The following is a 288358-nucleotide window of genomic DNA, read 5'->3' on the forward strand; positions in this document are numbered from 1 at the left end:
TGAACTTACTTTAAGGGAACTGGATCTTAAAGCCTTACAGATAGGGATCCCCAGTAATCCCATTGGTGGCAGCGTACCTAAAGAAGTTTCCAGGGAGCCTAGACTTTACTTGCCCAAAGATGTAGTCGCTAGTTTTAGTGTAGGGGAGGACATTGGCAAATGGTTGGCTGCCTATAAGGTCTCCTTGAGAGCCCATGGGGTTCCTGAAAGTCACTGGGTGGGTGGCCTGTATAAGTAAATGCCTCCTGTGGGGAGGGATGCCCTTCTAGCTTTAGAACAGGAGGAACAGACCAATTACCCCACCATGAAGATTGCCTTAGTCTGGAAGTTTGGGCTGACCCCAGAAAAATACCGGAAGAAGTTCCGGAATAGCCACAAGCTCCCCACACAAAACTGGGTTGATTTTTTAGACTACGCTAGAAAGGCATTGGAGGGCTGGGTACAGGGCAGTGAGGTTACTGATTACGAGGGGTTGTATGATCTGTTCCTAAAGGAGCACCTCCTAGAGGAATGTTTTCCGGAGCTGCGCCAACACCTGGTGGACAGCAAGCTACCTAATCCTAGGAAGCTTGCAGAGGAGGCAGACATCTGGGCTAGTACCAGAGTGTCTACTAAGGGATCTGGGGGAGACTCCCAAAGAGGTGGACAGGGGTCGTCCCAGAAGAAAGAGGGGGGGATAAGAAGGAGTTCTACAGAGGCCCCCAAAATAGTTCACAAAGGAAGGAGTCAAGTTCCCCAGCCAAATCTGGCCACCAAAAACCCACTTATCCTGACCGAAGTCAGCAGCCCAAGATTGTCCGATGCTATGAGTGCGGTGAGACTGGACACTATAAGGGAGATGCCAAGTGTCCAAAGAGAGCTCACCCTCCCACTGGAGGAAAAATCCCAGGGGTGGTGAGTGTAGTGATCGGGGAGGAGCTGCCCCTAGACAAAGGGGGTGAGTGGGCAGGGCTAACCTTAGTGTCCCTGGGAGACAGTGAGATGGTTCCTAAGGTCCATGTGCCTCCAAATACTACTAAGTATAGGCAATGGGTCACCATCAATGGCCAGAGGGGGGAGGTTCTGAGGGACACAGGTGCCAGCATGACCATGGTGAGAAAACAGCTGGTGTCCCCAGAGTGGTGATTCCCAATGTACTCCACCCAGCTGTGATGGCTGACGCCAGAGTGGGCCACTATCCCGTGGCTGAGGTTCCCTTTGAGTGGGGAGGGGTCAGAGGCCTTCTGCGAGTTGCGGTGAGCCCTGCCGTGCCAGTCGATTGTCTGTTGGGAAATGACCTTGAGCACAATGTTTGGAAAGAGGTAGAGTTCCAGACACATACGAAGATGCTGGGATCACCTGATTGGACCTGTGCAAGCACGCGGTCCGCGACTGCCTGAAGCGGGAGTTCGCAAGGGCTTGAGCCTGGAACAAATGCCCAGCCAGCTGCCTAAAATGGGAAGATCCGGGGACGGTGAAAACCTGCCTCGGCGTCCACACCCCGTGAGATGGATTGGACACCTGAGGTGGTGGTCCCAGAGTCCACGGAAGGGGATGTTGTCTCCCTGGAGGACTTACCTATCCCTGCGGAGTGGCAAGTGGAGGGAGGACCTACCAGGGAAGAGTTTTGTCAAGGGCAGAAGGAGTGCCCTACCCTTGAGGGTCTGAGGCGACAGGCCGAAGCCCAGGCAGCAGGTCACATTTCAGGGAACTTTCATATTTATTGGGAGGATGGCCTCCTCTACAGTGAACCCAAGGCTCCGGTGCACGGTTCGTCCCGAGCCTTTGTAGTTCCCCAGCGTTACTGAGCCTTTCTCTTGGAGTTGGCTCATGAAATTCCTTTGGCAGGACACCTGGGCCAAGACAAGACCTTTGCCCGGCTTGTTCCCCACTTCTATTGGCCTCAGATGAGGGTTGCGTCCGACACTTTTTGTAGGACGTGTGTATCCTGTCAAGCCAGTGGAAAAACAGGGGTCAAGCTGAAGGCTCCCCTGGAACCACTGCCCGTCATTAGCACCCCCTTTGAAAGGGTGGGCAGCAACATTGTGGGGCCATTAGATCCACCAACTTCAGCCAGTCACAGGTTTATCCTAGTATTGGGGGATCATGCCACTCGGTACCCAGAGGCTATTCCTCTGAGGACCGTTACTGCACCTGCAGTGGCCCGGGCCCTAATGGGGATTTTTACCCGAGTTGGTTTCCCCAAGGAAGTTGTGTCCAACAGGGGGACCAACTTCCTGTCAGCATACATGCAGGCTATATGGAAGGAATGTGGAATCACTTACAGGTTCTCTACTCCTTACCACCCCCAGACCAATGGTCTGGTGGAAAGATTTAACAAAACCCTGAAAGGCATGATCAGGAGTCTGCCTGAGAGTCTGCGGAGGAAATGGGACATCCTCCTACCCTGTTTGTTGTTTTCATACAGGGAGGTGCCATAGAAGGAGGTGGGCTTCAGCCCCTTTGAGCTTCTGTATGGGCACCCTGTTAGAGGACCTCTCAGCCTGGTGAAAGATGGATGGGAAAAGACTCCCAGGAGACTTCCCCAGGATGTGGTGAGTTACATGCTGGCTTTCTGGCTAAGTTGAGGAAGCAAGCTTCTGACAACCTAGAGGCCAGCCTGGCAGTCATGAAAGAGTGGTACGACCACAATGCTCACCCCGTGGAGTTGGAGCCTGGACAGAAGGTGTGGGTCATGGAGCCTGGAGAGCTTAGTGCCCTCCAGGATCGCTGAACAGGCCCCTTTGAAGTGGTTGAAAAGAAGGGCAAGGTCACTTATTTGGTGGATCTTAAGACCCCCAGGCAGCCCCATCGGGTGCTCCATGTCAACCACCTCAAACCCCACCATGAGAGATCCGAGGTCACCTTGATGATGATGACCGATGGGGCAGAGGAGGAGGAAAGTGAGCCTCTCCCTGACCTATTTGCGTCCCAGAAGAAGGACGGTTCAGTGGAAGGAGTGGTCTTCTCACCATCTCTGACTCCCGAACAGCAGAGGGACTGCCGCCGAATTTTGAAGCAGTACTCCTCACTATTCTCCTTCATCCCGGGGAGGACCCACCTGTGTACCCACGATGTGGACACAGGGGACAGCCCACCTGTGAAGTCCAAGTCCTACCGGCTGTCAGATGAGGTGAAGGCCAGCATCCATAGTGAGGTCACCAAGATGCTGGAGCTGGGAGTGATACAACCTTCTGACAGCCCCTGGTCCAGTCTGGTGATACTGGAACCAAAAGCTGCCCCACCAGGCACCACACCGGAACTCAGGTTCTGTGTGGATTACAGGGGACTGAATTCAGTGACAAAGACTGATGCTCATCCCATCCCAAGAGCGGATGAGCTCATTGACCGGCTGTGAGCTGCCCAATACCTGAGTACCTTTGACCTTACGTCAGGATATTGGCAGATCTCTTTGACCGATGGAGCGAAGGAGAAGTCGGCCTTCTCCACCCCTTAGGGACATTACCAGTTCCGAGTGATGCCCTTTGGGCTCAAGAATGCCCCTGCTACCTTTCAGTGGCTGGTGAACCAGGTCCTCTCTGGTATGGAGACCTTTGCTGCTGCCTACCTTGATGACATCGCTGTCCTTAGCAGCAGCTGGGAGGACCATCTGTGTCACCTCCAGAAAGTGCTTCAGGCCCTGCAGCAGGCTGGCTTGACGATCACGGCCAGCAAATGCCAGATCGGGCAGAGGTCGGTGGTGTACCTAGGTCACTTGGTGGGTCGGGGAAAGGTGCAACACCTCCAGGCCAAGATTGAAACCATCATGGCCTGGAACCCCCCAAGACACAGACTGAGGTCCAAGCTTTTTTGGGCCTCACCGGTTACTACCGCCGCTTTGTCAAGGGATACGGTACCATTGTGGCTCCCTTGACTGAGCTTACATCCAAGAAACACCCTCGACAGGTAATTTGGACCGATGTGTGCCAACGAGCCTTTGACACCTTGAAGAAAGCTATGTGCACAGCTCCAGTGCTCAGGGCCCTGGATTTTTCCAAAGAATTCATCGTCCAAACAGACGCGTCTGAGCATGGTATTGGGGCCTTGTTATCACAGCTCAATGAAGAAGGTCTGGACCAACCTGTGGTTTTCCTTTCTAGGAGACTGCTCCCCCGGGAACAGAGGTGGAGTGCAATAGAGCGGGAAGCCTTTGAGGTGGTTTGGGCTCTGAAGAAGTTGCGGCCATACCTGTGTGGTTCGCACTTCCTTGTTCAGACTGACCACCGGCCCCTCCGGTGGCTTATGCAGATGAGGGGTGAGAATCCCAAATTGCTAAGGTGGTCCATATCCCTACAGGGAATGGACTTTAGGGTGGAACACCGACCTGGAGTGGACCATGCTAACGCTGACGGTCTCTCGAGGTTTTTCCGCCTTGGTGACGAGAACTCCCAAGGGATTGGGTAGCTCTCCCCACTTTCAGCTGGGGGGGGGGACGCGTGTTAGACCTGTCAGCCTTTTGGGTGGTCTCCCCTTATTTTTTTCATGATCCCTTTCAGCCTCCCGTTATTTTTGTCCACCAGTCCTATTTTTTTTGTGTGGCTTTAGGTCTCTGGGTGCCCCACCACTGCTATTCAGTGCTGAGGTACAGGTGCGCCTTCCTAAAATGGTGGATGGGTTCCTAAGATGGACGCCTATCAGGAATTACCTCAGAGCTTGTGGGCCATAGGAGAACATTGGAGAGTTCCAGAACCTTCCAGGCCATTATAGTGACCAGGGCCCAGGGTATATAAGGGTGGACACTGGGCGGCCATTTTGTCTTGACAGGAGCTGGCTGGAGTGCAGACTACAGAGGAGGGGGATTGTGACTTAAGCTGCTTTGATTGCTCTCAGGGGCTGCTAGTTGGTAGTGGTTGCTGCCCTCCTTCCTGCTGATCTGGCCCAGTTGGTGAGAGTTGCCAGAGCCCAGTTCTGGTGGGACCATTTGACCGAAAAGGATTGGACTTCCCAAACAAGTGGTGAGAGTGACTTGGCCCCAGCCCTAGGAGCCCTGAGGGTGGCGCTGTTGGTGAGGTTGAAAGCACGGAACCAGGAGCTTTGGTTCAAACCCCTGATGTAAAGTGGGGTCTTAGAACTGGCCCTGACTGACTGCCTGCCTTACCGGGAAAGAGCTGTATTGGCCAAAGCTACATAGTGCCAAGTTGATTTCCGGCTGTATTTGGTGGGGTCCACTCCCTTTGCCCCTCTGCATCTCCGTGCTGCTGAGATAGCGTGGCCGACCGCGCGAAGCGTGAGGGAAAGAGGATCAGCGCCGGCTCAGGGAGAGACCCTGGGTGGGGACGCTTGGCAACAGGACTCCCGCCCAGCGCGCAGCCTCTCCTCAGTCTCTCAGGGAGGCGGAAGCAGGCACGCTCATTAGGAGCCGGCTATCCCGCGATCGACTCCCTGGAAGTCGAGGAGCGAGTGAGTATGCATGCCTGTCAGCTGCGAGGCCTCCAAGGAGTTCATCACCCGACCCGGTCACCGCCTCTGCCCTGTCTCGGACAAAGAGTCAAGACCCGAGCAGGGAGAAGGGAGTGGCAAGACCGGGCCACCGACTCAACCTTCAGTGGAGCCAATTAAGGCGCCGGATGGGCGCCAAGGTCATCGGGAACTCCACAGCGGAGGGTGGGGAGGAAGAGGGAGAAGTTATCCAGGGAAAAAAATCCTTAATGGAACTAGGGTGTGACAGGAATTAAGCCCCGGAAGAATACAATCTCTGCCCATACTGTGACAAATCTGACAAGGCAGAGTGGAGTCCGGACCTAAACTTTCCCTGGAAATAGTTCCTTCTGAAGCAGATCTCGTGCTCAGGAACTACGTCGAGACTGTGTACTTTAATTCAGAGATTGGTGCCTCAAATCCAGAAATCTTTCCCAGCTTAATTCAGAATAAGGGGAAGAGTCCGGTTGAAACAGAATGTCTTCTATTTATATGCTTGTTCTAGAGAATTGCCCATATCTGTTTTTGTAATAGCCAATGCACTTATCTGGTTAGCTGAATGACAATCAGTTACAAGTGAACCATCTAAAAGAACAATACCTGTTGTAGAGCAAACTGAATGTGTTTAAAATATTGATGCTTTGTCTGCCATAAGGGACATTCGGCCAGATTCATCATACTGAAATCGGCTCGCAAAGGGCCAGATTCTGAGAATCTGGCCCTTTGCGAGCACTATTTTTGCATTTGGGATTTACCATCCCAAATGCAAAAATCTACTAGAAATCGCTATATTGCGAAGAATCGCATTTAAGGAATCTCAATTAGAGATTCTTTAACGGCTATTCATGAACCTTTTTGAAATTGCGAATTCGCAATATGGGGCCGCTATTTACTGCGAAGTGTAACTTCGTGGTAAATAGCGAAAATGTAGAAAAATGCACTTTAGTGCATTTTTCTAAGTTGTATGTTACACACACACATGTCCTTTGGACATGTGTGTGCGCAACACCAGTGTACATTTGCATTTCAGGGGTGCTACAGGGTGTCCTTTGGACACCCTGGCACCCTTGAAATCGCTTCCTTATTTGCGATTCGCTCATTGCTAATCGCAAATAAGAAATGACCCCCCAAGACCCATAGGAATGAATGGGAAAGCCATTCCTTATTTGCGATTCGCAATTAGCGAATCGCAAATAAGGAAGCAGTAGAAATCGCAAAATAAATTGCGATTTCTACATGCATCCCGTTTTGCTAGTCTTTAATAGCGATTCCTTAATAATCGCTATTAAGGACTCACAAAAGAGGACAATGATGAATCTGGGGGATTATGTATTGACCAGTGGTTGTACCTAATTCTATAAGAAGAGTCCTGGATCTAATTAACTGTGCAATGAAACTCTCTTTTGAAATTCACAATATAACGAGATAAAATTACTCTATATTCTATTCAACAGATGGTGTGGTGTCATTTTTGGTGGGTTTGCGCTGGGGTGTTGTAAAGTGTATAATGCAAGCACCACACAGTTGCCTTCCAGATTTAGCCTTTCCACCCAGGACCATGCTACCCTAAGTGGACCGACAGTCCCGGTTCCAACAGGCAGGATTAAAGATTTCAGTAACTGATCATCTGTTCACATTGGACCGGGACAATGTCACAAGTTAAGGCAGACCATGATGGAGCGCAGGCTTGTTATAGAGACCCCCTTAGAGCTGCTGAACACAGTACCTTAAATACTGTTGTGCGGTCTGCACTGCGTTGGTTTGCAAGACTTTTCATTATCCGGCGTCTATCGTTAAAGCTCTACAGTGTGGCTTTGTGTCAGTTCCAGTGAGGTGTGTGGCACAGCTTTGCATCAGTTCCAAGGAAGCTGGCAGCTGTGTGGCGAGGCTTTGCCAGGCGTTGGTTCCGAAAAGGCAGACAGCTGTGCGGCGAGGCTTTGGGGGCTTCGCCCCGCTTCAGTTATGCTGAGGTTGGCAGCTGTGCAGCGAGACTTTGCAGGATTTCATGTCTGTTCTGATGGGGATCACAGCTGGGCTTGGCGGAGCAACTTCAGGCCCACTTCTAAGGGTCCAGGACTGGGGTAGCACCACATGGGAGGGCAAGACTCACAGATGCCAGGTGTTGGGTTCGGGGTTGTTGAAAGCCTGATGTGTCCCTAAAGTGTCTAATCAGGATTCCAGCCAACTAGCCTTGGGGTCACTCTGTGGTCCTGGGTCAGAGATGCAGGTCCAGTCCTCACCTAGGCAAAATGGTAGCAAAACGGCATAGCGGTCTTTCCTGGCACAGTAGTGTTCTGAAGGGTTGGTGCCTGAGGATGGGGATGGAGATATGAACAAAAGTTACTTACCTGTAAACTGTGGTTCTCCAGTATTGGTGTCTTTCATAGATTCACATGCTTGAATATTCCCCGTCGTCGAAGTGGGAGTCCCACGGTACATAAAATAGCAGTAACATATGCATGTATACATGAAAAATATAAATAAAAATATACATACATATAATGTAATAAATTGTAAATTCTAAAAGTACCATAGAACATAATAGGCCCATTGAAAAGCCTAAGGGAGAACTCACTTTAGTAGCATATTAGTGTCATTATGTGTTGGTCCCCATTCCAGCCAATCAGGCTGTAGCCTCCTCTAGAACCTTCTCCTCAGAAGCCCAAGTCCTCAGATTTTCGTAGCACAAAGTAAGTAAAAGTGCCTGAGGAGAAGAGAGCCTCTGAGGGGAGGATGGGAGGGTCGCATGTGAATCTATGAAAGACACCAATACTGGAGAACCACAGTTTACAGGTAAGTAACTTTTGTTCTTCTCCAGTATTAGGGGTGTCTTTCATAGATTCACATGCTTGAATAAAAGTAGAAAGCAGTAAATCATCACATAAGTCATAAAGGTGACATACCAAGCAAATAAGGTAAACATATTAGACAATATGCAATAAAAACCAAAACATTATTAGCAAAAAACCTTTATGACTGGAGGCGGGTAGCAACAGAGGCTCACCTTTATTGGAAAAGATTCCGCATCACCGCTTGACCTACTGCCGCATCCGCGGCGTCTGTTGATTGAAGGCAGTAGTGCTTAGTAAAAGTATGGCTGCTCGACCAAGTAGCAGCTCTGCAGATCTGTGTTAGGGGTACCCCCGAAAAAAGGGCAGCCAAAGTAGACACCGCTCTAGTTGAATTAGCACGAACTGGAGCAGGAAGGGGCTTCCCAGCCCGTTGGTGGCAAAAGGATATGGTAGAGGATATCCACCTGGTTATGGTCTGTTTGCTAACAGGTTGTCCTTTGCAAATTGGGCCATACGCCACAAACAATTGATCTGACTTTCTGATATTTGCAGTTCGTTGAATGTAGAATTTGAGACAACGTTTCACATCTAATGAATGCAATGACCGCTCAGCTGGAGTTTGCGGAGCAGGAAAGAAAGTTTTCAGGATTACAGGTTCGTTGAGATGAAAGTCACTGGGAACCTTCGGGATGAATTTAGGATTAGTTTGCAATGTCACAGCCTCATTGGAGAATTGCAGGAAAGGAGGCTGTATGGTAAACGCCTGGATGTCACTGACACGTCTTGAGGATGTCAAGGCGAGCAAGAGAGCAACTTTCCATGTGAGAAATTTTAGATTTGCAGAGTGGATAGGCTCAAATGGAGGTAGAAGTAGTTGAGACAAGACCAAATTTAAGCGCCAAGAAGGCGGAGGGCGACGGATAGGTGGAAACATCCTAAAAAGGCCCTTGTAAAATTGCTTAATGATCCTCGAGGAACATAGAGATGTGGAACCATCATGGCGGAAGCGGGAAATCGCCGCCAAGAACACTTTAAGAGTTGAGTGTGACAGTCCTGATCTCGCCAGGGATAAAAAGAAAGGCAAAATTTGTTCAGGTTTTGCAGTCATTGGGTCCAAATCTTTAGTGTGGCACCAGACACAGAAACGCTTCCACTTTAATTGGTAGGTTTTTATGGTGGATGGAGCGCGAGCACGCGCTAACACCTCCCTGCAGTCCTCGTCGATATTTAAACGTGCAAATTCGTTGTACTCAGGTTCCAGGCATAGAGTTGGAGGTATGCCGGATCCGGGTGACAGATTTGTCCCTGATGCATCGTGAGGAGGTGCGGTAGAGGATGAAGCGGTAACGGGTCGGACTGCGAGAAGAGGAGCAGGTCCGTGAACCATGGACGTCTCGGCCATTTGGGTGCAATCAGGATGATGTGACAAGGTTGGAACCTCATCCTGTGTAACAGGCGAGGGATCAGAGGAAGTGGAGGGAAAGCAAAGATGAAGTCGTTCGACCAATTGATCGAAAATGCATTTCCGCTCGACTCTCTGTGGGGATGCCGACTTGCAAAGCATTGGCATTTCCTGATGGCAGCAGTCGCGAAAAGATCCATCTGCGGCTGGCCCCACCGCCGGAAGATGAACTCCACCGTTGGTTGGTTGAGTTCCCACTCGTGATTGTCCGACGACGCCCGGCTGAGTGAGTCCGCCAGAACATTGGCCACACCCGGCACATGAATGGCTGTGAGATGAATTTGACGTTGAATCGCCCAATCCCATACTTTTTGTGCTGGTTGTGAAAGTAGGAGAGACCGCGTGCTGCCCTGCTTGTTGAGGTAGTGCATCTGGTGGTGTTGTCCGTTCTCACCAGCAAAGTGTGTCCCTGCACTAACCTCTGGAAGGATTTTAGGGCGAAGAAAATCGCCAAGAGTTCCAGGCGATTGATGTGCCAAGTACGTTGGGTCGATGTCCACTTTCCTTTTACAGACATGCCGTCGAGATGCGCTCCCCATCCCTCGAGAGACGCGTCTGTTGTAAGCGTCAGAGTTGGAGGTTCGTCTTGGAATGAACGGCCCGCAGATATGTTTGGAGGGTGAGCCCACCACTCCAGCGCTTTCTGGATGCGAGGTGTTAGAAGGACCTTGTCCTCGAATGACCCTGACACCTGTTTCCACTGCTTGTCTAATTCCTCCTGTAGAGCCCTCATGTGCAATCTGCAATTTGGAATGAGTTGGATGCACGAGGAAGCCATGCCAAGGAATGATTTGAACGTTCGGACAGAAACGTACAGTTTTGATTGGAGGAACCGCACCATCTGTACCATGCGGTCCGGTCTTTCCTGGGAAACGAACACTTTCCCCTGACGAGAATCTAGCGAGGCTCCGAGAAAATCTCGCCTTTGCGATGGATGAAAGTGTGACTTCTGGCAATTGATTGAAAGCCCCAAGGTTTGGAAGAGGGAGACGCAGAATTGAGTGTGCTGCTCTATTAGGTGAAAAGTTTTGGCCTTGATGAGGCAGTCGTCCAGGTATGGGTAAAATTCGACACCTTGGAGACGCAGGAAGGCAGCTACCGGGGCTAAGATCTTGGTAAAGACCCTCGGTGCTGATCGAAGGCCGAATGGTAGGACTTTGAATTGGAAGTGCAGTTGTCCGACTGTGAAGCGTAGATACTTCCTGTGTATGGGGTGGATTGGCACATGGAAATATGCGTCTTGGAGGTCGACCGTTGAAAAGAATTCCCCTGGATTGAGATAATTCAGAATTTGAAGCAGAGTTAACATCTGAAAAGTTTTTTAAATGATAAATTTGTTTAGGGCCCGTAAATCTAAAATTGGACGCCATTCCCCCGACTTTTTCTTGACTAAGAAAAATCGGGAATAAAACCCCTTGCCTCGTTGACCTTGCGGCACGATTTCGATGGCTCCTTTCTTGATCATCAATTTCACCTGGGCCAAAAGTTCTTGGAGATGGGGAGAGGGTGGCCCCGAAGGTGGACGAGTGGGAGGGAATTTTGTGAATTCCAGGGTATGTCCTTTGGAGATAACGTCCAGGACCCATTGGTCGGAGGTGATTTCGGACCATTTGCAAAAGTACTTTGAGATGCGACCTCCAAGATTTACAGTCCGCAGAAGAAAGGAACTGAGACTGTCACTGTTTTTTATTGTTTGAGCCACCTCTATATGTTGATTTTCGTTGATATGGTGGTGAACTGACGATTCTGGGATTGGTAGGAACCCCTCTGTCGGTTATCGTTATAGGTGTTGTACGAACGATATTGACTTGATCCTCGAAAAGTAGAGAAACCTCCGCCTCTACCCCGTGCCCCCCGAAAGGGCTGCTTCTTGTACTGGAGGGTAGCTAAAGACTTTGCAGTGTCGGTGTCCTTTTTGATCGCCTCAAGGGCATCATCAACATGTTTGCCAAACAACAATTCTCCGTCGTACGGCAAGTCCAGGACTCTTGCCTGTACCTCTGGGCGGAATGTGGTAGATTTTAACCAGCCTTGACGCCTCAAAACTGCAGCCCCCAGCCAATTGACGAAATCCCGTTGAGGAAATGTCGAGTGCGCAATCAATGATCTCGGATGAAATCAACTCCCCCTCTTGTATAATGGTCTGCGCTTCTGCACGGATGGCATCAGGTAGTTGAGGAATCAGTGCGGCAACCTCGGACCCCATCTGGCGGTCGTAACGGCCCAGAATAGCCAAAGTATTAGCCGCCATGGTTGTGAATTTCTTTCCTATATAATCCAACTTGCGGCCTTCTTGATCAGGAGGAGACGTGAGTGGTGTAGCAGGATTGCGTGATCTTTTCTGTGCTGCCTGAGTTATAACCGAATCTGCTTTTGGTTGTGACACCAAACAGGCCGGGGAAGACGCCGGAGCCTTGTATTTCCTGTCCAATCTGGGCAAAAACTGCAGGTACAGAATTTGGGCGTTCCATCAATTTAAGGCCCTCCTGCCAAATATAATCAACGATTGGTATAGTGTGGGATTGACTTTGTGATAGGTCCTTAAAATCATATAAGAAGTGTTTTTCGACCGTGAGATGAAAACTTTTTACAGCACGGATCATCAAATTGTGGAAATTTGCAATGTCCACTGGAGGCGATGCTAGAGGTGAGGTGGGCGGAGTGGAAGGTGTTTGAGCCCTGTAATTGTCCCACTCATTCATATCGACGTCATTGTCGTCGTCATCAGTATTGTGAGGATCAGGATCCTCGTCGCCAGTGTCAGGACGAGTACCACCCGGTGACGCGGGTGAAACTGGTGTAGGTGCCTGAGGAAGTTGAGGTTGAGGCTGTGGAGGAGGTGGTGGTGCTGGAGAGGCAGGTGTAGAAGGAGGAAGCCTGCGGTTATAGTCATCTAGCATGTGCTGTAGGTTCATGACCAGAGATAGAGGTATCTGTGTAATTGGTTCCGAAGGCACTGGTTCTGATGCATTAACAGGAAATAATTTGTTCCCATCTTCGACGTTATCCACTACATCACCCTCATCACTATACTCCTGGCACTTAATGTGTAAATCAGATGGACTGGATGCCTGTTTAAATAGTTCTTCCACCTCTGAATCGTTTCCGGATTCTTCCTCACCAGACTGGAACAATTGATATGGGAGATGAGTTCCACTTCTCACTGGACTCAGTTGGATGAGAGGTACTCTCCTCAAAGAAGAAGCAGTAACCACTGTATAGATGGCAGCTATTTTCGGCAAAGGTTGATGAGACGTCAACGAGCCCGTTGACGTAAATGTGGCAGTGTTAGAATCAACCTGAGGCGTCTGCGTCGTCGCCATAGAGGTAATCGGCACTGAAATGTAAGGTTTTTTCTTCGTCGACGAAGATTTCTTGTCCGTCGACGGAGTCGTGGACGAGATTGGAGCCTTGATCGTCGACAATGATGTAGACGTCGACGGGATGACAGCCGTCGACGAAGCCGTCGACGATGTTACGACAGCTGCTTTTAGATGGCTTGATCTTCGCCGACGGTGTTCGCGTCGACGAAGGGAGCGTCAACGATGACTTAGTCGTTGACGGTTTCTCTTTGACGGTCGTCGACGAGATCTTCACAATAGAAGTGATGGGTCTCACCTTCTGGGTCGCCGTCGACGAGGTGATCGTCGCCGACGTAGCGCTGGTCGACATAGTACATGTCGTCGTCGACGTAGAGGTGACAGTCACCGACTTCGTCGTCGCTGAAGACGTCGACAGACGCGTCGACGAGCCAGTCGACGAGCCAATGCCAGATTTTTTAATGGAAGGCAAGGCTTTGGGCGCAGACGTCAGAGAACCAGGTCCCGTAGACCTGCCCTGAAGCAAATCCTGTGGGGAGACAATCCTGGAGGACTCCAACAGTCTACTCTTCTTCAGAAAAGGAGATGGAACCTCAGTCTCAGACCCACGCTTCTGAGAGGATTTAGAAATAACAGATGATAAACTTTCTACGTCAGAAACCACAGACTCTGAAGTCTTCAACTTCTGTAGCCACAGAAGGAGACGGGCCTCTCTATCCTCAGAGTTTTGGGAGGGAAAGTGTGGCAGTACTTACAGTTTTTCACCTCGTGGTCTGGGTAGAGACAGTAAGTGCATTTAATGTGTGGATCCTCGTGGAAAAGGCGCAGTTTACCACAAGAAGGGCAGGCTTTAAATAAAGATTTCTTATTTGAAGAAATTTTCTGATGAAAAAACAGTTAGAGTTGAAGAAAACTGAGCAGAGCTCAGGGAGACTCCCTACACACGACGTGCAGTAGAAAATCTTAGGACTTGGGCTTCTGAGGATAAGGTTCTAGAGGAGGCTACAGCCTGATTGGCTGGAATGTGGACCAACACATAATGACACTAATATGCTACTAAAGTGAGTTCTCCCTTAGGCTTTTCAATGGGCCTATTATGTTCTATGGTACTTTTAGAATTTACAATGTATTACATTATATGTATGTATATTTTTATTTATGATATTTTTCATGTATACATGCATATGTTACTGCTATTTTATGTACCGTGGGACTCCCACTTTGACGACGGGGAATATTCAAGCATGTGAATCTATGAAAGACACCCCTAATACTGGAGAAATATATATATATATATATATATATATATATATATATATATATATATATATATATATATGTCTCTGATAAAATTATCAACACAAAATTACACAGAAAAGCAACTGCGGGGAAACTCGATCCTCCATGCACGTAGTACCCACCCTAGACACCTAATCAAAAGTATACCCTACGGAGAATTTTTACGAATCAAGTGAATATGCAGCAATAAAGAGGACTTAGCGATCTGCCTAGAGGAAGCAGTGCAGAGATTTCTAGCAAGAGGTTATAAAATGGTGGATTTGAAGAAATCCTTACTAAAATTGGAGACTCCACAAGACGTATTAAATCTAAACGAGAACCAGATAATAGTCTCAGACATGCTTGATGAAGGAGTAGAAACCAAAAAGGTACCTATCAAACTTATAACTACATATAATTGTCAACACAAGAGAGTGAGACAAATAATGGCCAAGAATTGGCCCATTTTAAAATCTGATATGACCCTGGCACCTGAAATCGAGAACTCCCCTAGCATTACATACAGGAGAGCTCCATCCATAAGGGATGCTCTAGATAGATCCATGCCTGAGACTCAGATCAAAACTGACTGGTTATCTAACAGAAAGGGATTCTTCAAATGCAGCTCTTGCAGAGCTTGCAAATTTGGAATTAACATGAGGGAAGTACAAGATGTTTTCTCCTCAGAACTGTACAAACTTAAAGGATTCTTCACATGCAAAACAGAATTTGCTGTTTACATTTTAGAATGCACTTGCAAATTGAAGTACATAGGCAGTACCAAATTACCTGTTTTTAATTGGATTTTACAGCACTTACGTGCTATTGTCAACTCTGACTCTAGTTACCCTGTGGCACGTCATTTTAAATTAGTACACAATAATAATAATTAAGATTTAACTTATTTTGTGATTGATGCCGTACCAAAAGATTTAAGAGGGGGAAACAGGGAAAAGAAGTTACGCCAACTAAAAAGTCAATATATTATGCAGTTTGACACAAAAATGCCCAATGGATTAAATACAGGGGAAGATCTTACAATTTTTGAAAAAAAAAATTAAATCATGTAAATTGACGTTTTTGCTGCTAAATCATGTTTAGTTTGACTAATAGATGAATTACGGATAATTTTGATTCTGCTTTTTCTAAGGTGGGATAATGAAATATGTTATTTATTTGAAATCAATTGTATTGAATTTTTGTATTAACATAATATGAATGTTTGTATTGTTACTTTTTTATCTGTGCAAATGGTTTTAGGTGGACTTTTAGCTCTATTTTTTACTGGATTTTAGCTGGTTTTACTAGGTTCTAGTTTTACTGGTTTTTATCTGGTATCTATGGGTGGGAAGTTTATGTGTTTGCTATTTGCACAAGATATCTAAGCAACTGTGATGATATAACCAATTTGAATTAGTTATCTGCACTTTATATGCATATGTCACTTTCTATATTTACTGGCACATCAAACATATTGATACATATATACATGTTTAAGGAAACACATGAATTGAATCGTTTACATATATTACGGCTGTATATATGAATTATTTAAGAAGTACCAGTTATAGAATGAGTTTAATTGCAATTATTTTAATCACTTTAGGTAAAGCACTATTTTATGTATTTTTTTTATGATGCAATGAACAGTATTTAATCGTATGAGGGGTCACGGCATGTCATGTGATCAAGTCCGGGTTCGCCGGACGAAACGCGTCATGTCTGCATGGAGGAAATAAATCACTGATATTTAAACTTGCCGTGGTGGTCCGTTTTCTGATTTGTGCCGCGAGGTACTGTGTTGTCGGGGATCGTACTTATATATATATATATATATATATATATCCAAAAAACACCCTGCTCCACGAGGAACAGAGCACACACGAAGAATGCTATGTTCGAAGGCATTTTTATTCCTTAGAGCTGGGAACACAAAGACGCGTATCGGCTGACACAGCAGCCTTCCTCAATTTCTATATATCATATATATATATATATATATAAATATATATATATATATATATTGAAATTGAGGAAGGCTGCTGTGAATATTGTAAATATTGCAATATGAAGAAAAATATGAAGTATTTATTGGAACTTTGGACATATAATCACTGTTTGCCCACTGGGGCGGAATTGTCCATGTTATAAAAACATAATGAATGTTATGTCAACTGTATGTAGGTTGAAATTAGGAAAATATACCTAAATGAGTCATATTAAGTATGCATATAAGAAGTTCCGATCCATGTAAATTGTAAATAAAGCAATATTAACATGAACTTTGATCAACACTTTAAGATGGCTGCCACTTTCACAAAGTTAAGGAAAATTACAGGCAGATCCCTCATTCGGCTCCAAAGTTATTCCCAATAGAATGTTGCAGATTTCCTATGGAAAACGATCCTAACTATAACTAGTTAGCGACCGCCAGTAGGTTATATATATATATATATATATATATATATATATATATATATATATATATATATATATATATAGTTGAGTTTGATAAACATAAAAAGGCCTTTTTGCGATCACAAACTGGTTTGCAACTGCAAAAAGGCTTCGTACATCTTGCCCTAAATTACTAGTAAATACCTCTGCAGCTGAAACAAGGCCGGAAGGTGAATGGGTAGTGGAGTTCGAGGACGCAAAAGCGCAGAAATCTCTGCGACTCTGGATACATTGGTATTTGTAAATATGTGCTCTTGAGGTCTAAAAATGCCAGGTAGTCTCCCGGCAAAATCAAAGGCAGGATTCATTGTCTGTTACCATTTTGAATGGATTAGGCGGTTAAAAGTATTAACTTCCTTCAAAGTCTATAACTAGGCAGAAATCTGCCTGTTTTTGAACTAAAAACATGATTAATCCCACCTTTTTCTTCTGTAACTTGGTTGGATATGGCTGCCTTCTCCAGTAGCTCTTGAATCCCTTGTAGTAAGGTTCTGTAACACAGGACCAAGGGGAGATGAGATGAGACCTGTAAGCGCCTCTATGAATATAATCTTGTATCCTTCAATCATCTGAAGAACGCAAACGTCTTGACACTGAATAATGCCAAACGCTCGAAAACCTTTTCAGAGACTTCCAATTGGGCCATCTTTGGATAGTTCCCATGACTGAAAGGGAGCAGTGGAGGTGGGCTGAAGCTTAGCTTTGTCAAGAAGTAGACCCCTCCCCTTTCCTCAAGTGAGGCTAATTCTGATTTCTGGAAAAGGACCAAAAGCTCCCTTAGACTCTGGGCACCACCTCAGAAGAAATGGCCAAATAAGGGCCATCAATTTTGATACTTCTGCTGATATTTTTACTAATCCTGCAAGCTGAGGACCAAACAATTTTGCCCAGTACAAAGCAAATGCCTTATCAGAGTTTTCTGTGAACTGTCCACTCTCCAAATGTACATCTGTTTTTGTCTGCTGTGCAGCTTCCAAATAACCAAACGAAGCTGCAAATCTGGTCAAATGAAATACCGGACAGAATGTTCTCTTAATGCTCCATGAGTGACAACATTGGTGTACAGTCATTACTTTGCTGCATTCACTCAGCTAAAGATTGAACATCTCAGAGAAGAGACTGAGACACATACGTTGCACAGCTGTTAGTGTGAATAGAGAAATGTGATTCAAAATGTGATTCTTTTGACTCCGACTGCTACGTTTTTGGCCATGGGGTCTGAAGAGGGTGCACCCTCGGAGATTATTGAGCCGTGCGAAGACAATCCTGCAAAAAAGTAGTCTACCATTACAACAGGAGGACAAAAAAATATTTGGACCCGAATCCTGTAGCTTTTCCACTTCCTTCCACTCCATTGACAAGAGTTTACATCCAGTGTGCAGTTGGAGCTTTAACAGTTATTTTCACTGGTATTGCTGAAAGAAGTCTTCTGTATCATCATCCCCCTGCAGTGTAAGTAGTCATATCAGTTTCAAGCTACCATCATGGCTTCTGGGAAAAGCAGAAACATCTTTAAACTGTGCAAAAAGAACAAATGATGGATGGAATGCTGATTCATTCAAACATTCTCCCCCAGTCACAGATCTCGGTTAAATCCATCGTTTTTTTGCACGCCTTTCCAGTTCAGGCCTAGCCATATGCAAATTAGTCTTGACCCTGTTTCCCATGGTAACAATACAGCCCGAACTGCCTGGCCAGGTCTTCCCTGGACCAGAAACAAGCATTCTGGGACCGCTTTCAGGGTAACACCCCTCATCAGCCAGGATAGTGTGAATCTGGTGGCATTGCGAGCACGGGGCGTACTTCTGGGCATACCTTTTCCACTTAGGGTGACAAATACAAAAAGAACAAATGATGGACGGAATGCTAATTTAATCAAACATTCACCCACAGTCACAGATCTGGGTTAAATCCATGGTTTTATTGCACGCCATGCCATTCCAGTTCAGACCCAGCCATATGCAAATCAGCGTCTTGACCCTGCTCCCCATGGGTACTGTCCAGCCCGAACTGTCAGGTCATCTGTAGGTCTTTTGCTTTCTCGCCATAAGTGTGCCGGGTATGCCCAGACATGGGTCCCGGGCTCACTGTGTCACTGGATTCAAGCTAGCCTGGCTGATGAGCGGTCATGTCCAGGAACCGTTTCCAGGATGCTTGTTTCCGGTCCAGGGAGGACCAGGCTTGGCAGTTCGGGCTAGACTGTTGCCATGGGGAACAGGGTCAAGACTGAACTGGGATGGCATGGTGAGCAAAAGAACAATGGATTGAACCCAGATCTATTGACTGGGGTTGAATGGTTGATTTGCTCTCCATTCCATCCATCATCTGTTTGTCTTTATCTTCAGACTGTACAACAGCAGCAACTGAATTGTCAATCATTTTCTTCAACAAAGCGATTTTTGGAAGTTCAGAAAGAGCATTGGTTGCATTTTCTCTTAGAACAATTTAAGCATCAGCCTCAGAACACTCCTGATGTTTGTGCTTGGTTGTGTACCTTTTAGCCTTCATAATGCCCAAAAGAAACAAACAATGTAACAAAGTATACAAATTCTTGAGCGAAGGTAAGATTCATTCGCTTCCTAAGACAGAAAAATTAGGAAGTGCAGAGCAGTTTCTGGGCATTTACTTTGATGTTGGGATGTGTGGTGTTTTGTGTGTTTGTTTATTGCGCCAAGTAACTCTTGGGGCTCAATCTGTACGGCCTGAGAAAAGGAAGATTGACCAAGAGGCAATGGAATTGACTAGATCTCGATGAAATGCAGCAATAGACTTGCAATATAATTCATAGTCTGAAATAAAAAAATTAAAACTTGTTTTTTAAAACTTATTTTGACTGCTTGTGCAACAGACGTTCTCAGACAGTTAGGGGAGAGAAGCAGCAGTAACATCACAAATTAACATCTAGCCTATAAAAATGGCCGCAATGTGGAACTCAAGGGACAAGAAACTGAAACAATAAAAAAGAAGACTAAACCACATCATCCAAAAAGCTTACTCTTGCAGAAAATAGCAGATAATGCTGACATAGAGAGCATGATGGGGCGTATCTCTATAACAATTGATCTTTTAGAGGTCCTTTACATACTACCAAAATTGAGATTCCCAAAAGTTGAATATGAAACTTTAGGGCCATCATTCCCAAACCTAAACCAAGTCACTCAGTTTTGCATATGTAAAACAGTGACATGGTCTTTGAACTTAAAAGCAGATTGACAAGAAAAATCCTATTTCTCAGGACTTTTACATAAGAAAAATTCAAACAACTTGAAACGTCTTTAAATCATTTAAAATATTTTAATAAGAATAAATTACATTTTTGTCATAAAATATTATTTCGCTACACATTTGAAAATCAATTAGTGTATTAAATATATTTCTGTAAGGTGGGCAAAATAATTTGAGTGACGGTTAATTTAATACAAGTAAAGTAGCGTTTGAACTTTTGTGTTTGAATATTGTGACCATTCCTTCACAGCAATTGCGTTGTTCTAAAACTTGAGTGCAAATAATGCTGTTCTTCTGTAATTGATCCTTTTTTCAGTAAATAAGCCATTAGTTGTTTCCACTCAAATCAAGATCGCATCAGAATTCACTGTCCCACTTGTTCATTCCTTAATCCATTTTCACTGTCACAGTTCCTCCTCCTCCAGCTAATCTTTTTAGAGTAGGGAAGATATGATCAAACAGTGCCACTGACAAGATCATTCCTGAAATAAAAATACAAAGAAATAAGAATTTACTGTAAGCTAATGTCTTTCTCAATAAAAGGAATTTTCTTAACTATATTTCTTCTGCCTTTACACTTAAGGAGCGCACTCATAATCAACACCAAGTGGGTTTCTTTTCCAAGAATGTAAAATGTGGAAAACCCGTACAACGAACAACCAATAACAAATCCAACAGGGCTCAATTTTAAGTGACTGTTTTTGTTGTGATGACTGCAGCTGTTGTATTATACGTTAGTATGGATCTATATGCACTACATACATAGAGGCGCATATATACATACACAGACAACAAAATCATAAGCTTAATTAGGTGCTTAAATGAGACCAATCAACAGACGTGGGGGTGCAAATACAGAAGGTTAGATGGGTGACTGCATCATGGCAGCAGATGGCATGGGCAAAGACTTTAAAAATGTGTCAATTTCACTTTAGCTAAAACTAAAACATAATCGCTATCCAGCACAAGATTGTGCCTCATCCACAAACCTGTCATGAACCTGTCAAAACAAAATGAGTAGTTTCTTACCTGCAACTCCAGTTCTCTTGTAGGGGTATTTCCATGATAAGTCATAAGCACTTGAATAGTCCCGCCCACGTGCCGGGACCCCCGAGCACTTCTTTAGATGTATCTTCTTAAGTGGATATTTTTCGCCTTTCTTCAGAAAGGCCTGCAAAGACACTTAAGAGATTGAAACGACAATAATGCAGCCTAACTAAATAGGCTACAATGGCCACAACTTCATCTTAAAGTGAAAAAGATATCCAGTATACTATGTTTTGTACAATTTTGTATGGTGTTTAAAACACAGAAAACCCCCCTTCACAAAACTTTTCATGATACAGATGAAAGGATGGGACAGAGTAGCCCCATAGTCTGCCATTGTTATGTATCATTTTAGGACCCTATTGTAATTTTCCCGATTCATGCCCTTATATAGGTATAAATCACCATATCCTTATAATCATAACCATATTTAAGCATAGCGCATGCAGTCCAAATACGGCAGGGCTACTTCCACCTTTTCCGAAAATCTACAACAATTTCTTGGAAAACTCGGCTTCAGCAGCTAGGGACTTTCCCTTGCTCGAGAACTGACTTGTCCAAGAACTCATGGAGCTTTCAAAGAACTGAGACTCTTTGATGGCGTTATTATGTCCACCTTTACGTCAAACTCGACACCTTCAAGGTTTAAATATACCCACACTTGCCTTAGCAAACACACAGTGGTTTGGAGCAGTTCGACTAGCTACTTGCCCGACGCATCCTGCTACAGAAAGTGCCGAAAGAACCCGACCCTCCAGCAGACGCACTGAGAGACGCTGTCTTTTCTCCTGCCGAGAAATCCAGCTCCAGTGTTTCCAAGCTACCCTTGTGGGTAGGTGGGAAATCGAGTCCCGAGACTGATCTTCTCCATTCTAAACTAAGGTACGGAGCGGATTAGACCCTAAGAGAAATGTTGGACAGATTATTGGCAAAAGAATACTACATTTGTGCTACACCTCACTTACTTCTTCCCTCGTACTAAGCTTAGGTTATGTACACCGGGGTAGGCGTACTTTAGAAGCACCAGTTGAGTACTTTTAGCCTCTTATTTATGTATGTATTTATCTATGGTTTAGGAACCATACAATGCTCTTACAGTATTATTTTATTTTACTTTTTATACTGTATGCATTATATTTTACAACCAATTTTACGATTGTTGCAGTTCATTTCTTATGCTTGAGAAAGAAGACTGTTCAATAAATTTTTTATTGAAAACGCCCGTCTATCTATTTTTCTGCAACTCTGGTGAAACGAAGCAGGCACGATTGACTGAGTGAAACATATATCTATTGTTTCCACGACACAGATGATCAGTTTTATCTTGGGGAAACAAAGTTGTCATGTTTATGCGGTTGTCAGAAACTAATCCCTTCTTGTGAATTTGAGAACGTTTCTAGTGACCTCTGAGCAAGCTGGCACTCACAATTAAGTCTAATATATTCGATACAGACCTAGTCGGCCTCAGTCCTACGTCTAAACGATAGGATATATTATTCCAATGCGCAGAGCCTATTGGGAATATAGGAACTACACTACACCATTATATGTCTTAAACTAGACGGTGTGCCTTTAAGAAAACTCCAGAGACCACCAGTATCCCATGATGCACAGCCAGTGTCAGTTACTTCAGCTCTTTTTGAAGGCGATGAGAAGTGAATGCCTATTCTGTATAATGGATACGTCTGTCTATTCCACCGGGGAGGAGGGAGGGTTGCTTTTGACATCATGGAAATACACCTACAAGAGAACTGGAGTTACAGATAAACTATTCCTTCTCTTGTAGGGGATTTCTATGTATAGTCATAAGCACTTGAATAGACTAGCAAGCCCATCCCTATAAAACAGACAAAATGGGTATATTACGAAGCAAGGCCGGAGTAGCTGCTTTTCCTCTGGTAGAGTGATCCCTAGGCTTACTAGTAAGGGATTTGTTAGCTTTTTGGTAACAGAGTAAAATCCAAGGGACAATACATCTGGAAATGGATTGTTCAGAAGTCGCTAGACCTTTATGGAGAGAGACATAGTTTACAAATAACTGATCTGCTCACCATATATCCTTAGTTTTGTCGAGATGGAATTTTAAAACCTTGCTGACATCGAGGGAATGAAGCGATCTCTCCGCTAGAGAAGATGGCTGCTAGAAAAAAGTAGGCAAGGAAATAGTTTGGTTCACATGGAAATCCGATATTACCCTAGGAAAGAAATTTCGGATGAGTCCTCATAACCACTTTAGATGTATGGAAAACTGTGTATGGTTCTTGACAGCAATGTGCCTGGATTTCGCTAACCCTGCAGGCGGAAGTGATAACCACAAGGAAAGCAGTCTTCCAAAAAAGATGCTGAAGAGTAGCCTTATGAATGGATTCAAAGGGCTCTTGCATTAGCTGAGAAAGAACCACATTAAGTTCCCACGGAGGGGAAGGACCTCTACTGGGAGGAAAAACTTTTTTCTAACCTTCCAAGAAATCTTTAATGACAGGAATTCTGAAAAAGGAAGTTTGTGAAGAGCATTTCCTGTAAGCAGTTGGGGCTGCCAAGTGAACCTTAATGGAAGAAAATTGGAGGCCAGATTGTGCTAGATGAAGCAAGTATGGAAGGATGACATCTTCCTGGCAAGTGGTAGGGTCCTCATTCCTCGATGAGCACCAAATACAGAATCTCTTCCATGTATGAGCATAAGCGGAGCGTGTGGATGCCCGCTTAGCTTCCTTAAGAATGTCCATGCAGTTTTGAGGTGAGTTCAAGTGTCCATACTGCACTGGCTCAGGAGCCATGCTGCCAAATTCAAAGAGGAGACCTTTGGGTACGCCATTTGTCCTCCGAACTTTGTTAGTAAATGTATTTGCATGGCAGCCTGAGATGTGGCGGGATAGACAGGTGAAGGAGGGTTGTGAACCACATTTGACGTGGCCATTCCGGGGCTATGAGAATCATCTTGACCTGTGATTGAGAGAGCTTGATGAGGACTGCCGGGATTAGGGGAACTGGAGAAAAGGCGAAGAGAAATCTACCTGACCAGTTGATCCATAGGGCATTCTTGAAGGTTAATGGTTGGTAGTCCTTGGAGGCAAAGCTTTGACATTTGGTGATTTCTGCGGTGGCAAACAAATCGACCTCCGGAGTACCCCATTTATCTTGTACCATGTCATCATTTAAGACCCACTCGTGATTTTTCTGAAGGAGTCAGCTTAGAGAGTCAGACAGCATTTTGAACATCTAGGAGGTGAGTTGCTGTTATGGTCAGGTTTCTGGCTAGAAGCCACTTCCATATTGTCTGGGCTTCCCGAGATAATGGTCTGGATGTCGAGCCTCCCTGCTTGTTGAGGTAGAACATTGTTGTTGTATTGCCCGTTTGTACAAGCAGAGAGCTGGCACCAAATGACGACTGAAAAGATTTCAGAGCCAAATTAACTGCTCGTAGCTCTAGCAGATTGATGTGGTAAGTGGATTCCTTGCGCAACCATTTGCCCTGAATTTGAAGGTGATCTGTATGGGCTCCCCATCCCGGGAGAGAGGCATCAGTGACTATAGTTTGAGCCGGTATAACCTTGTTAAAAGGAGTTCCTTGTAGGAGATTGGTGGGCGAACACCATCATTTGATGGACCAGAGGGCATGTTGAGACAGTTGAATCCGGTCTTCCCAATCTCCTGTTCGCTGGTCCTATTGGTCTTCCAGACATTCCTGCAGGGGTCTCATGTGGAGACGTGCATTTGTTGTGAGATCTATGCAAGACGCCATGGAGCCCAGAAGAGAGGAGACCTTCCTCACAGTCGGGTGCAACATTGTCATGAAAGCCTGAGGCTTCTGAAAGATCGATAAGCGTCTCTCCTCCGAAGGATACACGTTTGCCGTGCAATGATCGAAGGATGCTCCCAGATATTGTAGGCATTGTACAGGCCTCGAGGTAGACTTTGTTTGACTCACGTGAAGTCCCAATCGAAGGAGAAGGTTGGAGGTCTAATTGAAATGTAGTTGAGCCACCTGACACGTGGATGCCTTGATCAGCCAATCGCCTAGATCAGGATAGACAAACACTTTGTGTTTCATCAGATGGGCAGCTACTTCCACCATGCACTTGAAGGTCCTGGGTGCTGACTTCAGGCCAAAAGGAAGTACTCAGATTGGTAGTGGTGGTTTCCCACTGCAAAACTCAAGAACTTTTGATGTTTCTTCATGATGAGGATGTGGATGTATGCGTCTTGTAGGCCTATTGCGCATAATCAATCCCCTCGTTGTAGTTGAGGATAGATCTGGTGAAATGCAAACATCCGGAATCTTTCTTTCCGAATCCATTTGTTGGCATTTCTTAGATCGAGAATAGGTCTGAACTCGTTCTTATCTTTCTTTTTGACGAGAAAGAATCTTGAATACAGTCCTTTGTCTCGTTGTAAAGAAGGAACAGGCTCCTCTGCCTGTTTTCATGAGAGAATGTCCATTTCTGCTTATAGTTGTGATAGGTGGAATCTTGACTGTTTCGGAGGCACTGATGCTGGAGGGCTGATGAATCGTAGAGAATATCCATTGCGAACAATATTCAGAACCCAACTGTCTTGTGCGATTCTTTGCCACTCTGCCAAGGTATTTTGAATGCTTCCCCCTACCTTTTTTTTTATTTAATATTTTTATTGTAACAATTGACAATTACAAAGCACGTCATTTAAAACTCAGTCCACCTTAACAGAGTATAGTTAGCTCACTCTCTGATCGAGTATACACAGCCATTTAGCCAACATCCCGAGACGGGCAGGCGGCGGGAAACAACAAGTCCAAGAACCCATTACATCTGGAATGACGATTACCTGTACCCAGGTGTATGAGAGATAGTGTGGAATCCTAGGTCGTAGTGCAAAGGCCTACCTGTTAGCAACCAGCCCAAGACTGTTTTTGTCCTCAGATACCCTACCGCAATAGTCTCCTTAGTAGAGGTCCTAGCCTATTCCAGCAGGTTCATCCACACTCCAGTCCCTTCCGGCACTCACAGCATCTATTTCTTCCTCCGCAGTCCCTTCTGCACGCTGCATATATGATATATATAAACCCCAAAAGTTTTTCGCTCTGCTTCTGGGGGATAACAGCTCACTATAAATTTCCGACTGTGTAGAACAGTACAGCATATCTCGCGTCCATTGTCTCATCGTCGGGACTGGTCCCCTCATCCAGCACAAAGCCACTCGTCTCTTGGCTATTAGCAGCCCCATGTCAACCAATTTGCGCACTGCCCTAGATAGCGCCTTAGTGTACCCCAAAAGGGCAACCAATGGGTCCAGTGCAAGGCTAGTTTCTACCACTCTGCTCAACTCCATAAAGACCTTTTCCCAAAAGGCATAAACTCCCGGGCACAGCCATGCCAGGTGCAAAAAATCGGCAACTGGCGTGCAACATCTCTCACACCTAGTATCGTCACGCAAGCCATACCTGCATAGCCGTTCAGGTGTGTAGTAAACTCGATTAAGGTATTTGAAATGGACCAACCTATGCCTACCGTGTAGTGAGACTTTCCTAGTGTTCGTGCAGCAATAGGCCCATTTATCATCCTCCAGTTGCACATTCAAATCTCGCTGCCATGCAAGCCTGGCCTTAATGTACTTATGCGCCCTGTGCGACATTGCTATCTTGTAAATAGCTGCCACCATCCTGCGTGGAGAAGCGCTTTCGATGACATGTGTTAGTTCCAGAACCTCCAGCAGCTCCTCCATGCTGTCACCCAATTGTGCCCTGAGAGGAACAAGTTACTTACCTTCGGTAACGCTTTTTCTGGTAGATACAATATCTGCCTGTGGATTCCTCACCTTGTGAATATCCCCTGCGTCAGCAACATTCGGAAATTCTTTTTGTAGCTCCGCGCCGACGTGGAGGACATCACAGAGGCACGGCATTGTGCGTGACTCCGCTGACGTCACCGACACCATAAAAGGCCCACGCCGGCGTGATGACCTCAGTTCTACCCTTTTTTCCGTGCCTTCGAGGCACACGGACGGACCGATGACAGCAGAAATATACACAGTATACACAGTACACAAATGTCAAAATAACACACACAGTGTGAAACCAATGCAGGAAATTAAAACGTTGTGAGAAGTTGGCCTGATGTGCAGTGCTCACTATTCTAGTGATCACTATATATCAGTCCAAACAACCCTTATTGATGATTGGTTGTAAGTCAACCTTATAGACCAGCTATCCTAGTAGCATGGATACGAGCAGTCTAAGGCTAAGACTCTAGAGGGCGTGTTAAGCCAGCTGTTTTACCATCACATTACCCCTTGAACACCCAGGGAAAGGACACCACACAAGTGTTATGAAAATAAACAGTGTATTTATTAGAATCACAACAACCCTGTACTCTTTATGAGGACAGGGTGCTAAGCACACAACAAAACTCTTACGAAAATACTTTTAAGTTAGCACGTTACACAAATGCCCGAGGGGCACGAAAAACCATATACTTTCAAAGTGGAATGCGAATTACTAGCAGGTAAGTAACAGTTCTAATAGGCTTTGGAATCGCTAGGACTGGACTAGGGAATCGTTAGATTACTACTAGGAGGCCCAGGGGACTCGGGTGCAGAGTGTGCACTCTCACGCGGGATGCGGGACAAAGTCTAGGGAAGCTAGAATTCACAAAGTTAGTGTTCACGGGCGAACCCGACCTGGTAGGGAGAAAACGACAGTGGATCCTGACCCTTGGATAGTGAGGCTATGCTGGGACACCGAAGTGCCGAAGTTACCTAGCCCAGGGGCTGCAGCTGCATAGGTCTGAAAAGACGTCGGGGATCTCGTTGCCGGACCAGGAGCCTGGAAGAAGGAAGTTGCTGGCAGGCGACCAGTGAAGGAAAGTTCGATGGATCCAAGCCTGGATCAAGGAAGAAGAAAACCTGAAAGCAGAGGGGACCAAGTTCTTGAATCACTAGCCAGTGATTAAGTGGGCACCAGGATGGCACCGGGCGAAGTCACCGCAGTCAGGTGAGTGGGCGCTGCTGGGCTCTGCAGTCTCTCGGACCAGGAGGCGTTGTCGGCGACCAGGATGGAGGTGCGAGCTGTCCCACGAAGGATGAAGTCGTTGGCGTCGAAGTTACCCAGGATTGGGCAACAAGCCTTGGCTAATTCAAGCCCACGCGGTGGACTCAAAATGGCGTCTTGAGTGGACCAGGAGGGTCCGGGGTGCTCCTCTTCTGGAAGGGAGCAAGGGCCAGTCTGGAGCAACCAGACCAGCAGCAGAAATGTCGTCGGGCGTCGTCGGGAAGGCCACAAGCCAACGGGCTAGTAGCCAAACAACGCGGTGAGCAGCGGAAAGCAGAAGGGCCCCACGCAGATCGTGGAGATGCTGGGGGGCTGCACTTCGGAGCTGGAGCTGCTCAGAGTCGGGGCTTCTCGGACCCCAAAGCACTCACCAGTAGATTACTCGGCGGGCTTGCTGGAAAGAAGTCGTGCAGTCTTGCAGATGGCCGGTCCCTTGAGGTCTCGTCGCACCCACGGTTCTCAGCTGGGCTGTAGAGGTGGGTAGAGGTCAGAGGTGCCAGGGAAGCCGGTTCTCGTCGAGCTGGGCAGTCGGATTCCGGAGGAAGGACTTGCAGCAGACCGCAGTGTTCTTAGATGGTGCCTGCGGATGCAGGGTGACTACTCCTTAGTCACAAGGGAGAAATCTTAGGAAGAAGTCTTGAGTTCCTTTCGCAGAAAGTAGTTTCAGGATTCAAAGATGATCTGATTTGGAAGGGGGCCAGTCTCTACCTTTATCTGGGAAAAAGGGGCTGGCACGCGACTAGGTCCTGCCCTATGGGTGGGACCAGGAGGGGGGTGGTTACACCCACTTCCTTGGCGGGCTTTTCCCCAGCACAGGGTCTGGAGTGACCCTGGAACTGGTTCCAGCCAGCCTATGCACAGTGAGCACCGGGGTGCCACGTGCAGTCACCTTCCTCTAAAGCCCTGCCTACCTACAATACACAAAACCCTGTCTGGGACGGTGCTGGCACCGCCCCTGGCAGGAAACCCTTTGTCCTTATCTCCTGCTCTGGGAGGACTCCCAGCAGCAGGAGGGCAGACTTGTGTCTCGGTGGCAGCATCCATTTTGTGGATGCTAAGGCTCTGTCTGACTTTTAACCGGGTTATAGGTTACAGGCATGTCGTGTCCCTCTAGAAGGGTGGAATGCTAACCCCGTCGCCAGAATTGGCGAGGGGTTAGTATTCCAATTCGTATGACACCTTACTCGACATGTTTTGATAAAGCGATACCAGAGTTGGCACATAACCGCGAGGATTATAATGCACTTAAGAGTATATGGTATGCGATATCATGGAAACGGCTAAGGGATGGATCCCGAAAGCCGCAGACAGGCTCAGCTCATGCTAGAGCACCATCTCACACGATTCCAAGCACTCTGCCTTCAGGATTGTTAAGGCCTGCTATAGGAGTGACTGATAGGAGATCTGTGTGTCCATTTTAGGGTTAGATATAGGTATACTATATCTAAAGCAAAGGTGATTACACCACCTTGCCCCAGCTGTCAAGCAGCCAGTTGTGTCAGATTTGGATGGCCAGCCAGGGGTGGCATAATACATGCTGCAGCCCCTGGTAGGCCCTGGGTACACCTATGCCCTGGGTACCTAAGGTACACTGTACAGGGACTGATAAGGTGACTCAGTATCCAATTTAGATATGTACCTAAGGTACATGGAATCCATTTTACAGAGAGAGCAGTAGGCCTGGGGCCCTGAATAGCAGGGTCCCAGGTCAACTAAGTCAGAAAACCAGCAAAACACCAGGCAAAAAGTTGGGGGCAACCATAGTCAGGGGTCAACCTTCCTACAAACGTAATGAACATTTCCTTTGACAATAAAAATAAATACAATACATCAACTCAAGTATAGAGGAGTGGACAACGGGGAGGCGGGTGGCTCAGTGAGGAATTCACAAGCAGATATTGTATCTACCAGAAAAAGCGCTACCGAAGGTAAGTAACTTGTTCTTCTGATAGATACATCTGCCAGTGGATTCCTCACCTTGTGAATAGAGTCCCACAGCAGTCCCCGGAAGAGGGTGTCCACTCTGCTATACCAGAAAATCCTGGAGGACAGCGCGCGCAAAATGGCCCTCCCTCCTCACTTCGGTATCCAAGCAGTAATGCTTCGCGAAAGTGTGGAGGGAGGCCCAAGTCGCCGCTCTACAAATGTCCTCAACAGGTACACCCCTAGACAAAGCAGATATTGATGACTTTGCTCTAGTAGAGTGAGCTCTTATACCCTCTGGAGGTTCCTTACCCGCCAGGGCGTAGCAGATCTTAATGCAGAGGATAATCCATCTCGAGAGCGTGCGCTTGTGCACCGCCTTCCCCTTCTTGCAGCCAGCAAAACCAACAAACAGCTGGTCATCCAACCTGAACTCTCGGGTCCTGTCCAGGTAAAAGCTCACCGCCCTTTTCAGGTCCAAGCGGTGTATTCTCTCCTACTCCTTGGAAGGGTGAGGGGGAGGATAAAAGGTAGGGAGGGTAACGGACTGCCCCAGATGGAAAGGAGTTACCACTTTAGGCAGAAAAGCAGCCCTGGTCCTGAGAACCATTCTTGAAGCATGAATGGATAAACATGGGGGCCTCGAACTAAGAGCTTGAAGCTCACTTACTCTCCTTGCCGAGGTTATTGCCACCAGAAAAATAGTCTTAAAAGACAAAAGTCTTAAGGGACATGTGTGTAAAGGTTCAAAAGGAGGACCCATCAAGAACGTAAGAACAAGGTTCAAGTCGCATTGAGGTACAATAAAAGGTGTAGGAGGAAATTTATTGGTAAGGCCCTTAATGAATCGTAATACTATAGGAGATTTAAACAAAGAGGGCTGGTCTGGCAAACAAAGGAAAGCCGATAAGGCCGACAAATAACCTTTGATAGTTGCCACCGCAAAACCCTGCTGGGCCAAGGAAAGTGCAAATTGAAGTATATTGGACAAACAAGCCCTTAAAGGGTCAACGGACTTCTCCCCGCACCAAGCAACAAATTTAGACCATCTATAAGAATAAATGGACTTGGTGGAGTCACGCCTGGCCGATAAGATGACATCCACCACATCGTGCGGAAGAGAAAAGGAAATCAGGTTGCCCCATTCAATCTCCAGGCATGAAGGTGTAAGGTCTGGAGGTGGAGGTGTAGAACCTGCCCCTCCATCTGGGAGAGGAGATCTGCCCTGTGAGGGAGACGGAACGGCGGGCACAAGGAGAGGTGGAGAAGATCTGTGTACCACACCCTTCTTGGCCAATCCGGGGCGACCAATATAACTTGGGCCCAGTCTTGGCGTATCTTCCTCAGAACCCGAGGAATCAAAGGTATGGGAGGAAACGCGTAAAGGAGTTGCGAGTCCCAACTCAACTGAAACACGTCCCCCAAGGCTCCCTGCATCGGAAACTGAAGGCTGCAGAATGACGGGCAGTGAGCATTCTCGCAAGTAGTAAACAGGTCCACCTGAGGAGACCCCCACGTCCGAAAGACGTGACGAACTACCTCCGGATGAAGTCTCCACTCGTGGTCGGCTGAGAACTGCCGACTGAGACTGTCTGCACGAACGTTCAGAACTCCAGCCAGATGATTTGCCATTAGACAAATCTGATGGTCCTGAACCCAGGACCAGAGGCGCAGAGCCTCTCTGCAGAGACACTGCGACCCAACTCCTCCCTGCTTGTTGACATACCACATTGTGGTCGTGTTGTCCGTCAGGACCTGAACTGACTGACCGCGAAGGGAAGGGAGGAAGGCCTTGAGTGCCAGACGTATCGCCCGCAATTCCAAAAGGTTGATGTGAAGCAACCTTTCCTCTGGAGACCAAAGACCCTTGACCTCCAAATCCCCCAGATGAGCACCCCACCCTAAAGTGGATGCATCCGTTATCACTGTGGCCACCGATGGAGGAAGTTGAAAAGGCTTTCCTTGTGACAGATTGCCTTCCACGCTCCACCAAGACAGATCCGCTGCAGTTTCTCTCGAAATCCTCACTGACTCCCTGAGATCTCCGCCGTGCTGATACCACTGCCTGCGGAGGCACCACTGGAGTGCCCTCATGTGCCAGCGTGCATGGTTGACCAACAGAATGCAAGAAGCCATCAGACCGAGCAGGCCAAGGACCTTCAGGACTGAAACGACCGCTCCATTGAAAAATAAAGGAATCATTTCATGTATGTCGCGAATCCTTTGAGGAGGAGGGAATGCACGACACACAGTAGTGTCCAGTACCGCACCTATGAACAGGTTGCGCTGGGAGGGCAACAGGTGAGATTTGGGTACATTTATTGAAAAACCCAACCTGTGCAACAACTGAGTTGTCTCTTGCAGATGATGGAGCACTAACTCTGGAGGTTCTGCTTTGATCAGCCAATCGTCCAGATACGGGAATACCGGTATCCCCGATCTTCTGAGATGTACAGCCACCACAGCCATCACCTTGGTGAAGACTCGAGGTGCAGTAGTAAGACCAAACGGAAGGACCGCAAACTGGTAGTGTTGCGATCCAACCGTGAAACGGAGATACTTTCTGTGCGACTTTAGGATTGGGATATGAAAATACGCATCCTGCAAGTCGATCAACACCATCCAGTCTTCTTCCAGCAGCGTTTGAAGAACCTGTGCAAGGGTGAGCATCTTGAACTTCTTCTGCTTCAGGTAAAGGTTCAAGATCCTGAGATCCAGGATCGGACGGAGCCTGCCATCCTTCTTGGGGATCAGAAAGAACCGGAGGTAGCATCCCTGACCCCGCTCCCGCTCTGGAACCACCTCTATCGCACCCTTTCTGAACAGAGCCAGGACTTCCTCCTGCAGGAGCAGCAGATGGTCCTCCGAACAATAACCCTGGCAAGGTGGGTAATTTGGGGGGAATTCCCGAAAGGGAAGAGCATACCCATTCTCCACGAGATTGAGAACCCAAAGATCTGATGTAATCAGTTCCCAATCTCGCAGGAAATGGGTAAGCCGGCCCCCCCACTGGGCCCACATGATCCGGAATGGCGGATCTAGGGCTGCTTTGCTGCAGTGGTACGGGGCTGGGAAGGGGAAGAGGAGGAGGAGGGGGCTTGACGACCTCTAGAACGAGCTCGCTGTCTGCCTCTGTACGACTTGTACAGCGTATTCTGCTGTTGTTGTGGCTGCTGCTGAAATGTTTTGTAGGAACGAAAGGAAGACCTGCCAAATCCTCTGAAACGCCTTCCAGTAGTACCCCTGGTCTGAAGGTCTAAAGATTTTGCTGTGGCCCTGATGTCTTTGAAACGTTCTGAAGCAGCGTCAGCCTTCTTGCCAAACAATCCTGACCCATCAAAGGGCAAGTCCATCAAAGCAGACTGAACATCTGCAGAAATTCCGATGACTTTAACCATGCAGCTCTCCTAGTGGCCACCGAAGAGCCCATGACTCTCGCCACCGAATCAGCCGTGTCCAGCCCACTCTGAATTACTTGTCTCGCAGCAGCCTGAGTGTCCGAAATTACTTCCTGAAAGTCCTTTCTATCCCACTCAGGAATTTTCGGCACTAACTGCTTCACGGAATCCATCAAGGCATGGATGTATCGTCCCATCAGGCAAGTTGCACTAGTAGATTTTAACGCCATGCTAGCAGAGGAGAAGACCTTCTTGGCGGCCTGATCTTGCTTCTTCGACTCTTTCTCCCCAGGAACCTGCGGAAAAGCACCCGCAGACTTCTTTGAGCAGGCAGCCTGCACAACCAAACTCTCAGGCAGGGGGTGTGTAGACAAAAAGTACGGGTCATTAGGCGCCACCCTATTCCTCCTCGCCACAGCCCTTGAAACAGCAGGAGTTGTCAGAGGTTTCTTCCAGACTTCATAAATGGGTTCAGCCAACGCATCATTAAATGGAAGCATTGGTTCAATTACGGAGGAAGGCGAGTGAAGGACCTCAGTAAGAATATTTGACTTGTATTCAGTGGTGGGCAGAGTAATATTCAACAAGCCCGCAGCCTTTTTAATTACAACGTGATAAGGCATCACATCCTTGGAAGGCACGTCTGACACAGAGGCCAAATCCCACTCCGGAGACAGTTCAAGTCCACTGGCCTCTCTCAGGTCATCAAAAGGATCATCAGAATCCTGTAACTCTCCTTCCTCAACATCAGCATACCGATACCTTTTTTCCTCCAAATGTCTCTGGGCTTCACGCCTTGACCTTTCCTTCATGAATGAAGTCGACGGATCCAGAACCGACTCCGCCGGGGTCGGAGCCGGCGTCGAACCTGAAGTCGGGCGAGGTAGTTTTACCCGAGGTCGAACAGGATCCTGCATCGGAGTTGTGGGCACCGGCGTCGATGGAATCGGCGTCGAAGGCTTCGGCGTCGCCGGAAAATGCCACTGCGGTGCTAGAGCCGGCATGAAAGGCATAAAGGGTGCAGGAGCATAAGCCTGGGGAACACCCAAGTTATACGCCAAAGGACCCGTGGGACCAACAGGTGCACCAGAGGGGTACATTGCCCTGGAGCAAACCCCAAACATTGCATTCAGGAACTGGGATGGATCCTGACCTGGAGCCAGAAAGGCTGGATAAGGGCCCCCAGGCTGCTCTCGAGGGAGCGGAGTCGTCTTGACGTCGATCTCCTCCTCAGGCTGGGGCACCGGGGTCGACGAACCCGCAGGCACGGGAACCTCGCCTTCACCAACCTCCTCCACCTCACCTTCATCCTCATGACGATCTCATGATGATTGTCTGATTCGCTGGACTGTTTTTAACAATGCATCCAACTTGAGAATATGTGCAGCTTGATGACCCAATACGTTTGGTCCTGAACCTAGCGATCCTCACCTTACGTAGCTTTGCGGGGATTGATTGTTTGCTTTGCTGGGGATATTTCAACATAGCTTTAATACTGCTCCCCCCATATGTAGCGGTGATGCGATTTGTTTGTTTCGCTGGACTTTAATCTGCTCACTTCCTTCGTACTTTACCTAACTCATATTCTCTTGACTCTGGCCCCTTTCTCTCATATCATCTCACATTCCCTTTCATTGTTCTTTTCCTCTGCCGAATCCTCCCCTTACCCTTTCCCAACATCGCATCCTTCCTCTCCTCCCTTTCCAAGTTCTCTTCCCTCCATAGCCTCTACCCACGGCCCTCCCTTGACTACTCACGTGACTATCTGACTCTCCTACATTCTCCTTTGCCTAACATGCCTCCTCTCAATATCCCTCCCCCTCCCAGGACCTTTCTCTATCTAAACATGGTCCCAACTCCTGGTGCATTCCGTACCCCCCAATCTTTCTAAACACGCTAGAAAAAAACTCAAACATAACTTCCTCACTCGAAATCCTGAAACACTTATTGTTGACAACTACTACAGCCCTACCGGCAAAAGCTGAGAGTTGTGCTCCTGAGGCGGAAGCCGGGAGCGAGGCACTATTTTTTAAAATTGTTATCACAGATTACTTGTGTTTTTAAGAATTTGACTGTCCCAGAATACTTGTGTTTTTAAATTCACTTACTTGGGGAAACTAGTTGTCAGACGCAGCGGAGCCAGCGTTGACGCAGCACGCTGGTCGCCAACACCCCTTCGCGCCCTCTCGCCACGAGCAGAGGCCACGCCCCTTTCTAGGCCACGCCCCCTCGACCCACAACCCCAGAGCAGTATAAATCATGTGCATATTTCGGTCGCGCAGCGGACGAGCGCAGCGGGCACGACGTTTGCGCGCCGAAGGCGCGCCTAAGGCAAGCCCGTCTGCGCGCGACCGACCGGGGCCAGGGGCCACCCCCCCTGCTCATCCAACATGCCAGCCCATCACCTACCACCCACAGCTCCTACACCAATTAAACCAGACAGTTAGTTCACCCTGCCTACACACGTGGGACCCGGCTATCCAGCACCCCGCTCGTAATCAGTGTGGATTTCATTTTACCCACAGTACAAAGAAACCCACATCAATTCTGATGCTACTGCTCAACTGCCGCTCACTCCCCAAACACTCCACGGAAATCGCTTTATTGTTGGAGGAGAAGAGCCCAGATGTTCTTTTCGCCACAGAAACGTGGCTTCAGGAACACTCTGAACCTGATCTGGTTCAAGCGCTCCCACCCGGTTATCAACTACTTCGCCTAGACCGTAAAAAGGGTATTGGCGGTGGCCTGGCAGTAATCCATAAATCAGATTACGTTGTTACTAGCACCCCTATAAACTTTCCGGACTGTGAATGCCTTCCGTTTTTTATAAAATTCAGCACCACACATACCTTCTCGGGTATACTTATATATCGTCCGCCAGGACCACAAGGACAGTTTCTTTCGGATCTCGCCTCAATAGCGGCAAATCTTGCAGTCAGCTCTGCCAACTTTACTATCTTGGGCGATCTCAACATCCACCTAGACGACCCAAATGACTCTATAGCCAGAGAACTTTCCTCTAGCCTAATCGCCCTCGAATTACACCAACACGTTACTGGGCCCACCCACCAAAAAGGACACCTTTTAGACCCGGTCTTTAGCAACTGCAAAAACCTCCATGTTGGAATTGCCTCCCCCCTTCCTTGGTCTGACCACTTCCTCATCCCACTCACCTGGACCCTGCCCCTTCACCTCCCCCCCAAACCCCCGACAACTCAACGCTCCCGCAACTGGTCCAAACTCCCTTTAACTGAGTGGCAGGATCTCCTTCAAGGCACTAAACCCATTAACACCTCCGCTCCCACTCTAGACAATGAGAACTACAACAACTGGATCAGCAGTGCCCTAGACACAGTACTACCACTAAAAAACTCCCATCCTAAAAGGGGCAATCCTACAGCCCCGTGGTATACGAGTGATCTACGTGAGGCCAAACGTGTCTGTAAACGACTCGAGAGGAAGTGGCGCCTCAGTTACCTTCCAGCAGACAAAGCAAGCTATCGAACGGCAATCAAAAACTACAAAGCAAATATCCATCTAGCTCAGGCTAAATACTTTGAACTCAAGATTGAGAAGGCAGCCTCCAAACCTAGGGAGATTTATCAGATAGCAAAATCCCTTTTGCAACTTCCTGAGGCCTCAAAACATCACAATAACACTCAGACCCACTGCGAGGAAATAGCTGAGTATTTCCACCAAAAGATAGAAACCATCAACTCCTCTTTTCCCCCCACCGTTACCCTGATCTCAGACTCCGTCAACATAGACCACATGACGACTCCCTCCTGCGTTCTCAATAGCTTTCCCCCACTAGAACTTACCAAACTGGAAAAACTCATGAGCCAGATTAAATCTGGATCACCCATCGACCCAGCTCCTCCCAGCGCTCTCACCCAGATAACCCATCTGATCTCGCCCACCATACAAGACCTGCTCAACTCATCCCTCAAGACTGGTACTGTTCCACCTCCATGGAAAAGGGCAATGGTTAGAGCTCTATTAAAAAAGCCCAATCTGGATCAATCCAACCCCGCTAACTATAGACCTATATCCCTTCTGCCATGGCTTAGCAAACTTCTCGAGAAGCATGTAAACATCATTCTCACTGACTTCCTGGAAGCCAACAACATACTAGACCTCTCTCAGACCGGCTTCAGGCCCTGTCATGGTACGGAGACCGCACTTATTGCAGTGACGGAGGAGGCACGGAGGATCTTGGACGATGGCGGGTCCACAGCCATCGTCCTACTCGACCTAAGTGCCGCCTTCGACACTGTCAATCATAACATCCTACTTCACCAGCTTAACAAAATAGGAGTGCCAGGCACAGCACTCATTTGGCTGAGGTCTTTCCTTACGGATAGATCCTTCCAGGTCTTTGAAAGGGACTTCACCTCAGCCAGTAAACCCCTCACTTGTGGAGTGCCTCAGGGCTCCTCCCTGAGCCCTACCCTTTATTTATTTTTTATTTTTTGAAAACCTTTATTGTGCAGAAATTGCTCACAAATACGGGCCTACAACCCATCGGGCCGGCCACCACAATTATAGAAGCACAATGGTCAGGACAGAAGCTCCAGCAGGGTACCACAGTAATCCAAACGGGAATCAAAGGCGAAAAGCCACAGAGCAACCACCACGAGCAGGATGAGAGAAGGTTGATTTTATAATAGAAGAAGGGGTATAGCAGAATGATGGCAATCATTAAGGTCCAGAGGGCCGTGGCGGGCCGCGAGCAAGCAGTAATACAGAATACAGGAAAATTCAAAAAGAACAGTTACATTTTAACAAAGGCAGAACGTGAGTCCCACATTAGTAAGCAATTGCAACCACTGCCCAGCGCCCACCCACCACTACGAGAACACACAATGATACAGAGAACGGAAAATAGGCTTACAAAACAAAGAGCCCTCTGCTACAACAACCCAGGGGAGGGAAGAAAGAAGAAAAAAAAAAAAAAAGGGGGGGAAGGGAAAAAGGAAAAGGACATCGGGAAAAAGGGGGGAAGAAAGAACGCGGCATCACAGCATGCGCCCAATGGCTAACAAAGCACTCAAAAATAGACCGGCACAGGGAACCAGCGGTAACAGGAGTAATAGATGCGTAGTAAACCGTGACGGCAGGGAGACCAGAAGGCCCATGCTAGCAAAAAACACCCCAGGGGGCCCAAATGCAGACACCGCGTCCCGAAAAAAGGGATACATAAGAGCCATAGAACCAAAAAAGGAAAAGAGGGGGAAAAAACAAAATGACATACCCCCCCCACCCCGCACACCCCACCCTGCACCCCTGCAGAAGGCTATGGCCTACCCCCCAGCAGCGTGCCTGTCGCCCTAACTAGAAACCCGAAATATAGAAGAGTTAAAAGTAAAGAAAGAACCACAAAGACAAAAAGAAGAAGGGGAAATGGGGAGACAACGACGGGAGAGGAGCCACATAATCAAAACCATCAGCTCCCACCCCCCCGTCCGAACACACTCAGTGCCCACGGGAAGATAATAATTACGAGGATAAGCTCCAGGAACATGAAGGAGAATCGAACATAGTCATACAGTCACAAACGGATCATCCGACCATACCGCAAAATAATAGTCCACCGAGGCAAGTTCATCTCAACCCTGTCCTCGTCTATCCAAAGCCGTAGGCATCCAACGCACCAGGAACCAGATCATGAGGAACCAGAGGCGAATAGCAGGGAGTCCAATCGTCAATCCACACAAGTCATATCGATTTCGACCCAGATGAACAGGAAAAGACGGTAACCACCGCAGGTAATGCAGGCACTGTTCCGCCGACAATAGGAGGAAAGCCGTTTCGGCGGAGCAAGCACAGGATCTTCGTTCGGCCATTCGAGGCAAAAAAGGAATGGGAGATCCAACGAGACCGGTCCGGATGGGACCCGGCCGGCGAACCCTCAGCACAGGAGAAATCACATGATGATTGAGAGCAGCGGGTATCCGTATACCCAAACAAGCGGCAGCCGCCGGGTCCACGACCTCCAGGAAAGTCCCAGCAGCACACAACAGCGATGAAGCCGCACACATCGGGGGGGGCCCAGCAGGCCCGGCAAAATGATCATCATCCAGTCCAGCGATAGGTGCGGTCACGGAAGCACTCCAGGAGCGCAAGGCGGCGAGGATGTCGCCAAGCGTAGGCTCACCTTTACGGTATTCAGCAAACGAGCCATGCGGCGGACCAGCTTCGCCAGTCTCGGCCAGGCTGAGAGACAGGGAGCCGGCCGCCATCTTGAAAGCCCGGCGGGGCCGCAGCAATCTCCGACCCCCGTCCGGCCACAAGCGGGGTCACACAGGATACAGCCGACCACAAGCAGAGGCACCCCCAGGGCAGGAAGGCGGGCCACCAGGATAAGGAGGGTCGCCGGCTCCCCCACGCCACCGGCTCCGTTCTCCGAGTCCGGGCGGAGGGACTCAAGATGGCCGGACAGGAGAACAAAGGGGAGACGAGCCACATACACGGTCATCCCCCGTCCATGGAAGGCAGCGCCTCAACACCAGGCCGCAGGATCGCCGGTCCAGGCCCGGAGAGCCGTCACCGGTCTAATTGCACATCGGCCTCTCCGACCGAGCCCACACCTCCACCAAGGGCCGGCTACAGCGCTCCGCCCCGCCCGGGCGCCGCCGAGGAGTTTCAGGCCCGCCCGCTCCGGAGGCCCCGAAGCGAACAAGGGCGCAGCTCAGGATCCGCGGCACCTAGGAACAGACGGATCAGACGGTAAGTGCCAGCGAAATGTCTTAGTTCCATAGTCTACCAAAGAATACTTCCCGGGGCAGGATAAGACACAGGATAGACGTTCCAGGCAGGAAAGCGAACGGAGCCGAGCTAAAACGCGGCCATCGCGGACACGAGCTTGGCTCCTCCCCTGCCCTACCCTTTTTAATATCTACCTACACCCCCTAGCTGATGTCGTCCGCCCATTCGGGGTGAAAATTGTCACCTACGCGGACGACACGCAGCTAGTGGTAGCACTGGATCCCCCCCTGAACTCTCATCACAGATTACATATCTGCCTTGAAGCCGTCGCTGCTTGGATGTCTAGCTCTTGTCTCAAACTTAACGGGGACAAAACAGAGATAATGCTCCTTGGAAATAACATCTCGAAATCCATCAATCCCATCTGGCCTCTCTGCTTAGGAAGCCACCCGCAACCCAAGGAGCAAATCAAGAGCTTAGGCATCTGGCTCGACCACACTCTAACCTTCAACTACCAAGCCACCAAGCTTGCTGCCACCTGCTTCGGGATGATGAGACTTCTCCGCAAAATTCTCCCCCTACTTCCGTTCCATTCAAGACGGATTATGGTTCAAGGCCTGATCCTCTCCCGTCTCGATTGTGGAAACGCCCTATATCTGGGGGCCCCACAATCTACACTTAACAGACTCCAGGTCATTCAAAACTGTGCGGCAAGAATCCTCCTGGATATCCCCCGCCGAACTTCAGTCAGAGCCAGACTGAAGGATCTTCACTGGCTCCCGGTGAGACACAGAATTGAATTTAAGAGCATGTGCATCGCACACCGATCCTACTGGGGTACAGGCCCCTCTATTAACTCGCCCCTGATGAAAGCCTATCTACCCTCCCGCCCACTCAGGTCTACGACCTCCCACCTCGCCTCAGTACCACGCATTAGGAAGGCCAGATGTGGAGGCCGCTCGCTTTCTTACAACCTGGCTAGGATCTGGAACTCACTTCCCCTCCCTATCAGATCAGAACCTAACCTTCTCACCTTCCGTAAACTATTAAAAACTTGGCTCTTCAGCAAAATTCCAATCTAACTTTTCACTCAGCTTCTCTTACTCCAGCCCAACTCACTCTTTTCTATAGCGCTGGGACGCCCCTGGGTAGCCAACGCGCTTTACAAATCATCAATACAATACAATTCAATACAATACAATGACCAGAAGGATTGGACGGATCCGGAGAATGGTTCGCTAGCTGCTTCGGTGACACAGGCGAATTCGCATGCGAAGCCTCACTCTCGAAGACCTGGGCTTCCGATGCCGAAGCCTCCGCTTCTTTACGAAGTAGCTTGACTTGCGACTTCGGTCTCGAACTCGAGTCCTTCCCTGAGTGATGACGTGACTCATGGCTGCTCTTCCTGTGCTTCTTCTTCGAGGACTTTGAAGCATGAGCAGAAGACGACTCCGAGCGCGACCTCGAACGAGACCTCGACCTCGAACGCAGAGATCGAGACGAACAAGTTACTTACCTTCGGTAACGCTTTTTCTGGTAGATACAATATCTGCCTGTGGATTTCTTACCTTGTAAGTTCCCTTTTTTCCGCGTCGTCGACGCTAACGGTTTCGGGATACTCAGTAGCTTTTGGTAACTCTGTTACTGTTTTTCTTCGTTTCTTTGTTCCCTTGCCTCTTTGTCTCTTTATAATGTCGACAAAGAAGACTGGATTTAAGCCCTGCAGGGAGTGCGGGAAAATGATGTCCGTTATGGACCCACACCAGGACTGTATTTGGTATTTAAGCTCCGACCACGACGTAGATGGATGTTCATCGTGCCAAAAAATGAACCCAAAGGCCCTGCGAGAGAGGGAGACCAAACTTCTTGTGGCGAAACTGAAAGCCGATAAAGGAAAGAAGTCTTCAAGATCTCGCTCGAGGAAGTCAAGGTTGAGGTCAAGATCAAGATCTCGAGAGGCGTTGGCTTCGAAGTCTTCGTCGGATCATGCTTCGAGGTCGCATAAGAAGCACAAGAAAAGGAGACACGAGTCTCGACGTCATTCGGGTGAGAAGTCGGGCTCGAAGTCGAAGAAGGTTAAATCGAAGGTAATTCAACCACAAGAGGTTTCGGATCGGGAAGATGAAGCCTCGCCTTCGGAATCACAGGTTCAATCTACGACTCCGATTTCCAATCCGACTCCGATGCCGTCTCCGGCTCAGGAAGAGGTCGAGGAGGTTCCTAATGAGGAAGAAGAATCAGCGCCTCTTGAAGAGCCGGATTCGAATCTGCCTCGAGATCAGCCTGAGGGTGATCATCCACCTTTTCCTGCACCAGGTCAGGATCCATCAGCGTCCCTGAACGCTATGTATGGGGTATTCTCGAGATCATGGTACCCCTCTGGTGCACCTTCGGGTCCCATGGGTCCAATGGCATTTAATTTGGGTGTGCCTCACTCTTATGCCCCGGCACCTTTCATGCCGTATATGCCAGCCCCGACTCCGCTGTGGCAGTACCCGGCTCCGCCGAGGTCGACGCCGGCTAGACCGAAGTCGACGACTCCAGTACCGGCTTCGCCTGCTCCGAGCAGATCTTTGGAGCATCCATCTAAGCCTTCGGATTCTGTACCGACGTCGGCTCCGGCTCCGTCGGAGTCGGTAGTGGATCCGACTCCGATCCGTGTAAAGGAGAGGTCCAGGAGGGAAGCACAACGCCTCCTGGAGGAACGAAGGTATTACGAATCTCACCCAGATTTGGAGGAAGGTGAACTGGATGAGGATTGTTTCGAAGAGCTGGCTGATGCTAGTGGCCTTGATTTTTCCCCAGAGTGGGAGTTGCCATCAGGTCCGGATACGCCTTCAAAGGATGTCAAGCCATATCACGTGGTAATGGGGAAAGCAGCAGGACTTTTAGGTTTGACATTACCAACTGTTGAATTTAAGTCAAATCTGCTTACAGAAGTACTCCATTCACCAAGCTCATCTGTGGAGCCCTTACTCCCATTTAATGAAGCCTTAACTGAACCTATTATGGAGGTGTGGAAAAAGCCTCTTTCTGCTCCTGCTGTCTCAAAAAGTGTGGCAAGGAGATATAGGGTGGCTCCTGAAGACCCTGCCTTTTTATCATCTCACCCTTCTCCTGAAAGCCTGGTGATTCAGGCTGCGTGCTCTAAAAAGTCGGTTGGTGCTTTTCCCCAAGTGCCTGGTGACAAGGAGGCCAAGAAACAAGATCAAGTGGCCAAGAAAACTTTCTCCTCCGCAAGTATGGCGTTAAAATCAACGAATGCCACTTGTCTCATGGGGAGGTATGTGCACGCACTTATGGACTCAATGCGTTTGTTGATTCCAAAGGTTCCAGAAGGCTGCAGGAGTGACTTTGAGGAGGTGTTTGCTGATACTCAAGCGGCAGCTCGTCAAGTTATCCGGAGCTGTCTAGATACTGCAGATTCTGTGGCTCGGATTATGGGCACTGCGGTTGCCACAAGAAGATCAGCTTGGCTGAAATCCTCGGATTTTTCTGCGGATGTGCAGTCTGCACTGTTAGATCTACCATTTGATGGAGTTGGTCTCTTTGGCAAGAAGGCAGATACAGCCTTAGAGAGGTTTAAAGACAGCAGAGCAACTGCTAGATCTCTTGGTCTTCAAGTAAGAGGTTCAACGACCAGAAAGTTCAGAGGTTTTGGACGCTGTTCTTTTCGTACCTATAGACAAGGTCAGCAGCAGCAACAACAGCAGCAGCAGCAAAATACCTTGTATAGGTCATACAGGGGAAAGCAAAGGGCACGTCCTCGAGGGCGTCAAGTCTCTTCCTCCTCCACCTCCTCCAACCCCCCAGCCACAGAAAAGCAGCCCTAGATCCGCCATTCAGGATCATGTGGGTCCGGTGGGGGGTCGGCTTACCCATTTTCTATGGGATTGGGAATAGGTTACATCAGATCTTTGGGTTCTCAATCTCGTAGAAAATGGGTATGCCCTTCCCTTTCGGGAATTCCCTCCCAATTACCCTCCTTGCCAGGGATATTGCTCAGAGGAACATCTGTTGCTCCTATAGGAGGAAGTTCAAACTCTGTTAAGAAAGGGTGCGACAGAGGTGGTCCCAGAGCAGGAAAGGGGTCAGGGATGCTACTCCCGGTATTTCCTGATTCCCAAAAAGGATGGCAGGCTTCGTCCAATCCTGGATCTCAGGATCTTGAATCTCTATCTGAAACAAGAGAAATTCAAGATGCTCACCCTTGCTCAGGTTCTTCAGGCACTGCTGGAAGAAGACTGGATGGTGTCGCTCGACTTGCAGGATGCGTTCTTTCACATCCCCATCCTGAAGTCGCACAGGAAGTATCTCCGTTTTACGGTGGGATCGCAGCACTATCAGTTTGCGGTCCTTCGGTTTGGGCTTACTACTGCACCTCGAGTCTTCACCAAGGTGATGGCAGTGGTGGCGGCGCATCTCAGAAGGTCAGGGATTCCTGTATTCCCTTATTTGGACGACTGGCTGATCAAAGCAGAGTCGTCAGAGAGAGTGCTCCATCATCTGCGAGAGACAACCCAGTTGTTGTACAGGTTGGGTTTTTCGATAAATGTACCCAAGTCTCACCTGGTGCCCTCCCAGCGCAACCTGTTCATAGGTGCTGTACTGGACACAACTGTATGTTGTGCATTCCCTCCTCCTCAAAGGATTCACGACATACAGGAAATGATTCCTTTATTTTACAATGGAGCGGTCGTTCCAGTCCTGAAGGTCCTTTGCGTGCTCGGTCTGATGGCTTCATGCATTCTGTTGGTCAACCATGCACGCTGGCACATGAGGGCGCTCCAGTGGTGCCTCCGCAGGCAGTGGTATCAGCACAACGGAGATCTCAGGGAGTCAGTGAGGATCTCCAGAGATGCTGCGGCGGATCTGTCTTGGTGGGGCGTGGAAGGCAACCTGTCTCAGGGGAAGCCTTTTCAGTTGCCTCCTCCGGTGGCCACAGTGATAACGGATGCATCCACTCTAGGGTGGGGTGCTCATCTGAGGGATCTGGAGGTCAAGGGTCTTTGGTCTCCAGAGGAAAGGTTGCTTCACTTCAACCTTCTAGAATTGCGGGCGATACGTTTGGCGCTCAAGGCCTTCCTCCCTTCCCTTCGCGGTTGTTCGGTCCAGGTCCTGACGGACAACACGAGCGCGATGTGGTACATCAACAAGCAGGGAGGTGGGGAGGAGCCAAGATGGCGACCTGAACGGACGCTCGATTCCCGGCTCCGCAAGCTTGTGCGTTCCGCACCTATATCCTGCCCGCAAATCCGGCCTCGCACCACATCGGAACGTAGCTAAGACCGCACTGACACTTCCAGTGTTCCACCGAGGTCCCTACCTGCCAGATTTCCGGAGATATCGTCGTGAAGGGCGGCGGTCTCCGTATCCAGGCTCTGAGACCAGTGTCGCTCCCTGCCACCGTGGACCTCCAGACCGGCTCCGGTCCGTTGAGCCCTGGAGGCGTGGATCCATTCTTTTGTGGCACCGTCGCTGGGGGAGTCGGACGGATCCCTTTCGATGCACCTGGGCGCCCCGACCTGTGCGACCGGCACACGGTGGTGAAGTGTTCCTTTGTTGCGATCGTCCCCCTGGCCGAGGCTGACCTGCGCTGTCCAGTGTGAGTGGGTCGCCCCTGGACTGCCCCGACTTGCATCGCGGCGGCAGTGTGCTATCCCTTGCTACGCTCCGGAACTGTGTGACATACTTGCCCGGACCCGAACCCTTTGAGACTGGAATCGCCCCCCTCCTGTTGTGCACCTCCCGAGGCATTGGAAATGGCGGCTGACCTCTCTACAGCGGCGACTGTACTCTTGCCTCGTACCAGCAACCCCCTGCCCGACATCGGATTGGGAGCCGCGCTGTACACATTGTCTCGCGCTGAGGGGCAGCAGTGCTTGCAGACAAAGTTGACCTGCCGGGATATCTTTGATGCGCTAGTTGAGCTCAGGGCGGAATGGCGAGCACTCTCCGGCAAGGTGGGCGACGGTGCAGCGCGGCGGTCGGAGGGGGTCCGATCGGCCGACTCTCGGCGCTGTGCTGGATCGACTTTGTCAGATGCAGAAGGGGATGTCGGGGTGCCGAGCACTGAAGGGGAGGTGAGGATTATCTTTCGATGCCACGACTCCTGTGAATGGCGGTCTGACAGTATTACCGGGGATACATTGTTGCAACCATCAACGGAGTCCGCGACTTTGTTTGTGGGGATGTTGCTGTTTCCCCAACCTCCATTCACGCTGCAACTGTATCCCCTTGAGATTGCTGCCTCCCAAGTGCCTCCTTCCCAGCGACGGATTGTATGTCGGCTTGTGAGTTTGACTGTACTTCTCCTGCTTACCTGTGGCCCGGCTGATGCCTTTGGACCTCCATTTTCTCCCTACCTCCCACTTCTTCATCGACGGTGGCCATTTTACTTCCCGGTTTTGTTTGGATCGGGCCCTCCTCGGACACTGTGCTTAGGGGGACTGTCACGTACTGGCCAGGGCTGAAAACCTCTGTTTCATGACCGGGACTGACAGGCTGGCGGGGACTCGGATTGGAACACTTATAACTACGCGTTGGATTGTGCGAACCGGGATGTTTCGCCCCGTTTCATACCGTAAATGAGACTGTTATTGTTTCTCTATTTCACGAGGTGGGGATGGACTGCATGGCGGGATTGACCGGGAATGACTGTACTGGGCCCTCCTCCGGCTTTCTAGCATGGGTTATTTTCCTGAGGGGAGGGGCGGTATTCATCGTGGGCTGGGATCGGGGGGGCTCCTGAGATCGGGACGGGGTTAGACGGATTCCTGGTTGTATCTTGCCAGGTGGGATTAGGGTTGAAATGTTGTACGTACTGGCTGCATGGATCCTATGTATGGTGTGGATTGTTTTCCCCCATCTGTTTCTATTATTGTTAGTGGTAGTTCTGCTTTACAATCATGGCGTCATTCGTGATATTGTGTCCTTTGTCAACGGCACGGTCGGCACCATATACTGGCTACCCTGATAATTTGCGGGCAATCGGCTCCGCCACGCTCTCTCTGGTTCCTGCCTGCTGGTCGTGGAGGTTTATTGTGGCTGGGGGGCTATTTGTTTAGGGTGGCATCCATCTTGCTCTCCTTTGTTTGCGTTCTTATTAGGGCGGCCATTTTGTCCCTTTGTTCCGACTGGGGCGGGTTTCTGCTGGGCGTCATGGTGTAGTGGTCGCTTCGCGACCTGATTAGCGATGGGGGTCTCCGGGGGTTCACTTTTGTTAGACTAGCTGGTACGATCTCGAACTGTGCCGCCTCTCTGGCGTATGTAATGATTGTAGCTCCCCACGTTTGTTCTGCTACTGATGTTTATCCTGGTATTTTTGCGTGTGGGGTGGGTCTGTGCGTATCCTGCTACTGCCCTTATGGACGGGGTGGTCATTCCAGTACTGGCTCGGGGTCCCGGATGTATCTGATTCCATTCTCCTTTTGGTTGTGTGTACTTCTCGATATTATTGTTTCATTCGGTGAAAGGGGCTTTACGTGGCTGGGAGACCGGGAGTCTTGTTAGTGTTAGGGCTCCTCCCCCCGTTTCCTTTTCTCTTTTGGGAGTGGTAGAATGGCTGGTTCTTTTCTTCCTCCCGATATTTCAAGTGTGACTATCTTTCTTTTCTTATCTTTCCTTCTTTCTCTTCTCTTCTTATTCTATATTTCGGGTTCTTTACTGGGCGACAGGCACTTTGCCGGGGGGGGGGTAGGCCGTAGCCTCCGGATTGTTGTAGGGTGGGGGGGTAGATTTAGTTTTTCTCTTTTTAGTTTCTATGGGCCTTATTTCTCTAATTTCTGCGCTTTCTTGTGCTGGTTTCAGTTCTGGGTCTGCAATAGGGGTTTGTAGGAAGTGGGTGGCACTAAGGGTGGTGCGTAACTATGGACTGCATTTACTGTTGTTTTGTATGGTACTGCCATATTGACGGGGTGTTCTTCCTACTGTTGTTCTTATTGATGCCGCCTGCTCATGTTATGTAGCTACTGTCCGGACTCAGTTCTCCTTGACTCTATTCTTTACTGATTTATATTTCAATCGAAACTTTAGAAATTTAACCTTCAATGCTTCTTCTCCTTGGCGGCATGAATCCATTCAGTGTAACTGTTACTAATTGCTGCTATCTTGCCTGATGCCGCTGTGTAACCGCGTTGCTCGCACCTGTGCTTATAATCCCCGTGGCCGGCCTGCTGGTTGTAGGCCCGTAATTGTTTTCTTTTCGTGCACAATAAAGGTTTTCAAAATCAAAAAAAAAAAAAAAAAACAAGCAGGGAGGTGTGGGGTCGCAGTGTCTCTGCAGAGAGGCTCTGCGTCTCTGGTCCTGGGTTCAGGACCATCAGATTTGTCTGATGGCGAATCATCTGGCCGGAGTTCTGAACGTTCATGCAGACAGTCTCAGTCGGCAGTTCTCTGGCGACCACGAGTGGAGGCTTCACCCGGAGGTGGTTCTCGACATCTTTCAGATGTGGGGGACTCCTCGGGTGGACCTGTTCGCCATTCGTGAGAATGCTCACTGCCTGTCTTTCTGCAGTCTCCAGTATCCGATGCAAGGAGCCTTGGGGGACGCGTTTCAGTTGAGTTGGGGAAATCAACTCCTTTACGCGTTTCCTCTCATACCTTTGATTCCTCGGGTTCTGAGGAAGATTCGCCAAGACCGGGCCCAAGTCATATTGGTCGCCCCGGACTGGCCAAGAAGGGTGTGGTATACAGATCTTCTCCACCTCTCCTCTCACCCGCCGCTCCGTCTCCCTCTCAGGGCAGACCTCCTCTCTCAGATGGAGGGGCATGTTCTACACCCCCACCTCCAGACATTACACCTTCATGCCTGGAGAATGACCGGGGCAACCTGAATTCCTTTTCCCTCCCGCCTGACGTGGTGGATGTCATCTTGTCAGCCAGGCGTGACTCCACTAAGTCCATCTATTCTTATAGATGGTCAAAATTTGTCACGTGGTGTGGGGAGAAATCTATTGACCCTTTGAGAGCCCATTTGTCTGATGTTCTCCAGTTTGCCCTTTCTCTGGCGCAACAGGGGCTTGCTGTTGCCACAGTGAAGGGCTATCTTTCAGCGCTGTCGGCATTTCTTTGTTTGCCTGACCAGCCATCTCTTTTTAAATCTCCTGTAGTTTTAAGGTTTTTGAAGGGCCTCAAAAATAAGTTCCCTACTACTCCTTTTATTGTGCCTCAGTGGGACTTAAATCTTGTATTGACCTTTTTAATTGGTGCTCCCTTTGAGCCTCTTCACAAATTTCCTATGAGGCTTTTGACTCTTAAAACAGTGTTCCTCGTTGCAATAAACTCGGCAAGGAGGGTAAGTGAGCTTTAAGCTCTTAGTTCCAAGCCCCCTTTCTTGACCATTCATGCTGATCGAATGGTTCTTAGGACTAGGGCTGTTTTTCTGCCTAAGGTGGTGACTCCTTTCCACCTTGGTTAATCCATTACCCTCCCTACCTTTTACCCTCCCCCACACCCTTCTAAGGATGAGGAGAGGTTGCATCGTCTGGACCCCAAAAGGGCGGTGTGCTTTTACTTGGACAGATCTAAAGACTTTCGTTTGGATGACCAGCTCCTCATTGGGTTTGCTGGCTGCAAGAAAGGAAGAGCGGTCCATAAAAGAACTTTGTTGAGATGGATCGTCCTCTGTATAAAGATCTGCTACTCTTTGGCCGGTAAGGAACCACCAGAGGGTATAAGGGCTCATTCTACAAGAGTTAAGTCTTCAACCTCAGCATTGGCTAGAGGTGTTCCTGTAGAGGATATTTGTAGAGTGGCATCTTGGGTCTTCCCTCCACACTTTCGCGAAGCATTACTGCTTGGATTCCGAAGTGAGGAGGGACGGTCACTTTGCACGCTCTGTTCTCCAGGATTTCCTGGTTTAGAAGAGTGGACACCCTCCTCCGGGAGTGGGGACTGCTGTGGGACTCTATTCACAAGGTGAGGAATCCACACGGCAGATGTATCTATCAGAAGAACAAGTTACTTACCTTCGGTAACGCTTTTTCTGGTAGATACAATATCTGCCTGTGGATTCCTCACTGACCCACCCCCCTCTCCGTTGTCCACTCTTCTATACCAGAGTTTCTGTAATGTATTTATTTTATTGTCAAGGAGTTGTTTATTTCAAATGTTTTATTGCATTTGCTTCACACTGTGTGTGTTACCTTGATATTTGTACTGCATATACTGTGTTTATGTCTACTGTCATTGGTCCGTCCGTGTGCCTCGAAGGCACGGAAAAAAGGGCGGAACTGATGTCATCACGCCGGCGTGGGCCTATTGTAGGCGTCGGTGACGTCAGCGGAGTCGTGTGCGATGCCGTGCCTCTATGACGTCCAAGTCCACGTCGGCTCGAAGCTACAAAAAGTATTTCCGAATGTTGCTGACGCAAGGGGATATTCACAAGGTGAGGAATCCACAGGCAGATATTGTATCTACCAGAAAAAGCGTTACCGAAGGTAAGTAACTTGTTCATCTGTCAGAGACCTTTATTAGTTATAGATTCCTTACCACCCTACCCATCCTCCCTGCTGTACAAACTGACTTCTAGGGATAGGGACTCCCTTGATGGGTCCTAGTTTTGGAGCACCAGTAGTCAGTGTCTTCCTTGGCTCTGCGCTTCTGGTGTGGGAAGTGGTGTCAGAACTGACGTAGGCATGTAGAGGCGCCGTCGTACATAGACACCGCAACGCTATCCCGGCAACCACGATAAAATACATTGTTACCAAAGTAACTTGATCATCTGAAAGAGACCATTAGTTATAGATACCTTACCTTAGAATAGATACCCCAGCAATACCAACCCTGGAGGAGGGTCTGCAAATCAAGTTTACTCAAAGTCCTGGAGGACAGAACAGGCAAAGTAGCTATCCTTAAGGACTTGACTATCCAGGCAGTAATGCTTGGTGAACGTGTGCATGGATGCCCACGTGGCCGCCTGGCAGATGTCAATAAGTTGGACTCCATGTGACAAAGCAGTAGTTGCTGCCGTAGCTCTAGTGAAATACGCCCGCAGCCCCACTGGTGGTTCCTTTTTTGCTCAAGCTTAAAAAATCTTTGTACAAAGGAAAACCCATCTTATGATAGTACACTTTGGGACAGCTTGACCTTTCCTGGAACCCACATAGCCAACGAAGAGTTGATAGTCTACCTGGAAATCTTTAGTGCGGGCAAGGTAGGAGAACAGCGCACGTTTTGAGTCCAGAAGATGGAGGCTCTCCTTCTCTTTGGAAGGTTGTGGAGGTGGGCAGACTGAGACAGGTGAGACCTTGAATTCCGGGCCAAGGCCAGCACTCTCCCCAGCAGCTCCGCCTCACTGCCGCCAGGTCTGAGACCATCCCTGTGCAGGGTTCGAGACAGTTACCCGGCACTGCGCGTCAGGGTCTGCCCGGCTGCCTTCTGGTATCCTCCATTGCTTCCCTTCTGTTGCGGATTGTATTTTTATACTTTGTTGTAGTATTGTGCTGCGTTTTCCCCTCTTTGCTTTTGCCTTTGTAAGGCTGTTTCCCGCCGCTGCTGCCCCGCCCCAGCCGCCTCCCTGCCTCGGCTCTCGCCGCTCTCCCCTCCATATGGCAACTGCTGGCGTGCCAAAGGCAAGCCTGTCTGCGCCTGTCCGAGCCTGGATCGCGCCCAGCGCCAGAGCCCTTGGCCCCCGCGAGAGCCACGACACCCAACGCTGCTAACTTCCTCCAGGAACTCGACACCGGATGATCATCCAACTGCTTCCAGGCTAGTCCCAAGCTCACCAACGGACCCTTCACCTGCCGTAGCTGCAGCTTCACCAGCCGCCGGACACTCACACGCCCTACCCCACCCCCCAGATCAAAACACTACCACCTCAGATGCATACTACTCAACACCCGCTCCGTCCACAAGCACGCCATCGAACTCTGGGACCTACTCAACTCAGCCTCCCCGGACGTCGCCTTCCTAACAGAGACCTGGATGAACCACTCCTCGACACCCGACATCGCCATAGCTATCCCAGATGGCTACAAGATCACCAGAAGGGACCGCATCAACAGACCTGGAGGAGGAACCGCCATTGTCTACAAAAACACCCTCAGAGTCACGACCAGCACAACAGACACCTCCTGCACCGCCGAACACCTGCACTTCCAGATCCGCACGGACCCCAACACCACCCTCAGAGTTACACTCGTCTACAGACATCGTCAGCACGCATGCTCTTGCCTCCACAGACTACATCCTCCTCAGAGACCTGAATTTCCACTTCGAGAACACGGACGATAGCAATTCCATCGCTCTTCTTGACAACCTCGGACTCAAACAACTCGTCACGACCCCCACCCACACCGCCGGACACATGCTCGACCCCATCCTCTCCGCCATTACAAGTAATGGGGTAACCCAGTAACCCTCAGAACCTGGGTAAGGGATATAAATAATAAAATTGGTTCTGTTGGGGACACAATTGAATTGAAAGACTAATTGAATACATACAGGGGGAACAATATACCTTGTGAATGATATATCAAGGAAGACACAAACACTGACCACAGAGTAAGTGAAAGGTAAATGTTTAGTATTTAACCTTTTGGTGTATTAATTCAGAAACTGCATTTAAGGAACTGTCCAAAACGAAACAAAACGTGGACTGGGAATACATTGAGTGAGAGAGTCATGACTGGTGACTGAGTGTTGAAAATGGTTAAACAATGCAAACCAAATCACACAATTACACAGAACAATACATTCAAAATATCCACTGTGCGTTATAATAGTCTCAAGAGGATCAATTCTTTTTTAGGTTCCTTGGGACTCTGTGCAGACGGATATATATATATATATATATATATATATATAGAACGTCGACATTTTGACCCTAGATGGAATGTGCTGGTTTGTGTGCATCAATAGCGGGTCTTCATCAGGACTGGAATGTGGTAGGACAGCTTTAATGGTAATAGGTGTATCATTCGACCGTTCTTTTTGGGAGGAGATTGTCAGCCGACTCACTCCTGCAGCGTAGACTACGCTAAATTTCTTAAGTCTTTATTTAGGATCCTCAACACCAGCCGTTGTGAAGATTATGAAGGGCGGTAATGTAGGTAATATTATTACAAATATGGAACCTCACAGGACCAATGGTATAAGGCTAAGATGGGTAGGAGAAAAGGCTAATGAATTATCCACCTCCATAATTAAGGAGAGCCTGCTATACATTGTTTTTATTTTAGAAAATAAATCTGACTTTAAGAAAGTTTTATCACATTTTAATGTAATTAATAAAGCGGTTGATGCCAAATTTACGGGACGTAACAAAAGGCAATGTAGGAGTGGACTTGGTTGGTTTAACCACTTCTGCACTGCCGCACTAATTAAACTTAAACAGGCATTAGTAGTTAAGCCCAGGGACAAAACTCTAATAATTAACTTGAGGATGGAGTATAAACGTGTGCTCAAACAAAGGAAGTGCGAATTGCAACAACTGGCCTGGGATTGCCTCAACCAAGCTGTAGAACTTTCAAATTGCGCCCTAATTTGGGCTACCGTTAATTCCCCTTTCCTAAGAGATGGAAATACTCCAGAGTTAACATCAAATGTATCTAGTGAAGGATGGATTGCCCATTTCTCTTATATTTTTGACACAAATAAAGTCTTAGAGACTTGTCCAAATCAATGGGCTATTTTACCGCTTGATATCTCTGTTGAGGAGGTTGAAAGTGGTATACGTAATAGTAAAGGAGGGAAAGCCCAGGGCCCTGATGGGGTACCTATAGATGTTTATAGGGCAGCCCCAGAGGTATGTGGACCTCTCCTTACAACCGTCTTCAATGCAGCTGTATGTATTGAGCCCCCTGCAACCTGGTGCAAATCTATTATTGTACCTATCTATAAAAAGGGTAGCAGGTCTGTCGCAAAAAACTATCGCCCGATCTCTCTCCTTGACTCATCAGTCAAGGTGATGAGTAGAGTTATGCTTGTGAGACTACAGGATTGGGCCGAGCAGAACGGTATATTGGCCGATAGTCAGTTTGGCTTTAGAAAGGGTCGGGGTACGCTTGATCAATGCGTCAATCTTGACCTATTGATCGGGAAGTACACTGAGGCTAAACCTGGATCTATGTACCTCTGCTTTGCAGACCTGAGTAGTGCTTTTGATATGGTGGATCACGCACTTCTGTGGACGACGCTGTTGAAGCAAGGCGCTCCTGAAGGTATAATCTTTTTCCTCGCTAGGTTATACGAGAAATTGAAAACTAGTGTCCGCTTTGGAACCAGAGGAGAATGCACCCCAAATTTTAGTGTCAGAAGAGGAATCAGACAGGGCTGTGTTTTGGCTCCCTTCCTATTTATTTTATTCATTAATGAAATCGATGCCATTTTAAAAAATGTCAATACCGATGCCCCCCAGATAAATGGTGTATCAGTGCCGGTGTTATTATACGCCGATGACGCTGTTCTACTTTCTAGGACCCCGGTGGGACTACAGCGACTAATGGATAGTTTTTCCTCTTTTATTAAAGACAGAAAATTGGTAATTAACAAAGGGAAAACTTACACCATGACCTGTGGAGCCAAAGCTAGAGTTTTAAACACCTTTTTATAGATAAAGAGAAGGTGCAACAGGTAGGAACATTTTGCTACTTAGGTATCACCTTTTCAAATGATAGGAAATGGAAAAATGAATTTATTAACATCCGGAATAAAATGGCTAAAAATGCCCATGGTATTTACAGATTTGCTGCTAAGGTAGGGGATCGTCGATCAAGGGATATGTTAAAAATTTACCAGGCTAGATGTGCAAGTATAGCTTTGTATGGGGCAGGAGTATGGGGTCACAGCTGTGTGTCTGAACTACAGCTGGAGGAAAATATATTTTTTAAAAGGCTCCTTTTTTTACCCACGTCAGTTTCGAATGAATTAATTCGTCGAGAATTAGCAGTTAATCACTTAGCTGATCTATTATGCCTCAGGCCATTAATGACCTGGCGGTCCATATGGCTAGAGGAAGATAAGCAGTTTAATAGATCTATTGCTGAGGATTGTCTACGCCTGGATACATTTCAAAACATTCCTTGGTTAAAATATGTTGTTACTTGTTTTTCAGACATATTTAACTTTAATCTTTTAGCTAACCCCGGTGCAGCATCAACGATCCCTAAATCTGAAATGAAAAATACTTTTTTTTACTTACATGGGGAGAAAGCGGGCAATTGTAGCCGGATCCTTGTCCACTGTTATTTTTTACAATAGGTATATTGCAGAGGAAATTTTCCCTTCATATTTAGCTGTGGTAACTAGGAATTCGCACAAATTTGGATTAATCAGGCTCCGTTTCGGAATGGCCCATTATTTGGTAGCTCATCCTAACATTAAGCAACATCCGATTGGGCCTTGTAGGTGTGATGAAGTATCCACCCAGAGTACTGTGCATTTCCTGTTATGTAAACTGTACGCACACTTTCGTATTGCCTTTTTGAAACCTTTATTTGTTAAATATGGTGTACGCACAGTTACACATGCTATGAACTTAATTTTTAACTTGGAGTCGGCAGACATCTGTTTTTATACTGCGACGTTCTTAAATCAGTGCATCAACGCTAGGAAAAGTATGATTTTTTAACTGTAATATTTAGTGATTGGTCAGATACGTTTATCTTAATGTTAATAATTATTTTGATGTGATATGATGAAATATGTCATAACAGTTTTACTTTTTTAATATGTTACACTTTGTCTGTGCTTTTATGGTCATTTATTTGAACCGAATAAAGCTTCATGAAATGAAATGAAGGGCGGGGCCGCCGTGGCGAGCGCTTAGGAGGTACGATCGGGACATCTCAATGCGTGAGTGTAATTCTCCGAGAATTACACTCACGGATTGAAATGTCCGGATCGTGCCCCTGAGCGCTCCCATGGCGGCCTCGCCCTGCATAATCTTCACACCGGCCTGTGTTGAGGATCCTAAATAAAGACTTAAGAAATGTTTCGTAGTCTACGCTGCAGGAGTTAGTCGGCTGACAATCTCCTCCCAAAAAGAACGGTCGAATATACACCTACTACCATTAAGGCTGTCCTACCACATTCCAGTCCTGATGTATACCCGCTATTGATGCACACAAACCAGCGCATTCCATCTAGGGTCGAAACGTCGACGATATATCCGTCTGCACAGAGTCCCAAGGAACCTAAGAAATAACTTATCCTCCTGAGACTATTGTAACGCACAGTGGATATTTTGAATGTATTGTTCTGTGTAATTGTAGGATTTGGTTTGCATTGTTTAACCATTTTCAACACTCAGTCACCAGTCACGACTCTCTCACTCAATGTATTCCCAGTCCATGTTTTGGACAGCTTGCTTAAATGCAGTGTCTGAATTAATACCCCAGAAGGTTAAATACTAAAGATTTACCTTTCTCTTTCTCTGTGGTCAGTGTTTGTGTCTTCCTTGATATATCATTCACAAGGTATATTGTTCCCCCTGTATGTATTTAATACGTCTTCCATCCTCTCTGCCAGCAACCACATCTCCTTCAGCCACACCACCAATCTGCACTGGACCGACCATCACTGCGTCCACTTCACCTTCATGAAACCCACCGCCCGCAACAGATCCCCTATCGCAGCTGGAACAAAGTCACCAAAGACCAGCTCATCACTCTCGCCCGAGACCAACCAACAGACACCACCAACACCGACACAGCCGCCCGCAACCTCAGGCAATGGATCGTCGACTGTGCCAACACCCTCGCTCCGATCAAAAAACCCACAAACAGACGCACCAACAGAAAAGCCAGCTGGTTCACCACTGACCTCCAGGAATCCAAGCAGCTCCGCCGAAGACTCGAGAAGAAGTGGCGTCACGAACTAACCCCGGACAACCACGCTGCCCTAAAGAACGCTAACCGCAAGCACCACCAACTCATTCGAGCCACTAAAAGGACCTCCTTCAAGGAACGCATCGACAACAACACACACAACAGCAAAGAGCTCTTCAACATCGTGAAGAAGCTCTCCAACCCCAGCTCCAACATCATCCCGCTGACACAAGACCTGTGCAACTCCTTAGCCCACTTCTTTCACCTCAAGATTGCTGACATCCACGACAGCTTCAACGCCCAGCCCCCCACTACAGCCGCCGACATCGCAGCCTCACCTCCCGCCAGCCTCACCAACCGCCTGCTCTCCTGGACCATCGTCAATGACGACGACACCATCAAGACCATAAACACCATCCACTCCGGCTCACCATTCGACCCCTGCCCCCACCTCATCTTCAACAAAGCGAACTGCATCATCGCACACCACCTCCGGAAGATCATCAACAGCTCCTTCGAGACCGCATCCTTCTGGGAAAGCTGGAAACACGCAGACATCAACGCCCTACTCAAAAACCCACAGCAGACCCAATGGACCTCAAGAATTTCCGACCCATCTCCCAGCAAAAGTCATCGAAAAAATCGTCAACAAGCATCCCAATCTGGATTCCGCAGCAATCACAGCACCAAAACCGCCCTCACTGCTGCCACAGACGACATCATGACCCTACTGGACAACGGTGAAACCGCGGCCCTCATCCTCCTGGCCCACTCAGCTGCCTTTGAAACCGTCTACCACCACACCCTATGCACACGCCTACACGACGCGGGAATTCGCGACACAGCTCTGGACTGGACCACCTCCTTCCTCACCGAGAGAACCGAGAGCGTTCGCCTCCCCCATTCCGAAGCCACCAAGATCATCTGCGACGTACCCCAAGGATCATCCCTCAGCCCGACCCTCTTCAACTTCTAAATGGCACCGCTCGCCAACATCGTCTGCTTTCACAACCTCAACATCTCCGCCTACGTTGACAACACTCAGCTGATCCTCTCTCTCACCAAGAACCCCGCCAACGCAAAAAACAATCTCCATGAAGGAATGAAGGCCGTCGCCCACTGGATGCAGAACAGCCAACTGAAACAACTCTGACAAGACAGAGGTCCTCATCCTGGGCTCCACCCCCTCTGCTTAGGACCACTCCAGGTGGCCAGCAGCCCTGGGAGCTGCTCTCACACCCACCAACCACGCACACAACCTGGGGTTCATCTTAGACTCATTGCTCTCAGCAAGTCAACGCCGTCTCCTCCTGCTGCTTCAACACCCTCTGCATGCTCTGCAAGATCTACAGGTGGATCCCCACTGAAACCAGAAGGACGGTCACCCAGGCCCTCATCAGCAGCAGACTGGACTACTGCAACGCTCTCTACGCAGGAACCACAGCCAAACTCTAGAAAAGACTCCAGCGCATACAGAACGCCTCTGCACGCCTCATCCTCGACATCCCCCGCCACACCAATATCACCGCTCACCTGAAGGACCTGCACTGGCTCCCAGTCAGCAAAAGGATCACCTTCAAACTGCTCACCCACGCTCACAAAGCTCTCCACAACGCCGGACCAGCATACCTCAAAGAACACCTCACCGTCTACACCCCAAACCGCCAGCTTTGATCGCCGACCTCGCCCGCGTTGCCGTCCCACGCACCCACAGGACCTCCACCGGTGGCAGATACTTCTCCTACCTCAATTCAACAAGATCTAAATGGTAAAACAGACACTTGGCCCTGTTTTCCACGTTTTACCTCAATCAGGGAACATGGTAAAATATTGCAGTTTAAAGAGGGTGAAAAAAGAAAAGGTTCTTTAAAATGACAATGTGAATTTTCCTTATTTTTTAAATATTTGTCAAAAATAAGCCTAAAAGGTGCAAAGAAGAATATGTTACCCTTAATTTGTTAAAATAACCATCATTTGTTTGAAACAGTATTACCTGCAACAGGTCCAAGCCAGTACACAAACATGTTGTCTGAGATGTTGGTTTCCTTGCAGAAAAAATTAAGTGATAAGGCTACAGCGGGATTGAACATGGCCCCAGTCAGTGGTCCAGCTGAAAAACATTAAACAAATTAAGGTACTAAAACCATCCACATGATAATTTCTACAACAACAATGAAAAGTTTACATCTTTACAAGAATAGATATTGACGTGTGTTTAGTGATATGGAGAAATAACCACTTTCAGTTATCCATCATATCTCACCAAGAGATCTTGGTAAAACAATTTTCAGAAGCTTTGATTTGTTTTCATGTGAATACCATCCCTGGAGAACCAATGTCACAGGTTGGTAATTGTATAATCACTGGATACTTGTGGCTTGTTTAAATAGAAAAGCAAGAACCATGGACCATAAAGTAACCCTGGGCGTAGTGGGCGTAGTGGGCGTAGTGGGGCTCCGCGGAGCTACGCGGAGTGGGCGAGAAGCTACGCCCACTCCCGCACTCCGCGTAGCCCCACTACGCACCTCCCTCCCGCTCTCCCCTACATACATTATTTAAGCAACTAGCCTTAATAAAAACAATTTTAAAGCACTTACCGTGTCCGGGGCTCGTCTGGGGCTCCCTCTTGGAATAGCGTCCTTTCCTGGATACCAATGCGCATGCGCCGCCGCCCGCGCAGGCGCATTTCTCCCGAAAAATGCGCATGAGCGGGCGGCCGCGCATGCGCATTGGTATCCAGGAAAGGACGCTATTCCAAGACGGAGCCCCGGACGAGCCCTGGACACGGTAAGTGCTTTAAAATTGTTTTATTAAGGCTAGTTGCTTAAATAATGTATGTTGGGGAGGCCGGGAGGGAGGCGGGTGGCGGCCGACTCGGCTACGCACACGGAGTGGGCGTAGTGTTGCCGGCTACGCTGTCTACGCAAAATGCGTAGGAGGCAACACTACGCCTGCTCCGTGGGCGTAGCCGATTCGGACGCCCAGGGTTACCATAAAGGAGGGTTAGAAGAAGCAACCATTTTCAGATGCGTCTTTTGAAGAGAAGTGTCCTGCTAGACCATCAACATCTTAATGCAAGTTAAATTAAACATCAATATTTTTAGCCAGGACTTAATTCGGAACCCCGTTTTCTAATTTTGCGGCATAAAAAGGCTCAACAGCTGTGCAATACTTTTAACAGGGGAATACAAGCACCTCAAACGAGCGGTGCACTGCTTTTAATGGGAGACTACCAGCACCCCTCATCGGGATGCAATACTTATAAATGCCGACTACCAGCACCTCAAAGCAGTTGTGCAATACTTTTTATGGGAGACCACTAGCACCTCAAAAGAGCAGAGCAATAGTTTAAATGGGAGCCTACCAGCACTCCTTTTTGAGGTGTCATTACTCTCGCAATGACGGGTGTGCCTAGCAGGGTGTGTATAGGGACTGGCCTCTCTGCTGAGACCTCTCTGTGTAATGATGGATGTGCATAGCAGGATGTAGAGAGGGCTGGGCCCTCCTTTCGGACCTCTCTCTCAGTTGACGGGTGTGTGTAGTAGAGTGTGTGGAGTGAGTGGCCTCTCTGCAATGATAGGAGTGTGTAGTAGAGTGTGGGTAGGGACTGGCCCCTCCTTTCATAACTCTCTCTCAGACGACAGGTGTACATAGTGGTATATGTAGAGGGACTGGCCTCTCTGCTTAGACCTCTCTCTGTAATGATGGGTGTGCGCAGTAGGATGTAGGGAGCGACCGGGGTCAGACCTCTATTTCAGAAAGAAGGGTGTGCATAGGAGGGTGTTTAGAAGAATCTTAACTCTACTCACAACTCATCTCTAACCAATAAGCATAAATAGTAGTCTGATGAACACCATCGACAGTAAGACTCCTTCATACCGCAACATGTGTGTATAACAGAGCGTGAATACTCCTTCCTATTTTTTTTATGTGGCATATTTCTTTAAAGATTCACACCTTCTAATCATACACAGTAATTATCTCATCCACACTTCCTCTCAAAAACAAGGACCACAATATGCATTCCTACGAATAGAGTGTATTGAGAACTCATCTACCCCTTTTTACTATTGAGGATCCAAAAGAGTCCCTCAAGATTGTAAAAGTTACTTAAAAACAATATACATTTATTTAGTAGTTATCCCTTAGACACCGCCTCTCTAAATTTAGGGGGACATCATACCTTTCTGCTGCCCTCCTACACAGCTTTTTTACTTCATTTCCACAACAACTCCAATTTTCCACAGTAAACAGTAATGGTGGCCATTTTATTTCTAACTTTCCAACAGCCAGCCTATCAAAGCGATCCCTCTTGCGGGTCTCGTGGGAGGCTCTCACTCCCGCGAGAGTGTGAAGGACCACAGGAAAAAACGGGCCCTCTCGACCAATCACAGGGCACGATTTTTGGTTTTGTGCTCTTCAAATAAAAAAGCAAAAAAGCCCTGGAGGATGGGGTCCCCAGGGACTAATAAGGATTGGGGAGGGGGCCACGCAGCCCCCTCCCCTTAAAAAAAATTAAAAAAAATAGAGGCCTTGTGGATCCATGGCCAGGCCCTGTGGTCAACCTGCCAGCGCATTGCCGAAGGCCGTGTGCAGTGTGGGGTTGGCTGCCTTAGGTGGGGTAGACCATAGGGTCTGGCCGCATTCCAGGCCATGTGATTAATCCCACATCACTCACAGCTGGATGCATGGACGGGGTTGGCCAAAGGCCTGGCGTTGTGGCCAATTCACCCAGTATGCATGACCGAATGCACTGCTCAGTGTGGGGTGTGGTTTTTTGGTTCTTTCAGTAAATATATATATGTATATGCATAAAATAGCCTAACTTCATTCATTCTGAAACATTTTGCAAACCTTTTTTGAAAGAAAAAGGAAATTAAGGCCAACTTTAGCAGACAGACAGGCTGCATTTTACATGACATTAAAATTGGCACTATCCCTCTGAGGACTTCACTCTTTCTTTTGTGTCCCATCATGCCCAATAGGTGACAGTTAGGTAAGCTTTAACTATAGCAGCCACGCTTATTTAATGATTTAATATGTGTGTGGTCCACTTACACATTATCGGCTGCGCTTATTAATTACGAGCGCAGACCACTTTAACTTTAGCGGCCGTGCTACAGAATCTTTTTAAACTCATTATTTTTTTCACTTTGTATGAAAGTGCCAAACACGCTTTCACTTTAATGTTGGCTGCGCCCCTTTGTTTAGGCGCTGCTCACTGTAACAAATATGCGAGTAACGTCTAAAACGATGGGCGCAGCCACCATTAAAGTGGTTTCCCATTCGCGAGAGTTTGAACTCTTGGCATTACAAATAGCAATGACTTTTATATATGTGTTGCTTTTAAAAACACATAAATAAAAGGCATTGTTTTTTACAATGCTAATAGCTTAAACGCTCGCAAATGTGAGACCTACTGCATTGAAAATGCTTGTTAAATAATAGCCATGATTCCCTTGTAGAACCCATGCACCACACCTTAGTGCCTGGCAAACATTGGCGGAACTGCCCAGTAGAGAGAATCTAAATTTTTTCTCAAAGTGCGCATGCACCTCACTCACCTTAAATGTATTATGCTTGCACTCTCAAACCAAGCTGGTCGAATCTTTTCCTGCTAGTACTGTAATGCATCTAGATGAAAGACACTAAAACCTGTGTAGGGGGAACCCCTGAGTGGAGCGCTGTTCAACACACCTTGCAAAGATTGCATCATTGCAAAGATCATTTCGACCTCTAAACCTAACAATCACTATAACGATCCTTTAAATGCAAAGTGTTGGTCTTCTATAAACCATCTGCTCATCCAATCATGGACAAAGGTCATCAATGCTTCGTTGACACAAGGCCAAATACCGGTCGGCCTAAAAACTGGGCAAGTCATTCCACTCTTAAAAAAAACAGGAGTGTACCCCTCTGATCCCAACAATTTCAGACCAGTAACAAACATTCCCATGCTAGCCAAAGTCCTGGAAAAATGTGTGCAACAACAATTGAGCCTTCACATTTCGGAGTTCAATCTGTTAAATGACTTCTAATCAGGATTCAGACCACACCATAGCACAGAAACAGCAATTCTGCACATCGTGGATGACGCTTTACTTGCCCTCGACCATAACGAAACTGGTCTCCTAATCCTGCTGGACCTTTTTTCGGCTATCGACAAGGTAAACCATGCTAAAATACTGGATTGCATGAAAAACAAAATAAGGCTAGAGGGAACAGTCCTAAAATGGTTTAGTTCCTTTCTTGAGAACAGATCAAAAAAAATCAGTCAACCAAGCATTGTCAGGCCCAACCAGAAATACAATCGGAGCTCCGCAAGGGTCAACACTATTTCCGGCGATATTTAATCTATACGTAGAACCACTCATGGATATATTACAAAAAGCAAACATTTCTTTCCACATGTACGCAGATGACACTCATCTGTACATCAAAGTCACAACGACAGAAGAGATAAGTACCATAAACCAGGCACTAATGAGAACCCTCCAATGGCTAACCATCAACCACCTGAAGCTTAACCCTCATAAAACCGAATTCCTGCTGATTACGCCCCAAAAAAGCACATCAAATATAGTAGAACGGCCAACCTAATCACGGCTTTAAAGAGTACTCCGAATATTGCTGAGTCTACTAAATCTTTGGGAAGTATACTGGACAAAAATCTGTACGTTAGCACATATCAACACGATGGCAAAAAATGCCTGGTTCCATTTAAGCTACCTTAGAAAACTAAAACCATTCTTAAATAAGACAGATCTCAAAACAGCAGTTCAGGCTTTGGTCATATCAAGGATAGAGTATGGATGCACAACTCTGGCCGGGCTCCCCAAGATCTCAACAGCCCCACTGAAAGCTTGTCTTAATGCAGCTACAAGACTAATATCTGGATCCAAAAAAATCGGCCATATCTCCCCTCATTTGAAAGCATTCAACTGGTTGCCCTTTGAAGCAGGAGTTCAATTCAAGTTGGCATGCATCACTCACAAAGCGATACATTACAAAACACCAGGTTACCTTGCCCAGAAACTCACTCTATCAGGAGGGTGCCGGTTCTCCAGGAGCCACGCAGACCTACTACTGAAACCAGCTTGTTTTTGTAAGAAAAGAACTTTTGACTGAGGCTTCTCCTGTGCAGCTCCTAGAATCTGGAACGCTTCCCAGCCTAACATTAGAAGAATCCCTTCCATCCCGGCATTTAAAAAGGAAGCAAAATTGTTCTATATGAGGAAATATCTCCCTTAATTTTCAACAGTCTAGCTATTGTCTATGGACCTGTCATGACCGTATTCTTGCTACCACTCGTTCGATCATTAACCCTTTGTGGGTATGTATATATGTATATTAAGCTTAATGTTTAGTTCTAATCATGGTACAATAACGTATGACTTGGAAACATACATGGTTTTTAGTTTTGGAAATGCAATTGTAAAGAGCTCTGATACCCTAAGCAGGGTCATGTTCCCGCTACAGAAAACACCAAATAAATAAATAATACAAAATACCTCTTGTGATTTTAAAAACAATTGGTAACGCAGATTAAACATATATTGCCACAGGACCCAGGCTCCGCTACTTGTCCCATGCTTATAATAATCTAGGGCAGCCTTTCCTGAGACATTGTCTGTACACTTGGTTGAAGGTTGAGAACAGAACAAGATATCCTAGTGTTTCAGTTGCCCTTCTACTTCTAACACCTAGAAACATCACTGCATCAGAGCTGTACCTCTAACAAAGTTATTTTTATTATATAAACAGTGCACTGCCCCTTTACAGGTCAGAGGGGCATTCCAGTCATGAGGGTTCTGGAATGAAGGCTACGTTTGACATGCAGCTCCGCTAACGCTGATCTTCCATCCTCAACTTGCAGAGAGGTATTGTCAATCCTACTCCAGACTAAGCCATCCAGGTATGGGGTCTCGGGCTACCCTAAAAGATCAGGCAGAGGGTACACTTGATATGCTCTCAGAGTAGGGCTAGTCATAGCAAGGGATATAGAAATCAGACTGCCAAGGTTGAACTGTTCATTCTTTTCACCATGTTTGTAATGCTGGTTACTTTGCTTTGTTTTATCTGCCTAAGAATCCCAGCTCGTTCTCTCTATGCAAGATTACAATTGTTCCAATAAATGTTCTAAAAACGTGTCAGGTATTTATTTAACAGGTCTCCTGAGTAGTTTATGTGTGTGCCCAAGGTTTCCTAGTCACCTTTAAACTCAGACATCCATGGTGTTAGGGACAAATCCTCCTCAGCATAATAGGAAGTATCTATTTTTGTCTTTAGGTTGTTCAAGCTTGCACCATTAAAAGCATACCCCACAATAGTTATTCCCTCTCTGAACTTTATTCACTATAATGGTGAATGCAATCAATATTCCTGCTAATTGCAGACCTGCTGTTACAGCACATTTAATATTACATAAGCTACAAAATGCAGGTGGACATTACATTTGTGGTGGAGTCTCACAAAAAGTATAGAACTGAGGTATTCTACGCATGGGCTACTTTTCCAGCAAAAGATGCTAACACACAAACATTTCATACATACGAAGAAGATGCTTTTCTAAAGCCAATACAGAGCTTATGATGACTTAGAAATACCATTAACATATCAGGAAAATCAATATGTGTTCCAAGGCGGCCGACTACATATATATATATCACACAATGTTCAACTGGGTCCACTCAACAATGATGAGGTACCATGGTCAGCATTGGCTGGTTACACACCATTCCCAACTTTAGCACTGCTTAATGTGGGTAATCTATGCATTCTTTATATTGATCTTCCTCCACTATATGAATACCTGCACACAGTTTGTTATGCGTAAAATAACAACTGCCCCAGCTATAGTTGTTCAAGCAGTCCAGCCACAGTCAGCTGTGACTACAATCAGTCCCATATGTATCAATGCCATTATGGGTAAGATTCCCACCAGATGGGAAGAAATTCCATTGTGGATTGCATAAAAACAAATTAGCCTGAAGCACTGTTTCCCCATACGGGACCCCAGAATAAACATAGAATTCTTAGAATGTACTTGCCACTTGGGATGGTTCCCTCCATTGACATCTGTGCCACTCGGGGTACATTTATTTTTTGCTGTAGTTTATACCAGAACACATGGTACCCCATCATTTGCTGTTTTGACGGAAATGCTAAAAGAAATTTCAAATGAATATGGGGATGCTCCAGCCCTGAATTTAGGGATGAAATTAATTGATAATTTTGCTACAGTATCCTCAATTTTATTAAGCAATATTAATGGGAAAGTAACAGTATTGGTGACATGCCAACAGCTCAAGTAGGTTATAGTAATAGTCCAAGAGTGTGAATTACCAGAAATTGTGGATACCTATACATCTATAGTTCGAGATAATTTGAGAGCCAGACCAAATAAGCCACAGCTCAAAGGTAGTTCTGAAAAGGACAATGCCAAACAAGTCCTGGAGTCTTCTAAAAATTGCTGAGATAAACAAAAGAAACAAAGAAAAAACTAAATCACAGGGTGGATCTCTGCAACCAGAGACCTCTGACAGACGTTAAAATTTACATCATTGTGATGCAATAAAACAACCCAATAGGTATCGGTACACTAATAAACGTCTTCCTAATTCCTTTCAAGACTCATCGGACAAACGATCAGAAAGATGGGGGGAAATTAGAGAGCAGACAAGTGTATGTGAAACAGAAAAAGGACTCACACCACTCCTCTGACGTCAGAAAAAAAAAAAAGAAAGGAAAGAAACTTCCACAACAAAAACCCCAATTCAAAAAGAAGGTGGTTAAGGGAATTTTGGCTAAATATGCCACACATATTGAGAACTCTCCTTCAGAACAAGACATAGGCAATGACTCTGCTAGATAGCGCCGCAGAAGACACGATAGTTCACTAGATTCTTCATAAGATTCTGGATGCGAAGTTGAAACCCCAGATCAATGCGTCAGCGCTCCAGACTTTTTAGATTAAACATACAAATTGTAGGTGACATAATGTGGACCATTTAGGTAATAGTCTAGGAAAATGTAATACTTAGTTATGACATTCGCTTAGCAGAGGTCGATTGGCCTCCAGAGATTGGCCTCCAGAGATTGTATGAACAACCCCACAAGGAAAGGAGTTCATTTTACCATCATTTTCAGTGCTTGCCCTTGAAGAGGTTAAACAAGCATATGCCGCAGAATGGGCTCTTGCACAAGCCCTGGCATTATACCGCAACCATATATGCTGGAATAAAGAGTTGCTTAATCACATTATACTTAGAAATTCGAGCCTACAATACCCAATTACACATGAAGCGAAAACTCTTCTAAGCAAAATTCTCACAACTTGGGCACCAGGGAATAGCTGAACCCAGTGTAACTCCTATGTATAATCCCTTATTTCCGGTAGCTAAACCAGATAATTCCTACTGCATAGTCTTAGACAACAGACATTTAAACAGTCATACACGCCCATTTGCAATTAAAAACTCACACAATACAGCTTTAATGAAAAATATTGTCCGTAAGAAATATAAAACAACTTTGGATATATCTGATGGTTTTATTTGACAGCATTCTCCGCGCTCCGCTCACAATGTCTGTTTTGCTCACTCTCTATGGGGTATAATAGTCCGGGACTGTTTGCTGCCCAAGTAACGACAATACTACATGATATTGACCCAGAAGCATTGTTCAACGTTGATGTTATATTTCTAATGGATGATGACTTATACACACACTTAGCCAGAGTTGATCACATTGTATTGAGATTTGCTGAACAAGGCTACAAATTCAATTTCAAGAAAACAAAAATTGTTTTTCTCAGTGTCCTTTTTTTAGGGTGTGAACTATCAAGTGAGGGCAAGAGTCTGGCGCTACATTTCCTAGACAAATGTGCACGTTTCCAACCACCAAACAGCATAAAAAAATTACAATCCTTGGTAGGAGGCCTCAATTCTGGCAGAACACACATACCAGATTATGCACTACGCATAAAGCACTTATACAATGTAATCTGCCCTGAGTTTTCCAGTTCACATTGGACATCAGAATATGCATAAATACTCGGAACACTACAAACTAACATGCTTGCATCAAGACACTTGACTACTGACATAGACTGTCTTTCATCCTGCTTTACAAACGTAAGATTTTCTACAATATGAATACCCCATGCCCAGTAAAATTTTGACTCTTGACCAGTATAAACACATCATATATATTTATGGTTCAGTCCAGCCTGCTAGGTACTAAACACCAATTGACAGAGGTTTATACCACCGTACACGGAGTCATGATGGGTAGAAAATTCCAACATAAAACACTTTTACACAGTCCCTAGGGTATTGCACTGCGCAATTGGCTGAACTAAAAGCATGGATTATGGCACTGGAGAATACGGATGCTGAATTCCCCACGCTCCTAGTGTGACATTCATATTACTTCGAAAATGTACATTATTGGCACCTGAATGGATTCAGAGACTCAAAGAAGAATATTATCAAGCACACGTTGCTTTGGGGAAAGGTGGCACAACTTAAAGACAGTTTACCACAGGCTCATGTGATACACACAATGAGTCATCAGTGTGTTGGAATACTCGTTGTAGGGAATTCATTGGCTGATGAAGCATCCAACTTAGCAGTTAAGACTGCTACAGTAACTATGACCGGGGTAGATAAAGATATCAGGACTGCCGTCAATGCTTCGAGGCACAGCATCCCTTTACCTAAGAAATATTCAGCACAATATTCCTACCACTTGAGCTCCCAAAATATTCCTTTCGCTTCTATCCTGAAGGTGGGTGATCGAGTGATTCCCAACCAAGCCCGCAGCCTAGAATTAAACATGCATGAGGGTGTAGCGACTGCCCATACTGGTGTGGCACCCACAATTTCTTTGCTAGAGAAGCGCTATTGGTGGAATGGTCTATACAGACAAAGCAGTATGTCCTTGTGACATTTGCTAATAAATCAAAAGCTCTAATGCACACCCACCACAAACATCCTTCTTAGTTTCAAACAAACCACTCCAATGCGGGTACCTAGATAATTGTGATCCTCTAAATTCGGATGGGGCATTTAAATTTATTCTAATAGCTGTAGATTCTTGCTCCAGATTCCAATGGAATGGGTGTGGCAAGAATGATCGGCTGACGCTAGCATTGATATTAAAAATGTGCAAGTCCTTTTCTGGACATATGCAGTAGCTGCATTCAACTCGGACCAGGACCCTGCTTTTACAGTAAGGTTTGCAAGGATACTAGGAGAACCCGAAGTGTGTCTGTGCATTCTTTTTTCCCCTATAATCCTGAGGGAAATTCAATTGTGGAAAGGAAAAAACGTGACTAAATTTACCAGCTAGAGTATTAGGTTCAGGTCGTAGTTGGATCCTTCACTTGTATGGCATCCTGAGAGCATTAAAAAAAATCTGCTTAGATGATCATTGAATGGCCCAACCCATACGAGGTCTTGTTTGGCATCCAGATGTATGTTCCAGATCTTGACTTTCCTGGCGAGACGATCCATCTTTTCACATAAATGAACGTTGCACTGTCTTACAGGTATTCCAATACTTTTGGGACGAGCGTCTATTGACATTTCTAAAAAGCCTGCCACCGATGGTGTAAAGGAGCAACCATCATCTTCTAGATGGATTTCACAAGCTGGGATTCTAGTTTGACAGAAGATTGCAGTAAATAAGGAATTTGCCCCATCATACCATGCACCGGTGCCAGTCCTCGGCATTCAAGGTACAAGATTTGTGATTTTGCCACCGCTTGCTGGTTGTAAAGACAAATGACTTGTCTTCATTGGTCAAGTAAAATTGGATCATGTGGCCAGTTATATATTGTAGACCGCAAGGACTCCTTGGCAGATCCCTGACCCACTCACTACCTTACGGGGATTTTCTCTACAAGTTTTGAACAACAGCAATGTTGTTTCCCCCCTGCTGGGGAGGGCGGGGAATGAACTATTGTTGATTTCAGTTACTGCTAATACAAGCCATACATCAGATGTGAGTATACAGCTTGCTTATGCTACTTCTAACAACAGTTATTTATGATGAACAACCTTTGGAGATGTCTACCAGTTATTTGCAGCCACCTACTGCTCCTGTTTTTCAACAAACTGTTTCTGGTTACTTTGTCAAAGTTGATGACTATTCTTCTGATTTTTCTGACAGTTCACTACATGGTGTACGTGATTTTCTCCTTTGGCTAAAACACACTTAGCTGATCCCTCCATGGCTTTACATTTAGATAGCCATCTCATTACTTTTCATCCTTCTTTGGATTGGATTGTTGAGCGCTTTTTTTGCTAATAAACAGACATGATCTCCCAGAACGCTCTACTGTACAACTAGTGGTTGAGGTGCTGAAACCTCATTTGTCGAAGAGACCTGTTCCTTGTGAACATTTCTACTTTTCCAGTACTTGATAGAATTGTGTAGTATAAGGCCCCATATGATATTTTCAGCCCTGCAGAGGCACTGCAGATACCTTACGTGTTTAAGATCGCGATGGGTGATGTGATTTTCCCTAGACATATTTCTGATGATTAGGCTGTTAAAACAGTTCATCAGTGCTTGAATGCTATACTGTATTTGAAATTGAAGATTTGTAGCTTAACTCTGCCAATTATGGAGAATTGTTACCATCACTATGCACATCATTATTTCCACAGAGTTAATGTTTCATACACAGTTTTTAATTTCACACAATGCGAACACTGATTCCTGCCCCAGTGGGTTGATCCTAAACATGCATGGAGAAGTTTGCATATTTTTCCAGAAATAATCAGTTCGATCCAGTTTCCTTTTTAGGTCTCGCCCTGGCGATCACAGCGCGAAGCGCTGTCTCGCCGCGAGACCTATAGTCAACGGGCCTGCTTCCCAGGAGATAGGAGACAGGAGACAGGAGACAGGAGATAGGAGACAGGAGACAGGAGACAGGAGACAGGAGACAGGAGACAGGAGACAGGAGACAGGAGACAGGAGACAGGAGACAGGAGACAGGAGACAGGAGACAGGAGACAGGAGACAGGAGACAGGAGACAGGAGACAGGAGACAGGAGACAGGAGACAGGCACGCGCAGCATGCCGGAATCGGATCAGGTCGCGCGGGTGAACACGCGCTCCGATTCCGGCATGCTGTTCAGTCACAATGGATCAGGACGCACACACACAGACAAACGCACGCGCACAGACAAACACGCACGCGCGCGCACACACACACACACAGACAGATACACGCGCACACACACACAGATACAGGCGCGCACACACAGACACACGCGCACACACCCCCTCCCCTCCCCCCACTCACCGGGCTCTTTCCGCGTGTCCCTCTCTCCCTTGGCAGCGGGTCAGTCTCGGCAGCAGGCGGGGCTCTCCACGAGCACGGGAGCCCCGCTAGCTCACACGCTCACTTCCGGCTGGCTTCACGGGCACAGGAGCGCGGGGTAGGCTCCAGTCTACTTCCTGTCTTTTTGCGGCCCCGCCCCTGTCCCAACACAGGTTGCCTGGCTTCCTGTCCAAGCCGGGCTGCGGCGGTGAGTTTCTCAGTACGTGACTTGTTACACTATGTCGATGTTAGCTCAGTATTGCAGGTCACAAAAAAGAGTTGCAGGGGCAAAAGTATTGTTGAACAATGTAATAGTAAACAAAACACTACTTTCAAATTGGCTTTCAAATCTGTATACCTCATTGATAAATACAATCAAAGGATAGAGTAAAGCTTGAGGTAATACTTAGATTAAAAAAGAGAAGGACAGAGTAGACAAATGTTACAGGAGTGTGCAAGTGAAACTCAGTGTAGTATTACTGAATTACATTACTCCATTGTTGTCAAGCCTGTATTTATGCTGTCACATTTGAGGATCATGCAGCATTCATCCCTATTCCGGATCATCTGCGTGTCACCCACCGAGGTGGTTTCTTTATTTGTGCAATGATCTGCCACTGGATGTCATTATTTGAATGGTTAAGTTCAGTGAAGTTTGATACCAAAAGTGCAGAAAGAGTCTTACAGCAAATGCGACTCTTAATGCTGAGACAATCGTGATTTGACCTTTTACGTTGTCTGGGCCACATAAATTAAATTACAGAGAAACCAGATAGCATAAACAACATTCTCGGAGCCCGACTGAGTTTTTTGAGCAGACTAGGCCTCCCTCTCGTCTTAAGAAAAGCCATTATTTTCTCTAGGTGGCAGGCTTTATTACCTGGTGTGCACCTTTGCACATACACGTTGAAAGCTTGCCCCTCCCATTAGTGAGAGGAGAGGCTTCTGGCTCTGGCATGAACCATCCATACAAAGAAGCTCATTGCAGTTCTCAGATACAAGGTCTTTCTGAAGATAATGACCTCCTTTATTCCTTTGGTCTCAGTGCAATTTATAGCTGCAAAAACTTTAGCCAGTTTGTCAGTGGCACCAGGTCAAGGGCCAGTGGAATGTTGGTTATTACCTTGTGGATCATTACATCGGTAGTCATTATTTCAAGGTAAGTAAATCAGGAGTACCTTTACAATAGGAGTTTTTACCCCGGGAGTGCCTTTACTTTGCATCAGTTAAGGGTAAGTGCTTTTATTTTATTTTTTCTACATGTCAATATATAACAATATTATTAAATATGTATATGTCTACATGCAATTATGTTTTTATATAAATATGTACATTTTAATGGTTTCTTAATTGCTGTTTTTTGAAAATAAATATTTTTTTTAATTAAGTCAAATTAAAATCCTAATTTTGAATTGACCAAATGTAAGGTTTCATTTTATTTATGCCTTCATTTTCAATATTACCTAAATGTTAATAATAAATTGCTAATAATGTATTCGATATAATACATTTTATGTTTTAAAGTAATTAATTGTACTGTAAATAATAAATGTAAAATTTTACTTTAATTGATCATACTTTTATTTTTTTTATTCCAAGTTTAAAGATATATCATTTAACTATTACTCAGTTAACATTGTTTTACAAATTGTTTATTTGTTCAATTCTTTCCTTTATAAGTATCCTAAAAAAACAAAATCCCCTAATCACTACCTATCCCTGAACCCTAAAATAAACTTTGCTCAGAATCACTACCAGTCACTACCCTGTATCTTAAAACCCTGAATCCTCAAATTCATTCTCATCCCTTAACCCTAACCTCAAAACACTAAAAAAGATCATAGGATTAAATAAACAAACATTTGCAATGCAATAGGTCTCGCATTATTAAAGTTTGAGCTATTGGCATTGCTAAAGAATGCAACACCAATAGCTCAAACTTTAATAATGCGAGACCTATTGCATTGCAAATGCTTGTTTTTTTAAACTTACCCCCTTCACAGGCGAAGATCAATATGCTCACCCAAACAAAATTGATTTATTCTAATTAATGTATTTCCCAACTGGCCCTAAAAGGCTATGACTATTGGAAAAACACAAATGATTAAAAATCAGTTTGGTGGAAAAAAACATTGGCATGTGTAGGGCACAAGCATTTTGTTTAGAGCCTGTTTGATTTTGAAACAAATAATTTTCTTGAACAAGACATTGCAGCTCGGGCCTAGCCAAAACTAAAGAAATATATTTGTTCAGCATTCCCTCAATTGTCAGCCTTGATAATTGGCAAAACTTATTAAATTATACTGTGTGTCAGCTCAAAGGTTAACACTTTCAGGTTATGACGGGTGGTTATTGTGGCCAGTGGATACAAGTGGTTGTTATGCACGTTGTTTAAACTACTAACAGGGTCTTAATGCTAGCAAACCAAACCCTTGTTACACCCAGTTCAACACTCAAGCATTGTTATAACCTATTCCATTGGAAAAGGATGCCAGCAATGGTTGGAACAATCCCCTTTGTGTGCAGTGAAAGAACAACTTTCTCTCCTATCAGAGGACATGGATTTGCAAGATGTTTTGCTAGGGTCTAGGTCTCCATACTGTCAAAGATTTAATTATGCTACCTATAAGGAAATTTGGAAGTTGTCACAAATGGAAGCTGCTGTACATTTAAATCAAATTGGTCAAGATAATCTGGAAAAAGCTCTTGCTGTTGTCGATAATGACATGAATACTTTGTCAACTCGTAGCTATAAATTGAACAACATTGTATCGTCTGCAATTGACAATATTAAAAGTGACAAGTCTTCTCTATACCATGGGCAGAGTCCGCTTAGGGCCACTCCGCCAAGAAAGAGTCACTCTGAAAACCAACTCACCTGCCGCTACAAGGCCCGCAAGCGTCAAGCCGAGGATGTGTGCATGGTAGCGGCTTTCGAAGTGAGGCAGCATCTGCAGGACAGATTGAAAGGCGAAGGAACAGCCCAGCTCCGCCAGGGCGCCCTTTTGCACGTTGGTGTGCAGGTGGTTGGTACACTCCGGCCCCGCTTTAGTGTACAGATTGGTGATTCCTGTTAGGAGGGCTTGCCTGATGCACACCCATGCTCCGATGGCGCCACCAAGTTGGAAGATGACTTTCTCTGCCGTCTTGCCAAAATCCGATTCTCCAATCAGCAGGTGCTGGAGGGAAGTGCAGGGGTTGCACTGCCCACAGGACGAGGACGATGCGTGCAGCGCGATAGTTGCGTAGACGACGGGGAGCACCACGGGCAGGTTCACGTTCCCAAAGTCGGACAGTAGCATAAGTTGATGTATGAAGAGACAAAGCTCAAAGGTGTATATGGCCTCAATGGCCAACACATGGTAACGTTGCGGGATGACATTCCTCAGGCTGCGTCTGCCCCCCTCGCACACCGCAGCGATGGAGAGCACAGCAGCCATCGTCTTGAGCACATTTTCCGCTTCCGGAGTTATGGTCGGGAGTGTGGATGAATCTTCAGACATCCTGACCACGGAGGCCACCTGTAACCTCCCGGAGACACTCGGGGTCCCGACGAGCAGTTGGCCTGAGGGACGCTGCCAGCGCAGCACGGCAGTTGCTGTTTACCTTTCAAAAGTCGAGAGCGCGTTCCGAGATGGTGTAGGGCACGCGCAGAGTCCTGTACTCTGATTAGCTGCCAGCCACCTCTCCTCTTGATTCATTGGCCCGGGGCAGACGGCGGTGTGTACCACCCGGACAAGTGCACTCGGTCTCTCCAACGAAGCTCAGGGCCGGACAGGCCTTTATTCAACCGGGATTTTCACCGGTGGGCTGCAGCAACTGCAGGCCGTTTGTGAAAGCCCGGAGATACTCTTGGCGCCTCTGCCACGAGCACAGGGAGGCTTCAACAGAGAGTGAAAGAGAGTGAGAAGGCGAACAGGCACAGAAAGCCATCGGAGAGAGAAGAGAGAACGGATGGCTGGAAAGACAGCCATATCATAAGAGGACGAAGGGAGGCGTGTGGATTTGAGTTCCATTAGGTTCCCGAGACTGGCCTTGTCAGGGATACACACATTTGCTAACTCATGGCATCTTCGCGGCTACTTGACGCCCCATGGACCGCTTCTAAACACCGTGGTGCTTTAATACATGTTTTTAGGTAACATGATAGCCAATACCTTTAGAGTTTACTAACATTTTATTCATAATATACTTATAATTACACATACCATGTGACGTCGGTACCCTCAGTGTCCCACAGCACATTCCAAAATAAAGACTAACGTCCTCATTCATTTATGAGTTGCCCAGAGCAGTATTATAGGGGAAAGGGAATACTGCTCTGGCCAATTTTGAGTGGCCAGGTTTATTGGGTATGTATAGGAACATTGGACCTAGTTTTACCAGTAGCGCAACTATCCCAGGTAAATAGCACATTAAGAAGGGCTGCAGTGACGAGTGCAGGCTGCCCCGATGCCAGATGCTCCTCTTTCTTGTTCCCCAGATGCACTACCTGACACCCCCGTACCAAAGTGCTCCAATGCCGAAGTATACTGTGTGCCCAATGCCAGACGTAAATAAAAGATCAGTTGCGTGTTTAGGTAAAACATGTGGATAATGACACATTAATTTGTGGTCTATTGGTTATTACCCCATTGCTAGTTGGATTTAACAGAATGGTTTCTTAAGTCCCTGCTGGTATACCCGCATTTAAATTCGTCCAAGTCGTATTAAGGGTCTTAGTGGTATGACTGCTATGTTCTATTCCTGGAAAACTATTTTTCAGTTAGATGCCACGTAGATCACAAAGCCTGCAGTAATGTGCAACAAAGTTACACGTGACAGAAAACAAGCAGGAAACATGTAGTTACATGGTGAAAAGTCAATTATCAGAAAGAAGATTAACATATATGAAAGAAAAATAAATAGTAGAAATAGACTATCGAAATGACAAAACAGGGCTGCTTACTTCCAAGTGTAGAGCCTATTTTTGGTGCAGGAAGTTAAAGAATGTTGCAAAACTGTAAATCCCAGCATCTGGAAGTAAGATACAAGCTAAAAACAGAACTTTATAAATCTCGAAATAAATAACCCTGCTTTAAAAGATAAATATCTTCTCTGACACCAGGCGCCACTCAGTGCACGAGTCACAGAAAAGTGGGTTTAGTAGTCTATTTCTGGTACCGAAAATATACAGTCAAGCTGCAATGGACAACAAACCACTGTAAACAAAATTATCTAGGGCTCCAACACTAATCAGCAACCTTTTAGCTTTTGTTGTCCCATCAAGGAAAAGAATGGAAAAGACTTAAGATTAGGACAATGAGAACTAAGTAGGGCTTCAAGCTGGGGTGAAGAGGATAGTCCAAAGATTCCCTTCATGGACACCAACGGAAAAGAAAACCAAGCATTTGCAATGCAATAGGTCTCGCATTAGGAAAGTTTGAGCTATTGGTATTGTAAAGGACACATTTTTAGGTCTCGCCTGTCGATGCGCATGCGCATCGAGCAAGGCGAGAGTATTGGCACTTATCCGCTCTTTATCCACACTGCAAGGAATCGTGGCGATTCCTTGCAGTGCACGAGAAATTTAAGCTCAATGCGCATGCGCATTGAGCTTAAATGCGCGTGCACATGCCCCCAGCCGCCTACTCTCTCTCACAGCCTCCCCCAGCTCCGCCCCTCACTACTTGATTGCACGGCCGCTAGGCCGTGCCTCCCCTACTCTCCTCCCCCCTCCTCCTTTCCTCCCCTGCCTGCCTGCCGCTAGGCCGTGCCTCCCCTACTCTCCTCCCCCCTCCTCCTCCTACTCTCCTCCCCTGCCTGCCTGCCGTGTCGCACCTCTCCCCTCTCCGCCCCCTCCCCTGCCCGCCCCCTCCCCTGCCCGCCGTGTTACGGTGAAAGGCTTGTTGCTTGTTTGCCTTCGTCTCGTTCCTCCCCCCCTTCTTTTAATTCTGTCCTTCGTTCCTTCCTTCTATCCATCTTTCACTAACTTCCATAACACTCTCCTCCTGCCCTGGATTTCCTTCCCTTCGTCCATAGCTGTTTGCTCCATTTCTCCATCGTTGACTCCCTCCTTCATTGCTATTCCAGACCTGTTCTCAGGCACGGGTTTCTTTCTTTCTGCCCTCCATCTCCTCTAATCACCCAGCTCTTCCCGTGACCTCTGCTCCTTTCAATCACGGAGAAAGCCCGCGTTACCATAACAACCTAATGCGATCACTGAGAAACAGCGGCCTCCTCTGCAGTCGCCGCCAGTTGCAGCGGCCGCCTGGGGCCTTGAGCCCTCGGAAGCGATGGCTGCCCACCCCCCTCCTCCCGCGTAGAGCCTACAACGGGAGGAAGAATAGTGAGGTAAAAAGTGCATCCGAAAATGTTTAAGACATTCTGATCCTCTCAAGGGAGGCTAGGGGGTTCTTTACCTATTGTTTATTTTTAAATTACGCCAAAACATTCTTTTTAAAGAAAGATTTTCGGTTTGGCATGCAGTTCTGAGACATGGCTGTGCCAGTGACATTTTACTTCGTGGCTGCTTTCACGATTGGCGGGCCCGAGGGCTGCCCTCCAGCCCTCAACACAGCCCCCTGACCTAAAGCCTCCTGGCGAGTGCCCCATGTCCCGTATGCTCACTCCAGCACCGACGACAGTGTCAGGAATAATAATAATAATAATAATTCCTGGCTGCTCACTTCCAGCCCTCTATAATCTTGGATCAGTAGAGCAAAGAAAATATTAACTCAAAAAATCGCCGATGGGTTTGGCACAACACCTGACTCTGAAAGATTGTTCTTCAAGCAAGGTTTTACTGCATGCACTGGCAGGGCAGCCATGTAGCGGAAGAAATCATTGACAAAGCCAATGGCTTTCATGGCTGTTGGGGCGTGAATGTTCCCTGTATGATAAACATGTTCCCCTGCCCGAGTGCCCGACTCAGTGAAAAGGCCCGGACCTTTATTTTGCCCCTGGAGTCACATTATTCTAGTCTGTGCACAGAGGCAGAGGCCTGTCCCTGACAGAGAAAGACCCAGGAACCTGTCCTGTGACCAGCAGGGTTATACCAAGCATAGCCTAATTGTATGCAGTGGAATAGAGTCTCTGGTGTACCATAGAGAACAGTGGTGGCTTTTAAAGGTGGAAAAACACAATATTTGGTAGGAAGCATACCAATACAAGCATGTTGCCAGGATACAACAGTGGCAGCATACTGTGATTTGTGAACCCTTGGTATGATTAGACTTTTTTATCGGTTTCAGTGAGAGTGTGGCATTCTGATCCCTCTTTAGTAAAGTAACACTGTTATGTGAAAAACAAAACCTTGTGCCGACATCCCATATGTATGTGTGGCAGTAGGATTGCGTGGGTAACTGAGTACTGCCACTAGTGGTATCCATTATTAATGCCCCTGGTTATAGCATGACAACCAGCTTCCCCAGACAGTGGAAGTGTATCGCCTGCGTTCCTTTGAATCGAGGAAGGATATCCGAGTAGCCACTGTCTGCTTTGTGGCCCCCAAACAGACCAGACCTGTGGCTTTGCCACTGCTTGTTTTTTTAAAACTCTTTATTTGTTAAGACAGGGAAGAGTAAAATAATAAACACATCTCACATTTGCAGCATGTTTAATCATTCGACACTTCAGTGTACATGTTTCATTGGACAATTAAGTAGTGATCAGAATAAGCGAGTAGGAAGATACTTACTTACCTGCCGTCAAGGAGTCTCCTACTTCAATAGAGGCGTGTTCCACCAAGAGACTGCTAGAAGAAAAGAAATGACCTCTCCTAGCTTTCTTCCTAAGTGGGTCACTAATGGAACACAAGCCTTTTATTAGGTGGAGAAAAAGGTTTTTAGGTCTCGCCTGTCGGTGCGCATGCGCATCGAGCAAGGCGAGAGTATTGGGACTTATCCGCTCTTTATCCACACTGCAAGGAATCGTGGCGATTCCTTGCAGTGCCCGTGACTTTTAAGCTCAATGCGCATGCGCATTGAGCTTAAAAGCGCGTGCACGTCCGTCTTTGTTTACCCGCTCCGCCCCCTCCCCTTCCCGCCGTCTCGCATTTCCCCTGTCGCACTTCTCCTCCCCCCTCCCCTCTCTTCCCTCCGTCTTGTTTATTGTACCCGCTCCGCCCCCTCCCCTTCCCGCCGTGTCGCATTTCTCCTCCCCCCTCCCCTCTCTTCCCTCCGTCTTGTTTATTGTACCCGCTCCGCCCCCTCCCCTTGTGTATGTTTGTCATATACTACTGGTGCAGTAGCATTTCAAGAGATGACTGGTGTAGCAGCAGTATACAAATGTTTTTATTCGTTCAAGATGGCGGCAGATTTTCACTCTCTATGATTTAATGTTTCACTTTAGTCCTACTTCTTTTTTTCACTTTCACTGCACACATGTTTTGCTTCCATGTCACGTAATACACTGGAGACACTAACGCATCGGTTGCACTCAATCACCGAGTTGTCCAGCACACGAGGGATACTTTTTGCGGCACGGTCCGATAAGTTTATGTGCTCTTTAGTTAAGGCACGATCGCAATGAGTGAGCGAGAGGTTTCATGGTTACTTCTTTTTCACAGCACAAGACACGGTTCACCTAAAGGCCAGCTACTTACACTTTTTTAAAAGAACCGGCGAATTTAGCGGGTGGTGTTCATCCGCATGCTTTAACATTTCGGTAAGCCTTTGTGTATACATAAGCATGGCCGGAGTCTCACATTTTTACTGGGCATTGTATCGAGGGGAATTTTACTGTATCTCTCTTTGCTTTTTGAAGTTTGTGGTGGACTTTGCGAAATATAATACATTTATTTAGCACAAGCATTTGGGCACGAAATAGGTCTCCAGGATTCCTCGTACAATTAAGTAAGAGGCTGATTTTATGTGACTTCTCACGTGTTTAGTTTAGCCAGTGAAGACCACAGTAATTACGCATGTTTCATGCTTTTTTCTCAGACAGGATTCCCTGGTTTTAAAAGCAATCCTGAGTTACAGGACAGTGATAATTTGAATGGGCAATCAACCTGACATTAACCTAATTGCACTCACCCTCAACCCCTCACCCTCACTCACCCTCACTCACCCTCACCCACCCTCACTCACCCTCAACCCATCACCCTCACTCACCCTCACTCACCCTCACCCTCACTCACCCTCAACCCCTCACCCTCACTCACCCTCAACCCCTCACCCTCACCCCCTCACTCACCCTCAACCCCTCACCCTCACTCACCCTCACCCTCACTCACCCTCAACCCCTCACTCACCCTCACTCACCCTCAACCCCTCACCCTCAACATCAACCCCTCACCCTCACTCACCCTCACCCTCACTCACCCTCACTCACACTCACCCTCACTCACCCTCACCCTCACCCTTACTCACCCTCACTCACCCTCACCCTCACTCTCACTCACCCTCAACCCCTCACCCTCACTCACCCTCACCCACCCTCACTCACCCTCACTCACCCTCAACCCCTCACCCTCACACAGTGGAATAGGTCTCGGAGCATTTGAGTTAGAGCTTTTAGAAATGTTTATGTTTTTTTTTTTTTAATTCTTTAGCATTGGCTACAGGAAACAAAAATGCTAAAGATTTACAAAAAAACCCATAAACAATTCTAAAAGCACTAACTCTAATGCTCTAAACTCTAGCGTTTGAGGCATACCTGCTCTGACCTGGACCCGGTAGGGTAAATGCCGGCTTTTGTCCAAGTAAAGAACTGTAGGAATGCCAATACTGCGACCTTGCTCATACTCTTTTTTTACGAGAGTCCATATTGAGAATCCAACAACATGTACCGTATTCTTATTTTTCTGTCTGAAATTATTCTTTTTTCTTTTATTTATTTTTTCACATAACAAAATTATACATTTTTACAAATCAATTTTTACACATTGCACCTCACCATAAATCTTACTTGATACAATCTTCTACTAACATTCAACATTCTTCCATTTTTACACTCTCATACTCTCTTCATACTGTATCTTCATTCACTCGCCAAACAAACATACTTCCTATATCCTTGAATTTTTCTTCAAAACTTTTTGAGACCTTTTTTCAAAAATAAGCCATAGCATTTGATCTTACAACACAAAAGTTCACAAGTTTAAACAATTTAGACTCTGTTTTATATTCTTATGGCTGAAAACACAAACTGGTCTATGCGTTTCGAACTCTTTCCAATTGTAGAGTTCTCATCAGGACCAAGCAGCTGAAAAACAAACAAAAAATGGTCTTGTATTCACTCGAAATGCCCGATTGCGCCTCTCATTGCACTCGATGGCTCATTGTCTGGTGATGCTTACCATCACTTAGTCTAGCTGTTCTGATTGTGCGAAACCCGGTGTTGGGAACTGTATCAAAACACAAACAAGAGAGACTCCAATTGTGATATCCATCCTTTTGGTACCTATCGCTACACAACTCTATGATTTTAATTCCATCAGCCATCGTTGGCGACAAACATAAACTTACATCTATGTCTCAATATGGCGCTCGTCTTACTCAGACTGGTAGATGTCCTACGGGAGGCGCCTATAATCAACAAAACCAACCGTTCACAATTCTCATCTCTGTGTAGGGGTTATGTGTGAGCACTTATCATTGAAATATTTACTCACTTGAGTGGAAGCTTCTACTCGTCTCATTCTCCTTTAGTTGGGTGCAGGGGCTTTCTTTCTCCTTTGCTCGTATTCTTGTTATAGTCCCAAAGGGGGAGCGGACCTACAACTATATGTTTGGGCCGCATTAGCTATTATCTACACCACGCTGTCGCTGGACTCGTGAAATTAATTTGCAAACCGGTTATTAACCTCTTTCGTTTCAGTTGTAAGCTGCAAACGTGCCGGAACGCGTGGATACTTCTGCATTCTCAAGGTTGGTGCGTGTTGCATAGGGGCGCGACCTAACTCGCTTAAAACGTGGTGCACTTTCGGTAGTGAGGCTCTCTGGGAGCTGTAGTATATTCCCCATCCATTGTTACTCTCGGAAATTCGTGGTTAATCATACCTTGTATGTAGTCATACCTTGTATGTAGTCATAAAGCTTTAAAAGCTATTTCCGTGTTTCACGGTGTTGGTGTACTTTCCTGCAGCGTACAACTTGAACCTTATCACGTTTCCTGCAGTAGAATTCTCTAGGTTATGAATCATGATTGTACTTTAAATATATTCATTTAGCAAATGGCACCTGACATGAGTGGTTAAAAGTAGACTGTGGTTGTAATACATTTTACTTTTCAATAAAACTTTATTGTTACTTCAAGACTGTGGTCACACAGGATCCTTTTTCTTTTTATTCTGACTTGAATAAGTGGCTATAACAATAGCTCGGTCTTCTCTGTTAGGTTGGTGATGGCTCACATTTGATTAACTAATCTGCGGTGTTCGATGGTTTGTAGTGCGGCCAGTTCCACTAACTCTCATTGTAATCAGTTTTCCGTTATTGCGCATGTCCGATTTTGTCAAGATTATTTCTTTTTAACTGCATGCGCGCAAGCGGTTTTCCCGCTGCGCGCTGCGTTTTGCAAAATACCGTGTTACATGACGAGCTCAGCTCGTCATCAGCGCACGGCAAGTTACGCTCATGACGAGCTGAGCTCGTCATCAGCCCCAAAGGGGTTAAATGAAACATTTTCCATGATGTTTGATTGTGTTTAAGCAATGGCGCCATTGGCAACTTCTAAACCTTGGGGGCATAATGGATTTATTGCATTAGACAGTACTTTATGGGTCATTCAAAAAGGCTGCCTATTATGTTTCCGAAATGTTGGCCTTGGTCTCATGTCTAAATTCTTTTAGTCTCAGGCTAATTTCGGACTTCAGCTTAATTTATACATTTCTGACTGTTCATGTAACCCGTCTACTAAGGCTTTTGTCTAAGGCATGCTTCTTGCAGTTGTTGACACTAGTTAACCCGTACGTTTTATGACACTTGTCCATTTTGCACCATTAGAGGCCGTCCGCATTTTGAAGACATGCAGTATCGAGGCTGGGATTGCACACAGCTTGATGCATGCAAATTGAAAATCTTTTCTAAGAGCTTGACGTCTGTGTTGAGCATAATTAGGATGTTGCGAGGCTGCAGAAATAAAACAGACCTTCTAGGTTACTGCTATTTCGCACAAAACGCCCTCACGCCTTCACACTACCGTCCTCACTCCACCACTCTACCGCCCTCACTCTACCACTCTACCTCCCTCACTCTACCGCCTTCACTCTACCGCCCTCACCATACCACCCTACCGCCCTCACCCTACCACTCTACCGCCCTCACCCTACCACTCTACCGCCCTCACCCTACCACTCTACCGCCCTCACCCTACCACTCTACCGCCCTCACCCTACCACTCTACCGCCCTCACCCTACCACTCTACTGCCCTCACTCTACTGCCCTCACTCTACTGCCCTCACTCTACTGCCCTCACTCTACTGCCCTCACTCTACCGCCCTCACTCTACCAACTCTACCGCCCTCACTCACTCTACCGCCCTCACTCACTCTACCGCCCTCACTCACTCTACCGCCCTCACTCACTCTACCGCCCTCACTCACTCTACCGCCCTCACTCACTCTACCGCCCTCACTCACTCTACCGCCCTCACTCACTCTACCGCCCTCACTCACTCTACAGCCCTCACTCACCCTACCGCCCTCACCCTACCGCCCTCACTCTACCGCCCTCACTCTACCGCCCTCCCTCACTCTACCGCCCTCCCTCACTCTACCGCCCTCACTCACTCTACCGCCCTCACTCACTCTACCGCCCTCACTCACTCTACCGCCCTCACTCACTCTACCGCCCTCACTCACTCTACCGCCCTCACTCACTCTACCGCCCTCAATCCCTCTATCGCCCTCAATCCCTCTATCGCCCTCAATCCCTCTATCGCCCTCAATCCCTCTATCTATCGCCCTCCATCTATCTATCGCCCTCCCTCTATCTATCGATCGCACTCACTCTATCTATTGCATCACCATAGTATCACTCAGCACCACCACAGCATCACTCAGGGGCACCACAACATCACTATGCGCTACAACAGCATCACTGAACGCCACAGCATCACTTGTCACCAAAACAACATCACTCAGCGCCACCACAGCATCAATCTGTGCAACCATTCAACAACTGGTTCAAATATTTTCTGTCAATGTTTCAAGCTTTATTACAAATGTCATAAAAAGATGCTAAATGTTTTCACTTCTGTTCTTGTTAAAACATTGTGATTTGTCAGATCAATACATGTAAGACAGGGGAAAACAGAACATGTACCTTTACTAATGCTATAGATGTAACATTTGCTAACTTTATAACTATTGGCATTTCTAATAACAAAATTAATACTTTTATATTTTGAAAAACATAAACAAAAATTAAAAAATATTTACATTTTCCACACCAAAAGCACAAACTTTTCTATTGCGAGACCTATTGCATTTCCAATGCTTGTTTATTTATGTGCTTGTTTTGAAAATAGCGAAAGGAATAGCTTTGTTATTTACAATGCCAATAGTTTTATCTTTCGCAAATGTGACACCTATTGTAACACAATATGTGTTGTAGCACTGAGGGTATACAACCTTTACAACGCAACTTTTACAACGACCTACCATTACCACGCATTTTTTACAACGCAGGATCCATTACAACGCATACCATTACCACGCATGTATTTACAACGCAGGTACTTTTACAACGCATACCATTACAATGTAAGTATTGGTAAGTATATTATTTTATTAAAAATATTATTTGGGTTTTTGGGTAAAGGGGTATTTTTAGGGTTCAGGGTCAGTTTTGGGTTCTTTGGTAAAGGGGTATTTTTAGGGTTCAGGGTCAGTTTTGGGTTTTTGGGTAAAGGGGTATTTTTAGGGGTCAGTTTTCAGTTTTTGGGTAAAAGGGTATTTTTAGGGTTCAGGGTCAGTTTTCAGTTTTTGGGTAAAGGGGTATTTTTAGGGTTCAGGGTCAGTTTTTGGGTAAAGGGGTATTTTTAGGGTTTAGGGTCAGTTTTCAGTTTTTGGGTAAAAGGGTATTTTTAGGGTTCAGGGTCAGTTTTCAGTTTTTTGGGTAAAGGGGTATTTTTAGGGTTCAGGATCAGTTTTCAGTTTTTGGGTAAAGGGGTATTTTTAGGGTTCAGGGTCAGTTTTCAGTTTTTGGGTAAAGGGGTATTTTTAGGGTTCAGGGTCAGTTTTCAATTTTTGGGTAAAGGGGTATTTTTAGGGTTCAGGGTCAGTTTTCAGTTTTTGGGTAAAGGGGTATTTTTAGGGTTCAGGGTCAGTTTTGGGTTTTTGGGTAAAGGGGTATTTTTAGGGTTCAGGGTCAGTTTTGGGTTTTTGGGTAAAGGGGTATTTTTAGGGTTTAGGGTCAGTTTTGAGTTTTTGGGTAAAGGGGTATTTTTAGGGTTCAGGGTCAGTTTTGAGTTTTTGGGTAAAGGGGTATTTTTAGGGTTCAGGGTCAGTTTTGGGTTTTTGGGTAAAGGGGTATTTTTAGGGTTCAGGGTCAGTTTTGGGTTTTTGGGTAAAAGAGTACAGGGTAAAAATTAAATATAATTAAATTTAAATTACATTAAATTAAATGGATTAAATTAAATTAATTAAATTACATTAAATTAATTAAATTAAATTAAATTACATTATATTAATTTTAATTAAATTAAATTTTTAAAAAATATTATATACTTACCAATACTTACGTTGTAATTGTATGCGTTGTAAAGGTATATGCGTTGTAAATACATGCGTGGTAATGGTACTTCGTTGTAATGGATTCTGCGTTGTAAAAATTGCGTGGTAATGGTAGGCGTGGTAAAAGTATGCGTTGTAACGTCATACATCCAGCACTGAGTGGTGTGAGGGTGAGGGGTGTGAGGGTGAGGGGGTGTGAGGGTGAGTGGGTGTGTGAGGGTGAGAGTGAGGGTGTGTGAGGGGATGTGAGGGTGAGGGTGTGTGAGGGTGTGTGAGGGTGGGTGAGGGTGTGTGAGGGTGAGTGAGGGTGTGTGAGGGGGTGAGGGTGAGTGAGGGTGAGAAGGTTGTGAGGGGGGTGAGGGTGTGAGAGTGAGGGTGTGTGAGGGTGTGAGGCTGAGTGAGGGTGAGAAGGTTGTGAGGGGGGTGAGAAGGTTGTGAGGGGGTGTGAGGGTGTGAGGGTGAGTGAGGGTGTGTGAGGATGAGGGGGTGAGGATGAGTGAGGGTGTGAGGGTGTGAGGGTGGGTGAGGGTGTGAGGGTGGGTGAGGGTGAGAGGATGTGAGGGTGTGTGATGGTGAGGAAGTGTGAGTGTGAGGGTGACTGAGGGTGTGTGAGAGGATGTGAGGGTGTGTGATGGTGAGGAAGTGCGAGTGTGAGGGTGACTGAGGGTGTGTGAGGGTGAGGGGGTGAGTTTAAGGGTGTGTGAGGGTGAGTGGGTGTGTGAGGGGATGTGAGGGGGTGTGAAGGTGTGGGTGGGTGAGGGGTGTGAGGGTGAGTAAGGGGGTGTGAGGGTGAGTGAAGGGGTGTGAGGGTGAGGGGGGTGAGGGTGAGGGGGTGTGAGGGTGACAGGGTGAGGGTAAGGGTGTGTGAGGGTGAGGGGGGTGAGGGTAAGGGTGTGTGAGGGTGAGGGGGTGAGGGGGTGTGAGGGTGAGTGAGGGTGAGAGGGTTGTGAGGGGGGTGAGGGTGAGTGAGGGTGTGTGAGGATGAGGGGGTGAAATTGCCTTGGTACTGTGTGAAGCAACATCTAGGTCCCTTTGGCTGTATGCCTGTATGAAAAAAAATAACACCTCAAATGGCTGGGCTCCGCGGTTGCAATGGACTGTGCTTACGACACAATTCAACAAGCACTTGCAAAGGCAGAAGCTAAATGGCTGAGAGAGGGGCCACATCCTGCACAACAGGGCACTGAGCTGTGAAGAGGTGCAGAATGAACTGTTGCACAGGGAAAAGGATCTTCATATAACCTCACCCTATCACAGTCGGAAAATAATGTCAAATTCATGCAGCCTTCCTTACATTGCCATGACTATCGTACCAGCGGATAAAAAAGTCAACAGCAAATGGCTGGACCAAAAGCACACTCTCTCTGTACTGTGTGGTAAAAATGGCATCTCTGATGAATAACTACAGCTGTCTGTCCGCAAGACCTAAAAACATTAAAGTGCACAATTCTGCAACACTGATTAAGAATTCTATTTTCAGACTGCCATGTGATGCTAAAAAGAAAGAAAATGAACGTTGTTATCAGGTAATTCGTCCCAGTCATCGATTTCAAACAAATTAAATGCCTGTTTTGAATAGGTTCGTTTTGGAAAGCGCACTCACTAGATTCCCCAGTGACGCATGAAAACGTCCTACACATGTGTTCTAAGCCCCTCACAAACTCCAGTTTTATGTTAACGGCTGCATTAGTCCAGGGCAACACATATGCGTGATGTCCACCACACTGCCAAGTCACCCAACCGGAGGGCGAACTGGGCTGGGCGTCATGCTCTCTGAAAAGCAACTCACATGACACCAAACCAAAATAAAACAGCAACAAGAAAACAAACAGAAACAAGTCGGGCAAACGGCAACAAGAAAACAAACAAGTCGGGCGGCACAACATGGGCTGAAAAAAGGGGAGGCTGAAAAAATAAAGGGAGACACGTCCTGGCAGCCATGAAACTTAAAGTACTGAGTCAGAGCGTGTGTGCAGGGAGAGAGAGGGGAGGTGCTGGCGGCTGGGGAGGGGGAGGAGAAATGCGAGTAAGGCTGTGTGCGGGGAGAGAGAGGGGAGGTGCTGGCGGCACCAAGCTGGGGAACAGATGGCGATGGCTGGAGATTTGATGCTGTGCACGCGCATTTTAACTCATTGCGCTTGCGCATTGAGCTAAAAGCGCACATGCACTGCATCAAATCGCCCGTCTAGTTAAACTCTGTTTAAGCCCCTATATTCTCTCTCCGCTCAATGCACATGCGCATTGACAGGCGAGACCTAAAAACGAAATAACGTATCACATTTGGGATTAGTCTACGTTTTTAAATCATAATGGATTAGTCAATTAATGTTTTATAAGTAACAAATTCGCTAGAATCACGTGCATCTAACCCAGAAGCCTATCTAAAAGGAACAAGTACTTCGAGTACCCTAGGAACAGCACAATGCAGACAGTCAGTGAGTGCCTTCATGGGGGATGGGGATGGGCACGGTGGGTGGAGAAGGGCTTTCAGACTTCAAATTAAGAATTAAAGTTATTTCCGCTAACATCAAGGTGAGATCCATAAATTTAAATTCAGCTATACTATATTTTAGGCGCCCAAAGTGTCCAATAATACAGAATCAGGGATGATATGCCCGCATACTTTGGTTGAAAACATACACAATGTTTACACACTAGAAAACTTCTCCAGTTGCATTTGGTCACCTAATGAACCCCCCTTTTCTTTAGTTTGGTCAAGTGTGACTATTGCCGATACACCTTGCGTAGCATTGTTTCAATGTACCAACGCTTTGGTTCTAATTACGAACAAGAATGGGTTCTCTAGGACTGTAGCTACCACATATATATATATGCTCTCTCAACAAGGAGGAATATGTGAATGGTGGTGCTTATTGATCAGCACCATGTGTATTTGTGGTTTGATATTGTTATCTATGGACAGTTAACTCATAGGGAGGATGAATACGTGTGGACGGCTGTTGATACACAACGTTTGAAAGCGTTTTATTTATGTTTAATCTTTCGTGTTGTATTACGTGGCAAGATTATTTACTCCAAAGAGGACACACACATTCTTCGCTCTGCCCTAAGCCCCACACTTTTTAATGTATACATGCAACCAGTAGCAGGAATAGTCCATCCCTTCGGTGTGCGTATTGTCACCTACGCGGACGACACCCATCTGGTGGTCTCTTTAGACCACACTGAGGGGTCGTCCACCACCCTGGGCCCCTGTCTAGAGGCTGTAGCTAAGTGGATGCAATCTTCCTGTCTCAGACTTAATGGGGAGAAGACAGAGATTATGCTGCTGGGCAACCTCGCACCGACCACTCTGGCTTCCACCTGGCCCACCTGTCTTGGCTCTCCTCCTTCCCCTACACCTCAGATAAAGAGTCTTGGAGTCTGGCTCGATAAAGCATTAGATTTCTCTGTTCAGGCCACCAGAACGGCATCCACCTGTATCGGGCTAATGAGAATGCTCCGGAAGGTGCTCCCTTTACTTCCATTCCAGGCGAGGAGAATCATGGTCCAGGCCCTGATACTCTCCCGCCTGGATTATGGAAATGCTTTATATCTAGGAACCCCGGCGGCAGTGATCAATAGACTCCAAGTCACTCAAAACTGTGCTGCCAGATTACTATTCAACATTCCCCGTTGTCCTTCAGCCAAGAAGGCCTTGAAAGAACTACACTGGCTCCCAGTGGTTGACAGACTACATTTTAAGGCCATGTGCATTGTGCATAAATCCTTTCACCGCACGGGTCCTGCCATCTTGCTCCCCTTGGTTGTACCCTACACTCCCTCCAGAACCCTGCGTTCCAGTGCACTGCATCTAGCCACCACAACTAAAATCAATAAAGCCCGTTGGGCCGGCCGTTCATTCTCGCACATCGCTGCGAGAATGTGGAACTCTCTCCCGCTGAATCTTAGAGAGAACAACAATCTGATGGCTTTTAGGAAAGCTCTGAAAACACACCTGTTTGCAAAAGCGTGTTAACCCATCCCGGCCCAGTCTTTTCCTTTGGACAGCACTACAAAACTTATGTGGAGCCGCTACATTCTATGCAATAGAGGGATTTAATTTGTGCATTTTAAACACCTATTGAATGGACTCATAAGGATTCTACTATAATAAGGAGAGAGGTCTATGAACTAGACATACATGAGGTAATTCCACACGTTATGGGGGCGAGCATGCCCAACAAATTGGTGAATTCAATTATAAGGCTCTTCCTCCCAGTGAATGTGTCCTTATTGTGACAAATGGGCTTTTTTCGGTAATAGATACAGTCTTTTTAATTATTTCCTATGAGACGATAGACACCTAGCCTGAAGTTCTACTCTCCACTTATGTGGTCCTCAAGACTAATTTGAAATGTATAGGCAGATAAAAAATGTTGTTTGTTACATATAAGGATTTATCTGTTTGGTATTCTGTGTATATATTGGACTCCTATGGATTAAATATTTTTCTTGGTGAACCTTTTCAGAAAAAGTTCTACCGAATTAAATGTGAAGCCTTAATATGTTTTTGGATTTTATATGTGCCACTTAGTTATATTTTATGTTTCAACACAAACGTCATGTGCCAGTTAACATACATGTTGTCATTTGTTTTCCTCCTTTATTTGTATGTTTAAATAATGTCTTAAAATGGGTCAGTTGAAAGTGTCTTACGTTTCTCTTTTGCTTTTTGTATATTATTTTCAGCCCAGATGAAGTTTAATAAGTAATTTGAACTTTGGCTGGATGTTCAATAAATAATTTGAGCGTTGGCTAAATGTTCTTTATACGGATGTAAGGAAGGAATAAAATTATATGTGGAAAATACATATTGGACTCCTATGAATTAAAAATGCTCTTGGGGAACCTTTCCACTGGTTGCTATTTCAAGTCTGCTGGACAGTGGTACTAAACAATGGCAGGTACCATATAAGCAGAGTACAGGACCATATATTTGTTTGGTACTTTGATTGAGGTGCGGTCTCTCCAGTCCGTCATTGTTTCATGTGTTTGGTTGTCATCATATACCTCCTTCCAGCAAGTGACAATTTGGGAGCAGTCCCAGAACATAAGCCTAAACCGTGTCATATCAGCATGGCATCTACGGCAATCCGAAGTAGAAGATAGGAAAACGTTGTAAAGTGCCCTGGTTAAGCATGCCCTATGTAATATGTTAATATATTAAAACACTCATTACGTAAAAGTTTGTACAGATATGCGAGGGTCTTCTTCCACTCTTTGTCACCAAGGTCAGTCAGGGGATCTACTATATGTGTCTGCGCAGCCTTCCTAAGCCATGCAATAACTTTTTCCCCGCGCTGTCCCCCTGTTCAGTAGTGACCAAATGTCCTGTTGAGTTTACAATAGACTAAAAACTATCTTGCATGTATTCCATATTACTCTACTAAGGATTCAAATTGAGGTAAGTTTCATCCTAAAAAGGTCACCCACTGTTAGGAGGCACACATTTTCCACATGTTCCGGTGATTGTTTGGATAGTGCATGCCAATAGTGCATGCCAAAAACTAGGAATAGTGTGGATGACTGGAACCTACGGGGGTTAGACGACCAGCTTTTCGGAAGCCCCTGTTATAGTTAAACAGAGGTACATTTAACATGGAAAATTTTACGATGAAGAAACGCCTGAGAGAAATAGATCTCTCACACTCATAACGCAGACTGTGCCAGGAGTATATCTCACGTTCTTGAGTGAACTGCCAACCAACAGGATGTCCACTGGAGTTGTGCCGTTAAATTAGTGCCGATATCGGCAACCCTCCCTGCAGCATATTAAGGTACTTGTTACACACTGCATTAAATAATCAAGCCACACAAAGTTTGTTTGAAAAACAGATTGCTTCAGGTTTATTTCATACATGAAATATGCCAATCTGGTGGGTTAACTTACAGGCGATCCAAGTGCAGGCAGTGGTGAGCAACCTAAGCTTCCCCACCTGCCTGATGAGCCAAATGCACTGTGGCCAACCCAATCGGTGCCACCATTTTATCTTCGGATTTTCCCCCTTAAATACCGTCGACCACCAGTCCTTGACTTTACTCATGCCTTTTTAGGGGGAGTGTTGCAGGGTAATCTCTGGGTTGCTTATGCTTACAACCACCCAAAGGACTAGCGGGGCGCCGACGTTTCCATCCAGGGTCCTGCCATAAAGACTCCTGGTGTTTGGCATACAGCACCCCTGCTGTGCTCATTGAGAGGGCACCCCTATGTACCATTCAGACTCCGGACCACCCTGTAACTATGCCTGCAACACAAATTCAAATGTTGATATATTCAGCACATCGTAGCAAAATCCCACCAGCACACTGCGTAAGGGGTAGGGAGGGTGACAGTGTTTCCGGCAGGAGGGGGGATCCAGGGGGGGGGAGGGGCTGGGGGCAGTGGATAGCGGTGGATGTGCCAGAATGCATCTTTAAGGTGACCGCCCTCTTACAAGGGAACACAGGGGTGCGCCGTAAGAAGCCGCTTAGTGCCGATATTGGCAACCCTCTCCCAAAGCATATTAAGTTACTTGGTATACACTGCAAGAATAATCACGCCACACAAAGTTAGTTGGAAAAACAGATTGCTGCAGGTTTAATTCATACATGAAATATACCAACGTGGTGGGTTAATTTACAGGCGATCCAAGGGCTGGCAGCGGTGAATAACCTTAGGTGCCCCACTTGTCTCATGAGCCCAATGGCACCATTGCCAACCCAATTGATGCTACAGTTATATCTCGGAATTTTCCCCTTTAAATGCCGTGGACCTCCAGTCCATGACTTTACTCTTGCCTTTTTAGGGGCGAAGCGTTGCAAGGCGAGTCCCCGGTTGCTCAGGCTTACAACTGCCCGTAAAACAAGTGGGGCGTCGACGTTTCCATCCAGGGTCCTGCAGTAAAGACTCCTGGGGTTTGGCACAGAGCACCCCTGCTCTGCTCATTGATAGGGTACCCCTATGTACCAATCAGCCTCCGGATCGCCCTACAACTCCGCCAACGCCCTGGATGTGGCAGCCGTCACCCTGAATGTGTTGTGCCCTAAATTCAACATTGTTGCGCAAGCATGACCTCACTAGTTCCCTCAGTAGACAGAGTACCAGTGGGATTTGGCCACTTTCAAATTTATGGCCTGCACCACTGCCCTGTTATCGGACCAGAACAAATCCCTTTTTTGCACACAGTGCCTCTGGTTATAAGTGAAGAGCCGACATTATAGGGAATAATTCCAAGACCGTGACATTAGCTCTGATCTTTCTTTTGCAGGTAAGAATTGGGCCATTTCTGTGTGCACCACTCACTCCTCATTTTTGTGCCAAACCCTTTACCTGACTGATGCATCAGTAAAAAGGCATAGTTCAAGGCTGCCTGACCAAGGGAATTGTCATATTATTGTACCATTGAAGCTGGCCAAGAATTCCGCCCACATTACGCGGTCCTGTTTCAAACCTATACTGAGTCTGACTAGGTGTTGTTTATGTGTCATATTGGCTGTGGCCCTGGCCAATCTTCTGCCAAAAACCCTACCTGCCGGGATTACCCTTGCTGCAAAATTCACTTTACCAAGTAGGCTCTGGATGTTGCTCAGGGTGGCTTTGTCTTTGGCAAATACTGTTTGGATGTCCTGAATCAATGCCTTCACCTTATCCAACGGGAGTCTGGACAAGCCCTTCACTGTTTCTAGTTCTATGCCCAAAAAATGTCACGACCTGCACTGGTCCTTCAATCTTACCGGGCGATAAGGGGACCCCTAGTTGGTCAATCAGGCACTGAAACGTTTGCTGTGCAGCCCGTGTCGTTTACTCTCTAATGAACAGGAAATCATCCAAGTAAAGTGTTACCCCACTCACACGTTGTGACCACTGGAGTGCCCACTGCAGGAAGCAGCTGAAGGCTCAAAGTAGGCCTTTTATGTGGGTCCTACTGGAACCTTTCTGCCTCACTGTGCGTGACCTCGGTACTTAGTCCCGCTCACTTGAAGCACTTCCATGTGACTCAAAACAACTAGCAACAACTTGATGTGTGTCTACTTAGTGAAGATTTCAAGCAGTTGCATATGTTTGATTTATTAAACTATAATGTTGTCCATCTATAATAACAACCAACAACCCCGAGCACCCAGAAGGTTCCTCATGTTAACTCGCCAGGGAGAAATGCATGTTAATGAAATACACTTTTAATTTCAAATTTGTTTTATTGAGTTTAAAAGCAAGAAAAACAGGCAATGCAAGGCGGTAAGTATGCAGTAGGCTTTTGTAGCGATCGAGACAGACAGGCACGTCTTCTCTATGAATCCACAAAGAAGCATATAAACCATGCCCACACAGAGATGCGTTGCGGACGCTTTGGTAAAGGTGCCATGTAAGAATGACAACCGAACAGAACAAAAAGAAGAACCCCACCCTCCACCCCTCACCCAACAACATCCCCCCTCCCCCCACCCCGACCAGTATGCCAATCGTCCGGGACCTCCCTAACAGCACTCTCAGGCTGGTGTGTAGCAAGGTGTTTAGCTTCGTGGCGGATCCCGTGGTGGGTCCGTGAGCCGCAGAATGCGAAGGTATTTCGGGCATGTGATTTCGTGAAATTCCCTAGACAAGCGGGATAGGAGCGGTTGCCAGGCCTTCTGGAAGGAGTCAGTCGAGTGCGTGAGCGTGGCCTGGATGCGCTCCATGCCCAGCGTGAACCACAATTTATGCAGCCAACCAGTGTGGGTGGGTAAGGTGGTGGAACCCCATAGTGACAGGACGTGTTGTGACACCGCCTGCATGGCAATGCCCATCTGTTTGCCACGTAGTGACCTCAAAGGAAATGTGAGTGCGTTGGGAAGCCCCAGGATAGTGTATGCAGGAAAGCGTGGAATTTCAGTCTCAAATGTGGAATCAATATCATCTAGCACCGCTGTCCAGTACCCCTGCAGAGCGCAGCATTCCCACAGAAGATGAGTCAGAGTGCCCCTTCCACCACAGCCCCTCCAACACAGCGCGCTTCGAAGAGGATTGCCCTGATTGAGTCTTGCCGGGGTAAGATGCCAGTAGATGGCCAGTTTCACCGCCGCTTCCCTGGCACTAGTATTACGAGTGGTGTGTGCAGCTCTATAGTATACGAACCCCCATTCCTTAGGTGATAGTGTCCTTCCGAGTTCCGATTCCCAGCGCCTCTGTCCCGCTGTTTTAACTGGGCCGGCCAAGGGGGATAACATTTTGTAAAGGTCCGATATAAGGTGCCTATCCGAGTCCTTCGTCACCAGCCATTTCTCGAATGGCGTCATTTGCCGAGCGACTAGGGGAGCGCGATCCGGGTGCAGAAGCCAATGGCGGAGTTGGAAGTATTGGAACATATGAGGTTTGGCCACGCCGTAGCCGTGTGTGATGTCGGTGAGGGGGAGAAAACCCTCCAGGTCAAAGAGATGGCCGGTCGAGCGGCAGTTTGTGCCACGCCATTGCAGAAAGGCACGAGGACCGGTGCTCGGCGGAAAGTCTGGATTATCAAAGAGCGGAGTGAGCGGGGAGGGGAAAGTCGTCAGGCCTCTTCTGACCGCCACCATATCCCAGGTTTTCATGATGGTACGTGTGATAGGGGAGCTAAGGAGGTATCGCGGCCTATGCTGGCGGGCAAGAAATGGGATCTTCCACAGCGATGTCTGAGCCATCGCCCTGTCTTGAAAGAGCCATCTCTTTTCGGACTCAGCCCTGTACCACTCCACCAAATAGCGGAGCTGTGAGGCCTGAAAATATTGCAGGAGGTTAGGGATCCCGAGACCTCCCTCATCAACACCTCTGTGCGCCACCCGTTTATGTAGTCTTGCGCGTTTCTTTTCCCAGATGAACTGGTGGAGGGCATTTTGTAAGTCAGCAAGCGCGCCCGGCGGCGGCATTACTGGGAGGGTCTGGAAGATATACAAGATCTTGGGTAAGGCCGACACTTTTACTGCCGCTATGCGGCCCAGCAAGGAGAGGGGTTGTTTCGACCACCGCGCGAGGTCGGCTCGGATTTGGGAAGTAAGTGTCTTATAGTTAAGGGTTACCGTTGAGTCCGTGGAGGAAGTAAGAGTGATCCCTAGGTATGGAAGCTGTGTGGAGGTTTGTAAGTCGCAGCCAAAGTCAGGTGGTGGGGTGGTAGGAAGGGCGTTCCTGCCCAGGGGTAAAATCAAGGATTTCCCCCGGTTGATTTTGAAGCCAGACACCGCTCCAAAGCTCTCCAGTTCCTCCAGGAAAGCAGGTATAGAGGGTTATCTCGAATCTTCTGTGCTAGGGGCTCCATGTACAGGGCGAATAAAAGGGGCGAAAGAGGGCACCCCTGACGCGTGCCACGCTGTATCTCGAAGGGGTCCGACTTAAGGCCGCCCAGCCGGACCCGGGCCATAGGGTGGTGGTAGCAGCTCGCGATCCAGGCCTGAAACCGGTCGCCCAATCGGTACCGCTGCAGGACTTTCTGCAAGTAGGTCCAATCGACGCAGTCGAATGCCTTCTCCGCATCGACAGCCAGGAGCACCGAGTCCGAAGTCTGAAAGTGAGCCTTATCCACGAGGTGCATTAGTCGTTTAGTATTATCACTGCATTGGCGGTTTGGGACAAAGCCCGATTGGTCCGGCTCGAGGATACCCGGTAGGCAAGGGCCCAGACGGGCCGCCAATACCCCCGTGAATAGCTTCAAATCTAAGTTAAGTAAGGAGATTGGACGGAACGCAGAGCAATGTGTCGGAGGTTTGCCTGGTTTGGGCAACACCACTATGTCGGCCGCCAGCATGTCCGGCGGGATGGAGCTTGGACCCTCGAAAGAGTTAAATAACCTCGTGAGTACCGGAGTCAGTACCTGGCCGAAGAGCTTGTAAAAGCCCGATGAAAAGCCGTCAGGGCCTGGCGATTTGAGCGGACGGAGGCGTGAGATGGCGGCCAGGACTTCGTCAGGGCGAATGGGAGCGTCTAAGGCTTCCGTTTTCGCTGGGCACAGCGGTGTGACGTCCGCCGACAGCAAGTACGCATCGATGCCGGTGGGCGATACTTTATCCTCGCTATACAGAGAAGCGTAAAAGGAGCGGAAGGCGTCAGCTACCTGTGCATCTTCAGTAAGAGTGTCGCCGGAGTCGTCCAGGAGAGTAGTGATTTTTGAACGTTGAGTCTTGGCTTTTAAGGCGCCGGCTAGAAGGCGCCCAGTGCGGTTACCTCCTACGTAGTAGGTATGGCGGAGGCGAAGAGCGGCGAATTCCGCTCTATCGGTATCGAGGCTGGCTAGTTGAGCTCTGGCAGCCTTCAGCTGGCGCCAAATTCTCGGGGCGCAGGTGCGGCTAGGAACTCTTTCAAGTTCAGCCACTTGTGCCGTGAGGTCAGCCCTTTTGTCTTTGCGGATCTTGGCGTCAGCGGCTGCGATGGCAATAAGTTCCCCCCTGACTACTGCCTTCAAGGCCCCCCAAAGGGTCGATACCGAGACTTCAGGGGTATCATTAGTAGCGAGGTAGTCCGAAATGCATTTATGAATTTGTTTAATAACGGCCGGTCTCTGCAATAGGGGTTCATTGAGTCGCCATGAGCCAGGAGTGCGTGGCGTCCTGGGCATTCTGAGTGTTAGCTCCACCGCATCGTGGTCGGAGAGGGCCGCTGGGACAATGGAAACTTCGGTGACATGAGGGACCAGTTCTGAAGAACCTAAGAAGTGGTCTAGACGCGCGTACGTGTGGTGTACATGGGAATAGAAGGTGAAGCGCGCCGTGTTGGGGTGTGCCGTTCTCCAGAGATCTAGAATACCCCTCTCCTGCAGCCAGGACCCGCCCGCTTCCGAGAGCGCGCCAGTATCTCCATAGCGGTGCCCAGACCTATCTTTGTTCGTGTCCATGACTAAATTGAGGTCCCCCCCAATGAGCAGCTGAGAGTGAGGCGACTGTAGTGTTTCGGAGAGCGCAGATTTCAGGAATGGTTCCTGACCTGTGTTGGGAGCGTAAATGGTGCCTATTGTCAGCGCGCTATTCCCTATAAGGAAGGTGTAGGCCAGGAGGCGTCCCTTAATCTCCCCTACCTTGGCTCCCACCCGGCCCCGGAAGCGTCGGGATACAAGAATGGCCACCCCTGCCTTCTTAGACGGGAGAGAGGAGAAGTACTGCTGAGGAAAAGCCCGGGAGCGCATTCTGTGCCAGTCTTTGGTCAGGAGGTGGGCTTCCTGCAGTAAGCAGACGTCAGCCTCTGAATGTTCTAGGTATGAGATAACAGCCCTCCGTTTAATTGGGTTGTTGAGGCCTTTCACATTGAGAGACAATATCTTGAGTGTGTCAGTCATCATGGGAGAGTTCGAAGAGATCTGAGCCTAGCAGTGTGGGTCGCTGTTGCGCATGGCAGGCCATAGTCAACATCTGAAACCCGTAGGAGTCCCTTGGCATACTGGTCCCCGCCCCCGTTCCCCACCCCGCCCGCAACACTGTTCCCCCCCCCCTGCCCCCCCTTCCCCCCGTACCCAAGGAACCACCCCAACCCCAACAGAATGAGTTTCCTGAATTTCAACAGAACCCCCCTCCACCCCTTCGTGCACCCCCCCTTCCTCCCCAGAACAAACCCCAAAACTGGAACTAGTTAGAGTCTCTGGCCTATTCGTGTATGACACAGGTCCGTAGAAAGTCAATAGAAAGGGTACCATGGTAGCGGCCGGATTGGCGGCTCCCCGACCTGTCGCCCCAGGAGAATACAGCATAAAAGAAACCCCCAAAGATTACATGGCCTTACAGATCTGTTGCAGTGTTGTCCGCCACTTCTTGCACAGCCGCCTCCCGCTCTTGAGCGACTGTGGCTGGGTCCGGCCTCGGGACATATCTCGGGGAACGCCTCCGTCGCATTGTCTGCCAGTTGTCCCGTGGCTGTCGAGAGGAGTCATCTTGTGATCTATGCGGGGATGCGTCCCTGGATCCGGACTCTTCCGGCATCTCAATGTTCAGTAGAGCACAAGTGTCGCGGAGGGACCTGAGTTGATGGAGCAAACCTTTCCATTTAAAGATCAGGCGGAACGGGTGACCCCAGGAATAAGGTATACCATTGTCTCTCAAGAAGTTTGTTGCTATCCGGAAGGATTTACGCTTCTGTAGAGTGATGGGGGAAAGGTCCTGGAAAAGAGCCACGGGTTCGTTGCGGAAACGGATAGGCTGTGTCCTGCGGGCTTCTCGCAGAATGCGTTCCTTGAGGGGAAAGTCTGGGAGGAAAGCCAAAATATCCGGTGGAGGGGCTGGCGCTCGGCGCGCTAGGCCAACTCTATGTGCTCTGTCGATTCGTATCGCGAATTCCTGAGGTTCACCCAGAATTTCCCAGAACAGTTCTTGCAAATATTCAACCAGATTGTTCTGTTCAGCCTTTAACGGGACTCCACGGACCCGTATGTTGTTCCGCCTGGAACGGTTCTCAAGGTCTTCAGAGTGCGATTGTAAGTCTATCTGGTGGTCCTGAAGCCAAAGAATCTCTTGCTGCAGCCTCTCCACTTCCATGCTTGATTGGTCCGCCTCTTCCACCGCAGCCACCCGCTTGCCCAGGCCGTCCAGGTCTCGGCGCAGTTCCCGCTGCTCTCCTGTCAGTTCTTGTTTCAGGGTCTGAAAGTCCTCCCTCACGGTGTTGAAGAGGGAGGCCAGGAAGGCCTTAGTGATGGGGGCAGTGTCATCCTCCTGTCCCTGGGGGCTTGCCGGGGGCTTCGGGGCGATCGCTGTTTGGGTCTTCTCCCCTTTTGACGCGTTTTTGAGCAAAAAGTCCACGATGTTCCGGGTCCCTTTGCGGTTGGAGTGAGCCATGTTGTCGAGCCCAGGGACCCGTAGATCCGGACCGAGGGAGCAAGAGGGACTCGAAAGGCGCTCCGGTGGTGTGAGGTGCAAAGTCCGTGCGGCCTGGTGGGTCCTCCGGTGTAGTCGCGTAGATGGCGTCGTGAGCGGGATGTAGCGCTCCGGCAATCGGGTGTCTAGAGTGCTGTAGACGATAGGCGGAGGCCAGGTGGGATCTCCGTGGGGGAGACCTGCAGGGCTCCCAGGGTGGACGTGCTCGAGGGGATGTGCAGGCGACCTCGGGCAGCAGGGCCAGGCTCTCGTCGTTAGTGTAGAGAGGTCAGGGCAGGCAGGGCCAGTCCTCTGATGATGGTGCACAGACGCCTACTCGGAGGTGGGGGGCTCTGTTAGTGGGGGCGGTCAATGCGTAGCAGTCCTCGTGGGCGCCCAGAGCGCCAGATCCCTCCAGATGTGTGCAAACAGGCCCCAAGCCGGGGAGCGATGTAGCAGGTCGGCCTGTCGCCGTGCGTCGTTGTCAGGGCCACAGTCAGACCTTCCAGAGCCCCCGAAGGTGTTCGCTCGAGCCACGTGCAGCGTGGCCGGGCAGAGCAGCGCAGATGTGCACGTAGGCTGAACACTGGAGGCCAGAGCCGGGGGATCCTAGTGGTAGAGCAGGGTCCCGTGTGGCTCAAGTCCCCGCTGCGGGCCCGCGTGGCTCCGTGCTCAGAGCGGGCTGGGGGCCGCGGGCAAGAAAGATAGTACTGGGAGGCTTAGGTGCCGGCGCCACCGGGCGGGCCCATCGGAGTGCACCGGAGGTACCTGAAGGCGCCTGGAGTGCCGTAGCCCGCCGCCGCAGAGTCAGGCCTCACGCCGGGGTCCCAGGTATGGCGCTGTCCCAGTGGGGGAGCCGGCAGCGGCGGGCGGTGCTCCCGCCTCGGGGCAGGGTCCCCGGTCGATGCAAAGCCCTAGGTGGAGGGGCCGGTGCTAGGCGCAGGCCACGGGAGTCCGGGAGGCGAGTCCGGGAGGCGAGATGTGGCAGCTCCAATCGGACCCGCTTCCGCAGGAAGGGGTCCCGTCCGTTCTCAGTGCAGGCCCGGAGCCGGGGGCTAGATTAGCGGGGACCCGCTGGAACCTCGCGCGGCCCCCGGGAGCAGAGATCGCCAAGCGCCGTTCATGTAGCTACCGCTGGATTCAGACGTCTCTCACCGTCACCGGCAGGGCCGCGCTGCAAGTCCGCTGATTGCACCTCCTTCACCAGCTCCGCCGGGCAGCTTCAGCTCCACGCCGCCATTACGCCGATCCCCTCGGCCTCAACGGCGATGGTCGCAATAGGGTGCCGGCATCCCCCGCCGCTCCGAAACTCGGTTAGGAGCGTGTCGCGATGGGGTACCACCCAGCGGTGTAAGTTTGAGCTAGGTTTTGGGGGGATTTCAGCAGATTACACCGTGCTATGGGGCATTGGGCCGGGGAGCCACACGAAGCACGTCCGTTCAAGCCTCCATCGTAGCCGCGCCCCATGAAATACACTTTTTAATTTTTATTCACACATTTGTTAAAAGATGTCTTAAAATGAATGTGTTCCTGCCGTCATTAATAAACTTCCCACAATTCCCTTTGAAGAAAATTAAGATTTTCTAGTCACTATGGATGTGACTTCATTGTACACCCAGATTCCTCAAAGTGATGGTCTGGATGCGATCCAATATTTTCTAGAACAAAGAGAAAGACCAACCAGAGTGCCAACGGAATTCATAATGCAGTTAGCATCATTGGCTTTAAAGAAAAATTATTTTAACTTCAACGGAGAATTTTTCTTCCAAACGAGTGGCGTAGCCATGGGTTGCCCATTCGCTCCTGAACTGGCAGTTCTCTTTATGGCGCTCTATGAAGAAAGATTTGTTTACCAGTCGAACCCGTTTGTGGAACAAATCTCCAGCTGGAGTCGATATATCGACGACATTTTCATGACATGGAAAGGTAATGAAGAAGACCTTAAAAAAATCCATGAGTGGCTAAATTCAAGAACAGAAGAGATTAAATTCAGTCTTAATTTCTCCAAAGTAAAAATGGCATTCCTCGATGTTGAAGTCTACCCAACAAATGCAGGTCTAGTCACTACGCTATATAAAAAACAAACAGACAGGAATAAGGCCCTACACTTTCGAAGCAATCACCCACGCAACCTAAGGGAAAATTTGCCATTTGGGCAATACCTCCGGATTAAAAGAAACTGCCATTTTAAAGATGAATACATGTTCCATGCAAACAACCTAACTGACAATCTAATATCCAGAGGCTATCCTAAAAAATTATTAAGAAGAACAATGAAGAGAGTATGGTGGATTCCTCGAGACACCCTCTTAGAGAAAAGAGAAAAACCTATCCTCAAGAGAATAGTATGCGTGTCAACATTCTGCCCAAATTCTAATCTTTTCAAAAAGACCATCTTACAGAATTGGCATCTAGTGGAAAATATCGGCGAATCATTAAAAGAAAAACCACTTTTTGCCTTTAAAAAGGACCAAAGTGTGTCAAACCACCTGGTACGAGCAGCAATAAAAAAGAAACAGTCAACAGTGGGCACACTGCTAGGGTTGCCGCCCATTCAAGGCCATCATAAATGCGGCTCCTGCATTTGTTGCGCAAGTACAGAAGAAGGGACTCTCTTCAAACATAAACAAGGATTTTGGAAACATGAAAAATTCTCTAATTGTAAATCCCGATATGTCATATATGGCATAAAATGCCCCTGTGACAAACTATATATCGGCAAAACGAGTCAGGAGGTGAGATGCAGAATCACGCAACATAAATCACGCATTAAGACGAACGTGATCACTGCCCCACTAGTCAACCATTGGCGAAGCAATAATCATACCTTGGATGAGCTAAAATGGACGGTGATTGCGAAAGTAGAGAGAGACTCCCGAGGCGGTGACATTGAAGACAAACTATCACATGAAGCTATGCTAATAGTGAAATTTAACACGGCCGTGGATGGCCTCAATGCAATTTCTGAGATTTATCGACTCTAAAAAAATCCAAATCCACCTTTGATGCGACTAAAAGGATCTTTTATGCAATTCACAAAACCACTTTGAATCTGTCACCGTCAGACATGTGAATGTGTCGGTGGCATGCGGACCGGTGTAGCCGGATCCCCCCGTACTAATTGTAAGCATAGTGTACCTTTTCCACCTGACGTCAGTGAAACTACACAAAAAAACTACTACTCCCAGAATCCTTGGATCCAGGAAGTTAGAAAGACGCAGAGACGCGGGAGGAGCAACACCGCACAGATGGCGCCAGCTCCCTGAAGAACTACACGGAGGCTGGATGGCGTGGAACCCCCTGTTTCTGTGAGACTAACTGAGCAGAAAAGGTAATTTCTATCAGAGATCAAGCTACCGCATTCTTGGGACCATAACGCGCGTGCCGAAAGGAGACCTAATAATAGTCCCTTTTGTTTCAAACAGGCGCAATCAACTGCCCGCAAGTCCTCACTAAAGCGCTGTACTCCGGACACGCCCGAATACAAGTAAGACCCCCTCCCCTCCCCTCAAAGTATTTTTAGTTTACCAGACAACTAGAACCCGCACTGACACAATTACCCTTTTACAATAGATCTTCACTCCTCACGTACTGCAAGTGGCTTTGAAAGCGAGACCTGTGAGTATTCACGTTTGTGCCTTCCTATAGAGTTTTGTAAGTAGAATTGACCTGGATATTGAATGGAGTCTGTTTTTGTTACAGCGTCCAGACCCAAAGAAATCGAGCACCTTTGAGGTAGGACTAGACTCCCCCTTATTTCTGTAGTGACAGAAGGGTGGTCCTCCACTAGATTGATTTATGTTTGTCCTTTCCATTTACAGGCACGTGGTCCTGAAGAGATTTCCCCAAAACCAGGGGTTATCGAAACGCGTAGACCCCCTCTATTCAGCATTAGGAATATTCTGTTAAATTTATAACATTTAAAAAATTGTGAATTTGTTTTTTCCAATGCTTTGTGTGTGTTTTTTGTAAAGAACTAAATTGTAAATATCTTGTATATCAACCGATGTAAAGAGTGTATATATATTGATGTGCTGCATTGTCTGTATGAATGTTTGAATGTGAGCATTTGGTTGAGAGAATGGTCTTTGCACGTCAAATGTGGAGTGAAATAAGTATTGTTTTTCAATGAATATAAAGTATTTCTCATTTGTATGCCTTTTGTTGAAAAATTAATTAAAATTATTGGATTTATTCCGGATAAATAAGTTTCCGGAGAGTTACTGTTTAGCTCAGTAGGTCGAGTGGTCAGTAGAGATCCAAGTCTAAGTAGTTGGCAATAGTGGTGCTCGTTTTGGTTTTTTGTGATTATTATTGAGGCTTGTCCTTATTGCCCGTGAGCCCAGACCCAGTTTTGGTTACGGTTATATGGTGCCGGGCACCATATTGCTTCTTTTACTTCAGTTAGTTTAACCCCTTCACTGCGGGGCATATTCCGCCGAGGTGCGAGGGGGGGCGGGGCTGGGCGTGGCGCTCCCGTACTGAGGACGACTCCCGGCTGTCATAAATCACGGTGGGCGTGTGCTCATGACGCCGGGGAGCCGTTTGAACTCCGCCCACTGATTAATTCCCTCACACAGACGGGGAATTAATACCGCGTGGGTGGAGCAGCAACGTTCGGACAGCTCCCGGCCGTCATGAGAACATGCCTTCTGTGACTCATGACGGCCGAGAGCAGTCATGAGCACTCAAGGAGTTAAATAACGCTTGTCCATTTAATTTGCTAGCTCTCTTGGCAGCCCAGTGAGGTCGTACGGACCACACTTTTTGAGCATCACTGGCCTACTGCCAGAGCGTCCTGCCGCAAAGGGTAGAAGAAGCATATCTATACCATATTGAGGCTCCCGTGTGGATGTACGTGTCCTGCTAAAATAGCCCCTAGAGACCGTTATGCACTGGTACTTTTATACTTGGCAGCACAACTCCTGATGGGATGGCCTTAAGTAATGGATGCCCCTATGTAATTGCAATTTGCCCAACCTTTCTTACAAGTAATGTCTTGTGTGCAGATAACTACCGCGGTGTTCTGCCCACAATCTTATCAGGCTGCTTAGTTGCTAACAATGTGAGTGGTTTAATGTAAATGATGTTTGAAATCTAATAGTCGCAGCTCCATATTCTCAGCCAGACTATGAAGGTGTTCCCCTTGTACCTTTAAAATTCGCAAGAGGCTTTAGCAGCAGAGTATTTTTTTTTACTCATTTACAGCAGTAAGTTGCTCTCTACATGTTATGCTATGGCGAGGAAACACACAAACCCCACATTGCTGCACCAGACCACAAGGCAGCTATCACATCTATATAGTGAAAGCATTCTATAGTGGTCAGAGGGCCTGAAGCCAATACCCATAACGCCCTGCCCACAAAACCCTCTAAACCCAGGAATAAGTGTGAAGGCATGCTTACATCATTGTTCTCGTAACCGATGGGAGAAAGTTTGCACTTTAACATGCTAGACGTTCATGTGTACTAGCACTGCTCCATAAAGAGGGGCAGTGATGAAATCAACCGATGCAATTGGGCATTCAGAGTTCTTCTTCAGTAAATGTTCTCAATATCCATCAGGTTTGACTTCTAACGCTATGACTAGTACAAATATACAAGACGGACATCTCTATTACTGTTCGTCGTGGTTGTGTGGCCGGAGTTGATTGGCATGTGTTCTCTTGGGATGTGCATGGGCTTGCATGTTTGGGGGTGGTAGGGGAGAGAAACTGGTGTAATGGCTGAAAGCCTGTGCAGCCTTGTAATCCAAGTAACCTAACTGAGCAGTGTTATCCCCAACCCGATGAAGTCCTCGTAAAATCAGTGCAGACTTTGTTTGCCGCTGCCACATTCCAGGCTCCAGAATGTGGGCTTAAGAGCTTGGCATGTAGTAGAAATTCAAAAGAACCTATTACCCTCATGGCAACAACGGTTCTGGGTAAATCCCGGACTGATTACGAGCTGAGTCAGGTAAATGCCTAAGGCAGATAATTCATCTGCAGTGCCAAAATAGGTAACTAAACGTACGAGACAAATGGAAATCTGAGGAAGTAACAGTCTGCACTACTGTTTACCCTGCTGCCCGAGCTACGTAAAAATCAGCTTTGGAGTCTTGTGTTAGAAAGCCGCCTGGAACACCAGCAGCCTCTTCTGGTGCAACCACAAGCGCCCTATACAAGTGTCTGCCCAACACATAACCATCACCAAGACACAACTTTGCTGTTAATCAAAATACACATTGTGCCTTTCAGCAGGGACCTTAAACCTCAGTCTACTTTATGATGAGTCAAAACCGCGACGTGACAATACACAGATCTCAACAGGTGGCTCTGACCATTACCATTAAAACTACCCTCTGAAAAGCGTCGGATACATAAATAGACCCTTCACCCTTTTACCAATAAATGTATGGTAAGATATTGCAGCGTTTAGCTTGATGATAGGATTTGGCAGCATCGCTGACGCTGCCCCTATGCAACTTGTGTTCAGTCTTATCTTATCTTATCTTATCTTAGGGGGAATTTGTATAGCGCGCTGACACCGAGAGGTTTCCTGGAGCTGGCTGAGTGCAGGTGAGATGGAGAGACGAGGGTCTAGCCAGTCTGTGTGAAGAGGTGGGTTTTCAGAACTGACAGATTAGGCTCTGACAAGTTGACAAGCCGGAGAGAAATTACATAGAAACTGTATTTGATAGATCTCGGAAAACAGGAGGAGCGGATACAACACTGAATAAGTCGAAGCCGCAAAGAAAAATCGGGGCAGCCTGCATTATAAACATCTTGCGGGGTCTGGGGAATAATGGGACATGCCCTGAGCTGTGCTCCTGGTATCCCGATTGCTCCCACAGGCAGAACCAGTCAGCAGGACCTCGATTCCCTTACCGGCAATACAGGGTAAAATACAAAGCTGCTTGAAGATGTTAGGTACTGCTGACAAAACCGGATTAAGTGAGGCAGGACCATGGCGTCCCTTGTGTGCATGTTTTCGTGAGAATGGGCCGATATGGCGGCTCAATTGCTTGGCATAATGTCCTCAAACGTCACACAAAATGTTCATCTAACAAAGTGATGTTAATCAGACCTGGCATTGTACAGACAACAGTGCAATTGTGTGTTCAAGTACCTGTTTATGACATAAATGAGAGACTGGCTACACAATTCACGCTATTTCACCAAAACGCTGAATGCTTTGAGAACATTCTCACCCACTCCTAATCTTATTCCGCAAAAGAAAGTAGGCATTATCTATGGTCAATATTCCGATTAGATTACAACTCCCTTGCGAGAATAGCGAGGTAGGGGGTGGATAACATCACTGGATACCACAGTGATAGATGAAACCTCCATTTCAAGCTGAGCGCAAGGGAGGGGTTGCGGAAAACACGACTGGCGATCATTGCCCTCTTAGTAAAATGTGCGAAAACGGCCTAATCATGTTGCGCATCAATCACAACCATGCTTGGGCCTCTGTAAGTTCTGAGCGGTGTTCAGAAAAAGCTCACTACACCTCACCAGTTAACCCTGTAACCTTCTAAATGAAAAGAAATGCTGAATTTCATGAAGAAGGTGAAAATAATTGTCACTGTTATTTATATATAGTGCACATTTTAGGCTTGACTTTTCTTACATAAGAGTTAATGTCTAGACATTAAAACCTTTACCACGTAGTTTCACTTAACCTCCAATTTACCAAAAACCTATCATATACGACATGATCTAGAAATAAACTTACACCCACATCGTATACTTAAAGAGCATTATTCGGTGTCAAGCAAACCGTCCCTTTGAAAATATACCCCGGTTGAGATTTAATCTATTTAGAAACCTTCATTCCGTTTTAGGTCAAACATTCGAGATCTCTTGCATACTTTAGTATACTTCTTTGTTAGGTCAAGCATTCAAGACCTCTTGCATACTTTAGTATACTTCTTTGGGGGCTTACAGCCAACCCCCCTGCTTTTCATTTGTTTGCTTCAGTGTCCTTTAAAAATCCTTGCTTGCTAGTAGTGAGTCCTGCCTCATTGTCCCTACTTTTTGTCTTTTGCTCCTCCCAAGGAGCAGGGGCCGAGTACTATATCATTCAGCTTTGTGTGGTTACGTGGTGTTTGGTGGGACTTTTTTATTCATTGCTTTACTGCTGGGGTTACTGTTTGCAGTGGAGTTCACCTAATCTCCCAGTGGTGTCTACAAAATGAGGAATGCAGCATCAAGATCACTGCCCCAGGCTTCCCCCATAAACATGACTTGCAAAGATAGCTCTTTTCTTCTCACATTTGCCTGAGGTCGCTCAGCATAGTGTTACCAGTGCAGACTGCTCAAAGAGGTCCAACAGTGGCTCTCAATGAACCACCCCAAACTCAACCAAGAGAAAACAAAAGTTCTCATCTCGAATAGAGACAAAAACCCTCAAATCGAAGAATGGCTCAAAGCCATAGACGCCCTCAATGGGGCTCTTGCGCCAACGGACTCGGTGAAATCCCTAGGGATTACCCTCGACCCCAAGCTGGACATGAAAAAACACATCTCAAAAGCCGCAAAATGCGCGTTCCTAAAACTGAAGCTGCTGTACAGAATAAAACCCTTCCTCTCCCCAAAAGATCTCAAACAGGCCACACAGGCGTTGGTGCTTTCCAGAATTGATTATGGAATCGCAACATTGACCGGATCAGCAAAATCTCACTTAGGTCCCCTGACCACTACCCTCAATGCCGCAGCAAGAATGATCCCAGGAACGAAAAAATTTGAGCACATCTCTCCGGCACTTAGGGAACTGAAGTGGCTTCCTATTGACCAACAAGCCAGCTTTCGTACAGCTTGTCTCACGCATAAAGCCTTGCACACAGGCAAACCTGAATATCTGGCCGCCAAACTCAAAAGGGCCGGTCAGTCCAGGAACCTCAGAAGCTCCAACACGCTTCTACTCATCCCACTGAAAGCTCGGAAACTCAAAACCAGAAATAAATCCTTCGCACGTAATGCGCCCAAGATTTGGAACTCCATCCCACCTCACATCAGACTGACCACCTCCTTCCCGAAATTCAAGACACTTCTCAAAGCCCTCTTCCTAGAGCGCTCTCGACCGTAAAGGGTAACCCAGAAAGGACTTGGGGAAACCCTTCCAACTGGAGATATGTTCCGCAACTGTTTATATATTGCCTCTGAGTTGGTATGCTGATGATGTTTTTGTTTTTGTTTTCTTCTCTGCTCTCGTTTTCCGTTCAGAACTTGTTTGCTCATAACTGTAGATGTGAAGCGCTCGGATACCCTCGGGTCCAGCTAGTGCTATACAAAACTTCAATAAAATTAAATAAGCTTGTCCCAGACTGGGCTCTGTTTTATTTCCACATGTTGCCTGTGACCCCACCCTGCAGCAGGAAAGGGTTGGGGGGTGGGGGGGTGGGGGGGGGGAAGAACCAGGGGTGCTACGCGAGACAAAGAGGTTAACATTGTGCCTACTTTTACACTTTCTGGTTTGTGGGCAGGAGCCACCGGACAGAGTTTTGCAGTTTTTGGAGATAATCTTGTATTTTGTTTTTATGCGGAGTTGAATTTGGGAACTGCTGTCTGTAGTTACTTGTTTTTAAGTTGACAGTAATACAATTCACTTTGTAATTAAAAGTTCCAGAAAGAACCACAATAAATACTGGTGCCTCCAGATGAACATATTTTAGTTTTGTAGTAGCACGCAGTCGGTTAGTTAGAGGCTTCTTTTGGGATTTATTTCCTTTGATGATACAGCTGCAGCAGCACCCCAACAGAGCGGCATGGGTACTGAGTGTCTGTGTGCCCCCTCAAATCCAACTTTACATCTAGGGGCTGTACATACGTTAAGGCGAGAAGGGCCATGAAGCAGCCAGTGTAGAACCAGTTGTGTCTGGCATGCTCTCTCCTGGCGCCCCCGTATCCCTGAACGAGGGGACCATCGGATCCCAGCGTCACAAGGAGATGCAAGAACTTATCTCAAATCTACGAGAGCTTTGGCACACCATTTGTGCATTTCTGTAGTATGACGCGGTCTCAGTGTGTACACTGAGGGTGTTGTCTGTGAGCATCTTACATAACACGTTTAAAATAGGTGTTTCGTAGCAAGGCATATTGCTAATTGTTTTTTTTATGGACCCATTCCTTGCCTTGCACTGCACCGTCCCTCTTCTGCCCCTTTGTTTGTTTTGCCTGTGCTGTGTCTGCTACTGAGTGAATGCACATAACCCTTTCCATTATGTGGGGGTGACTTCCTTTCAATTACAGAGCAGCACGGGCCCTTGTTCTTATTTGGTGCGGAGATGGAACATTTTATTGTAATGAAAGATGATGCGTAGTCTGGGTCTTGTAGTTACACAAGTATATTTATTCTTAGTTACAAGAAGATAATAAGTTATAAATGTCTCAGTGATTGCCCCACCAGGAGCAGCCTCCCGGCTGCTCAGCCATCCAGATCAACTGACACTCCACTCATACAAACCTACTCTAACATTCTGTATGACCTCATCACAAGTTGAGCATGTAGGCAGAGAACTATTGAAAGGAGAGTGCAGCAGGTAGAAGGAAGACTACAACACATCTCCCTCATTATAATATGAAAGAATAAACAGAAATGTGAAGCTGTTAGATATATGTTAAAACACAAAGGGAAGCAGTAAAATGAAAAGGTACACCTCTTCCGATTGCTGTGAAAGTTATAACAAATTAAATGTAAAGAAGTAGTGTAGTAGAACAACAATTAAGAGTGGAAGAAAATTGTATGAAATAAAACATATCTTATTCTACCAATGCTATGAAGTAAAACATACTACACATCTTACCCCCTTACTCAAAAATGCATGAAGATGGTAAATTACATATGGTAATACACATATATGGCAGAAAAAGGATGCACTACAAAACATATAATACACCCAGCTCTCTGATAAAATAAGGAAAACAAAGAATGTAAGTCAAGAAGATACAATTAAAAACTACAAACTGAAAACAGCACACCACATGGTGTACCTAAAACGCTACATGAGAGGTCCAACACCCTTAAAAAAAAACTATGGGTAACAGTAAATCCAAAACTGTTAAATTATGAGTACTTAGAACTCAAGGTAAACATAACATGGGTCACCCTAAGACATAGCAAACATGCCATGTCAACTGCAAATGCAATACAACAACCCAAAAGTACATCATAACAAAAACAAGCACACAGCGAGCCATACCAACCCAAAGGCAACCTATTCTTGGCACTCCTTCACCCGAAGGACGCTCCTTCACCCGAAGGACAACAATATAAGGGAAAAACAATCCCAAGATAGACAAAAATTTTGGGAATTTCAACACCCAAAGGAAAACAAAAATAATGAAAATCGCTATGCCCATGGCAAATATCTGGTAGGTTTCTTTAGACCTAAAGTAAACCGATTTCGGGAAACTAAATCCAAGGAAAACAAAAAATTTACGCCTAACTAAGTTTAGGAAAACTTTTAAACCTTTGACACATTTAGGAAAACCTTTAAACCTTTGACACACACGTACATCTGTATAAGGGAACACTACACCAGAGTCAAAAGAAACACCACGCACACGCACACTCACCAACACCACTCCAGAAAACAAGAGACATTTTATTCTACCAATGCCATGATGTAAAACATCCTCGTCGCCAGTATTGTAATGAAAGATGATGCGTAGTCTGGGTCTTGTAGTTACACAAGTATATTTATTCTTAGTTACAAGAAGATAATAAGTTATAAATGTCTCAGTGATTGCCCCACCAGGAGCAGCCTCCCGGCTGCTCAGCCATCCAGATCAACTGACACTCCACTCATACAAACCTACTCTAACATTCTGTATGACCTCATCACAAGTTGAGCATGTAGGCAGAGAACTATTGAAAGGAGAGTGCAGCAGGTAGAAGGAAGACTACAACACATTTGTTTTAGCCTGTTTACAGCCAGTGGATATCTTTTTCTCTACCTTCCTGCCCACCCTTTGGCTAGACAGCTGGAGGGGGGGCTTTCTCATTTGGAAATAGTCTTAAATAAATGTTTTCTGTGTCTCAGCATCCTTTGTTGCCTCCAGCAGCACATCTCACCACAAAGGAGGAAGACACATATTTACAGAAGATTTACAGAGACTGTCAATTCTATGTGTATTTCGTCTATTCACTGGAGCCAGTACTTCATTTTTGCTGGTGGTTGCAGGTGCCAGTACTTCATTTGTGATGGGGTTTGCCGGTACCAATACTTAATTTCTGATCGTGCCAATACTTCATTTCTGCTGGTGAATGTCGGCGCCTGTACTTCATTTGTAGTGGTGGTTTCTGGTACCAGTTTTTAATTTCTGCTGGGGCTTGCCTGTGCCAGTGCCAGTACTTCATTTGTGCAGGTGGTTGCTGGTGCCAATACTTAATTTCTGCTGGTTCTTGCCAGTGCCAGTACTTCCATTTCTGCTGGTGGTTGCCGGTGCCAGTACTTAATTTCTGCTGGTGGGCAGGACTCTTTTCACTTCTTACCACGCTGCAGTCCCCGGCCCAGACCCTAGCCTAACTGCCTTGAGTGCCTCCACTTCCTATCCTTTATACCCACCACCAACCTTATATACCCACCACCGACCCAAACTCAGGCATTTGTGGTCAGCTCAGCTGGACTCACACTGTACACCGCTAGTTTTGCACTTCAAGAATCGTGTGGTCTCCTACTTTGTTATGTCGGCAGCAAATGCCACGGCCTGCCTGCAGTGGTGCTGCCTGCCTCAGCCTACAGCCTGAACGGGAGCCCGGCCCCAAGTCCCCACCTTCTAGCTGGTGATTTTTTGGGCATCGAAACCCCACACCTTCAAACCCACCAGTAGCTATTAAGCAATGTTGTGACTTTGGCCACGAGCAGCTATTTAAAATAAATAAATAAACACCGGCCAGAGCATCTATCCATCTACCTGCACTCACTCTACCATCTATTAATCCATGCATCAATTATCCATACGCACACCTTTCCATCCATCTAACTGTTTCCATCATCCTGGACATTCATCTAGTCATGCATGCATGCATCTATCCATCCTTCTAGACATACTCTGCCATTAACTCATCCACCCATCCATGTACGCATTCACAAGAACACCATTCCCTTATCCACATGGAATCTTCCATCTTTCCACCCATCCATAATGCAGAGCATCCACCCTTACCAACACTTTCCTGCACACTGTTCCAACTCAGCACCAAAGCAGCACCACTTCAGTATTAGTGAAACACCATCTGAGCACCAGTACAGCACCACCTGAGCATCACCAAAGCATCACTCTGCACCATCTGAGCACCACCTCTGCACAAGCACACCACCACCTCAGCACCACCTCTGTATCTCTCAGCATCAGTGCAGCACCCTCCCCAACACCAGCAGAACACCCGCTCAGCACCACCTCCTCATCAGTGCATAACTTCCTCATCAGTGCACTACCAGCGCAGCACCAACATAGCATCAGTGCAGCACAACCTCAGCACCAGCGCAGCAGCACCCCATCAGCACAGCACCACCTCTGCATCAGTGCACCACCACCACAGCAACCTCACCTCGGAACCAGCACAGCCCCACCACAGCACCAGTGCAGCCCCAACTCAGCAGCAATTAAGCACCAATGCAGCACCATTTCAGCATCAGAGAAACACCACATCAGCATCAGAGCAGCAGCACCAGCACAGCATCACCTTAGCACAGCACCAACTCAACATCACTCAGCAGTACCTGAGCACCATCTCAGCGCCACCTGAGCACCAGCACAACATCACCACTTCAGCATAACTCAGTATCACACAGCACCACCTAAATATCACTCAGCACCACCTGAGCACCACTACAACGCTCCCTCAGCACCTTGAGACCCTCGGGGTGATTAGTGCGCTCTACAAAACCCTGATTGATTGACCTCAGCATCAGGACAGCACCGTCTCAGCATCAGTGCACCACCAGAGCAGCACCACCTAAGCACCAGAACAGCACTACATCAGCGCCAGTGCAGCACCCACCTGATCAGCATGGCACCATCTCAGCATTAGCACAGCAATAACTCTGCATCAGTGCACCATCACAATAGCTACCCCACCTCAGTAGCAATGCAGCACCACTTCTACATCAGCACAACCCTCACTCAGCATCAGCTGAGTACCAGCTGAGCACCAGTGCAACATCACCACCTCAGCATGACTCAACACCAGCTCAGTATTACTCAGCACCACCAGAGCACCATCTCAGCATCAGCACAGCACACCTCCTCATCAATGCACCACCTCCAGTACAGCACCCCCTCAGCATCAGCACTGCACCATCTCAACACATCACCACCTCTTCATCAGTGTACCATCACCAGCGCAACCCACCTCAGCAGCAATTTAGCACCACTCCAGTATCAGGGCATCACCTCAGCACAGTACCAACTCAGAATCACTTACCACCAGTTCAGCACCACTTGAGCATTAGTGCAGCATTTCTGAAAACTAGACACCTGGGGGAGTCCAGGGAGGTCTGACTTGTGTGAATCCCCCAATGTTTTCCTACCCAAAATCCCCTGAAAACCTCAGATTTAGCTGAAAAAACAAGTTTTCTCATATTGCTGTGTGGGAAAGTTCTGGGATCACTGGGTCGACACAATTTCCTATCATCCAGTGTCCCCCAGGTCTCCAGATAAAAATGGTATCTCACTTGTGTGGGTGGGCCAAGTACCCGCAACAGGCAAAAATGTATTGTTGACGCATCACAATTATCCATCACAAAACGACCTGGACATTTCTGAAAACTAGGCACAGGGGGGGTGGGGGGTGTCCAGGGAGGTATGGCTTGCGTGGATCCACCAAAGTTTTCCTACATAGAATCCCTTGCAAACCTCAAATATAGACAATGAAAATGTGTAATCCATTGTATTGATCATTGAATAGGACACAGTATTTCACAATCATTTTTCTGACAAGAGTATATGCAGTCATTCAAGTAATTTGATATATTTTAATTAATTTGCCTGCTGTCTGATAGTCCACATATTGCATGCCTACATACCTGTGTTTATTGTATTTGCCCAAGTCTGTTTTCTAAATATTGGTCATTTTTGCCTGCGCTTGGCAAGCCATCTTACATGCAGAGCCCCTGTTTTTCTAAACTAGTTTTCAAAATTTTACAAATTTGCTAAGTTTCTCTAGGTGCTGGCTGAACTAGGGTCCAAAATCCACAGCTAGACACATTGCGAAACAAGCATTTACAATGCAACGGTTTCGCCTTTGACAAAGTTAGAGCTATTGGCATTGCAAATTACAAATTGTTTATTTATGTGTTGGTTTTGAAAACAGATAAATAAATGGCATTGTCATTTACAATGTCAATAGCTTTATCTTTCGCAAATGCGAGACCTAACAAAAAAAAAATTTACATTTGGATTTGATGGCTCCGGGCTGAACCATCGGCGCTGCTGTAAAAAGAAATGGAAGGATGCACATGCGGTATGCAGCAGAGAGAGGCCCGGGGAACCCCCCCGGATAGGGCTGGTTCGTGTATGGATGGAGACTTGTGTGCCAGAATGTTTACATTGACGAGGCCTTCTTTGCGATGTGTAGATTTTAGTGTTAGGTGATTATAATAGTGCAGGAATACAGTTGTGTGGCTTCTAATTGGCTGACAGTGCTCACAACATTAAGGACTGGTGTGCTGGCAGAAATGAAAGGGACCTATTTTGCAAAGATGGACAAATACTCCGTGTGCCTGTTATTGTTGAGCTGCTTGGAGTAAATGTCACCCTATTGAGCAGTGACTGGATTAAAGTTAACACCAACGCCTTGTCCTCCTCGCTAATTTGTTTTCACACCTGTCCAGGCCTTCCCCGGGGCACTTTATGTAGATGTGTGCAGCCATTTCATAAATACATAGGTGTCCTTGATAGCTATTTTTCACTCTTTACATTTCACCAAATGAATTGCTATACACTCGGTGCATCCGATGAAAACCCATCGCAAGGCGCAGCTCAGTTATTGGCTCGGGTACCTCGGGTTCTTGGCGAACCTAAAAGTCCTATATATCACCACAACCAGAAGGGTCCAGCGGACGTAGCGGTATATTTCTTTCACCAATCTGCTGTACTTAGAATAAGTTACAGGTGACAACGTTGGCACAAACGTCTGTTTTTTCCAATTTAATTTCAACTGTTAGTTTCTATAGGAAAACCTTGAAGGATCTACACCTATGACCCCTTGATGAATTCAGAGTAGTGTCTAGCTTTCTGAAATGTATAGCTTTCTCAGATCCATTATGGCTTTCACACCCATTTCTACCACTTACTGGAAGGAGGTTGAAAGCACAAAAAAATAGTAAAAATAGGGTGTGTCACAGTAAAATGGCAAAACTGTGTAGAAACGGTTGGTATTCTGACAAAAGTCTGCCTGTCCCTTAAAACTTGGGAAGATGGTGATTTCAGCACCACAAACCCTTTGTTGATACCACTTGCAGGGAAAAAAACAGACTCTTTCTTCTGCAGCGCTTTTCTCCCATTTCCCCCCACCCACCCACCCCCAAAATGTTTGCAGGGGAATCCATAAACCCTGGGTACATTTAGAATCCTCAGGGTGTTGGAAGAAAAGGACACAAATTTGGCATGGATACCTTATGTGGACAAAAGGTTACTGGCCTAAGCGCAAACTACCCTAAATAGCCAAAGAAACGGCTTAGCACAGTGGGGTAAAAGGCCTAGCAGCGAAGGGGTTAAGATTTTTATCATGGTTACATGCTGCATTTGTTTTGTTTTTAGGCACAAAGCCATGATGTTAAGTACAGCAACTTACAGGATGTTAACCGCCAACAGATCCAAGACCCTGGCTCTTGAGAATGAAAGTCGGTCACAGTAGCAATAAAAGGCGCATCTGCTGTCTCTTATTGTGATTTTCCCTTTCAAATAAGTAAACTACAAGTTTACAAAAGGGAACATTGGTAAGTTAACATTTAGAGTAATTAAAGAGCTATTTGTGTATTTTTTTAAAAGGAATAGGCACAATGCACTTCACTTCCAAAGTACCCAAAAATATAAAATTCTTTTATAATTCTACAAAACCAAAAACCATAGACAAGCATTTCAAAGAACGACCCCAATTCTAGGGAATTTAAATTGCGTCTATGCGTGTTGCAAATATATTTGTGGCTTTGTTTGTAATTGCAATTACAACTTGAGCAATGGACAGAAGAGTAAATCAACTGTCCAATTGCAAAATAAAGTAAATAGCACTGTTTTCTGTAAAAACAAAACCGATACTATATCAAACAAACAAAATACATTTTTTAACTGGGTGTCTTAACATTAGAATGATCTGTATGTCTGGTTTTCGGAAGCATTCTACATTTTCATCTAGTGCGGGCTGTGGTCGTTGGACTGGGAGACTTAGGATATGGTGCCTAAATCCTGTCTGCTTTGCAGCTGCTGTGAAGCAGGTGTTGCGCTGCGTGGAAAGTGTTTAGAATTTCAATCAAAAAAGTATGGTTTTAAATGAAATGCAGCTGTTGTAGAGAGTGTGCTGAACTTAATCACAACTTTGGAGCAATAGAGTTGGTATGGCGAGAGAACAGTGGCTGAACTTTAAAAACGTTCGCAGTCCATTTTGAATGAGTTAAATATTGTTGTTTTCTGCAAACAAAACCAAAACAGTTGTTGGTTTAAAATAAATATGTAAATCTTTCTCCCAACTGCAACTCCACCTCTGTACTCGTGAAGCCCCAAAACACGCAAAATAATAACACTATACATGCTGCATGAATAAGAACAGGGAAAAACTTCCCTTTAGTTTACTATTCATTCTTTCAAATACAAACAAAGAATTTCATATACCAAAAAGAAAGGTATGTATCCACCCAAAGCGGCCTCAATTATATAAAAAAAAGTATACCACAATCCTTCCACAAAAAGAGAACTAGATGCAGAACATTCTCAGGTATCGCACCGAAGACTTGAAACTCCTCATCTCCAGATGTACACAGAATCTCTTCCTTTACCTCCTTCAAAAAAGAAGTAAAAATGCTTCTAATGAACAAATTCACATCCTAAGATTCTAACTCTTTAATAACGATTAGCCTCCTATGATATCCATATACCACTGTCTACCTCTTTGTAATGAATGTCGAATTTTGAATGTATGTATATTACCCCAATCATCATCTAATGTTTGATAACAGTGTATTGTAGGTTGGGGGACGGCTTTGTCCGCTGGACGCAGCTGTTATATGCCTCCGCTACTGCCAGGGTCCGCACGGGCCGTACAATATCTGCGGCATGTGCGGTGACGAGGGGTACTAGGCAGGGCTGCTCCCTGTCCCCGCTCCTGTTCGCCTTGGCGATTGAACCACTGGCGGCGCGGGCGCGTCAAGGGCAGCACTATGAAGGGGTACTGTTGCGTGGTGTCCGACACCACATCTCCCTGCATGCCGATGACCTCCTGTTGTACCTGGCTGACACGACGGCCTCGGTGCGGGGAGCACGGGCCTTGCTCCGAGAGTTTGGCGAACTATCGGGCCTACGTGTTAATTGGTCCAAGACCTGCCTGTTCCCCCTGACTCCCCGGTGTGTACAGCCCGCAGAGCTTGGGGAGCTGCGCTGGGAGCCGGAGTGTATGCCATACCTCGGGGTCCACATTTATCATACCCATTCGTCCCTGTATGAGGGAAATGTGGGCAGAGCGCTGAGAGGCATCAGGGGCAGTATTGGATTCTGGCGTACCCTCCCCCTGTCTGTGGCCGGTCGAATAGCCTTACTGAAGATGGTGGTCCTCCCGCGCTTGCTCTATTTTTTCTGTACACTACCAGTGCGGATCCCGCTCTCCTTCTTTCGGTCTTTAAGGTCATTGGTGATAGGATTCATATGGGGCTCTGGCAGAAGGCGCGTGGCTCTCTCCACCCTACTTCGATCGCGGGAGGAGGGGGGTTTGCTGTGCCGGATTTTGAATGGTATTACCTGGCGGCACAGCTGCAGTGGCTCACCCAGGCGGTGGCGCGGGAGTTTAGGGGTCCGGATGGCCCACATGACAGGATTGTGCAGCGCCATGTCCTGTCCTTCATATTGCTCCAGCAGGGACTTCGCCTAGACCAATTGTCTTTGGAGGAACGCACCCTCCGACACTGTTGGCTTCGTAGTCAGAAGCGGGCGGGTATCCACGTTTCATATGCGCCGGAGATCCCATTAGGCATGTGTACAGCCTTACCGCACGGCGGGGACTGGTCGGGGCTAGCCACCTGGGAAGATTGTGGGCTCCATATGGTGGGAGACTTGTACAGGGATGGTGTTCTGCTGTCGTTTTCCGACCTGCAAGAGGCATTTGATTTGCCGAGAGGCGACTTCTTACTCCATGCGGCTTTGGTCTCTGCGATCCAGAGACGCTGGAAGAATGGTCGGGCGGAGCCGCCTACGTCTTTGGGATGCCAGTACGTTGTGATGGCAGCTGGCACCTTTAAGGCTATTACTTGTTTGTATAGGAGACTGGCACTAGATGACCCCCCCCACTGGATAAACTACGGGAACGCTGGGAGACGGACCTAGGCCGACAAATACCGGAGACAACGTGGCCCCAGCTTGTGCGCCGGGCCTGGAAGGGCACGCGCAACGTCCGGTTCCAATTGGTCCAATACTTCACACTCCATAGAGCGTACTGGACGCCGGCCAAGATCCAACAGGTTTTTGGTGGGGCGCAATCGGTGTGTCCCCGTTGTAACTCAGAGGGTGCTGACTTTGGACACATGTTTTGTGGGTTCGTACTGGGCTGATGTTGTGGCCTGTCTGAATGAGATCACTGGACGTCACGTTGACACGGACATGGGGGTTTGCCTCCTACTCTGGTTCCCGCACACCCCGTCCACGAAGGTTACCAGTAAATTCATCGACCTGGGGCTGATCCTGGCCAAGAGGGAGCTCACCCTACATTGGAAATCTGGGGGGGGTCCCAGCTTTCTGAGATGGCGGGGGTGTTTCCGGCAATGGGCGTCTAGTGAAGGGACTCTCCGCTTACAACTGGCCAATCGTGCAGCTAATGATAAAGCACTAGAAACAGCCAGGGCGTGGTGCGCGCTAGTGGCAGAATTGCACTCAATGTCAGAGGTCGCGGAGGATAGTGAGGAAGAGGCGCCAGCGAGCCAAGGGGAGGAGATAGCAGATGGGAGGGCGGGGTCGTCCACGGGGGACATTGCATGCTAGGACTACATTCCTGTTGGCTATTAAGTAACTAGAATATCACGCCAGGGGTTGTGGAGATGGGATGGGATGGGGTTGCATGCATGAACCTGTATGGTGTTTGGTATCCACTTGGGTATGGAAGCTGCTGCCCGAGATCTGCGAGGAGATACCTGCAATTTCATGTTGAGTTATGTTGCATCAAGGGACCGACACACGTGGCACACTGACATGGGGGGGTGGGGGTAGAGAGGGTGGAGGGAGGGGGATAGTAGGATGTTGATTTGTGGGGCGTAATACCTGCACTATTGATCTGTGAAATGCATATCGGAAGCCTGCAGTCATCGGTTTGTTTGTTGATATGGAAATTTAATAAAATTTTGTTAAAAAAAAAACCAGTGTATTGCAAAGCGATCTGATACCCTCGTCGGTCATGTTCGCGCTATATAAAACTTTATACCTAAATAAATAAATACCCTAACAAACATGATGCGCGGTGCCCCGCACCTACCATCCGCCTCCTGTCCCCAAGGGCGACACAAACTGGCGGGGGGAAAAGGGAGATCAAAGGGTGGTGGTGTAGATTGAGCAGTAACGGAGCTTGTGCTGTGCGTGAGGAGAGCCTTCCCAATTAGGAAACAGAAAAAGAAGTGGAAAAATGAAACAAAGTAGACAGAAGAGCAATTACACATGTAGCAGGGCTGTCCCAGGACATGAACCACCCACCAAAAGGAGGGACAAATGTCAAAGTTAACCACAGAAAGGAAGGGAAATTAGACAAACACACAAAGAAACCAATGGGAAGCAAGAGGCTGGATCAATGCCCATAGAGTGGATACAGCATGCCTTGCAGAGCAGTGTATGCATGCTGACTCTAGGCTAAACCTAAAAAAACCAATTTATTTCTAAATTGTTATGTATTTTTATTAATCAAAACAAAACAAAAAAAATGTTCGGAACTTTCTTTCTACAGAAAATATACTCTCATTTTAGCTTCTGGAGCACCTTCCATAACCTCTTTGAGAACACCGTGTTCTCCCAAGCATGATTCAAGACATCCCAGCAGAAGTTCAGCATTTTTCACTAGGTAAAATCCCCTTAGAACATACCATAATTCCTAAAATGAGCATGCTACCAACAACAAATTATTTATATTGTAACTAAAATCTGGTATCACCCTTTATATGTGCTTCTTTTTGAGACCTTCAACACCTGTCATTCACTACAGTGCATTTCAATGAAGTCCATGTACCAGAGACCTGCAACGGCTGCCGTAGCCTGTTGTCAATGTTCTGGCCAGCCAATAAAAATGGGGTTCCACTGGCAACCAACACATGCCCTTTGAGATCTGGGTGTACTCACCCTGGCCTCTTAAATATTTATTTTATTCATTTACAGGACACAGGGACCAAGTTCCAGAGTCGTGAAGTAGCTGCCAAAACATATTATTCTGGTTGAAACCAATCAATCAGGATTGACTAGTCCTCCTTAAATTGTCCATTCAGAGCATATATGGACGCCAACTGCCCAGATATCTAACTTTTGAACCTTATTTTTCCAAAAACTGTTGAACAGATTTACAGCAAATCACAAAAGCACAATCTGCGAACCAAGATCTTGCTTCCTGGCAAATTTGGTGTAATTCCATTCAGCCGTTTTTGCTATAGCCCTTCCTAAAGAAGTCTATGGAAAATGCATGGGTATTTTCACGTTTGGGACCCCCCCTTTTTCTTGGCCCCTGCTTGACAGATCACCACAAAACTTTCCGTCACAAACTAGGCAAAAAAAGAATACTTTTTTAGGAAGTTTTATGAAGATTTGTGTGCCGTAGTTATTAGCAACACAAAGAAGGCATTTCCTATGGAAACGCTGAACTAACTAGAACTACCCAGTGGAGGCCGTCACCTGGTAAATATGGAAATATATATGTTTATATAATAAACGAGAAAGTATGATCATTTTAGACAAGTCATTTCTGACCATTGAGCACACAGCTAAGGGCCTCCAAAAGGGGATTTGTGACATAAATGATGGACATTGCCTTGGTGAGGTTACAATCTAACAAACCTTGGTAAAATGATATGTTAATCTCCAAACAGTGGAATTATAAATATTCACACTTCATTATCTCATTACCCAGCTTTACCATGAGCTCCGGGCATGGTGGCTGCTACTTTCAAAAGTTGTGGGGCACATAAAGAAATGACATTAAACATAATATAAACTTACCTTGCTTGAAGATCCTCTGCAGCGCATGCCCACCTGAAATTCCTCCTGCCTCGTTCTGCTTTCAGGACAATCATAGCCAATCCAAGTACTGCTCTCTTGCTGCTTACAATGCTAAATAGCATGAGAGCAGTGATAGGATTGGCTAGGGCCGGTAAACATAGCACTCCATCGGACACCTACCGGCTGTGCCTCTGCTTCTCAGCTCCTTTCACCTGTTGATTGCAGAAGCCTAAAGTGCGTATGTTAGGCTGGCCCCAGTGAAAACACCGGCCTATCTGACATGTAAGAGCAGTGATAGGATTGGCTGGGGCAGACAAACATAGCGCTCCATCGGACACTCACAGGCTGGGCTGTCCCTCTGCTTCTCAGCTCCTTTCAACTGTTGATTGTAGAAGCCTAAATTGTGTATGTCAGGCTGGCCCCAGTGAAAACACTGGCAATCTGACATGTAAGAGCAGGGACAGGATTGGCTGGGGCAGACAAACATAGCGTTCCATCGGACACCTATGTACTGGGCTGTGCCTCTGCTTCTTAGCTCCTTTCAGCTGTTGATTGAAGAAGCCTGAACTGCGTATGTCAGGCTGGCCCCAGTGAAAACAATGGCCAATCTGATATGCGCAGTTCAGTTCACACAGCTTCAGGTCATTCCACTGAATTGCTGTGATGCAGAGGTGAGGTCAGGGGGTTAATGCTCCCACGTCGCTATGGACCCATGCATATACGAACTGGTAGGAAAGACACCCAATCTAATTTTAATTTCAAAGTATTTTTTATTGAGTTTTAGAACAGAAAAAACAGGCATGGCATAGCAATGGACAATCAACAGGCAAATTAGGCAAGCGAGACAGACAGACACGTCTTCTCTAATAAGCATTAGGTGAGCAGGATGAACATGCCCAGATGGGAAGGTGGTGCCCGGAGATCGAGAAAAGCCCCTAGTCGGAGCAACAAGTAAAAAAAAAAAAAAACAGTCCTAAGAACCCGCCTCCCCCCCTAACACCCAACTCTAACGCCCTCCCCCGACCCCACCAGTACGCCATACTTCCATAGTAATCGTGTGAGCTATAGCCAGTCTAAGTGTATCAAGGTGCCTCGGGTCGCGTTTGGTCCACCATGCAGTCTGTAAGGCGTAGGATACGAAGGTACTTCGGGCAAGTGATTTCATGGAATTCCCTGGAGAGCAACGTCAGGAGCGGCTGCCAAGTAGTCCGGAATGTATCAGATGTATGTGTGAGTGTGGCCTGGATCCTTTCCATGCCTAACGTGAACCACAGCTTGTGTAGCCAGCCAGTGTGGGTGGGTGGGATAGTGGAGCCCCGGAGCGACAGGATGTGTTGTGACGCTGCCTGCATAGCGATGCCCATCTGTTTGCCGCGAACTGATCTCAGGGGGAATGTAAGCGTATTGGGAAGCCCTAGGAGTGTGTATGCTGGGAAGCGTGGGATCTCAGTGTCGAATGTGGAATCAATGTCATCCAGGACCGCCTTCCAGTACTCCTGCAAGGCGGGACATTCCCACAGAAGGCGAGTCAGTGTACCCCTGCTGCCACAGCCTCTCCAACACAGCGCGCTTCGGGTCGGGTTGCTTTGATTGAGTCTCGCTGGGGTAAGGTGCCAATAGATAGCCAATTTTATCGCAGATTCCCTGGCTTTGGTATTGCGGGTAGTGTGGGCGGCCCTGTAGTATATGTGGTTCCATTCTGTTGAGGAGAGAGGTCTTCCGAATTCGGCTTCCCATCACCGCTGTCCAGCAGTTTTAGCCGGGTCGGCAGCAGGGGAGAGCATCCGATAGAGGTCTGAGATAAGATGTTTATCTGAGTCCTTGGACACGAGCCAGCGTTCGAACGGTGTCATTTGCCGGCCGACCAGAGGGGCAACGTCCGGCTGCAAGAGCCAGTGGCGGATTTGGAAATATTGAAACATGTGAGGGTTATCCACTCCATAGTCTCGCGAGATGTCGGCGAGAGAGAGGAACCCCTCCAGATCAAAGAGGTGCCCAGCTGATCGGCAAGGCGTGGCACGCCATTGCAGGAAAGCTCGGGCGTCCGTGCCGGGCCGGAATGCGGGATTGTCAAAGAGCGGGGTAAGTGGGGATGGGAAGGTCGTGAGGCCCCGTTTGACCGCTACCATGTCCCAGGCTGCCATAGTGGTCCGAGTAATAGGGGAGCGGAGGAGATAACGCGGCCTGTGCTGGCGAGCAAGAAACGGTATCTTCCACAGGGAGGTCCGTGCCATGGCCCTGTCCTGAAAGAGCCATCTCTTCTCTGATTCGGGCCGGTACCACTCCACTAGATATCGAATTTGCGAGGCCTTGAAGTATTGCAGCAAGTTTGGGATCCCGAGGCCGCCCTCGTCGACCGTCCTGTGCGCTACTCGTCGATGTAGCCTGGCGCGTTTCTTCTCCCACACAAATTGGTGAAGATCATGTTGGAGGTCAGCCAGCATTCCCGTTGGCGGCGGCACCGGGAGGGTCTGAAAGATGTACAATATCTTGGGTAGGACCGACATCTTAACCGCCGCGATCCTGCCAAGTAAGGAGAGGGGTTGCTTTGACCAACGCGCGAGATCGGCCCGGATCTGGGATGATAAAGTAGAATAATTGTGGTTGACTTTCGAGACCGTGGAGGAGGTCAGGGTAATCCCTAGATATGGAAGCCGAGTGGTGGACCGTAATTGGCATCCGAAGGTAGGTGGTGGGTTATTAGGAAGAGCATGGCTGCCAAGGGGCAGTATCAGGGACTTCCCCTGATTAACTTTGAAACCTGATACCGCGCCGAATTGTTCCAGCTCCGCCAGAAGCGCCGGTATGGAGCTAGATGGGCGGTCTAAAGCGGCGATTATGTCGTCCGCGTATAGTCCCACCACATGGGGTTCGTTGCCGAAAGAAATTCCCGTAATGTGAGGATTATCGCGGATTTTCTGCGCTAAAGGCTCCACGTATAGAGCAAATAGGAGGGGTGAGAGGGGACATCCCTGGCGGGTTCCTCTCTGTATCTCGAAGGGGTCGGACTTGAGGCCACCCAGCCGGACACGTGCCAAGGGACGGTGGTAGCAGCTTGCGATCCAGGCCTGAAACCGGTCGCCCAGGTGGTAGCACCGTAGCACAGCATGTAAATAGGTCCAGTCGACACGGTCGAAAGCCTTCTCTGCATCGATGGCTAATAGGGCAGAGTCTGAGACCTGAAAATGAGCTTTGTCCACGAGGTGCAGGAGTCTTTTGGTGTTGTCACTGCACTGGCGGTTCGGGACAAAGCCCGATTGGTCCGGTTCGAGGATGCCCGGGAGGCAGGGACCTAGGCGGGCCGCCAGTACCCCCGTAAACAGCTTCAGATCTAGATTGAGTAAGGAGATGGGGCGGAATGCGGAGCAATGCGTTGGGGGTTTGCCCGGCTTAGGCAGGACCACAATGTCGGCTGCAAGCATATCGGGCGGGATGGAGCTCGGCCCTTCAAAGGAGTTAAACAGCCTGGCGAGGATAGGCGCCAGGACATGGCCGAAGGACTTATAAAAGCCCGACGAAAAGCCGTCAGGGCCCGGGGATTTAAGCGGACGGAGGCGTGCAATGGCAGCGAGAATCTCGTCGGAGCGAATGGGGGCATCAAGGGCTTCCACGCTCGCCGAACATAACGGCGTAATATCGGCAGATTGCAAGTAGGTGTCAATGGCTGTTGGCGACGTCTTATCCGCGCTATATAGAGAGGCGTAGAAGGAGCGAAAAGCCGAGGCGATCTGTGCGTCCTCAGTAACTGCATCGCCGGCGTCGTCCAGTAGCGTCGTAATTTTGGAGCGTTGGAGTTTGGCTTTCAAGGCGCTGGCCAGGAGCCGGCCGGTGCGGTTGCCCCCCACGTAGTACGTGTGGCGGAGGCGAAGAGCAGCAAATTCTGCCCTGTCGGTGTCGAGGCTAGCCAACTGAGCCCGGGCAGCCTTAAGTTGGCGCCAAATTCTCGGGGCACCAGTGCGGCTGTGAACTCTCTCCAGCTCCGCAACTTTGTCGGAGAGGTCGCTCCTCTTTTCTTTGCGAAGTTTGGCGTCTGCAGCTGATATTGCTATCAGCTCCCCCCTAACAACAGCTTTCAAGGCTCCCCATAAGGATGACACCGACACATCAGGGGTGTCGTTGGTGGCCAAGTAGTCTGATATGCATTTATGAAGCTGGTGGGCTACCGCCGGCTTCTGTAAGAGGGTTTCGTTAAGCCTCCACGACCCGGGAGTGCGCGGCGAGCTGGGCACGTTAAGCGTCAGTTCCACTGCCTTGTGGTCGGAGAGGGCTGCCGGGACAATTGACACTGTGGCGAATGAGGCTCGAGGAGCCCATGAAGTGGTCTATGCGTGCGCAAGTGTGGTGTACGTGTGAGTAGAATGTGTACTGCGTTGTAAGTGGGTGTGTGTGTCTCCAAAGGTCCGAGATGTCTCTATCCTGCAGCCAAGTAATGCCCTTCTGCGAAATCGCCCCTGTGTCTCCATAGCGGCGCCCCGATCTATCCTTGACTGTATCCATGACGAGGTTGAGGTCCCCCCCTAGGAGCATGTGGGTGTGAGGTGCTTGAAGCGTTTCTGAGATTGCGGAGAGCAAGAAGGGTTCCTAACCTGTGTTGGGGGAATAGATGGAGCCTATCGCGTAAGTGGTGTTGCCTATCTGGAAAGTATGGGCTAGAAGGCGTCCTTTAATTTCCCCTACTTTGGCCCCTACCTTGCCTTTGAAGCGCCGTGATATGAGTATACCTACCCCAGCTTTCTTTGATGGGAGAGAAAAAAAGAATTGCTGTGGGAAAGCGCGGGAGCGCAGCCGGTGCCAGTCCTTGGCCAAGAGGTGGGTTTCTTGCAGCAGGCAGACATCGGCTTCAGAGTTTTCTAGGTAGGAGATGATAGCCCTGCGCTTAATCGGGTTGTTGAGTCCCTTGGCGTTAAGAGACAGGATTTTGAGCGTGTCAGCCATCGCTGGGGCACGTGGGGGCGAACGGGCTCAGTAGTGCAAGACGCTGCGCAATGGTGGAAAACATGGGCCATCCCTGGCGCGTGTAAAGATCCCATGGCGTACTGGTCCCCCCCAACAAGGTCCTCCCCCCCGTGGCCACCCTAACCCCAACAGAGTGGACCAGCGCAACCCCCCTCAAGTATTGAACCCCCATCCCCCAAATTCCCCGCCCCCTCCCAGAACAATCCCCCCAACAGAAACTGGTAAAAGTCTCGGGCCTAGTCGTGCAGGGCACAGGTCCGTAGAAAGTCAAAGAAAGGGGTAGCGTGGTCGCAGCCCAATTGGCGGCTCCCCGGCCCAATCCCCAGTTAAGCCATGTGCGGGTGAGAGAACACCCCCAGATTGGTCAAGGTTCACAAGGTCAATGTTCTACAGATCGGGTGCTGTGTTATCTGCCACTTCCTGTACTGCGGCTTCACGTTCCTGGGCGACCGTGATCGGGTCTGGTTTCGGGATGGTTCTAGGCGTTCTCCTCCTGCGGACCGTCTGCCAGCCGTCTCTTGTAGAACGAGATGGGTCCTCTTGCGACCGGGACGGAGAGGCGTCTCTGGAGGTCGAACTTTCCGGCATGTCGATCCCCAGTAGGGAACAGGTGTCGCTGAGTGATCTAAGCTGGTGAAGGGAGCCGTTCCATTTAAAGATCAGGCGGAACGGGTGGCCCCAGGAGTAGGGTATCCCGGCATCTCGCAGGAAGTTCGTCGCAGGCCTGAAGGATTTACGCTTTTGTAGGGTGATGTTCGAGAGATCCTGGAAAAGGGCCACAGGGTCGTCGCGAAATCTGATGGGCTGTGCTTTCCTGGCCTCTCGAAGGATGCGTTCCTTCAGGGGGAAGTCCGGGAGGAACGCTAGAATGTCCGGAGGTGGTGCAGGTGCTCTGCGTGCCATGCCTACCCTGTGCGCCCTGTCGATTCGGATTTCAAAGTCGCTCGGCTCCCCCAGGATGTCTCTGAATAGGTCTTGGAGGTAGTTGGTCACATTGTCCTTTTCGGCCTTCAACGGAACACCCCTGACCCGTATGTTATTCCGCCTGGAGCGGTTCTCCAGGTCTTCAGAGTGCGACTGTAAATCCACCTGTTGATCCTGAAGTCGCAGGATTTCCTGCTGGAGTCTCTCCACCTCCCCGCTGCGGGACTGATCAGCGTCTTCCAGAGAGACAACCCGCTCACCCAGGCCATCAATGTCACGACGGAGTTCGCGTTGTTCCCCAGCCAAGTCCTGTTTCAGAGTCTGGAAGTCCTCTCGCAGTGTGTTGAAGAGGGAGGCCAGGAAGGCTTTCGTGATTGGAGCGGAGTCTTCGTCCAGTGTCTGAGGGCTCGCGGCGGTTTCGGGGACGACTGTGGCTGGGTCTTGTCTCCTTTTGACGCTGCCTTATGCATGAGTTCCACAACATTCCGGGTCCCTTTGCGATTAGAGTGCGTCATGATGTCCAGAGCAGGGCGAGGGGCCAGCCCACGGGTGTCGTCGGGGGCTGTCGAGTGATCGCCCAGCAACGTAGGCGAAGCTAACCGTGGGGGGTAGCGGACGGTTCAGAGCCGGCCCTGGGCCATGCGAAGGGTCAAGGATCGACGACCCGGGAGGAGGCCCCGCAAGCCGTTCCGGGGGCGGCGGTCTGGAGGAAGAGTCTTCCGTGGGGCGCTGCAAGGGCGGTACTCAGAGTGCGTAATAGCAGGTGAGGTAGTGAAGGTAGAGGTGACCAGATTATTCGGGCTGGGGCCACCGTGCCTCGCCGAGCAAGGTTATGTTCGATGGAGGAAGAGCAACGCGGGCCCAGGAAGAGTGCGTAGGCGCCAGGCAGGAGAGCAGCGCCCCGGCAGCAGCCGGAGGAAGATCTCGTAGGCTGGATGTCGCGGAGAGGTCCACAGACGGCCCCAGTGACTGAGTGGAGGACCCGGTGGACGGTAGACAGCAGGCAACAGGGAGGAAGCCGGAGTTGACGGCTCTGGTGAGCGAGGGCCCAGGATAGCGTCTAGCAAGGCTGTGTCACCGGCCGCAGCAGCTGAGGGCCACCCAACAGGGAGTGCTAGGTCCCGGGGGGGGAGAGTGCTCGGTGGTCCAGGTCGCTGGGCGCCGCTCACCTTATGCCCCCCGTCCGGGGGCCGTTACCAATGCGGGGATGTGCAGCTGGGTGGCACCCCACGTCGCCGGTGCGTCTTTCCGCTGGCAGGCCCGGGGGTGGGGAGGCTCTGGGGCTCCCCCGGCGGCGGACCGATGCCGCTTTGTAAGATGTCCACTGTGGGTGGCGCGATGGGCGGAGATCTCTTCGACCGCCCAGCAGGCCCACGCCGGGGCGCGGAGTGGCCGGAGGCTTCCGGTGGGGCTCGCAGTTATCAGAGGGGTCGGGTGAGTAGGCCCCAGCACAGGTGGGATCCCCCCGCTGGAGATCGATGGTGCTAGGGGGATTCCGGTGAGTCGTGGGGGCGGGCGACCGACGCCCCGCCCGTTGTATGGCCCTGTGGGGGCGGCGGGGCTGGTCCTGTGTCCCCACCCGGTAGGCCCACGCCGGGGCCTAAATTGTTCAAGGGGCCTCCGCCGGAGTGCTTAAGGCCCCGAGGGGGTGGAGTCGCCGATCCCGGCGCGCTTCCTCCAGAGGCAGCCGATGAGGTGGGGGAAGACCAGCGGGAATGCGCAGGACCGGAGGCCGATGTCCCGCGCCGCCCAAGCCCCCGCAGGCCTGCTAAGAGAAGGCGCGGTTGTTCGTCTGGAGGCCCACGCCGGGGCCCGGATTCGTTGGTTGGTTGCTGGCGGGGCACGGTCCGTCCGGAAAAAGCCGGGAACACTGACCCATCAGCGTCTCCGCCGCTGGATGCTCCGGTTGCCTCTCCGTGGGCAGCCGCTCGCAAGCCTGGTACTCCGGCCTGCGCCCTCAGCCGCCGAGGCGTAGGTGCGCGGCGGAAGGGCTCTAACCTTCATCGCCGGTGCACCGGTTGTGTCAGCAGCGGAAGCGGCGGGCCGCCAGTGGTCGTCGGCTCACAAAGATCTGGCCAGCGGTCCCCAAATGGAGCAGGTTTGGCATATGCAGGATATGGGCGCCGCAGGTCCGCCGGGGCCGGTCCCGCTCGGCCGACTGGTAGGCCCACGCCGGGGCCTGGAGTTGCCAGGGGTCCTCCGGCGGGGCGCACTATGTCCGGAGGGGGTCTGGGCGCACTGTTTCTCCCGGCTATCACAGTCGGTCGCCGGGTTCGCCTCTCCGTGTTCCGGTATGCGCTCCCACGGCACTCCGGTCCGGTGTGTGCAGCCTCTGCAGTGCGACCGCGCGGCGGAAGGGCTCAAACCTTCGTCGCCATTGCGCTGTCCTCTCCGGCGGTTGGGAAAGCGGGGGCACAGGCGATCAATAGCCCAGAAAGACCCGGCCAATAGCGCTCCAGGGAAGCAGAGAGGTTCGGAGCTTGATTTGGGCAGATGCACAGGGGGTGGCAGCTAGAGATAACGTGATATTGGGGCTTAGGGCCGGGGAGCCTCTCGATCCACGTCCGTTCAAGCCGCCATCTTGGCCACGCCCCCACCCAATCTAATTTTAAAGTATAAAGTACAGGGTTCCTCAGGTAAGATGCAATCCCGATAACGCTCAAAGCCCCATAAGTGCTTAATAGAAAGATAATTAACAGTTACCTACTGTTTCATGACCGGTTCTTGCACAACAACATCGTTTTACTGCACTACAAACACAGGTATTGTTGCTTTGTAATCTTCACAGAATTACGGAGCCCAGCAGTTACTTTCATGTTTGCACCAGTCAGTGAGTCTAAAAAACCTATTAAAACCTCATTATAACAAAACGAACTCAACTCTTAGCTCAGGCCAGTACGTACCCATACAGAACACAACAGCATTTGTTTATAAAAGTGTTTTGTACACTAATATATACATTCAGTTTAGGTACAATTTTCAACTCACGCCCTCACTGAGTAAACTGGACTCCATATACAGATTCAAAACAGGTTAACTGAAGTGTGAAATTGATTCAATATTTTGTCTTCGTAAACATTGCTTTCTTTATTAAAGTAGTTCACAAGCAGACCCTCATCACATCTTGCTTTTGAGACCCTCCTACCAAATTTAGAGGCATTGTTTAACTGCAGGCTAGCAAGTGCCTAATGAATGAAATGCACATGAATGGTGATTTTAATGTTCCAGTAATATGTTTGGTCCTAAAGTAGGCGTTCTGTAATACTGCCTTGTGCTGAAACAGCTGAGGAACTTGTTTTGACGCCAGAAATCGGTTCTACTTTAGCCTAAGAAACTCTAAAAGTAATTAAATATGCAAATGTAATGTTGTAATTGCTTAACCACGTTGTTACTTAGATTTACTGTAGACACTGTATTGGCCATCGTTTTCGCATTTTTAAATGTTTCTATCTTACCCTGGTTATTTTTTTAACATTAAACCAACCATGTCTTGACACCTTCACACATATTTGGTCATCCCAATCTTAATACACCAGCTGTTTTGTTTTTAATTCCATTAACCCCTTCGCTGCGGCGGCTATTCCGCCGCAGCGCTAAGGGGGAGGCGGTTGTCGCGCGGCGGTCCCGTGCTTGTGACGGAACCGCTCCGTCACGGCCCTCGGGTGAGCTGTGCTTGTGAAGGAACGGTTCCGTCACGGACCCGTCCGCCCATTAGAACGTCAGCGCAGGCGCGGAATTCGCGCCACGCAGGTGCGGCGAGCGGGCCGTGACGGAACCGTTGCGTCACCAGCACAGCCCACCCGAGGCTCGTGACGGAACGGTTCCGTCACGAGCATGGGAGGGGTTAACAGATTATCACCATGGAATTACTACAACAAAATCACTCTTTTGTCGACCTAATGATAGCCCTGAAAAAGTTTCATGTCTATATATATATATATTTCCTATTATTTGGTGCATAATTCTAGCAGGACTAAATTTCCGATTAGTAAGAGGCTCTAGGCACCTGGGGAGATGGCCGGCTTTGGCATGTTTTTAAGTGTGGCAAACAAACAAGACTGTGTTGCAACTTTATAAAGCAAAAGTAGCTCTTTAACATTAGTTTTTTTTGTAGAGCATATGCTAAGCTGTTAAATCCATTGGTAGCTCCCATTTTGAAAAAAATATTTGAAATTGTTGCCATCATTATTGTTTTATTATGCATTTGTATGGCACACTATCGTTTTTCACTGAGAACCGAATCTAGGCAGGTGGCAGAACCATGAAGGCATGTTGGAAACAACAAGAATTCAGGTGGAGCTTAAAATCGAGATAAGGTTTTTTCCAGGCGTAAGCTATCTGGGAGTGTATTCCATAACTGTGACACGCATGCCGAAAAGCCACATCCAGACTTTTGGTGCCCCGGGCAGAAAGGGAATGTGTGGGGTCCTTCTAATTTGCATACAGTGTGAAATCACAGGAAATTACATTACAGGAAGTCCTATGGATTGACTATCATTGATCGGCTTTGCAAGAAGCAATTAACTTGGTGCGCATTACAGTAAAACATTAAAACTAATATTAAAACTAATAAAACAAGCAGACATATTTTTAAGTTATATACATGGAAATACATTCTATTAGTCCTTTGGTACAAGTCCTGCCTCCCAGTTATCATGTTAGTAAATGCTGGCCCCCTCTGCATAGTGGTTGTTCCCAGAGTCAGTGCTCTGGCATACCGCTGGGATGGGCTGCACCAGGCTTACCAGCTAATTTATTTGTTTTGCACCACCTATTGATTATCCTGGTTGCCTACATCAACCCCTTGGCAAGCAAAAACAGTTGGAAATATAGCATTCACAGGAGCTTGCAGTAGGATCCAGGACAAACATCTAAGATGAAGAACAATCCTGCACCCTGCCACTCTACTTTGGTAGGCCTCTGAGCACTGGACCATGGCTGTGAGGTCCAGGCGAGAGAAGGCCTCTCTTGGGCCTTGCAGAACTGGATCATGCTGCGTGGCGCAAGAAAGCGGGAACAGTGGTGTAGCAATGCCATGCACCATTGTGCAAGCAAGGTCAATTGTATCTTTCCACTACCCTCTGGTCACTGATTGGACAGTAAAATACAGCCATAAGTTGTGTGCATTGGGCCCATACCTCTTCTAGTCCACGGTCCCATTGCACTTCCTACACTAGTGCTAGGGACGCCCTTCAGAGGGCTCCTCTTGCCCTTGGCTTGGAATCCAGAAACTGCTGCAAAGCCCCGGGCAGCAGACTCCCTCACTTGGGCCTTCCAGCCCTGGGCTATGGTTGTGAGACCTAGGGGATATCAACCTTGTCTGAACTCCACAGCTCTGGATCGTTTCTGTGCAGTGCATGGGAGAAGGAACAAGTGGCATAGTAGTACTGTAGACATCAGCCCTGATGCAAGAAAATGATTCCAGAGAGTAAAACAAAGCCATCATTTGGGTGCATTACGTCCCTAACACCCTTGAGCCCTGGTGCAACTGCACCTGCTGCACTATTTTTAATTAAACCTGCTGATAGAAGACCCATGAGCCTCACAACTATGGTGTCCACTGCTGCTAAGCTCATGGGTGGGTGCCTCCTCCCCTGAGTTTCCAGTCATGGCTGTGAGGACCTGGGAATGGAGGGCCTCTTCCAGGCCTCACAGCTCTGGAACATGGCTGTGAAGCCCATAAAAGAGAGGGAAGAACCACAACAATGGTGCCATGGTGCAAAGTAAAAGTAAGTGTCCCTTCACCCTCGTCCACTGGCTGCCCAATACAGTAAGGCCATAATTGGGAGCATTTTTACTTTTTCCACCCCTGCGCATGATGCCACTGCACCTGCTGCACTACCGATTGCTATACCCCTCACATAGATCCATGCACAGGGCCAGGGTAAAATGCTGTGAGACAAATACAATTGGGCCCACGGGTGGGGTCCCACACAAGCCACCCCCCTCTCCAGGGCCTATCAGTCATGGTGTAGCATTGAGAGAATTAGGAGAGGGAGCTCACTACCCATGTGTCTGATAGCACTGAACCATGGCAGCAAGGCCCAGGGAAGTGGGGCCCTCCGCAAGGTCTTTCATTGCTCCACCATGGCTACGAGATGTAGGGTAGGAGTCTCCAATCCGTTAGGCCTCGCAACCACAGTCTAGTGATGCAAGATCAAGGGGAGGAGACCGAGAACAGGGAAGCCCTCTTCCATGTGCCTTGCAGCAATAGTGTAGCACTGTAAGCCCAGGGAATGGGTGTTCCCTCTTCTGAACTACTCCACTATGATCCAGAGTGGCGGAGTGCAGGGAAGGTTGGTCCCAACCCCTTGGCTTAACAGCTGTGGTCTAGTGCTGCAAGGCCCATTGAATGTGGCCTACTGCCCTGGGCATCACACCCATGGTCTGGTGCTTCAAGGCCCAGAAGAGGAGAGTTCCCTTCCCTAGGGCCCGCAGCCTTGGTCTCCAAACATTGCTGTGAAGGCCAAGCAGGGTGACCCATTTTCCATTATCACTTCACAGGACAATAGAGGGTGTCCAGTCGCATGGTATAGTCATGTAAATGCAATACAGTGGTAAATATAGTCTTTCCTCAAGTTGGAGTGCAATGCAGTCCTGGGTCTACTAATGTAACCAACTGTTTGATCCTCTGCAAATAATTCTTTCCCTGTGCCTCAGCCACTGATTTGACAATATGGCAGCACTTTGAAACAGGCTTCATGTATGAAATGGATATTAAGAGCGTACACCCTGGACAGGTCCTGAGCATGGGTAGAGGAGGGTAGAAGATGGAGCCTGAGGTCAGAGCTGCCGACTTTGGAACTGAGGAATCAGACTCGAGTCTGGTCTTGGATCAACATCTTGTGATCCTGGGCACGTCACTTAATCTCTCCCTATCTAAATAAGGAATATGTCCTTATTAAATGTAATTAGTGCTCATGTGCTCAAGTCAACGCCATCTCATCTTCATCATGCTTCAACACCCTGCGCATGCTCCGTAAGATCTTCCGGTGGACCCCTACCGGAACTAGAAAGACGGTCACCCAGGCCCTCGTCACCAGCTGACTAGACTACGGGAACGCCCTATACGCAGGAACCACAGTCAAACTTCAGAAAAGACTCCAACGCATACAGAACGCATCCGCACAACTCATCCTCGACATCCCCCACCACAGCCACATATCAGCCCACCTGAGAGACCTGCACTGGCTCCCCGTCAACAAAAGGATCACGTTCAGGCTCCTCACCCACGCACACAAAGCGCTCCACGACATAGGTCCTGAATACCTCAACAACCGCCTCACGTTCTACACTTCAACACGCAAACTCCGCTCCGCCAGCCTCGCCCTCGCCACCGTCCCACGGATCTGCAGAACCACCGCCGGAGGAAGATTATTCTCCTACCTGGCGGCCAAGACGTGGAATTCCCTCCCCGCCCACCTACAACTGACCCAGGACCACCTCACATTCAGGAAACACCTCAAGACCTGGCTCTTCGAGCAGTAGCGGCACTCCCCCCCCCTCCCCCCTCCACCAGCGCCTTGAGACCCCTACGGGTGAGTAGCGAGCTCTACAAATGTATTGATTGATTGATTGATGTAAAGCAGTCCAGTCCCTTTGAGTTGAGTTGATCTATATAAAAACTTCAGGAAAAAATGGGTTTAATTTACTCGTTCAAGGCTATTTGAAATAACGGAAGGTGCGCCTGACCCCACAGGGAGCATGACCCCCTCCTGTGCTACAATGCCTTCCTTTCTGCCACTGACAAGCATCTCTTTCACAGCTCATCTGCAGCTAAAAAAGAGAGAGTTGCTTGTCTTTTTAAATGGTTAAAACTGCCAGGCGCCAAAATGCGTGATAATGGGCATCACGTTTTGCCTTTGAGTAAGAAGTGGTCGGGATCTCCATTCGCAGGCCAAACCCGCCAGACGGGCCTCACAGCTACGTCTGGGACTGCAAGGCCCAGGGGAGAAGGGGCTCCTCCCCAGGGTTTAGCAACCACAGTGGAAGTGGGCCTCTTCCCCAATTCCTCGCAGTGCTACACATGCCTGCAAGGCCCTGGGGAGAGACATCCCTTCCCTGGGCCTCGCAGTGCTGCACCGTAGGTGCGAGGCCTAAGACTGAGAAACACTTTTGCGAGGCCCCATGTTAGTTGGCTGAGCACAGGGCCCTGGGCAGCTGCCCATGCCTAGCGCCGGCCCTGGTCGAGAGATACAATTTACCTTGCTTGCACAATAGTTTGATGTAGGCAAGCAGGATAATCAAAAGGTGGTGCAAAACAAATAAATTAGTTGTTAGGCCTGGTGCAGCCCATCCCAGCGGTATGCCACAGCACTGACTCTGTGAACAACCACTATGCAGAGGTCGCCAGCATTTGCTAACATGATAACTGGGAGGCAGGACCTGTACCACAGGACTAATAGAATGTATTTCCATGTATATACCTTAAAAATGTATAAGCTTGTTTTATTAGTTTTAATATCTAGGCTTTACTGTAATGCGCACCAAGATAATTGCTTCTTGCAAAGCCAATCAATGATAGTCAATTGATGGGACTTCCTGTAATGTCATTTCCTGTGATTTCACACTGTATGCAAATTAGAAGGGCCCCACACATTCCCTTTCTGCCCAGGGCCCCAAAAGTCCTAGGACCGGCCCTGCCCATATGGCTCCAGAAATAACTAAAAAACCCAAATACAATTCAAATTACTCCAAACGCTGAGCTATTGCTCAGGTACTGCCCAAGTTAACCTTCCACATATGGCTTCATTTATCCCAAGACTAAATGCCTTCAAATTTCTCAATATGGCTCACTGACTTCTTGAGTTATAAATATGGCCTATAATACATTCACGGTTTTAAACATTGTATTGTTCCAAACAACTATTTAGGGTATTTCCATTGCCTTACAATCATGGCAGATCGGCAGACAGACACTTAGAAGTTCTCTGGAGTGAGAGGCAAAGAATAAGCAAGTTAGAGAAGATGTGGTGTAACGGCCAGAGCTGCCGACCTTGGCCCTGGGGAACCAGGTTCGAGTCTCGGCGTCGGCTCAACATCCTGTGATTCTGGGCAAATCATTTAATCTGCCCGTGCATAACAAAAATGAATGTGTCCTTATGTAATGTAACGTGCTCATGTAAAGCGCTCTAATATACCTCTGGGTCGAGTTCAAGCTATATGAAACTGCAAAGGCTGGGATTACAAATCGTGCCTCGAAATAGCAGTAAAAGCCTCAAAATACCAGTTAACCCCTAAAACTGCTCATTTTCTGAGCCAGCCACGAACCCACGTGCAAGGTCCCACTAGTACAAGGTCACCCTGAGGATCAACACACCTGGTATCATGAGGACGACGTAGGTCAGGCCAATGAGGTGCACGCGGTACCAGGTGTCGCTCAGCAGATGAAGCATGCTGTGGAAGACGAAGGCGCAGCCCATCTCCACGGCGACTCCCTCTGCCACGCTCGACTGAAGATGGGGGGTGCACTCTGGAGATGCTGCACTATGCACCCGGATAAGTCCCAGCTGGTGCAGCTTCGTGGCAGCCAACCAAGCTAGGGCGGCGGCTGCGAACTGGAAGAAGAGCTTCTCGGTGGCTTTGGCGACCGAGGACTTGCCGGTCATCGAGTACTGCAAGGTGATGGCTGAACTGCACTCGGCACAGGTAGAGGCCATGCTATGCACCACAATGGTAACATAGAGGAAAGGCAGGATGATGGGCATGCGAATCTTGCCCACCTCGAAAAGCACCCAGTACTCGTGCAGAAGGAAGCACAGCTGGAAAGTAAAGATGAACTCCATGGCCAGGTATTGCTTGCTCATCGGGATGACGTCACGCAGGCTCACCCTGACGTAATAGCACAGCATGACTGTGAGCAACAGCACCATCAAGGACAGCGACACGTCCTGGACCTCGACCATGGTAATGGGGCTGTCCCATGAGTCTGCCATGATGTTTGACCTGGGCAGCACTCTGGCCGCTCGCAGGCGCGGCTGGCGTGACCCGGCGGTTCAAACTGTTCGAATAGGTCAAGCGCGTGTCAGAACAGTTGAGCCGCGCGCGGCAAAAGACTTACCCATTGTGATTGGCTGCTAATAGTAAGACTGCGGCGTTTTCATTGGCTAACACACGGCGCAGCGACTCTTGGGTGCTCCACCTGTGTGGCGATTGGACGGATGCTATTTGGAAAGCGCATTCGCTTGCCAGAAGTTCACTGGCACTGGCTTTGGTTGAAACTTTGCTCAACGGAGTGGACTGGTTCTCCGCCATCTTTATAGTTGCCGAGTGCCCCATATGTCAGCTTTACTGCTTCAGTCTGCTCCTTGGTTCGGTCCCCCGTGGCAGCTGGACCGGGCTGTAATGGGCAGGGGCGAAGGCAGGGAAGTTACTGGGCAGCTGATTAGGACACACACAGGGTTCCCCCAGCCATAAATGTAAGCATGGGAATTTGGCTGGGGGTATTTAAACACAGGCTGTGTCACGGGACCGGGACCCTCTTTCTCCTGGGAATGTATTACAAAAAACAAATTCCAATCATCAGGCAATAGGGCATAGGGAACCTAATCTGCATGTAGCCTGGACACAATGGCACTACCCAGTGACAAATGTGGAGAGGTGAAACAGATCAATGGGTACTGGAAGCAAAATAATTTCAATGATAGTAAAAGGAACCTAGGAAGCATTGAGGAGGAGGCATGGGGTCGCTCTAAGGACATAGCTGGTAGGAAGGCACAAGTATTGGAGGAGAGTCAGAGAGAGAGCAGCTGGTGCAAAGGCACCTGGTCATGTGGATGGGAACGCAAACAAAGCAGCTAGACTTTTCATTTCAGAAGACAATTTTGAGGAGTTGGTGGTGTGGGTCAAACACTTTGTGGTGTGGGCCAAGGTTACAAGCAGTGCTTTAAATGGGGAAAAATAAGTGCAGGTACTCATTAAAATGAACTAGAGGTGTGGCAAGTGGGCGGGGCTAGGGGCGGGGCAAAGAGCAACATATAATAATACATAGCCAGTCAGCCTACCTTTCACGAGTATTGGTACTCTCCTCAGCAGGAGAGAAGTGCCGGTACTAACAGGAATAAAAATAATAAGTAGTGCTGGTACACAGTACCTGTGAGTACCAGCCCATTTAAAACAATTCCACAAGCTTTTCCTGGTTCCATGCCTTTACATAGGCATGTCCTCTCCATTCGCCTCTCATCTTTACTCAGCCTCTAAGCTTATCTCTCTAGTTCTGCTCCTCTTCCTCCTGCCTTTTTGCTTACTCTCGCCACAAGTCTTCAATTGCCTCACTGTTTTTTTCCCTACTTGTCTCCTGTTCTTCCCTCCATGCTGTACTCATCTCCTAAGTGTGTGTGTGTGTGTATGTGGTGTGTGCGTGTGTCAGTGTGTATGTGTGTCAGTGTGTGGGTGTGTGAATTATAAGAAATGTACCAGAGTTATGACTATACAGAAATGTGTGTTTAAAAAAAATTCAGTTTGTAAGACGATTCATGAATACAGAACTCAACAAATATCTGGTATTTTTATCAGAAAATAAGTGGCCATCCTAACTTCACCTGGCACCTCACTTTTTTACATTCATGCCACCTATTTCCTGCTATGTTCACCTCATCTTTATCCCCAACCAAAGCCATTGCCAGTTGTCATGTAGCTCATTCCTAGAGCGCTGCACCGTTCCCTGCTATTCATTGCCCCATGAGCAGGGCTACCTTCACAACCACAGAGCCAGTACTCAGGTCAGTCACTGGTATCTTGTAAATACAGTGATTAGTGTTGGAGGGGCTCACAAAGAGGAGCAGCTACTCAGTACTTAATTTGTAAAAAAATAAGTGCCGGGGCTCAAAGTTTTATTTCAGAACCTCATTACCAACTATGTTAACATTTATTTCATGTACCACCAGACACTCTCCCCCTCTTTATCTCCGTTTTGCAGGTACTTTTCACTCTTACTTTTTCCTGTTGTCTCGATGTTCCAGCTGTTGCCTTCTTGCATCTTTACCCTTTTTTTGTTACCTTTCTCTCCCGTGCCTTCTGGTCCCAAAAAATAAGTGCTGCTGGCCACCATCTGCAATCACAAACTCAAATGATGCACTGGAAATAGCATTCGTGATGGTAGTGTTGGCCTAGACTTTGGCTCTCCGGGCCTTACTTGATATTTTAAAGTAAGCAGCCCTCGATCATGAGAAAGCACGCACATAATTGTTACCGCAGCTAAGTTGACATTAGTTAGTTATTGAAAGGCTTCTCCCTTTCTGTGTAACCGAGCATGTTCGCCAAGGCCCAGTCAGGAGGAGGCAGAAAGAGGGATTCACTGGCAGATTCATAGTGAAGTCGATCATAGTAGTTCCAACCACCTCAGCTCCGGCAACTATGTGCCAAGAGGCTGTCCCAGGAAGAGAGACGCATGCAAGGTCAGGTCACCACTGCACATGACAGGGTGAGGGAAACAAGAGGTCCAAGGTGAAGGTATTATTCCTAATTGGAAAAAAAGAAGGCACAGTGACATGTATTCGTCCACCTACCCTCACCCACCACTTACATTTCTGAAGCACTCATGACACAGGCAATGTCTAAGGGGTGCGAAGAACTGTGGGCTCCGCCCTACCGCTGGCTCACCTGGGGAGCCACCACACCGTCGTAGGCCTCGGTGAAATATTTGATTACGAGACGCTAAGCTGAGCACACAGGCTAGCGTAATGTACGCATATCTTTATTTGCTCGCCACGTTCCTTCATCGTCCTAGGCGTGCGTTTCCAAGCTTCGCTCGCCCCAGCAGAGTAGGCAGCCCCTACCAATAATTATCTAATTAGAGGCTCATGCAGGGTGCCGGCCTTATGATGAAGTGGGTAAAAGTGAAAGCAGCTCGAAGATGATATAAAAAAAATACAGCAGCCCTGCTGCGTGCATTCATTGCTCTTTGAAAAATGATCTGCACCACAGCTGTCTGCGTAAAAGATAGCTACAGTGCCGACCCTGGGAAATAAGTGCTGGTGCTAAACACTGGCACAAATTAAGCACTGCGTCCTGTCCTGGACAAAAAGATGCAAAGTAAACCGGCTTTGGCGAAGGAAGAGGATTTTGTTGGGCTGCCACTCGCTTTAGTACAGTCAGTGCCATCAATATCCTAAATACAACTGGATTACTGACTGTCTCTTTCAGCATTTACACACCTGATTGAGAGGGGGGTGGAGTGAGGCTGAAGCACTTTCAGCTGAATAGTCGCTGCGTTTGTGATCGACAGGGAAGGGTCTATCTAGACCCTGTCCTGTTAATCACAGCGTGAAGCAAAGCAAGCCCTCTTAGACCCCTGCGGTCTCAGGCCTTCACATGGGCGCTGCTGCAATCTCCAGCAGGGAAAGGCTTGGCGCGCTTACAGAGCGCATCTACCCTGTGCAATATGAGACAATACCGGAGCCTGCAGTCCCGTTTATTAGAGTACCGGTACTCTCCCTAGGCTAATGAGAAGTGCCGGTACTGAGGACCTGAAAATTCAGAAGTGCCGGTACTCAGTGCCGGTGAGTACCGGCCCATTTAAAGCACTGGTTACAAGTGAATATATGTCCTACGTCTCAAAACATCTGGCGGCAGTAGCATACACTATAAAGCTGAAGGGTGCAATACCAAAATCAAAAGATTTGTTCTCCAGAAAGCCTTAAAAGGAGGGGCCACATGCAAAAATAAGACAAAAAATTAGGCTTTCTGGGTTATTGAGCTGGACCCAACAGGCAAAGGTGACAAAAGCAACAGGTCTCCTTTTGTAAGGATAGCTGATTCAGACCGCACAACATAGCCTTACCAGTTAGGCAATACCAAACAGCTCAAATGAGCAGGTGACATTGTATATAACATGGAGTGGGACAGCCCTCATTGCCCGGTTAGGCTCCTGGCGGGGTACATGAATAACAGGCAGGAGTCAATCACTAGGGTACCTCTTCAATCACAAATCTGGGATTCCAGAAGTTCAGGAGGAACTTTATGTGGACATCGGCGCAAAAAGGCATGGAAAAATGTAATGCTTAAGCAGTATTATAAAGTCATTGCTAAGATCTTATTTTTCATCATTGCTAAGTTTGTGTTCTACTTCACATAGTGCAGAGCGGTGTGGGTGATCAGACATTGTTACCTTTCGAGGGCTGCAGACAGAGCTGGCAGCAATGGGGGAAGGAATTCAGCATTCCTCTTTCAACGGACAAGGGTGCAATGCTTCAAAGATTCAAGCGTACCGCACCCAGTCAAGAAACACTAATGTTTTGATCTTCCACTTGAGAAGGAAACAACTTCCCAGCTATAGGAAGGGGCGACTGGTTTCATATTATAAAGAAGGATCTCACTAACTTGACCAGGAGCATGTATGACATGGATGTGGGATACTCAGAGATTATTCCCGTGAGGTCCCTGGGAGGGGCTCCATCTCAAGGGGTGGTATACAGTTGTCAGATACAACAATAAACATCATCATTTGCGTCAACAATAATATTACAATCTGGATAGCCTGTCGAGCGTTGGGATGGATGAGCTTCTACGGAACATATGGACAACATTTAATGCAACGGTTTGTTGGTGTATTAGAAGAATTGAGGCACAGCTATGGCGGGGAGGAGGGGGGCGTTCCTGGCAGCGAAAGCTCCCGGTAAGGCTTGGTTGTACTTACAAAGTGATCCTACATAAACATCACATTTGCCGAAGAGGAACAGACCACAAACAGGTGACAGTCAGGACCCAAAGCATACTGGCAGGCTAACGCAATGGCTTTGGGGGTTCAAAACAGTCAAGGGCAGAGCCTGTGGCCCGGAAGAAGTTGGGAGGTGTGGTGGCACCGGAAGTGTAAGGTCACCCGGTCGGGTTGGAAACAGACGCTTACCTGAAGAAAAGGCGTCGTGGTACTTAAGTGAAAGGTCACCTGATCAGGTGGGAAGCAGACGCTTACCAGAAATGAAAGGTGTGGTTGCACTGTAAATGAAAGGTAACCTGGTCTGGAGGTAATCAGACGCTTACCTGGAATGGAATGTGTGGTGGCACCCGAAGTGAAAGGTCACCCAGTTGGGTTGGAAGCAGATGCTTACCCGGAATGAAAGGTGTGGTTTCACCGGAAGTCAAAGGTCACCTGGTTGGTGCTGGAAGCAGACGCTTGCCCAGAGTGGAAGTGAATGAAGGCCGGCCCTAACTGTAGGGCACAGTGCTTCTGGTTATGGAACGGAGGTCACAGGCTTGCCGAATAAAGTAATGGATGTTAAAGGATCGCTTGTAAGTTGAAAACAGCCTAATAAACTGCTGCCTCAATTCTGCCATAACGTGAATTTGGTGTGGTCTGAGTTTGTGGGATCTCGGTGGGGCAAGTAGGTGTTGTGTGCCTCAGCTAAGACATACTGTTTTACAATTAGTGTAATACAAATCTCAGCACGCATTGTTGCGCTGGCTAAGGTGCAAGGCCTGGCAGGCGATAGATGACATGGGCCAGTTTGAAGACAGCAAATCTGCACTGCCGGATAAATAGGCAGGATGCACTGGGATGCCAACTGCGACGGAAGCAAATAGATCAAGTGATGGTGAACATCAAATAGCTTAGTTTATTTAGAACCAGCTGAGTTGAGGGCTTCCAAGGTTCCTGTGACATTGCCATGTATTAGGGAGATTTAGAGCAAATAAAAACAAGGTCAGTGGATCTTAACAGAAAATGTGACCAGACGAGTACTTGGGTGTTTTGTGGTAACTTGGGACCAGCTACCCAAGTCCGTACAGAGCACTTATTTCCATCCTCACCGCCCTCCCCACACGCCCCATGCAGGAATTTCCCCAGGTGGCTTCTCTTTCTAGTTGAATACTTTGGTAAGCCTGCAAGATAGCTCACTAGGTTCCACACTCACACAGAGACACGTAGGTTACAGGTTTGAAGCCTAGGATGGTCCTCACACATTTACCACTGAGAGGGCAATGCCAACAGCTAACACTCAAGGACCCAGAGATGGTTCAGACTGGTGCAATCCCTTACATATTCTAACTGGATTTCTGTAACCTGATTCCTGTCTCCACAAAACCTGTTTTTATTCAGCCCCTTCTAATAAACAAAACAAGTTACACACCTGCCACCCTGTCACCAAGATAAAATGGTGGCTGGTACCGTAAAATGGCCACATAGCCCAAAAACTTCCCAAACCTGAGCAGTTGGCCGACTGCTCCACTTCCCCAAATTACCCAGGGGGCAGACCTCACTGTGGTCGACTGCCCCCAAATCACCCTTGTTAAAGCTTTATCGTACTGCTGACACAGACAGACCACTTACAGCCTTGGCATCCAGTCAGCCAAGGATGACCAGAGATGGGCGCGGAAGCTTGGGAGCCCTTGTTTAGCAGGAAGAGGTGAAAGCGTACGCCACAGGCACGCAGGGCACAGAGGGCGCATAGTGGGCTAGGGTGGGGCTCTGAGTAGGAGCCTAAGGAACTCGGAGTGCCCTAGAGAATGCACTTGAGAACGCCCATTGTGCTTGCCTTGCGAGCCTACTCCCTGACAGCAGGCTGCCAGCAGCATCCATTAGTGTCACCCAGACCAGCTGTACCCATTAGTCACGTGAGTCCACTTGGCAGCACCAAGCTTACAACCAGGCTACTCCTGGTTGGATCATCGAATCTCTTGATCAAAATAGTGGGGTGAGAATAGACACCTCCTGCTCAACAATACACATCAAAATCCTTCACAGGGTGTGGTATGATAGGGCCCACCTACATCGCCTTAGGAGAGGGGCTACAGCCGAGTGCCTCTGATGTAAAACAGAGAGGGGGACCTACCTACACATGCGATGGGAATGCCCTAACCATTCAAATGTATTGGAACATATTGACAACAGAGCATGGTAAAGTTTTAGAGGTGACAATACCAATGGACCCTAGATACTTATTGTTGGGCAACCTACAGAGGTAGACACCCCGGGGGCCAAACTACTCATAACAAACCTGGGACTTGTAGCAAAACGGGTTTGGCTAAACTCTGGAGAGCACCGGACCCACTCACACTGCAAAAGTGGAAAAGGGGAATGGACCTTTATATGGCAGCTGAAAAAGTGACGTATAAAGCCTGAGGGTGCCCAAGGAAGTTTTTTTAAGATATGGGGTTCCAGGATGTGTTATTATGAGATTGTACTCTGGAAGTCTTGTAAACTAGTAGGAGCGCACCAAGTGTTACCTACGTAATGGTAGGTGGCTTCTGCCCTTACTAGGAAATTAGTGACATAAGCACAGTAGTGGCAGCATGTGTTTAGTAAGAACCAATAGTATCAATAGCCTTTTTTAACAGTGTCACTGGAGGGGGGCCTACCAGCCCACACTTGTAAAGTTCCACTGCTATGTACTTAACTCACCTATGGCTAAACAGTGACTGTGTGTAGCTTCAGGCAGCACAAGATATTAAGAGTGTCTGTGCTGGGATGCATGTGTGCCTGTGCTTGGTACAAAACATGAAGGCCTGTGGGTTCCATTTTGGGACACTAAGCCAGACTTTAGTTGGGTGCATTAATGTCTTCTCCATTGTACCCAATCCGTCCACTAGAACTTTAGCCAGGATTTTAGTTTCTAGTTTAAGTAGAGAAATGGGTTAGTATGTCTGTCATTCAGCTTTGGGCTGCTATTTTATGAACTAATATGATGAAGCCACTTATAGGTCATTAGGCAAACATCACTACCCTCCAAGTGCCTCTTAAATTTGGAGAAATTGTACTTTCCAGCCTACTGAATATGGAAGCGTGGTTGGTATGGAAGTAACTTGAACTTTCAAAAAAGTATTCTGTGCCACTAAATAACATGAAGAGGGGATCTTACCAGGATTTCATTCTCTCCATATAGCAATCAGATTCAGGGCAATAAGAAGTCTTTTCAGGTGCATGGACTTATTAGGAGTCACTCTCGCCTCCCCAATATTATGAGACTCATATCCAGACATATGTAGGGTTGGCAGGAGGTATACGCAACAATGCCTTGTCAAGGGCAGTAAATATTCTATAGTTATATATATGTATATGTATGTATGTATATATATATATATATATATATATATATATATATATATATACACACCTTACTAAAACTAATATTATAACACTCAGCAAACAGTCTATTTATTGCAGTTCGTACAGACTGCTTAATAATTTCCCTTTATTCCTTAAACACGCTCAAACTCACATAAGACAAAATTGCCAAGGGTAATATCCATCAAGTACTACACCAGTCCACAGCAGTAAGTCACACTTCACCAATTGAACAGGCACAGAATATCTGAAAAGATCTGTCACATACCTCTCACCAACGGAGGACTCTTATTTAGTCCAACACTGGAGTTCCCAACTAACTAGATAATACAGCCACTTAATGGCATCTCATAATGAAAATATATCTCAGAATGGACAACCCAGTACAGTAACCAGCCATGTGGACTATGAACATACAAGATACCAAAAAGGAACCAGCAGAGCTGAGCTCCTTAAAGCTGCCAGCTTACTGTAAACCATAAACTGTGAACCTGTCTCACACATCTTCATCCATCACACTGCTAAGCTCTGTGTCCCATAACACATAACCAAAATTCGATGGTCCTCATGCACAACATGAAAAGACTTCCCACATAGAATCAAAGCAAAGACAGGACACCTCTAACCAAATACCCTACAAGTGTAGTGTGCTACCAAAGTAGGAATTTGCTTGAGTGCTCCACATAGTGGTAGTGACAGCTCTGTAAATGTTTCAATACAATACTGATAAGAGTGATCTATTCTACAGCTCGGGTAATCCTGGCTGCTGAAATATATCCCAGTGGGTCTGCTCAGATCTCCCCAACCAGAAATGGTGTGGATCTCCTGAGTATTATGGTACCCCTCCTGGAGACAGATGGCAAGCCTGCATGCACAAGGGAGCCATACCTTACCCATATCAGGATCTGGCCAGTCCCACCAACCACATGCCTATTCTGCTGGTGCACCACTTCCTGTTTGTGTCTATGTAGCCTTTTAGATGCTATTCCCTTTTGATATTATTCCCCATTAAGTTCAAATTCCAGGATAACAATTAAGGGAACCGCCTGAGTCATCTCATATATTGATCACTATTTTGGATTAGATTGCAGAACATCCCGCATGCATTGGGTCAAGTGAAGATGGATCTCATAGATGCTTATTTTAGTTTGTTTTAATTCCACAAGAGGCATTCAGTCTAACATCCTTATACTGAAACACTGCTCTGCGAGTACTAAACTACCCACATCCCCAGATCACAGTGTGTCACCCCGTCGAAGTAAAACCAACTCTAAATACTTCACAAGCGTATTCAAGCCATATTATGGACTAGGTTTAAAAAGCCATTCTATCTCACATTTCTAATGTGTTGTATTACACAGAGTAGTCTCAACAAATAGGACCTGTAGGAGCATCCCGACAAATCAATTAGATCAAATATTATTTCAAAAACTGTATTCTCCCCGGGAGCGTGAACATTTGATGACTTGCAGACTACTAATACCCTCATCTACTGGTCCCTTTTTAGCAAACCTTAACTAACCCAGATAGTAAAATGAAATTAATACAGACCCCCTTCCATCTAGAGTCTAATCAGTTTGTTGAGGGCGGTGTGAATTTTGACACTTTTCCTCTAGACTCAGTGGTGTGTCTCAATATTTAGCACCTCTATCCACCTGTTGACCTCTCTGAAGGACGCCCTCAGACTCACATTCCTCCTCGGTTGTCTCATCTATCTTAGGGTGGCGTTTCCTTTCCAGATCCGGACGCTTCATGTTTCTCTACCACCAACTTGTCACCAGTCGTTCAGCCATTCCAAAGCATCGTCTAGTGTCAGATTGCTAGGATTCCTCCTAAGGCAGCAAACCTAGCCAAGCAGTGAAGATCATCATTTATTTTTGTCTTTTCTGTCCTAGTTCTCTCTTGATAGCATCCAATGTTCCATTTTGTTCTCTCTTGACAGCATCCGATGTTCTCCTTTGTTCTCTCTTGCTAGCATCAGATTTCCTCCTTAGTTCTCTATCAGTAGCATCCAATGTTTTCCTTTGATCTCTCTTGATAGCATCCGTTGTTCTCCTTTTTTCTCTCTTGATAGCATCCGATGTCCTCCTTTGTTCTCTATCGGTAGCATTCAATGTTTTCCTTTGTTCTCTCTTGAAATACTCCAATGTTCTCCTTTGTTCTCTCTTGATAGCATCCAATGTTTTCCTTTGTTCTCTCTTGATAGCATCCAATGTTCTCCTTTCTTCTCTATTGGTAGCATTCTCCTTTAGTTTTAGACTGCCTGGGTAAAATCTGGGAAGAAGGCTATTGTGGCACCTTGCTACTTCAGGGGCAGAGATGCTTACATGATGGTGTCTCTGTCCCTGAAATAGAGGATGTGGGTGTTAAGTACTCTGGGTCTGAGTCCCGGGAAAGGGACCATGACATGGTGAGCTCTCTCTACACCAAGAATAGTTTGGATAAACTCTTTGGCTGCTGTCCATCAGAATGAGTGATTTGACAAATCGCTCCAAAGCAGGAACCTGTCTACCTCAGGCCTCTTGAGTATGCATATATTGTTCCTACAAGAGTAATTTCATCCAAGTTTGAAGTTCAAATAGGCAGATGGTTAGTGTGTGAAAGTAATGTCTGAGGTCCATTTTCAGATAAAAATACTATTGAGGGTAAGTATTTGATAGAGCTGCGTAAATAGATAGTGGATACAAATACTGTGGTGAAGTAGGAAGGTGAACAAAGGGAAACATGAAAAATAGGCAGATGGCTGCAAGAATAGAGGAAGGAACAGTGAAAGGATAGATAGGTAAAACGATGAAGGTATGGATGCATCGGTATATTGATAGGTTAGAGAATGACTGAATATATGAAGGGATGGATGAATCGAACGACAAAAGAACATATAAATGCATGGATGGATGGATGGATGAATGAATTGATAGATGGCAGAGGGATGAAAGGAACTCTAAGAAAAGTCTGATTTGCTCACTTATCATACTTGGTGCAATTAATGTATCATTCAAGAGGTAGTATTTTAATTTTCTGGCTACTCCCTTGCTGGAGATTGATAGATGATGTTTAAACCTTTGTGAAAATCTGAGTTGGCAAGGACCACCTCTTTAGAGGCTGTATCTTTGTGAAGTATCTCATAACATTGTGGTAACAAGGTTCCTCTTGAAAGCTGTAAAGCATGGCTGAAAAGGATATCAGTGAGAGAAAAAAGGTCTTACGTCCCACTCTTGTAGTACTGTAGATAGGACTGACCTGCAGTTAAAGGCACGAAAGATGTTCCTTTTTTGTTGAGGGTGGCATGATGTGTGTGTACTGGCTGGCCATAAAAGTTTGAGGAACCGGTCTCTGGTTATTCCTAGTTGGTCTTGACCTCTGGATCGTGTGGATTTGTAGTGCCGCCTCGGAGGACATGTTAATTTGAAGTAGGGCCAACACATATCCATGTGGTGAAAGAATGTAATTGATGGTGGCAGGACGGTCCAAACCAGCAGCGGCCTGTACATGTAAGAGCGGTGGGGCCTGGTTAGGAGGGATTTCGACAGACGACAACGAGGGAACATTATTTATTTTTTCCTCGTGGTCGTCTGTCAAACCCCCCCTCCCCAACCCGGGCCCAGCTCTTGACCACTCCTACCTGCACGGGCCGCTCCTGGTCCAGACTGTTGTTTGGTGACGTCTCTGGGTCTTATTAATTTGAGTTACTGTTAAAGAGTTTGAGCAAGATGATATCACAAGGTAGGAGAAGCCTTGGTCTCGTTGGTCCTGGTGGAAGGGAGGGGCTCGTTCATGATTCTTGCCCTAAACTGTGCCCTCAAGGCAGGAGTGAGCGTGGCGGACACTGGAAGGTCAAAATTACTATTCTAACTCCAGTCCTAGAACAACATAAAACATAAACATAACATGTGTATTTGTAAAGCGCACTTATCATCCATGGGTCTCAAGGCGCTGAAAAACAGATGTTTATTGTTACCCAACTCAATGGTACTCATCTTATCGACCTCAGATGGATGAAAGGCTTAGTGGACCCACCGGGATTTGAACCTGTGACCATGAGGTCGAACACAGGTCCCTGCAGTGGATGCATTTGTCCACTAAGCCACCAGACCCGGCCCAGATACCTGCGGAAAGAGCAACTTTACCCCCAAATATTTTCTGAGGCTTCTTTTATAAATTCCCCAAGTATTTTAATGAATGGTTGTAAAGTAGCAATATTGAATGACCGAAAGTGTTGCCCTCAGGGTGCAGCACAGGGCAAAACAAAGAATACAGAGGGATGGGGCCTGGGTGAATGGCAGGGGTGGGATTTGCTGTGATATGGAGTACTCTAGAGCAGGAGCCGGAGAAGATATGAAAGGAGTTGTCTCAGTAAAGGAAGAGGAAGGGGATGTTTGGGTAAGTGGGGGAGAGATGGTCAGTGTTAAAGTGTAATGAGAGAAAGAGGGGTGAGTAGACACGTGAAGGTTAGAGAAAATACGTGAGAGATTATGGGGTTGAGAGAAAGGGGGCAGGATAGCTAGGGGTGGAAGGAGAGGGAAAAGCATAGGGCATAACATGAACAACAATGCAGGGAAATTAAAATTGGGATGTCAAATGTATCGTCAACTTCTATTCGCATCTGGCATTTTTCCTGCCCTTAGGAAACACCTAATGATCATATTTTCTGTGCAATTAAGAATCTTTTCAGCTCTTTCTCATCAAGTAATCGGAATCCCAGGCTGTTTAGCACAATTCAAAAGGGTTACTCAAGTGGAAACAGTCCTTCAAAAGCCTTTATGTTCTTGCTCTGGGCATGAAGAGAGAAATGGCTGGAGGGCCAATGTTCTCTATTCATCACAAAAGAATAGAAAAGTTTCAGGAGAAAAGGACCCACAATGGCGCATTTCGAGGCTGCCATGCAATTATTTTTCCGCTTCCACAAATTAATCAAAAGTTGAGTACAATCATGCAATGAAGCATCCTAGTATCCTGCCATAGCCACTTTACAAAGTGCTCAGCCTTTCAATAATCTTAAAAATGAACAAGCGAGACACAAGAAAAACATTACAGGGTGAGCCTAACATCAGGCAATGGTTAAGATCCTCTCTCTGGTCTCCGCATTCCTCCTTCAAGAGATGGGTATATTTTATGCCAGAATACACTGATTATGCATAGTTTTGTACACCTGCAAAGTTCTGATTCACGACCTCAGCTTATGACGTTTTTTGGTTTGACTTCACCTGAGGAAAGTTTTAATCAAAAGGGAAAAGCACATCACACCGACAGTTGATGACATAGTCGCCGATCTCAATGGATCCTGATGGTTCTCTAAATTGGACCTCAACGCCAGATGTCACCAGTTGAAGCTGGCAGAGGAGAGCCGGTACATCACGACCTTCTAGACCCACTTAGGATTGCATCACTACAAGAGGTTAAACTTTGGGATTTTGTCTGCAGCTGAAATATTCCAAAATGCAGTGCGTGAGATGTTGACAGGCCTTTAAGGAGTATTAAATGTAAGTGATGACATCCTAATACATTCTGCAACCATCGAAGTACATCACTGACACCTTCGAGCTACGTTGCAGCAGCTTTCTGACCATGGAGTAAATTTCCACAGGGAGAAATGCTCATTCTTCCAAAACACAATTAAATTCTTTGGACACGTTTTCATCCAAGATGGCATCCAAGTTGACCCCCGGAAATCCCACGCCATCCATCAAGCACTGGTCCCAAATACCGCATAGGAAGTACACAACTTCCTCGGAGTGGCTACGTCTTATGGGCAGTTTATACCCAATCTGGCCACGATGGTAGAGCCATTACGAGGCCTCACGAAGAAAGATGCTGCTTGGAAATGGGGCAATAAAGAAGACGGAGTATTCCAGAGAGTAAAAGAAGCACTATTAAGCAAGACCACCATGGCGTATTTCGACCCTGCCCTAATGACTGGACTCCTGGTGGATGCCAGCCTCGGAACGCTCCTAACACAGGAAACTAAACAAGGCAAGTGGGCACCCCTTGCTTTTGCGAGTAAAGCCCTTACCCTGACCGAAGCACACTACTCTCAAATCGAGAGGGAGGCAATCGCAATAAAATGGGCGTGCAACCATTTCCATTTATCCATAAGTGGCCACCCGTTCCGAGTTGTGACCGACCACCAGCCACTTCTTCCCTTATTCAAAGGTACAGCTCCTCATCCCCCGCCAAGGATTGAACGTGGGCCATATACATGCAACATTACCAGATTTGACTGGTATACAGCCCTGGAGCAAAAACTCCTGCAGACTTCCTCTCTCTGCATCCACCCAGTCTGGAGCAAGAAGCTAGTGATCAAGACAAGACGACAGAAGAATAAGTCGACATGATCTCACAAAGGGCATGTTCTCACGCCCTCACCATCGAAGAGATCAAAGCAGCCACCACGAAGACCCAGTTCTAAGCAAAGTGATGACCTTACTTCAGAAAGAATCTTAGGAAGACCTTCTACATGACACCAACAAGTGGGACGGACAAGAGAGAGAATGCCTAGGGAAAATGTGGAGGTTGCAAGATGAGCTGAGCGCGTCAGCAGAAGTTTTAGTGTTGAGAGGATCACGAATCATCATTCCGGCGAGCCTCCAAAGAGGAGCGACAGGCCTTGCCCACGAAGGGAACCAAGGGACCATGCGCATAAAGTTAAAGAAGTTATGGTTCCCTGGGCTAGACATTTCCGTGGACGCCCTCGTCAGTAACTGTTAACCATGTCAGCTCAGTAGCAGCCAGGAATCCCCCGCTTCTGTAATCAATGAGACGTCGGCCACCACACCATGGTCACAGGTCAGTCTCGACTTTGGCAGTTTTCCGGACGGAAGAGTAACAGCCGTGATCATCAACAGCTATTCCAAGTATCCTCTAGTGGAAGTGATCGCATCCACTGCCTTCATACATCTACAACCCGTCTTAGAAAAGAGATTTGCACTTTTAGGTTTACCCCACAAATTAAAAACTGACAACGGCCCTCCCTTTCAGGGAGGAGAGTTCAAAGAGCTACTCACGTTACTAAGAGTGTGCCATCGTCGTATCACACCACTATCGCTGCAAGCCAACGGTGAAGTTGAGCTTTCGTCAGGACACTAAACAAAATTCTACGAATTGCAGTGGCAGAACAAGCTGACCCTGAAACAGCACTACAACGTTTCCTGCAGGAATACAGCAGCACCCTGCACTGCACAACTCAGAGATCACCGTGGCCCCTGATGCTTGCTGTACATCGCAGGGACACCATTCCTGTGGCCAAAGTCGGAAGAAGAATAATGAACCCGCCAATTGACGGCGGGGAGCCAATACTCACATCATCGTGCCAGGGAGCTCTGTGTTAGTGCAGAATCGGCGCAGTTGAGGGAAGTTCAAGACTGCCTATGAACCAGGGCAGTGGACTGTCCTAAAAGCGTTCAGCACCACGATCATTGCCCAAAAGTGTACAGACATAATAACTAGAAACATCTCCTGGTTCAGCAAGGTGCCACTACCTGGTAGAGAATAAGAGGAATCCAGGTATGTCAGACATAAAGAAGAGCCTGCAGGTGAAATGTCATCCATCCCCGCCAGAGATCAGAGTGCAACAAACTCTTCCCAACCATGAGCCATGAACATCAAGCCAAGTGCTGGCACAGTCATACCATCACCACAAATTCAGCCCACGAGTAAGCGGTCCAGCCAGGGAGGTATAATCTGAGACCACATCCCCCTCCTAGTCGAAGGCTCTGAGACTTTATCTGCTGACTTCGCAATTTTGTTTGAACACTAACTTGGGGAGGGATGTAGCGACCCGAGTCCCACGGAGGCGGGATCCGGAACCTGGCCCGGAAGCAAAGCCACACAATGTATCACCTTCTGGTCAGGCATGGCCAGAGGGCTTAAATAAATGGGCTGGGGTCACTCCTGACTTACGGCTCACACTGCGACTGTAAGAGGTCTGTGTTTATTTGCGGCCACTGCGAGGCATGTTAATAGCGCCAGTTTGTGCCCTGTAACAACAGGCCCTGCAGGATCAAAATTCCGCAAACTAGCAAAAACAAGTCTGCATGAAGACTGCCCTCAGGAAAGCCACAGCGGCCCTTGGAAGACCAGCAATAATGGCATTCATCTCACACTGAGACAATCCTATTTAAGAGAATTTGCACCAAGGAGCAAACACCCCCCCGCCCCCAACAAAATAAAACAGAGCTTAGATGAGGAGCTAAACCCCATTAGCTCCAATGTAATTCACTGCTATTGTCCCCACAACCCTTCCCTCATCTGCTGTCAATATTAGGACTTGAACTCTCTGTATATACTATAGCTCCAATTATAAGTGGACAGGATTGTTTCAACCTCTGTTTGTGCAGGGTCGGAATTATACATCATGCAGAGTTTACCACATCGACTAATACCAAACGCAATTAACACTCTACCCCAGAGTTTCCCCCAGATATATTCTAGCAGGTCAAACCCGACAAAATATAACTGGAGGAAAAAGCACAGTAAATACCTGAACATGCAGATTTAGGGGCAGAAAGTACTAAAAATTGGAATATTATGTCTATGGTTTTAAGATATTTATTTTTGCCATTTCCATCTGTATTTATCCATATTTATTTTTTGAGATATGCATCTGTGTTAATCTGTTTTTATTTTGGGCTCTGTAAAAAAGTGAAGTTGAAACTAGTACATTTCCACTTTTATTTACCCCAATAACGTACACTCATATTTGTATGCCTTGCAGGTTTCACTGAAATGAATGAACGTAGCTGATAAATCAATACACTCTTATGGTGACAGGCATATTGTAGTATCAGTCGGAGGCACTTCTACAGCTGATCAAGCCTCTTTAGGAAACGTTCTCTTCTAACTTTCTTATCAGTCAACCCGCACAGCCTTTGGTCAGTGACTGACAACACTTAATTCACTCCAAAAACATCCTCCTTTCTGTTTTCTATCCATATTTAAATATAAATAAGTACAACCAACAAAAATAGATGCTTTTCTGTCTGTATTTATCTGAAAAAATCTGTAAAAATGGAAACTGAGAGCCTTAATTATGTCCCATCTTGAAGGACAAACCTCAGTAGTTGGAGGAAATTATCACACTAGGGATTAAGACACAAAACATTTCAACAGTACATTTTGCAAAGGAATATACTTTACACATTTCCAACTTATCACACCTTGATTATCCAGCCTCCAAGTCACTTAAAAGAATGAGCATCCATTAAAATAGGAGAGCTAATAATTTCATTTCTTCTACATTCTTTGAAAAGTGAATCTCTTCAGGATGTGGTTTTTCGCTGTCACCCAAAAATAAATCAAACATTCAACACATCAGTCAGACTATCTTCGAAATATAGACGCTCAATGACCTTTAATTTATTAACACAAAGCAACCCATCAAGCTATGTTGTGAAGTGCATTGCAGTTCATTTAATTAAAAAAAACTGAACCCCATCTCACTCAGGATACCTTGAAAACGATTAGCAACTCACTTTATTATCATTCCTAAACATGCTCCAACATAACTGGACTGACAAGACATTAAATAATTCTCGAAATGCAGAAAACACACATTTAAAATGCAAATTACATATAAGAAAATAATCCAGGTGCAACTCCCTGACTTTTGAGTACGTCTCTTATGCAATGTATGAATTCAAATATTGTGTAATACATTTCCTATTGTTTGAAAGATATCTGAGCCAGAGAACATTCCAACTCCATGGTCAATTTTCTTTTAAAAAAACAACTCAGTTTGGAAAGTATTTAATTGAAGTTAATGTTAATTATGATATAACAGCAAAGACCGAATTACTTCGAATAATTCCTCCATGCATACATTTTATCAAGTGTGTGAAGAGTCTCCCTAGACAACAATGCTATATTTCAGACCTAAGACACATGAGGCAGACAACTGAAGTTAGAAGAATGTGTATACTTCAGAAATTCATAATGTTTCTATTGTTCCTGGCTCCCAACCACGATTTTCCTTAAGCTACACATGCATACATATACATTATATATATCTACATCTATCTATCTATCTATCTATATATATATATATATATATATATATATATATATGAGATGAACAATGCGTTTTTGATCACAGTCATGAAAGCAAACTTGTTGGGGGGGGACGTGACCAGGGTGGAGACAAGCTAAGACATGTCTCCCCTGAACTCCCTGTAATTGACAGCATAATTCTCATGATGGGCGAGCTTAGCCTCCACATTTTGGCCTGGCTATGGGGCTGAAATCGACTTGGTGATGTCAGCTTCACTCAAAATTTCCCATGAATTAAGAGCTGCAAGGCTGAGCAACCAAGATGGGGGCCGCCATTTCTCCGAAGCTGACCTAGAGCTTTCGATCTCCCCTCCTGAAGTTGGCCGCACAGGTGAACCTTGAGTCAAGTGCTCCCACAGATATATGAACCTCTAGAGTAGCCTATGTTCAACTACAGGACGGGAAGCAGAGCGATGAGGAGCAGTTGGGGCCTGGAGTGCTGAAGTGCTAAGTGCACCGCTCCATCGTCCTACCCCAATTTTGATAGGACGAGGAGGCGGACACTTTTGCAAACCTCGGCTGGAGTGATCTCAGGGCATTATCAGTGGTGGAGCGCAGTGCGATACGACAGAACCTTATGAATCCCATCATCAACTGAGATTCAGCTGGAAGCAATGCGGGTCCCCCTGCTGCCGCGTACCTGGCACCTTCACCCGGAGAGTAAGTGGCTTCCTCGCAACGGAGCTGTGTAGGAAGCAATTCCCACCTTCTTAAGGCAGGCACTAAACGGCTCCTATGTTTCTTGTCTCCCATGCAATTCCACGCTTCCTACATGCTTAAAATACAAGGGGTGGCAATCCTTAAATGCAGAGACCTGACCTTCTAAATCGACAGAACATACACAGATTGAGAGGCTTGCCAGGTGGGTATTCGCAGTAAATTGGGCATGTCCCCGTTGACTGTTATCTCCCTCTATTTCCCCAAAGAGGATAAAGATAATTTTTCTGCTGCTTTTTTCCCTAGAATCTCTGATTTTGCTACAGGCGCTATCATATTGGGGGGCCACTGTACCGCCCTATTGAACCCCTAGAAATATCGTTCCTACCCTAGACATGTCCCATCCACCCCCTCACTGGGTCATGGGATAATGGCCCTGAATCTAGCAAATGCTTCGCATCACCACCGCCCTGGCAAGAAAGACTATAGGTTTTATTCCAATGTCCACAGAATTTACTCCCGACTTGATTATTTCCAACCTACCAGGAGCCTGGAATCTAGACTGATAGATTCAACTATCAACGTTAAATAGCTGTCTGAACATGCTCCAGTCTGGTTGCTGGTGAGTCTTCTTACACCGCAGAAACCATTCCCAAAGTTGTGGATAATAAACAAAATGACACTGAGATACAACCCTTAAAGAAGGTATCAAAGTAGCAATCGAACATTATTTTGCATAAAACGACAATGATGAATTAACCCCCTCTACTCTTTAAGACGCAGCTAGGGTAGCACTTAGGGGAAATCTCATATGGCCACATTTGAATGCCTACCCAAACAACACAGAAGAGACCTACAACTGCAGCTATCACAAGTCAAGGCGTGACATAAACAGGGAGGGAATCAGCCAGAACCCCGTGAGACTTGCATAGAATTAGAGGACACATCAAAATATAGGAAGCAGCCTAGAAAATACTGTGTTTTAACCAAGCTTATTACGAAAAGGGTGCAAAGGCGGATAGACTAATAGCACATGACCATAGATTGGCCACATCAGGGAACCAAATAAAAGCAATAGAAAACAAGAAGGCCTGATGGTTCAAGATACCCCAAAGATTCTCTCCGTTTTCCAGCCATATTCCACATCCAGGAGCTAGATGAGCACCTACAAGATGAATGTCTATGAAACTATTCACCCCCACACTTGAAGACAGAAATACGCCTCTTAAAAGAGAAGATCTCTATCAACGAGGTACGAGAGACAAACAAGCCCTTGCCCACTCAGATATCCTCTGGCACGGATGGCTTTATGACCTCTTTTTACAAGGCATATGCCTCCCTATTAGTCGAACCCCTCACAAAGGCTTTTAATTATATTCTAAAATGCAGGGTGGAGACGGATACTATGTTGGAATCTCATCTCACTCTTCTCCTGAAACCCAACCAAATTCAGACACTTTGTACATGATATAGGCCAATCGCTCTCCAAAACTATGATGTGAAAATAAAATTCACAGTGATAGTAGTTAGCAGGCTACACCAAATTTGACCTTGCCTGTGTTAAACCGTGGGGCTGCATTAAAAATAGGTAAGCAAATGATAATACCAGACTGGCAGTGATGCTCCTGGACGTTGCAGAAAGACAGTCCCAGCCGATGGCCCTTCTTTCACTAGAAAGGCCTTTGACAGGGTGGATTTGCTGTATATATCAAAGTTACTCGATAAAATCCGCATTGGCCCCAAGATGAAAACATTTATTCAGGCGAACGACTAAAAACCGACTACCAAAATTTAGGTTAATAGGGCCTACACGCCAGAGATCCCTTTTGTCTAGAGAATGAGACAGGAGTGCCCTTTATTACTTTAATTTTTGCATTATCCATGGAACCCATTGTAGATAATATTCAGAAAAACCATGGAATGAAAGTGGGAAATAACAAACATGACTTGTTTGCATTTTATAGCCTTTGCTACGTGACCAGCCCAGAACGGACGATACCTGCATTACAATTGGAAATGTGCTGCTTTGCACAAGTGTCTGGCTTCAAAATCACTATTCGAAATCATAAGGCATAGGAGAGGCAGGCCCACACAACTATCTACGAGAGACATTGAAGCAGCTATTAGATACCTAGGGGTCAACCTCTCGTCACACACTTGGGCACTTTTTGAGAGCACATACACCCTACTAATCTCTGCCCTATTGAGAGACCTATTGCGGTGGGGTAAACTTGAAAGGTAATGGTTGGGCAGATTGAACAACCTAAAAATGTACTCCACGCCAACTCTATACACTACAAACACTCCCCCTCACCATACTTAAAACAAAGCTACTGCTAATCTGATGAAAAATGCTTGACCATTTAAGACAAGGCAAGTCCCCAAGAGTGGCATCTTCTACCCTCTTGCCCCATACATGAGGGAGGCTTAGTACTCCCCGACATATCATCCTGCATGCTAGCGGCCCAGCTATGCCGGTCCCTAGACTGGAATCATTACCCAGAGAGTAAACCCGGGATATAAGTCAAACAAACATTCTTGGCCATTCCACTTAAAGACCTATTATGTCGGCCATGCACGATTTATCTGTGATCCCAGTCAATCCTCCCCACAACAATTAAGCTAATGGAGCATTGGCAAACAATACTCCACAAACAAGCATTTCCTCTCTACTCTTTCCTCTGACCCTGCTGGTTAACAACCCGTACTTTTCCCCGGGCAGAACGGATCCGAGGTTCCATGCCTGGAACCAGGGCTACCCAACCACTCCACAAAGGACTTCAACAGTGGCGCTCTCCGGAATAGAGCAGACTTAATTAAAACAAGCCTTGGTAAATGCATTAGGTTTCGCCTATGTGATTAATATAAGTTGTTGTCATAAGTTTGGTGAGCAGTTGCAATATACGTTTTTGAAAGTCTGTTGAAGTGTTAGGGATTGTTTTTTAAGAAAGGCAACATATTTTGTTGTTACTGGTTTTTTATAAAATTAGATATTAGGTAAATCGGGTAGTACACCCAGGAAAACTAATAAACAACTGTTTGTAAGCAGCTTTAAATGTTTGCAATTGCCGCCATACAAAGGCAACAAAAAGCTGTGCTAAAGCATGGTTTAAGTGAAAGTAGTCGTCGGATAACTTCAGCAAAAAGCTGTTGCAAACGGCGCTCCTCCTCAAATTTATTTTGTAACAAGAGTTAAAGAAATAATGGTAACATTAGTTAAAATAAAATGACTCTATGCGGGCACTACCGTCAAAGTGCTTTCCAAAAAGTAAGGGCGCTGTGATACAGTGCACAATGTTGATGGGTTGAAAGATGTGGCTAAAAAACTCTGCTGTCAGTTTTTTCGGTCTTTCACTTAGAAGTATGTTCAAATAAAATATAAAATAAATCCAAGTTAAGTTACTCATTTGGAAATGCAGCATCGTACTTTAAGAAACGTCTATTAGTTAAAGCATTGCATAGGTCTGTGCCTGTAACCAGAGTTCCAGGAATTCAGTGGCGGTTCCTCCGCAAAGGCAGAAGAACATTTCCCCTCTGCTCAAAAGGAAAAAATTAAATGATAATAAAATATAATTATTATCATTTTAGTTTTCCTATTGCAGTAAGTGGTTCTTGGTGCGGGCCTGGACAGTGCAGGGGGAGGAGTGGTTTACACTCCCTAAGTGTGCACGACTGCTTGGCCGGCCCTCCTGGACCAGCCAAACAGTCATGCGCACTTTGCATCTGTAATGCAGAGCCTGGTGAGGAACATGACCAGACTCCCATTCCTTGTCTGAGCGCCGATCCACGGCGCTCAGACCAATCCAATCACAACATTGCATTGCAGTATTTGATTGGCTCAGGGGAGCCTCGAAGCCCAGGTGCTTTCTGTTGCCGGACCGGAGACAGGAAGAAGAGGACAGAGGAAAGGCGGCCGCCTGTTGTTTTCCCGTAAGTGTTTTTTTTCTTTTTTCATCAAGTCCCCCATTCCCTCGCCTCACCACCCGGGTTCGGTGGCAGCCGCTACTGCGGGAATTCACTGCTGATTGGAGCAGTGGAGAATAGTTAGGAGCGTAATATGGCCCTTTGGCGCAGGGGTCTGTCTTACATCCCTTTAAAAAGCACACACTCCATAGAAAAGCTGGAGAATCCTTTCCAATAAAATAATAGATATGTGCCATCCGGAAGCTTCTAGTGATTCCAAAATTGAAAGGCAATACAGGCTTCCGAGCTACCTTCACATTGGCAGATTATACCATTGTGCACATTTACACCCTTTCAGTTAAGCAGACGCTCTGCGAACAAGGAGTGTTGACCTTTGTGTTAGATAAAAGCGAACCACATCTCCACAATGAATGGGTTGTAAAGATTGTGAAGTACTGAAAATTAGCATATGGTATAGTGGTGCCAACATTAAATTACTGTCGGAGATGTTTAAACCAAGGAAGGATGTGTTTGTGGTTGAGTTAGTGTTAAATCCACATAGCACATGTGCAGGGTAATGTGATAAACGTGTTAGACAAAGTGATAAAATATAGTAAGTAAATGCTATACAAAGTTTTTTTGCCATTTGTGGCTCCCGAAATATATTTTGTAAAATGTGTTTTCTAAATAACGCTAACTTTAGTTAAAAGAAGTCATTGTGGCCCAAGAATGTACAAATATTACAGCTTTAAAAAAACATGCATAATGCGTGTAGAAAGGATAAGATTCGATAGAATAAATTGTTGGGCAAACTAAAGCACTCTTTAAATGCGTCCATCCATGCAAACATGATTTACCAGGAATCTGCTTCAAAATAAAGCAGGAAACATCATTTTAAAGGAGTGTTCAAAGAGAAGAACAATTTTTTCTAAGAATAGCAGTGTAACAAAGCCAATGAAAAACTGTGTGTAAGACATGGAACTCCCTCCCCGCCCACCTACGTCCGACAGGACCACCTCTCCTTCAGGAAACAGCTCAAGACCTGGCTCTTCGAGCAGTAGCGGCTCCCCCCCCCCCTTGTCCCAGCGCCTTGAGACCCTAACGGGTGAGCAGCGCGCTATACAAATCTGTCTGATTGATTGATTGATTGAGCATGCTTTAAATTAGTGCATTAGCCGTCGGAGAAAGTCCACAAAATCCTGTAATAAAGTATGACCCCCGATTTTTATTTAGACGTGTTAAATAAATTTAAAATAATTAGCAGTTAAATTACTTAAAACTAGTCAGTGTGCCCCAAAACAAAATAATTAATACAGCTCCGAAAAACATTGATAATTTTGTGCTGAGAGGATAACATGATATCCAAGTAATTGCTGCCCAAAGCAAAGGGCACTTTAAAAACGTGCGTAGGTTTGCTTTCCCCTTCAAAGAGAAAACAAAGTCTTCTAGAACTTTTACAATGTGGCTGTCTCTTCTCTGGGAAGAGATGTTATCATGTTTTGTGAAATCAAACGACGTCTCAACAGTGAGTGTCTTGTAAAGAGTGAGAAGGACTGTAAATTAGCATATGGTAAAGTGGCGCCAGCAGTATACAAGTAACAAAAGCTTTAAATGCGTGTAATCGCCGTTAGTGTAATCACCCTTTAAATGTGTGTAATGGTTGTTGGACATTGCTGTGCTTAACCTCATCCGTGCTAAGCGTTTTACCGCTGTGCGCTAAATATTCGCAATTACCGCGTTACATGACGAGCTCAGCTCGTCATGAGCGTACGACAGGCGTACCTCATGACAAGCTGAGCTCGTCATGAGCGCGGAAGGGGTTGAACAACATGCAACAATGGCTGCGACACGGTTTCAATGGATGCAGCAGAGGAAGTTCTACGGAAAAGCAGATGGACACTGTACTTCGGCAACGGGAACTGATAAGAGCTCCATTTCAGATCTATTATTAAATACAAGACATTTCACAAGTACAGCATAAGCACTGTGCAGGCGAAACCTAAAAAATTTGCTTGGACAGATCTAACATCTATACGCGCACCCAGGCCTTAGACCTTACATTGGGCTGAGAAGAGATGTATCTGAGACACACTGTCTAGAGATGAGGAATCGTTAAGATCCCTTTTTAGCAAAAAAAATAGATGGAGGGGCATTTCCTGGCTTCACAGCCATATCCTGGCCCTCACTTCTCATAAGAAACATGCCTATGTTACCCAATCGGAGAGAAATTTGGGAACTGAAATCTGGGTGGAGGCCTGGAAGTCTATTTGAAAGAGGGGAGCAAAGTCCTCAAAGTGCATAAGTCATACGGAGAATGCATATAATATATTAATGCAATGGTACCTCACCGTTATATGACTGCATAAGAGGATTGGCAGTGACGAAGACACCATCAAGACCATGAACTCCATCCACTCCGGATCCCCATCTGACCCATGCCCACATCACATTCAACAAAGCCAGCACAGCCATCGCCCCCCATCTCCGGAAAACAATCAACATTTCTTCGAGACAGCAACCTTCCCGGAAAGCTTGAAGCACGCCGAGCTCAACGCCGTACTGAAGAAACCCAAGGCCGACTTCAAGGACCTCAAAAATTTCTGGCCCATCTCCCTGCTCCCGTTCCCCGCGAAAGCCATAGAGAAAATTGTCAACAGACAACTGACCCGATACCTCGAAGACAACAACATCCTGGACCCATCCCAGTCGGGCTTCCGCAGCAACCACAGCACCAAAACCGCCCTCATCGCCGCCACCGACAACATCAGGACCCTAATGGACAAAGGAGAAACAGCCGCCCTCATCCTCCTGGACCTCTCAGCCGCCTTCGACACGGTCTGCCACCACACCCTAACAGCGCGCCTCCACGACGCCAGAATCCAAGAGGAGGCCCTGGCCTGGACCACATCCTTCCTCTCAGGAAGAACACAGAGCGTCCTCCTCCCACCCTTCCACTCCAAGACCACCGAGATCGTCTGCGGCGTACCGCAAGGATCCTCTCTCAGCCCAACGCTGTTCAATATCTACATGGCTCCACTCGCCCACGTCGCCCGCCAGTACAGCCTCAACATCCTCTCCTCCGCCAACGACACCCAACTGACCATCTCCCTCACTGAAGACCCTCTCACCGCCAAAGCCAACCTCCACAGGGGAATGAAGGCCATCACCGAATGGATGAAAGACAGCAGGCTGAAGCTGAATTCTGACAAGACTGAGGTCCTCATCCTCGGATCCACCCCCTCAGCCTGGGATGACTCCTGGTGGCCCACCTCGCTGGGAACAGCCCCAGCACCCACCAACCACGCACGCAACCTGGGGGTCATCCTCGACTCCACCCTCTCCATGACCAAGCAAGTCAACGCCGTTTCCGCATCCTCCTTCAACACCCTCCGAATGCTCTGCAGAATCTTCAAGTGGATCTCCCCCGAAACAAGAAAAACCGTCACCCAGGCCCTCGTCACCAGCAGGCTGGACTACGGAAACGCACTCTACGCAGGAACAACAACCAAGCTCCTGAGACGGCTGCAATGCATCCAGAACACCTCGGTACGACTGGTCCTCAACATCCCCCGTTACAGCCAAATCACCCCCCACCTGAGAGACCTACACTGGCTCCCCATCAACAAAAGGATAACCTTCAAACTCCTCATCCACGCACACAAGGCCCTGCACAACGCCGGACCAGCATACCTCAACGAACGACTCAGCTTCTACACCCCCACCCCCAGCCTCCGCTCAGCCAGCTACGCCCTCGCCACGGTCCCACGCATCCGGAAAACGACAGCCGGTGGCAGATCCTTCTCCCACCTCGCCACCAAGACCTGGAACACCCTCTCCACCAATCTTAGGCAAACCCAAGACCTGCTGACCTTCAGAAGACTTCTCAAGAAATGGCTCTTCGATCAGTAGCGGCGTCCCCCTTCCCCAGCGCCTTGAGACCCTCACGGGTATGTAGTGTGCTTCACAAATTCCTTAATTGATTGATTGACCTATGTTGGAAGGGTTGTGGCGAATGAGGTACTCTGCTGCACACATGGTGCGAATGCCTTCAGTTCGGCTGGCATGAGGTTCTCTCAATAAATACAACCTGTGACAAATGTCACCTTACCCCAGGACAAACTCCCAATTCTCCTAGGAGAGCCTGAATAGCAGAAATTACATCCTACAAACACCCCAATAGGAAAAAATAATTCCACTGATTACTAGCTGCTCGCCTACGCATTGCCCAGCTATGGAAACAACCACATGCTCCTGTCGTATCGTTCCGCCTGACCCTGTCCAGGACAGGACAGGCGAGCAGGAAATAGGAAGAGGAAGAAGCTTCACAGGAAGTGAGTAGTCTGTAAGCCAGTGTGAGGCTGGCAGGGAATAAAGGAACAAGCAAAGAGCTTACCTCCGTGTTGGTGTGTATTATTGCCATGAGCGCTGCGACAATGGCGACGAGGGTGGGATATTTGTGAAGCCCACAAGCAGCACATCGCTCAGCCACCCAACGTGGCCGACCACCGAACCCTGCAGCGGAAATCGAAAACCGAGATCGACGTCGAAAACCGCCAAAGCCACGAAGCGCCAAACTGCTGCCGAAGAAGCCAGAGTGCGTGTGCCAGAACGACACCCCAAGCGCCCACAACCGCTGCCCAAGGAGAGAGAGGCAGAACGCGGCCACCACGTGCTCCCAGAAGTAAGCAGTCGGGCCCGCATAGCACCGGAGAACAGTGCCCGGTCCCAGGCACGAGGTGAGGAGCGAGGGGCCAGAACCGGGTGCAGAGTGAGGAGTGAGGGTGAGTCCAAACCCCGCCGTTTCCCTCACGCGCGCCATCTACCTGAAGAGCAGGCGCCAGAGACAAATACACGAGGCACAATGTCCCGCGCGGCGGCCATTTTGGGGTCAGGCGCCCGCGTGTAAACAAACCCACGCACCCTCCATGGCGGCCATCGTAAAGTCAGGCACCACTCGTTTTCAAGGACTTTGCTAAGAATAAAAGGCAGCCAAGACACATAAAGCTAAAAGAGCCCAATAACATAAATAAGGAACTGTTGTGAAGCCAGCAATAAACTAATAAAGCCTGGACAACGCTTCATCCAGCCATTCAGAGTCAATTAGTTGCAGATGTCCGATCCGGACCCTGATAGCTCCTCAGGCACTGCAAACACAGCTCCAAGTGCATCAGACACAACAAGTTCAGGAAGCCCAGCTCCAAGTACAGGAGGCCCAGCTTCCCCAACCAACGTGCCCACAATGGCAAATAATCCCATCGGAGCTTCATTCATGCGCCAACCACAGCCACTACCACTGACGCCGGGCAACAGTATGGGTCCATCGTGGAAAACCTGGAGTGAAGATTTCGAAGATTATATGGTAGGATCCCTAGTGCAAGACACTAAGCAAAAACTTGTGGCTCTAAGAAACCTGATTGGCCCAGACATTGCGCAAATTATCAAAGAACTGCCCAACGCAGCAACGGCTACCTATGAAGAAACAAAAGCTGCCCTTGATAGACGTTTTCTCCACAAACGCAACATAGATTATGAGCGTCACACGTTCAACCTAGCCACGCAGGAGAAAGATGAATGCATGAGCGACTTCATCATGCGCATAAGAAGACTAGCACGATATTGCGATTTCGACAACTTCAAAACGGAAGATGCTCTGAGGCTCCGCATCATTGATGGATGCCAATCTGAAACCTTACGCCGGAGACTCCTAAAAAAGCAGTATACACTGGAAGAAATTGAAGAACTAACAAGAATCAATGATCAAGCGGAGGACTACGCGAAGCGGATGGGGACACAGAAATCATCTGATCAAAAGGACCACGCTCTGCGAATTCAGGCACACAGGTCCTCTAAGACTACCAAGTCCACATCCAAATCTCACAGGTCCCATACTACTCGGAAGACGTCTTCAAGACGAAGCTCGCGACACACGAGGTCCGCGAAGTCTACACCCACCTGCTACAGATGTGGACAGGACTACCCGCACTCAGGACAATGCCCAGCAATCGGGCAACGATGTCACCGTTGTGGGAGAGACAACCATTTTGAGATTGCATGTCAAGCTAAACAACCAAGTCACAGATCGTCGGCCAAAGGACATGAGGCACGTCATCACGCCCAAGCCATAGAAGAGAGGGGAAGATGCTCATCTAGCTCATCAAACTCCAGCACCCAGTCAGCCTACTCATACCAATCAAGAGGTCGCTCCGGAAGTGGTCACCGCACCAGGCGTCAAGCGACAGAATCCTATCGGTCACGCAGAGACACCTCCAGTGAATCACCATCACGCACCCCCACATCACAAGACAGTGATGAGTACATATGTATGGTAGCAGACCCGGACCGTGATGAGTACATATGTATGGTAGCAGACCCGGACCGACTGAAGCGATATCCAAAACTCGACATCCTGATAGGAGACCATCCAGCCAAATTTGTCCTGGACTCTGGAGCCTCTCTAAACTACATCTGTGCCCTAGAACATCAAACTATGAAGCATAAACCCAAATTGGAACCTGCAGCTGTCCGCATATTCACGTGGATGTCACGCAAGCCATTACCCTGCCTAGGCCGTTTCCGCACCACTCTCACGTTCAAGGACCGGAAAATCGATGCCTACATCCATGTAGTAGAAGGACCAGATGTGGCAGACTGTCTAGTCAGTCTACCCACAGCGGAAAGACTCAAACTCGTAGAACTCCTCTACATGACGGAGGACGCTCCCGACATTGTTGCGAAGTTCCCCAACCTATTCAAAGGACTCGGGAAGCTAAATCACTTCAAGGTAAAACTCCACATCAACGAAAACGTGACACCCATTGCTCAATACCATAGGAAGGTGCCGTTCCACCTACAACAAGCCGTCGACGACGAGCTCCAAGATCTCCTCCAAACAGACATCATAGAGCGCACGACAGGACCCACCCCATGGGTATCGCCAGTCGTGGTGGTCCCCAAAAAGGGGCAAGACAACAAAGTCAGGCTGTGTGTCGACATGCACGCACCCAACACCGCCATCGAGCGGGAACGCCATCCTGGGCCGCACATCAGCGACATGATTACCAAACTCAACGGCGCCACAGTATTCTCCAAACTCGACCTAAATAAGGGTTACCACCAGTTGGAGCTCCACGACAGGTCGAGATACATCACGACTTTCACCACGCATCAAGGCCTGTTCCGCTACAAACGCCTGAACTTTGGCATTTCCTCGGCCGCTGAGATCTTCCAGGAAGCCATCAGGCGAGTCATACAAGGCATCCCAAATGCCTTCAACTACAGTGATGACCTGCTGGTATTTGGGAAAGACCAAACAGAACACGACACTGCCCTTGACAGAGTCTGCCATGCATTAATGACCGCAAACCTAACACTTAATGCCAGCAAGTGTGAATTCCACAAAGACACTCTAAAGTTCTATGGACACATATTCTCAAAGGAAGGCATGAGACCAGACCCGGAAAAAGTAGCGGCCCTGGCTGACACTCCGAAGCCCCGAGACGTGACTGACCTACGCTCCATCCTTGGCATGGCAAGCTATTGCGCACGCTACATCCGCGACTACGCCACGATCAGCTACCCGTTGCGGGAACTCACTTGCCAAGGTCAGCCATTTGAATGGACGGACGCATGCCAGCAAGCATTCTCCGTGATCAAACAAGCTGTGGGGTCAGCCATCAACTTGGCGTACTTTGACACAAAAAAGAAGACTGAAATCACGGTAGACGCCAGTCCGGTGGGCCTGGGTGCCATTCTAGCCCAATACCGCGAAGACTCAGACCAGCGACACATCATCGCCTACGCAAGCCGCAGTCTCACGGATACCGAAAAAGCATACTCCCAGCCGGAAAAGGAAAGCCTAGCTGTGGTGTGGGCGTGCGAACACTTCCACCTTTTTGTCTATGGCAAACATTTTACGATCATCACGAACCATCAGGCACTTATCACAATATTTGGAAACCCCAATGCGAAAATGCCACCACGCATTGAACGGTGGGGCCTGCGCCTACAAGACTACGTCTTCTCTATCGTCCACAAACCAGGAAAAGCTGAAAACCCAGCTGACTTCATGTCAAGACATCCACTGGCTGGTGCCCGAACTGCACTCTCTGTGGCTGACGAATATCTCCACTTTGTCGTTGACGCAGCATGTCCTCCCACCGTTCCAGTTGAAGCCATTCAGGAGGCATCTGCACTTGACCCCCTTGTACAGGCCGTGATGACCCACATCCGCACAAACTCATGGAGGGACACGAAACAGTCATCTCAAGACTCAGCTCAACTTCGACAAGATCTGGCCGCATTTCAACGCGTACGTGATGAACTCTCCATCAGTGACAATGGTCTCCTCTTAAGAGGGGGGAGAATCGTGATTCCACTTAAACTACGCCAAGGAGTCATCAACCTGGCACATGAAGGCCACAGAGGCATCAATGCAACCAAGAAAGCTCTGAGAGAACGAGTCTGGTTCCCCACCCTTGATCACATGGTAGAGACAACTCTGAAAGACTGCATCACATGCCAAGTGGTCAGCCGGGAAGAACCGCCGGCACCGTTACAAATGTCAGAGCTACCGAAGGAGTATGGCACCAAATTGTGGTCGACTTCTTTGGACCACTACAATCAGGACAGTACATCATTGTTGCCATGGATGAATACTCCCGATTCCCATTCGCACACCTAATATCATCTACCCGAGCAACGACAGTGATTCCAGTGCTCGATGAGATATTTGCAGCCTGGGGCATCCCACTGCGAGTAAAGACAGACAACGGGCCTCCCTTCAACGGCCATGAATTTACAAACTTTGCAACCCATCGTAATTTCAAACACCAGAAAATCACTCCACTGTGGCCACAGGCAAATGGCATGGTGGAGCGATTCATGGGGACACTAAAGAGGGCAATCCAGCAAGCAGAATTAACCCACCGAGACATCCAACAGACATTGAACGAAGTACTAAGAGCATATCGAAACACGCCGCACAACACCACCGACCAGTGCCCAGCCACTGTGATGCTAGGAAGGGCGCCTCGAACAAGACTACCCATGCTGAATGCGACTCCTCAACAACGAAATGTCACGGTTGATCATAACACCCTCGTGGAAATAGATCACAACAAAAAGCACAGAATGAAGACATACACCGACCAACGTAGACACGCCAAGGACTCTGACGTACAAGAAGGAGACTGGGTGATAGTGCGAGGTGATCGACGAGCCAAGGCAGACAGTCGATATCTCGACACTCCCATGCAAGTCATTAAGAGGAAAGGAACCATGGTCACAGCCAAAGCTGACCACAAGCAAATAACGAGAAACATCTCACATTTCAAAAAATGTAACCGGCGCAGCCGACACGAGACCACGTCGAATCAACCCTCAGGTGACTCCTCCAACCAGAGTGACAGCAGTGACCAGAGCCACCACAGTCCCATGCGAATGGTGGAAATCACAAATCACCACAGTCCAGCACCAAGACACAAGGAACGTCCGCAACGTCTAATAAGAAAACCTCGACGTCTGGTCGAAGAGATATAGAGGAAGTGAGACTTTGCAAAACAGGGGAGATGTCGTATCGTTCCGCCTGACCCTGTCCAGGACAGGACAGGCGAGCAGGAAATAGGAAGAGGAAGAAGCTTCACAGGAAGTGAGTAGTCTGTAAGCCAGTGTGAGGCTGGCAGGGAATAAAGGAACAAGCAAAAAGCTTACCTCCGTGTTGGTGTGTATTATTGCCATGAGCGCTGCGACAGCTCCAACACTCAAAATGTAGTGGGGAAAAGTATGGACCATATACATCATGGAGAAACTATCCGCACCGACCCAGGATCGGATCCACAACCTCGAGAAAACGTGGTGCCGTTTTGTCCCTTATATGAAAAGAGACCAAAAAGTGGGTGGCATCCCCATGACAATGTCTTGTACTCTGCGGTGCTCTGGCATTTGTGACATATCCTCCTCCCAAGATGATAACCAGACAAACCCCAGGACCTGGGTAAGCGATGCATGATGCGAACTGCCCAGCACTTGTAACGGGACCTCGTAAATGTACAATGCAGCAGAATGTGACTCGGCCCTGTAAAAAATGCATATATGTCTATTAATTTGCTTACCGATTATTTTGCTTTATGAGCTATAAAATCCATATAGCGAGTAATTGTGTCTTTTTTGTGTGTATACCCTTCCCCAATAAACGTACATTTTTAAAGTTGTTCAAAAATATATATTAGCTGGAGCTGCAGCGCGCTGGGAGCTGGGGATAGTAGGAATGCATCATCAGTATACATGAAAAGATTGGCTCAGAATGAACAGCCCTTAGAAGACAAGCATCCTTGTTGATTCAGTAGGTGAGGGAGGTCAGTCTCAACTGAACTAAATTACAAGGGTGCTTGTAAGTACCTGAAGTTTCAGCTTCCTTCTAGTCACCCTGTAGGTCAGTTTTTTCTTATAACAAATTAATAATTTGAGACTTGAGCTAAACATATCACCTGGCACATTCTGATATTATAACAGATATTCGTCTTCATCTTAAACCCAGTCACTAAGGGCTGCATTATTTCAGCAAGTATGGTAACTTGGTTATCTTCTACACAACCGAACATAACTACTTAACTCTTTCAGTTTAGTTGTCTGTATAGCAAAATGTCACCAGGATTAGTTAATATTTATCGGGTTAGGTGCCTGAGCAGTTATAACAAGGGACTGCCAGTACAGGGAGGGGAGGAGCCCCAAGTATGTGATGTTTCCACCCCGTGCAGATATTCAGTCAATCAAGTTGAACTTGTATAGCACAGCTAATCACCCCAGAGGGCATCCAGGCACTGTGCTACAGGTATCAGTCAAAGAGCCAGGTCTTGAGTCCTTTCCTGAAGTGGGTCAGCGAGCGTGCGATGCCGAGGTGAAGGGAGAGGGCGTTCCAGGCTTTGTCGGCGAGGTGGGAGAAGGAACGTCCTCCGGAAAAGCAGCAACGGATATGTGGTATCTGTGCGAGGGCGAGGTGTGCGGAGTGGAGATCCCTGATCGACCTGTGGTGGTGCAGGCGGTGTTCCATGCAGGCTACAAACCCATTGTACTCCTCAGAGCTAGTCGGCTTCAAGTTTCAATGCCTCTTCTAATCCTGTTGACCACCGATGACAGTTATTCATCTTATTTCTGCTCTGTTGAGAATTATAACAGTACTTCATCCTGCAAATGTCCAATCAGAATTGTGCACTTTTATCTCCTCTCTGCATGGGACTATGATCTCTTTAAAAAAATCTCTCCATAGATTTTTGCTATCTGCTACTGGGGGAGGCCTTAGCCGACTTCCATGCTATTGCAATAAGTCTCTTCGCCAACAGTGCCAAATCCAAAAATCTACTTCCTACTTTTCATGCTTTTTGAAGTGGAAAGAGGCCAAGTAAACAATATTCTGGACAGCTAAAGTTCCTTCTATCCAAGGTTTCCACCATGCAGTTAGTAACCTTGTTTCAATGGCGGACCAGTCGCCTGTCATCGTCTAGAAGAGGTGGGGACCTCCCACGTGACCTCACAACTCAAGACTTCCTATGGCACTGTTGGGCATTTGTGAGCTCTTTTACTTTATACATGAAATTCCTAACTGGATTGGGAGTTGATTGGATAGGGAGTCGGTCTGTTTTGGACCAGTGAAGTCAAGCCCTTTGCCTTTTATTTATTTTTTCTCATAGTTATTTTGGGGAAGCAGAATCTAGGGTAATGAAAACATGACTTTGGATGGTTTCATTGATTGGGCAGTAGTAGGGGTCATTGATAAGGAAATCCAATTAGCTGAAAGATGTCTGTCCCTTACCACAGACACACGGGAAATTTCACTGACACAAGACACCGGAACTCTAACACGGATGCCCACAGTCATGCCCCTGGGATTGACTTATCTAGAAAGACCTGTGTCTCTCCCCCTCCTCTTGCGGCTACTGCTCTAGCTCTTGTAACACCTTCCTCTCTTGATATAGCCCCTGTGGTGAAATGCAAAAAAACATGAGCTGAAATAAAGGAACTGTGAGGATCAGCCGGTAACGGGCCCCTGCAACCTGAATCTGAACTTCTTCCGGTAGAACTCAATAATGCCACCACTGAACAGATTTGCAATAAGTTTAAATGCATATTGGGGAACTGTCTTTGCCCTTTGTATGATTGTTTAGGGTATATCGAATATCAATGGTTCTTATTAGGGAGAGGTGGGGTTGGATTGGTGGCCAGTGCTTTAACTGTTTGCAAATCAACAGCTATATCTGGGTCAACCGAGACGTTATAGACTTGGGGTATAGGCGATGAGGTAGGGAAGAATGGGGGCTATCTAATTGATAGTATTCATTCATGTGGCAAGCAGGCTATCCAGGAGCCAGAAGTTGGGTGGAGTTCTCCATTGGCCCAAATTGATCAAGGTACTCATTAAAAGTTGCAGAGCCCTGAGAGAACTCTTTTATGCAATCTACCTCCAGCTGCTTGCTCCTATTTTGTGGTATTGGCAAATGTTCCCCAGTTAGCTCCTCACGCAGTGGAAACAACAAGTCAGTTAATCAAGAAGGCCACACACTGGATTCACAGGAACATTAAGACTTCTGCTTGTTTTTTCAACAATGTATTATTAGTGTATAGGGTAGGTTGGGTGGGTCCTCCTGAAAAGGAATTTACTGGCAATTGAATTATTAATTTTAGCACATACATTGCAGGAAATGTGATCCAACTATTATACTCAGGGTCAATGAGACCATGTCCGATTAAGGTACTGCCCTTAGCTTCTTGTACAGGCGCCTGAGACGAACTCCACTGGAGCGTACACGAGTCCCCTGATCCACACCTTATCTGTCAGCAGCCATCCGAATCCCTAACAGCAATCGATCCTCAGTGCTATTAGATCTCCTGGGAATTAATCTATGCTTCTGGACGATGTCGCTCATTAACCAGGTCTTACTTGTAATAATCTAGAGTGTGAGCCCAGTAAAGCAGAGCGTGATTGAATCTCAGAACAATTTCCATCCCACAGGTTGTCCATCTTTTCATTGTCCACAACTAATGTCATCAAATTATTAAGTTTGAATATATAGATGGAGTATCCTTTAGATTGTGTTGGGACAACTGGGTAGGTTATGTCAAACAACTAACATAGCAGCTAGCTACAAGAAATAGAACACCCCAACTATCCCTTATTCCCAACTTGGTGCACACTTAATACAGTACCAGATGCTATTGGTACTGCTGCAGAGCAGAAATAAACATATTATAGAAACAACAGGATGCACGAACGTAGTTATCTTCTTTTTATCAAACAGAGCCACAGCCAACATGTTTTGTTCTACTAAACTTCATCAGGCCATATGAACTGAGACCATCTTTAGCATCTCCATTTTTTGGGGGCTGGAGAAGAGAAGGCAAGGGTCACTGGAAAGGGACCCACCAGAGTCTGTTTCCTCTATCAAAAGCGGTATATATCATTAATTTCAGTGACCCTTTACTAGGGCCAGACTGGGAACTGAAAGCAGCCCTGGCAAATTTTGCCAGACCAGCCTCCGTCCGGCGCGCAGCGAGCGAGCATAGCAAGCGAGCGCAGTAAGCGATCCCGACCGCTACTAGGGGGGTTTGGGGACATTCTCCCCCCAAGAAAATTTTGGAAAACAACAGATCAAAATGGTGAATTTTACAGCACATTTTTGATTTCATATTCAATTGTATCAACTTTCAAAACACAGTAAATAGTAGATGATGACCTTAAAGAGCACCAGGTTACCCACCCAGTCATATGTACCCATGACATTCTTACAGGGAGCACCAAAAATAGACACAAGTAGAGAATCAGAGTGAACAAAGTAAAAGTGAGACCAGCCCCCACATGGCATGTAGCGAGCAAGCGCAGTGAGCAACCACTACTGGGGGAGTTTAACGGATTGAATTTATCCCCCCCAAGAAAATTTGGGAGACAGAAAGGCAAAAACAAAGGATTTTTCAACATTTTTTTTATTACATATTAGATATTCCTTTCCCTCCTCCCCAGCATTTCCTGGCTTTCATGGCGTCACTGGGTTTTAGACACATGACACAGGCCTTGTAACCATAATATACAATGATCTCCTTTATCAGTGCAATTTAGTGATCTTGTGTGTGTGTGGAGGGGTGGGGGGGCGCAGTGATGGGTATTTAGTGTGGTATGGTAAATCTGGTCCCATTCTTGGACAGGCAGGAGTCCCGTCATAAACCTTTCAGGAATTTAACAGAAACACACAAGGGCCGCAAGTGTTAAAACAAATGTGAGGGGGCTGGGTCATTTTTGAAGCTCCCACACCACAATAAAATATGAACGTCGTAGAGAATGTTGGTATGTGCAAGGAAGGGCGTCTAACCCTTACCTTTTGAGGGTTCCCTGTCCAGTCATCAACAATTTTTTTTTTATCTTGGGCATATAATTAATTCCTCAAAAGTTACCAAGAAAACATGCCAAACAGAATACCATTAATCGCTATGTTCTAAACTCAATGTTGGTTTGATGTCGCCGGCTTTCGTGGAGTTCCCGTTTGACCCTGCACGCAGTGCATACACTCGAATCCTCTCTTGTGGGTCTTCGGTTGGAAACTGATTGATACGTTTTTCGTTATGTATTGAGAAATTCAAGGAATTCCTTGTTATGGAAAGTACGCATCCTGATTTACAACTCTAGTTCATCCTAGTGAAATGTAAGATATGGACTTAGCCCCTAAGCGTGTGCGACATCATTCATACATCAATTCGGTACCTTCATAGAGACATCTCCAAAATTACAAAGAGAGATTGATTAGAACGAGAGTCATCCTTCCTGTGGCATATTGGTTTGCTACCATTGTCTAGAATATAAACAAAGACCTTACAGTGTCCCCTGGGGTCTCTTTGGGTTGCTGTTCATCTGGAAAAAGGTCCTGAGGAAGGTGGCCGAGAGCCGCCGAAACGCGCGTCGACTACCAGAGTGCGGGTCTCACATTTCATTTTGAGACCGCTCTAGTGGCAGGGGGCTCCCTGTTTACTAGTACCCAGATTCCTTTTGACATTTGTAGTGTATGTGAATGTGTATGTATGAGTGTGGATGTTGTTTTTGGGTGAGAACCTCCAGGGACACATGGATTGTTCTCTTTTACATATACATTTCCTTTTTTCAGTCTTTTGTGTAATGTTATTATAATATTGGTTTTCTTTATTGTATGAACTATGTAAATCTTTTTGATTAATTGATTTTGTGATTTAATGTCTTTTTGTATTCTTTAACAATGAACATTATAATGTATTCTTGAGAGCAATGCTAATATTTATAAAAAAAATACAAAATAAATGATATATATTTTTTGAAAAAAACTGAAAAAACATGGTTGTTGTACATTTATCACTGTTTATATGAGGAATATGATATATACAGACTTTGAATAATTGTGGCCGTTGAGGGAACACCTTATTGTTTCTAAACTCAATGTACGTCTTCGGTTTCACACCAACGTCATAATAAGGAGACACTCGGTTCAACGCGTCCCGTGTGTGCTGCTCAGAACACTGCAAAATACAGTAATTAGTGAAAGAGGCCCATTTGAAGACTGCTCAACAAAATGCCCTCAAACTGGAACAAGCCGCCCTGTCCCACTCAACCCATTACCAGATCTATGTGCAAACAAACAACTGCGTTAATTGAGTACAAACAGAGCAGCTTCACCGGGTCCCAGAGCTCTATAAAATGCCTCATATGGCACTGGGTCCTTCTTGTAATCAGAGCCACCACCAGAAGGACAACTTTGATATAAAGGAATCACACCAACACCAGTCATTCAGTACCAGCTACTAAATAAGTCGTGAAAGATACAGTGTAGAACATTAAAAGATTTCTCGAAACTTATTAGGCGTTACTAGCTTGTGTCCAAACAACACACTGGCCACTGCAGGAGACTCTACTGATTTCTAAAGTGCACATTTGCTAAAAACGCACTTCTGTCTGTACTGCCAACATATTTATTGGTACAGTGAGTCCTGCCATCAACAACAGCTATGATCTGAAGTCCTCTGGACAAAATTCAGGCCAAGGCGCAAGTCCTAAAAGAAATAATGGAGGACTAATAGGAAGTGCGCAATAACATCAAGTGGAGTGACGTCACGGAAAGCAATATACCCCGCCTTACAGCTCACATTTCAAGAAAATAGATGTATCTTACAGTTAAAGCTAAGAAAAAGGGTGGCCAAGTAGGATCTTTTAATGTAAATGTAGCACACAGAGTACTTGCTAGTTACATTTAAAAACTGCAGTTTTGTAGAGTAAACAAAAGAAAAAAGTGCACAGGGTATTTTTAAAGATGTTTGGTGTTCTTGCATTTATTTTCCTGCTATTGTGTTTAACCAACATGAAAGCACAGATATGTTTCCTTTTTACATTATTAAGGAACACATTTGTAAATAGTGGGCAGTTAGTAGCTTAAAACCACTTTCTAGGCCAGGCGCATGACTAAGAAGGATGCGGTCTGGGGGTTAAATGTGCCTGGCGAGGCCACATTACAAGCCAATGCTATAACCAGAGACACTGGGGAATCATGCGATTTTGAGGCTGCTACGTTTTGCGAGTTAATTATGGATTTGCTGCATTCCACAAATGACCCATCAACTGCAGATTTTAACAACTGCAAAAAAAAAATTGTTCCCATAGAACGAAAGTTACTAAAAATGCAGAAACGCATTGCAGCACAGTGGAGGGTCGGTCCTAAAGTTTGACTGGTCCCCTTTATGTTCCTTATTTCTGTATTTGGAATGTTAAACTGGTAATACTGGTAATAATGAGGTACAACATTTGAAAAAAAGTGTTTACATGTGTTAAAAAGCAAAAATAATAAGCTTATGGTACCGCAACATGTGCAGCATTATTTGCCTTTTGCTGCCACATAATTTAGTCAACCTCCTGCATAAGTTGGTCCTATCCTACATATAATTCCATTGGCCCTGGCTATAATATAACAGTTATAGAGATTGGGTACAAGTAAGGCGACACCACGAGTTCCAGTTTCTTATTAAAAGAATGGCATTTCTGACTCAAGCTGAGGGGGGCAGTGTCCGCTCTCTAAAATTAGTGAGGGGACTACGTCCACCCAGGTCCTCCCCGCACTTGTACTTTGATTCAGGAAATGCCAGCATGTAAATCAACAAAGACTAACTAAGCGTCCCATGATTCCAAGATTTGTAAACTTAATAACAGTGAATGGGGTAAAAGCAATAATTGTTACTGAATACACTAAGAAAGAGAAAAGTGTGGTAGGAAGCACTATATAAAACAAGCATTGGCATAGCCAATAGGACTCACCTTTGGGGCTTGTGCTGAAAAATATATTTTAAGCAGACTTGCTGACCCCAAACTTTGCCCCAGTTACTTACAACAACCCCCAAGAGTCAAGCTGCACAGCGCCACCAAAGGGAGCACACATAGGCTGCCTGCTGGCTCGGAGCTTTACAACAGCTGGCCCTGCTTGGACGGAGTCGGACACACATGCGTACAACAGACAACACCTGACACTGCCTAAAAGAAAGCCCATTATTAGAGAATCTGACCTGAGCTCATGTTTGAGGTCAGTGCTGCACTGCTGGGGCCCGTGGCAGGAGGAACCAAAGGGCTGCCTGCAAAAGGGGGGGGGGGGGTAGGAGTACTAGGACTCGGAGTGGCTTCTTAATCTGTGTTCGTCGTCTCACCAGTGTGTCTCGGCTCGGGGAGTCAGGGCCGTCCAGGCCCGCAGGCCCCGCGGCCCGAGCCGAGACCAGGAGCGCAACTCAACTCAAGCCAGGCAGGCAGGCAGGCACCTCACTCCGGCAGCCGGTGCGGCCTTCGCCGGGTCGTCCGCCCTGACCCCTGCTCACCAACAGCAGGCCTGCCCTGCTCACAAATAAATCCACACTAAGGGGCAAGGGGCCAGGCGCTAGGTGCTAGTGCGCTGCGTGTGCAGAACCGGGCCGGGGATTAAACAAAAAGGTATAGGCCAAGGCTATACCTTTTGTTTAATCCCGACCCGGCCCTAAGTGCCATGATGAATCTGATTGCAATTTGCAAAAATGCAAACGACTGGATGCTGGGCACGGACAGACAGGCACTAGAGTGACTGTGACTCTCTGACTCAGTGAGTGACTCACCGGCGGGCGAGCGGCAGTCGGCAGCAGGGTGTGGGACAGGCAGGCAGGGGTTAAAAATAATTAAATTATGGGGTGCCTCTCTCACCAGGTGTCGTCGTCTCAGTCTCTGGCGTACTTCTGGAATGCTCCTTGACCTGGTCTCACCGGTCACGCACACTTTTTATTGCGCGAGCCCCAAGGCGCATGATCACCACCAGCCGCCCCACCCTAAGGTGGGTGAACTGAAGAGACCCCGCAGACGCGGCGGCAGAGACATCTGAAAAGGGGGGGCCCTCGGCCCCCCCGCACGCATGGCGGCGCGGCGACCGTCGCCCCCCCTTTCTCCTTGTGGTCATTCGGCGGTGGGGGCGTGCCCTGGGGGGGTGCGGCCCACCGCCGATTGGCCGGCGGCCCTCCTGACCCGGATTCAATTTAGTGGTTCCGGGTCGGGGGGGGCGGGCGATAGGAGGGGCCGACCGGCCCCTCGGGAATAAGAGGTAGGGAGCGCCCAGGAGACCCCCTTGTCCCTGGACGCTCCCTCGCTGAACGTTGTGCCCCGCGTTCGGGGCTTCTTTGTTTTTAACATTTTCCCGCTTTGTTTTTCAGGTCCTAACATTGGAAATAGGCGAAGGATCTCCCGCGTCGTGTTCGAGCGCCCAGGAGATACGGAGGGCAGCGCGGGGCTCCTTTGTTGTTTTAAATATTTTCCCGCTTTGTTTGCAGGTTCTGGCGCCGGAAATACGCGAGGGATCCGGCCAGGAGACACGGAGGGCGCCTCTGTCGTGTGTGCGGACGATCGTTTTCTGAACCGCCTTGTGTGAGCAGGGGGAGGCGCCAGGCACGGAGCATCGTTCACCGGTTTGCCGCGAGTGGAGACCGGTAGTAGATTGGTGGCGAGGCGGCCCATCTCCAAGGACTGCAAGGTATCGTAGGGGGGGTGGGAGCGATTGGGTTTCAGACGCTGCTGAGATACGCCGGGAGCGGCGGTAGAAATACGGGGAGGGGGGGGATTGTGTACCTGCAACAGTGGATTATTGTATGCCCGTCATAATTTTAAAAAACGGGGCGCCTGTTCTGTGCAACTTTGCAAAGGCCTGATTATGGTTTTAAGCTCTTCTCGTCGACGCTAATTGTAAATTAACAACGTTATTGGGCAATTGTTTACCGCTCGCGAGCACAATTTACTAAAGGGCGCGAAGCAGGGTTGACCAGCAATTTTGATTAAAAGGCATTGCATAAGTGCATCTATCTAATCAGTGTTGATTTATAATTCTTTGTACTGGGGTGGGACACAAAGCGTACAATTTAGTGAATACTAGGTGACATTTTGGAAAGTGTTAGTACAGTGCATGTACAGGTTGCATTATTTGCCTGTATGCTTTAGGTTTGGCCGTTTTTTAAGAGGGATACTGTGGTGATTTGTGCTGATATTACTTGTTTGGGGTGCACAGCAACAGGGAGGTAACAGGGGGATTCAATTGTCTCCTTGTATTCAAACTTGGTCTCCTTAAATCTGCCTCTGTTTCATTGCAATGTACTAACACATGTCTCAATTCCAGGCAATTTAACAACGTTATTGGGGCCATTCACTAGCGGACAGGACGTAAGAGCATCCAACACGCAAAGTGGTGTGGACCGGAGCCGCGGAACATTATCGCGGGCTAGGACAAAGGACTGGTCGGTAAGAGGGGTACGGGGGGCTAGCATTCATCGCTCCTGGTGGCCGCCGGGTGGGTCTACATTAGGTTTACTCACCCCTTACATAAGCGGACAAGCCGCTAGTGTTGCGGTCGCCGTTGCATGGTGCTGAAAGCCCCCTGGTGACCCTCCATCTGAAAGGTACACACAGTTGGCCTGTTGGGACTAAGAGAGTAGGCAGCGGGTGTTTTGGGGTAGCATCATGCCAGGTCCACGGGGTGGAAAAAGGGGGTCCAGCATGGAGGCTATGATGCGGGCCATGATGAGGGAGATGAGTGACATTAAGCAACAGCTAGGGAAAGTTAATGAGCTGGAAGCACGGTTTAATGAGAGAGAGGGTGATGCCCCGGGCCCATCCGGGAGGCCGATCCGCAAGAGGGTGGCACCAGTGCCAAGGGGGAATTTTGTCACCCCGCCCGGGAAATCTAGGTCCAAAAGACCCAGGGATGCGGCCCCCACCCCAGGTCCAGTAGATCCGTTACCTGCCGCGCCGCCGGCGGTCGTCCCACCCCCGCATGTGCCTACACCCATTGCCCCCGTGGTGCCGGTGCCGGCAGGTCAACCAGTAGACGCTGGGTCTGCTCCCGCACCGGTGCCCACAATCCCGGGTACAGGCTGGCCACATCCGGCACCTGCCCTGCCAGCTGTCCCTGGACCACTGGGCATAACCCCAGTGGTACCTGTTGTCCCGGGGGGTAATGTAGATTCAATGCCACCCGAATTGTTATCTCAGTTAACGGCCATGATGCCATGGCTCCAAAAAGGGGGAGCCTTCCCGAATTCTGCAGACCATGCGGCAGAGGCGGCAAGGTTTGTAGAGAAAATCAGATCGGCACCGGTCGCCGACAGTGTTGCATTGCCAATATCTTCTCCCCTTGCAGGTCCAAGTGTTCCCCAGCCGGACGGAGTTAAAGGGCAGCCGCCCCCGGTGCCCGCACTTGGTAAGGAAGTGGCATTGCCGCTCTTGGGGGACGGTGTTATACCTTCCAGGAGCGAAAATCTGGCTCAGCATGTGTCATTAGCTGTGAAGGAGATCATTTGGGCGGATAAATACGTGTACATTTATTCTTTGTTGTTAGATAATAGGGAAATGGAGCAGGCAAAAGCACTAAAGGAGTGGATGCTCCCAAGTGAATGGAGGGCGCAGTGTACTAGATTTAGGGTCGAGGAAAATCTCAACAATTGGATGCAAGCATGGGCTGTATTCACTGCAATTAAAGCTGAGCGTCCTCCAGATCTACAGGCAGCATTGGCATGCTACTCGAGCAGGATTGTGGGGTGGAGTCAACAGTATTCTGGGGAAGCATGGAAGGGTTATGATGTCAATTTCAGGAAGGCATTGGAATTCAATAGATCATTGCCATGGGACACGGTAGATTCCATGGCTTGGCACAAACAGTTCTCTGATACTGCACCTCCCCCTCAGTTCGGTGCGGTCAAGGTGTTCACTAGACCGCATCAGCCCTTTCGGCCCCCCCAAACGAGTGAGGTACCTGGGAAGTTTAGGGCAGGTGGGCCAGAGAAAAAAGGGGTGTGCTGGGATTTTAATAGGCGCACCTGCACAAGGGCCGCGTGTAAGTTTAGACATGCATGTTCCTCCTGTGGGCACCCCTCTCATCCAGAAACTACCTGTAGGTCCAAGCAAGGTAACACAGGTCAGAGGGGTAGGGGAAAGCCACTATAAGTCAGACAGGTTAGGCCCCCCCACTCCAGTGGATGTGGTGGAAATGATTCCATGGTTGAACAGATACCCAGACCACACATCGGCCACCCTACTACAAGAAGGTTTTTCTAAGGGTTTTAGGATCCCGGCCGGGGGATACACAGGCAGTGCGCACTGTAGAAATCAATTGTCAGTCAAGCACAATCCGGCTGTTGTGGCCGCCAAAATTGACAAGGAGCTATCATTAGGCAGGATAGCTGGCCCTTTTACTGAAGTGCCAGTACCCGATTTTGTGTGTTCCCCACTGGGAGTTGTCCCCAAAAAAGAGAAGGGGCAATTCAGATTGATTCATAACCTGTCAGCACCTAGGGGGACGTCACTGAATGATGCCATTGACGAGGGTATCTGTAGTGTTAAGTACGCCTCCTTTGATCAGGCTGTTACCTTATTACAGGCCACGGGACCCGGGGCGCTGATGGCGAAATCAGACATAGAATCAGCCTTTCGCCTCCTCCCAGTCCACCCGGCGGACCAACATCTTTTAGGTTTCACCTTTGGGGATAGGTTCTACATGGACAAATGCATGCCTATGGGTTGTTCGATATCTTGCGCTTACTTCGAGATGTTTAGCTCCTTTCTTGAATGGGCCATGAGACAAGTGACGGGCCATCAGCGGGTCATGCATTATTTAGATGATTTCCTCTTCCTGGGTACAGCGGGATCTCAGGAGTGTGCACTGGCATTGCAGGAATTTTGCGTGCTCATGCGGGCTTTTGGGGTCCCTCTTGCGCCCGGGAAGACTGTTGGCCCGACCACCTGCTTAGAATTCCTTGGCATCGAGATTGACTCAATGGAGGGGTGTTTTAGATTACCTAAGGACAAGGTGTGCAAATTCAAGACATCGCTACAGTTATGCCTCCGGAAGGAGAAGGTCACTTTGCAGCAATTACAGGAGGTGGTAGGGCAATTGAATTTCGCACTGAGAATCATCCCCATGGCTCGCCCTTTCTCTCGCTCCATCGCTCACGCGATGAGGGGGCTGAGGGAAAAGCACCACCGCACTCGCCTATCGTCTGAAATTCGCCAGGATATGCTTATTTGGATGGCATTCCTGGAGGATTTTAACGGTAGGGTGGTCTGGCCCGGCCCGCTCACAACATCAGCGGAGTTGGGCCTATGGACTGATGCGGCCGGTAGTGTGGGCTTTGGCGCCATCCTAGGGAACAGGTGGGTCGCTCAACAGTGGCCAGAAGAATGGAAGACATGGGGTCTGATCAGCAACATTGGCTTCCTTGAACTCTTCCCAATATGGGTTGCACTGATGGTCTGGCCCGAACACCTATGTAACCAATCAGTGGTGTTTTGGTCAGATAACATGACGGTGGTAGAATGTATCAACCAGCAGGGGGCGCGGTGTCCTTTCATACTTCGTCTGATCAAAGAAATTGTTCTGCGGTGCCTTAAACTGAATGCTAATTTTAGAGCCAAACATGTCCCTGGTGTCCTAAACAATGCGGCTGACTCCCTTTCTCGCTTCAAAATGCAGGTTTTCAGGGAGTATCTTCCCACAGCAGACCCCTCGCCAGCACACTTCCCAGCAGTACTTTGGCAGATTGGTGCCCCAGATTACAGGACCTCGTGGTCGCTAGCCTAGCCCCCAGGACCAAGACGGCTTACGAAGGGGCGTTTCTGTCTTATTGTTCTTTCTTGGGGCCACAGTGGGAAGCGCTTTGGGCGGAGGAGGATGGCTTTGCAGCCTATTTAGAATGGATGCATAAGGAGGGGCGCTCGGTGGCAGCTGCGACCAGACATAGGGCAGCGGTGTCATTCTTCGCTCAAGCTAGGGGCTTCCGGGATCCCACTAATACCTTTATGATACGTAAGGCTTTAAGGGGATGGCGCCGTATTCAGGGACACCAGAAGGATAAGAGAAAGCCCATTGGATTGGCCCGGCTAACAGCCTTACTGGGCACGCTGGAGACTGTTTGTAGCACGGAGTGGGAGGTGCTTCTTTTTAAGGCGGCATTCTCCTTGGCATTCTATGGGGCGCTGAGAATTAGCGAACTTGTGGCAGGTTCCAAGTCAGACCTACTGGGCGGCTTGCAAAAGGCTGGTGTGACGATAATGGGGGACACCATGTGGGTGAATATACAAAAATCAAAAACCGACCAAGAAGCTAGGGGTCACACCATAGTTCTGCAACGGGCCCCCGCCAACCCGTGCTGCCCGGTGAGGCACGTAGAGTTATTCCACGGACTGTTGGTAGGTTCAACGGGCAGGGCATTGCTCTGTCACGCCGACGGGAGCCCCTTGACCAGGTATCAATTCAGGAAAGTGTTGGAGATGGGTGTTAGGAAAGCAGGTCTTGACCCCAAAGATTTTGGCTCTCATTCCTTCAGGATTGGGGCAGCAACTGAGGCGGTGGCGGGGGGCCTCCCGGTGGAAAGAGTGAAGACAATTGGGAGATGGTCTTCAGAATGCTATAAACGTTATGTTCGGATTGACATGCTATGATTACTTGTCACTCACGCTTGGTCTCTTTCCGCTCTCTTACAGTTTCTCAGACCTGTTACGCAGGGGGGGAATTTGTCGTCGGGCACCGGCAACATTCATCAGCACGGAGCGGCGACCAGGAGATAATGAAGAACAATGTCTGGATTGTTGGTCATTCATATGTGAAGAGAGCAGAATGTGTCTTCCTGTCAGGTGACAAGAGGAAAAGGGCGGCACAACTAGGGTTGGACATCACGTTCTTTGGCAGAGGGGGGTTATGTCTTCACGAGTTTAGGGGATTCTTCCAAGGGCTTTTAGCACGCCAGCAATCTCCACCGTCAGTGGTGATACTTCACCTTGGGGAGAATGATTTGGCAACACTGGGCAGGCGCATTCTGATTGAGGAGATTATCTCAACGGCGGGTTGGATGGCTAGGGCCTGCCCCGGGTGCACACTAGTATGGTCACAACTCATACCTCGACTACAGTGGCGGGGGGGTCATTCGGTCAGGGCGTTGAATCACTCGGTAAAGAGGATCAACACACGGTTGGATAGGTTGTTTAGAACCCCCTTGTTACAGTCAATACCTCATGGGTGCATCTGGGGTCACAAGTATTACTTGAAGGACGGGGTTCATTTGACAGAGGAGGGTAATGTCCTTTGGTCTGACAATATCTGGGCTTGGCTAGAGGGTTTTGAAAGGAGGAGGGTGTCCTTAGGCAGGGGCTAGAGGGGGAGGCCAGATCGTCGGTTAACAATGCTGGCCTGTGGCGGTAAGGTCATTATCGGTGAGCACATATTTGAGGTCTGAGGGGGCGGGCATCATCCTATGGAGGTTCCCGCCCGGGGGGAGGGGCCTGCGGGCCACTCCCAGAACTCCAGGGGCAAGGTAATAGGCAAAGGAGCGCGGGTAGGAGTAGTTCACGCTTTCCTTAGGCTGGTAGCCACCCCGCGCGCGTGGACTCATGACGCCACCGGCGCAGAGTAAGGGCCCTCCTTTAGTGGGTAAATGGAGTTTAGGGCGTAGACCGGGCAACTCCCGGGGTAACACTGCGCATGCGCACTTCTAGGGGGGAGGCGCAGCTTGTAGGACCTGACACCGGTAGTGACCCTGCCATATGGCCAGAAATGTACAAAAATCAAGTTTAGGATGTTTAGTTTAAGCTAGGTAACAACATGTATTAGAGTTTTGTTAAGGTCAGGCTCTCAAACTTGTTGATAAGAATTGTATAACTAAATGTCCTGCTGATTTTTGTATTCATTGTTGATTATGCAATTAAAACCTTTTAATTTCATACTTTAATAAATACGGCCGGGCGACTAGCGCCCGCCTTCCAAAAAGTAAAACATGTCTCGTGTCCACGTTCCTGGGTGTTGGGTGCCGGATTGGGGGGGAGGCGGCAGCTAGTCGCTGACCATGTGAAAAGGGGGGGCCCTCGGCCCCCCCGCACGCATGGCGGCGCGGCGACCGTCGCCCCCCCTTTCTCCTTGTGGTCATTCGGCGGTGGGGGCGTGCCCTGGGGGGGTGCGGCCCACCGCCGATTGGCCGGCGGCCCTCCTGACCCGGATTCAATTTAGTGGTTCCGGGTCGGGGGGGGCGGGCGATAGGAGGGGCCGACCGGCCCCTCGGGAATAAGAGGTAGGGAGCGCCCAGGAGACCCCCTTGTCCCTGGACGCTCCCTCGCTGAACGTTGTGCCCCGCGTTCGGGGCTTCTTTGTTTTCCCACCCACCATCCCTTGGAACAAAGTTTGGAACAGTGTTATGTCTGGTTTAATGGTAAGTTTCAAAGGTACGGACCACAGGAGAGAATGGTCTGTTGGTGTATTTTGTGATGCGTTTGTTTAGGAATTTTTCCCCTTTTTTAGCAAAATATGTGTGAAGTGAATTGTATTTGAAGCTATGTGTCTTTAGGCCTTTTTTCCCTTTGTAGCTATACGTGGATATTGTTATTTGGCGAAACATGTGTGAAGCGAATTGTATTTTAAAACAATGTGTCGTTAGGCCTTTTTTCCCTTTTTAGCTATACGTTGATACTGTTATTTATTAGCCAGTGTAGCTGTCCTTTAGAATTTTTTCCCATAGGTCGTCGTATTTATTAGGTATGGGGCATGCGGTAAGGTCATTATCGGTGAGCACATATTTGAGGTCTGAGGGGGCGGGCATCATCCTATGGAGGTTCCCGCCCGGGGGGAGGGGCCTGCGGGCCACTCCCAGAACTCCAGGGGCAAGGTAATAGGCAAAGGAGCGCGGGTAGGAGTAGTTCACGCTTTCCTTAGGCTGGTAGCCACCCCGCGCGCGTGGACTCATGACGCCACCGGCGCAGAGTAAGGGCCCTCCTTTAGTGGGTAAATGGAGTTTAGGGCGTAGACCGGGCAACTCCCGGGGTAACACTGCGCATGCGCACTTCTAGGGGGGAGGCGCAGCTTGTAGGACCTGACACCGGTAGTGACCCTGCCATATGGCCAGAAATGTACAAAAATCAAGTTTAGGATGTTTAGTTTAAGCTAGGTAACAACATGTATTAGAGTTTTGTTAAGGTCAGGCTCTCAAACTTGTTGATAAGAATTGTATAACTAAATGTCCTGCTGATTTTTGTATTCATTGTTGATTATGCAATTAAAACCTTTTAATTTCATACTTTAATAAATACGGCCGGGCGACTAGCGCCCGCCTTCCAAAACATGTCTCGTGTCCACGTTCCTGGGTGTTGGGTGCCGGATTGGGGGGGAGGCGGCAGCTAGTCGCTGACCATGTGCGCGCTGCGCGCGACTCACCCTATAAAATGGTGCACAGTACTCGCATGCCATTATTTATGTGCAGATTGCAGAGAATCCATTCCAGACTCAGAGATTGATGGCGTTGTGCTTATTCGGAGTGAGGAGAGACGCATGCAGAGAGTGGAACAGTAGAACTTTATTGTTTGATTAATTAAAATCATTACAATAGAAAGCATAAAAAAAAACACCAACAACATAACACTTGCCAATTCTGTAAAAAAAAGTATTAATTCCCCTTTAAAAAACGTTTCTGTGAGTGCCTATTTTTCCATCCGTTTGTATCATCACAGTAAAATAAAAAGTGGCATTCATCTAAAATTGTTTAAGAATAAAAGAATTAGTTCGCATGGTTGAACAATTTATTAGTCATATTAAAAAGGACACTTGGGAGCCATTGTTGTCCCATATGAGTTAGCCATTGTTGTCCCATATGAGTTAACATCTGCTAAAAAAGAACACAGGGCGAAAACCAGGGTTATGAAGATACATAATAGGTACTGCTGGAAGCGCAAATCTGCTAATACAGTAAGAACACTACATATGGTGACTTAATGGTCCTGAAACACGCGGAGTCCATAAATTCTCTTTATAAAAAATGCGGCCTTGGTCAGCTGCTATTCCATGGTGCAAGGGGGTAGATCATCCCATTTATTGTTGACCATTGTTTACTTGTTGGCATCTCCGGTTGTAAATCTTCTTACTGCTCTTGTCATGAACTTGGTAAACCGAATGTTGAGCATTGGGTTGTCCGGATTCATTGATGCGAGTATGGCTTGTCTGCATGTACGTATGCCGAGTTTGTTCCATTCGCTTTTTAACATGATCTTCCGGTCGTCGAAAAGTGCTGGACAGAGACATGCCACATGCTCGATTGATTCCTTGTCACTCCCACACCCCCTGCACGTACTTTGGTGTTTACACGTTGCCAGCTCAGCAGGTGGTACAGGAGTGGCCATTCGCCCATTCTAAGGGCCATGACTCTTTTTTTCCATAACACGGAGTAGGTACATGACAGGTATGGGGCCATGATCCCTGGCTTGAACCATGATACGATTGTCCAAGCGTGCTTACGTTCAGCAAGTTGAGCTCTGTCCGAGTGAAAGGACCAGTGGCGAACATTCCTTTTGATGTAAATTTTGAGTGCCTGCTGCGATGGATTCAAATTCCAGATTTCCTCGGAATCCAGAAGTTTTAACAAATCTTGTAGATGGCGCCGGTATGTTCTACCAAGCTGACCGACTGAGATTTCCTGCCGCAGGAGTGCCTCCAGGCTTCCTTTTCTTGAACTACGCAACTTGTTACACAGCCTGATGAATGCTCCAGCCCCTACCGCATGGTGATCTTGAAGGCCGAACTCAAGACGTATTTGAGCAGGGGATGAGGATTTTGGTAGGTTCAACGCTTGTTTGAATGTTCTTGTTGTTATTTTATTCACAAGACTGTTGTCCTTCCCTTGCATAATCTCCTGGCCGTAGGTGAGGAAGCTGGTGATTTTTGCCTTCATGACGGTTATGAGCGGGGTCAGGGATGGCCCGGAAAGTTGTCTGGCAAGAGTCTTAAATGCAACCTGGATTGACAGAGCTTTGGCTTCTACCTCATCTCTCTGTTTAGAGAAGGAGCCCTTTCTGTCCATGTGGACCCCCAGGTACTTGTAGGAGATTGCTTTATCTACGCTCTTACCGTTGTATAACCAACCGCCGCCTCTGTATTTCCTTGACCCAAAGGTAATTGCCCTTGTCTTTGTTAGATTCAGTTCTAATTTGTTTCTGATGGTATAAAGGGACAATTGACCGAGGAGTCTCTGCAAGCCAACCGTGGTGTGGCTCAGCAGTACCAGATCGTCTGCGTACAATAGATTGCTAACTCTTACCCCGGCGAGTTTTGGTGGATGAGAGTTAACTTCGTCGAGTGACTATGACAGGTCAGAAATAAAGAGGTTAAAAAGAAGGGGCGCTAACACGCAGCCTTGTTTCACTCCGCGTGATGTTGATACTTTCCTTGAGGTGGGTGATCTGTCCCCAAGCTTTATGCGGATCCAGGTATTGGTGTGGAGCGCAATTATGGCTTGTAGAAGCATTGGTGGGATCCCCCATTTCCGTAGTTTGAGCCATAGTAGGCTTCGGGGCACACAATCAAAAGCGGCCTTGAAGTCCACGAAGCAGCCATGCATGAACATTTCAGAGGCAGCCGTTTTGTCCATCAGGATCGATATTGCGAGCAAATTGGTTATAGTGCCTGATTTTTGCACAAATCCTGTCTGGTTAAAAGGTATTCGGTGGTTTTTTGTTTCCCAGGATGCCAGGTCATGAAGGAGCAGTTTGGCGTAGTATTTCGATTCTACATCCAATAGGGTGATCATCCTCTAGTTTTTCGGATCTGATCTCTTACCTCCCTTGAAGATTGGATGTATGATGGCGCCGCGCCATGATTCAGGTAGTTCAGAGTTAAACCAGCAGTGGGAAAAGAGGGGTGCCCGTTGATGGACCCAGAATTCTGTATCTTGCTTAAACAACGCCTGTGGTAGACCATTCGGTCCTGGGGCTCCGTCAGCGCGACCCTCGGTTATAGTTCGGGCTATTTTATCCATGGGGATTCTCAAGTTTGTAAATGCATTGTCCAGTGGTTCTAAAGTCTGAAACGAGGATTTAGTATTGATTGCCAGTGGTGTCCTTGGGTTACATTCAATTTTTTTATTTGATTGGACTGCTTCCGTAGTGCCCAGCGTTCGGTAGCGATTAGGTTGTTGGGCCATTGCCGGTGGGTTGACGGGTGAGCCAGCTTTTTTCTCTTGTTCCTCAAAGTGCGCTGTTAAATAGAGTACCCATTCTGCTTCAGAGATGTTGGCGCTGCTTAGTCCTCCTTGCTTGTGTATTTTGGAATTGAGGATTGACCAGAAGGCTTTTGGGTTATGACTTTTGTTCGCGTGCATCAGTTTTGACCAGAACTGTTCAGAGCGTTTGTTTTTTTCGTGTAATATTGCTTGTCGAAGTGCTTTCTGGGCGACCTTGTACTTATTGAATTTATGAACTTCCCCAGGATACCTACAGACTTGTCTTAACCTGCTGTTATGTTTTGATTGTAGTTCCTTGATTTCATCTGTTATTATTGATGGATTGCATTTTTTAGTGTTTCCCGAGGTGCGGGGAAACTTTTTAAGCAGTTCCTCGGAAAAGTAGGCCCATGCCATAACTGGTGATAATTCGTTAGTGCTCCTTTGGTTTTGCAAGTCTCTACATTTAGTAATTATTGCCGGTATTATTGGATCTGACCAATTCAACCTTTTGAGGTTTTCGGTGTAGTCTCCTCCTGAAGTTTGGCTGGTTACGGCATGATATGCTAGATTAGATCAGGGGGAGGATTCCCTTGTTACAAACTGTGTAGTCTAGAAAGGAATGAATGCGGCCGTTTGACCTTGTCCAATTCGGTGGATTATCCTTAGGGAAGCGACCGTTCAAGACTGTGTAGCCTACGGCACTGAATTGGAGAACCATGTATTCACCAATTTTGCTATATTTGGTGCCGGAGGGTTTTATTTGTTCAAGGATGTCAGGCCATGGGGCCACAAGATCTGGGAGTTCTTGAAAGAGATTTGTATTGTAGTCGCCGGATACTAGAAAGGCTGGGCTGTTGTAATTACTTTCCAGATTGCACAAGGTCTGAATTAGGTGATTGAACTTCTGTTTTTTATCCTTGGTGCTTGGTGAGATGTAAACGTTGATCAGGAACAGTTTATCAGTGTATTTGGTATTATCTATCCTTATCCCAGAGATCCAATCTTCCTTAAATGTCATTTTTACGATATTGACGTTAAGCTTGACTGAAGTGTAGATGGTAAGACCGCCACTGGGTCGACCGGATTTATGCAACATCTGGGCTGGGACTCTGTATTCCAGGTATCCTTCTATTGGGAGACTGACCATGGACCATGTTTCCTGCAGTAGTATGATCTCATGGGTTTTTAAGAACTTTATCACGTCGATGGATTGGAGTTTCGGGATGAGACCACTGATGTTCCATGAGCATACTGAGAGACCGGACTGAATACTGGTTCAATTTTGGTTACCCCTGTTCAGGGCCCCTGGCAGCAATGCCCAGTCAGGCGCCGTCGTTTTAACCTCCTCTGTTCCGGTGCATATTGCCTTTCCTGGGGATCGGCTTTTTGCAGATCTTAGTATTGAGAGGGTTGATGGGCCTGGTTGGTCTAATAAGGCCGGTGGTTTTGCAAGGACTGATGGGTACCGCGGTTCGGGTTGTTGGGCTATTTTGATTCCCCATGAGTTGAATAGGTCAGACATTAATAAAACTTGCTCCATGATTGCTGCAGATGAAAAAGTGATTAACGTTGATTCGGAGAGTTGGTTACCTTCGGTAGATGTGAATTCGATTGAGATTATGTCATTGGATTCAATGTGGCGAAGTTCGGGAATATTTTTAAAGAGTTTCAAGATGTTCCCTCTATTCAAGATATCATGAGGTCCTTTGGTGTAGTTATCAGGAATGAATAGCAATTTCGTTTTGGGAATTATAGTTGTAAAGACCTGACCTGGGGTCTTATGATCCTTTTTGTCCGTTACCAGTGGTAAATCAACTCTCCTTTGGGTATGGAGTAACTGTAGCTTCTGACCCACTTGTTCTACTTGGGGTTGTGGGTCCTCGATTCTCGAGGGATGTTTACCTGTTTGAATTGTGTCCCAATTCTTGAATAGTGTTATTTGGAAGTTCTCCTTGCGTCTTGACCTATGCTCATCCTCGTGCTGGTCTATCATTGCCCTATTTTTGTTTTCCCTTGATATATTGGCCGTGTTTGTTGTAGCTGTCATGTCTTCTAATTTAATTGTAGCCGTATAGGGCAGTGTTTCTGGTTTGATAGTTCTTTCGAGGTTATCTAAAGTCGGGTGGTGTAGAGACTTTGCTAGGACCTCGCCCCTAGCCGCCGGTAAATCCTTGTGGGTTTTGCTGAGGATGGGTGATAATAACGTCTTACTGATTGCCTCTGTACTTGCTTGCGGAGGGGAATTTTGTGATGATAAAAAAGTGCTATCTGAGCTCACGGGGTTGGTTTAACTGCGACGTGTAATGTCCTTTTCAACATGGCGGGGAACCTCTATGCTGTGTCTATTATGTTTTTTCCTTAGTCTCTTCCTTTCCCTTTTGCTTAGATGTTGGTTTTGAGGGGGTTTAGTCGTTGGTCTCGATCTTGGGACCACGTCTCCAGTGTCGTTGTCTAGCTTTACCTCAGACATAGACGTTGTTTCTGTTTTTAGCGTGATGTTGTTTTTATTGTTTGATTTGATGGTGTGAAAAATGCTGAACTCTTTAGGAGCCAATTGCTTATCTGGAGATGTAACTGAAGCTGAGGCGTGGGTTGGTTGAGTATTGGATTTTACTTGTAAGACCTTGATACCATTACTTGTTTTATTCTGGCTTGTGCTCTGATCGATAATTTTCTGACTGGTTACATTATTTGTGGGCAAACGTGTCCGATGTGGTGTCTCGTGTGAACCTGATGGTAGTTTCCTTATTTCTGTCAATACCATGGTGAGGAACTGGGGAAGCGTAGACAGGCTATCTATGATTGGAGAGCAGCAGCATATTGCTTGGGTCAAGTTGACTTTGGATTGTGCTTTTGTAATTAGGGCATTCAGGCCTTCCAATTTGTTGTCGATCCCTGCTGTGTAAACAGCTAGTGTATTTAGAAGGTCGACTTGTAAATCGAGTTTATCTGAGTGGTAATTTAATGCGGATACTGTAGATTGTAAGGTTTGCAAAAGCTGAGGCCAAACGGTGATGGAGTCAAACACTGTAGACTCGTGACCTTCAGTCTCAATTTTTGTATTGTTTGTTTCTGTTTTGAAAAAGGATAGGTCTAACAGGGAGCGATCATTAGGTTCTCCTTTCTTGGCTACAGGGGATTCTTGGTGAACCAAGACTGGTGGCGTTGTTGGTGTTAACGGTTTGATAGTACCCGGAGTGGTCCTGGTCCACTGTGCTGCTTGTGGAGTGAATTGTATTTTGTTTCTTGAAGATATTGAATTATATACGTAAGGATTGGTTTCCTGCTGCAGAGGTGATCCGGTGTTAAATGGGGTATCTTCGCTTGAAATTGATATCGGCGATAAGCATCGATCCTTATTTAATTGATGAGCTTGTTGTAAAGTGAGGGACATGTCACCGGGCTGAGTGGCTGATGTTGGCCCCTTTTGTTCTGACATCCAGGGTTCGTCTCTTGGGTGGTGACTATCTAGGGATGTGATGGTAACCGGTGTATAAGACTGTTCATGGATCAAGGCCTGTACTTCAATTTGGACTGGGGTAGTATCAAGGAGTTTTTGAGAGGACTGGGCTGGTAGGGGCGATGATTCTTTATGGTTTGTTAGGGTTTGGACTTTAGATCCCGGTTTCTTAAAAAAGTCTCTGAGGGTCCTCTTTCTTGCGTCATTAGTAATTTCTTCCTGCGTGTTGAGATGTTTGATAGGGGGCGCTGGAGAGATTGAAGTCTCCGTCTTAGTAGTGTGGCCAGAGGGGCCAGGTTCTTGGCCATAATGCTGTGAAGAAGGTGGAGATAGTACCTGGGGGGGTGATTGTACCGTCTCCTGCTCCCCGGGTGATTCTATGAGGTCTTTATTCGTCTTCTTGCGCATTTTTGTTGTTTCTTTTTTAAGCCTACCAGACCGCATTGTAATGTAGGGCTCTACTTGCTTTGTTGTTCTTATTTGTTGTTTATTGTTTTTTTTGTTGTTGTTTTTTTTTGTTTGGTGGTGTGGTGGTGTGAGGGGAGGGGGGGGCGGGGTGGGGGAGCAGGCACTATCCTGTGCAATGGGCCCTGCTCAATCCCTCTTCAATCCCTCTTCACGACCCCCTCTATACTTCCAACTCCACTTCTAACTCCACTTTGCAAGTTGTCTTCAGCCCGCTGTTATCCCACAGCGCGCCCCCCACCTCGCCTCACCTCCGGCCGCAATCACTCTCCCTGCGGCGTCGGCGTTCCAGTAATGGTAGCGGAGGTGGCAGGGGTGGCTAGAGGGCCCGTCTGCAGCGGTCCTGGTGTGTCTCGTTGCGGCGGCGGCACTGCTCACAAACACCGATCGCAGCAGCCTCCCCCAGTGCCCCGCCCTGCACCGCACTTTTGCGCGCTTCTCCCTCGCGGCTTGCAGCTCGCTGCTCGTTTCCCAGCTACCTTCTGCCGCGCAGGCCTTCCCCTTGCTTGCGGCGGTGATGCGGCGTTGCAGGGTAGTGGCGGGTGGCGGGTGATGGGAGAGATGTTCTCTCTTGCTCCCTGCTCCCCCGCTCGTGCTACACCTCTGCTCCTCGACTCGCTCCTCGACTCTCATGACTCCTCCTCCTGCTAACAGCAACAGATTCCCTAGGTCATGCAGAGAGTGAGTTTGACTATTGTACTGAGTCGTGAACTTCTCAGATTTTTTTTTCTGACTAACGCTGCCGGACCAAAAATCGGCCCAAGAAACAAAACCGGCCCCCTGCCAAAAAACCGGTCCCCACCTCATCCAGCCTACCGGGGGATTGCCCGTTGCCCGGCTTCCCCAAATATATGGGGTTGCGAGCTGGAAAATATCTGCGTGTCGCCATATTATATGTTTGGAAGTTGAAAATTACTCATTCTGGATTAGATAGTGCTGCAATGGTGTTGAAATTGGACCAGCATATACATGGACTTCGAAGAAATTTGGGAGCCTATAAGAGGAAAAGTATCCTGACACTAACCTATTGTTCAGGAGTATGGGGAACAAAAAAAGCTAGCGGCCTACAGGTTGAGGAAAATAGGGTCTTGAAGGTGTATTTTTTTTATATCTTCCCGTGAATAGCCCCAACTATGCTGTACAGTAGGAGCTTGGCCTCAATTAGGCGGAGGTCACGATCAACTCAGCTCCTCCTTTACCATAGGGTTCAGTCGGGTGCAATGCTCATGCTTTGTTTAACAAAGACGTTATTGAAGACTGTCTATCCTGTGACATGGGTAACCAGATTCCTTGGCTCTGTTGCTTACAGTTAACTTGGAGCAAAATTGGCAATCCCTCTATTTTCCTTAAGCTGCTTGAATAAAAAAAAAACACACAGATACTGGCTTAGAAAGTTTTATGACCACAGACACCATGATAGGGAGGTGCTCTCAAAACCCCACAATCAATAATACGTTTTGATCCAAACGTCCTCTGGTTTGGAGCCATATTTGGAACTGGTTCAAGATGGGGCCTATTAGATGCCAACCATGTTTCACTTGAGGCCAGTATGATACAGCTGATATTGATATTGTTAGTTGTCTATGCGATAAATTTCCTTGCAGAGTCTGCTACATTTTATATTTTTTTTGTACATTTTATGGACCATTTGCGAGGGGATTTTTAATTCCTGTTCCTAAACGTTCAGATTTCACAACATGTAAACTTCCACTGTTATACCTTCACTTGCTTAATTCTCTGGAGGGGTGCTTCAGTCTTAGTACTATTCTCGAATATGCATTACGATATAGAAAAGTTCTGATCTTCTGAGTTTTGGGCAGAGAATTCATTCTCATCATTTTTCATGTATTCATTTTGTGATATTCATTGATGTAAATGCCTTGGTTTTATGATTGTTTTTATTTATTTTATCCTTTTGTTTTACTGATAATTTGTATTGTATGCACCTTTATGACTATTTTTAATGATTGAATGCAAATGTATTGATGATGATGATTTATCTTAAGGTAATCGAATGCCAAAGGAAAGAACCCTGCATCAGTGTACAATCATCTAGGACAATTTGCTGTGGTTGAGCAATATCTCCTATTGATTATGTAAGGGGTTAGGTAGATCTTATGCAGCCAAACAAAATGGGTATACTTGAAGTGGGCATTTCCAGAAACCCTATGGACGTATTTAAGAGAGTTCCTCCAATCCTTATCATCCAATTCCCTTCTCAAATCCTCCACCCATTTTGCCTTTAGGTAGGTCATATTGATCTCTGTCATCGAGAAAGTCTTTAAAAAACCAAGCCATTAAATTCTGTCCCTCACCTATTGTAAACAGTAATTACAACACTTCATGTATCTGGGATTCAGTACCTTTAGTCTCCCATTGACTAAACCATGCTGATGAAAGGAATGCAGGGAGATTATGGGCCTGATTAAGAGTTTGGTGGTGTGGGAGCAGGGTGGCACACCACCGCTCCGTTCCTATACTGTCAAACGTCACGGCCAGCCGCCCGACAGACTATGAGTTTTCTCATGGTTTGGAGGGAGGTCCTTTAGAATTCCCACGGAGGTTGCAGTGAAAAAGACACCGCTATGGAAATGCAAAAGCCTTTTCCAGCACGGCATGGACTGGGCCGTTCATGCAATGCAGGAAAAGGGGTGCAGGCAGACAGGGGGGCACACCCTGTCCCCCCCTGTATACTACCTGAGGCCCGGAAGGACCAGGGGGGCCTGTAGGGCCAAACCTTAGTTTCCTTACTGACACAAGTTTCATGGCAGGCTCACCGCCATGAAATCTGTGGTGGTGAGGAAACTGGCAATATGCTTGGCAGTGCTGCAGCAGCACTACCAGCATATTGGCACTCAGACCGCCGCACGACTGTCAGGGATCGTGGCTCCCTGGAGGAGGATGCAGTCCGACCACCGTAGTTGTACACGGTGGTCGGGCCACTGGTGCAGCGGCCCTCGACAACCACGGCAAGTTTGGCAGTCCTATCGACTGCCAAACTCATAATTAGGCCCTATATCCATAAGCATCCGCATATTTTCCTTTTTAACCATACCGAGAGCACTCAAAATAAAGGGATACCAGAGTACCCTTTAGGTATTTTTATTTTTCATATTTACCCTAAAAAGAAAAGTCGAAGTATTTGCTTAACTGAGGCTGAGCCCATCATGGTTTTTAGGGGCCAGGATGAGTCCCGATGATTAAGCATGCCACTAATAGAGTGGGTGAAGGTCTTACTATAAAATAAAATAATATTTTAGGTTTCCAATACTCCATTCAGGTGTGCCCATCTAGCTCTGGCACTTTGTGAGCTGTTGATTAAACTGGGAGGTATTATTCACAGTACTTGTTCAGTCCTCTCTTCCCTTTTGTAGCCACATTACATCATTAGCAACATAAAAAGAATTAGCAACGCCATTTCCAAAAACTACGGTTTCCATAATAAATAATTCGGAGGGCATGATAGCAGAACAAGTAGGTCTGTCATTTTGAAATGATGTAGCATCAAAGATTTTATTGGCTCTACCGCTATTTGGAGATATTTCGGAATTGAATTGAATTGAGTTCTTATATAGCGCAGACTTCCACCCTACGGGTATCCTGGCGCTTAGACTTGAATATGACCATCATAAAGGTAGACCACAGTAACAGCGGGGACAGGGCTAGAGCTCGGTCCTAGGAAAGAGCCAAGTTTTCAGGCTCCTTCTAAACTCGGTCAGGGAGTTGGCTTGTCTGATGCTCTTGGACAGCTCGTTCCATAGCTGTGTGGCTGCCACACTGAATGCCCCCCCCCCCCATCCTGGAGCACTTAAATCTGGTGATTGTCAACAGATTTGCGCTGGAGGAACGAAGCTGCCTCTTGGGGTTGTACCAGGTGAACTTCTCTTGCAGTGGGACTGAGCCCAAATCATGTACTGCTCTATAAGCAATGCAGAGCGATTTAAAGCGAACCCTTTCCTTAATAGGCAGCCAATGAAGGTCTCTCAGGGCCGAGGTTGTAGAAGACCTGCGTTGCCTATTTAGCACCAGCTTTGCTGCCATAGACTGGACTCTCTGCAACCCCTGACATTTGTATTGTGGTGCTCCAAGATATAGGGAGTTGCAGTAGTCCAGCCTACTCAGCATTATATTCCTCACTACAAGGGAGCGCAAGTCTTTTGGGAGTAGCGGGAGAATCTGTCGTAGCATGCTCATCAAAGAGAAGCACACGCTAAAGGTTATGTTGGCCTGCGACTCCATTTGGAGATCTACCAGAACCCCCAGATTGCGCACAGTATTAACTGGAACCAAAGGCTCCTCCTCAGGAGTGAGCCTGAACTCCAGAGGTAGATGCTGGGACACTCTGGCAGTGGGGCACTATACCACCTCTGTTTTCCCCCTATTGAATTGTAATGAATTTCTCCTGAGCCATTCAGCAGTCTGACGCATACACTCCTGGAACGTATCCATGGATACCGCTTGTTTCCCTTCCAGGGAAAACACCAGTTGAGTGTCGTCAGCGTAGTTGACCAGGTCAATGCCAAAAGATTTAATAATGGAGAACAGGGGCTGTAAATAGATATTAAAAAGAATAGGGCTGATCGCATAGCCCTGCGGTACCCCATGATGTACTGGAGACTTGCTGGAGGTGAACGGTGTCATAGTCACCACCTGTTGTCTTCCTGACAGGTAGGACTGCGAACCGATGACGAAGCATGCCACTAATAGTAGGAGAGGGTCTTACTATAAAATAAAAAGATATGCTTGGTTTAAAGCCCTCCATCTAGGTTTGGGCCAAGTCTACCTTCGTGAATTGTTGTCCAGTGGAGCGGGCATTTGTTGAATCTTTATCTAGAATGGGAATTGTGAGATGTGACTGAATGTATCACAGTGATCTCTACAGGTCACAAACATCAAGCCTTTCCAAAAGTCCTTATACTTATTAACCAAGTGATGCAAAACGAAGTACACAGCATACTGAACACAGAGGACGTACTGAACACGGAGGACGCAAACCTTCCTGCAAAACTGCAGAAAAGTGTTTTATCTAAATTAATCTTTGAAGAAAGTAAAATATTAACCTTGTAAATACCTTACTTATAGTCCTTGAAAGGACAATCAATTGATAATCATTAGTGGCCCTGCAAGCATCCTTTATATAAATGGTTTCAGTTCTTCTTCTTACCCAAATGCCAGGCAGCAGCCCCAAACCAAACATTCATTAAACAAGAATGTATAAAAGTTATGCATCATACCACATCAACTTTGACCACCACATCTGATCCTGCCATCTGGCCCTACGAATAGCATAGCTTGTTAAATGTTGAATGGACTCAATGCACTACGTCGTTACCCAAAAAGGATAGCAGTAAGTGGATAGTACGCAATTCAAATGCTTGTCCAGCAATTGGTTTGTCGATATTGAAATTGTTACAGTTAGGGTCCAATTTGGACTTTGGCAGAGGGTTACTTTATCACAAGCATGTCAGATATCCCGTCCGCCTTTAGAATCATCATGTGATTCAACACACTTGTAATGAGATGGGTGAGATATCCGTCACCTTTGTGATGAAGTAACCCATACACCAAACTCTACATCAGGCCCTTAATGTGCTAAGATTGGTTGTATTTGCCTCTATACATCAGAAGTGGAAGGGTTTTCCAGAATGTAGCTCAGAAAAGTGCAGGCTTGGGCCAATGGCTACTCAAGCTCAACGTTGGTCTAGGGCAGTGCTCTAGAAACTCTTACGCCGGCACCAATGGTCAGGCTAAAGTGAAAGAACCCGCACAAATGTTTAACAGTGAATATTGAATACTGCAAGCATAGGGTATAATAATGGCTTTTTGTATTGGGCTAAAATCAAAGATAGCAGAACAAACAACCTTAAGTGGCTCCTGTAGTAGCTCCCAAGCTACTACAGCTAAAGCTTTATTTGGGTGGCCTACTGTTCAATTATAGTGCTGTGTAGTGATAGTGTGGTTAAACTCCATATACCAGGTACAGGTATAGTCGTCTTCCCATTTCTGCAATGTTATGCTGATAATAGTGGAAACAACAAAGGATCTCCAACTTCGCTCTACTCAATCGCTGTTATGGCAATCACAGACACACAAATGTAATGTACATACCTCTGTGTGACAAGTTTAAAAAATATACTCTGTAATGTGTTCGTTAAAATAATGGTTCAATATATGGTTTTGATCAAATTACGAATAGACAAATATGGGAGGACTGATTTTGTCTTTGAAAAGTAATCACAGTCGAGCATTTCTTCTAACATCTCCTCCCTCACCCAATCGCATGCTGTATTGTCACTCAATTGAAGGGCAGACTGAATTTAGCTCTAACACCACATGAGGACCCCCATCCTACACACTCAAAATAGCACCTTAGACCTTTACCTTGACATGCAAGACACGTGTACACACGTCATCAGGCATCCCATGTTCAAAGCAAGTCCGTTACCACTATCATGTCATAAAACGGCTGCCTCCGACGACGTGGTCAGGTACACCAACCATAAACCAATGCAAGAATGCAGCCTTCCCAAACAGACCTCATGCAAATATAACTCCCTGATCTGAATTCACAACACCATTTACAGGTAAGGAATCTTTCTCTAGCTGCTGGTTGGAACGGATATCGTTTAATTGCAATACAAAGCTTGATTTATGACTATACACCTATATCTTTCTTTCGGATAGCATAACGATAATGCCAAAGTCAGGTGGCAATATATCACGCAAGCACTTTCATATTTTGGCGACCCTTGACCAAAACCTATTTGACACTATTCATCTGAACTTACAGAATAATGTTGGTCGTACCACCTCAAGGTAAAAGTGACAGACACGAGAGTAGTGAGTAAGTGTGCGTGAAAGTGTGCCCTTGAACTATGATCAACCCTCAGCTGCCAGCCAACCCATGCTGCCCTGGGCCAAAGGGCAACCAACCACCACCTTTGGGTGTTGCTTGTATGGCACAGGCCATAGGGGCCGACTCATGCTGCGCATGGCCTTTGACTGCGCTCAGCTAGCTTTGGTCTCAGTTGGCCATAGGGCCGTAACTGTGTTCAGGAACTGCACTCAACCTGCCACAACCAGCCCACGGCCCATTGTGCACAACCCCCGTGCTGTGCGCTGCAGAAGATGGCACAGGGACTGATGTCCAGCCAAGTCTGGCCCTCATCCCTCTGCAGGCACCAAACCTCGCTGGGCACGGCCAAAACAGCGGGGGCCAATCCACACCGCACAGTCTTCTGCCTTGGACAATTAGTTTTGCTTGCAGTGTCTGGCCTACAACTACGCATGCACCAAACCCAGGACTCAGACCATACAGCCTGACCGTAGGCTATGCCATGTTTTACATTTTTGGTTTGCAGATCCTAATTTGGTACTGCAAATCTACGGCAAAGTTCCTGCTGGGGTGTCGCAAGCTTCTTCTCCGACCTATGTAGCTACTTTCATTGGTGATGCATGGTTTGGAGAAGCTTGCCCTGGGTTGGCGGTAGCTTGGCATGAAATTTGCCCTGAAATTGTCAATCCTTGTCAAGATTTGACGATCCTAGGCACCTACAATGGCAGCCGGGATAATGTGGTATCTTTCTTTGTGCTGGGTATGCATTAATCCCAAAAAAGGATCAGTGGAGCCTGCATTTTTATATTTTTTTATTGCTTTAACAGGGCCCATTTTAGGGTCCACCTACTATGGTCTGGGAACTGGGGTTGAGCCCAGCGCCCTGAAATGGAGACTGCAAGATATCTTTTTAATATGAAAGGGATGACAGAAATGGATATTCCCTCTCCAAAATATATTTTTTTAAAGATTTGTGGTGGTTTTGTATACCGGCAGAGGCCAATATATATTACTTCGGGATGGTGCTCTACAACTTATATACATGCATATATCTCAAAATCCACTGGAAAGAGTTAGACCAAGCCAATAAGAGCACACTTTCAGATTAAAGTTCTACTTGCATGCCAAGTTTGGTGTAAATCTATTCAGCAGTTTCGGCTATAGGCAGATGCTAAATTTCCAATGGGAGCAAAAATGGGGAAAATACACATTTTCACCCCCTTTTGACTGTTTATTTCCTGCATGGGTCTGCACAAAAAAGAGCATACTGGACCTTAGTTGACCATACCAAGTGACTGTCAAATTTGGTGCAAATCCATCCATGCGGTCAAACCTTATTGCCAAAAATCCCCTTTCAAGGTAACGCGAGGCACAGATCAAGAGTAGGCTGTGAAGCATCAATGCTGCCTTGATCAGACATTACATGGAGAGATGTCATTATGTTTACGGCTCTGATGGACGTAATGCAACCTAATTACCCTAATGTTGATCCTTAACGCACGAAAGTAACCAATCACTGATTCAACAACTTATCTTTCTCCTGTACCGTGTTACACAGTTTGAACCATTAATGGAGAAAGTTGGCCCTTATTGTGGGGAAACAAGCTTTATGCTACCTCACGCTGTGATGATGGAGCTGCCTGCTTAGTTTTGGGCTGTGTCCAAGTTTTTCCAGAAAGGGCACGAGAATGGAATCGCCCTAGTAATATTAAAGAAGGTCCTTTTTCAGACACAGCCTCTTCAAACCAGCATAAAAGAAGGTAGACATGCTGGATTTGTAAATTGAAGCTGCATTTTATTTAATTGAGTGTCGAGTGTGTGTTTAGTTGTGCAAGCTTTAGTGTGGGTGAACATAAAAATGAGTGAAAAGGTAGGCGACTGGATGGTCGAGAGAACAAATGCATCGATAAGTGTTTGTGTGTGCATGGATGGGTAAATGAATGAGTGAATGAATATGAGTATTTGAATGAATGAATGTCAGTGGGTGAATCATGGACATATGGCTGGATGAATGGAGAAGAAGAGATAGATGAAAGAGTGAGTGCATGGGTAGATGAATGGGTAAGGCAAAGGCATGGATAGGTGATCAGTTTGTTGGTAATAGATTGTTCCTTTCTACAGCTATTGCTACTCATTCACGATTTCAACTGTCCATGCTCCCGTTCATTCAGCAATTCATTCATCCAAAATCAAGCACTGCATTTGCTCATACGCATGTAAACTGCTCATCGATTATGAGGCACATTCACTGATAAAAAGCAAGGTCTATTGGTTCTGGCAATTGTTGTGAAATAAGGTGCAGCAAGTACGTTTATTTTTTCAGATTAATTAAAATCATTGCAATTTTAAGCCATACAGAAAAGTAATCGAAAGTTATTACTATAAAATAAACATTATTGGTTAAAAAAGAGTTCTTAGTTAAAAGCATCTTACAGTATTAATATTATTTTTCTTTATTTTTTTTTCAAAATGCAAAAAAACCCATAAAAGTACAATGTTTTAAAAGAACAATTATTGTTAAAATACAAAACCATTTGCATTACATTTTTAGTTAAGTACATTTAAAAACATAATTAAAAATAATTTTCCATTTGTAAACATGTCTTACAGTATGAAAACAGTAATCTAGAAGAAATGCGTTACTTACCTGTAACAGCAGTTATCCAGTATTGGTGTCTTTCATGGATTCACATGCCTGAATCATTCCCCGTCGTCGAGACGGGAGCCTCCGGTACATAAAAAAGTAATGTCCTATAGACATACATAGAGAAAATAGGCCTAAGGGCCTCCCCTTAGTAGCCTTTCTTAGTCCTTATGTAAAAAGGACCAAACTCTCCCAGTCAGCCAATCAGCTCCGACCTCCCTCTAGAACCTTCCTGGGAGGAGCCTCAGTCCCTCAGATTTTCGTACGCACCCAGCTAGGTAGGCGTAATGTTGTCAGAGAGGGATGTGAGTCCTTCCCGGGGAGGCGGGAGGGTTGCATGTGAATCCATGAAAGACACCAATACTGGATAACTGCTGTTACAGGTAAGTAACGCATTTCTTATCCAGTATTAGGGGTGTCTTTCATGGATTCACATGCCTGAATCAGAATAGTTAGCAGTCAGATATGCACATTTGTGATGTAAATCAGTTCTGCAGTCATGTTAGACAATGCATATAACATCACATATAGTATCACAAGAGCAAGGAATGTGCATACCTGGATGGCGGGAAGTAGGAAGGCTCACCTCACTGAAAGAGATGGCGAAGCACCGCTTGACCCACTGCCATATCCTTCTGAAGTTCGATATCCAGGCAGTAGTGGCTGGAGAAAGTGTGCGGTGACTTCCAGGTCGCCGCTCTGCCAATGTCCAAGATTGGCACCCCCGCGAAGAGTGCTGCTGACGTGGACATCGTCCTGGTGGAATGTGCAGTGACCTGATCAGTCAAAGGCCGTCCGGCCTGGTCATGGCAGAATGCAATCGTTGATGAGATCCATCTTGAGATGCTTTGTTTCGTGAGGGACAGGCCCATTCTTGGTCTGCTGTATGTCACGAACAGTTGTGAAGAGTTTCTGAAAGTCTTAGACTTATCTAGGTAGAACCTGAGACATCTTTGAGATCTAAAGAATGTAGAGCCCTTCCTGCTGCGGTTGAAGGGTTCGCAAGAAAGATTGAAGGATTACTGGCCCATTGAGATGAAAGGCTGAAGGCACCTTTGGAATGAATTTTGGGTTCGGTCTCAGCACCATGCTAGCCTTCCTGAACTGCATGTGCGGTTCCGAATGGACTAGCAGAAAAACTGCATGTGCGGTTCCTGAATGGACAGAGCTTGGAGCTCGCTCGCTCTTCTGGATAGAAAACCGCCTGTAGCCCACTGACTCTTAGTGGGGATTGTTCACGAGACATACTTTGGGTCAGCTCCGTGTACTGGTTGAACGGATGTTTCATGAGCTTGGTAAGAACCACATTGAGATGCCAGTAGGTGGCAACATCCTTACTGGCGGGAAAGATCTATATAAACGTTTCAGAACTTGCTTAAGCAACCCGCTTGACCATAGCGATGGGCTCGTTTGAATTCTTTTATAACGAGATAGCACTGTTAAATGTACTGTAATGGATAGATAAGGCAATATTTGCACCAGTGATGTGGAGAAAAGCCTATTGCTGCGGTCGACACCGCAGACACAAAGCGCTTCCCTTTCCAGGAATATGTTCATGTGCTATCCGCACTTGCTCTGGCAAGAATGTCTACAGTCCTGTGGATATTCCGATTGTGGAACTCTGAACTCAGTCTTGTGTCAGGGGTCAGGCGACCAACCAGAGAGACTTCAGACCCTGATGTCGAACTGCATTATTGATCATAGTAGCAGAGAGAGATACTGCCGCCGGTGGATCGGCGGCTACAGGGATAGGTGGTGGAGTTCTGTGAACCAATGTCGCCTCGGCCCAATTGGGGCTATTAAAATCAGAATACAAGGCTCCACCAACCGTGTCTTGAGGACAATGGGAGCATCGGGAATGGTGGAAAGGCCTACGCAAAGACATTGCGCCATGCGGTTGGAAATGCGTTCCCTAGCCAATTACGGAAGTGTGGGCATCCGGCTTTCATTCACGTCGCAATTAGATCCATTTGCGGCGTGTTTTATCTGGAGAAGATGGGGCCAATGATTTGTTGGTCCAGCTCCCTGTTACAATGGTTTCTGCCTGCTGAGCGCATAGGTGAGCCCATTGTTCGTCTTATTCTTGGTAGGCAATCTTGAAGGCCCAGGAAGACCGTCAGCAGTTCAGGCAGATTGATATGTAGTGTCTTCTCCATAGGAGACTACCTTCCGCATTTTGTGACGACGTGAGGAACCGCCGGAAGTAGGAGTGACAAGCCTTGAGACAGTTTTTGAGAGGATATTCCTCATTGTAGGACTCCGGCCATGTGAGGATTCTCTTTTATGTGGCAAGATGACCCTGTAGATTGTAACCACTGCTTCGATAGCGCCTCTTGTAGAGGTCTCGTTCGTAGTTGAGAGCGAGGAACCAGGAGGATACACTATCACTCTCTGATGGGAAAACCTTTGCAGACCGTGTGGCCAGGGTTATACCTAGGAAACTGATGTACCTAGGAAACTGATGTAGTGAGAAGGTTTCAGGACCGATTTTTCCTGATTGAGGATGAGATCCAGCATCGAAAACTGAACAGGCGTTGGGAGACCTGGACACGTCTTTTAAGGATGAAGCCTTGAGCAGGCAGTCCTTCAGATACCGAAGACTTGGTGTCCTAGTTATGTCGCTCCCAGGGAACTGTATTTCGTGAATATGTGTGGTGCAGACTTGAGCTCGAAAGGCAGAACGCGGAACCATAAATGTCTGCCCACTACTGCAAATCGTAAGTACTTTTAGCGATTCCTGTGAAGTGGGATATGGAAGTAAACGTCCTGTTTGCTGGACCTCATGGATTACCATGCGAAACAACTGCCTCTTTTAGGAGGGTGTTGAAGTCTCTGAAGCCCAAGGTTGGTCTCCTCCTCCTATCTGTTTTCTGGATTTAAAAAGGAAGCGGGAACAAAAAAACCCTTTTCCCTTATGAGGAGGAGGTACTCTCGCTACAGCTCCTTTGAGGAGGAGGAACACTCGCTATAGCTCCTTTCTACAGCATAATCCAGACGTAGATGCAGCTGTATACCTTGATAGCTCCGCTGCCCGTTCCATGAGAAGACAATTTCTCAGAAGATGGGTGCTTGTTTTGCTATTGTCGGCGACTGAAGGCATTGTGGTCTACTCTGGCCTGAAGAGCAGGAAGATTGGAATTGATAATTTCCTTTGAGGGAAGACCTTCTTCTTCCTCCCGTTGTACTAAAGGACTGGTTCATATACTGAAGAGTGTCCAAAGCTCTCGCATTGTCTGTTTCGTTAACTTTTCGTGCCAATAGTGACTGGCCCTCATCTGGCCCGTCCACAAACGTAGTTTGCACCTCAGGACGGAAAGGGCCCTCCTTGGATCCGCAAGACTGCAGGTCCAGCCACTTGCGGAACCCTGTCATAGCGATATTCCTCGCGCAGTCTATGGTTTGACGCCAATGCCTCGCCTCAGCGGAATCCACCTAACTTCCTCTTCGGATGAGTCTGGTAATTCCGGCTGGTATGGGGCCAGTGTGCCCACAATGTTCCATGCTAGCGTACCAAGAGCGCTAGAACGTTCACAGAGGAAAACCTGTTCGTAAGGTTGTCCACTCTTAGACCCTCCTTATCAGGAGGAGGTGACAACGGGGCCGAAGGATCCCTGGAGTTTTTCTAGGCCGCCTGTGGCACTACGGAGTCCGGCTTAGAAAGTTCCTGTTAAGCACGCCGGTGCTGTATCTGGCGCCTTATACTTCTTCTCCAACAGAGGGATCACCAGTGATACAGAGGAGGGGTACTACCGGACCCTTACCTCTTTTGACTATAGGTAATGGATAACCCGTATCGATCTTACTGCCTTCTTGTAGGGTTCTTTGAAGACGTACAAGAAGCAGGCCTGTTCTTGAGAGGTCATGGAGATCTTAAAACGTTGAGCAGCTCTCCATACCCCTTAGAAGAGATTCCAGAGTGGTGGAGTTCCTTCTTCGTCGATGAATCCGTCGACGAGGTAGCCGTCATAGACTATGCCATCGTAGACGCGCAGTCATAGATGACCATACCTCCTTAAAAGAGATGACAGACTCGGTGGATCTCCTCCTTCGTTGACGAGTTCGTCGACAAGATGTCCGTCAGAGAGTATGCCGTCGTAGACGAGCAGTCATAGATGAGGCCGTCGTAGACTACTCGTAGACAAGGCCGTCGACGCCGTCGTAGACTAGCCTTCGTAGCTGAGTCCGTCGTAGATGAGGTCATCATAGACTAGACCATCCTAGACGAGGCTATCGTAGACGAGTCCCTCGTAGACTAGGCCCTCGTAGACTAGGCCCTCGTAGACTAGGCCCTCGTAGACTAGGCCCTCGTAGACGAGGTCCACGTAGACGAGGCCCGCGTAGATGAGGCCATCTTAGGCTAGGCCATCTTAGAGAAGGCCCTGGTCGACCAGACAGGCTGTCATAGACGATGTCTTCAATGACTATGCCGCCGTAGACGAGTCCTCGAAGATGAGCCTACGTAGATGAGGCTATCGTCGATACCGTAGACAGGGCGTCGTAGGCGAGCAGTCGACTCCTTAGACTAGCCCTTGTAGACGAGGCCGTCATGGACTAGGCCGTCGTAGACTAGGACATCGTAGACTAGGCCATGGAGCACTAGGCCTTCGTAGACGACTAGGCCATCGATCATTAGGCCTCCATAGAGTAGGCCAGTAGACTAGGACATCGTAGACTATAGATTAGGCCATTGTAGACTAGGTCCTCATAGAATAGGCACTGTAGACTAGGCCCTGTAGACGCTGTAGACAGGCTGCCGTGGACGGGCTGCCGTAGACAGGCTGTCATAGACGCGCCCGCTAAAATGCGCCTTCGTAGATGAGGCCATGCGCCTTCATAGATGAGGCCATCATCGTAGATGAGGCCATCATCGAAACCGTAGACAGGCCGTAGACATGCCGATTAGTCTTCGAGATGAAGCCCTCATTGATACCGTAGACAGGTCTTCGTTCCGAGAGGCTGTCGTCGATGGTTGCGTCGGCGACGTCGATGGTCTCGTCGTCGACGGCGATGGTCTTGACGTCGACGGTCTTGACGTCGACGGTCTCGCCGTCGACTGCCTGGTCGTCGACAGTCCACGCTGACGTCGACGGCCCTCGCCGTCGACGGTCCTCGCCGTCGACGGTCCTCGCCGTCGACGGTCCTCGCCGTCGACGGTCCTCGCCGTCGTCGACGGTGCTCGTCGTCGACGGTGCTCGTCGTCGTCGACGGTGCTCATCGTCGTCGACGGTGCTCGTCGTCGTCGACGGTCCTCGCCGTCGTCGACGGTTTTGAAGTCGACGTCCATGGTGTCGTCGACGGCCTCGTCGTCGACGTCGATGTCCTCGTCGACGACGCTCCAATCGTCGACGGTGTCGCCGTCTATGGTCTCGTCGTCGACGTCATCGTCGACGCTGTCGTCGTTGTCGACGCTCACATTGCAATGATGATGGTTTTGACGTCGATGGCTGCTTAGGCTGTACCTCAGGAGGTATAGACGACGCCTTTCTGAACGATCCTATGACCAGAGGAGGGGATATAGACGGCTCATACGTCGTCTATGTTGTCCGATAATTCTCCAAAGCAAGTCCTTTACTCTCCTTTCCCACAGAGTGGGGAGATCCTTGAAGGACTGCGCCCGGAAGACCCTTGAGCGGTCTTTTTTGGGGCCTTCTCAGGATGGTACCCTGAGGAATGAGTCTGAGGAGATTCTCTATTGAGGTCTCCTGGACTTTGAGGGCAACACCTCATCGCAGTAACTGGAGAAATAAATAACCTCCTTTCTGGCCTTAACAGCCTCTGTTCACGACCCTTCAAAAGTCACTTGAAAAAGCAACATACCTTGTAGCCTTTGGTCTGTGAGTGTGAGGAACCGAGCAGAGCCACCTCTTGGAACAAGAAGTGCAGGCTCCAAACAGAATTCTTCCGTTCTTTCCCTTGTTAAACCTTCTTTAAAGAAAGTATTTGAAGATACAGAATGTATTTGAAGATAATCCATAGTAGAAAAGCCAAATTAAGTGAAAAAAACACAGAATCTGAGCAGAGCTCAGAGGAGACTCCCTTAGCACAACGTGCGGTAGAAAATCTGAGGGACTGAGGCTCCTCCCAGGAAGGTTCTAGAGGGAGGTCGGAGCTGATTGGCTGACTGGGAGAGTTTGGTCCTTTTTACATAAGGACTAAGAAAGGCTACTAAGGGGAGGCCCTTAGGCCTATTTTCTCTATGTATGTCTATAGGACATTACTTTTTTATGTACCGGAGGCTCCCGTCTCGACGACGGGGAATGATTCAGGCATGTGAATCCATGAAAGACACCCCTAATACTGGATAAACATAATGACTAGTAGCTCAGTGAAGTGCTCCATGGCTGGGTTTTTACAAGTGACTTTGTGCCAACTTCTGCTTGAAAGGCAGTCGAGAAACACCATGTGAGTTAAAAGAAGTTCATTTTTGGGACATTGTGCTAGGCCAAAAGGGTATCCTCGTGCGTTACAACCAGTAGTCCATAAAGTGCTCCGTATGCAGTTGCTCCCTTGAGGGATTGCCGGTTTCTACTTGGGGGTCCTAAAGTAATTGGCAATCTTGGCGAAGGTGAGTTTAAACAGACTAGGTTGGGCGCTGGGGCCTCCTGATTGATGGTTAGGTTTTTTGGTGGTGCTGGATTATAAACGCCCAGATCAGCTAAAAAGAGCGAGAGACTTTGGCTAAAAATTCCCTGCCCCACGACGGCCATTATTTGTCTGTGGTGATCGAGTTGACTATTAATTGTATTGTATTGTATTGTAATTGAGGTGTAGCGCAGCGGGCAGGGTGCCTGACTCCGGAAGCTGGGGATCACGGTTTGATCCCTTGCACCGGCGGCAGATTAGTCCAGCACCATGTGACTCTGGGCAATAGCTTGCTTAATCTTCCCGACGGCCCCCAGCGCCTAGAGACCCTAACGGGTGATTGTGCGCTTTACAAAAATGTGGATTATTATATAGCGCTTACTACCCCTGACGAGGCGTCAAAGCGCTTTTTCGGCAGGTAGCATGCTACTCTGGGACCCACAGAGGATTACTGTTGAATTAGTATAGTGAAACATGCAAGTACATTTTAAGTGGTGGATAGGTTAATCAGTTATTTGGATTTGGAATGATAGCAGAAGGTTAGAGTAGGACAAAGGTTTGTATTTATTTATCGCTCGCTTGTTGACGCATGCTATTCAGGGAGCCTATAGAGGATTAGTGGTGAATTAATATGGTGAAATATGAGGTAATTTCAGTGGTGGATATTAGTCTGTTACTTGGAGTGAGAAGGATAGCGGATGGATAAAAGGGGAAGAAAGATTTGCATTCATATAGCACTTGTTACCCCTGATGGGCGTTGAAGCGCTTTTCTGGCGAGTAGCACGCCACTCCGGAACCCATAAAGGATTAGTGTTGAAAATGAGTATAGTATAAATATGAAGTAATTTGAGTAGTAGATATGTTATTCAGTTATTTGGGCAGTATATTAGTATAGTTGAATATGGAATATGGAATTTGAGAAGTGAAACATGTTAGTCTGTTAATTTTTATTGAAAAAGGATAGTGGAGGGATAAAAGAGTGAAGGATTTTTTTAAAAATTTTTTTTATAGTCTTAGCAGTAGGAAGAGGCTTTTGGATGAGTAAAAAGGAGTGCTAAGTCAGGATCTAAACTTAAGTGCCTTAAAGGCGGGGCACTGTCATTTCTGTCGTAATTGATTTACTGCTGGGCAAATACACAGAAAATGTACTAGGCTTTCATCAAGTTGACCACATAGAAAGCAAAAATGGTTCGGCCATCTTTGTTTCCAGGGCGGGACCTGGTCTTTTGAAGGAAAGGCTACCATCCGTGTTATTAACACCATCGATGCTGGTGACGGAACCACTCCGTCACCAGCCACGGACGCGCTGTGCTGGTGACTGAGTGGTTCGGTCACGGCCCGGCCGCCGCGCCTGCGCGGTGCTGATTTCGCGTCTACGCGGCGCGTTCTATTGAGCGGGCGGGGCCGTGACGGAACCACTCCGTCACAAGCACAGCGCACCCGAGGCTCGTGACGGAGTGGTTCCGTCACGAGCATGGCGGCGCCGCGCGGCCCCACACCCCCCTAGCGCTGCGGCGGAATTACCGCCGCAGCCAAGGGGTTAAATAGAAATGCTGGATTGTTTCAGAGATCTGGCATGTGAGATATGGTTGGGGTCCCCAGATGGTATATGACAGTAAAACTGTCCACCATGTTTTTGCCTGCCAATTCCGCTTTGTCAAATGACCACGATTTTAGCTTAGCAGCTTTGTTGGTGATCTTTTTAAATGCTGTAAGGCTAATATTAAGCTCCCAGGCCTCGTATGGATTGAGAAATGTCAAAGCTTGATGGAGCACTGTTGGCCACTCATTTTTGTTAGTATGCTGGCTTTCCATTTCGGACCAACACAAAGCGGCCAAGGACTCAGGTAGGGCGGCTCTCATCTTCCAACACAATTTGATTAAAGCGGCAATCCTCACCAGGAGCTGATGCAGAAGCCCGAATTCCAGACGCACTTGTGCTTGGCCGGTATGTTGAGGTAGGCGACAGATGATCTTGACTGTAGATTGTTGAGAGACGTTACGTCTTTGACCTTAAGGAATTCTGAGCCATAAGTCAACGAAGGTAAAAAATTGGCTCCAATAATTTGCAATATATATGACTGAGACAAACTCCCCATTATTTTTATTTTTTTATTAGATTAATGGCAAATAATAGCTTATTTGCTTGAGCCCTCCGTTGGGCGCGGTGCCTTTTGAAATGTAGGCTTGAATCAATTTCCACTCTTGGATATTTATAAATGCTGACCTGGTCGATTTTGTTCCCGGCAGCTTTCCATTTGAATTTTGAGATCTGTTTTTTTAGCTGAAAGCAGAGGACTTTAGTTTTGCTGTAATTTAGCTTCAGGCCTAAGGATTCGATAATGCTGTGGAGAGCAGTTATTTTGCGCTGCAGGCCAATGGGAGTTTGACTACATAAGACAATGTTGTCTGCATATTGTAAACTACGCACTGGTCTGTGTGCGAGTTTTGGTGAGTCACTCGAGACTTTTGATAATAGGACTTCCAGGTCTGCTGTGTAAATATTGAATACGGTGCAGTAAATGCCATCTACAACCACAACCAGAATATTACGAGTTCCTGTTTTGAAAAGAATGGAACACTATCAAAGGAAAAAAGAAAAGTTTCAATATTTGGATTAAATTGTATAGACCACAGACAGTAAAGTAAAATTATTTAACATACTCAAAACCTTTACCTGGAGCAATTGACACAACAGTGACCCTTCTTTAAACAACGACTGCCACCTGGGTAGGTTGGCCTTTTGCTAACTTCCAAACTATTGACTCCTCAGCTCCCCTAGGGGTCACTGGGCCCTTCCAGATGCCACATCTTTCAGCAGGTATGGAGTAAGGCACAAAATAGGTTGTGAATGGGGAGGCTGTGCATCCAGGCTTCAAGACTGCTGGTGGTTGGGGTTTTACACCATTGAATTTACAGACACAGCAGAACAGATCCCTAAAACATTTGCTGCAAAGACCTGGAACTCCCCGTCTCACCACCTCAGGCAATCACCATCGCTGCCACAATTCAGGAAGGACCTCAAAACCTGGCTCTTCAACTGAACCGCAGATCCACCCTACCCCCCCAGCGCCTTGAGACCCTTATGGGTGAGTAGTCGTGCTGTATAAGAAAAGTAATTGACTAAAAACATCAGACCTTCTCTGCTGCAGTGTTTTATCAAACATCTGCAGCACTGCGACATAGTAAGTTTCAAAATATATATATGCTACAGTGTACACAATAATTAAAGATGAATCTCACACCAGATGCTCTCTTTAGGAGCACGGTCACTTGCATGTACTGCCAATTCTCTGCCAACAGGCATTAACGCATGGTGCACAAGGCACTGCCTGCAAGTCTGTACAACATGCACCAAAGATATGGGCATCTTTTTTTCTTCATTTTTTTCATTTTTACTACAACAGCAAGTCCTTGTACATTCAGATTATTTACACTGTCGCAGTGCAAGGATAAGTGCAGCATATTCACAACAGCTAGTCCTAGCAGTATCCCTTTACATCTAGTAAGGCCATGCGCCCTTGTGAAGGGACGATACATTGTTTTCTTAACACCAGAGAAGAGAGGTAGCAAGCAGGGTAATAGCAATGCGAGTAATGTTATAGTCCCAATAAAAGACAGAGGCTACAGCACTATTGTATTATCCAAATCGTAAATCTACCCCACTGGGCCATGATACGACTGGCCCATATTGCATTACAATGTATAATAATAAACAGTTTGTCCTGTATAGGATTACCCCACACCAGTTCTATCCATTTCTACCGGGGGGTCTACAGCCCCTGCTTTGGTCAACAAATATTGGTGATAAGGACTCCATATGTCTTTAGGGACGCATCTCACGGGCATGAGTGTGTTGTAGGTGTCAGACTGCGTGGAGCAATTATGCCATATCTTTTTCCCAATCTTCAATTGTAGGCAACGATCCCCTCATCCATCTCATGGCAACTCTCCTCTTCGCTAGCAATAGGCTGATAGCTGACCGGTTTGCGTACCCCCTTAGGGATCTCCTTTACGTACCCCAATAGAGCTACAAGAGGCGCCTCAGAAAACTGTCTCCACCGTCAACATTTCGAACAGAATCTCATGTATCTTGTACCAGACGGTGCGTATACCCTGACACGTCCAGGCTAAATGCAGAAAAGTGGCATGTCTAACTGAGCATCAATGGCACAGGTCATCGTCACGTAGCCCATATTTGTGCAGCCTAACTGGCGTATAATAGGTTCTATGTATATACTTAACCCCTACCGCGCTACCGCGTTTTCCCGCTGTGCGCTGGAAAAAAAAATGGCTTGTTTGTGACAAAGCCAGCTCGTCATCCGCGCAGCTGGCTGTTACCCAAGGGAATGAACTCCAGAGACAAGCATCCATGGAGAGTTTTGTGAGTGCTTCTGTGTTCTAACAAGGACAACAATGTGGAGATCCTGGACCTCAAACACAATATCAATTTTGAAAACTTCATGTATCAGGTGATGATTTAAAAATCCAGGACGTGACGTCCATCCATCCAGCCTTCGAAAAGTCAGTAAATGAAGCACACCACTCAATTGGGTAACAGTAACACTTGTCATTGACACCACATGGAACACAAGAATTGAGAAGCAAAGCACTGCATGAAAAATAAACCATTTATTATGACCATCAAACATCTGCGATTTAGTTAGAACTAGAAGATGGGCAGGCCAGCAGCGACAGACAAGAATCTAATGAGGGAAGTGAGCCTTTTAAAGCAGGGCACTCCATCAACAAGACAACCCAGTCCCACCTACCCTGCAGGGCAAGAGACAAAGGAATAAAAGGATGCTGCAGCCGGATTCTGAGGAAGACTCGAAGTGAAGCCACATTGAGGATTATAGAATGGTCTAAAGTTCATCCTTTTGACCAACAGACACTGATCACCTCTGAGAAGTTTTAAAAACCCTCACTTTACAGATCCTTTCTTTTTATTGTGGTTCATATGCACGAATGGCAGTGATTTTACTCAGCTACTCGCAAAACATATGAAAAGTACGTACACGAAAGCATAGAATAAGCCTTACACAAACCCAGAAATCATTTCTGAATCTTCACATGTAATCATCCTATCAACTAGAATGTCATTAAAATGCACATCTTCGTTTTTGGTTTAAAAAGGCACTTGGATACATTTGCAGCAACTAATGCATCTAAAATTGCAATCCACAATGATACGGCAATTCAGTAAGAAAAAACTTTAGCTTCAGGGAAGTGATATCATGAATCAGCTGCCGCTGGAAAGCACAATGGCCCAATTTGTACATTTTAGAAAAAAAGTTAATTTTATGATCAATTTATGGACATTGACCAAATACAAATAGCTCTTCTCCAAAAGTACATTTCTGCTAAACCAAGAAGTAGGCATTGTATTCATTTGAGGCTTTAATGATAATCACGAGTAGTCCGCTTTAAAAAGAGGTGGAAAATAAACCATGGCTGCTCAAAACAGGGTGAAAAGTAAAAACAGAAGAATCATCCTAGATTAATATAGCGCATGCAACGAATCTCCATTACCAAGTGCCTTAGAAAAGATGTTCTCAATACTTTCCTATTGGGCATACATAGTTCTATACTTCTGAAGTTCTCGGACAGAATGACAGAGAGCACTGGCCTTGAAAGAAACAGCACAACCACCAGTTGTACTTTGTTCAACCTTTGGTTGTTTTAGAAGAACCTGAGAGTCTATCTGGCTCGTAAGACATCAGACTGTTCTGAAGACTAACAGGACACATTCAAACACTCACTAATGGGCCAAAGTTACTATTTAGAATTCGGGTTTACTTCTCCTCCGGCCAGCGTATGGGTCTAAGAGTAGATGTAATACGACATTACTACTGTACATTTACACACGCCCTAGCACAAAACAGGGCAGATTCACAAGCCCCATTGCGCTGCCAGTGCGTCACTTTTTGTGACGCACTGGCAACTCATTTTTCTGCCCCATATTTACAAGGACAGGAAAAGCCACCCTGCGAGGTTTTTCCTGTCCTTGTAAATATGGCCCCTTTACACGCAGCACTTTGCATGAAAAGGGCGTTCCATGGGTAATACTGTGGGTGTTCCCACGCAACACCCATGGAACCAGACACATTTCCAGATTTACAAGAAATCGTGAATCTGGAAATGCGTCTGAATGCTACGCCTCCCATGGGGAGGCGTAGGAAGGTGCAACAAGAAATTGATTTGTTTCTCCTTGTTGTTTTCCTCTTTCTATGCGTGCTGCATTCTGCAACACAATTAGAAAGAGAAAATCACCTCCAATAATTGTTTATATACAGGAAGATGTCCCTTCCTACACGTAAACAATCCTTTAAATAAATGACGTTTTACAAGTTCTACGTGTGCTAATGCAGCACACATGGAATTTGTAAAACACCATTTCTCATTGTTTATGTGCAGGAAGGGAACACTTCCTGCATATAAACAATCATTCCCCTGACACAGGCATCCTTGCACCATGGTGCAAGGGTGCCTGTGTTGGCGCATGGCAGCAGTTTGTGCGCCAGTGCATGGGGATGGACAGAGATGCGACATATTGTTGTAAATATGTTGCATCCCTGTGCTTCCAAATGAACAAAGCACAGCATAGCAAAATGACTGGCTGCACGGCGCCGCATTCGTTTTTTGTAAATCTGCCCCAAAGTCAGGAGGATCAGGATTTCTGTACAAGCTCTTCTTAACAGAATTATAATAACCTACATTTAAACCATATAAAGCTCAAGTTATTTGTGATTGATCCGTCAGTATCTCTATTCTGCCCACAGAAGAACGGTAAGTGGTTGGCACGTGAGAAACCAACACCTGGGATGTACTGAGATCACTTTCCTTCCATTTGAAAATGTGTGCATTAATCTTTTTCTTATAGGACCAGGTCAAACAACCCACAGATACATCAATTCTTTGGTCTTAATTAAATCACATGTCCCAAGAAAGTGTTAGGGAGTTTGGACACAACGCGCTGAATGTTGCAGGCCCGATCCACAAACTGGTTTGTACACCCAATCATTTGTATTGTCAGTAGATATTAATGCAACTGCAAGTGTCATCTAAAGTAGTGGTATCCAGTGTGTAACTTATAAGGAGCATGTTTCTTACGGAAGTGTAAGAAAATGCCTCTTTGTGCATGTTCAGCCCTACTTTATCTGGACAGATGCTGCTGGGTTTTTGGCTCTGTGCACTGGAACACTGCTAACCAGGACCCAGTGCATGGGGGTCTGACTCCTAAATTATGAAATCAGCTACACTCCTGATTGGCATATTTAACTTACCTAGAAGTCCCTAGTATATGGTACAAAAGTGTACCCAGGGCCTGTAAGTTAAATGTCACTAGTGGACTGCAGCACATAGTGTGCCACCACTAGAGTGACAATGCAAAGCGTGTCTACAGGCCTACCCCTGCAGCCTGGTTAAGCAGTTTTAAAACTGCAAATTTGACTTGGTAAAATAAACCTATTGCAAAAAGAACAATCGATGGACAGAATGCAGAACAATGTCATACATTCACCCCAGTACAGAGAGCTGGGCCTAAATCCATCGTTTTTTTTGCTCACTATGCCATTCCAGTTTGGAGCCAGCCATATGCAAATCAGTCTTGGCCCTGCGCCCTTCATCAGGCAGGATAGCTTGACTCCAGTGGCATGGAGAGCACAGGACCCACGTCTGGGCCTACCCATCCCACTCAGGGTAGCAAATGCAAAAAGAACAATTGATGGACAGAATGCTGAACAATGTCATACATTCACCCCAGTACAGACATCTGGGCATAAAATAAACCTATTGCCAGGTTTAAATTTTCCTTTTCGATACTTCTAAGTCTCCCCTAAGGTACGCCTTATATGCCAGGATGCATTTAAAAAAGTAAGACATATTAGGTTTCACATGACCTGGCGGTGAAAAACCTCCAAAGTCCGTTTTCACTGTGGTAAGGCCGGCTCTCATCTTGTAATGCTTAAGTTTACTTTGGGAGTAGCTAGAAAAATGATTCAATGACTCATTTTTTATGGTAATTTAAATTCAAACTTAATGGTCAAGTCGTATTTTATACTACTATTTTGAAAATTACACTTTTAGAAAGTTGTCATTTTTCTACCTGAATCATTGTGCCTTTCTGCCAGTGTTCACTGTGACCCAGGAGCCATAGCTAGCAGGAATCGAGTACAGGTTTAAATTACTGAAACTCTTACTAGACCCTACAAGAATAGTGGCATTATTACACGTGATGGACTACCACTCACCTCAACTCATAAGGCACCTTTTCACAGGCATCATAAAGCGTGGCCTGCTGAACGATTCTGACAACTGTGGTGCTACACTGGGCAAGCATTTATTTTCTTTTAAATATGAGGTTTAAGAGGCTGTTCTAATGAGTCTTCCTCGATCCACCTACTCCCACAGCACTTGTTTTTGGAGGCTGGAGTTGGGGGCGGGGGGATTGTTTAGAATAAGTACAAATGTTCCAGGATCCCAGCGTCTGAGGCAACAAAGCCTGAATCTTTAAAGGCAGGTTGTCATCTCTAAAAGGCAGCTGTTGCTGACGTTTCCACTGGAATTAAGAGCTATTAAGTGGCTGTTACTGAGCAGTGCCTATTCAGAGAGAATGAGAAAGACAGAATGTCTCAGCTTCTCCTGTCTTCAGCTATTAGCACTGGACCTTCCAAGCTGCCACCGTCTTACCACGGCTGATTCCTTCCCCTTTATGAGCAAACCAGGCAATGGAATGAATGCAAGGTGGGATACACACCACAGAAAGCCACTGCTCAATCACCAGGACTTGGCTTGGCAGTTCAGGCTGGACTGTTCCTATGCGGCACAGGGTCAACACTGATTTGCATATGGCTGGGTCTAAACTGGGGTAGCATGGTGAGCAAAAGAACAGTGGATTTAACTCAAATCTCTTGACTGGGGGTGCATGTTTGATTTGCTCTGCATTCCGTCCATCATCTGTGTGTCTTATGCTTTCTCACCCTAAGTGCGCTGGGCATGCCCGGACATGCGTCCCGTGGTCACCGTGCCACTGGATTCAAGCCAGTTTCAAAAGACAATGGTCCTTAGCTTATCCAGATCAGATGTGTGAATAAAATATAGGCCATAATAGGAATCTATATTTGTCCACTGTCCAGACAGACAGGGTATTTATTTTAACAATGAGACACAGTTAAATAAATGTTTCAGGCACAGTCCTGTACCTTATTCAAGAAGGACAAACAACACGTATGAGAAAGAGTTCACAGGCAAAAGAGAGCAATGCTGGCCTCTCGAATCAATATTAGATAGAAGGTTTGCCAGGAAGCGCTAGACACAACTAAGATACAACACAATGGCTAAGTTGTGAGCACTACATTAAGTCGATGTTTCGATCCACTTTTGCTCTAATTACACGGGATCATCATCAGGACTACAATTAAAAACAATTGCCTGTCTATAATTGTAATACAACTGCCCATTAATAGGCTCTTTTTATCAGTAGTGTTTGGCGAGTCCACCTATATAGGTTGGTGTGAGAATCCCCTGCCTGAATTACGGGGTCCGCGCAGAAGCAATTGGCCTGCCGGGTCCTGTTTAGACGCCACCCAATTTTTCTGGCGCAATATCGTTCGTCCGAGCAGCATAGATTGAACTGCCGGGTTGGGCTCGTGATTTGCGCTGCATCTGTGAGAGTACAATGACTCCGTGGTGGGTGGGGGTCTGAGAACGGGGGAACGATATCCTTTCCGTCTACTGCAATGGACGGTCCGTCATCTGTGTGTCAATCACCAGAGCCAGGCAAGGGCTGTGTGCTGTGCTGAAAAGAGCATTGTGAAGTTTAAGAAGTTAGTATACTCCCAGCATTATTGAAAACAATAAAGCGTGCTGGATGGAGCATTATAGAAAACTGCAAAAGGGTGATCACTGAGACATTATGAAATTAACAAAGTGTGCATACTGGTGGCATTGTGAAATATTACACAGGAAATTTACCAAGAAATAATGTAGAAATTAAAGGAATAGCAGGGTTATTGAAATAAAAACAGTGTGCTAACTGGGCACTACCAACACGGGTGTAAAGCACTAGATGGAGAATTACATAAAATACAGGGTGTGCTAACTGGGGATAATGGAGGAAAACTGAAGCAGTGGGTAACTCCAGGTGTAAGGATTGTTTAATTTGTGCAGGGACCGAACTACCCTAACCACACATAATGAGGGCCAAAATGTCTGACACGGTTCTAGTGGTAAAGTGCCCCAAAGCTCTTTGTTACATTTTATTTAAATCCCTAAATGTTTCTACCATGTTCGTGGCCTAATGTATTGCAGAATGATAATATTTTTCCCATAGTGTCTTAAAAGAGTAGAGGGGAGGGCAGCCAACTACCTTGCAGGGTAGACTTTCATTCCAGTTTTGTAGCACAATTTTCTTTACAAATGAGTATTTGCCAATGTTTTTCAGCTCTTCTTTCAGAGACCATGTCTTGGTAAATTGCTCTTTGGATCTAATCTAAGATTGGTCACTATCACCGGACAATATATATTGTATTAAAAGCACACTGTGCCTGTAAATGTCTCCCGAAAATAATATTAATTGCTGTAAATATAGCTGCACTTTGTGTTCATGACCATACTATTTATCTAAGCCTGCTACACATTGCTAAATATTTTTTCTGCATCTGTTCAAGTATTAGCGCTGGCATGAATTCCATTTGCTTCCTCGTTGTATCAACTAGCAAGATTTATCAATACATTTCTCGTTGTGATATCCACTAGGGGACACTGCCGTTCAGTAAGACGTGACGCATACGCATGCATACCCGTTCGGCCTGCTCGCACCCGGAGAGCGCAGAAGACGTACAGGGGTGGAGCTAGATCAGTAAGATTGGGGGGCGGGAGCTTCAGATTTTCCAACAATCACACTGGCATATAATGTTAAAATACATTATACGACAAGCCGGGCGCATGAGAGGACTAAAGGGGCAATGGGAAGGGAGACAAATGCGGGTTGGTAGGGGTCCAAAGAGAGAGAAAACACATTATTTTGCAAAATAACCAACATTGTTCAAGACTTTCAAAACAGAGAGGGAAAGTGTGTCTGTATTTTTGTCTGAATGCCGGTAAAAATTCCTGTTGGAATCTGACACCTCACTATATCCGACTGAAAGCATCTGTACCGAACTATTTAGCAATGAATACATTTATTAGGGAGGTGTAACAGTCCAACCACACCCCTGAAGCTACGCCCCTGAGGATGGCGAGGATCGAGGTGGCAGAAGGACGGCTATTTTATTATTTATTTATTTATGCATTTTTATATAGCGCGGACTTTACCCGAAGGTGTCAGAGCGCTTCACAATAGGAACAGAACTGATACATGAGAACATTACACGTGAGAAAAATACAAAGGCAAACGTTACATTAAATGAAGCAAAAATGACATAGTGCGCCAACAAAATATAAGAGGTAGCAAACGGTGCATTACAAAAGTGACAATCGTGAGCCAACAAAATACAAGAGGTAGCAAACGGTGCATTACACAAGTGACAATCGTGAACCAACAAAATATAAGAGGTAGCAAACGGTGCATTAGAAAAGTGACAATCGTGAGCCAACAAAATACAAGAGGTAGCAAACGTTGTATTGCAGGGGGAAAAAGTGACGTGTGCAGGTTACAGAAAGCATACAAAATAAACATAGAGGTATAATACTGCAAAATATGGAGGACACTCCAGCACAAGAACAAACGTTACGTAGGCACTGGTGGCACTTGTGCAGGTGTCGAAACAAACAAATGTAAGAGGTAGAAAACAGTGTGTTACAGGAGAAAGTGACGGGTGCATGTTACACACGAGTCCCAGATACAGGAAGAAGGATAATACTGCAATAAAAGGCAGACTCTCAAACCACAAGAACACACTGGGAAGACACTTCCATAGTCATGTAAAGTAGATTTTTCAGTAGTTGAAGGGCTTCCTTCAGATAAAAGAGAGGGCATGGATTACATTTGGAAATGTCTTTGAAGAAGGAGAACTTTGAGGTCAGTTTTGAAGGCCTGGGAGGAGGTGGTGGTGGTCCGGAGCCGAGGCGGAAGTGAGTTCCAGATTCTCACTGCGCTGCCTGAAAAGGATTGGGCCATCGATCTCTCCTTCTTCATAGCTACTATAGCACTGCTAAATAAATACACCTTTGGGGTAAACAGCGTTAAAAGAATCGAAACAGTTATCGTTTATACCACTAATGAAAAACTTCCCCGTCTCACTATTGGCTTGCAAGAGCGTTCCACTTCCCCTGTACATAAATGGATACTAACGCAGAAGATACAGAAATCAAGATTCCAAAATGGGTATTTCATTGAGGAATAAACAACCAATCACGGAGAGGCAAAATCACTCCGCCTATAAGGATGATCATTTTGTCTATAGGCAAAGTATTTTACACACCCTTGAATGTAGGTGCAAAATGTTATACAATCGTTCGCCAAAATCCACTTGGTCACTCTCTATAATTTAGTTTTAGTGCTGCACACGAACCACTACGACAAAAAGTAACTGCTCATTTCAGCCTAACCAAGAACCTTTCAAACTGAGGTATTGAGCCAGACAATGGGAGACACAGTCTAGATTCCTGATGTTTCCCACCGTAGCCTCATGGCCTTATTTGTTCACAATGCCTTTCTTCATGGGATGTTAGTGGAAAACCCATATTTGCATTTTTTGTTGAATGGGAACATATGTTCTACTTTTGCATTGCGTTAAAGAGCTGCATAAAGAGACTCCCCTGATACCGAGACAGTGTAATTGCAAGAACACGCAGTGGGCATGATTAAGAGTATAGGTGGCATTTATTGTAAATGAATGATAACGTGCCCTGTGGTATCGTTATTTATCGGGTGTGATTAATAAAACCTATTAAAAATTCTGGGGAATAATTTGCCAATTTTGCTGTTTAAATGCACCAAAATCAGCATGATATGTTAACTACTGTTAGGTTTTCCCCCCACAAGGTTCGGGAGGTTTGACCTGCCGAAATGTAACACTGGTTTAGTCATTTAATGAATACAATAATTATCGGATGCATTAAATACCTAACAACTCTAAATCAAGCCTCAAATCTGCACATTTCAGTTACTGCCAACTTCAAGTGATGCAGTAAAACCACATAAGAGCGCAGAAAATAATTAGAAAGCTGGTGTTCACCTTGCAGAAATTCTGCAAAACGTACCAAACGTTTCACCATAAATTATTGCCCATTTATGTCCCCCCCCAAAGAAAAACCAACAACTAATTCAGTGACAATACCTCACCTGCCAACACAATATATGCAATTATAAACCTTCTTGGGAACGCCCCCAGGAGACTGAATGCTCTCCATACAGATATGAGGCCCACTCCCTCACATCAAATCTTCACATCCAGGCTAAAACCCAACCACTAAACCTAGTCCATACAGTAAATGGCTGGAAATAATTCCCGATTTCCTCGCCAAGGCATAATGCTAATTCATCGTAAGTCTCTGCACTATTCATGAACCCGTCTTAGTCACTGCATATACCAGCACCACTGAGTCCCGATCTAAATCCAGACTATCTTTGGTTAGTGATAGGTCTCCCCAGGCGGCAAACACCCATAGGCCTCAAAGGGCTTCAGCCCCCCCACCGTCGTGTGTGGCAGCCCGGGATGAGACACTTTCCGGGCCCGATCACAGCCGCACCCGAGCACTTCACAGGTCTTTATAAGACCTTGTGCATGCTAATGAGGCTTTTTTGTTGTTTCACCCCTTCTAAGAGCCCCTGCAGCTCGACTCTGCCGATTGCCTAAACATTCAGCCCCCCCCAAAAATTTTCTTAGCCCCCCTCCGAAATTTGACTCTAGTTGCGCCTCTGGGTCTCCCAATCCCATTTGAAAGACATTACCCGCATCTATTGTATATTCTGCGCATCTGATGACTGATACATGACAAAGGGCATCCCATACGCCACAGCATGTCTTCTGCAGGGACCGAAGAAATATGATCACATCATCCCCTTCCTGATGGAACTCCATTGACTCTGCTTGCTGGCCCCGCACCATCTTCAAAGCCACCTGGATCATTTACAAAGCCATCACCACTGGCACCCACCCTTATCTTGCAGACAACCTCACCACCTCTGGTGGTTCTCGGCACACTCACAGTCAGGACACAATCAGACTGCAGACTAAGAAGTGTAAAAAAAAATGTAAAAACACACAGTGCAACAGGCCTGGGCCTCCTATGCAGCCAGGCTCCAGCCAAAAGGGCTGCCCCAAAGCTGCTCCAGTTTAGGAAAGAATTGAAGGCAAACTTAATTAAAGAACTCTGCATCACAGTGCAGTAATATTCAACTAACCAGATACCTCCAATCACTGGACTGTATGTCTGCCTTTGACCTTGCACAGTACACTTTTATCTGTCTGGCTAGATTTGCTCTAAAAAGAGGAATGTGTCATTGTGGAATGTAAGTGGTGCTCATGTAAAGCGCTCCAATACCTTCACGCGATATAAAACTGCAAAAAAAACGTATATAAACGAATGTCTACTTATGTATAGGTCCCTTTTATTTCCTGCCACTACACAATGATGTTACACGACTAATGACCCCCTACAAAAGCTATGTAAACCTCAAAAGGCTTGGCAGCAGTATAGCAAAAAATTCTAAATAAATGAATGTAAGACAGCATAGAGATATCGTCCTAGGGTTTACAGGTATACATTTAAAAATAGTATTAGTGCATTATATTCTGAAATCCCACTTGATTGGTACAGTCAGCCATTTCTCAAGCTTTGCACGAAGCGCCTTTACCGGAAATCGGCTCACTTTGAGTTTGCTCGTCACTGATTTCCTACTAGACGTGCACGACAAGCTTTTATTTTGAAGTCCGACCTTTAGGGCAGGGCAGAGATCGAATTCCAGAGTCCACAAGAGTGGCGCGTGAGGGTTTTGGCCCAGCAGCGCACGATCATTTTGGACGACGTGCAATATTATGTCACGAATACATCACGGAAGTTACAGCGAACAAATGCTGGTGGTAGCAAAGCACGCGGGCCTAAAGAATTGCTTATAGTGCCAAAAAGCCCTGGGGTATCAGTGCGCCAAACAGGCCACGCCTCTTAAAAATCCCCATGACAATCCTCAGCTGCTTCAGGATCCCTTTCCACCGTTTAACCCTCCCCCCCCCCCATTTAAAAAAAAAAAAAAAAAAATTACCACATACAATTTTCAGCTTAACTTTTGGGATTTTTTTGTCAACTCCTTTTGAGAGAGCTTACAGTCCTCCCGTCGAAAAGAACACATTAGGAGCTGCCAGGGCTTTAAGTGGGCCGGGTCCTGCCGGTGCTCAGCACCAGCAGTTGAGTCTACAAAGCAGGTGCTGAGACGGGTCCATATCGGGCTCTCCGTTTTTGCCCTCACCATTAACTTCAGAAAGATTCGTTCTTTCACAGTCTCATCATATCAGAACTGAAAATGTTTCAATATTCTATACAACGAAGCAATAGTTGTTGCTTATTTATCTTATGCAACTAACACCTCCTAACAAAGCCAATAGTCCTGGCTTGTTGCGACATCACCCCAGGTTTTAGCATCTACTTCCTAAAAAAGCACCTTTTATTTTCTAACAGAATTTAAATGTATTATTACGTGATGTCACCTGTACGTTACATCAATAGACTTTCCGACCACAAGACCACATTCTCATCTGCAAGACTCACACAATCAGTCTGCGACCAGTGTGATCTGTACACCAAATATGGCGAGTCTGATTCCTACGTCACAGCGCCAAAACTATCTGCTTGAGTGGTGTTGACTTGCATGCGTAAAAAGCTTTTCTTCCACGTGCAAATGCAACTGTGATAGTCACAAAACTTGGTTTTGCACTTGTAGATGCACTCACACAGACATGCGAGAAAATGTAAAAACAGGGCATGGGAAAGGCTGTTGCAGAACTGAAATAGAAGGCATGTATGTGAACACTCACATGTGCTTGCCTTCAGCACCGTATCAACTCAGCACTTGTTTCCAGGGTAAGGTGGGGTGCTGTCTGGAAGAAGCACAAACGTTACAGGATCCCAGCGTTTGAGGCATCAAAGCCTGAATCTTTCATGGCAGGTTGTTATCTCTAAATGGCAGCTGTTGCTGACGTCTCCACTGGAATCAAGAGCCATCACGTGTCGAGCAGAGTATGTTCGGAGAGGATGAGACACAGAAAGACTGAGTTTCTCTGCTTCATCTGCCCTCAGCTGTTAGCACCGGGCCTTCCAAGCTGCCACCGTCTTACCAGGGCTGCTTCCTTCCCCTTTATGAGCAGACCAGGCAGTGGAATCAATGCAGGGTGGGATACACACCACAGAAAGCCACCGCTCAACTCACCACAGCTAGGCAAGGGCTGTGTGCTGAGCTGAAAAGAGCATTATAAAGTTTTACAAGTTAGTATACTCATATCTTTATGGAAAACACTAAAGTGTGCTGGACGGATCATTATAGAAAACTGCAAAAGGGTGATCAATGAGACATAATGGCATTAGCAACGAATGCATACTGGTGGCACTGTGAAATATTGCAAAGGAAATTTACCATATGCGGAGATGAATATAATGGGCTTCAAGGTGCAAGATTCACAAACAGTGTGTGGATGCTCCGAGGTACAGGACGAACCCCGAAGGAGTGAGATTCTACTCCAAGGTGTGAGACTAAAGTTATGTTATGTTAGGGTGTCTTATAGCGCAACAGCTGCCCCAGCAAAAGGGTGTCCCGGAGCTTAAAGAAAGACCAACAGATTGCAGGGTGACACCAGCTAGCCAGTGGGGAAGAGCAGAGTCTTAATGTCCTTCCTAAATTCAAGATAGCTCTCAAGGCCACGAATATGCACAGGAAGTGTATTCCAAAGTGCGGCAGCTCTATAACGAAAAGAGCCACCACCTGCCCGCACTCTACGTACTCTGGGGACCACTACCAGGTGCTGACCCTCAGACTGAAGGAGACGTGAAGGGACATATGGCGAAAGCAGATTAGCCAAAATAGGCGGGGAGGCAAGTTTAAATGCCTTAAAAGAGATGCACAAAGCCTTGAATTCAATGCGCCTGGCCACCGGTAGCCAATGAAGGCGACGGATAGCACTCCACACAGAGCAGGACTTGCGCAGGCATAACAGTGTTCTGACTGCCGCATTTTGTGCCGCTTTTGGCCGCCATAAGTGTGGCAGGGTATGCTCAGACGGGAGTCCCTTGCTCACTTTGCCACTGGATTCAAGCAAGCCAGGCTGAAGACGGCTGTATTGCCAGAAACCGGTCCTCGGAAGCTTGTTTCCGGTCCAGGGAAGACATGGCTTGGCAGTTCGGCCACATGGGAACAGTCCAGCCCGAAGAACAGTGATGGATTAAACCCTGATCTGTTGACTGGGTGTGAGTGTTTGATTGGTTCAGATGCTCCGTCCATCACCACCCCCTTTTGTACCGCTTTTGGCCGCCATAAATGTGGCAGGGTATGCTCAGACGTGAGTCCCTTGCTCACTTTGCCACTGGATTCAAGCAAGCCGGGCTGAAGATGGCTGTAATGCCAGAAACCGGTCCTCGGAAGCTTGTTTCCGGTCCAGGGAAGACATGGCTTGGCAGTTCGGGCAGGACTGTTCCCATGAGGCACAGGGTCAGACTGATTTGCATATAGCCATGTCTGAACTGGGGTGGAAGAGTGGGCTAAAGAACGGTGATGGATTAAACCCAGATCTTTTGACTGGGTGTGAGTGTTTGATTGGTTCAGATGCTCCGTCCATCACCACCCCCTTTTGTACCGCTATAATGAAAAGAGCCACCACCAGCCCGTACTCTGGGGACCACTACCAGGTGCTGACCCTCAGACCAAAGGGGACGTGAAGGGACATACGGCGAAAGCAGATTAGCCAAAATAGGCGGGGAGGCAAGTTTAAATGCCTTAAAAGAGATGCACAAAGCCTTGAATTCAATGCGCCTCGCCACCAGTAGCCAATGAAGGCGACGGATAGCACTCGACACAGAGCAGGACTTGTGCAGGCATAACAGTGTTCTGACTGCCGCATTTTGTGCCCTTTGCAGCCTCTGGACCTCTGATTTACTGGACCTCAAATAGAGGGAGCAGGCATAATCCAATCTAGCCAATACCATAGCCTGAACAATGATCTGGCGAGTAGAGGCATCAAAGAGGCCCAATAGCGGTCTGGGCCCCCCTAGAAGTCCGAAGCAGGCACCAGCAATTTTTTTGGTTTGGACTTGATAATTTAAAGAAGAGTCCAGCCAGACCCAGTGTATGTGATAGCACTCTTTCTTTAAAAAATTGCACGAAGGAGTGTGTGTATGACATGTATCCAATAAGTGAGGCAGGGCCCCAAGAAGCACACGCAGTGAGTGTTACGACAACTTGGGAGCAACAGACTCCCAATCTGCACTCATGTAAGTGATCTCACTCTGTTAGCCACAGACTGTGCAGTTTCACTCCATTGTATCCCGTGAGACGGTGCTACAAGGAGTGAAACGTTCACACTGCGAGTGACTGCTCCAATGCATAACACCCAATGAGTGAGCACAACATCCAATCAGCGAGACATTGCTGCGGGTATGAAAACGACATCAGAGACAGTGTACCAGAGTGGGAGGGAGACCAACATGGTGCTCATCACCGTAAGGTTCTAAGAGAGCAACCTAAACGAGAAAGTGCATAGACAATAAGGGTAGCACTGAAAGCATAAATAAGGTGGTCGCCGAAGATAAGAGACTCACACTTGAGAGGGACACTGCTCAAGGTGTGACACAATAGATGCCCCAAAGGTGAGAGGCTCACACTTGAACGTGACAATCAGAGCTTTAAGTGGGCTGAAAAAACAGGAGGGTCTCTCAAACGGGTGTGGCCGATGTAATTAAGGGCATGGCTTAAAAACACTTAGGGGCTTATTATGAGTATGGCGGTCCTGGGACTGCCGTACTTGCCATGGCGGTCAAGCCACCACCACCCGTCCACTCTAGTAGGAATGTGGAGGTGGGACCACCACAGAAGCACCACCTCCGCCGGGATCAAGGATCCCGCTGTGGCGGCATTCCGACAATGGCCTGAATATGCTGGAGGTGCCGATGCTGGACCTGCCGATCATATTGCGACCTGCATATCGACTGCTTTTTTATTGCGGGACCTCTCAATGAAAAGAGTGGCAGACATGCAGGTAAGGAGGCTCTAACAGGGCCCCCAGCTAATTCTGGGCCTAGGGGTGCATGCGGGGGGACGTGACCCCCTCAAATTGCACCCTTGTTTTTATACGGTGTGGCAATCACGACATGGTGCATGCCACACTGTGAAGGAACGTGTCTCAGGCTCTATCATGGTGGCAGTATGCTTGTTAGGCTCTTGTATGAGCCTAACATACCACTGTTGCAGCACTGCCCACCTTGGACTTAAGTCATAATCCGGTGGATGGGTTCACCACAGTCTTGGGGGTCTAGGAGCACAGAGGTGGAGGTCCCAGTCAAATACCGCCAAAGTCGTAATAAGGCCCTTAAGCTAAAAATCTGTGCTTTGCACAGTGTGCTGCCCAACTGGTATTGTGCTGCTTCTGTCATTGAATCCTGATATATAATACAGTACACCTACAACAAGCCAAAACTGTACGTGCAGTCAATGGCTATTAGTTGCATAAGATAAATAAGAAACAACTATTGGCTTCGTTGTATATAATATTGAAAATGCTTCAGTTCTGAAATGCTCAGACTGTGAAAGAAATATACTGAGTATCTTTGAAGTTACCTCAAAGGCAGTGAAGGGTGGGACTGCTGCAGAGCTAAAAAAAAATTTTTCCACCCTATGGGTCAGGGCAAAAATGGAGAGTCCGATAGGGACTCATACCCGATACTGCTTTTTAGAACTGCCGGTGCTGGGCACCTGCAGGACCGGGCCCACTTAAATTCCTGGTGACTACTGAATGTGTGAAACTCATTGAAAGAGGGACATAGCGCGCAAGTTGTGAGAATGACATCCAATGAGCAAGGCAGAGGCTGAAGATGTGAGTCTTACACTGAATGAGGAGGCCACTCTTCAAAAAGTTTGACACACTAACCTCAAAGGTGTTTACAGGATAAACCTTCAATTCACGCAATAAAGATACAAAAAAGAGACCATGTTTTGAGGTCGTCTTAGTGATTCAATAAGTATCCATAATAATGGAAAACTTCAAATAAGTATATCTGAACATCATGGACCACGCCTGTTACACAAAAGTCGCTTCATCGGGCCCATCACGATGCAACATTCGGGTATGCACAAAAGACTATAGGGCCATATGTATCAACATATTTCCCCATAGACACAGAATGGGCAAAACCCTTTGATGCATCTGGTCCAAAGTTCACAGGCCCCTGGAGAATTAAACTCAGCGGTCATCATGCTGCGATTACTGATTTGGACCACAGCAATGGAGTTGAAATACTCCAGGTTTCGCTTACTTCAGATCTTGTTAAAAAGTTTTTTTATTGCATGACTTATGGAACCAAGAACAGTATTTCACATATACACTTCGAAAAAGAGCATAATCTTTTGTGCATCCCGCGAATATTGCATAGCTACTGCAGATTGGCCCCGATGAAGCGACTATTGCTGTGAAACACCTGTTGGTCCATGGAGTTCATTTCATTTTTGCAAAATAAAAACTTCTTAAAAGTTTTCCATAACTAGTGCGGATACTTATTGAATCACTTAGAAGACCGCAAAACCTGGTCTCTTTTCACGGACTTAGGAGGGAGTGTCTGCACATCTCTGCCCCCCGGGGACCCCGCTTGCACCCACCTGCATACACCATTGCAGTAATGACCAGTGCCATCAGGTGCGGCCGGTGCTGCGGCCGGGCGGCGGGCAGCAGGTACAGGGTGCTGTGCAGGGTGAAGGCGCAGGCCATCTCCACGCCCGCCCCGTGCCACAGCCCCGTGCGGAGGTTGCTGGGGCATTGGACCCCCGCGCGCCCGTGCAGCGCCGACACCGGCAGCCCTCGCAGCGCCATGGCCCAGAGCCGGGCCCCTGCCGCCCCCAGCATCTGGCAGCTCAGCGCCCGCCCGGTGGCCCCCACCGAGGCCCGGTCGGCCGCCAGCTGCTGCAGCGCGCCCGTGGGGCTCAGCAGGGCCCCGGCGCAGGTCCAGGTGTGCGCGAGGGTCATGAGGTAGGTGAGGCTCAGGCTGAGGGCGGCAGGGACCCGGCCCACCACCCCCAGCAGCCAGAGCTCGTGGGTGCAGGCGCAGAGCTGGAAGCAGCACACCAGCTCCAGGGCGGCGGGCCCGCCCGCCCGCAGCCAGCGCCGCAACCCGGCGCACAGCAGCAGGGTGCCGGTAAGCAGCAACAGCGGGACCAGCGCCTCCTCCATGGCCCGTGTCAGCCGGCGAGTGCGGCCCACGAGGCCCGGGCGTGCATGCTACCCTCCTCCCCCTGAGCCCGGGGCCAGCCATGGGGGTGTGCCATGGGAACTCCTCAGCCCATTGCCGGAAACAGTGAACTCTGTGGGGAAATGCAAACACAAAGACACGTGGAAGAAAGGCTGCTGGGGAGCCTCCAGGCATTCTTGGTCTGCCAGGGAGGCGGGAACCGAATCAACAGCTTGACGGGAAGAGCCTCCCAGGGCCGGCCCCTGGGAATGTGAAGAGGCGCGTCCCTGTGGAAGAGGGAAGACGCCTGCACTCCGCGGCGCGGCATCTAGATGGCGCTGTCTGCACACTATATACACATGCTCTGTGCCCGTGGCTTTGGAAACGTGTCAAAGTCCAGCAAAACAGTAACTCCTTGTTTAGTTACTCGCTCGTTTGGAGCGCGTGTTTCTTTATGCTTGCCAGAGAGCTACGCAATGCTGCAGTTATGCTACTTTGTTTCTCTTTAGTATTTAGAAAGCCACCAATGAAAGGGCTACAAAGAGTGCAGGGTTAGCAACTGCTATATAAATGCAATTCACATTAATTTCATAAGTAGACGCCTTAAATGGGTAGATTCTGTAAGACAATCAACACTTAAACGTTTTTTTTTAGGTCTCGCCTACACAGCGCGCATGCGCTACATAGGAGACCTTTAGCCGTTGTTTATCTCTTTTTGGAAGCACATACTTGAGCTTGTGGCGGCATACACCTTGCGGGAGCAGGCACGGCCGTGCCACAAGCACGAGTATGTGCTTCCAAAAAGAGCAGACTGCTCTCCCCAACGCGCGCGCACCACTCGTGGGCTATTTAACTTTCGCGGCCGCGTGCTGCCCTTGTGTTTCAGTGCTTGTTTTTGTTTACCGCTCGCTCACCCTCTTTGCCTACAACTGCTTTTGACGTCACGCTTTATCGGCTGATTTATATTTACATTAAGTGCACAATGACATTGCACTTTTACTTAAAATATGGTTGCAGCACCTCTTGTGTGGCCGCTTTATATTTAAAAAAGCACTTGCTACAACATCGCACTTCAAATATTATATTTCTGTATACAATGAAACAGGCCGTGCTTCAAATTTAACAAGCCTTTCTTTTGTGCTGCGCGGCTTGCCTCCATAAACTTTCACAACTTTTTCTCCCCACAACAACGCGCCATGCTGCACTTTAACTTTAATAATGGCGCTTGGTCTTGAACTACTTTAACTATGGCAGATACACGCCTTTCTCCACTTGTGCGCAGCTTGCCTTAAAAAAAAAAATCAGAAATGGAAATTAAGTTATCACAAACAAAGCATTACTGCTTCCTTCTGCGATCTTTGTTTTCCAGCGTCACCAGAGCCAGGTCGGTGATAAAAGCACAAAGTTGTAAACCAGTTTATTTTACTGGTAGCCTCCGTCAGCGGCCAGTCTTTACTGGTAGCGTCCGCCAGCAGCAGGTCTTTACTGGTAGCCCATCAGCCACAGAGCCACCACCTCCACAGCTTCAGGATTTTCCTGTGCAGTGACAACATCCCTATGAAGCCCTTCTGTGGCATAGTGGACCTGGGCAGAGGAAGGTAAGAGTGACCCGCGCGTGTCAGGGCCTTCGCATTTGTTTGTTTCTCAGAAACAACCCCGCTATTTTTGTGTGGTGTGGAGGGGAATGATGGAAGGGGTAGGATTGTTTCTGAGAGACAAAAACAAGCATTGACCAAGCTAATAGGTCTCACCTTTAGGACCTATTGTAATTGCCAGTTGCCTTTTAGCCATGCTGTGCAGCATTGACGAGATGATGTGCGGCACAACAAAAAGGCGAAAATAAATTTCTTAGCCGCTTGCATGTGATAGAGCAAGATTTCGCATATTACGCGACTTGCTTGAGTCATGAACCTCGAATCTGTTATAACCCGGTAACAAATTGTATGTTGTACTGTTAGACCTGACACCTTTTGGCGTGGTTCTTCCCCCATCTTTTGGCCTCTGACTCATGTGTTTTGATGCTGTGCTGGATTTCGTTTTTGCTGATTTAGATGCTTTGGACACTCTGCCACTGCTGATCAGTGTCAGAGTGTAAGTGCTCCCTCTGTAAATTGCCATATTAATTAAATATACCTGATTGGCATATTTGTATCACCATGGAGTCCCTAGTAGAGTGCACTGTGTGTGCCAGGGCTGGTGATGACAGATGCTACTAGTGGGCCTGCAGCGCAGATTGCGCCACCCACATGAGTAGCTTTAAAATGGTGACTCAGGCCTGCCAACGCAGGGCCTGTGTGCAGTCAGAGACTGCCTGTCCCCCTGGCCAGTGTCTCCACTGGCTGGGCCTAACCCTTCCCTGTCTGTGCACATCAGTCACCCCTATGGAAGGCTCAAGGTACCCCCTTGGGCAGGGTGCAGTGTATGGATAAGGTAGAGCATGTACTAGTGCAGGTCACATGCTCTGGTAGTGGGCTGCAGCCATTTTATGTGCTCACTGCTGTAAGGCTATCTTGCTCCATAGAGTAACATGGAGGAGGCTGGGCCCATGTGATAACAGCCTATCTTCCCATAGGAACAAGATGGGACATAAGTGAAAGATATCCCTGAACTCAGAATTTAATGACACATCTTTTAGTGAAGGGTGTTTTTAAATCCTGTAATGGAGAATAGCACTTTTAGAAAGTGGCTGTTCTCTTGTCTAAACCTTTCTGTGTGCCTGGGTTTGTGGAATGCCTGGGTGTGACAGGGGGGCTGCAGAGCCCCCGGAGGAGAGGGTCGGAGCCAGCCCGGGGATGAAAGGGCACATCTGCTGCCCGGGAGGTGGGAGGAAGAAAGGCCTGATAAGTGCTGGGCTGTGCCTGCCTGCCTCCCCCATGCTAGCTCCCTCCTGCCGGCCAACCGACACCTCTGGCCCTGAAGCTGACAGGAATAAGAAAACCAGAGACACCTCAGTGCTCCGCAACCCCCAGAACTGGTTTAGACTGGACTCAGGGCTCCTTGCACAAAGACTTCAAAGGACTTCAAAGACATTGAGGGGTATAAGGAAAGGACCCCTGACTACAGAAGTTTAGATTCTGAAATTCTACAAGCAAGAAGGAACCTCGGCTGTAAGGAGGACGGCTGGAGAACTAAGGGAAGATTGCCTTGCTGTGTGCTCTAAGGGCTGACCTGTTCTGCTGTCTACCTGGAAGCTGAGGAGGAGAAAGGGACTTTGCTGTGTGCTGCGACCCTGCCTGCTTGAAACTACGAGAGACTTTGCTGTGTGCTGTGTCTCCTGAACTGAATCTCCAAGGGCCTGAGAAGAGCTGGCCTCCTGCTTGGAACCCAGGGCTAAAGGTTCCTGAAGCTTTGCCACAAACTGCGGCAAGATCGTGTGGGGAGCGGCCCCAACCCGTGTGTCCCAATTGCCAGCTGTGTGGAGCTCGCTGTGCTCATCGGCACAGATTCCAGGGGCGAGGAGAGACCGTGGTGTGTTTCTTTGACTAGGATCCCCCCTGCTGATTGGGGGGCCACAGAGACATTCTGCCGCGATCCCAGGCCCCCAAAGGAATCTTGCCGCCAAATCACCGACGCGGCCCGGGGCCAGAAACACCCTCCGTGAATTGCCTCGCGTGTAGGAGCGGCAGCGGCGAAGAACGAAGCCGCCGCGCTCCCATTGGCTACGGGAGCCGAGCCCCCTCAGTAACGCCGCGACGGGATTGGCCCGTGCGGCGTAGCGTCATCCGCGAGGCCGTCCTGTCATTGGTTGACGGCCCGCATCACCAGAGCCGAGTCCCGGGAGCCGCTCTGCCATTGGCTGACTCCCGGGTACTGAAGGGGCTCGACCAGAGGGCCGCGACCTGATTGGCCGCAGCGTGGAGCAGCCTCCAAGCCGAGGAAGAAGCCGTGATCGGGTGACCCCAGCGAGGAGCCGACAGCCGGAGCAGCTGCCCGACCCGTCCTCGCCGAGGGAGTGAGTCCGCGTGTGTTCCCCACCCCGGGCCTGTCGTCCCCGAGGTGTGCTGCATCCCCCGCCGCTCGTTGGATTGTCGAGAGCTGGCGGGAGAGCACGAGGGGACCGGCCGGGGCAAGGTGCGAGTGTGCTCTCCGGGGCACGAGGCGCCTGAGACCATCCGGCGCCCGTGGCAGCCCCAAACAGCAGAAAAGGAGTCCCCAGGATACCGGGTGAGGCGCGCTTGCCGCGCTTGGGGGGCTCAGTGCCTGCGAAGGCTGGTTCTGGGAAAACGAGCATTGGCACTGCTTTGACTGCTCGTTTGTTAGAGCTACTTGAACAGAAATCAGGGGCATTATTATTTTTAACCATTGATGGAGAGACTTGAGACTGCTTTTGGTTCTGAGAACTGCCTATGTACAAGTACCATCAGAAAGATTAAGTGCAACCCTTAAGATAAAACGCAACATATTCTTAACAAAGTGATTATCGTGCAAATGCCTGATTTACTTGCTGAAACTAGATAAAGTTATATATTTTTATTAAAATTCTTACCTGTGTGGTCTCAGTTTGTGGTGGATTGGGGATTATTGTTGTGTTAAGTGCAAATGTTATCCACATTGCCTCTGTTTAGCCTAGACTGCTCGCGCCATGCTACCTAGAGGGTGAGCAGGGGTTATCTCATAGGGTCATTCCTACACCCTGACTAGAAGCAAGGGTCCCTACTTGGTCTAAGGTACTTACCTCTGCCAACTAGAGACCCCCGGTTCTAACATTGTTGGGCAGCGGTGCGGATTTTGAACGAATAATTGCACTTGACCTGCAGTGATTTCTTGTACATCACTAGTCTAGTTTAGCAGAACAGGCTGCGCAAGGTTTTTCGTTTTTGGTGAAACCCTTTTAGTTGGAAAGGTTAGGAAGCAGTATGTCTCGAAAAGCGCCAAGCGTGAATGGAGAAGTGGAAGGGGAATTTGAAATCCAGGAGTTGTTCACCTATAACAAGGAGCAACTGAGAAACTTCTGCAAACAGCTTGAATGCCCAGTAAGGGGCGGCGCAAACAAGGAAGAGCTACGGAAAGCTCTGAGGGCCTGGTGGGAGGCCAAACATGGTGTTCCAGAAGTTACTACTGGAGAGGGAGGCACACAGGAGAATGCGTTTGTGTCCAGTGAATTGCCAGTGACGAGGCAAGCGCCTAGGCCCAGCAGCAACCACTCCGGTAGGGTTATTTCCGCAGAGGAAATAGAGGAGAATGAGAGAGCTAGGGCCCATGAGATTGAGCTTTTTAAGCTCAGAGCACAAGCAGAGGCGGAGGATAGAAGAACCGCTTTCGCTTTGGAGGAGAGGAAACTCCAATTGGCTCATGAGTTGAGCATGAAGGAATTGGCCCTCAAATTTAAAGAGGGGGTGTCCAGTTCTAATGGTGGCAGCGCACAACCAGTACAGGCGGGTAAAGTATACATACCAAAGGATCTGGTACAGAATTATCAGAGGGGTGAGGATATTTATGCGTGGTTCAGAGCGTATGAACTTGCCTTAAAGATGAATGAAGTGCCTGAGAAGAATTAGGGAGCAGGATTGTGGAAGCATTTTGAGGCCTCTGGGAGGGATGTTTTGGCACCCTTGGAAGCAGAGGATGCTTTATCCTACTCCGCCATGAAGGAGGCTTTGTGCCTCAGGTATGGGCTCACTGCTGAACAGTACCGCCAGAAGTTTAGGAACTTCAAGAAGCTTGATTCAAGTACTTGGTTGGAGTGTGTGAGTATGTACACGCGTGCACTGGAAGGTTGGATGAAGGGCAGCAAAGTTACTAATTATGTGGGGTTGTGTCACTTGATTAGTAGGGAGCACTTAAGTAGTTTATGTGTCCCAGAGCTGCGCCAGCATCTTTTGGATAGCAAGTTAACTGACCCCAGTGAGCTTGCTAAAGAGGCGGACCGGTGGACTAGCACCAGGGTCCACAAGGGGGTGGTAAGTACCCCAGCCAAAGGTGGACAGGGTCCCCAGCAGAAAAGTGGGGGGGACATAGGTAATCAAAAGGAGTCTTCTAAAGGGCCCCAAAGTAGTTCCCAGGAGAAGGTGTCTCAACCCCCCAAGCCTAAGAAGTCCTGGCCCCATAAGGGCCCGCAGGACAAAAAGACCCTTACTTGCTATTCATGTAGGGAGGTGGGGCACATTGCTCCAAGCTGTCCAAAGAGGAAATCAGCACCCACTGGTGCTCCAGCTCCAGCCCCGGTGTTAGCCAGTGTAGCTTTGGGAGGGGATTTGATTTCTAGTGGGGAGAAGGGGTTAGCATTGATGACCCTTGTCTCTCTAGGAGACCAAGAGATGGCCCAGGAAACCTTGCTGCCCCAAAACACTAAGAAATACGGGCAGAAGGTGACCATCAATGGAGAGGAGGTGGAGGCTCTGAGAGACACAGGGGCCAGTGTGACATCTGTCAGGTGTCGGTGGGTGTCTGAAGAGCAAATTGTTCCCAAGGTACTCCGGCCAGTGGTGTCATCTGACAGTTCAGTGCGCTACTGCAAGTTGGCAAAGGTTCCATTTGAATGGGGAGGAGTCTCCGGTATTTTGGAAATTGTTGTAAGTGATGCCTTGCCTGTAGATTGTCTATTAGGTAATGACCTGGAGAGCTCCCCATGGAAAGAGGTGGAGCACAGGACTCACTTGGAGATGTTGGGTTTGCCTGCGTGGATCTGTGTGTCCACCCGTGCAATGACAGCCAGAGAAGGCGGTCTAGCAGAACTGGAGCCTGGGACAATGGCCCAGGTACCTGCCAAGAGAGGAAGGGGTAGTGTGGTTCTGAAAATCTGGATTCATATAATTATACTGGACTCGAGAAATAAAACTTCGTCGAAATATGACGAATTTGGTATCAAAAGACCGAGAATGACGAGTACATCATGTACATGTATTTTCGGCATGTTCGAGTGACGATTTTACCTCGAAATCGTCACTTACATTCTGAACCCTTGGCTCCCATTTATATGTTGCCCTTTACATAGGCCTTAATCCAGTTGAATTTGATTCCACAAGGACACATACTACTTAATCGACTTTTCCCTGACCTCAGTACAAGTTAGAACCATTGCCCCAGGCCGAAATCGTTAGGTCAGTTCCCTCCCAGTGGCCGAGCAAGATAGCATCTAGGCTCAACCAGCCATAAAACCATTTCAGCGCGCACACCTGCCATATCTCGCTCACATCTTTCTCCACTCCTTTGCTTCACTTACTTTATGGTGGGGAGGTGCCCGTTTTTATTAGGGGTCCAGTGATATCTGATGAAATGTTGGGCCTTGCCAAATGATTTGTTGTCGGCAGCACGAAGTGAAATATGGACATGTCATCATGACTCTGCTTTTTCTTTGAACCAGAATATGTTAACTATTTACTTTACAACCAAGAATGTTTTGCCTAGGGCCTAGAATCGTGTATAAAAAGAGAAGCCTGACTTTGTAAAAGTGTGCAGTCTCCTGAGAACATACCCGTATTGTAGTTCTAGGACACCTGTTACCTTGGTTGCAGCCAATAAACTAATCTTTGACTTCACCTAGAAGACTCTGAAGTTTCTGTAGGTCTGGATCAGGAGAACCCGAGGTCTCTGGGTGTTGATTCCCTGGCACCGCTGGGTTACCGGTTCTGTGCCGGTTCTTAAAAACCCAGTACCTCAGTTGGCGCCCAACATTTGGGGCGATTCCAGTGGTACCAGTCAGCCAGAAGATCGTGAGGAGCTTCGTGTGGAAATTCCGGAGGACGGCCAACCACCTCATCGACCCCTGCATGTCGACGTGGTCCGAAGGTCTTTGCTGCGAGGTTCCCCGCTTCCCGACGGCTACAAGGACTGCTGCCCTGGCTATCGCCCTGATTTGGACCCTTGAAGTTTTTGGTAGAGCGAAACACTGAGACGAGTCTTCTGGTGAAGTCATCGAGATAATTTCAGTTAAGTATAAGTGGAGCGTCTCCCAGTCCTTAGTTGGACTTACTTTGTGGTATCTTTGGGATACAAAAGGTTTTGTATTGGTACTTGCAAGCACCATAACCGAAGGACTCGTGTATTCACGAGAAATATCGTAATCGATAATCCTTTGAAGTTTGGAACTAGACTAGAGAGCGAGGATGCCTAGTCTTAGACTTGGGTGGTCGATTACAAAACAGTTAAACATCTCATTATTTAAAAAGAAAGGTACATCAACTGAGTAAATCTCATTTAGATTGCATTTAATCCAGTTCCTTGCATTGTTTTGCTGCAGTTATACATATATTATATTTCAACTTCATACAATATATGGTAGATTCCACTTAATTCATTAATTTAGTGCTCGGTGATTGTCAGATAAAGAAAGGGATTAGGAGAAGGGTAGGGTGTGTTTGGAAAAGAATGAAGGGACAAAGAAAAGGAATTGTGTCCTTTAAACAATTCAGTCTTATTCTACAATACATTTCTAGTCATGTTACAGATCACAGTGTGTTCCCACATTGTACACTATACACATTAATAGAATTTGGCTAATTTCCGGTAGGATGTGTATGTGTAGGTCATGATGTCGACGTTTCGACCCCCAAGTTAAGGGCAGATGGGTCCTCAGTTTGGGGTCTTCCTCAGGACAGTTAAAAACAGTGACAGTGAGCACCTAGGAAAACAAAAATGTGTGTCACTAGATGTAGTCAATTGAATTCTAAAAAACAGGGCCAAAAATGGAGAAGTACCTACATGTACAGGCGACCGAGGTGTGGCCCGTCTGAATTGGGACTCGCGCCTGTGTCGTGGTTCTCTAAAGAAAATGAATTTCGGTTAGGAAGGATAATGGGGGCAGGACCTTATAATCTGGGCAACGCAGATTGGGATCAACTTACTCTGTTCGCCCGTGCAGTGGGTGGCGATACTAGGACCGGTCTAGCTGTGGGTGAGGCAAGCGTCCTTCAACCAGCGGGCGGTCCCGTCGAGCGTGTAGATAAGTTACACAATCTGAAAAAGATATATATAGAAACTGTATTCCTAGGTATGACCACTCTATGTGGTAGACTAGATTCAAGCAAGGGGGTGAGGGTCACGGGTGTGTCCATGAAATGCGCGCCCGTCGACCCATCGGTCCGATGGGTCGACGGGCGCGCATTTCATATATCTTTTTCAGATTGTGTAACTTATCTACACGCTCGACGGGACCGCCCGCTGGTTGAAGGACGCTTGCCTCACCCACAGCTAGACCGGTCCTAGTATCGCCACCCACTGCACGGGCGAACAGAGTAAGTTGATCCCAATCTGCGTTGCCCAGATTATAAGGTCCTGCCCCCATTATCCTTCCTAACCGAAATTCATTTTCTTTAGAGAACCACGACACAGGCGCGAGTCCCAATTCAGACGGGCCACACCTCGGTCGCCTGTACATGTAGGTACTTCTCCATTTTTGGCCCTGTTTTTTAGAATTCAATTGACTACATCTAGTGACACACATTTTTGTTTTCCTAGGTGCTCACTGTCACTGTTTTTAACTGTCCTGAGGAAGACCCCAAACTGAGGACCCATCTGCCCTTAACTTGGGGGTCGAAACGTCGACATCATGACCTACACATACACATCCTACCGGAAATTAGCCAAATTCTATTAATGTGTATAGTGTACAATGTGGGAACACACTGTGATCTGTAACATGACTAGAAATGTATTGTAGAATAAGACTGAATTGTTTAAAGGACACAATTCCTTTTCTTTGTCCCTTCATTCTTTTCCAAACACACCCTACCCTTCTCCTAATCCCTTTCTTTATCTGACAATCACCGAGCACTAAATTAATGAATTAAGTGGAATCTACCATATATTGTATGAAGTTGAAATATAATATATGTATAACTGCAGCAAAACAATGCAAGGAACTGGATTAAATGCAATCTAAATGAGATTTACTCAGTTGATGTACCTTTCTTTTTAAATAATGAGATGTTTAACTGTTTTGTAATCGACCACCCCCTTCTTTATAACATTGCACTGACCCAGGTCGATGAGGTAAGGGTTTACCCCATTATTACCTACTAGTCTTAGACTTGGGAATTTATTTTGTCTTGGTGGTAATAATAGGGACTCCCGATTGGAGGACTCATGTCCGGTTCCTCCAGTTGGAACTCCGACTTACGAGCTATACGTAAAACATGGGGTAGGCCCCATCACCTACAACGAAGTATGGATTAAATACACTAGGAAAGATGGTGTTTTAAAATGGCCCCAATATGGTAGTTTTGATTCTGAAATCTTAGACAACCTTGAAGTTAAACTCTTCAAAAAGAAAGCCCGGCCGGCAATGTTTGACTCCTTCCGCTTATGGCGTAAAGAAGCCAAACAAAAAGAAATTAAATTAGCTAAGAAAAATAGGAGAGAAGGGGGACTTTCAGTAATGCAAGCTGCTGTGCAGTTTAAAGATAATGAGGAAGAGCAGATGAATGAGCAGTTGCACAGGCAACGTAAAATGGCAATAGATAAGTGTTATCCAGTTTTGCCGTCTCTTCAGCAAGAGGCAGCAAAAGAGCGTGAAAAAGACCCATTAATGTCACATTTGCTAAATTCACCACCCCCCTATGCGCAGAATGCCACAGCACCCCCGCAACCTTTAGTTGCACAAGCTGCGCCTCCTGCTCCTCAACAGCACCCACCAGCTGTTCTTCAGCTGGCTCCTACTTCTTCGGTGCAGCCTCCTCCAGGCCCACCGACCACTTCTGTTTCACCTGTGTTTTCTACGATTTTGCCTACTGTACTTTCTACATCTCCTAATGTTTCCTCTACGATTTTGCCTAGTGCCCCCTCTATTTCCCCTGATACCTCTTCTGCTATCTCTACCCCCGCCTTATCTCACCCCGTTTTTCCATCTGTTTGTCCTTCAGTTTCACCTTCCATTCGGCAGAAAATGGCCAGCACTGTTACTAATCTTCTTTTACCTCTTTTCTGGTCGCCTGCTACGACCCCTAACATAGGAAGAAGACAGTTGCGAAGTCAACTGCCTGATTATCAAGAGAGAGATTCCCTGAATAGTTTAGCTCGGAAATGGGTCATGGACACTGCAAAATATGATGTACAGTCTGTCATGGAAGTCTTCCATCAATGGGAAGCAGCGACACAGAGATATGTTTTCGAACAGATGTGTGTTTTTCTTGGCGAGGATTTAGAAGATAATGATCAAGACTGCATCCCACAAGAGATGTGTCGTGTACGGTTTAGGTTTGGAGAGGGTATGATTGTAGGTCCAGATGTGGAAAAAGCAGTTGAAATGTTGTTATCATATCGGAGTAAGGGAGGCAGTTCAGGGTCACCATCTGAATCTAATACATCCAGTAGGAAAAAGGCGCGACAATACCCTATGAGAGAAGTTCCCCCACAGTGGAGAGAGGGTGACACGACTGCTGTCCCACCTGTTCTGCCACACTTCCAGCGTGTATGGGTACATGTCCCATGGAAGCGAGCTGAAGTTTTAGCACTCAAACAAACATTACCAGATCCGCGTAAAAATCCTGCAGGGTACTATAAAGAATTGTCACAAACTGCTGGGTCATGTATAATGAATTTAGCCGATATCGATATGCTATTTGGGAATGTTGTTCCACAGCCTTTATGGGGTAAAATTCGTCATGTAGATCATGACCAGGAATTAGGTGATACATGGGCTAATATTACTGCTGCAGATGCCCGCCAAGTTGGTGGTGCTAAGCCTGAGCCTTTGATAGCAGAACTCCCTGGTAAAATAGTAGATTACATGAAAACGATAATGCCTGCAATACGCGTAAATTGGGATAAGTTGTCTGCATGCAAGCAAAAGAAAGAAGAAACTGTTTCAGATTTCTTCACCAGATTTGAAGAAACATTCATTGACCACAGCGGTCAAGATATGACCACAGAAGGTGGTCAGAGATTGTTTGTCGATACATTTGTGCACAATCTGCTTCCAGAATTGTGTAAAAAATTAAAAGATTCAGAAAGTTCTTGGGCAGTCTCATCTTCAGCCCAGATATTAGCTACTGCACAATACTACGAGAATAGAGACAAAGATGAGAAAGATAAAGTAGAAAAGAAAACTAGAGAACTCAAAACAAAGGTTTTGCTACAGCAAGCCTATCCGCCACGTGGTGGTGGTAATCAACATAATAATGGCCAGAATCACTACCAGAATACTTTTCAGCAGCCTCAACAGTATCAGAGAAACTCGCAAAGATTCGATTACACTCAACCCCGTGTAGGTCCCAACCAGTGTTTATATTGCAAACAAGAGGGTCATTACAAGTATAATTGTCCTGCCCTATCACAACGTGCAAATGGAGTTTCTGGTGTAAGAGGTCGTGGCAGTCAGCAAGCGCCTAGAGGTAGAGGGCGTGGAAACGCCACTCAGGACACACGTCCCCTTCCACCACAAAACTCTATGAACAGGTTTGATCAGCAAAATAACGTATCTGACAGGACAGCTCAATACTATGTTGAAGATTATTACACAGAAAATGAGCAGTGGGAGAATGATGACTGCTAGGACAGCCATAGACAAAGAGAGGGAGTTGTTTCAGTTCCAGTAGATCAGAGTGGACATTACGTTGAGGTGATTACATCAGGTGTGTCAGAACCTTTTCTGTTGGATACTGGTGCTACAAAGAGTTCTATTATGCACTCCAAACTCCCTGGCGCACCTTTGTCTGGCGAAATGAACGTTTCTGTAGGTTTTTCTGGCGCCCCAGTTAGAAATCCGATTTCTGACCCTTTATCTCTTTCTGTTGGTCCTTGTGAATTCGAAGCACCCCTTATTCTGACAACAGGTTGTGGTGAAAATTTGCTAGGATTAGATTTGCTAAAAAGATTGTATGCGACTTTGTATTGTTCTCCTTCAGGAGTACAACTCACTTTAGGTAAGAAAGTGGTTTCTCCCATGTATTTGTCGAGAGATGCACTTCCAGCAGAATTAGCACTTCTCCCAGATATTCTTTGGGCTACTGGTCCTAACGATGTAGGTCTTTTAGAAATTCCACCACATGTTGTAACATTGAAGTCGAATGTCAAAATGCCACGAATTCCCCAATACAGAATATCTAATGAGGGTGAAAAAGCTTTGCTAGCGATTCTTTACGAATTGATTGAAAAGAATGTGATTGAGGAAACGCGAGGCAATGTTTGCAATAGTCCTGTTCTGCCTGTTTTAAAACGAACCGACCCTTCTCAGCCACCTGTGTACAGATTCGTGATTGATCTTCGAGAAGTAAATAAGATAGTCGTGCCACAATTCCCAGTTGTGCCCGACATTACCACATTATTGACTATGATTCCAGCTTCTGCTTCATGGTTTTCAGTGATTGACCTAAAGAATGCTTTCTTTAGCATCCCAATTGCTGAGGAGAGCAGGGATATTTTTTCCTTCAGTTTAGGAGGTCGAAGCTTCCGCTTTAAACGTGCTCCTCAAGGCTACTGTGAAAGCCCCTCAATATACAGTCAGGCTCTGAAAACTCAGCTTGACACGATTTTTTTGCCTAAAGGTGCTACTCTTGTACAGTATGTGGACGATTTGCTCATTGCTGCAAATAATGAGAACATTTGTAAACAGGCCACATTGACATTGTTGCGTCATCTGTGTGATCTGCATCACAAGGTGTCACTTTCCAAGCTTCAATATTGCCGACAAGAAGTGACCTACTTAGGTCACCTCTTATCGAAGGAGGGGAGGAAACTGACCCCAGAAAGAATTCGGGCAATAGCGAAATTGAGTGTGCCAAGGACACAGAGAGAAGTGCGTGCTTTCTTGGGCATTACATCGTACTGTAGACAGTGGATTCCAAATTTTTCGTTATTGGCCAAACCCTTGGTGGCACTAACGTGTAAAAATACACCCAATCCCATTCCTTGGTCTGAAGAGTGTCAGAAAAGTTTTCTCGAATTACGCACAGCATTATGTTCGGCTCCTGTGTTAGGTACCCCCAACTACAGTAAGCCTTTCACATTGTATGTCCACGAGAAGGAGGGCTGTGCATTGTCTGTGTTGACTCAGTTATTCGGAGATAGACAGCGGCCATGCGCCTATTTTTCGGCCACTTTGGATCCGGTAGCACAAGCATTGCCGAGTTGTTTAAGGGCCACAGCAGCAGCAGCTGTTTCTATTCGACAGTCTGCTGGTCTAGTAATGAATAATACACTTATCGTGATGGTCCCGCATGCAGTAGACACATTGTTAAATAGGACCAAGACACAGCACTTAACTAGTGCTCGACTGTCCAGTTACGAATTGACGCTGCTAGCGAGCCATGTGCACATAAAAAGGTGCAGTACCCTGAATCTAGCCACGTTGTTACCAATTGCAGAAGAATCAGATGCTTCAGAACAGCACAATTGTTTCCTCACAACAGAGGAAGAGACAAAAGGGAGAGTAGATTTATTTGACACTCCTCTCGCTAAATGTGATGGTACATTATGGGTAGATGGTTCATGCTTTAAGCTCCCAAATGGGAATGTGACTGCAGCATATGCTGTCACAACTTTGCACACAGTCGTTGAAACTGCACGAATACCACATGGTTCAGCTCAAGCTGCAGAACTAGTCGCACTTACGAGAGCATGTGTATTGTCTAGAGGAATGAGAGTGACTGTCTACACTGATAGTCAGTATGCGTTTGGAGTGGCTCACAGTTTTGGACGATTGTGGAGAGAACGTGGATTCCTGACTTCGCATGGAGCTAAGATTCAGCATGGTCAGTTGGTGAATGAGCTTCTTGAATCACTGACCTTGCCCCTGCAAATGGCGATTGTGAAATGTAGTGCTCACAAGAAGGTGACTGATGATGTTGGTCGTGGAAATGCATTTGCTGATGAGACCGCTAAGGAAACGGCAAAGAATGTGATGAGCCGAATGTATGTTGCAGGCCCTGAAAGATGGACTGGTGAGGTTGGAATATGTGAGGACACGATAGAAAGTGTGAAGTCCATCCAAGCTGAGGCCACAGAGAAAGAGTTAAGCACGTGGAGAGAGAGTACAGGAAGAATGGATGCAAATGGTTGTTGGGTTGAATTGACAGAGCATCAGAGATGGTTGTTACCCGATGCATATGTGCTTGTAGTGGTTACAATGGCTCATGGAATGGCTCATATCAGCGTGAAAGGGATTTGCGAGTTGTTGGCCCCAGTGTGGAAGAATTCAGGGATTCCCAAGTGTGCAGAGAATGTTGTCAAGAATTGCATGGTATGTCTGAAGCACAATCCTGGTAGGGGAACCCCAACTCCAGCTGGTCATTTTGCACCTCCTACGTATCCGTTCGAGGTTTTGCAGCTAGATTTCATACACATGGAGAGGTGCAACAACTTAAAATACGTGCTCGTGGTTGTTTGTGCCTTCTCAAGATGGGTAGAAGCCTATCCCCTAAAAGACAATACTGCCTTGTCCACTGCCAAAGCCCTTGTAAAAGAGTACTTCCCCAGGTTCGGAATGCCGAGAATGGTCTGGTCTGACAACGGAAGTGAATTTGTGGGTCGTGTGATGAAAAGAGTGTGTGAAGGGCTAGGCATTAGGCAGAAGTTCCACGCTGCAAATCACCCCCAATCAGCTGGATTAGTGGAATGTTACAATGGCACGCTTAAACTTAAATTGGCCAAAATCCAAGCGAGCACAGGTCTTAAATGGCCTGACGCTCTACCCTTAGCACTCCTATCCACCAGAATGACTGTGCATTCGCGAGTGAAACTCACCCCGTACGAAATCGTCTTTGACGGCCAGCCAACATATGGGGAGTGCCTAGGCCCATGAAGTTCAGCGAGCTGCAACACCCTATTTTGCTTGATTACTTGTATGAATTGACGGCTAAATTGCGTGTTTTACATCAACAGGTCCACAACACCTTGCCTCCGGTCTCTGAGACTCCGGGTCACTCCATTGACCCCGGTTCCTGGGTTCTCGTCCGCAACTTTCAAAGAACAAGAAACGACCAGCCCAGGTGGACCGGGCCTCATCTCGTCCTTCTGTCTACAAGGTCAGCTGTTCGGGTGGAGGGGAAGGCCAACTGGGTCCACGGGATCCATTGTAAAAAAGTACCCTTCCCTCTGCCACATGACCAATGGGTCCAGAAAGGGGGCACTGACTCAGAGCTCTCAACTGATGACCGTGTAAAAGAAACTAACCCTGAAAGTGAAAGCGAAAACATTTTTCAAGAAACTGTGCCACCACCAGAACAATTGAACTCTTTGGAACCTGAACTCCTGTTTCAGGACCAGACAGTACCAGAAAAAAGACGCTACAATTTGCGACCGAGAAAAACAGACTAATAAAAGTGATTCCTTTTTATGATCTGAGACCAAGACCTATGGACTAATAAACGTATCTTTTTCCCCAAATCCTATTTTTGAAAGTGCAGATCTCCCATTTAGGAAACTTGCTTATTTTTGTTTTTCGAACCGCCATCCGGGTTCCGCTGCTAGGGCCGCGATTGGTTAAAGTCTTCGGAAGTGCAGCCAACGACGTTAGGTCGGTGGTTCTGGTCGGTCCAAGGGAGTTGCCCTAGACTGACAGAAGCACTCCTTAGCAGAATCAACCTCCTCGTCGCGGGCAGCACCTTAGAGAGGATGGAGTTTCCTGATGTGGAGAGACCTGCCAAACAAATGAACTTTAAGCAGAGACTATGTAACACGATGGCGAAGAAAAGTTTTATCATATTGTGTATTTTTATGCTATCAAGCGTAATGATCTTTTTGATAAGTTATGTTTTATTCTTTTTCCATGTAACATTTGCGCCTACTACATCACCCATACCTCCTCCTACTATTTCCTCTCATTCTTTCCACCCTCTGCCTGACCACGAATCAAATAGGAGATTAGAGTTCATTAATAACTCCTTCGTTCAGTTATTACACCAACACCAACTTGTAATGAACACAACTAACTGTTGGGTGTGTGGTCTCATGCCTCACACAACGGATAAAGGTATCCCCTATTTGGTCCTGCCATTTAGTCACAATGGTTCAGTATGGGCATATAGGACAATGTTCATATATGCACGAGAAATCCAACCCCTACGTTCTGTAAAAGACAACCTCAAGACTAGCGCCCTAGTCAAAGGTATAGTTGACATGATCAAGGAAGTAACTTCTTATGAAGATACTCCGGATGATGAGATACTTGCATATGTAGGTTGGAACGTGACCGGATATGGCACTACATTAAGTGAGAAACAGCAAGCCAAAAGATCGTCCCCTATCTGGATCGTACCCCATCAAGGTCACCTGTGTCTGCAAGGTATTGGCAAGAATCCCAGAGCTCAGCTAGGGAAGAGTATCTGTACAGAAACGTATGTTTTTGGATCTCAGACTTCCCCTGCGTTTTTAGCCGCTAAGGGTACTTATTTCATCTGCCATGATAGAGCCTATACATGGTTGCCCCCTGACTTCTCGGGCTCATGTTTTGTTTCATTCCTGTTACCTCCCACCTACACAGCAGCGGCGGATTACCATCGGACAAGGGTAGTTAGAGGTGTTTTGAGTAAAGAAGACACTGCAGGTCAAGAATTTGGGGACTTTGCAAAGGGTTTTCTGCCGTTCTGGGGATCCATGGCTAACAGCAGAAACATAAGGCAATTAACAAGGGTAGTTGAATCCACCGTGATTGAAACTGCTGGTGCCCTTAGTAACCTGACTGCTGAGCTCCAGTCGGATCGACTTATGACCCTTCAGAACCGGGTCGCTTTGGATGTAATACTTGCGGACCGAGGTGGAGTATGCAAATTGATCCAGTCTAGTTGTTGCATTTTCATCCCAGATAATGCTCCAACAGTGTACAGGGCCATCTCCAAACTGCATAAGATTTCCGAATCTATTCATGTGGATAAAGGAGATTGGTCGTTAATGGGATGGTTCTGGGAACTGATATCTGCCTGGGGATGGAAAATTCTGATGGTCATTGGGATGGTCTTAGCCATTCTTTTCCTGTTCTGTCTGTGCATACAGTGTGCTCCTGCAATATGTGGCCTCTGCGTCACATCATGTGTAAGGAAGCCTGTGTCAAGAGATGAACTAAGTACTAGAATGATGTTACAGCAACATCTCAATGACTTTAGGAATATAGATCTGGACTCAGACTAACATGAGGATAGATTAATTGCCTATGTAAGGGCAAAAGGGGGGTTTGTGGTTCTGAAAATCTGGATTCATATAATTATACTGGACTCGAGAAATAAAACTTAGTCGAAATATGACGAATTTGGTATCAAAAGACCGAGAATGACGAGTACATCATGTACATGTATTTTCGGCGTGTTCGAGTGACGATTTCACCTCGAAATCGTCACTTACATTCTGAACCCTTGGCTCCCATTTATATGTTGCCCTTTACATAGGCCTTAATCCAGTTGAATTTGATTCCACAAGGACACATACTCCTTAATCGACTTTTCCCTGACCTCAGTACAAGTTAGAACCATTGCCCCAGGCCGAACTCGTTAGGTCAGTTCCCTCCCAGTGGCCGAGCAAGATAGCATCTAGGCTCAACCAGCCATAAAACCATTTCAGCGCGCACACCTGCCATATCTCGCTCACATCTTTCTCCACTCCTTTGCTTCACTTACTTTATGGTGGGGAGGTTCCCGTTTTTATTAGGGGTCCAGTGATATCTGATGAAATGTTGGGCCTTGCCAAATGATTTGTTGTCGGCAGCACGAAGTGAAATATGGACATGTCATCAGCTTTTTCTTTGAACCAGAATATGTTAACTATTTACTTTACAACCAAGAATGTTTTGCCTAGGGCCTAGAATCGTGTATAAAAAGAGAAGCCTGACTTTGTAAAAGTGTGCAGTCTCCTGAGAACATACCCGTATTGTACTTCTAGGACACCTGTTACCTTGGTTGCAGCCAATAAACTAATCTTTGACTTCACCTAGAAGACTCTGAAGTTTCTGTAGGTCTGGATCAGGAGAACCCGAGGTCTCTGGGTGTTGATTCCCTGGCACCGCTGGGTTACCGGTTCTGTGCCGGTTCTTAAAAACCCAGTACCTCAGTAGAGGGCGCGGGAAACCGGCCCCCACTGTTCCCACGGTCCATGAGGAGGCAGACCCGGAAGGGGATGCCCTGGAACCTACTGGGGAGCGGGTGGCCGAACTAGGGGAATTGCCTGAGCTGTCCCAGTGGCAGCAAGAGGGTGGTCCCTCCAGGGAGGAATTCTGCCAGGCTCAGCAGGAGTGCCCTTCTCTCATTGGTGTGCGGCAGCAGGCTGCAGACCAGGCAGCAGGCCTGGGGTCCAAGGAGCATTTGATCTACTGGGAGGATGACTTACTTTAGAGTGAGCCTAAGTTCGCTGAGCCCGGTGCAGCCCGTGTGCTGGTAGTACCGGAGCGCTTCAGGAACTTCCTACTGGGTCTGGCTCATGACGTGCCTCTCGCAGGACATCTGGGGCAAGACAAGACCTATCACAGGCTTGTCACCCATTTCTACTGGCCCCAGATGAAGACGCACGTCTCTGCCTTTTGTAAATCTTGCCAGACTTGTCAGGCCAGTGGCAAGAGCGGAGGGAAGCGTGTGGCCCCCCTCCAACCCTTTCCCGTGGTGAGCACCCCTTTTGAGCGGGTGGGCATTGACATCGTGGGGCTCCTATATCCCAAGACAGCCCTAGGCAAGAGGTTTATCCTGGTCTTGGTGGACCATGCCACTCGGTACCCGGAAGCCATCTCGCTCCGGACAGTCACCGCCCCAGTGGTGGGCCGTGCCCTGATGGGGATCTTTTCCCGTGTGGGATTTCCCCGGGAGGTCGTCTCGGACAGAGGGACAAACTTCATTTCTAGGTATATGAAGTCCCTGTGGAGTGAGTGTGGGGTGACATACAAATTCACCACTCCTTACCACCCTCAAGGAAATGGTTTGGTTGAGAGATTCAACCGCACATTGAAGGGCATGATTATGGGCCTGGAAGAGCCCATGAGGCGGAAATGGGATGTCTTGTTGCCATGCCTGTTGTTTGCCTACAGGGAGATGCCTCAGAAATCCTTAGGGTTCGGTCCCTTTGAGTTGCTGTATGGCCACCCTGTCAGAGGGCCTCTCACTCTGGTGAAGGAGGGGTGGGAGAAATCCCGTGGGAAAACCCCTCAGGATGTGTTCAGCTATGTGCTGGCCATTCGCAACCAGACCAAGCGCTTCAGGAAGCTCGCTCAAGAGAACCTGGAGGCTAGCCAGGAGGAAATGAAGAGGTGATATGACCAGAACACTTCTCTGGTTGAGTTCCAACCTGGTCAGAAAGTGTGGGTGATGGCGCCAGTGGAGCCTTGTGCGCTCCGTGACAAGTGGTCTGGGCCATATGAGGTGGTGGAGCGCAAGAGCGAGGTTACCTATTTGGTTAACCTGAAGACTCCCAGGCAGCCCCTGAGAGTGCTACATGTGAACCGCCTCAAACCCCACTTTGAGAGGACTGAAGTGACTATGCTCATGGCTACAGATGCTGGAGGGGAGGAGGATAGTGATCCTCTCCCTGACCTCCTGGCAGTCAAGGAGCAAGATGGGTCAGTGGATGGTGTGGTCCTCTCCCCCACCCTGACTCCAGAGCAGCAGGATGACTGTCGCCAAGTCTTGGGTCAGTTCGCCCCCCTGTTCTCCCTGACCCCAGGTGTCACCAAGTGGTGCGTCCATGATGTGGACACTGGAGACAGTCTGCCTGTGAAACAGAAGTTTTACAGGGTGGCTGACAAGGTCAGAGCCAGCATCAAGGAAGAAGTTTCCAAGATGCTGACACTAGGGGTTATTGAGCCCTCCAGCAGCCCCTGGGCTAGCCCGGTGGTCTTAGTGCCTAAGAAAGCTGCTACCCCCGGTGGCACCCCAGAACTTCGGTTCTGCGTGGACTACCGTGGGCTCAATGCGGTCACCAAGACTGACGCGCACCCCATCCCCAGAGCTGATGAGCTGGTGGATCGGTTGGGAGCTGCCCAGTACCTGAGTACTTTTGATTTGACTTCAGGGTACTGGCAGATTGCCTTAACTGACGGGGCAAAAGAGAGGTCAGCATTTTCCACACCCGAGGGGCACTTCCAGTTCCGTGTCATGCCCTTTGGGTTGAAAAATGCCCCCGCCACATTTCAGAGATTGGTCAACCAGGTACTGGCGGGGCTGGAGCAATTCAGCGCAGCCTACCTGGATGACATTGCTGTGTTCAGCTCCACTTGGGAGGAACACCTGCAACACCTCACGGAAGTGTTGAAGGCTCTGCAGAAGGCAGGCCTCACTATCAAGGCCAGTAAATGCCAGATAGGGCAGGGATCTGTGGTGTACTTGGGACACCAGGTAGGGAGCGGCCAGGTGGTGCCCCTACAGGCAAAGATTGATACCATTCTGGCTTGGGAACCCCCCAAGACCCAGACTGAGGTGAGAGCCTTTCTAGGTCTCACCGGGTATTACAGACGGTTTGTCAAAGGATATGGCACCATTGTGGCCCCTTTGACAGAGCTGACATCTAGGAATCAGCCCAGAAAAGTGAATTGGACTGAGGCCTGTCAAACTGCTTTTGACACCCTCAAAACTGCCATGTGCACAGCACCGGTGCTTAAGGCACCTGACTTTTCCAGTGAGTTCATTGTGCAAACTGACGCTTCAGAGCAAGGCGTAGGAGCAGTGCTCTCACAGATCAATGAGGAGGGAGGAGACCAACCAGTGGCTTTCATTAGCCAAGGCTAATCCCCAGGTAACAGAAATGGAGTGCCATTGAAAGAGAAGCTATCGCTGTGGTCTGGGCTCTGAAGAAGCTGAGGCCCTAACTGTTTGGGACTCACTTCCGTGTTCAGACCGACCACAGGCCCCTTAGATGGTTAATGCAGATGAGGGGTGAGAATCCAAAATTGTTGAGGTGGTCCATTTCCCTACAGGGGATGGACTTTACGGTGGAGCACCGCCCTGGTACAGAACACGCCAATGCTGACGGTCTGTCCAGATTCTTCCGCCTTAGTGATGAGGACTCCCAAGAGGTTGGGTAGTTCTCCCCACTTTCAGCTGGAGGGGACACGTGTTAGACCTGACACCTTTTGGCGTGGTTCTTCCCCCATCTTCTGGCCTCTGACTCATGCGTTTTGATGCTGTGCTGGATTTCGTTTTTGCTGATTTAGATGCTTTGGACACTCTGCCACTGCTGATCAGTGTCAGAGTGTAAGTGCTCCCTCTGTAAATTGCCATATTAATTAAATATACCTGATTGGCATATTTGTATCACCATGGAGTCCCTAGTAGAGTGCACTGTGTGTGCCAGGGCTGGTGATGACAGATGCTACTAGTGGGCCTGCAGCGCAGATTGCGCCACCCACATGAGTAGCTTTAACATGGTGACTGAGGCCTGCCAACGCAGGGCCTGTGTGCAGTCAGAGACTGCCTGTCCCCCTGGCCAGTGTCTCCACTGGCTGGGCCTAACCCTTCCCTGTCTGTGCACATCAGTCACCCCTATGGAAGGCTCAAGGTACCCCCCTGGGCAGGGTGCAGTGTATGGATAAGGTAGAGCATGTACTAGTGCAGGTCACATGCTCTGGTAGTGGGCTGCAGCCATTTTATGTGCTGACTGCTGTAAGGCTATCTTGCTCCATAGAGTAACATGGAGGAGGCTGGGCCCATGTGATACCAGCCTATCTTCCCATAGGAACAAGATGGGACATAAGTGAAAGATATCCCTGAACTCAGAATTTAATGACACATCTTTTAGTGAAGGGTGTTTTTAAATCCTGTAATGGAGAATAGCACTTTTAGAAAGTGGCTGTTCTCTTGTCTAAACCTTTCTGTGTGCCTGGGTTTGTGGAATGCCTGGGTGTGACAGGGGGGCTGCAGAGCCCCCGGAAGAGAGGGTCGGAGCCAGCCCGGGGATGAAAGGGCACATCTGCTGCCCGGGAGGTGGGAGGAAGAAAGGCCTGATAAGTGCTGGGCTGTGCCTGCCTGCCTCCCCCATGCTAGCTCCCTCCTGCCGGCCAACCGACACCTCTGGCCCTGAAGCTGACAGGAATAAGAAAACCAGAGACACCTCAGTGCTCTGCAACCCCCAGAACTGGTTTAGACTGGACTCAGGGCTCCTTGCACAAAGACTTCAAAGGACTTCAAAGACATTGAGGGGTATAAGGAAAGGACCCCTGACTACAGATGTTTAGATTCTGAAATTCTACAAGCAAGAAGGAACCTCGGCTGTAATGAGGACGGCTGGAGAACTAAGGGAAGATTGCCTTGCTGTGTGCTCTAAGGGCTGACCTGTTCTGCTGTCTACCTGGAAGCTGAGGAGGAGAAAGGGACTTTGCTGTGTGCTGCGACCCTGCCTGCTTGAAACTACGAGAGACTTTGCTGTGTGCTGTGTCTCCTGAACTGAATCTCCAAGGGCCTGAGAAGAGCTGGCCTCCTGCTTGGAACCCAGGGCTAAAGGTTCCTGAAGCTTTGCCACAAACTGCGGCAAGATCGTGTGGCGAGCGGCCCCAACCCGTGTGTCCCAATTGCCAGCTGTGTGGAGCTCGCTGTGCTCATCGGCACAGATTCCAGGGGCGAGGAGAGACCGTGGTGTGTTTCTTTGACTAGGATCCCCCCTGCTGATTGGGGGGCCACAGAGACGTTCTGCCGCGATCCCAGGCCCCCAAAGGAATCTTGCCGTCAAATCACCGACGCGGCCCGGGGCCAGAAACACCCTCCGTGAATTGCCTCGCGTGTAGGAGCGGCAGCGGCGAAGAACGAAGCCGCCGCGCTCCCATTGGCTGCGGGAGCCGAGCCCCCTCAGTAACGCCGCGATGGGACTGGCCCGTGCGGCGTAGCGTCATCCGCGAGGCCGTCCTGTCATTGGTTGACGGCCCCGCATCACCAGAGCCGAGTCCCGGGAGCCGCTCTGCCATTGGCTGACTCCCGGGTACTGAAGGGGCTCGGCCAGAGGGCCGCGACCTGATTGGCCGCAGCGTGGAGCAGCCTCCAAGCCGAGGAAGAAGCCGTGATCGGGTGACCCCAGCGAGGAGCCGACAGCCGGAGCAGCTGCCCGACCCGTCCTCGCCGAGGGAGTGAGTCCGCGTGTGTTCCCCACCCCGGGCCTGTCGTCCCCCGAGGTGTGCGGCATCCCCCGCCGCTCGTTGGATTGTCGAGAGCGGGCGGGAGAGCACGAGGGGACCGGCCGGGGCAAGGAGCGAGTGTGCTCTCCGGGGCGCGAGGCGCCTGAGACCATCCGGCGCACGTGGCAGCCCCAAACAGCAGAAAAGGAGTCCCCAGGATACCGGGTGAGGCGCGCTTGCCGCGCTTGGGGGGCTCAGTGCCTGCGAATGCTGGTTCTGGGAAAACGAGCATTGGCACTGCTTTGACTGCTCGTTTGTTAGAGCTACTTGAACAGAAATCAGGGGCATTATTATTTTTAACCATTGATGGAGAGACTTGAGACTGCTTTTGGTTCTGAGAACTGCCTATGTACAAGTACCATCAGAAAGATTAAGTGCAACCCTTAAGATAAAATGCAACATATTCTTAACAAAGTGATTATCGTGCAAATGCCTGATTTACTTGCTGAAACTAGATAAAGTTATATATTTTTATAAAAATACTTACCTGTGTGGTCTCAGTTTGTGGTGGATTGGGGATTATTGTTGTGTTAAGTGCAAATGTTATCCACATTGCCTCTGTTTAGCCTAGACTGCTCGCGCCATGCTACCTAGAGGGTGAGCAGGGGTTATCTCAGAGGGTCATTCCTACACCCTGACTAGAAGCAAGGGTCCCTACTTGGTCTAAGGTACTTACCTCTGCCAACTAGAGACCCCCGGTTCTAACATGTACTAATTTTCCTTTATTTTTGAATGCGCGTGTATCTTAGTGATGCTTGCCTATGTGTTTTACTAATACGATTAATCTGTGTCCTTAAAATGGCCGCCGTTTGGAATATTGCTTCTGCGCATGCGTTAGTCACACTCACGTGACGTGACGTAGTTGTAATTCTGGAGGGAAAGGGTGCGCATGCGTAATAGCCACAAGATGGCTGCTTAGGTATTAACGTGGTGAAGCTCGTGCAGATGCTCTCGTGTTATTGTGTATTGCACTAATATAAACCCGCATAGTATATTTTTATAGTGATAAACCATAAGTATAAAATCATGATGTGTAGTATATTCATTTATTTCTATGTTTTAATTTGTTTTCGCTTACTTTTCATGTACCACGGTAACTGGGGGGTCTGACTATGACGAGAACCATCTTGAAGGTCCCTTCTGCTCATGTCGCGCAGCCAGGGAGAAATGTCCTTGAGCAGTGGAACTCAGCCAGCTGGCAGCCACAGTCAAGATGCTCCTGCGAAAGCCACCTCTGACCTAGGAGGATGGAGCAGAATGTGTTCCTCGTTTGTAACAATTGTAATTCTTCATTGTATTCTGTGAAACTTTTCGTGGGAACCCCAATCCTGCTAGGCGGATCCCTAGAATGGAAATTTGGGCTTACAATAGTCTGTTCTGATTGGTGTGTTAACCTAGCCTACTTTGGGACCAATCGAAATTGTGGATTCTGACACTTTGCAACATTGGGGGGTGGTACACTGACCCCAAAACAGTATATCTAGCCTAGGTTCAGCTAGAGAAATTGTCCGACTTGTCTGAATAGCTGACCTGTCACTGACCCAACGCACTCAATAGGTGACTGATTTTACAGAGCGCTGCGGAGCACTCTGTCCGAAATTTGACCATAGACTTTTAAAGGTTTTACTAAACCTTAAGTGCTGGCGGAGCACTTTTCTGGGGAGTTCGCTAACCCAATCGGGGTTCTGACTGATAGCTGCAGAGAGGGTGGAGCGCAGGCGTTGCTTCCAAACTGCGGGTGCTGGTCGTGCCTTGGTGGTCCTGTCCTGATCCTAATCTGGGTTTCCTGTCCTGTCCTGGGGTGTCCATTCTGCACCTGCTGTCCCATTGATGACTGCTATTCCTTGGGGTATTTCCTGTCCTTGACTGATCCGTGGCCAGGGTTGGTTTTCACACCATTCTAGGTAAATATATAGATACGGCTGAGAACTCTATACTGCACCTTTCTATTTTCTGTCTTTGCTTCAATAAAGACATACCTTTGCACATGTTATAATTTCCATGTTTTTCGCAATCTACTATATGATTTTTCCCATAGCATGTTCCTATGTTACCCTACCTTTTAGAGCACAATTCTCTCCATACTGTTTATGAATTTAGATATGGTTCATAGTTTCTCCTGAATTCTATTTTTGAAATAATAATATTAGAAATTATAGCGTGTTCCACTTCTCACCCTTCCGAATAGATGTATAGGATTCCTAATTTTCCACTCGTTTTCATGAAGTACGTCCCAATAGTATAATTCTAGTACATGCAATAAGTTTGCTCATTTATTAATGTCTATCCTTGAGTTTCAGTTTTAAGTCTACTTAGCGTGTTCCCTGTCACACTATTTACAAAAATCTAAATGACTGCCCTTACACTTTTGGTTATGTTCTTTTTGTTTTCTTGATTATCGATTTGCCTTTTAACTGTAAGCCTAATGCTCTCAGAAACTGATTTCTAGATAAAACCTTTAAAACTTCTCAGTTGTCCATGGTCATTTTATGAATATCAAAGGTATTTAAAGTTGGGTTTTGTATTTTGTCTACCTTTCTTCACGGCTAGCTCCCTGATCCATTGTGGTCATAGGTACCCGTAACGGTGGATTGGTAAGTCGGGTACACTAGAATAAATAAGAAGGAATTAGGGTTGCTGATGGTAGATTTGTGAGGTCGCCTGATTAATGTATATGGTGATTTGAAATCTATGGGCCCGAAATCTATATGGTGAAATTGTTGGTCGGGTGACCCACGATCTCTATCAGTAATTTTCTGGTAGCAGAGGTAATGGTTAGGGACTAGTTAAAGTTAGGTAAGACTAGTTAAGCTAGATAGGTTGGATGCTGCTAATTTTGTTATTTTACATTTTTGCTGCTAAAAATAAACGTTTTCGTGGATTGATCACCCACGTGAAATGTTTGCTTTGAAAAATTATGAAATGTTTTAAATTGTTTTTCTTATTATTGTACTGATATATGTATTAACCCACTCGTAAAGTTACTGTTACATGTTTGTTGGGAATCCCCGGGGAATTTAATAGCGAGTGGTGAAGAGAATCCACTTGCTTTGAGGTCACTTACTCCAGGAAGGTTAGTGCAGGTTAGATAGAACTGGAAGCACTAACTAGGGTTTTTCCGAATATATGTGTGAATAAATGATTGCTACGAGATCATTGGCAAAACTTCTCTCGTGATCTAACCTAGTAAGAGTCACAGTGGAAGGAGTAGCAGGTTCATCGGAGCTTGAGTGATAGCAAAGGGGTTCGCTGGTGAAACGTTGGACTTAGAATATATCCCAGAAAAGTGGATGAGTCTAAGGAAGTAACGGGTTCCCTAATGCTTGAGTGAAGGGTAGGCAGAAGAGATCTATCCGTAGTGTGTGAAAAGTAAATGGAAGTAGTTTACTTGCAGTGTAACAAATCTTTTCTGTCTAGACACTTGAGTACAGTGGCGAATGTGTATTCGTTGTTAAATAACCAAGCACTAGCACTTTAGAAAGAAATAAAGTTTCCGTTACCTTGTGAAGGAGGGAGTCAGTTGTGAGGCTGCTCTGACGTCACTCCGTGCCGCGCTGGGATTGGTAGACGCAGCGGGTGTGTAGCAGAGCTGGAATTGTAAAGGAGGGGTGAGTGCCGAAGCGTGAGAACCTGTCTCACGAAAGGCCGCGCACCCATTGGTCGAAATTTATTTTGAATTCGTGTGTTTCATTGGTCGCACGAAAATAAGAGACGCACTTGGATTGGGGGTGATTTTGTAAACAGAGTCACTCGAAGAAATCGTATGTGGCATTCGTATAGACCACATACTAGACCTGATCCACGATATTTAGGGTTTGAGAACGAACAGTGGAAAGGGCATAAAACCGACATTATGTACGGAAATAAGAGAAAAATATCCCTTGTAAATAAGGTGAAGAATTATTTCAAAAAGGACAAACCGATTAGAACCAGAGAAGGTGTTGTCATTCCGCCACTGAATACTCCCGCATCTTTCATGATGTTTGATAAAGGGTACCACTCGTGTGTATGGTTGGAAAATTGGGTGGAATACACGAAAGATGACGGAGTATTGGCTTTTCCATTAGAAGGTACATTTAATGGCAGAATTCTATTTAATTTGAGAACCCGAATGAATGACTTACATCCCAGACCTAGACTAACACAATACGAAGCACTAGAGGAATGGGAAATCGAAGCTTTTGAAAGGGATAAGCCCCGGATGGATAAAGGGTTGACTAAATTTTATCCGAAACTAAAACAAGAGAACCGTGACAAAAAGATGAAACAGTGGAGACAAAATATGATAGTAGAAGGACTGTTTCCAATGATGCCAGTGGGTGGTCCTCCTGGGGGGGAAAAGAAGACAGAAAAGTGCAAAGACTGGGTGCCTATTGGAGAGTCGGATGATGAATTGTTAGATGACCTGTTTATGAGAAGTCCGCCTCCTTACAATGAAAGAAATAGACCTTCCAGTGAGGGGGATAATTCTCGAAGACCTCCTCTCCAGGAGGAGGCCAGATCTCCCAGTGTGGGAGGGGGTTGCTTCATACCTCCCTATACCGAGAGTTTAGGTCCCGTAGATGCAAGGGATATTTATCCAAGAATGCCAGCTAGTGGGGACGTAAGATACTCCCGTGAAAGAGACTTTTGCTCTAGATCTCCCTATGAAGGTGAGGCAAGACCATCCAGTTCAGGAATGCCGTTCCTAAACCCTCCATATGAAGAAGAACCAAGATCCCTAGGCACAGGTACTTTGCCCCCAAGACCTAGTTATGGTGAAGGACCCAGAGAGACACCTCCCACTGCCCCGAGTTGTGCTCCAACTTTAACCCCCCAAGTATTACATGACAATTCAGTCGAAAGGATATTGGAGGACAGAGAACGAGAGGCACTAGTTAGAGAGCTGAAATAATTCTGAGGATTTCTCAGTTAAATGCAAGTCCCGAGTCTTTAACAATCCCGGTTACTATTGGACCAGTGGTTCCATTGTATGGGAATCGACAGGGAAGTCCAAGAACTCCAGTTATTACCCCAGTTGTAGCCCAACCGAGATCATAGCCCTTAATTGTAGATGACTTAACAAGTGAATGTGAGTCTGAAGTGTCACTAATGGATCTGCCCATTAGGGAACCAGGAAAAAGGATGCAGAAAAGACATAATCCTTTCAATGCGAGGGAAATTCAAATGGAATCAACTTCGGGTACTAAGAGTGTCACTGTAGTAACTCCTGAAGAAATTGAGAGATGGAGTCGAGAATTAGAAAAACAAACTCTTCAGTCGAAACCTCTAGATCTCTACAAACTGAGAGTAGAAATAGAAGAACTTATGGCAGGAAATGTAGGATTAGATCGATTAAATACCTACACAGAATAAGAGCTGTTGTTTATCTGCAAGAGCCTTACTCGAAATGCCAGGGTACTCCATGAAAAACTAACTGACACTGCAGCTAGTATGGGAATAGATATCTCGAAATCAAAACCTTTGCAAAAACCGTACAGAGCAGATTTCTCGGACAAGGATCTGGAAAACCTGAACATGTCAGGGAAGAAGGCACAGGTCAAAGAGTTATTGACAGTATTACAGAAATGGGGAGATGTGGACAGGTGGAAAGCCAGGTGGGCCAAGAAGAAAGAGGAGGCTAGATCTAAACAAGCGACTCCTCAATTCGTTCTAAAGGAAGCTGATAAACCAGAACAGTTATGTCCTATGCGTGAAGTGCCAGGTGGAAAATACGTACATGTTCCATGGTCCAGACAGGATATTGTGTCCTTTACAAATGATTTCCCAAAATTACGAGAGAAGCCTGTGGACTGGTACAGGCAGGTGGAAAGGTTTGTAAAGGTACAAAAATGCCTGTGGAAAGATTTGGATGGGTTCATTGATATTGTGGTTCCGGTAGACTTATGGACCGAGTGTAAAATAGCCATAGCTTGGCCTAGTGAGGAGTACCCGAGGGACTCTAGAACAGGGGAACCCTCTAAAGAAGTGATGAGAAAATATGAACAAGTAATTCAACGTTTAAAGCTAAAAGTGCCCGCAAAGGAAACTGATTGGACAAAAATAGATAGAACCACGCAGGAAAGGGACGAGACTGTGCACTCCTTTTATGAAAGACTGTTACAGGTGTTTAAAACATACAGCGGCATAGATAACATCGAGATGAAGGATATGACACACTTCATTTACAGGTTTGTAAACGGTTTAAGACCCGAAATTTGTCAGTGGATTAAAGATAATAAAATATGTTGGCAGTCCAAGAAGATAGATGAGGTCCTACGGTATGCCAAATACTGTGAGGACGAAATGGCAGATAAGAAAAAGGCACTTAAGGAAAAGGTGATGTGGGCACAAGTAAAGCTTGCAGAACAGCAGGAAAAGCAATTAAGTAAATTGAGTAAGAGTACCCAAAATCAAGGCCCTGGGGGTGGGGGAAAGCCCAAAGTAAAAATGAGCAGAGAAGAAGCTAAAAATAAATTTCCCTGCCACCAGTGCGGGGAAATTGGACATTGGCGAGACGAGTGTCCATATTTACAGCATGATAATACCCAAACCCCTGATTTAATTCCACAGACGCAGAATGAAAAACCAAGAAAGACCCAGCAGCAGGTAAAAACAATCCAAGTGCCCCGAGCGCCAAAACCGAATATTAGGGGAAAATCACCGCAGGGTGACGACATAGAAATCTGGGGAGGCAATGAGAACAGAAATACAGCAACTTCGCAGTATTTATTAAATGACACTTTTCTCTGTGATGACCAGTACTGACGGGGCCTGAGAGGGGAGGACGAGGAGTGTGAACTTGGCGCTTCCTTGCCGGTAGACCAGTCAGGGCCATACATTGAAGGAAAGGTTGATGGAAATGATGTCACCTTTCTGTTGGACACTGGTGCTACCCGTTCTACTGTGAGAACAGCGGACGTTCCAAACCTACCCCTCTCGGGAGAAGCAATCCAGGTAGTAGGTGTATCTAATCAATTGATTAGTACCCCAGTTACTGAGCCCATGGAGATTACAATAGGGAACTTTAAAGAAATTCATAGATTTGTCGTTTGTGCCACTAGTCCAGTAAACTTACTGGGACGTGATTTGTTGTGCAAAATGAACTGTACTATCTTTTGCACACCAAAGGGCGTCGAAATTCAGACCCCAGACGAAGATGGCATCTACAAGTTAATGTTAATCAGACCTGACTCAGAAATTAAACGAATGACTATACAAGACTTACCTGAAGAACTTCAACAGACAGTGAAACCAGAAGTATGGGACTTTACTGGAAAGGATGTAGGATTAATGGCAAATGTAGATCCCATACAAATAGCCATGAAAGAAAATGCAGTTTACCCCAATACCAAGCCTTACAGAATGAGTGTCGAAGTGAGAGCAGGAGTTGCCATTGAAATACAGAAATTGCTAGAAGCAAAAATCATACAAGAAGTGATGAGCAGCCCGTGTAATTCCCCCATAATTGGAATCAAGAAACCTAGTGGCAAGTACAGAGTAGTAAAGGACCTGAGAAAGGTAAACAAGATCGTTGTTCCTTGCTGTCCTATTGTCCCGAACCCCGCAGTGATCCTGTATCAGATTCCTTGGGATGCTGAGTGGTTCACTGTGATAGACCTATGTCATGCATTCTTTTCGATCCCATTGCATCCAGACAGCAAATTTCTTTTCTCATTTGCTTTCAATAGTCACGTGTACGTTTGGAATAGGGTCCCCCAAGGGTACACCGAAAGTCCCTCTATCTTTAATCAGATCCTGAAAAAGTGTCTTGAATCCTTAGTTTTACCTGGAAACTCTGTTTTGGTGCAGTATATTGACGACCTCTTGGTGGCGTCTAAAAGTCATAGAGAGTGTGTGATTGACACCATTGCTTTGCTGAATCACCTAGGTGAAAAGGGACATAAAGTGGCCCCTGAAAAATTGCAGTTCTGTTCAAAATCAGTGAAATATCTGGGGCACCAGATAGAAAAAGGCATCAGAAAAGTCACTTCAGAGAGAGTCAGAATAATTCAAAAGATGCAGTTACCCCGTACTCAGAAAGAGATCAGAATGTTCCTTGGGGTTGTAGGGTACTGCAGGCAATGTATTGTGGGATTCGCAGTCCTAGCAAAGCCTTTGATAAAAATGACAAAGAAAGGAGCAAAGGACCCAGTTGAATGGGATGATGAAAGCTTAACAGCATTTACCAAATTACGAGATTGTCTGTGTACAGCCCCTGCTTTAGGAATGCCTGACTATTCTAAGGAGTTTGCCCTGTTCTGTGACACCCGAGACAATTGTGCATTGTCAGTCTTAACTCAGGAGCATGGGTTGATTAGGCGCCCAGTGGCATATTTTTCTGCCACTTTGGATCCAGTGGCTGCTGGATTACCTGGGTGTCTGAAAGCAGTAGCTGCCACTTGCACGAGCTTAGAGCAGAGTGAATCCATTGTAATGGGACATCCTGTAACTGTGTATGTTCCACATGCAGTTGTAATTTTACTGACCCGAACCAAGACTCAGTATCTCACCCCTAGTCGGCTGACTAAATACGAGAGGATTCTCGTGGGTGCTGCAAATGTAGTTATTACTCGGTGTAATATCCTGAACCCAGCCACCCTACTCCCTGACTCAATGATTGTAGAAGATGAAGGAGAGAACGAGCATGACTGCATTGACCTGACAGAATTCAGTACTAAACCCCGCCCAGACATTAAGGAAACACCTTTGCCTGTACATGATGAGGAGTACTTTGTGGATGGCTCATGTATGAGACACGAACTTGTAGGCCTAAGCGCTGCTTATGCTGTAGTCTCTTTAGACAGCATTAAAGAAGCATCATGTTTATTTGGAGTAAAGTCTGCACAAGTAGCCAAATTGATAGCATTGATAAGAGCTTGTAAATTGGGAAAAGACAAAAGAATAACAGTGTATACTGACAGTCAGTACTGTTATGGGGTTGTGCATGACTTTGGACAATTATGGCTACAAAGAGAATTCCTGACTTCATCAGGTACCCCCATTCGGAATGGAAGGGTTGTACAAAATTTACTGGAAGCAATCCAATTACCAAAAGAATTAGCAGTGGTCAAATGTGTTGCCCATAAAAAAGGCCTTGACGCTGTATCTTTGGGAAATGATTTTGCTGATCAAGTGGCAAAACAGTGTGCTAAAGATCGCATGTCCATAAATATCAAACTGGGAGGGACTGGAAACAGCTGCCAACTTATGGTGTTTGAAGAAGTGCCTACCTGGGATGAGGTGAGAGATTGGCAGCATGCTACGCCATTGAAAGAGCAAGAAAGGTGGAGAAAACTTGGTTGTCGACCAAGAAGTGAGGATGGTGTCATTGTAGGCCCAAATGGTATGCCTGTGTTACCTAGACACCTGCTTGCCTCTATGGCCAGATTGATACATGGAAATTCACACACTGGTAGGGATGCCATGGTTCTGGTGTTTCAGCAAACCTGGTATAATCCGAAGTTCAGGAAGGTAGCAGAATCACTCTGCCAGAGGTGCTTAACATGTCAGCAGTTCAACGCTGGTAAAAGAACAGTAGTTGAGCTGGGGAAAATTGGAAAATCAGGGGGTCCCTTTGTGAGAATACAGATTGACTTCATCACCATGCCTCGTTGTGAGGGAAAAAGATATGTCCTTGTCATTGTCTGCCTGTTTTCTAAATGGGTGGAAGCTTACCCTGCACACAGAATGATGCCATAACCGTAGCCAAAATGTTACTACGAGAACTAATACCTAGGTTCGGGGTTCCAGTCACTATTGAATCAGATAGAGGAAAGCATTTTCAGAATGAGGTAATCGATCAGCTCTGTAAAGCATTTGGAATCACACAAAAGCTGCACTGTGCATATCGTCCAGAGGCTTCTGGAGTACTAGAGCAAATAAATGGCACTATAAAATCGAGATTAGCAAAAATGTGTGACTCTACTGGCATGAACTGGATAACTGCCTTGCCTCTTGTACTGATGGGACTAAGAAGTATTCCAGATCGAAAAACAGGCCTAAGCCCCCATGAGATCCTGATGGGAAGAGTGATGAGACAAGCATGGGTACCAGGATACAAACTGTTAAGCATTACTGATGATTTGGTACTTGAGTACTGCAAGCAACTGGGTGACCAAGTGTGTTCTATCTCTCGCCAGATTGGGGAAGACGCCGTCGCCAACCCGACAACTCCAGTTCACAAGTTGGTTCCTGGTGACTGGCTTAGAATCAAGAAGCATACTCGTTCAAGTTGCCTTGCACCGAGGTGGGGAGAAAAGCGCCAGATAATACTGGTGACCACGACAGCAGTGAAGTGTGCAGGCGTGCCCAAGTGGATCCATGCCAGCCACACACAGAAAGTAGTTCCAGACGAGGAACCTGGAGCTGAAGGTTGTCCAGCTGAGGGGTCTGCAGACGCCGGTCCTGAAGTAGCTGATGACGAACAGCCGAGCACCAGCCAAGATGATTGGATACCCATAATCGACCTAACTGAAGACCCAATCAGAACAGGAGAGCGAACCCAAGAGGATAGAGAGTGGAATAGAGAGGAAGAGATAGGCACAGGCGAAGACCCTCAGATCATTGAGATTCACGTCAAATCTGAGGAAGAAGAGGAAGGTCAGATAGGGACAGAACAAGTGATCGATACACCTCCACTAACTCCTGAAATTGAAAAGGGACAGACTAGAACTAGTACAAAAGTTCGAGCAGAAGAAAATCAAGAGATCGAAGTGCTTGAACAGGATCAGATAGAATTAGAAGAACGTGTTCAGGACACCGAAACAGAGACACTCGAAAGCCAAAACCAAAATTCGCCTGAACCAGGCCAGCTTAGTAACCAGGCAGAGGAAATAGATACAAGACCTGGGACTAGTCAGACAGGAAGGGAAGAGACAGAAGCGGAAGTGCCACAGACAAACGAGAATAAAAGAGCGTTAGAAGAAAGCCAAATCACAGTGCCAACTAAAAGACTCAAGAAAAAGAAACATATCGAACCAAGTTACATTAAAAGACTGAGACTGAGAAGAAAAACAGTAGAAGAAAAACTTGCAGAAAGAAGGAAAAGTCCTCGAATTGCAGAACAAACTGGAGAAAGCTCCAAAAGAAGGAGTGATCGAATAAAAAGACTGAACGAAAAATACCAAGATCCTGAATGGACATTTTTAATTTTGGAAGATTTTGAGGATCTTGATATAACTGACGAAAGTGACGGAGAACCGATTGCTGATCAGTCTACAGAAGAGGAAGACTAATTAACCTGAAGTTGCGCAGAGTAAGCTAACTGTGCAAAGTTACAAAGAGGGGTTGAGAAATCTTCTTCTGAACGAAAATGTCTGATTCAAACGTGAATGGAAGGCCTAGACGCAGTTGTTGCAAAACATGCTGCCGAGTATGTATATGTAGCATAGTTGTAGTGATAATAATTTGGATAGGACTAACAGTTTTCATTCCTTATATGGTAAGCAAAAATACTAATATTGACCCTACTCAGACTGTGACTACTGACACTGAAGAACTGACAACACAAAGTGTAGAAAGACGTGAAAAGGCACTCAGACAAACAAAACGAGATTTAGAAGCATCAGATGAGGAAGGACTACATTATCATGGAGTTAGAAACCAGACACAGTTAAATGTTTTCGCTAATCTTTTAGTGCACTATGTAGAAACTATGGAAATAGAAGACTGCTATGTCTGCATGAAGCTACCTACTTCTGTAGCTGAAGGCGTGACTTATCATCACCTACCTTTGACCTATGGAATTTCCTGTAGCATTTTAGCTAGTTTATTTTACAAAAGAGGACCGTTACAGTACTATTATTCTAACTCAGACGTGATATTTTCTGAACTTCCCATACGTGGAAATTTGAATCCTGTACATACTAAAAGTGACGTTACACGTTATATGGGAGAATACTTTCTGACAATAGGTACTATAGACTTAAATGAAGCACACAGAGATAACTTGACCTGTTCATTACATGAACAAGAAAAAATATTTTTAAACATGGCAGAGAAAAGAAGGGAGAGTTTCCAAAGAAAAGCTAATGACAAAAGACAGAAACCTCCTAAATGGGCTGAAAACATGGAAGGCACCTCAAATGGTGGGAGTGGTCCTGCTTTGTTGCTGGATTTCGAAAGGAAAGGGAAACTTTGTCTTCATCGCGAGAAGACTAGTTATTATAATAACATTTTCATTGGTTCCAGTCAATGTGAACACAATTACAAGGTAATTGGTGGTTGGGGTTTCAAAAATGGGTCAGAACCTGTGTTTCCCGGAATCTATTATATATGTGGGAACAAGGCTTATTTCAAATTGCCGGATCACTGGTATGGAAGCTGCTACTTTGGCATTGTTTTCCTGAAAATATACCATGTGAAAGAAATTGCTGGAAGCAATGAAAACACTAATGGCTTAGTGCGTAGTAGAAGAGAAAGCGTAGGTGAAATAATGGGTAGTATTTTTAGTGCACTGATACCTGGAGTGGGAGTGGTTCTGAACACACACAGAATTTGCAAATTGTCCACAATAGTGGATGTGCTGTCTACTGACACAGCTCATGGATTCTTGCTGGTCAATACTGAAATGGTTGCGATCAGATCAATGGTTTTGCAGAACAGACTTGCGCTAGACACCTTATTAGCAAAAGAGGGCGGAGTCTGCCGGATGCTGAAGGCGCAACATTGTTGCACTTACATACCGGATAAAAGTGTACAGATTAAAAGATATGTGAAAAACATTACTAATTTGGAAAAGGAACTCAAACCACTGGAGGTTGACAGTGCCTGGAAGAGACTTGTTGATGGTCTCTCCAATGTAGGTCATTGGTTTGCTAATTTAGGTAGAAGTTTATTGTTCAAGGTACTGATGCCAATTGGAGTGATAGGTCTCATCATTTTCCTCATATTCATCTGTTGCAAATGTCGCAAACACACAAAGAAATACACTGTGAATAGGAGAGGTGTGAAACGGAGTGTGGATGAGCTTGAATTGGAAGAAATGAATAATCAGATTTACAAAAAGGTGAAAAAATCTCACCCTGATAAAGATGTGAAAGAGAAATTGAATCGCTTGTTGGAAGAGATGGAAAGGCATAAAGTGTGAGAAAAGTTGGCATCTGGTTCCATTTTTGTTTGTGATGATAGTAAATATCATCAAAGAGGGGATTGATAGAGCAAGATTTGGCATATTACGCGACTTGCTTGAGTCATGAACATCGAATCTGTTATAACCCGGTAACAAATTGTATGTTGTACTAATTTTCCTTTATTTTTGAATGCGCGTGTATCTTAGTGATGCTTGCCTATGTGTTTTACTAATACGATTAATCTGTGTCCTTAAAATGGCAGCCGTTTGGAATATTGCTTCTGCGCATGCGTTAGTCACACTCACGTGACGTGACGTAGTTGTAATTCTGGAGGGAAAGGGTGCGCATGCGTAATAGCCACAAGATGGCTGCTTAGGTATTAACGTGGTGAAGCTCGTGCAGATGCTCTCGTGTTATTGTGTATTGCACTAATATAAACCCGCATAGTATATTTTTATAGTGATAAACCATAAGTATAAAATCATGATGTCTAGTATATTCATTTATTTCTATGTTTTAATTTGTTTTCGCTTACTTTTCATGTACCACGGTAACTGGGGGGTCTGACTATGACGAGAACCATCTTGAAGGTCCCTTCTGCGCATGTCGCGCAGCCAGGGAGAAATGTCCTTGAGCAGTGGAACTCAGCCAGCTGGCAGCCACAGTCAAGATGCTCCTGCGAAAGCCACCTCTGACCTAGGAGGATGGAGCAGAATTTGTTCCTCGTTTGTAACAATTGTAATTCTTCATTGTATTCTGTGAAACTTTTCGTGGGAACCCCAATCCTGCTAGGCGGATCCCTAGAATGTAAATTTGGGCTTACAATAGTCTGTTCTGATTGGTGTGTTAACCTAGCCTACTTTGGGACCAATCGAAATTGTGGATTCTGACACTTTGCAACATTGGGGGGTGGTACACTGACCCCAAAACAGTATATCTAGCCTAGGTTCAGCTAGAGAAATTGTCCGACTTGTCTGAATAGCTGACCTGTCACTGACCCAACGCACTCAATAGGTGACTGATTTTACAGAGCGCTGCGGAGCACTCTGTCCGAAATTTGACCATAGACTTTTAAAGGTTTTACTAAACCTTAAGTGCTGGCGGAGCACTTTGCTGGGGAGTTCGCTAACCCAATCGGGGTTCTGACTGATAGCTGCAGAGAGGGTGGAGCGCAGGCGTTGCTTCCAAACTGCGGGTGCTGGTCGTGCCTTGGTGGTCCTGTCCTGATCCTTCTCTGGGTTTCCTGTCCTGTCCTGGGGTGTCCATTCTGCACCTGCTGTCCCATTGATGACTGCTATTCCTTGGGGTATTTCCTGTCCTTGACTGATCCGTGGCCAGGGTTGGTTTTCACACCATTCTAGGTAAATATATAGATAGGGCTGAGAACTCTATACTGCACCTTTCTATTTTCTGTCTTTGCTTCAATAAAGACATACCTTTGCACATGTTATAATTTCCATGTTTTTCGCAATCTACTATATGAATGACCATTGCATTTTTCCCATAGCATGTTCCTATGTTACCCTACCTTTTAGAGCACAATTCTCTCCATACTGTTTATGAATTTAGATATGGTTCATAGTTTCTCCTGAATTCTATTTTTGAAATAATAATATTAGAAATTATAGCGTGTTCCACTTCTCACCCTTCCGAATAGATGTATAGGATTCCTAATTTTCCACTCGTTTTCATGAAGTACGTCCCAATAGTATAATTCTAGTACATGCAATAAGTTTGCTCATTTATTGATGTCTATCCTTGAGTTTCAGTTTTAAGTCTACTTAGCGTGTTCCCTGTCACACTATTTACAAAAATCTAAATGACTGCCCTTACACTTTTGGTTATGTTCTTTTTGTTTTCTTGATTATCGATTTGCCTTTTAACTGTAAGCCTAATGCTCTCAGAAACTGATTTCTAGATAAAACCTTTAAAACTTCTCAGCTGTCCGTGGTCATTTTATGAATATCAAAGGTATTTAAAGTTGGGTTTTGTATTTTGTCTACCTTTCTTCACAGCTAGCTCCCTGATCCATTGTGGTCATAGGTACCCGTAACGGTGGATTGGTAAGTCGGGTACACTAGAATAAATAAGAAGGAATTAGGGTTGCTGATGGTAGATTTGTGAGGTCGCCTGATTAATGTATATGGTGATTTGAAATCTATGGGCCCGAAATCTATATGGTGAAATTGTTGGTCGGGTGACCCACGATCTCTATCACATGCATGCCTATCAAATGATGTGGTCACCGTTTTATATTTATTTACCAATCCAAAATGGATCAGTAAGTTTAACAAGCATTGGCATAGCCAATAGGTCTCGCCTTTGGGACCGTATAAGTGTCTAGCCATGCAGCAGTTGATATTGTTGCAGGAAGGACATTGTGCTGCATAACTAAATACTTATAAGGCCCCAAAGGCGAGACCTATTGGCTATGCTAATGCTTGTTTAAATTATAAATGGCGCGTGTCAGCACTTGTCAGGTGCGATGCAATACTTTTAATAGGCTAACAGCAGCCCTTCTCGGCAGACAACATCAGTACTCTTGGATAGTGACGAGCAGCACTTCCATATTTCTGTTTAAAACACTTGTAACAGGACCAGGAGCGTAGCTTGGTCAGTAAGGAGGAGGGCGGAGTGGGGGGAGTGGGGGCTCTCCGGCACACCATGTTAATCATTATATGAGAAGCAGCGCATGAGGGGGGCTTAAGAACCAGTGGAAAGGTAAAGACGAGCGTGTGTGTGTTTTTGTCTGACTATTTAAAATTCCCAAGTGAAATTGGACAGATTTTTTACCATAATCGACTGAAAGCTCCTGTAACTATCTATTAAATAATACATTTATTAGGAGGGGTGTAATACTCCAAATACTCCACCTGAAGCTATGCCCTGACCTGTATGCATACATCATATACACAACGAATATTGTCTGGAGCACTAATAGGGATATGATGGTAGAATATTTCAGAAGAACAAGCTTAAAGACAATGGGGTCGGATGTAGGGGTGTCACAATAAGTATATAAAACTGATCCTGGGTTACTTGTGTTTCGGTTCAGAGAGTACCAGGCTTGGTTGTTCGAGCTGGAGTGTTCTGATTGGGGCAGGATCAAGATTTATTTGCATATAGCTGGCTCCAAACTGAGGTGACACGGTGTGCAAAATAACAATGGATTGGGATGTGGCCTGAGTAATTACCAGTGGCTGAGATTAATTCAAGCATTCCATCCATCAGTTTAATGTGTACTTTAGGAAGTAGAGGTGCGGCAGGTATTGATAAACTTAAGGGAGCTTGTCGGGAGAATGGGCCATGAAGAGGCCCCTTTAGATGTCTTTATCTTGAAGCTTAAGATATATGTTTAAAGACCTTTCAGGTTTGATGAAATTAAGATAAAACTACAATTACATTTTCAAAATCTTGTGTTCATGCTGTTAACATTCAGATGCATGTTTACTGTTTGCCTGCAAGATGAGGTCATTAAGTTTCAAACCAAACATATTTATTGAGATATTTGTTTTCACACAGCATCTTTGTCTGGTGGCTCAGTGGGCTAATTCATCCGTTAGTCCTTAATTTGTACAAGAAAGAGTGCTGGTGCCCAAAGTCATCCTCGGAAGCCCGTAGCTGGTGCAATTAAAAATCAGCATGCAAATACCAAGGCTGTGTAGTCCTAACACTACCTCATACCTATTTAATCCACTACCAGACACTTCCTGCCCCTTTATCTGACTTTTGCATGTTTCTGCTTTCTCCCGTTGTGACGGTTTTTCCTGCTTTCTCTTCCTCCATTTTTCCGATTTGTGTGTTTCTCGCTCTCTCTTGCTCTCAGGAAATATCTGGTGCAGAACAATAAGTGCCAGTGTTCCCTCACCGGCAACCACTGGCTCAAATTAAGCACTGCATCCACTTCAGTAAAGTTATGCTTGACATGGGTGCAGATTCAAATCCCGTTGGGTTCACCCAGCCTTGCATAATTCTGAGGTTTTGAGGTTGATAACAATAACATAGAATATTCAGCACCAAGGTCCTCTCAAAGGGTGAATGTGTGCTTTATAAATACATATGTTATGTTCTACATAAAATATCTACAATATATTTTTTATCATATAATAAATTACATGGTGATTTAAAAACCTCAGCTTTCATGAAACCTCAGCTGAGATCAAAGGGATGGTGTCATGGTGGGCCAAAAGATTATGAATCCCACAAAAGTATTAACGTTCATCTACTAGCTTTCCTTAAAAAGTATACATTTTATGTAAATATATTGCAGCCAAAGGATGTGCACATGAGACAATGCTGGAGCATGATGGAAGGCTATATTCTGGGCATTGTTAAAAACACAAAGACAAATTAAATAAAGGGACAGGCTAATGTGGTTTATTATTCCTTTTTAAGTCGAGGACCGTCGCACTGCGTAGCAGTGGGCGGAGTCCGAAGATTTTATGTGTTTTAGTTAGGGGGCTTGAAACCGCCCCTCTTCTCCATTGGCTGGCTTCCTAAACGGAGGCCAGCCATTGAAGGAGAGGGGCATCACTCGTTTCAAGCCCCGTCTTTTTCGGATTGAGGGGTGTGTTTTTTCGTTTCTTTCTATTTACTTTCTCTCCTCTTCCCATTGGCTGGAATTTTACCTTCCAGCCAATGGGAAGAGGAGAGAACGTAAACACGCCCCTCAATCCGAAAAATGACCCTGCTTTCTCCGAGGCATTTCTGCTTTGCCTCGGAGAAAGATGGTGGTGCTTCAGCCCCTTCCCGTGCCCGCCCCCGTTTCAGCCGACCCCGATATCAGAGACCCGTGCCTGAAATCCCAGGCTCCGGGCTCCTTTTCCCGGTCCACACTCGCGCTGCCGCTTGCTGGATTTATTTTTAATCTCGAGGGTGCCCACCCCTCATTTTAGCGCTGTCGAAGTCACCGCCGCAGCCCTGAGCCATTGCAAGCCGAAACCGGAAGTCAGGCAGGCCCGCCCGTGACGGGTGCGGGGCCTGCCCTCGGGCAGAAGTGCGGCCGGGCGAGAGGAAGCTGGCTGGAGAACAATGGAGCCTGCCTGTGCGCGGGCGTTTCTATGCAGACAATGGAGGCTAAGTGCGGGTGCTGGGTGCTAGGCTATGTGCACAAAATATAAAGCTTTGTGTTGCGGGGGAGGTGAAATTTTAACAGGCTTTGGGAGTCTGCAAAAAAATGTTTGTTGGTATGCAGTGGGAAAATTTTACATGCGAGGGACGTTGAAAAAAGTATTATGTGTAAGGAAAAAGATTGTACAAGGTGAATGCATTTATTGTTTCCAGGCCGGCCCAACTTTTACGTAACTCTCTCCCTCAAGTTCATTTTTCTGATACATTAAATCCTCGCTGCGTGAGCCTCCCACCCCAGTGACCTCTCCTACGAAAGGGGCGGTGAGCTCCCGGAGCAGTCTGCGCTAGAGCTAGTAAACTTTACATTTAATGGAGAGCGCTGTCACCCTTGATCGACCGCTTGCATATACGTCGGCGCAGATGGGGAGAGGGGGGAGCGGCAATGGTTGAAACCTCCTGTATTGAGTGAGTTGGCTAGAAGTCACTAACTGCACTTCTCTGCCTCCGCAACAGAAACCAGCGACGCGGGTGTGGCCTTTACGCCTCTGTTGTCTGTGCACGAAGACGGTGGGCGTAGACTGCCATCAAAATTACTTCACCAAAAACAACTGCGAAGGCTTGTTTCCAGAAAACAAACAGTCTCTCTTCACGAGAGGTGCTGCCACCTCGCAGAACACTGCAGCATCTGGGCCTTGTGATCTGGCTCCTTACCCTCGCTGCAATGCTGTGAAACATTGTATCTCTGTTGGCATTGCTGAGGTACTACATGCCCACAAGGCTGTGTTGCCCTACCTTGGGTTCGAAGTGGCTCCACGTTAGCTACTCTCATTGCTTGGGCTCAAGGCTGTGCCGCCCTAATCATGTGCACAAATCGTCATCTGATCTGGCCAGGATTTAAATTATTACATTTTGGGGATCACCATTCCTCCTTACTGACACCCAACTTGTGGTGGACAGGTGAACATATACATTAGGTAAGTTTGAGGGCAGATGGGCATGTGATGAACTCTACACGTTAACAGTAAACGTGGTGCTGGGCAATCTTCCTCTGTAGAGTGCTGCGCAATCTGGGTGCTGTGCCACCACATCTTGCATAAAAGGTTGCATCACCTGGGCGTAGTGCTGTGCCTTCGGTCTTCTATGAACCTTTTCTTCATAGGCCTTTTGTTCCCAGCTTGTGAATGGATCATCTGAAATTGTGTGCTTTGATAACGAACATGGCGCTTGGTTGCCATTCCACTTCTGTATCCGTGGGCTCTGCACATCTCCCACACCCTTGACTTTGCACAGGCTACACTTTGATACATTGGACCACTGGATGTGGGCAGTCGGTACTCGCAGGAGACCTCCTCTAGCTGGCTCGTGTGCCTTGTATTAAATATTCAACTAATCAGAGTTTAGCCTGAGATACCAGTCCTAACAGAGTGCTTACTCTACCCCTGCCTGTGGCAGAGCCCACACGTTTAAAAAAACTAAAAGTGGTATTCAGGCCTGTATGGGACCCTTCCTGACCTCTCTCCTGTACTTCTGCCCTTGGCCAATACACTAAATATTCATGCTCTGCTTTGACTCAGTGAGCTCTTGCAAACTACATTGGGTCATTTTGTTTTATACATACCACAGTGATGCTCCACCACACCTCACATTTCTGCACCAGTTCCTTCTCCTTTCCTCCCTGCTCTCTGGCTGTGCTTGCTTCCCTGCCCCCTCGCTGTGCTTGCTCCCCTGCCCCCTGGCTGTGCATGCTCACCTGCCCCCTGGCTGTGCTTGTTTCCCTGCCCCCTGGCTGTGCTTGCTTCCCTGCCCCCTGGCTGTGCTTGCTCCCCTGCCCCCTGGTTCCCCTGCCCCCTCGCTTTGCTTGCTCCCCTGCCCCCTGGCTGTGCTTGCTTCTCTGCCCCCTGGCTGTGCTTGCTTCCCTGCCCCCTCGCTGTGCTTGCTTCCCTGCCCCCTCACTTAGCTTGCTTCCCTGCCCCCTCGCTGTGCTTGCTTCCCTGCCTCCTCGCTGTGCTTGCTCTCCTGTGTGTGTATGCGGCTCTGGGTGTGTGTGTGGCTCTGGGTGTGTGTGGCTCTGGGTGTGTGTGTGTAGCTCTGTGTGTGTGTGTGTGGCTCTGTGTGTGTGTCTGTGGCTCTGTGTGTGTGTCTGTGGCTCTGTCTGTGTGTCTGTGGTTCTGACTTTGTTTCTGTGGCTCTTTATGGGTGCCTCTGTATGTGTGGCTCTGTGTGGGTGTAAATGCAATAGGTCATGCATTTGCGAGCTATTAAGCTATTGGCATTGTAAATGACAATGCCATTTATTTAACGATTAAGCTATTGGCAATGTAAATGACAATGCCATTTATTTATGATTTTAAAAAAAATGTCATGAGCAAAGCCAATAGCTCTACCTTAAATAATGCCGAGACCATTGCATTGTAAATGCTTGTTGTAAATACCCTCTGTTTGCGATGCATCCGAGAAATCTGCAGATCGACAAATCAATGTTTTGTGTGACATTAAGGGCAAGTTCTTTTAAATACCGGTATTCATTGTCTCTTTCTTTCAAGCATACATGTAATAATTTCATGTGTCTATTTTCTTAGTGCACATCATGCAAAGCTACTAATTGTTAATTTTTGGTAATTTATATTGCATACATTCAGATCCAAGGAGAAGCAAAATACTAGTAAAGAGCATTTGTACTGTAGCCGGAGAATCTCAATCACGAAGTGCTGTGCATAGAACAGTGTGATGTGTGTGTAGAGTATCTTTTTGTACCCAGATTACATAAAATGTGATAAGAAGGGGACTGGACACATGAAATGGGAACAGTATTAGATAAGTTCCTTCTTTTTGCACCATCAATATTTAAAATGTAAGATACATGGAGGTGAAGTAATATGCCCATAAACACACAATTGTTTTTGTTAAGCTCTAGATTCCAGTATTCTGTTATGCAAGGTAAAAAAAACTAAGCGGCGGATCCAAATCCCCTCCCTTATTTTATGTGTTATCATTCTATGTTGTTGCAGCAAATCTTCCTCTGACGACTGCAGCGTGGGTGTTAACTCCACGCCCCCATCTCGCTGAATGACTCAATAGCTATGTTTATTAATACAGGCTGGTAAAATAGTCTCTTACATTGGTGAGATGCTTCATGTATATATAAAAAGGATGTAAGTAAACTAGAATGTAGTAAAATTCTGCACACTTTTAGGAGCTATCAAAACAAATCAAATAAGTGTCTCTAATTTTACAAATTGTTCAGAAAAGATTAAGTGTAAGCCACACCTATTGAAAATATATATTATTTAGGAAGAAGCTTATTCAGAAATGGATGGTATGACTACTTGTTTCCAAATTTGATTAAAGTCTTAGAGCCCAACGTAGTGTGCTGTACTGGTCATTAAAGGCCCGATCCAGCATTTAAGGGCAGAGCCGAAGGCAAGGACCTTTAAAAAGGGAGCGGGCCTTTAAAGGCCGGTAGAGCCCGCATTAGAGGGCTCCATGGCTATTAGAACATTCCGCCCCCTAAAGGCCCGAATGTTCAAATTTGTAAAAACCAAGGCCTCTCGGAACCCAAGAGGGTTTAAATCTTCTCAGGCTCTGTGAGGCCTTTTGTTCACAAGAACAGCTGTGAACAAACATTGGAATGTTGCTCTCCAGGCTTCTACTAGCCAGTCAAAGCCCGGAGCTCTCCATTGTCTACAATAAATGGACATTAGTACAGGTTCAAGAGTAAGCACAAGGGTCAGACTGGGACAGAAAATCGGCCTGGGCACCAAAATAAAAGTGGACAACATTAGTGAATTAGATACCTAAAAAAAGTAGCCCATGTTTGCAAATTCGGACAGTTTTGAACTTGTAAAGACATGCTGTACAGGAGCATAGCTTCAAGGTGTTAGACCCCCTTAAAAATGCATTCTGTTGTAAATAATAGAGCACAGGGCTTTCAGTTGGGTATGATGAAATGTCTGTTGGATTTCACCTGAGATGTTCACATGCCCACAGTGACAAAAACACACACTCTCGATCGCCTCTGTTTTGAAGGCCTTGAAAAATGTTGATTAGTTTGAAAAATGTTTTGTTTTAAGTGTCCCGAACAATCTCCCCTCCTCTCTCTTTCCACTGCCCCTAAACCCTCCGCATGTCCTGCTTTTCATATAAAGTGTTTTAACAAGGTATCCTAGCGTGACTGTTGGGAAATCTGAAGCTCAAACCTCCCCAATCTTATTGGTCAAGCTACGTCCCTGATACTGTAAAGGTTTTTGTGCATGGTATATGAGAGAGCATACATTTGAGCTTACTGCAGGCAATATTTGTGGCAATATCAAGGGAATCAACAGCACAAACCGCCCCTCCAGCCTAAAATCAGCAAAAAATAGCTCACATACTGTAGTGCTAGAGGCACTCTTGTGGTCTGACACCCTGTGATGACCTGTGACTACCATTATTTTAATTGACTTTGGTGTGTTATTTTATCCTAGCCTGAATGTACCACGTCCTGCATATGCCTTGTTTCTCTTAAAGGTTTATTTGTTGTAATCTTGCAGTCTTTCAGTGGGAGCTGTCACAGAGTAGAACAGCCTTGCCAAGAACAGAACGTGTGGGATGTGCATTTGAAAGCAAGAGAGAGAGAGTGAGGTTTGAAATGTACTTTTTAGTCTCGAAGTGCAGTGTTATGAGCAGTGGTGCACAAATGCGCCCTGTGTTGTACATTGAAAGATGTGATGCTATTAGCAGTGGTTCAGCAAACAAATGATGGACAGAATGCTGACAATGCAAACATTCTCCCCCAGTCAAAATATCTGGGTTAAATCCATCGTTCTTTTACCCATAAGCCACCCTAGTTTGGACCTAGCCATATGCAAATCAGTCCAAACTGGTATGGCGAGCAAAAAACGTCAAGCTATCCTGGCTGATGAGGGCTGAAAGTCCGAAACCGGTCCTAGGATGTTTGTTTCCAGTCCAGGGAGGACCTGGCCTGGAAGTTTGGGCTGGACTGTTCCCATTGGGTGCATGGTCAAGACTGATTTGCAAATGGCTGGGTCCAAACTGGAATGGCATGGTGAGCAAAAAAACAATGGATTTAGGCCCAGATCTCTGTACTGGGGTGAATGTATGACATTATTCTGCATTCTGTCCATCAATTGTTCTTTTTGCATTTGTCACCCCGAGTGGGACGGGTATGCCCAGATGTGGGTGCCTTGCTCTCCATGCCACTGGAGTCAATCTATCCTGGCTGATGAGGGGTGAAACCCCGAAACCGGTCCTAGGATGCTTGTTTCCAGTCCAGGGAGGACCTGGCCAGGCAGTTCGGGCTGAACTGTTCCCATTGGGCTCAGAGTTAAAACTGACTTGCATATGGCTGGGTTCAAATTGGAATGCCATGGGGAGCAAAGAAAGCAATGGATTTAGGCCCAGATTTCTGTACTGGGTGAATGTATGACATTGTTCTGCATTCTGTCCATCAATTGTTCTTTTTGCATTCTTTATTCAGTGGGCAGCTGCATAGAATTCAATGTGCTTTGAAGGCACCATCCAGTCAGTCCAGTAGGACGTGCCTGCTCGCTTCTCCATACCACCGCCTAGGCCCCGCCGACTAAACATCGCTAAGCACCGGGAGCTGCGCAAATCTGTGCTCCCCCTGCAACTAGCGGCACCGGAGGGCGGAACTGGCCAGGAAAGGGCCCGGGAGGCGATGCCTGACCTGCATCTGGGAGAGGTTGTCCCCTTCGTGTGCCGTCCTCTGCTAAGCTGTGCCAGAGAAAACAAGGTGGCCAAGAAGCTAGCAGCCTGCCTGGGGGCAATCGTGCCTGAAGTAATTGGGGCCGGAGATCGACCGACTGACGCCCGTTAGACGGCTGTGGAAGCCCTCAGAACGGTAGATCTGTCTGGGAGACTTTTGACCGGGCGGCTGTGGAGAGCATGTGGCGTGGCCCCCTGGGGCGGTGATTCACGCAGCGGAAGCCCCGTCTGGCAGAGATGTGGAGCCGTTGGGGACAGCAAGTAGTGGAGGACATCAGTGACTGTTGAGCGGGCCACCCCCCCGCCAGTTCCACGACAACCACTGCGCTGGGTCCTTTCGGGGCTGGTGGGCCCGGGCCCCACTGGGAGCTGCAAATGCGGGAGACTCCCCTAGGCCAACTGGTTGGAGCTGAGGCCTAGATTCTCTCTTGGTTCAGGGGGCGAGTAAACTTGCCCTGAGTCAGCATGAGCAGTGGAAAGACGGACCTGCCGGTGTGGCCTGGGTCTGGGCTTGCGAGGCTGCGGCAAACCGCTTGCCCCCTCCTCATGAGCAAGTGAGAAGGGATTGAGGAACTGGTCGGCCGGAGGGAGCTGAGACGGAGAAGGACCGTATGTGGGCACTGGAGAGGTGAGTGAAGCCTGCCTTGCCCCCCTCTTTTCCTTGCACTCTGGTGAAAGGAGGTGTGGAGGCCTAGGAGGCAGGTGAGCTTGGTTGGTTGTGGGGCCCGTAACTGACAGCACCTTTCCTCCTGGATTGTACCTGACGCCTGGAGGAAGCGTAATGCCCCCCCACCCCAATCCTATGTGAGAGTCTGGCCATAAGAGACTGCAGGTAGCGCCATCACACGCAGTGCCTGTGATTCAGACACAACCCCAGGGCTAGAAGCGAAGGGCGCGGGGCTTAAGCTGTGAAAGGCCCTTGCATCAGGTTCCGGTCGTGGGGCTGCCACACAATCCACAGTGTCCAGAAGCTGTGGGGCATCCATGGTAACAGGGCAGGAGATATAGGATGGTGGACACTCATCGCAATGACTGCGACTCACGGTGTGCCTCCTGAGTCTGAGCGTAGCACTAATCGAGATGGCTTCCATCAAAATCAAGAAAGACCTGTCGGTCAAGGACCTCCTCCTCAGGTCTGGTACCAGGAGCTCTGAGACTCACTCTTCCACGGCTGGTGGTCCCGCAGACACGGAGACAGGGGAAGGTGATAGCCCGATCACAAGAGCCTTCTTGGAGTCTCTATTGGCCTCCCTGAAGGACGACATCCATACCATGAAAAGGGAGATGTCTCAGGATTTACAGGAGACACAGAGAGACCTGGGCTCGCTGGGTGATAGAGTAGATACACGTGAGACACAGGCTACAACAAGAGATGAGGAGATAGAACAGCTCCAACAATAGGCCATACGCCTGCAGGATCAACAATTGGACCTCTAGGCTCACGCTGAAGACCTTGAAAACCGTTCCCGGAGGAACTACATACGGGTCCAAGCTGTTCCACAGGGGTCCGAAGGACAAGCTATCGAGGCTTTCATGGAGGAACTTTTCTGCTTTTCTGCTTCATCCTGGGTACTCTGCCGGAGCAATGGATTAAGCAGGACAGAACCCACCGGGTGGGCCCGAAGAGAGCAGCAACGGTCCCCCCAACATACTCATGTGCGTACAGGATTTTCAACTTAAAGAAAGGATCCTCCGAGAGGCCCGAGCCAAAGCATCCAATCGAATTCAGATCTATAAAGCACCTGCTCTTCCAAGATCATGCTGCGTCTACCCTGCAAAAATTAAAGGAGTTCGGCCGATCATCTCCCATTTGTGCTCCAAAGACATCTCTTACTCTTGGGGTCATCCCGTTCACCTACTCTTCAAATGGGAGGGCTCACTGGTCCAGATCCGCACTCTGCAGGATGCCAAGAAGCTGCTCGGCCTAGCTGATGAAGACCTGACCGTGCCTACACAATCAGGGTCTAGACAACGCCAATTTCGAACTGAAAACTGGAAGAGATTTGACCGATACCCGCTTCATCTCCGACCAGACTATCGCCAAAGAGAGGTAGGCGGTCATTGCCTCTCTGGGAGAAGAGATTGCTAATGCGGACTAGAAGGGGTTTGGCCATGCTGAAAAGAAGGGGGGATTTATGCAACAGCTTGTAATTGAACTCTCCCTGGTTGTTACTGCATGGGGCCTGGCCGGAGAGGGGAGGTGGGATGAATCTTTCGGATATCTTACTCCTTTCCATGGGGTTGACCATCCAGGACTATAAAAATTTTTCAAAGTTTCATGTTTACTTCTAGGGGTTTCATTTTGGGGTTTTGTGGGTTCCCTCTGCCCTCCACCACAAACCATCTGTACCGAGGTTATTGCACCGGGGATGGCCCCCGATTGCCCGACAGGCTTTCATCCTCTAGCGACCCAGGCCCTTGTACTGACCATGGCCTTATAATCACGCAAGGTGCACCTGCAAAATTACCCTATGGCTGTGTCCCTTAAAATAATCTGTGTGTGTGCGTGGATGAGGAGCTTGAAGGTTAACCTCTTGTTGGTGGGGAGCCAGTGCAGGTCTCTCTACTGGGGTGTGATGTGGCTGTGGCGTGGGGTGTCGAGGATCAGACGTGCTGAGGTGTTCTGGATGCCTTGCAGTTGTCTCATAAGCTTGGCCGATGTTCCTGCGTAGAGGGCGTTTCCGTAGCCCAGTCTGCTGGTGACTAGGGTCTGGGTGACTGTTCTCCTACTTTCGGTGGGGATCCACTTGAAGATCCTGCGGAACATTTGGAGGGTGTTGAAGCAGGATGAGGAGACGGCATTGACCTGCTTAGTCATGGAGAGGGTGGAGCCGAGACTGACCCCTAGGTTGTGTGCGTGGTCGGTGGGTGTCGGCCACCAGGAGTCGTCCCAGGCTGTTGCTCATCCATTCAGCGACGGCTTTCATTCCTTTGTGGAGGTTGGTTTTGGCGGTGTGGGGGTCTTTGGTGAGGGAGAGGATCAGCTGGGTGTCGTCGGCTTAGGAAATGATGTTGAAGTCGTGCTGTCGCGCGACGTGGGCGAGGGGTGCCATGTAGATGTTGAACAGCGTTGGGCTGAGGGAAGAGCCCTGGGGTACGCCTCAGATGATCTCGGTAGCTTTGGAGCGGAAGGGGGGGGAGGCGGACGCCCTGAGTTATGCCGGAGAGGAATGATGTGGCTGCGCCATGACACCCCTGTTAAGGAGCTACCTCTGCTGCATTGTCTAAAGACAAATAATCTTGAGTTCAATGTTGGGGACAGAAGCCCCATCCCTTCCAGCCTTTTTGAAGCTAGAAGTAAGATAACAGTCTTGTCCTCAGGAAGAGATGCAGACCATATATGCCACAGAGACGTCTGTCTCTTTGTAACTTCCTAAGGTGCTCCTGTAAAGGGCCATTCTTTCTATGGATGTTTTGACTATGAAGTAGGAAACAATGGCCAGATGAAGTTGGAAACCAATACGGTCGGTATTCTTTAGTTTAAGATCAGGGAATTGCAACATATTCATGGTCTATGAATATCTGACCACTTGAGGGGGACCCCTGTAAGGTACATGTTGGGGTGCCCCCCTCCGGAAGTAATCAGGAGCTCTCAGGTAAGGGTACAGTGCTGAGGGGGCCCTTAAAGCTAGGAGGCCCCCCCCCCGCACCGCGTGGGCCTATTTCACACCACTGGAGGACATCTTATATACAGAACTTCGATGAATCAATGTACAGCCTTGAGCACATTGTATCTCTGAATGGAAAGTTACAGCCCTTTGTTTTTGTACTAACCCCTCCAGCCCCCAAACCTTGTTTGTTCTGAAGAGGTCAAAAAGTTTCGAAGTTGTTTATAATCTTCATTCGATCACCACCGTCAAGATCTGTTTACAGCCACCATCCATCTGCAAGCGATAGCAGGACTATGGCCAGAGTCATTTGCAGACCTTTATCCAATGTATTTTTCAGTACGTTAAATGTATTCCATTGCTTTAAAAGGACAGGTACTGTTTCGTACCGAATATCTGGACTCAATTTGATTAGGCAAGTACCAGCACTTCTCAGGAGCAAACAGGCACTAAATAGTGAGTACCTGCACTTCTATATTTCCATTTAAACCACTGATCTTATACTATTTACAGAGAGTTTTCATGATGGCATTAAGTGGATCCTTCCTGACAAGAGAAGTAATGGTAGAATTATTTTGTTGCTTCAGAACATGGACGTCTGGACCGAAAAGACAATTTGTATACTCTCCTAGGATGAGATGGTAGATTAGAGGCGATGTGCTGTCAAATGTAGATAAGATATGTTTGGAGGACTTTGGCCAGTTTAAGAGAAGACTGCACAGCTCATTGCTGCCTGTTTTGGATATTTTATTTGCATTGTGATTAAAGAGGTGTCACTCTCTACATTTGAATCCTGAGTATACTGATAAGCAACATGTAAGCATAGGGGGCGGGGCATAGATACCATTGGTGCAGCCGGTTGAATGGCAGGCGGCTTGGAACTGGAAGGGGCCCAGTCCACTTTACACTAGCTGAAGTTATTTCAGAGGCTTCCTGTTCAGATTTTCGAAAACACGAGAGCAAGAATGGGGCCTAGCTCTGTGTTTACCATCCAGGGAGCATGCAAGGGAGAGACATACAGAGGGAGTAAAGGATCATTGCAAATAAAGAAGAGAGAAAAAAGAGATAACATAAAATGAAAGGATGAAAGAATGGAAAGAAGGAGAGGAAAAAGTGACACAATGGAGGAAGGAAACAAGGATAAGTAAAATGGGCAAGGAAAAGGGAGCAGAAAGGGGCCAAAATAAGGAAGTTGCAAAAGAAGGGAGGAAAGAGATAAGTACAAGGCAGAAGAGGGTTAGAGAGAGGCAGAGGAAGGGAATAGGGAGGAGAGTGTGGAAGGGATTAAGAAGATGAGAGGGATGGCAATAGGAAGATGAGATGGAAAGACAGATAGAATGAGGAACTTGGAGACCCGTAAGAAAGGGTGTAGCTATAGTTTCGTAACAGGCGGAATGCCTCCGGGGTCAAGGGGTATGATTGGCCCACTACCCCTCATTTATATTAGTAATTTCATACCAACCCAGGGTGCCAGTTTCCTTCCTTGCTTTTAGGACCCATAACACCCAGGCTACGCCACAGCATTTGCACAGCCTTAGGGACCTAGCCTCCTTGCTAAGGGTGTATTTGCTTCATTAGAGCACTTGACATGTTTTCCTTTTTTTCATTAACGATCATTAGTTTGGATTGGGAATAGTAAATCTGATCATCCCTCCTCAATGTTGCTTAGTTTGGAGTTGGAATATTATATTAACTCCTAATGTTACTTAGTTTGAAATGAGAATTATAAATTGTACCCTTCCAGAGTTCAACCCTTTCCACAATTTTGTGCCATTTGGAGTAGGAATAGTAAATCTGACTCACCGCCCCAGCCCCTGGACTCCAACATTTTACCCAGTATTGTTTAGTTTGGAGCAAATCTAGTTAACCACCTCAGAGTCCAATGCTTTCCCCAATGTTGCTTAGTTTGGAGTGGTAATGGAAAATCTGCCCTCCACCGCCAGGGACCAACTCTTTCCCCAGTAATGTTTAGTTTGGAGTGGAAATAGTAAATCTGACCTCCCACCCACAAAACATATTATAATAGATAAACCTTAGAAATATAATAATTGGTTATTTGTTTGTAGATTTATATGTAATTATTTAACTCTTTTAACATTTAAAAATCATTTATTTGTGAGATATTCTATGTAATTTTTATTTTAAGATAAGCTTGTGTTTATAAATGTATTTTGATTATTTAAATTGATTTATTTATGTTTTATATATTTAATATTTTTTATGTAGAAGTTATCATTTTTTAATAATTTATGTTCATTAAAAATACATATGTTTATAATTTAATTTCAAGGTAAATTAATTTTAATATATAAAATATATTTTTAAAATGTATTGCCATTTTTTAAAGATTTAAATTTTATTGTAATTAAATACATATTATGTTTCAGTAATTTTATTGAAAAGTACATACATTTATCAACTTTAATTATAAGATCTATATTAATTATATAAAATATTTTTTTTTAAACATTGCAACTTTTTAAAATGGAAAATTAATTTTAATTACACGTAATGTTTCAAATATATATTTTCTATATTGTTTATTCAATATTGTTGTTATTTTTAATGTTAATTTTAAGAGTCAGTAGTGTAATCTATATTTTTACTTTAGGTATTTTTAACTTTAAATATTTTTGTAGGACAATATTTTGGATTCAATGGTTTTCTATATTTTGACTTCAAGGTTATTGTAAGTCCATATTTCTGTTGTTTATATTCAGTAGTACATTCTTTGGTATGGCACTCTGCTGGCAAAGCGAGAAATTGTGAACTAATGGAAGTACGCCCACCTTGGGAATAGCTAAAGGAGAGGAATAGATGTTCTGCAATTGTTATTTATAAGGCACGGGGCTGCCGATAGATCCTGTAATAATGTTACTTTCTTCACTTTCCCGAATTCTTATGCGTGTAGTATGTGACTTGCCTGTACCGTATTTGAAATTCATGTTTATATCTCGGCTTGTAGAAACTGTGAAGTGGAAAACTGGCACTATGTATTACGCTGAAACTCCTTCAGGACAATGTTTATGTGATATCACCCACAACTAATAACGTTTTTTTAAAAGGCCAGGGGCTGCCCTTACATGCATTGTGAGATGTGGAGATCCTGGCTAGAACACATCATTTCACTGTGGAATAATAAATGCACGTGTATGCAAACTGTGTGCAAATCGCGGTTCCTCCCCTGGTAATGCATTGGATTCATTATACTATACTTGCTCAACTATGCGTGTCAATATGTACTTGCTATCTTATTGCTACTTTATTGTGTAAAGTGGATGACATCTTCCCACAAATGCCACCTAAAATGTTTTTGATAGAACATCAATTAAAAAACAGTCTGAAATCTAGTGTTAATTGTAAATGTAGTAACATTTCATGTTTCCACACGCCACAGAATAACATGTCCACTACTTGTTTGTGTTTCCATAGGTTATACAATGTATAGCTGCAGCCACCTCGAGTGTGGTCTGGAGAAAAGAAATCTCTGTGTGCAACAAGTGTCTTGTTTGAAGTTACGCCAGAGGCCAGTGCCCAGCAAGACCAGGCATTGGTGAAAATAGACAAGGGAAGCCGTGGATGTTGTGACTACACTTGTTTTTGCAAGTGGTCTCTGTCTTCATGCCTTTTCCATCTTTCACTCACTTATCTTCGTATTGCCCTGCCGAGGCAGTGGTACAGTCCTAAACATGAGAGGGGTTCTCACTTGCTTGGGCTTCCAAGGGTAAGCTAACTTCAAGCCAACCTCAGTTCTGTTAATGTTTGATATCCAATAATGAAGAGTATCAAATTCATAGAACCAATATTGAATCTATACTGATAGGCACTATATTGCCTTCACTCTCCCGAAAATGTTCAGGCACTACAAGAGCACCTCATAGAATTTATCCCATAGATGTTATGACTAAGCAAGTGAATGGTCTTGCATGTTCAACCCCCAGCCTCCCAGAAGCCGATGCTGCTCTGTACTTGCTGAGACAGGAAGCATAAAATGATGAGCCACGTGGAAACAGGGAAAAATGGGTAGTATAGAAAAAGTGGTACAGATAGTACTGCAAACACAGAGAACTCGCTTCTGTTGCAATATGCAAAATCAACAGCATGAAAGGAGCAGGATACAGGCAACATCAATTGACAGTTGTGTACAACACTCACCATCCTTCAGGCTTGGTTCAACTGGCCCCAGGTTACTGGCAGAGGTACAGGCTACTGAGTCAGCAAGCAGGATCTACCAGGCTAACAGAAGAAGAGGGCAAAGCAAACAATACAATACAATAAATCCATAAAGCGCACGGACACCTAACAAGGTGTCCCAGTGCTAGCGAGTAGAATTTCCACATTGTCTAAATGCACAGGCAAACTTAGGAGAAGGTTATTACAGAATCAAAGAGAAGAGTTTTAAGTCCTTTCCTGAAAATCATTTCAGATGGACAGCTTCTCAATGCCAAAGTTAAGGCATTCCACAATCTGGCCTGGCTGTTATGTAGGCAAAGCAACTGCCCCCTCTTCTGGATTTAACAATCTGAGAGGTTTGGGACAATTTAAGGTTGTTGCAACACAGAGAGCGCGCCTGAGAGAACAGCTTGAACCAATGCCTGAGATAGAGGGGTCCCCTTGAGTTAAAAATTCTTAAAGCAAAAGTAAGGACCTTAAACTGGATCCTCCTATTAATCGTTAGCCGATAAAGCTGACGCAAGTGACTTGAATCCTAACCCCAGGGAGAGATTTTACGGATCATTCAGGCAGCAGCGTTTTGAATGATCTAAAGACGTAGGAGCCCAAGATACAGACTATTAAAGTAGTTAAATTTGGATGTGATCAAGGCGTGTTCCATGGGAATAAAATAGAGCATACGTATCAAGGATCTCAAAATCAGAAAACAAGAACTGGACAATGTTTTTATCTGAAGTTCAAATTGTGCTCAGCAAGAAATTTCATCCCCAAGTTTCTTACCACAGGAGAAGGACGGGGTGGGGATTCACATCGCTGATGGCCACCAAAGGCTAGAGTCTGGGATAGATTTGGTACCAAAGAAAATAATCTCAGTTTTGTCTGAGTTCAATAAAAATAATTGGTATTCATTAAGTCTAAGGCTGTTCTAAGAAAAAATTTAAAAGAACCCAATGATGAAGAAACATTTTCATGAAAGGCCAAAAGCAGCTGTGGTCATCTGCATAGGAAACTACTCTAACTCCAAAAGACTCCAAACTATTGGCCAAGGGTGCCATATATACATTAAAAAGGGTAGGTCTAAGAGCCAAACCCTATGGGACTCTGCATTCCAAAGGCTTTGCTGCAGACATGAAGGGAGGGAGAAAGACAGCCTGCTTGCGGTTGCTGATAAAAGATTTAAACCATGACAGGGCGAGATAGGTAATGCCCATGCCTTCCAGTCTCTCAAGAAGAATAGCATGAGAGACAGTATCAAACGCCACAGACAAATCTAAAAGCATTATAATAACTGAAGAATTTTGGTCAAGACTAATTTTGATATGTTCGGAGACCTCAAGAAGAGCAGTCTCAATGCTATAAACTTGATGAAATCCTGACAGCGAGTCATGTAACAGATAGTTTTCCTCCAATAAAAGTGTAAGCTGTCTATTAAAAATTTTTTACACCAGTTTTGCCATAGTGGGATGAAGTGTAATGGGCCTAAAGTTACTCAAAATCTTAGGGTCAGCAGAAGGCTTCTT

The 288358-nt window shown here is 47.0% G+C and overlaps 1 protein-coding gene across 1 annotated transcript; it reads right to left on the minus strand.

The window, feature by feature from the left end:
- Positions 1-19980: 19980 nt before the first annotated feature.
- AQP11 (aquaporin 11) lies at positions 19981-231351 on the minus strand. Its single transcript, XM_078658508.1, is given in 4 exon segments — positions 19981-20413; positions 58794-58910; positions 230702-231314; positions 231316-231351. Coding segments are annotated over 4 exon segments (861 nt in total). The 3' UTR covers positions 19981-20318.
- Positions 231352-288358: the final 57007 nt, after the last annotated feature.

Source organism: Lissotriton helveticus, chromosome 8, assembly GCF_964261635.1.
Source record: "Lissotriton helveticus chromosome 8, aLisHel1.1, whole genome shotgun sequence".
Classification (NCBI taxonomy): Eukaryota; Metazoa; Chordata; class Amphibia; order Caudata; family Salamandridae; genus Lissotriton; species Lissotriton helveticus.